This window comes from Carcharodon carcharias, chromosome 6, assembly GCF_017639515.1.
Source record: "Carcharodon carcharias isolate sCarCar2 chromosome 6, sCarCar2.pri, whole genome shotgun sequence".
Lineage (NCBI taxonomy): Eukaryota > Metazoa > Chordata > Chondrichthyes > Lamniformes > Lamnidae > Carcharodon > Carcharodon carcharias.
Window position 1 is genome coordinate 119048683 of NC_054472.1, and position 288358 is coordinate 119337040.

At 41.7% G+C, this 288358-nt stretch overlaps 1 protein-coding gene across 4 annotated transcripts; it reads right to left on the bottom strand.

The window, feature by feature from the left end:
* Positions 1 to 2723: 2723 nt before the first annotated feature.
* rock1 (Rho-associated, coiled-coil containing protein kinase 1) lies at positions 2724 to 228946 on the bottom strand. Of its 4 annotated transcripts, XM_041189414.1 has the most exons (34): positions 228609 to 228946; positions 228089 to 228391; positions 153453 to 153534; positions 146814 to 146914; positions 131863 to 132000; positions 126745 to 126920; positions 125937 to 126021; positions 115752 to 115896; positions 114745 to 114883; positions 113764 to 113855; positions 98665 to 98824; positions 94165 to 94231; positions 89787 to 89875; positions 89524 to 89572; positions 88774 to 88909; positions 87234 to 87325; positions 86900 to 87146; positions 78490 to 78596; positions 72290 to 72440; positions 71399 to 71559; positions 68208 to 68392; positions 64794 to 64863; positions 58346 to 58449; positions 51336 to 51501; positions 51101 to 51194; positions 44000 to 44088; positions 43693 to 43881; positions 42706 to 42871; positions 32023 to 32093; positions 24617 to 24705; positions 18531 to 18609; positions 16778 to 17039; positions 11785 to 12001; positions 2724 to 4183 (listed from the first exon to the last, which is right to left on the bottom strand). In XM_041189414.1, the coding sequence occupies exons 2-34, from the start codon at positions 228179 to 228181 to the stop codon at positions 4180 to 4182; spliced, it is 4095 nt and encodes a 1364-aa protein (XP_041045348.1). In that variant the 5' UTR covers positions 228182 to 228391; positions 228609 to 228946; the 3' UTR covers positions 2724 to 4179. The 4 variants fall into 4 exon arrangements, with proteins under 4 accessions (XP_041045348.1, XP_041045349.1, XP_041045350.1 ...); XM_041189415.1 differs by lacking the exon at positions 228089 to 228391; XM_041189416.1 differs by lacking the exons at positions 228089 to 228391; positions 228609 to 228946 and adding an exon at positions 218154 to 218191.
* Positions 228947 to 288358: the final 59412 nt, after the last annotated feature.

Here is a 288358-nt window from a genome sequence, read left to right on the forward strand (position 1 = left end):
TGCCCGACATCATATCAAGTTCCAGTTCCCTGGCCCCAACTGCCTCCTCTTACCATGGACGTCCAATCCCTCTACACCTCCATCCCCCACCAGGATGGTCCGAGAGCTCTCCGCTTTTTCCTTGAACAGAGGCCCGAACAATCCCCATCCAAAACCACTCTCCTCCATCTGGCTGAACTTGTTCTCTCACTGAACAATTCCTCCTTAAAGTCGTCTCACTTCCTCCAAATAAAAGGTGTGTACCTGCATGGGCCCCAGTTATGCCTGGCTCTTTATGGGGTATGTGGAACATTCCTTGTTCCAGTCCTACGCAGGCCCCCTCCCACAACTCTTTCTCCGGTACATTGATGACTGCTTTGGTGCCGCTTCATGCTCTCCTCTGGATCTGGAAAAATTTATTAATTTTGCTTCCAATTTTCACCCCTCCATCACTTTCACATGGTCCATCACTGACACTTCCCTTCCCTGACCTCTCTGTCTCAATTTCTGGTGATAGACTATCTACCAATATTCATTACAAGCCCACTGACTCCCACAGCTACCTTGACAACAGCTCCTCACACACCGCTTCCTGTAAGGATTCCATCCCATTCTCTCAGTTCCTTTGCCTCCGTCGCATCTGTTCCGATGATGCCACTTTCCAAAACAGTTCTTCTGACATGTTTTCCTTCTTCTTTAACCGAGGTTTTCCACCCACAGCGGTTGACAGGGCCCTCAACCGTGTCCGGCCCATCTCCCGTGCATCTGCCCTTACACCTTCGTCTCCCTCCCAGAACCTTGAGAGGGTCCCCTTGTCCTCACTTATCACCCCACCAGCCTTTGCATTCAAAGGATCATCCTCCACCAACTCCAGCGTGATGCCATCACCAAACACATCTTCCCTTCACCCCCGTTAGCATTCTGTAGGGACCATTCCCTGGTCCGCTCTTCCATCACCCCCTACACCTCAACCCCCTTTCACAGCACCTTCCCATGCAATTGCAGAAGGTGCAACACCCGCCCCTTTACTTCCCCCCTCCTCATCGTCCAAGGCCCAAACACTCCTTTCAAGTGAAGGAGCACTTCACTTGCACTTCCCTCAATTTAGTCTACTGCATTCGTTGCTCCCAATGAGGTCTTCTCTACATTGGAGAGACCACAGACTGGGTGACCGCTTTGCGGAACACCTTCGGTCTGTCCGCAAGCATGACCTTGACCTCCCTGTTGCTTGCCATTTCAACACATCACCCTGCTCTCATGCCCACATGTCCGTCCTTGGCCTGCTGCAATGTTCCAGTGAAGCTCAACACAAACTGGAGGAACAGCACCTCATCTTCCGATTAGGCCCTTTACAGCATTCTGGGATTAACATTGAGTTCAACAACTTCAGATCATAAACTCTCTCCTCCAATCTCATCCCCTTTTTTCTAATAATATATTTTTTTAATATATACTTTTCTTTTCCTATTTCTATTATTATTTTTAAAATTTATTTCCATCCATTGTTTTATCTCCACCTTTTAGCCTATTTCGATCCCTTCCTCCCACCCCACCCCGACTAGGGCCATCTGTCACTTGTTTGTCCTGCTTTCTACCCTTACCATTAAGCATATCCTTCAGCTAATATCACCACCATCAACACCCTTTTGACCTTTTGTGTATGGAATCTTTGGCAATCTCTCGTTTGCCTCCACTTATCACTGGCCCTCTATCCAGCTCTATCTGTCTCACCACCCTTAAATAGCTTATATTTCACTACATATCTATTTCTCTTTAGTTCTGATGAAGTCATACGAACTCAAAATGTTAACTCTGTCTTCCTCTCCACAGATGCTGTCAGACTTGCTGAGTTTTTCCAGCAATTTTTGTTTTTGTTTCAGATTTCCAGCATCCGCAGTATTTTGTTTTTATCTTGGTTTTAATCAATTTCAAGGCAACATAAATGATGCATCAGTGTGTATCTCAAGACATTTTTTCTCACCCACCCACCCCCAATAAATATCAAGGGTACTACTTGAAGGTAGAGTCATAGTTAATCTATTTTAGTAACATATTGATGAAATGAAGGATTGACTAATGCTGCCTTTACTAGAAGTGGAAGAAATTTTGTAGCAGGAGCTTGCTAAGACTGCAATCTAAGTTCAATAACAAAAATGGTACAGGCCATTCAGTCCAAGTTTGCTATGGTGTTTTTCTTCTTCAAGTCCAATCCTACTCCTGCTCACTCCCCATAATATTTGAAGTTCAAGGAACTAGTTTAAATGTGTCAGTTTGGCTCAGATAGCATTGTTGTCTTTGAGCTATAAAAATTGCATGATCAAAATCCATTCCAGGACATCAGCAGGTCATCTACGTTGACACTTGTGCAGTACTGAGGGATTGCTGCATTGTTAGCGATTTCACTTTCCAAAAGAGACATGAAACTGAGACTTCATTAGCATATGCAGGTGCATGCAAAAGATCGCATGCCACTATCAGACCAGTTGCAACGAGTACGGTATCCTCATTCCTCTCTCAACCAACATTACTAAAATAGATTATCTAGTTATTTATCCAACTACTGTTGGTGGGACTTTGCAGTGTACCAAGTGGCTGCCATAAACAAAAATTCTTTCTTCAGTGAATGAATAAATTCTATTTCAATATCAAAGATTCATGCTGCATATTTTGGTGGACAATGACAACAGCAGAAAAGTCAGCAATATGGAACCATTTCCCACCATATTAAAACAGGCAGATGCATGTAGATAAGATATGTTTATTGGTACATATCCATCAGTGCGACGTTCAGTATCATTTAAAACATGCGTTCCTAAACAAAAGTCCAATTTCCAGTGCTTTAATACATGTAACTGCAAAGCTATTATAAATTATTTTGGGAGGTACTGGGTGAAGTAAACCATATCATGAATGTGTTCCTGCTGACTGGCAAGAGATAAAACAGCAAATACAGTAATTCCTATATTACTGGAGTGACTCCTGAAATAATTCACAGAAACAAATCGTACTTAATATGCCTTCTACATTTCAAGTTTCCTGCATTGTTTCCTATGAATAAATCCCACTCATTACAGGCAGTTTATTCACCTTAACATTGCATTCAAAATTATACCCAAGATAAAATCTTAACTTAAAATACATTTCACAATGCAAAGGAAAATGTTTAAGCAAATACAGTTATTTGAAATTATGTTGCATTAATTATATGGCAGTAAAACAGTTCTTCAAAAGTAAGGCACCAACAGGACAATGTTATTCCTGTTAAAGTGTCTTGAGTAGAATAATTTACATTTTAAACAGTGCACAATTTATCTGTTAAGTTAATGATGTCTATCATCTGATAAGAATCCATTTGCAAATGTAAGGCAATATATTTATAAAATTACAAAATAATGTACCCCCCCAATATACTCATAAACCTGGTTGTTCTGAATTGTTGCTACTTTCCTAATGCTTCTGTTATTTCTAGTTGTTGATCAATCCATGACACTATGGCTTGGCAAAAAATGCATAGATCAAGAGTGAAACGCTCTGTTCATTTTTCTCAGTTCTATAACATTTTCAACTGAAGCATTTGGAACAGTATAATTTATAAGCACTTAAATGAGCAGTTCACCAAACTTTTCCATCCTAAAGCCAAAAGATTTTAGGTTTTAAAATCTCAACAGATCTGCACTGAAGGCATGAAAAGTTTGAAGACGTAACAGATTCCATGATGTCATTGGTCTTCTCAAGCATTTGACACCATCTTCAAAGCAGTTCCATCTTGTCCTGTGCTTGTATTTTCAGTACTTTGATTCCACACCTTCCCTCCTATTTAGCCTAAGCTATTCCCTCAACTGCGGCTGCCCTATCCCTTACTTATTTAAATGATACGATAAAGAAAGCTCAATGAGCTATTCCATAATGATCTACCCCAGTGTTCAATTGATTATTACAGAGAAAAAAAAACTTATTTCTAGCTATGCTTTTTCTGTAGCAATTGTAAAAAATAACTATGGTTAGGTGGGTAACACACAGTGAATAGTCTTTCGCATGCTTCGATCACATGAGGAATGGGAGGCAGGGGTTAAACAACAATTGAAATCCTGACATTTGCAATGTTTGTATTGGAAGGAATCAAATCCATTTTGCACCAGTTTGTGACCTTAGAAAACCTTGTTTCTTGAAAACAATTTTAGATCCCAATTCCATAGGTGGTTAGCTGAAATATAAAAAAAAGGCATGATCAACAGAACTTTGACATCTACATGAACACAGCAGCTAGAATAAAGAATGAAAACATATCTGCCAAAAGCAGCAAGGAGCTTCAAGAAAACAATACACTTTATTTGATTTGCAGAGTAAATTATTATTTACCTCATTATAGAAACTATGATTTACAGACTATATTACTATTTCTCAGTCATTGCGCAAAAGGAACACAGAGTTTTTCTTTGTTGCAATGTTTTGTGTCCCAATCTGTCCATTTTAGGCCTTTTCTGCTCAGGTATAGTTCTGCAATCCCCGGCAGCTCTGTAGTATCTTTCAGATGTAGTCTTTCTTCCACTGAGTACCAGGAATTCCAGTGTCTAATGCACAGCTTCCAACAGAATGCCACTGGATGATCAGGAATGGAAACATTGGTTGATTTCCCCCCAGCCCCCACACTAAATACACAAGCTGTCTACAGCAATCCAACATAACAGCCGAATCCAAGTCAATCTTATATGAATTGTTTCCTGCCACATCACTTCACTTCACTTCACCTTTTTACAGCTACGGAAACAACTTGCAATTATATAGTGCTTTTAACATAGTAAAATGTCCCATGGCGTTTCATAGGAACATAATCAAACAAAAAGTGCCAGAGTGAAAGAATGACACATTAGGACAGGTAGCCAAATGCTAGGTCAAAGAGGTAGGTTTCAGTAGTGTCTTAAAGGAGGTGAGGGAAGTGGAGAGGCAAAGAGCTTAGTGAGGGAATTCCAGAACTTAAATGGCTGAAGGCAGAATCTTTTACAATTCAAAAGAGATAAGGATTTTCTAACCTCTTTGTATGAAAGATACTTTCTTTTTCCTTTCGCCTTATCTCACTGATTCTCCCATTAACCTCCTGATGTTATTGACTCCTTTCTGGAAATTGATTCATGGGTATCAGGTTTCCTTTTATCCATTTTCTACACGAATACTGAATCTTGCCAATTTATTGAAATGCAAGGGTGGGTTTGGGGGGGTGGGGGGGGAGGGGGGGGGGGGGGGGGGGGAGGGGGAGGAGGCAGGTGGCAGGCAGAGGAGAATGCATGACAGCCAAGCCTGATCTTGCCCATATAGGGTATCCACATTTGTGCACTTCCAGCAGGTGGTCAGGAGCAAGAATACTGGCTGACTTTTCCTTACCTCCAAGATACCCATTTCTTTCTGTGCCATGCCCTGAAAAATAGCAGCTTAATGTGTTAAGCTTGAATAGGGTTTCCATTGCACCTCTGGCAAAATAATGCCAACCAAACATGAGTCAAAGAATTTCTCCACCAGTATAACAGTGCAAGCAACTTCACTGGAAGGAAAGATGTGGACCTGTCCTGTCTTCAAGTTGGCTGTAGCATGAACAACTCTACACAGACAGAACTAGAATGGGTCTTTGGTCAGGCAGGACAAAATAAACTTTGCATAGTGATGCAATGCGCTGTAAAATAAAGTACTTTGAGATCATGGCAAGTTTTTGAAAGGCGGGCAATCATTAAATGGTTACAGCACAGGAGGCCTTTCGATCCATAGCATCTGTGCCAGCTCTCTACAAAAGCAACTCAGTTAATCCCACTCCCTGTGACCCTGAAAATGTTCTCTCTTCAGATGCTTATCCAATTCCTTTTTGAAAGCCATGATTGTATCTGCCTACACCACAACCTCAAGTGGTGCATTCGAGATCCTAACCTCTCGTGGCGCAAGAAATATTTTCCTTGTGCTGGTGTTGGATCTTTTGCCAAACATTTTAAAACTAGTGTCCTCTGGTTCTCAATCCTTCTGCCAATGCTAACAGTTTCTCTCTATCTACTCTGTCTGAATCCTGCATAATTTTGAACACTTTTATCAAATCTCTTCTAAACCTTCTCTAAGGAGAAGAACTCCAGCTTCTCCAATTTATCCATGGGAGGCAGAATTTTTCACTTGGTGTGTGGGCACTTGCCTGACCCACTCGAGTGTGAAACAGCATGCGATGACATTGGCGGGCGCACACTAAACTCCGAAGCGCACCCACCAACAATTGAGAGGGCTATTAAGTCTATTAACGGTGCAATTAATGGAGATTTTTCATTGCCGGTCCAATCTGACGGTTGGTGGGTGGGCAAATCAGCCAGGCGGCCTTTACATCTTTCAGGAAAACTCATCCACGGGCAGGATGAGGTTTCAGTTATTAAATTAAAAAAATAAAAACATATGGACAGAATTTTCACCTTTATATGTTCAGGTGACTGATTCTGATGCGTGAGCATTTTTTCTGGATTTTAAAATCTTTATTTTTTGCATTTAAATTTTTCAGCTCCCTGCCTTCAGGAAGCTTTCATTCCGCGCTCCCTGTGCCTGCGCTGACCAGCACTCACCTTCCTCCCACCCCCACCCCGGCAGCACTGGGCCTTTCAGTGCGTGTTTCATGCTGGCTGGCCGCTGGTTGCCCAGCCAGCGTGAAATCACGGTTGGGCGTCTGTTCGCTGGCTGCTCCTGGGCCCGCCGATCGTGGGCGCCTGCCGAACTCAAAATCCTGCCCCATGTAACCGAAGTTCCACATCCCTGGAGCCATTCTCATAATTCTTTTCTGTGCCCTCACTAAAGCTCTCCCATCCTAAAATGCAGTGCCCAGAACCGGACACAATACTCCAGTTGTGGTCGAACCAGAGTTTTATAAAAGGTTTATCATAACTTCCTTGCTTTTGTAATCCATACCTCTATTTATAAAGCCCAGGATCCGTAAGCCTTTTCAACCACTGTCTGAACCTGCCCTGCCACTTCCAATAATCTGTGCACATATATCTCCCAGATCTCTCTATTACTGCATCCTATTTGGAATCATTTTATTTCATTTTTTACTGCCTGTCCTTGTTCTTCCTATCAATGTGTATCACTTCACACTTCTCAACATTAAATTTCATCTGCTATGTATCTGCCCATTCCACCAAACCTTGTCCTCAAAGTCTACTACTAACCTCTTCACAGTTCAAAATCCTTCCATTGTCATCTGCAAATTCTGAAATTGTGCCTCATCAAGAAAAGCAGTGGTCCTAGTACTGAAGCATGGGGAACCTCGGTGAATACCTTCCTCCAAGAAACAACTATTCACTGCTACTGTCTGCTTCCTGTCACTCAGCCATATATGGTCACATGCATCTTAACACAGTCCCTTTTATTCCATGAGCTTCAATGTTGCTGCCAAACCTATAAAGTGATACTTTATCAAATGCCTTTCAGATGTTTATATACACATCAACCATATTACCCTCATCAATCCATCTGTTAAGTCATCAAAAAATTCAATCAATTAAACACGATTTGCCTTTAACAAATCCGTGATGCCTTCCTGAATTAATCTGCACTTGTCCAAATGGCTTTCCCAATGCAGGTGGTTAAACTGGCTAACCTGCAGATGCTGGATTTATCCTTATACCTTTTGTTGAACAAGACATCCTGTGTAACTGTGGCTATGGCTCATTGCTGATCTGGGTCTCCTGAATGTCTTTGTCACCTTCCTTACTATTGATCATTTCAATCTTTCCATTGCTTCTTCCTCACAGGCTACTGCACTCACAGGTTTCATTCCAACCTCTCTCACAATGTCACATCTTAAACTATTTCTCCTCCTATGTTTACACAATCACTTTCAATATGCCCCAGCTCCATCCTTTGCAATTTTCCAGTCCTTTGGCATCACCCCTTATCTAAGGAGGAGTGGAAAATTATGGCCTGAACCTTTGCAATTTCTTTACTTCCCTTAGCATCCTCATATATCCTATCAGTTTCTGGTCACTCATCAACTTTAAATACAGGCAGTATTTCTAGTAACTTCTTTTTGTCAATTTTTAGCACATCCAGTATCTGAACAACCTCCTTTTTCACTATGACTTTGTACCTGTATTTCCCAAGGAAGAAGGTAGTATCAAAGTATTTATGATGCTGGAAAGGATGCAGCAGGCAAAAAAATTTTGGATAAATTTAAGCATGGAGGATGGAAGGCTGAAGTTGATAATGGCATGGATGAGCAGCAGAGTATAGACTGAAGCAGGAGTGAGATGGGCAATGTTTCAGATGTGGAGGTAGGTGGCGATTGTGATGGGGAGGATATGGGACTTGAAAGTCGGCTCAGGTAAGTGGATGGCAAGGCTGCAAAAGCTTGGTTCAGCCTAAAGCAGTGGCCAGGGAGTAGGATGGAATCAGTGCCATCTGTACAAAGTTTGTGACAGGGCTAAAGACAATTATCAATACCTATCTATCTACAGTTTCTCCCCATTCTTCTTCATTAGTCTCACTTTATCCATGAAGTCCATCAGTCCTTCTAGATCCATCCTAATCCAGCCCCCATTCTTCACCAATACCCATCTCAAGATCTCTTTACAAATTTATTAACAGAAATGAAGCTTGTTACCTACTTCCTAAACGTTGTTCTATTGAGCTCTAGGCCACCAAATGCCTCTTACTGACACCATGCTTTCTGGCACTGCCAAACTTCCACCTGCTTCCAAACTTATATTTTCAAACTGTGGCCTTATCAGGTCTTCACCCCCCAAGTCCTTTAAAGAATTGTTGCTACTGAAAGATAAATCACGCTTTGTTTTATTCTTTCACGGGATGTGGGTGTTGCTGGCTAGGTCAGAATTTATTGCCCATCCCTAATTTCCCTCGAAAAGGTGGCTGTGAGCTGACTTCTTGAACTATTGTCGTCCATATGGAGTAGGTACACCCAAACTGCTGTTAGGAAGGGAGTTCCAAGATTTTGACCCAGCCACAGTGAAGGAATAGCAATTTAGCTCCAAGTCAGGATGGTGTGGCTTGAAGGGGAACTTGCTCACAAGTCTCCTGGTTCAAATCTGGTTTCAAACTAGCTCAAAGCACAGATTTTCCCAGTCAGTCACCAATGACATCCTGTGTAACTGTGGCTATGGCTCATTGCTGATCTGGGTCTCCTGAATGTCTTTGTCACCTTCCTTACTATTGATCATTTCAATCTTTCCATTGCTTCTTCCTCACAGGCTACTGCACTCACAGGTTTCATTCCAACCTCTCTCACAATGTCACATCTTAAACTATTTCTCCTCCTATGTTTACACAATCACTTTCAATATGCCCCAGCTCCATCCTTGATCATTTTCTTTTTGTCATCCACAAGCTAATCCACAACATTACAAAAATGGATCTCAGCTTTGACATGTCACCAATTCTGGCACCAGTATCAACTCCACAAATGTTGTTATATCTTATGATGTTTTCCTGACATCAAGAACCAAATAAAGTGACAGTTCCTATGGAGTAATGTTGATGACACTGAAGCAACCCTGGTTTGCTCTCGCCATCAACCATCTGCTGGTTTCAACTGCATTGACCTTCTGCACGCTCAGGGCAAATACAGTGAAATGCAACCTCTGTTATTAAATCCTAGTCTCACTTTAAACTTTACATTGTGTCCATTGTCAAGATCACCTTTCTCCTCCTCCTGAATGATACCAGCTTAAATCTTCTACTCACCCCACCACTGGTAAAACTTTATTCCATGTTTTGCCATCTATCTTGTGCAACATCTCTTCAATACTCCCCCTATTGGCCTTGCTGGCTCTACCCTTCACCTTCCATAAAGTCCACCCTGTCTAGAATATTACAATATTAGTCCTCTGCGACATAAATTTCCATACATCTATCACTCAATAATGCAGATGCATTTTAGAGGAAGCTAGGCAAGCACGTGAGGGAGAATGAAACAGAAGGATTGCTGATAGGGTTAGATGAAGTACAGTGGGGGGAGAATCATGTGGAGCATAAACACTGGCATAGACATTTGGGCTGAATGGCCTGTTTCTAGACTGTAAATTTGATGTAATTCTATATACTTTCTGACTCCCTGCATTCCAGGATGTCAGTTTCAAGCTCCTTGTCCTCAACTTCAAATCTCTCCCTGGTCTTGCTTAACCTCATCAGGGAAATGTTACATATGAACATATGAATTAGGAGGAGTAGGCCACTCAGCCCCTCGAGTCTGTTCTTCCATTCAATAAGATCATGGCTGATCTGACTGTAACCTCAACCCCACATTCCTGCCTATCCCCGATAACATTTCACCCCTTTGTTAATCAAGAATCTATCTAGCTGAGCCGCTGCTTCCACTGTCTTTTAAGGAAGAGAGTTCCAATGACTCACGACCTTCAGAAAAAAATTCTCCTCATCTCTATTTTAATTGAGTGACCCCTTATTTTTAAACCATGACCTCTCATTCTAGATTTTCCCACAAGAGGAAACATCCTCTTCACATGCACCCTGTCAAGACCCCTCAGTATCTTAAGGGTTCTCCTTCCTCTATTTCTGGATTACTTCTCATTCCCTACACCTTCTAATTCATTATCAGAGGCTGGTCTACTCTGGGATTATCTTCTGAAACCACACTGGCTTCTTATCCCTCTCTGCTTTCAAAAGCCTCTTGGGAACCTATTTCTTCAGCTTTCATATCTCCTCCTCCAATATCCTTTTACTTTCTCAGGGTCCACTACCCTAACCATCTATCATGTAAGACCCCCAGGACTTACATCTACAATAGGAGCTGTGTTTTATAATGTTAATTATTGTTGAGGAATAAATAACCTTTCCTCTTTCACAAATCATATGCCCTAATTCAGCTATTATGCCAATTTTTTCAGCTGTTAATCTTTATTTATAACTATTTACAGTCATTTATAAAACTACAGTAGCTTGAATATTTGGCTGGCTCAGTGGTAGCTTTCACATCTTTGACTCAAGAGGTTAATCTAGTTTGACATTTCACTGCACAATTTAGGAAATGCTGCATTTTCGGAGGTACCTTTTCCTTAATAAAATGTTAAAATGAGATCCCATCAGCATCTCGGTGAACATGAAAGAGCCCATAAAACTATCTGAAAAGAAGCAGGGAAGTTGTCTCAGTGTTCTGGCCAGCATTTATCCTTCAACCAACATCACCAACCTGGTGACTAATTGGTCATTGATCTCAAAACTGTTTGTGGGACCTCAGTGTGTAAACTGGCTAGTGCATGAGATAAAACATATGATATATAATAAACAGTACAAACCAATAATGACTACACCAAGAGTGTTTCATTCATTGTACAGTGCTTTGAGAAGTCCCATGAATGTGAATTGTGCTATATAATGCAAGTTTCTTTGCTTCTTATGTTCAAGATTGGAGAACTGTATTTAAGCTCACTGCCTTTATTTGCATTCACTTTTGCTGTTCTTACTTCAAAACTTTGCAGAATTTCAACTTTTTAATGCATAATTCTTCGGCTCCAGCTCTCCACGAATAACATTTAGAACTCTTAGCAGCTAGTGTAGAGAGGATTAATTTAGAGCCTTGTGTAAGGGCAGCATAAACAATCTGCAATCTAACTCAATTTAACTGTCACTTTCAGGGTCACTGATATAGCGACTAAGTCAATTTAATTTCTCTTGCTTCGAATCACAGGATGTTCTTCAGTGTTTGTGGGATTGTAGTCTATGAACCATCCACTTTTCCATGAAAACTGTAAATCAATAACTTCAATCCTGTCACTTTCCACAGGTTTACACCAGAAGAAAATCTTTTACCTAATATATTACCTGGGCTTGACTGGAACAATATGTTTGGCAGGTTTGCGAAAAGATTGGTTTGGCGCTGATCTTGTAGAAGAAGTCCTGGGAGAAGCTCGCACAAAGGATGAGGCAGCTGGTGGATTCTTAGGGATCTTCTTCACTAAATGCCCAATCCATCTTTTCTGTTCATCCTGAGAGTTCGCCAGTAGCAACATATCCCTAGCTGTGTTAACGTCATAATTCACTAAGGGGAAAACACATACTTTTAGCAAAGGTCAATAAATAATTCTGCATTCCTCTCCCCCCTGTTCTAGTTACTTTGCAGTTTGATGAAGAAAATTAGACAGATAACATGTTCCTATAAACCTGTAATGAACTCCCTAATCAGGCATCAGGAGAGGCACATTAGATTGACTGGGTGACTTGAAAGACGAATGCCTTACCTCAGTTTGGCATCTTACTAGAGGGGAGAGGTAACATTATTGGTGACAACTTACATCTTACAAATCTATTTGACAGTGTGTGGTATAGCAACGTCCTACTTCTCAGAAATATTTTAAACTGTGTTCTATTAGCTTGTTGTTCATCAAGGAACGTTATAAAATACTAAGATGGCAAATATTTATTTTTCCCTCAAACATGGAGATGAAATATACGTCGTGAAAGATAACTGACAGTAAAAACTCACTAGATTTTTTTGTTGTCGTACATTTCAAATTTAATGAAGCTGCTATAAACCAAAATTTAATGTTATTTTCCAGTAACAAAAGAGTTCTCATTTGGAAAGAGGCACAGTAACTAGCCGAAAACTGAAATAGATTTCTGGTGGCCCTATACATGAAGGTCACTAAAGGATTTGGAAGGTAGTCTCTTTGTACAAGTGACCCATCAATATTATTGCCATTATAAGCCATAAACAACACTTAAGGGCAAAAATAGTTTAAAATACGAATTTGAGATCTTTCTTATTTGGAAGTGCAATATTACTCTATACTCAGAGCATTTTTTTAGTTTTTCTTTTTCAATTCAATTATAAGTTCTTGTAATGTTTTACAACAAGAAATTTAAGAAGAAAAACTCCAATTGTGAAATCTGTACAGTGTATCTGAAAGAAACAGATCTTCATAGGAAGTAAATCAAACATTCCAAATAGTTTCTGTTGTGGTAAGATGCCAAACGCAAACTTAGATGGCTGGGATGTTGGACATTACACATGTTGGGGAGTTGGTGGGGGACGGGGTGGCACGTTAGTTTGGTGAGAATGCAGTCTGTGCAAATACACTACAGACAACAAGTAACTGCTATCCATACCTTAACTCCTCAACTGGTTAAAAATCCCAATGCTGATTGCCTGACCATTCATAAAAAATTGTTTGTTCTTCCAAGAAGCCTGCTTTTACTACAAAGACAGCATTGACTTAGCATAAAATTTACTAGAAAGGACTTCTGAAAAACTCAGCAATTTGTTTTCAAAAATTTATAAGTCATGTATGGTACTGCTTTTTGCGATGGCTTTCTACTTCTGTAATTCACCTACATGTAAATAAATTACAATGATTAGTTTTAGCCTGAGTATATTGATCAGACAGTGAGATATTTGAAAATAAACAGGAGGTCATGGTGAGCAGTTCATGAAGTACTGAATCTTATAGCAGAATATCCTATTCAATAGTACATTCACTGCGTAAATTTCGGTTCATAAGAAACATGGATACAGGTATGGTGGCATAGTGGTTACTGGGCTAGTAATTCAGAGCTCCCGGCTAATGATCCAGAATGGTGAGTTCAAATAGCACCATGGTAGCTGGGAAATTTAAATTCAGTTAATTAAATAAATGTGGAAAAAAAACCAAAGGTGACCATGAAGCTACCAGGTTGTCATAAAAACCCATTTGAAGGAAATCTGCTGTCCTTGCCCTGTCTGGCCTATGCATGCTTACAGACCCACAGCAATGTGACTAATCCTTAACTACCTAAACAAAACTATAAGAATAATAAAACCAGGTAACTGACCGAAGCACTGGACGTGATAAAGACACATTAAGCCCAGTAGACCCTGCAAAGTCAAGAACATTTGGGAACCTGTGTTACAGATTAGGCAAGCAACAGTCTGACATAGTCCTGCACACAAGATTTTTCAACCCTGCCCAGACTCCACCATTAACATCCCTAGGTATGTCCTGTCCCACCAGCAAGGTGGGTCCATCAGGCATGATGGCACAGAGCTATGCAGTGGGAAGGACTGGCCCTGGGAGTTTCAATGTTGAATTTGGACCCCTAAATATCTCATGGGCAAGGAAATCTTCTGCTGATCATCACCTACTGCACTCCCAGTTGATCAATCAGCATTCCTCCATGTTTGTTTTTTAATTATTCATTCCTGGGATGTGGACTTCACTGGCTGGGCCAGCATTTATTGTCCATCCTTAGCTGCACTTGGGAAGGTGATGGTGATATGCCTTATTGAACTGCTGCAGTCCATGTGGTGTAGGTACACCCGCAATGCTGTTAGGAAGGGAGTTCCAGGATTTTGACCCAGTGACAGTGGAGGAATGGCAATATATTTCTAAGTCAGGATGGTGAGTTTCTTGGAGGGAAACTTCCAGGTGGTGGTGTTCCCATCCATCTGCTGCCCTTGAATACCACTTGGAAGAAGCACTGAAGAAGCAAGGGCATAGAACATTCTCTGCATGGGGCATTGCAGTATCTGCTTGATATACTTTCCATGAAGGTCTGGGTGGGGCACTGGTAGCAGCACAGTTGACCAAGTTCTGAAGGTCACAGCTGCCAGACTGGCCTGTTTCAGGTGGTGAGAACAAGCACAAGGGACAAACCTATCTGACCTCATCCTCACCAATCTACCTCATGCAGGTGCATCTGTCTGTGACTGTATTGGTAGGAACCATCACAGCACAGTCCTAGTGGAAACAAAGTCCATCCTTTCGCTGAGACCAGCCTTGATTGTGTTGTATGATACTAGCATCATATTAAATGGGATAGATTCTGAACAGATTTAGCAGCTCAAAATATGAGGCACTGTGGGCCATCAGCAGCAACAGCAACCTCATGGCCCAGCATATCCCTCATTCAACCCTGGTTCAGTGAGGAGTGTAGAAGCTAGCAGCAGAACCAGGTGTACGTAAAAATGAAGTGTCAACCTGGTGAAGCTACAACACAGGACTAAATACATGCTAAACAGGAGCATTGTCCCACAATCAACAGATCTTATCAAAGCTCTGCAGTCCTGTTATATCTATTCATGAATGGTGGTGGACCATTCAACAACTGATGAAATGAGGAGGTTTCATGAAAATCCCCATCCTCAATGATGGTAGGGTCTACCATGCAAGACAAGGCTGAAGTATTTACAATAATCTTCAGCCAGAAGTGCCAGCAGAATCATTTATCTTGTCTCCTCCTGAGGTCCACACCATCACAGAAACCAGTCCAATTCAATTCATTCCATGTTGCCAAGAAATGTTTGAGTGCACTGAATACAGCAAAAGCTATGGGCCCTGACAACATCTCAGCTGTAATGATGAAGACCTATGCTCCAGAACTAGCTGAACCTGTAGCCAAGCAGTTCCAGAATAGCTACATCACAGGTATCTGCCCAATAAAGTGAAAAATTACCCATGTATGTCTTGTCTACAAAGTACAGGACAAAGCCAAATTGGACAAATGACCATCCTGTCAATCTACTATCAATCATCAGTGAAGTGATGGAAGGTGCCATTGACAGTGCTATCAAGCGGCACTTACTTGCTGATGCTCAGTTTGGTTTACATCAGGACCATTCAGCCCAGACTTCAGTACAGCTTTGAATCAAACATGGACAGAAGTGTTGAATGCCAGAGTTGAGATGAGAGTGACTGCCTTTAACACCAAGGCAGCATTTGAATGAGGGTGGTATCAAGGAGTCTTAGCAAAATTGAAGTCAGTGGGAACTGGGGGAAAACTCTCCACTTGCTAGAGTCATACCTAGCATAAAGGAAGATGGCTGTTGTTGTTGGACACCAATCATCTCAGGCCAAGGACATCATTGCAAGACTTCCTCAGGGTGGTGTCCTGGGCCAAGCCATCTTTAGCTGCTTCATCAATGACCTTCTCTCCATCATAAGGTCAAAAGTGGGGAAGGTTGCTGATGTTTGCAATGTTCAGTTCCATTCAACTCTTCAAACAATGAAGTAGTCCATGCCTGCAAGCAGCAAGATCTGGACAAAATTCAGGCTTGGGTCGTTAAGTGGCAAGTAACATTCACGCTACACAGGTGGCAGGCAATGATCATCTCCAACATGAGAAAATCTAACCACCTCCCCATGACATTCAATAGCATTACCATTGTTGATTCCCGAACATCAACATCTTGGGGTCAGGAGAACACCATTCACCAACTGGACCAGTCGCATAAATATAGCGGCTACAAAAATAGTTCAGAGCTTGGGAATTTACAGTGAGTGACTTATCTCCTAATTCCCCAAAGTCTGTCCACCATCTTCAAGACACAAGGTAGGAGTGTGATGGAATATTTTCCCCTCGCCTGGATGAGTACTGCTCCAACTATACTCAAGAAGCTTGCTGCTCTGTTCACCATCTTAAACATTCACTCCCTCCACCACCTGTCCACTGTGGCTACAATGTGAACCATCTACTATACACTTGCTAAGGGTTCTTCAATAGCAATTCCTAAACCTGCAACCTCCGCCACCCAGAAGGACAAGGACAGCAGGCACATGGGAACACCACCACCTGCAATTTCTCCTCCAAGGTAAACACCATTCTGGAACTCCCACCTAACAGTGCTGTAGGAGTGCTCAAATCACACAAAATGTAGCGGTTAAAGAAAGTGGCAAAGCACCACCATCTTAATGGTAATTAGGGAAGGATGATAAATGCTGGGCTTCACAGTGACATCCACATCCCATAAACGAATTTTTAAAAATCTGCTTAAACAAACTGTCTCTTGCAGTAAACATGAGGTTAAGGTGAAAGTTAGCATGTTATTGACCACATAAAATACCTTTGCATGGCACAATCATATCTTCCTTTTTATCCAAATGATCCTTATGGCACTTAACATGGCATCGCCTGCATTCCAATGCAGGTGGTGGCTTGAAGACATGCCATAGAGGCTTTGCACAAGCTTCACAATTTGTAGGAAAATGGTACAGTGTAGGAATGAATTCATGACCTTTATGAGGTATAAAGTCAGGTTTTTCTGCTGACTGTGCAGGGTCTACTTCCACATCTTTTCGACATTCGCCCTCATTGGCGTATAGTATCTGAAAGAAACACAATTCATACATCGTTCAAATACAACACCATAGAATAATTGAAATGAACGGTTCAAACTACAAAGTTATATGCCACAAAACTACATACATAACTCTGTCAAGAGCAGAAGCCTTTGGGAACAGACATAAGATAAGTCAATCCTCAAAGCCACACACTTTCTGCAGGATACCTGTAACTATGGGAAACATGAGCAAAAGTCCAAATGGATATGCAAGGTTTCCTTTTCCACATTTGTTCTATAGCATCATGGTGAGTCATAGGACAGTGTGGGTCTGCTACACTAAACAGCATTCACCCATCTATTCTCAGGTGGGCCAGAGATGAGCCATGTAAACAAAGTTTCTTACCCTTTCACTCCATCCTGCCCTAACTCAGAGTTCCTCACTATTCCCTCCCCATCCTCTTTAAGAGTTTTTCACTTAAACAGGTTGTCTGTCCTCACCCTCCCAACAACTGAATTAAACACTCTTTCTTTTATTGTCCCTGTGAGATGGGACTTTTCCTCCAACAAGGTTGGACTTTGTCTCTCCTTAACATGCAACCAGGGTCTCTTTTGTTGCTCTTCCTCGATTGGGTATCCAAGAGGATCGCTCTTCCTCTCAATGCTGAGTCTCTTAAGCTTTGGGAGGAGCAGATGTTTCATTACATTAAAGGCACTATATAAATATAAATTGTTGTCATTGTTGTTGGTTGAGAAATATTGCCATGTCCTGATCCTTTTAATATTGCCTTTACCAGGACAACTGGCTCCTATGCTAGTATATTTTATTTGTGTCTATGGGAGTCTCTATTTTGTGCCGTGCCACATTCTGTTGGCTGAGTGGAGATTACAGAGAGAAAGAAGAGTGATGGAAGAGGGAAAGAAAAAAATGTAAGGGTGTTGGAGGGGAGAGGAGAGAGAGAAAGCGAAAGAGAGACGGGGGAGAGAGAAATAGTTAATAAGCAGCAGAGTCTGAACCAGTTAGTGTCAATTTGATTAATGAATCCAATTGAATATGGAGATGCTGTCAGAGGACTGGGAGATTGCAAATATTACGTCCCTGCTTAAAAAAGGGAGAGGAATAAATCTGGTTAACTTCTTTTGATGAACTTACTGTGTAATAATCAGGCAAGTACAGCAACTTCACACTGTTCCATGTACTTAAATGCCAAGTCACTTAGCGAGATACTGGTACAGTGCAGGTTTGCGAGGAGCAGGGCAGCTTGGACAGCAACTTCCTGGTTTCAGCCTTTAATTGTTTGTGTGTCGTTGCTGGAGGTTGCTGTCCAATTTACACTTTAATGGTTTGGTGCTGTTAGACTCTCTTATTTCTACAGCAAATTCTGGCCCAATGCTATTTTAATTGTATATGAACACATGTCCTTTCCATTGTGATCATAACATCCCTCTGCTTCTTTCAGCTTATATACAGGCAATAACAAAAATAAAATCCAAATCAAAAATCTTTTATGGAAACTAACTGTGCTTGATAGCCCACCTGTAATATCCGAGGAATTTCACCAGTTTCTGCTCTGTATACATCACCTTGTGTTACAGGGCGCACATGGAATAATTTGCTGGAACGTAAAGGCAAAGAGATGCAAATGATTTTATTATGTATGTGCTAATTCAAATGTAAATCAACTTTAAAGATAACATGCATGCAAACCTTTTAAGATTTAGTGTTAGATATCCAATGTTTTGTTAATAGTACTTAGAGAGTTTTTAGTTTGTTGATATATGTAAAACTATTTACAACTAAAAACTCTCTATCAACAAAAATAACATAAAATTCTTACTCATAGATAATAGAACTTAATTGCTGAAGATGACAAGCTTGTTGCCATATTTAGATGCTGCAGAACTAAATGATTGATCAGTCATTTCAACCCAACAAAAATACTTTGCACCAATTTTTGATTGAGATGATCAAAACCCTATAAGGTGAATGCCATATGGTCTGGTAAGAAAGGACAACAAGTATGTTGTTATGTTCTTCAACTCCTCAAGTTGGTACGCAGAAAGGGATATCTGGCTTTGCTATCCTCAGTACCAAATTAGTTCATGTATACAGAGTGGCACCTTATTCCATCTCCTTTATATAATAGACGTTGGCTGTTTTGACAATATTTTCCAACTGAAAATATCAGGAGAGGGACAAATCAAAATGGATGGCATTGAGGTAGATTTCACTAATGCCAACCTGAAAAATCGGTTTCATAGTTTGGTTTTGTTGTCTAGTGAAATATTTGGAAATTGGACTATTCAGTAGTTGAGATTGGCAAAATTAGCAGAGTTCAAGGATCATTAAGTCACAAGAGTACCGCATTGTGAAAATTACATTACATTTAGGGAAATTATGTCATCTCACATTCTGTGTGTAGCAGAGAAAAAGGGTTTACAAACAGTAGTGGTTACTCTACATTGTGCTCTCCTAGCCGTGTAAATATGCTCATATGGAGATAGGCTGAAGCTATGATTCTTGACTTAAAAACACATTTTACTGCACGGAATCATGCTGATACATCTTCAATTGCCTGGTCTGAAGCCTAATCATTCACCAGTGAATTACAAGAAGGCACACAGACTAAGTCGATAAAGGCCATTCAACCGAAGTGTACTTCACAGTAGTGCCCAATTAAGCAGCCAACTCTGTTTTCAAAACATTCATGCTTTTACATCTAATACCCAAGCTTTATTATTCGAAGGTCATGAGCTTTACAATATCTTTGCAATACCTTAAAAAAAAATTACATTTTACTAAATTAAATGTATGATCCTATTAGGGTGATGATCTGGGTTCATCCTACATACGTTATTTAATATTTTGTATAGCTCAGTAACATAATTTGTACAGATTAATCTTTATTAATATTTTTTCAGAACCCATCTCTTTACGTTTGGGATAAGTTTTGCTGCTTCTCTCTGAACTTCTGGCAATGGGCATAAAGCGCAACCTCAATTATAGAGTATTCATTTTTGAGTACTTATGAGAATTTATGACAATAATGTGAGATCAATGAGTCAATGTGTCAATACTTTTTCTCTGCACCCCTAATTTCATTGTTCTCTTCCTGATAACACTGGAAACAGCTGATCTGTTGTCTGTTAGATCCTTGATGCAAACTCCGTGAACTCCAGCTACCATAGCGGAGAGACACATCTTGACTCTCCTGTAATCACAGCCCTAAGTTACACAGGTGAAGATTGATGCTGATCTGATGTTACATCCAACACATGCTCCCCACTTATTGATACAAGAATAAATTATGCAAGGGCTCCAAGGATTTTAATGTTATTGGGATTAATGGCAAGGAGAGAATGGTGCATTTGATGTTCATTTTTGTAGTGGAAGAGGATCAGGAAAGTGGCCATTGGAAGCATCCTTAAACCATTTTTTTCAGATCCAGCAGCTGATTACATCTGGGTTTTTCTGATGGGAATATAACTGAGGACCTACATTAAATATTTGGTCATCACAATGGTCAAAATTAAAACAGCACTCAATGTGGTCTGCTGATATATTATAAAGATTTAGGATAAATTATGTAGACTGTTCTAGCTATAAATCTCAGTATTTTATAAGCTTTTCAAAAAGTCTCAACAAATTACCCAGACAACGACAAAAATGATTCCACTATTATTCTTGGGTCCTTTTGAGGTCTCTATTTCATTGATTTGATACTAACTATTGTACAATTTTTGTCCAATATGCAACGTATGCATGAGTAGTAAATTTCAATGGCTATTTAACAATCTAACAAAATCTTTCAGCAATTACTTAGCAATACCCTCTGATTCAACCTGTATTTTTAGTATCATCTACTGATTTGATAATGTTATTCTTGGTTTAATGTGTAGGCCATTTCTCTTTTATTCATGCAATCATTAGCAAACATCCCCACTTCTGGTCTTATGTTGGAGGGAAGGTAATTGATGGTAAGCTGAATATGGTGGGGGCTAGGACATCGCCCTGAGGGACTTCTGCGGCAATGTTCTGGAGCTGGAATGATTGGCCTCTAACAACCATAACCATCTTTCTTTGTGCTAGATATGACTCGAACCAGTGGAGAGCTATCCCCCCGATTCCCAGTGACTTAAATTTTGCTAGTGCTCCTTGATCTGATACTTGGTCAAATTCTGCCTTGATGCCATGGGCAAGGCCAGTGTATTTTGCCCATCACCAATTGACCTTGAGAAGATGGTGGTGAGCCACCTTTGCAAACCAATCCAGTTTGTGTGGTGTAGGTTGTCCCACAGTGCTGTTAGGAAGGGAGTTACAGGACTGTCGATCCAGTGACAGTGGTGACGTAGCTCCAAGTCTGGATGGTGTGTAATTTGGAGAAGAGCTTGCTGGTGGTGATGTTCCTATGCATTTGCTGCCCTTGTCCTTCTAGATTGTAGCGTTCACAAGTTAGGAAAGTGTTGTTGCAGGGATCTTGGCAAGTTGCTGCAGTGCATCTTATGGATGGTAAACCCTACTGCCACCATGCACCAATGGTGAAGGAAGTGAGTATTAAAGGTGGTGGGTAGTGTGATAATGAAGCTGGCTGCTTTGTCCTGGGCGGTATTGAGCTTCTTGAATACTGTTGAAGCTGCACTCATCCAGGCATCCTGAGTTGTGCCTTGTAGCGGGTGGACAGGCTTTGAGTAGTCAGGTGAGTAACTCACTGCAGAATTCTTATTCTTTGACTTGCTCTTGTAGCTACAGTATTTATATGACTGGTCCAGTTAAATTTCTTGTCAATGGCAACCCCAGGATGTCGATGGTGGGAAATTCAGTGATGGTAATGCTATTGAACATCAAGTGGAGATGGTTAGATTCTCTTTTGTTGGTGATATCATTGCCTGGCACTTGTGTGGCATGAATGTCACTTGCCCCTTATCAGTCAAACCTTAATGTTGCCAATGTCTTGATGCATGCAGGCACAGACTGCATCAGTATCTGAGGGGTTGCAAATGGTATAGAATTCTGTGCAATAATCAGTAAACATCTCCATTTCTGACCTTAGGATGGAGGGAAGGTCATTGATGAAACAGCTGAAGATGGTTAGGCCTAAGCTATTACCCTGGGGAATCCTGCAGCAAAGCCCTGGGGCTGAAATGACATGTCGCTAGCATTGCTAGGTATGACTCCAACTAGTACAGAGCTCTCCCCCTTCCACTGAGTCCTACTGACTTAAATTTTGCTAGGATTTCTTGATTCCACACTCACTCAAATACTGCCTTGATGCCTCAGGTAGTCACTCTCACCTCATTCCTTGAGTTCAGTTCATTTTTCCATTTTTGGACCAAGGTTGTAATGAGGTGTGAAGCTGAGTGGCTCTGGAGGAACCCAAACTGGGTGGTGATAATCAGGTTATTGCTGAATAAGCGCAGCTTGATAACACTGTCAAGGACATCTTCCAACATTTTGCTGATGATGGAGAGTAGGCTGATGAGATGGTAATTGGTCAGATTGGATTGGTCCTGTTTTTTGTGGACAGGACATAACTGGCCAATTCTCCACATTGTCAGGTAGATGCCAATGTTGTAGCTATACAGGAACAGGTTGGCTAGGGGCGTGGCTAGTTCTGGAGCACAAGTCTTCAGTACTACAGCCAGAATGTTGTCAGGGCCATAGCCTTTGCTGTGTTCAACGTCTGCAGCTGTTTCTTGATATTATGTGGAGTGAATTGAATTGGTTGAAGACTGGCAGCTGTGATGCTGGGGACCTCAAGAAGAGGCCAAGATGGATCGTTCACTTGGCACTTGTGGCTGAAGATTGTAACAAATGCTTTGATACTGATGTAGTGGGCGCTCCCATAATTGAGGATGGGCAAATTTGTGGAGTCTCCTCCTCCAGTTACCAGCATTCACAACTGGCTGTGGCAGGACTGCAGAACTTTGATCTGGTCCGTTGGCTGTGTGATCGCTTTGCTCTATCTTCTACATGCTGTTTCTGCTATTTTCCATGCATAGTTTGCATACAGATTTGCATCTTATTTTCAGATGTAGCTTGGTGCTGCTCTTGGACATGTTCTCCGCACTTCTCAATGACCCAAGGTTGATCCCCTAACTTGATGGTAATGGTACTGAGGGATAAGTTGGATCATGAGGTTACACATTGTAGTTGTATACAATTCTGGTGCTGCTGATGGCCACAGTGCCTCATGAATGCCCAGGTTTGAGCTGCTAGATCTATTCTGAATCCAACACATTTAGCATTGTGATAGTATAACACAACACAATGGAGGGTGTCCTCAATGTGAAGATAGGACTCCTCACCAGAAGGACTACGTGGGGTCACTCCTGCCAATATTGTCATAGATAGATACTTCTGTGATAGGTAAATTTGTGAGGATGAGGTCAAGTAGGTATTTTGCTCTTGTTGTTTCTCTCACCAGTTGTTGCAGGCCCAATCTGGCAGATATATCCTTCGGGGGTTGGACAACAGTAGTGCTAGGAAGCCACTCCTGGTGATGAACATTGAAGTCTCCCACCCAGAATACATTCTGTGCCCTTGCTACCCTCAGTGTTTCTTCTAAGTGGTCTTCAACATGGAAAAGAACATGGTATTTAACTGATTCATCAGTTGGGGGAGGATGGTAGGTAGTCACCAGCAGGAGATTTCTTTTTCCATGTTTGACCTGATGCAATGAGACCGCATGGGGTTCACATTTGGTGGGCCTGTCCTGTCATAACTAGGGATGGTGATGGAGAAATTGGAATATTGGCTGCAAGGTATGATTCGGGTGGGTGGATGCTGCTTGAAACAAATTCCAGTGGGGATACCTCTGTTGTTTCACATAATGGGGAATGGTAGCCAAGTGGTAATGTTACTGAACTAAAACTTCAGAGGCCTAGACTCCTACGGTGGAGATATGAGTTCAAATCCTACCAAGGCAGTGTGGCTATGTCAAACTGTTGCTTGACTAGCCCATGGCACAGCTCTCCTTATTTTGGGACAAATCCCCAGATGTTAATAAGGAGGACTTTGCAGGGTGAGCTAGGCAGGGTATGCGGTTCTCACTTCTGATGCCTAGGTTTATACCAGCTGGTCTGGCCTTATTCTTCAAATTTGCTGTAGATCTTGATACAATTGAGTGACTTGCTGGGCCATTTCAGAGGGCAGTTAAGAATCAACCACATTGCTGTGGTCTGGAGTCACATGTAGGCAAGTCGACATAAGGTCAGCAGATTGTCTTCCCTAAAGGATGTTAGTGAATGACAATCCTTTAGTGTTATGGTCACTATTAATGAGAGAAACTTTTTAATTCCAGGTGTAGTAATTAATTGAATTTACATCCCACCTGCTGCCTTGATGGGATTTTAACTCATTTCTCTGCAGCATTAGTATAGGGTTCTGGACTACTCGTCCAGTAACATCACCATTTTGTTCTGAAACAACAGAGGTACCCCTGCTGGAATTTGTTTCAACCACTATCCACTCCACCTCTCAGTCAGACATCATACTTCTCATTAGTATCCTCCATTTTCTATCTTAAACCAATTTCTTGTCTAATTATGTGTTCTCTTTTGGATTCCCTGATTAGCCAAGTCCTTTGCCTGTAACATTCTCAGTGTCAAGGTCACTGTACTTACTCTATATCCAGTACCATAGAAGGATTAGATTGTTCTTTGTTCAGTTCATCATTGTAAAACAGTATTTTTCTGCTGCTGACCACAACATACTGTAGAAAACAAAGAGAAGAGTGACATTATAAAAAAAATTAGATCAAAATTTAGTAAGACACACAAAAGGCTTTTTAAAAACTATCTTCCATCAGCTTGCTGACCTAAGAGAAAAAGTCACCATCCTATGCAACAGTCTGACAACCTTAAAGTTTCTGATCGGCATGACCAGCTTTACAAACTAAAAGCTTTGAGGTCAGATTACCTCAAGCTGCACTGAGTTAGCTGGCCTCAGCCTGAAATATAGTTGAGACATTACAACTAATCTCAGCGTCCTGCGCTAGGAAAAGGAATAAAATTGTCCAGGATTGCTATTAAGTAACCACAACATCCAAGACAAAACAGGGTAACTGGAGGCAATAACTTGTAGCAAGAATCCAGATGTTAAAAATTGGCAGTTAAGTACTGCAGGATAGAATGTACCTTGAAAGGACAGAGTAGGAAGGAGATGAGTAGGGTAGCTGTACTAATTAGATATAGATTTTACAAATATAGCATTGATAGAAGCAGAATCAATATGATTGAGACAAAAGATAAAGGATTGATCATGTTAAAAGGGGTACTATACATACCACCAATTGGAGGAGGAAATATCTACGTAAATACATTTTACCCCATCAATTGTGTCCACACTCCTCATGATCTTGAATACCTTTATCAATCTCCCAACCTTCTCTTCTCCAAACTGTTCAAATTTTTAATGATAATATGAAGTCTTTAGTGTTGTTGGTTTTCATTTTGTTTCATTATGAGGGTCTTTTTCAGTTTCAGTTGGGCCCAAATCAAGCACAGGTGTCAACACCTTGACAACATTACCGTGTAAAAGTCGACCCCATCACTTTTGGCCTAAAAGAATTGGTTTCAAAAATTTGACTTTGACATGAGTATGTACAGTACATTATAAGAACTTGCAACTTGCACAAGGCTCTGAGATTCCAATTGCACAATGGCATGAACTAGAAGTGTAAAAATAATAGGGTAGTAATAGTGGGGGATTTCAACTTCCCCAACATTAACTGGGTTAGTCATAGTGTGATAGGTTTAGAGGGAGCGGAATTCTTAAAATGCATTCAGGAGAGCTTTTTAAGCCAGTGCGTAGAAGGTCCTACAAGAAAGGGGGTGGTCCTGGACTTAATTTTAGGGAATGATGCCGGGCAAGTGGTAAAGATATCAGTGGGGGAGCATTTTGCAGATAGCGATCATAACTCCGTTAGATTCAAGGTTGTTATGGAAAAGGACAAGGATGGGCCAGAAATCAGAGTTCTGAATTGGGGGAAGGCCGATTTTAATAAGATCAAATATGATCTGGCCAGAGTGGACTGGGAGCAGCTACTTTTAGGTAAATCTGCATCAGAGCAGTTGGACTCATTCAAGAAGGAAATAGGGAGCGTATTGGGCCAACATATTCCAGAAAAGACAAAGAGTGGGACCAACAAATCCAGGGAACCCTGGATGTCGGGGGATATACAGGATTGGATAAAGAGAAATAGGGAGGCTTAAGGCAGATACCAAGGGCTCAAAACAACCGAAGCCCTGGAGGAGTATAGAATGTGTAGGGGGGAACTTAAAAAGGAAATGAGGAGAGCAAAAGGGGGGCATGATAAAACATTGGCAGGTAAAATAAAAGAAAACCCAAAGTTATTTTACAAGTACATTAAGAGTAAGAGTATAGATAGGAAAGAGTAGGGCCCGTTAAGGACCATAGTGGTGATTTGTGTGTGGAGCCGGAAGACATAGGTAGGGTTCTAAATAAATGCTTGTGTCAGTGTTCACAAATTAGAGGGATGACATGGGTAAGGAAATCAGGCAGAAGGACTGTGATATAATTAAAGAAATTAGCATAAAAGGGAGGAGGTTCCAAGTGGTCTGGCAGGCTGAAAAGTAGATAAATCTCCTGGATGAAATGTATCCCAGGCTGATGAGTGCGACAAGGGAGGAGGTAGCAGGGGCGCTGGCAATAATTTTCAATACCTCTCTGGCCACAGGAGAGGTGCCAGGGGACTGGAGGACAGTCAATGTGGTATTGTTATTCAAGAAGGGAGGAAGGGATAAACCAGGGAATTACAGGCCAATCAGTCTAACCTCAGTGGTGGGGAAGCTATTGGAAGCAATTCTGAGGGACAGAATTAATCTACACTTGGAGAGGCAGGGATTAATCAAGGACAGTCAGCATGGTTTTGTTAAGGGGAGGTCATGTCTGATCAATTTGATTGAATTTTTCAAAGAGGTGACTAGGTGTGTAGATGAGGGCAATGCATTTGACGTAGTCCACTTGGACTTCAGCAAGGCTTTTTATAAGGTCCCGCATGAGAGACAGATAACGAAGGTGAGAGCCCATGGGAGCCAAGGCAATTTGGATCCAGAATTGGCTGAGTGGCAGGAAGCAGAGGGTGATGGTCGAGGGGTGTTTTTGTGACTGGATGCCTGTGTCCAGCTGGGTTCCACAGGGATCGGTGTAGGGTCCCTTGCTGTTTGTGGTGTATATATAAACGATTTAGACTTGAACGTAGGAGGGTTGATCAGTAAGTTCACGGATGACACAAAAATTGCTGGGGTGGTAAATAGTGAGGAGGATAGCCTTAGATTACAGGAGGATATAGACGGGCTGGTCAGATGGGCTGATCAGTGGCAAATGGAATTTAATCCGGATAAGTGTGAGGTGATGCACTTGGGCAGGACAAACAAGGCACAGGAATACACGATGAATGGCAGGACCCTGGGAAGTACCGAGGATCAGAGGGACCTTGGTATACATGTCCACCGGTCCCTTAATGTAGCGGGACAGGTAGATAAGGTGGTTAAGAAGGCATACAGGAAACTTGCCTTTATTAGCCAAGGCATAGAATATAAGAACAGGGAGGTTATGCTGGAACTGTATAAAACGCTTGTTAGGCCACAACTAGAGTATTGCGTGTGGTTCTGGAATCCGCATTATAGGAAGGATGCGATTACACTAGAGAGATAGCGCAGAGGAGATTTACCAGGACGTTGCCTGGGCTGGAGAGTTTTAGTTATGAGGAGAGATTGGATAGACTGGGGTTATTTTCCCCGGAGGAGAGGAAATTGAGGGGGGACATGATTGAGGTGTATAAAATTATGAGGGACATAGGTAGGGTAGACAGGAAGGAATCTTTCCCCCTTGGTGGAGGGATCAATAACCAGGGGGCATAGATTTAAGGTAAGGGGCAGGGGGTTGAGAGGGGATGTGAGGAAGAATTATTTCACCTAGAGGGTGGTGGGGATCTGGAACTCACTGCCTGAAAGGATGGTAGAGGCAGAAAACTTCATAACATTTAACAAATATTCTGACGTGCACTTGCGATGCCATGGCATACAAGGCTATGGGCCGAGTACTGGACAATGGGATTAGAATAGTTAGGTACTTGTTTGACCTGCGCAGACTTGATGGTGGTAATAAGTATTTCAGCACTAGTAGTTAGTACCCAAACCTGAAATGACTCATTGTACTCAGTTCCTAATCTGAGAAATGCAGAGCAGATATGTTAAAGGCAATTGTTACAGCTAATGTAAGAGGGTACAAAGCAGGAGGTGGCCTTTTGATTGGGGTTGGAAATTGGTTGGGAGATAAGAGACAGGGACCCGAGAAAAAGGGTAGGTAAGCTGATTGGTAGAACGTGACACTGTGGTGTTCCTCAGGGATCTGTTCTGAGGCCTTAGTTTTTCACCATGTTTATTAATAACTTGGATGAAGGAATGTAAGGTTATATATCATTTGTTTACAAGCTACACTAAGTTAGGAGGGATAGTAAGACTACAGATGGAGCATGAAGCTGCAAAGGTATGTAGACAGATGAAGTGTTTGGGCAAAACTATGAAAAATAGAATACCGTGCAGACAAATGTGAGATCATCCAGTTTAGACTGAAGAAAGATAAATCTGAGTATTTTTTAAATAGTATGAAACTCACATGAATTATATAAAGTTCATGTAGAAGCAAAGGAACAGGGGTAGGCCATTCAATCCCTTGAGCTCTGCTCTGCCATTCAATGAGATCATGCCTGATCTGTGGCCTAACTCAATTTTCTGCCCCCATATCCTTTAATGACTTAGTTTAGAAAAACATTATCAATCTCAGTTTAAAAATTATGATCTAGCATCAACTGCCATCTGTGGAAGTGAATTCCAAACTCCTACCACCTTTTGTGTATGGAAGAGTTGCATGACTTCACTTCAGAATTGGCTCTAATTGTTCAAACATGTCCCATAGTCCTGGACTCTAAAACCAGCAGAAATAATTTCTCTCCATCTACCCTAGCTGTTCCCCTTAATATTCTGAAAACTTTGATTGAACCATGCCCTAACCTTCTGAATTCCAGAGAATAAAATCCTCGTTTATGCAATCTTTCATTGCAATTTAACCTGTGGCATCCAAGTATCAACCTAAATCATAAAAGCCATTGACAGGTACAAAAAGCAATCAAATAAAGGCCAATGGAATGTTTTCCTCAGCGAGCGGGCCCTGCCCCCAATGGCTTGTATTCACTTGAGTTTAGGAGATTGCAAGTGATCTGATTGAGGTATTTAAAATGGTAAGAGTAATTTGATTGGGAGATACAGAGAAATGATTTTCTCACCTGCGGAATCAAAAAAGGGGGCAACTCTTAGGGCAGAATTTTGCCCTCGGATGGCGTGCGGGCCCCACCGGCGGGCGGACAGCCGACCCCTGCCACCGAAATGGGGCCCACCGCCATTTTGAGTGGGCAGGCCAATTAAGGCCCGCCTAGTGGCCTGCCTGACAGGAAGCGCTATATCTGCTTCTCTCATGTTCCTTTTGGGCTGTAACTTAAAACCTGATGATCTTAATCCTGAACTTTATTTTTTAAATTTTTTAAAGACAATCATGCTATGCTTTCTGATTGTGCATGATCAAGAATGAACATCGAGCTGCCTGTTAATAAAAAAGGACAGCTGATCATTTATGACATACTACTTAACATGTACAGATGGGAATTCCCTCCCTCCACCACACCCTCCCGGAACTCCCTTACCCACACTTGCCTGTGTGCTGGTGGGTAGCCATGGTTTACCAATATTTCCAAATTAGGAAATGGAAAGATAGTGAAGACCCGGAATTAAAATAGCCTGGGCATGATTGTTGCAGCAGCAGGTACCAACTTACCCCTCTACCCTACCACCCAAAACCAACCTCAATGTTTATGACATACTACTGTGCAGATGGGGGAGGGAACCCCCATCTGTCAAAGTGCACTCTTTCACACATGCGTGCAAAAGAGCACACTGCTTCCTGAGGCAAAGTCCTGTCTCAGGGAGATTCGTGACAGGTAAGCAAAGTCTAAAAATAGATAAATATTGAAATTATTAACATGTCCCCCTCATGTGACAATGTCACATGAGGTGGGACATGTTAATAATAAACATAAAATTTATTAAATGTTTAAAAAATGGATATGAAACTTCATCCCGCCAGTGGATGAAGTTTCATGAATAATCAGAAGGCCGCTGGGGCTCCTGGCCTGCCTGCCAGCCTTGAGCTTGGACAGGCAGGTCTTTAATTATCTTAAACAGAAATAAAAATGTCCGGAAAAACTCAGCAGGTCTGGCAGCATCTGTGGTGAGGAACACAGTTAACGTTTCGAGTCCATATGACTCTTCAACAGAACTAACTAAAAACAGAAAAGACGTGAAATATAAGCTGGTTTAAGGGGGGGTGGGACAAGTAGAGCTGGATAGAGGGCCAGTGATAGGTGGAGATAGCCAAAAGATATCATAGACAAAAGGACAAAGACATGTTGAAGGTGGTGATATTATCTAAGGAATGTGCTAATTAAGGGTAGAAAGCAGGACGAGCAAGGTACAGATAGCCCAAGTGGGGGTGGGGTGGGGTGAAGGGAAGGGATCGAAATAGGCTAAAAGGTAGAGATAAAACAATGGATGGAATTTAATTATCTTAATGAGCCTTAGTGGCCTCAATTGGCCATTGAAAGGTTGGCGGGTGGACAGCTGATCTCGCTGTCCGCACGTCTGCCTAAAAATTTAAAGGGACCGGGATGACGTCGGGGATTCCTCCAGATGTGTCATTTTCCCCTCGGCGAGCGGGCCCCGCCCCCAAATCGCCAAGGGGAAAATCCTGCCCTTAAAGTTGAAGCTAGGCCATTCAGGGGCAAAATCAGAAAGCATGTTTTCACATAACGAGTAATGGAAATATAGAACATTTTCCCCAGAGGGTTGTGGATACTAGGACAATTGGAACTTTCAAGACTGAGATCAATACATTATTGTTAGATAAAAGAATCAAGGTCAGGGCTTTTCAGATAGTGGGGTTTCCAGCCCTGCCACTCAAAGAGTCGAAGGGAAACGCATCTCTGTCAACCACAGCAGCCCCACTGGAGACTGGGCTTCCACCCCTCACGGGTGTCCCGATTCAGAGAGCTGCTGACTAATTTGATTGGTCAGCTGCGGCACTGGCAGTAGTGGCCAGGACTGGGACCACAAGCAGTCCCCAGATTCAATGTCTTGGAGTCCAGAACAAGATAAGTGCGAGGGGTCTCATGGCGGGGAGGGAAGGTGAGGCCCAGTGGAGTAGGGGTCTTGATGGAGAGGTTGGAAGTATCCACAGGGGACAGACCTTGGGGGTGGGGGATGTCTGACATGGAAAGGAGGCCCTTGAGGGAGGTGCCTTCACCCCTTCCCACCCAAACAGGTGGGAACCGAGGCCTCCCCCTGTCCCTGAAGTCCTCCTGCCAGCATCAAAATTGGGGCCAGGTGGGAAGTGACCTTAAGCAGCCAATAATTGGCCACTTCAGGGCCTCAGCCAGGGTGAGGGTTTGCCTAGGCCTAGCCTGCCCCATATAAAATTATGAACAAGTCAGGGAAAGGCAGGAGGGTGGCGGGGAGGCCACCAGGGGAGTTTTATAGTCCTGCAAGCCCACTGGCGGGGGAGCGAAAAAGTCTGCCCCAAGTATATGAAGCTAAGGCAGAAAAATGGAATTGAAAGTTAAGAGTAGCTATCAGCCTAATTGAATGGCACATTAGGCCCAAGTAGTTGCATTACATGGTCCTATCCTAATGTTCCTAACTCCGCTTTTAAATGTGTGCTACTTTCTATTGTTAAGAAATTTTAATTTTTCATAAATAAAACTTGTACATTTATTATCCTATTTGTATTTTAAACCAGATGTTGATAATGTACCATAACTTGAGAGTGTGTATTTGTTCACAAGATCGGTATTAAAATTAACATTCTATTGGAAAGGGAGATTTATACAGGTTTAATATACAATTCAACAGTGTGGTGTACATGATAGAAGACTTTTTTTTAAACAACAGTTTCATACCTGCTTTTTCCATCCATATCTCTTGATATTTCCTCTGTTTGGTATCGATAACCAGCCCTCCATTCTGGTTTCTGAATTCAAAAACAATTGAACATGTCGTGAATGATAACACCTTTGACAGGAATTGTGTTTGTGAAAGCAGCATCATCACTTTAGGTCTAGTCATATAGAATTACATTATAGAAATAAGACAAATTCCACAATTGGGCTGCCACTAACATCTCTTTCTCCCCTTCTTAAATCATTAGGCTTAAAAGACAATATAAAGATGTTTAGCCAACTTTTTAAACCTTACTGAAAATAATGGAAGCTGGAGTCTGGTATTTTTGGGTCAAAATTCCATTGCATACATTTAACATGGTTAAATGGCATTGTAAGGGTGAGTGCATGTTTCTGGGTTCTTCCTCCAAAAATCTGGTCTGATTATCTAGTCATTATCACACAGCTGTTTGTGGGAGCTTTCTGTACACAAATTGGCTGTCACATTTCATGCATTAGAACAGTGACTACCCTTCAAGAGTACTTCACTGGCTGTGAAGCACTTTGAAATACTGGTAGTTGTGAAAGGGGCTATATAAATGCAATTTTTTTCTTTTTAATCTGTTGCAGAGGTTCATCACCTGTAATGGAATAAGGCAGCCCCAATCTTTATCAACAAACCTAACATGGAAGGTCAACTAGGATTTATGTAGGTTTTCTGTCATCTGATGAAATGGAGGATAGTATTGTGAATGCAGGATACGTGCATGTGAGCAATTTGTACTGAAATAGCCAGTTTAGAGAGTTGAGTTTTCGATGGTGTTTACTAAGCTTAACTGGGCCCCAACCAGTAGTGTTAAATCTTGCTGAAATGGCAGCTCCTGGACATGGAATTGACACTCCAAGGGCTGATTACTTACCTCAATGATTCTTTTCTTATACTGTGCCCTAAAACAAGTCGTAGCAACAATCACTGGAAAGTTCTCAGCTTCACCACATAGACATGTGGGTTCTGTGAAAGGAGGGATATGCTCTGGAATGGCAAAGCAGCAATTGCCTCGATTTCTTGCAACGTTTTGGTCCTCCCTACCTCTATATTTTCCTCCACCCATCCAAATCCATTCCCAACATATAACATCACATATGTATTAAGAACTATAGGAATGTGTAAGAACCTCAATCTTGTCTTTGCGACATGGCATTTGTAATTCATTATTACACCATAACTTGAGTGTGTGTATTGCTGGAAAGAAACAATTAAAATAACTTGTGGGAATAGGGAGAAGGGTGGGCACAATTGCTATAATGAAAACAATTAATTATCACTTGACATTTACTTATTATATAGGATGAATTGAGAGAAGAAATTGCCGACATATGATCTATATGCATTTACTCTTCCTGTCCAAATTAAACTCATCTCAATCTTTTCACTTCATATGTATAGTTTTCAATGAATGTATAGTTTAAATGTCACTATCAAAGCTAATTAGTCCATATGTTAAAATGCTGTTAATCAGAGTCAAGTAATTCCTTTCAATAATATACTATATGTTGAAAGTTAATGAAAACATATGCCATTACAACCAATAGTAAGTAGAGTAGTAGCCATGATAAAAAAACATTAATAAGATGCACACAAGGACAGAGGGATTCTTAAAAAATAAATTGAAATCTGTAGCTTCAACAGAAGATCAATGGAATCCCAGTCAAAAGGTCTCAAGAGGACAGAGTTGGAGAACTGCAGACTTCTTGGAAGGTTGTAGGTGGAGAATATTACAAAGATAGGAAAGGTGAGGCCATGGAGAGGTTTGAGTATAACCATTTTAAAGTCGAAGTTTTGGTGGCCCAGAAGCCGATGTAGGTTAGTGAACATGGGGGTGATAGGTCGCCAGGACTTTGTGGCGGTTAGGATATAGGCAGCACAGTTCTGGATGAGGTCAAGTTTATGCAGAATGGAAGCTGAGAAGCCAGCCAGGAGAGCACTGAAATAGTCTAGACTGGAGGTAACTAAAGCACAGGTGAGGGTGTCACCAGCAGATAAGCTGGAGCAGGGGTTGAAGCAGACAATCATTTTGATGGAGAGAATATGAGATCAGGAGCTCAGTTCAAGGTCAACCAGGATGTTAAGGAAGCAGTGGTTCAAAAACATAGTGGCAAGGTGGAGGTTGGAATTGGTGGTGAGGGAGTAGAGTTTGTCTTGATGGCTGAACGTGATGATTACATGAAAAAAAATTATGGTTCATTAAAGACTGAATGTTTAACATGCAGCCTGACGAATAAACAGTTGAGGGATCAACAAAGGTGGTGGTGAGGGAGGTCTGGGTGTCACCAGCATATATGTGCAAATTGACATTAAGGCCCACAACTTCCGATATCTGGGGGGGGGGGGGTCAAACCCAGGGGCAACCCCAAAGATGCGCTGGGGAACTGCCATCAGCAGCCCCCACAAAAGGATTGCACAGAAGTTCAAACTTCCAATGGGCAATTACCCTGCACTGGGAGCCATCCAATACTCTGATTGAAATCGGAAACTTTGGACGTTTCTGACTGTCTTAGCAGAATAGCTACCCAGGAAAAGTTAGAAGAATTAAAATCATTTCTGGCTCCTAAATAACTTTTGTACTAACCCCCCCCACTGGACTCCCAGACTACCCGCGACCTCCCGACGAGCTCTCATCCCTTCTGACCACCCCATCCCCCGACAACCGCCCTTTCCAGCTACCCTCCCAACCCCCAGGCTACCCCCTTGCCTCCCCCAACTACCTCAATTCCCCAACTACCCTCCCAACTCGACTAACCGCCCCCCCCCGATCCTCTGACCGAAAATTCAACACCTGCCCCGACTGTCCACTCACCACTCTCTTCATTGATCACCTGACCCACCTAACTGATCATCCGACCACCCCACCGATCCCCAGACTACACCCCCGCCCCTAACTACCTTCCTGACCTTCCCAGCGACTGACCACCCAAAACATCCTCACTGACCACCTAACCCCCCCCCACTCCCAATGTCAACCCATATCCCCCTCACCAACCGACCACCCGATCCTCCACCCATCCAGTCCTACCCTCTTACAGACTTATCTTGTCCTTGGTTTCTCAAAGCAGCTAGGATCTTTAAACATACGTGCTTTTTGACAGTTAGTGCCATAAAATAGAGGGCTTGGCTTCCTTTCCTCCGACTCTGCTACGCTCAACTGAAGGCCTCAGGAACCTGGCTGCAGTACACTATTCTCGCCGGCCCGAGTCAAAATGTTGGGTGAGAAAGGTGCAGCTGCATTTTAGTGTAATTAAATAGGGGTGGAGAGGCAATTCAGCTGTGGCTGCCACTCCATCGACATTCTGGCCCCATGTTTTTAGATGATGCCACCAAGAGGCAGCATGTATGAGAAATAGAAGATCATTATTGTTCAGTACACTTAACCATAATACCTAAATTTATAACTCTTTTCTGAAACTTACACTCAGTGATTCCTACAAAATATAGTTCTGTGATTTTCAGAATATTGCAACATTATGAAAAACATATTGAAATAGGAGAACTACAGACAATTCAGTAGCACAATGGCAAAGCAACCATGGCTGTTTAAAAAAAGACCATGCTAAGCTGCATTCAATATTTTGTACAATAATGCTATTAAAATTTAGTTTAAAAGACAGTATCCCTTGTACAAGATAAACTTTATAAACTAGTGTGGCAATTCTGCATCACAATGAAAAACATGGAAATTACAATTTTATGGGAAATTTATAAGATTTCTCTAATTTCATTTTATCAAGCTCCATATAAAAAGTAGGGAAATAATTTTAATCATATATCATAAAATGTAGACACTTCAGTCTTTTTAAATAAGTATGAGTACTCAAAGGATTAATGCATACTTTAAATTTGACCCATGTGCTTAGTGGACATTAACTTTCTCTAACATTTCGGTAACCTTGAATAGTCAATTGAAAATTATTGCAAATTAAAGCAGCAATGACTGTGAGTTCCTATTAAATTAAATGTTAAAACATTTTCATGGGTAATTCTGCAGTTCTTCAATAAAGATTGTGTAGACGTATAAAAAGGAATGCTGTCCCTTAAATATCAAAAAGTGACTTAATCAGATACAAATGGAGTCAGACATCAAATGTCAGCCAGCATGCAGAAAGTGCAAATAGAACAAGGCTTTCAATTACTCACTGGAAAAAGATAGATAAGACATGTGTTGCAAGAGGAACACCCAACTAGGTACAAAGAATAAAAGGCACTTCTATGAAAGGAAAGGCTTTAACTAGAACATAATTAAAAAAAAAACTCTACCATAATATAACGTCCCATAAAGTAAATGGGATTTTAATGAATAAACTATTTAATAACGAAGAATGTTAGCAGGTCGGTACCTGAGTGGGTTGATGTCAATGACAAATTCTGGATTTGAATTCAAGTACCAGCTAGTCACTGCAAGATTACTTTCCAGCAGACAAAAACAAAATTGGAATAGCATCATAGATATGATGACAAATTTTAATTCCGTTTTATAAAGGTTTTTCTTTATAGAATCATAGAATGATTACACAGCACAGGAGGAAACCATTCAGCCCTTTGCATCCATATTTGCTTTCTGCAAGACCAATATAGATAGTTCCACTCCCTTGCCATTTCCCATAGCCCTGTACGTTGCTTCTTTTCAGCTGCTTATCCAAGTCTCTTTTGAAAGCCATGATTGAATCTGCCCCCACCATACTCTGAGACTCTGCATTCTAGATCCTAAACACTCACTGCATAAAAATGTTTTCATCATGTCAAGTTTGGTTCTTTTGACAATCACTTTAAATCTGTGTCTTCTGGTTGTAGATCTTTCTGCCAATGAGAATAATTTCTCTCTATTTACTTTGTTCAGACCCCTCGTGATTTTGAACACCTCTATCAAATCTCGTCTCAACCTTCTCTTCTCTCAGGAGAACATTACAGCTTCTCAAATCTATCCAAAAACTGAAGTCCCTCATCCTTGGAACCATTTCATAAATCTTTTCTGCACTCTCGCTAAAGACTTCTTAAAGTGTGGTGCTCAGAATTAGACACAGTACTCCAGCTGAAACCAAGCTAGTGTTTTGTAAAGTTTCTTTTTAAAAATTCATTCATGGGATGTGAGCTTCGCTGGCTGGGCCAGGGTTCATTGCCCATCCCTAGTAGCCCTTGAGAAGGTGGTGGTGAGCAACCTTCTTGAATCACTGCAGTCCATGTGGTATAGGTACACCCATAATGCTGTTAGGAAGGGAGTTCTAGGATTTTGATCCAGCAACCATGAAGGAATGGCAATATGTTCCCAAGTAAGGATGGTGTATGGTTTGGAGGGGAACTTCCAGGTGGTGGTGTTCCAATGCATCTGTTGTCCTTGTCCTTCTAGATGGTAGTGGTCATGGGTATGGAAGGTGCTGTCCAAGGTGCTTTAACATCTTTTCTTCTGTACTTTCTGGGCTAGATTTTCAAATACCAAAAAAAGTCGGGAATGGGTGCGGGAATCAAAACGCTGAGGCTGCAGGATTGGAAATTTAAATTCTGCCCTCGAAAAGAGGCCCGCACAAACTTTGTGTAGGTGAGAAGAGGTTTAGGCAGGGGTCACCACTGACAGGCTTAGGGGACATTTGTATTTATGCCCCCCAGTATTTTTCGCAGGTTCAGCAGGTTTTGGAAGCTGCTGGAAAACCTGCCAGATAAGAGTGTCCATGAGCCTTGGGGGAAGCTTGCCCAGGCGTTGGAGACATTCTAACGTGTAAGAATTAAATCTTTTGAGAACTTCAAATGTCATTATGAGATGCTTTCTTGTGAATTAGATGTGTTTTTACTGTAGTGATTGATCATAGTGCACTGTCCTGTAAAGGTAAGTTGACAATTATATTGACCAGTATTGTGTTAAGTGTTGTGATGCAATATAATACTTGTCCTGCTGGGAAAAGTGCTACAATTGTTGCAAATATCTAGCTTATAATTCATAAGTTTTAGAATATAATTTACAGTTTTAGAAATTATGGTTTTAACTGTAGAAAAAATGGGGGCATCTGGTTGAGAAACTGGTAAAAATAACTCTGAAGTAAATGCAACTCAAACAAGCCTGGGTTATTACATTTAAAAAGTTGCCTGTGTTTATCCTACAAAGTCAGAGTTGATAATAAAAATAGTGACCCATCTCTGGATCTCTTATTGGAACCAGAGAGCCTGAAGAGGGGAATTATTCAAAGGAGGGCTGAATTTTACCCCCATCAGGGGGGCAGGTGAGAGCAAGCATGAACCTGATTGGCACCCCCAATCAGGTGCACGCTGCCATTTTACGTGGATGGGCCAATTAAGGCCCGCCCAGCGTGACGCACACCCGGAAGCGCTGAGCACTCCCTGTGCGGGCAGTGGGGGCGGGGGGGGTGATTTCCTGAGTCGGGGCCTGCGCTCTTTTGCGCATGCACGCGAAAACGCACAGAAATCTCCCTGAGGCATGGAGGTGCCTCAGGGAGATTAGTTTAAGTTTTGAAAAATGTAATAAAGGTAAAAAAGAAATTTTAAGGACATGCCCCCTCATGTGAAACTCACATGAGCTGGGGCATGTCCAATGAATTTTTCAAAAATTTTATTTAATTAATGAACCCTCCATGAAACCTCATCCTGTCCGTGGATGAGGTTTCATGAAAAATGCGAAGGCCATCTGGGCTCTTCGCCTGCCCACCAATCTTAAGATTAGATGGGCAGCATTCTTAACAGCTTTGATTACTTTTTTAATGGCCTTATTAGGCCTTTGACAGTTCGGCGGGCATGCAACTGACATGGCTGTGTGCCCGCCAAATTGACAATCTAAATGATGCATGGTCACAGTGCACCATTTTATGTGTTGGTGAGTGGGCCCTACATTTCTGTTTGAGACCATCTTGTCACAGAGGTGGGCTGTGGGGGGTGGTGAAAGCTTGTTTTGCTTAAGCTGTTGGTTCAGAAAGCAGGCAGTTGCAGTTTTGCTTTGGTGTTGACTGCAACTCACTTGATTGAGAGAGCCAACAAGTGATGATTGTTAGTCAGGCCTGCACTTTAAGCAGAGAAAATACTAACTTCAACGTTCACCATGCAGAATGCGAGTGGCACTCAAGCTCAATGTGGATTTCTGAAGGAAGATTTTCCTAGTTTGCAGGTACAGGAAGAAATCTATAGTGGTCCCCACAGAGCCTTGTTGCAGAAAGCAGTCAACAGAATTAGCTTGGAAGCTGCGAAGCTCACCTCCTGACTGTCCACAAAGCCAGTCCACCAACTATAAGGTGCAAGTCAGGAGTGTGATGAAGGTGCAAGTCAGGAGTGTGATGGAATACTGTCCATGTGCCTGGATGAGTGCAGCTCCCACAACACTCAAGAAGCTTGACACTATTCAGGACAAAGCAGCCCATTTGATTGGCACCACACCCACAAATATTCACTCCCTCCACCCATGATGCACAGTAGCAGCAGTGTGTACTATCTATAAGATGCACTGCAGAAATTCACCAAGGCTCCTTTGACAGCACCTTCCAAACCCACGATCACTACCATCTAGAAGGACAAAGGAGCAGACAGATGGGAACACCACCACCTGGAAGTCCCCTCCAAGTCACTCACCATCCTGATTTGGAAATATGTTGCTGTTCTTTCGCTGTTGCTGAGTCAAAATCCTGGAAGTCCCTCCCTAACAGCATTATGGGTGTACCTACACCACATGGACTGCGGCGGTTCAAGAAGGCAGCTCACCACCACCTTCTCAAGGGCAATTAGGACTGGGTAATAAATACTGACTCAGTCAGCAAAGCCCACACCCCATGAATGAATAAAAAAAAAGGCAGTTAGGTATCTGCTGGCTGAGGCATCCACAGACGTGAGCCATTAAATAAAAGTTGGAGTGTCACTTAGCCAAGAAGCTAATAGAAAGATCCCCAGAGAATAGCTGACAGAATGGGGAGAATTAAAGTGAATTCCAGAGAGCTATGACATAACTTGTGGGTTCATCCCTAAAGAAGTGAATGAACATTCAAGGTTGTTGTAATATTTAAGGGAATTCTTGGAGGGAAGCAAAAAATAGAATCGAGTTCATAACACAGCATGTAATTACTTATGCTGTGTTAATAGTGCTTGCTTTGTTTAATTCTCCTTATATACAATAAAGTCAGTTTTTGTTTAAAAATGTGAAATCTGGTGGCATAATTCTGTCTGCTAATTATGAAGTTATCCTAGATCTGTTTAAACATTAATGGTCCTGAATAGTATTGTAACACTATGCATTCAAATTATAAAAAAACAGTATTTGTGAACTCTAGTGTCATGATCTGAAGTGAGTGCTTGAAGGGAGAAAAATATTTGGTTTGCTGCTTTAACTTAGAAATCTGAGCCATCTGATTTTTCGGTTTCAACAGGCTCCACTGTCTGGAGCTATAATTGTTTTGATAACTGAGCCCATTATGAATACTTGTCTGAGTTTCAAAAGCTAATGAACCACTTATCTCAGCAGAGGTGTGTGCACACAGTTTGGTTGGCAGTTTTAAGAGGTTTTTAAAAGTTTATTTGCCCTTAATGTGGTTACTGAATACAGTATTTTTTGTTTTACAACTGAATGAACACTTGAGGGGATTTAAGTTTTTTTCAATGGGTCTGGAATTTCTTTTCCAGGATGAATGCTTGTGTGTTTGAATGATGATTATTAGATTATTAGAGGTTTAATTTTTCTTCACATTCATCACAAAGGCTTTCCATGGTTATTACAAGGCTCCTGAGATCTGGTCATGGTGGTTACTGGGTGAGTGGCTATGCAGGATATATGTAGGGAATGGCAAGGCAATGGGGGCGTAAAAGGAGCATGAGGGTATGAGGGAGCATGGGGGTAAGTGAGGGTATGAGGATGAGGGAGAATAAGAATGATGTGGAAAGCTGCACTAATGTCCCCGAGAACTGAGATGTGTCTTCTGACCAGGCCACTTCTGCACCTGAGCTCTTATGGGCCTACACCCAATCGGGAATTGCAAAACCCATACTTATCACACCCATGTCTCTCTGAGGCAAAAACGTGGCAGAAATCAGGTGAGGAGGCAGGTATGGGTTTCTGAAGTCTGAATTGGCTCAAAATGAAAATCTGGCCCTAAGTTTCTATTTATAAAGTTCAAGGATTCCATAAGCCTTTTTTAACCACTTTCTCAATCTGCCCTTCCACCTTCAATGATTTGTGCACATATATCTCCAGGTCTCTTTGTTCCTGCATCCCCTTTAGCAAAGTACCCTTTATTTCATATTGTCTCTCCTCATTCTTCCTACCAAAATGGATCACTTCATTCTTAAGTTTCATTTGCCACATGTCTGCCCATTCCAACATGATGTCCTCTTGAAATCCATTGCTATTCTCTTCACGGCCCACAGTACTTCCAAGTTTCGCGTAATTTGCAAATTTTGCAAGTGTGCCTGTACACTCAAGGTTATGTCTTTAATACATATCAAGAAAAGCAGTGGTCCTAGTAACTGACCTCTGGAGAACTTTGTACCTTCCTCCAGTTCGAAAAACAACCATTCACCAGTATTCTTGTTTCCTATCATCAACCAACTACCTATCTGTACTGCCACTATCCCTTTAATTCCATTGTGAACTTTGCTCACAAGCCCATCATGTGGCACTTTATCAAACCTTTTGGAAGGATACATAGACCACATCTCAATCAAGTTGGTTAAACACAATTTGCCTATAACAAATCTCTGCTGGCTTTCCTTAATTAATCTACACTTGTCCAAGTGTCTGTTAATTTTGTCCTGGATTATCATTTCCAAGGTTAACTTGACTGGTCTGTATTTATTGGGTTTACCCTTACATTCTTTTTCAAATAAAAGTATAACATTTGCAATTCTCTAATCCTATAGTGCCATAAGGAGGATTGGAAGATTATGGTTTACATTTTCTCAATATCCACCCTACTTCCCTCAGCATTCTAAAATGCATTCCATGTTCCAAGTTAGGGGTTATATTGCTGTAAATCCAAACATTTTTCACTCTTGAATGCATAGTCAGTCTTGAATATTCTTTAGGTCAGATATAGCAGTCTACCACAGAGTAAAGCTCCTTCTTTTTTGCCCAAAGAATTTGTCTGAAACTCAGAAGCGCACTCCATCAAGCACGCAGAATTTCTCCAATTGCTGCACTAGCCAGCTTTGTGTCATCCAAATGAAATGTCAACAAATGCTAAATTATAGCCAGTTTATTTTTCCTTTGTCACAGTTGGATTGGGTCAAGATTGTTCAAATTAATTTTATTTTGGACTTTAAAACCACAAGCAGAGACGACAATTTTCCTAGGCTGAACAGAAATTGTGATCTCTGAAATGAAAAGTTAGTGTGCTAATCTACTGTACCACTCTCACCCTCTTTAACTTTACCAGCTGCCAGCCCACCTGTTTAATCAAGGGCAGCTTGAATAAAGGAACCTAACCTTGGGAGTGGGATGGATAATGTGGGATGGATAAGGTTTAAGAGTAAAATTAACTACTAAAAATTATTTATGTTCTGGTGCTGATTTTTTTAAATGAATCTACTTTTACCCATACTGGCACATAAAGGAAGGACAGAAACTATTGCTCAATTGTGCAAAAATAATTTTAAATTAAATTAATTCCTTGAATACATAGATACAAAATGCTTTCGGCAAAAGTAAACTGTTAAGTTTAAGTTAACCTTACCAGCTACATTTCCATCAGAATCCTCAGTCTGTAAACTGGCTACACTTGTGTTATCCATACGGAGCTGGAGGTCTTGAAGCTTAGAACGAAGTTGTTCAAGATCACTGTCCTTACTGTCAAGCTGCATTTGGAGCTCTGTACGAAGGTTAGATTCCTCTGCTAATTGCTGTAATATTTAAATAAAATAAACAGTCAAATTAAGAGAAAACTGTAGTATTTCAGGATTATAGTAGAAAGTCATCAAGTCCACTTTCAGATAAATACACTTTTATAAAATATATTTCCTTGCCATATTGCAAAAACATACCTGTAGCCTTTTTGGCTGTTGTTGACTTAACAAAAATTGACAACTAGGATGTATAAATTACAATCTCAGGGCTATAATCATAAAAATCTACATGATGACATTACATATTTCCTGAAATGTGTGGAAATGCAAAAAGCATTTAACATACTAATACTATGGAATGGCCATTTAAGCTCTGTTTAGCATAGTTCCTGATTTCATCCAAACAGGGAATTAACTGACCAACTCTCAACCTTTTCTTGCCACTTGTGGCAGCCTTGGACCACATTCCCATCCTTGCCGGTTTGATGTTGAATTTTCTGCAGTGCAGTCCACACTACAGGATATCATTCTTTCACGACACACTAAATCTCACACGCAGGAATACTTGACCAGGGTGTATAGGCAAAATTGAGACCCAATTTTTAAATCACACATTTTGGATTTATTATTTGATCTCCATTACAAAAGTCTGATATCCATTTTTCTAATGGAAACTATCTATGCAAACTTGTCATGCTATCATTAAATTCCCTCCCAAGGATACACTGTGGTGCCACCACTGGAGGAGTGTGCGATTACAACGTGGATATATGAAGTTACAAAAGAAAAATTGACAGGTGAGAACACCACCAATATTTTACTAGATTATGTATCCATACAAAAATAACAGTTAGCATATCCATGTAAGATTTCCTTACTGCTTGCATTTCATTTAGGTCCTTCTGATACTTCACAACAACATGACTGTATTTCTCCCTCTCTTGGTTCAATTCCAGTTGCAATTTTTTGTTTTCCTTTTCTTTTTTTCGGACATCTGCTGTATTTGCTTTCTTTCGATCTACTTTGATATCTTTGCGGTTCATAATCTCAGCAAGCTTATTAACAGCCTAATTGATGCAAACATAAAACATGCATGAAAATGTACCCACAAAAACCAGCAGAAACTATTGGAAAACTGTATTAGTATGTGACTATTTATGGTTAGGAGAATTTTAAAACATCTACCTGTGTTTTCAGCGTGCGTTCCTGGCTAATTATCTTTTCATAATTAGATTTCATGTTGTTTAAGTCTTCCTCCTTCTTCTTCTGCGACTCTGAAAGAAATTTATAATCGAGTAATAATGATTGATCTGTCAGATGCATTTCCTTAAACAAGATATAAAAACCATACAAGTTTGCAACACAGAAGACAGGTCTTTACTAGAACAATCCAAAACTAATCCCAATGTCCTGCTTTTCCCCATGTCTTTGTATCTTCCTCTGCTCTGAATGCTTATTTATTACAGCTCAGCTAATATATAGCATTATAATCATTTGTATGATAATAACTATATATTCAGACAGCTCAGAGCTCTAGATGGTTATGATCTGAATTCTAATTGTTTTAAACATTTGAACATCATATTATCTTATTTTTCTCTAATTCCTTTATTATACCTTTGCTTGCTGACCTATATTGACTCCTGGTCAAGCAAGACTTGATTTTAAAATTCTCATCTTTGTCTGCAAATCCCTCCATGGGCTTACTCTTCTCTTATTCCTGCAATCTCTTCCAACCCCACAAACCTCCAAGATATCTGGCGTCTTGTGCATTCCCAATGAAAATTGCCCGACCATTGGTGGCTGTGCCTTCAGTTGCCTAGGCACCAAATTCTGGAATTCTCTTCCAACACCTCTCTCTACTGCACTTTCTTCCTATCAGACACAAAAGCCTACTTCTCTGACCAAGCTTTTGGTCATCTGACTTAATATCTTCTTATGTGACGCAGTTTCATACTTTGTTTTATAATGCTCTTCTGGAGCGCCGTGTGATCTTTCATTACATTAAAGACGTTATATAAGTTTCTGTTGTTGCAGTAACTGACTGAAGTTCTTAAACAGAATCATAATAGGATATATAAAAAAAAATCCCATCTCCCTCCTCTTGCTCTCATATACATGGGTGCACAGTAACACTTTTGCTAACCAACATTCAAAGTGCTCTCCATCTCAAAAACGCTGCTGTGGAGCGGACAGGGATTTGCCCCAAAGGAAGGAAGAAAGAAAAACTGAAGGAATAGTCAGGTCTGGTCAGTTCTATGCACATCCTAACAGATGATTACGATTGGTACTGGGGAAGGCTTGGGAGCAAATCATCCGCCCAAATGTGACTAATATGCTAGAGTCTAGGAAAGCAAAATATGCTAGACAATGAAACATAAGGAAAATATGGATGAAATAAATGCTCTCCAGCTTTTGGAGTCTTTAGTCCAATGTTCAGAGGAAAATATTGTCATGCAACATTGCATACCTTTTTTTTAAAATTCATTCATGAGATGTGGGATTCACTGGCTGGGCCAGCATTTATTGCCCATACCTAGTTGCCCTTGAGATGGTGGTGGTGAGCTGCCTTCTTGAACCGCTGCAGTCCATGTGATGTTTGTACACCCACAGTGCTGTTAGGAAGGGAATTCCAGGATTTTGACCCAATGACGGCGATATGTTTCCAAGACAGGATGGTGAGTGACTTGGAGGGGAACTTCCAGGTGGTGATGTTCTTATCTATCAGCTGCCCTTGTCCTTCTAAGTGGTAGTGGTTGTGGTTTGGAAGGTGCTGTCTAAGGAGCCTTGGTGAATTCCTGCAGTGCGTCTTGTAGATGGTACACACTGCTGCTACTGTGCATCAGTGGTGGAGGGAGTGAATGTTTGTGTTTGCATTGCCTATCAAGGGGACTATTTTGTCCTGGACGGTGTTCAACTTCTTCCATGTTGTGGGAGCTGCACTCATCCAGGCAAGTGGGGGGTATCCATCACATTCCTAACTTGTGCCTTGTAGGTGGTGGACAGGCTTTGGGGAATCAGGAGGCAGTTACTCATCGCACGATTCCTAGCCTTTGACCTGCTTTTGTAGCCACAGTATTTATATGGCTAGTCCAGTTCAGTTTCTGGTCAATGGTAACCCCCCAGGATGTTGATAGTGGGGGAATTTAGTGATGCCATTGAACATCAAGGGGCAATGGTTGGATTCTCTCTTGTTGGAGATGGTCATTGCCTGACACTTGTGTGGGGCGAATGTTACTTGGCATTTGTCAGTCCAAGCCTGGATATTGTCCAGGTTTTGCTGCATTTGGTCATGGACTGCTTCAGTATCTGAGGAGTCACAAAGAGCACTGAACATTGTGCAATCATCAGTGAAGGTCCCCACTTCTGATTTTATGATGGAAGGAAGGTCATTGATGAAGCAGCTGAAGATGGTTGGGTCTAGGACACTACCCTGAGGAACTCCTGCAGTGATTTCCTGGAGCTGAGATGACTGTCCTCCAACAACCACAATCATCTTCCTTCGTGCTAGGTATGACTCCAACCAGCGGAGAGTTTTCCCGATTCCCATTAACTCCAGTTTCGCTAGGGCTCCTTGATGCCACACTCGGTCAAATGCTGACTTGATGTCAAGGGCAGTCACTCTCACCTCATCTCAGCTCTTTTGTCCATGTTTGAACCAAGGCTGTAATGGGATCAGGAGCTGAGTGGCCCTGGCGGAACCCAAACTGGGCATTAGTGATCAGGTTATTGCTAAGCAAGTGCTGCTTGACAGCGCTGTTGATGACTCCTTTCCTTACTTTACTGATGATCGAGAGTAGACTGATGGGGTGGTAATTGGCCAGGTTGGATTTGTCCTGCTTTTTGTGTACAGGACATACCTGAACAATTTTCCACATAGCCGGGTAGATGCCAGTGTTGTAGCCGTACTGGAACAGCTTGGCTGGGGGGGGCGGCAAGTTCTGGAGCACAAGTCTTCATACTATTGCTGGAATATTGTCAGGGCCCATAGCCTTTGCAGTATCCAGTGGCTGAAGACAGGCATCTGTGATGCTTGGGACCTCTGGAGGAAGCCAAGATGAATCATCCACTCAGCATTTCTGGCTGAAGATTGTTGCGAATGCTTCAGCCTTATCTTTTGCACTGCTGTGCTGGGCTCCTGCATCATTGAGGATAGGGATATTTGTGGAACCTCCTCCTCCAGTGAGTTGTTTAATTGTCCACCACCATTCATGACTAGATGTGGCAGGACTGCAGAGCTTAGATCTGATTCCTTGGTGTGGGATCGCTTTGTTCTATCACTTGCTGCTTATGCTGTTTGGCATGCAAGTAGTCCTATGTTATAGCTTCACCAGGTTGACACCTCATTTTTTGTATGCCTGATGCTGCTCCTGGCATGCCCACCTGCACTCTTCATTGAACCAGGGTTGATCCCCTGGCTTGATGGTAATGGTAGAGGGGCGGATATTCCGGGCCATAAGGTTACAGATTGTGTTTGAGTACAATTCTGCTGTTTCTGATGGCCCACAGCGCTTCATGGATGCCCAGTTGGAGTTGCTGTTCGAAATCTATCCCATTTAGCATGGTGGTAGTGCCATCCAACGCGATGGAGGGTATCCTCAATGTGAAGGCGGGACTTCGTCTCCACAATGATTGTGCGGTGGTCACTCCTACCGATACCATCATGGACATATGCATCTGCAGCAGGCAGGTTGGTGAGGATGAGGTCAAGCATATTTTTCCCTCTTGTTGGTTCCCTCACCACCTGCCGCAGACTCAGTCTAGCAGCTATGTCAGTTTAGTTAATTAATTTCATTAGCATAATTATTAATATGGTCTCAAGTATCAGAATACAATTCAAATAATTTGGACCATCTGTCATGCAGAATGTTGGTAATGTGTGTTGATACTGCTTGATGGTAAAACTTTTCAGTTTCTCAAAATGCAATGTTGGGATATAGTGGGATTGTGGTGATGTTTCTGGACTAGTAATTCAGAGGCCAGGACTAATGGTCCAGAGACATGAGGTCAAATTCCACGACTGGCAGAATTTAAATTCAATGAATTAATAAATCTGGAATAAAATGTTGGTCTCAATGACAAAAACTATGAAACTACCAGATTATCGTAAAATCCCATCTGTTTCACTCATGTCCTTCAGGGCAGGAAATATGCTGTCCTTACTTGGTCTGGCCTACATGTGACTCCAGACCCATAGCAATGTGACTGATTCTGAACTGGCCTAACAAACCACTCAATTGTATCAAATTGCTACAGAAAAATTAACTAAGAATAAAACTGGACAAACCGCCACGCACTGATCCAAGCACTGGAAATAACAAAGGCATACCATACCCAGTCCACCCTGCCAAGTTCTTCTGTCTGGGGACTTGTGACAAAATAGGGAAAGCTGTCCCACAAACTAATCAAGCAACAGCCTGACATTGTCATATTTACCGAATCGTTTACAGCCAATGTTGCAGAACCTCCATCATCATCACTGAGTATGTCTTGTCCACTGACAGGACAGACCCACTGGAGGAGGCGACACAGTAGTTTACAGTCAGGAAGGAGTGCCCCTGGGAGTCTTCAATGTTGACTCCAAGCCCCATTAAGTCTCATGGCATCAGGCCCAACATGGGCAAGGAAACTTGCTGATTACCACCTACCTCATCCCCTGCAGCTGATTAATCAGTGCTCATCCACGCTGAACACCAATTGGAAGAAACACAGAGTAGCAAGGGCACAGAATGTACCCTGGGTGGAGGAATTCAATGTCAAGAATTACTAAGAAGCACCGCCACTGACTGAGTTGGTTGAGTACTGAAGGACATATATTCCAGACTGGGCCTGCAACACCTGGTGAGACAACCAACAAGAGGGAAAGGCCTACTTGACCTCGTCCTCACCATTCTATCCATCACAGATACATCTGTCCATAACAGTGTTTGTAGGAGTGAGCATCGCACAGTCCTTCTGGTGAGAAGTCCAGTCATCACACAGAGGACACCTTCTATAATGTGACACATTTTATAAAGAGTGTGACAACTAGACACTTAAAAAATAATGGTGCAATTGGACAGAGTCAACATGGATTTATGAAAGGGAAATGATGCTTAACAAACTGTTAGAGTTTTTGTAACTAACAGAATATATAAGGCGAAGCCAGTGGATGTGGTGTATTTGGATTTTCAGAAGGCTTTCGATAAGGTCCCACACAGGAGGTTAGTAAGCAAAATTAGAGCATATGGAATTAGTTAACAGACATAAAACAGAGAGTAGGAAAAACAGTTTGGCATACTGGGACTAGTGGGGGTACTAGAAAGATCTAATGGCTTGGGCCCAGCCATTCATAATCTATATCAATGATTTGGATGTGGGGACCAAATGTGATATTTCTAAGTTTGCTGGTGACACAAAAGTAGGTGGGACTGTGAGTTATGAGGAGAATGCAAAGAAGCTTCAAGGGGATTTTTAAATAGGCTAAGTGAGTGGACAAGAACAAGGGAGATGGAATAAAATGTGTAAAAATGTGAAGTTATCCACTTCTGGAAGAAAAAAAAATGTAGAGTATTTATTAAATGGTGAGAGATTGGGAAGTGTTGATGTCCAAAGGGGCCTGGGTGTTCCTGTTCATAAGTCACTGAATGGTAACACGCAGGTGCAGCAAGCAATAAGGAAGACAAATGGCATGTTGGCCTTTCTTGCAAGAATATTTCAGTACAAGTGTAAAGGAGTCTTGTTGCAATTGTATAGAGCCTTGGTGAAACTGCACCTGGAGTACTGTGTAGAGTTTTGGTTTCCTTATCTAAGGAAGGATGTAGTTGCCATAAAGGGAATGCAATGAAGGTTCACCAGACTGATTCTTGGGATGGCAGGCCTGCACCTATTTCCTAGGTTCCTATGTTCCATCTCTAACAAGAGTGAATTTAACCATTTCCCATGACATTCAACTACATTACAATATCTTCCAATATCAGCATCCTGTGGGAATTACCAATGACTAGAAACTTAACTGAACCAGCCGTGTAAACTTTGGCTTCAAAGGCAAAGCCAAAGGCTGGAAATTCCACAGTGAGTAACTCGCCTCCTGACTCCCCAAAGCCTGTCCACAATCTAGAAGGCACAAGCCAGGAGTATAATGGAATACTCTCCATTTGCCTGGATGAGTGCAGCTCCAACAATACTTAAGAAACTCAACACCATCCAGGACAAAGCAGCCCACTTGATTGGCATGTCATCCGCCACCATAAAAATTCACTCCATCTACCACTGGCACAGATGGCAGCAGTATCTACCATTTATAAGATGCACTGCAGCAACTCATCTAGGCTCCTTCAACAGTACCTTCAAAACCCACAACTTCTATCACCTACAAGGACAAGGGCAGTAGGCGTGTGGGAACACCGCCACCTGCAAGTTCTCCTCCAAGTCACACACTGTTCTGACTTGGAACTATATCACCATTCCTCAATGTCACTGGGTCAAAATCCGAGAACGACCCCTAATAGCACTGTGGGTCTATCAACACCACGTGGACTATAATGGTTCACAGTGGCAGCTCACCACCACCTCTCAAAGACAACTAGGGATGGCCAATAAATGGCAGCTTTGTTAGTAATACACATACCCAAGAATAAGTAACAAAAAAAACCTTTTGCCATACTGAAAGTATTTTTCTGGATAGATTTCAATTTTACAAACATTTTTGTAGAAGTAATTTGTGCTGTCAATTTTGTGAGTTACCTTCTCTATAAAAAGGCAGACTATATTTAAATAGCAAGTAACTTGTACAAACTAACAAATACACATGTTGCCAGCCATATCTGTCAGTACTCTTCCTTTGCTTCTCCTTAAGGTACCAATGACATGGATCTATGGGCACTTCTGGTATCTCATCTGAGTAAACATCATTTATAATATAAAATAAAAACAGAAAATGCTGGAAAAACTCAGCAGCTCTGGCAGTATCTGTGGTGAGAGATACATACATCAGTTATGTTTAAGTTGACAAGGCTGTGGACAATCAGAAACAATACTGTTGACCCCATGCTAGGCCTTCCCTCCAAGTGTGCATACAAACCTTCCACCAAGAGCATTAGAAAATCATCAAAAGTGGAAACCGTGTATAACTTTTCAATCTGCAGTCTATGGTGCCTCTACCATTGTCTAGGCTGCTACAGCAGTCATTATTACTACATTATTACAGATCAATTTTAAACAATGAGCTTTATAATAGGCAATAACTGGCATAACTAAAATAGTCAATTTAAAATTAATTAAAATGTGATCAGATATGTTCCATACCTTCTTCCATAGTCTTCAGTTTTTCATCAAGTTCTGCTTTTTCCTTTGATAGATTTTCTACATCTTTGGTCAGGGTTCTATTCGATTCCTCTAGCTAAACATGAATAAACATTTGCACATTTTTTAACAGAAGAAATAATGCAATGCTAAATGTCGTAAAAGGTGTGAAGATATAATAAAAACTTAAACTTTATTCCTGCTAATTAGTTACTGTGTGCAAAATATCCAAGCTTACTAAGGAAATGGTGTTGTCTTTCTCATTTTGCTCTTGCTTATGTCGCACTGTTACTTTCTTCAGTTCCTGATCAAGTTCATAACACTGATCCTCTGCAATAGCTCGAGCTAGCTGTTCAGAATCTGCTTTAGTTATAGTTAGATCCATTTGTGAAGATAATGATTCCCTGGTGGAAGATAGAAAAATTAACATACATAATAATGCAAGTCTTATAAATATAAAGCGTGGAATAAAACAGTAAAATTGTTTATAGGACAAACATTAAGCCCTAGAAATTAGATGAGATTGCGAGAGGGAGGGTGGGTGCAAGCAATGGCCAGCCGCAGTCCAACTGCTGGTGTCTCAAAAAGTAAAAAAATTCAAAAAAAACTTACCTTTCAGCAACCTCTAGCATTTTCTTTAAGGTTTGCACATACTGCATTAATTCAAAGACCAGTCTGGGAAAGGGTTCATGCATTTGCAAAATCGGAGGGGGCCAACACCAATTTCCAGCACCTGTCCTAGATGCCTATTGAGCAGCCCTAACAAGGTGGCACACTCACAACAAAGAATGTGTGTGCACATCACCTGCCATATCGGACCTTTAGGTAGATGTTTTATGCTTGTAAAATAGGCTTGAAATCTTAATGAGGGGTATTGAAGGAGAGGGAAAGGCTAGGAGAAGTGCATTTTTTATAAAATGTTCATAATCTTTCAAAAAATCATTTGAGTTTGCATGGCGGGGGTCATAGGGGTTACTTGGGGAGGCTTAGCATGGCATGGGGGCACGAGGAGAACCAATGAACTTATCTTATAGAAGGTCCCCTCCTGCAGACTATGGTTCATGACACCTCAGGTGCTGTGTACCATAACTCACTGAAAAGCTGGTCTGACTCCATGAAAATTGTGCAGGACTAGGAAATTCCTATCCCTGCAATGGAGCCAGCCCAGGTCAGGAGTTCAGGGTGCGGACTTGCAACCCAAACCAGCCTGCACCCTGGGAATGGGGTCAGGAATCCTGTAATCGGGTGCTGGCTGCCATTTTTAAAGGTCTCTTGACTTGGTGAAAATCCAGCCCAATGTTTTAGGTTGTGGCCTTTCATCAGAACTGGAAAAATTTAGAAATGTTATAACTGTTAAGGAGGTGAAATGAGAGGGGGTCAGGAAGAACAAAAGGGAAGATCTGTGATAGGGCAGACAATGGAAGACATTAAAGACAAAAAAGTTGGTGGAGAAAAGCCATAAGGAGTAGGAATGGGACGAAAAACAAAAGATGTGTTCAGAGGTAGTGAAATGGCTGAATAATGAACAGTTGCCATCCAAACGCAAAGATAAGAAAAACAAGGTAAAGGCTGACACATGCAAAGAAATGGAGACAAAATGTGGTAGGGTGGGGGGGGGGCAGGACAAAGATTACAATCTGAAATTGCTGAACTCATGTTGAGTCCAGAAGGCTGTGAAGCGCTTAATCGAATATCAAAAGATGAGGTGCTTAGGTTGAGCTTCACCAGAACACTGCAGTTGGCTGAGGACAGAGATGTCAGCATGAGAGCAAGATGGGGAATTAAAATAGCAAACTGCTGGAAGATCGGGGTCATGCTTGTAGGCTGAACCGAGGTGTTCCAGAAAGCAGTCGTCTAGACTGCGTTTGATCTCCCAATGTACAGGAGACTACATTGTGAGCAGCAAATACAGTATACAAAATTGAAAGCAGTATATTTAAATTGCTTCACCTGGAAGGTGTTATTGGGGTCTTGGATGATGAGGAGAGAGGAGGGAAAAGGGCAGGTGTTACATCTCCTGCACCTGCATGGAAAGCTTTTTGGGAAGGGGGCAGGGTGCTGGGGATGATAAGAATGGGCCACGGTGTCAAGGAGGAAAAGGTGTGCTTGGTGGCGGCGTTATACTAAAGGATGATCTGTTGAATACAGAGGCTGGTGGGGTGGAAGATAAGGACAACGGGAACTCTATTGTGGTTCTGGGAGGGAAGGGAAGGGTGAGAGCAGAAGTGTGGGAAATTGGTAGGTCACAGTCAAGGGCCCTGCTATGAATGGCTGGGGGTTGTTTGGGATGGAATCCTCAGCTGAAGAAAAAGGAAGACATATTGAAGGCGCTGGTATGGAAGGTTGTATCATCAGAACAGATGCGATGGAGACGGAGAAACTGGGAGAATGGAATAGAATCCTTACAGGATACTGGAAGTGAGGAAGTATAGTTGAGGTGGCTGTGAGAGTCAGTGGACTTATAATGTATATTTGTCGATAGTCTATACCCAGCAATGGAGACAGAGGGGTCAAGGAAGGGAAGAGACGAGTTGGAAATGCACTACATGAAGGCGAGAGAAGGGTAGAAATTAGAAGCAAAATTGAAGAAGTTTTCCAATTCAGGGCAAGAACAGGAAACAGCACTAATACATTCATCAATCTACCAGAAAAAAGAGTTGAGGGAGGGCCACCACCACCACCACACCCTTCACCCCCAACCCGGCCAACCCGAGTAGAACAAGGAATGTTTCACATACCTCACAAAAAGAAAAGCATAGCTAAGTGCCATGTGAGTGTCCACAGAAGCAGCTTTTATTTGGAGGATGTGAGACAAGTTAAAAGAGAAGTTAATCAATGAGGGAACAAGTTCGGCCAGGCAGAGGAATGGAAACTAGTTAGGCCTCCATTTGAACAAGTAGCATGGAAAGAGGTTTCTTTAGAGATAGTGGATGCATTGGTGATCATTTTCCAAAATTCTATAGATTCTGGAATGGTTCCTGAAGATTGGAAGTTAGCAAATGTCACCCGACTATTTAAGAATGGAGGGAAGAGAGAAAACAGGGAACTACAGACCTGTTAAGCCTTATATCAGTAGTAGGGAAAATGCTGGAATCTATTGTAAAGAATGTAATAAATGGATACTCATGATCTGATTGGACATAGTCAGCATGGATTTGCAAATGGGAAATCATGTCTGACATCTTGTTGGAGTTTTTTCACGATGCTGCTAACAAAATTAGTAAAGGAGAGTCGATGGACGTAGTATACTTGGATTTTCAGAAGGCTTTTCATGAAGTCTCCACAGGAGATTGGTTAGCAAAATAAAAGCAAATGGGACAGGAGGCAATATACTGGTATGGATTAAGGACTGGCTAACAGGTAGAAAGCAGAAAGCAGCAATGAACAGGTCATTCTTGCTTTGGCAGGCTATGACTAGTGGGGTACCACAAGGATCAGTATTTTGGCCCCAGCTGTTCACAATATATATCAATGTTATGGACCTGGGGACCAAATGTAATATTTCCAAGTTCGCGGATGATACAAAGCTAGGTGGGAATGTGTATTGCTAGGAAGATGTAAAGCAGCTACAGGAGGATTTGAACAGACTTAGTGAATGAGCAAGAACATGAGGTGGAATATAATCTGGAAAAATGTAAGGTTATCCACTTTGGTAGAAGGAACATATGTGCAGAGTATTTCCTAAATGGTAAGAAATTAGAAAGTGCAGATGTACAAAGGGACCTGGGTATCCTTGTCCATAAGGCACTGAAAGCTAACATGCAGGTGCAGCAGGCAATTAGGGAGGCTAATGAAACATTAGCCTTTATTGCAAGGGGATTTGAGTACAGGAATAGTGAAATCTTGCTTTAATTGTACAGAAACTGGGTTAGACCACACCTGGAGTAGTGAGTGCAGTTTTGGTTCCCTTACCTCAGAAAGGATATTATTGCCATAGAGGGAGTGCAACGAAGGTTCACCAGACTTATTCTGGGGATGGTGGGACTATCTTATGAAGAGAGATTGGGGAAACTGGACCTGCATTCTCCAGAGTTTTGAAGAATGAGAGGTGATCTCATTGAAACATACAAAATACTTAAAGGAATAGACTGGGTAGATGCAGGTAAGATATTTCTCCTAGTTGGAGAGTCTAGAACCAGGCTACACAATTTCAAAATAAGGGGGAAGCCACTTAGGACCAAGATGAGGAGAAATTTCTTTACTCCTCAGAGGGTTGTGAATCTTTGGAATTCTCTACCTCAGAGAGCCGTTGAAGCTCAGTCATTGAGTATGTTTAAGGTAGAAATTGATAGGTTTCTGATTAGCAATAACGTAAAGGGTTATGGGGATAGTGTGAGGAAAAAGGCATTGAAGTGTTCGATCAACCATGATCATATTGAGTGATGGAGCAGGCTTGACAGGTTGAACAGCCTTCTCCTGTTCATATGTTCTTAAGCAGGGAGCCCTCAGGCCATACTGGTGGGGGATGGAGGGGTACAGAGACTGCAAGTACATGGTGAAGAGGTGATGGTTACAGCCAGGAAATTAGAAAGTTAAAGTGACAGGGGTATCAGGAGTGCCAAGAATGTAGGTGAGGAGAAATTAGACAAGGGGAGGAAAATTAGGGTCAAGATAGGAAGAAATCAGTTCAGTGGGGCAGGAGCAGGCTGAAACAATAGGTCTACCAGGGTAGTCCTGTTTGTGGATGTTCGGAAGGAGGTAGGAGGAGGCTGTTTGGGGTTGGGGGACTATGAGGTTGGAGGCCATGGAGGGAAGATCTCTGGAGAAGGTGAGGTCACTGACCGTCCTTGAAACAATGGCTTGATGTTCATGGTCCAAGGGGTTATATGGGGAAAGAGTAGGAAAGTTGGTGTTGACCAGAAAAAAAGTAGCACAGGGATTTGACGATCAAAGACTGAAGCAATATCCAAATTTGATGATTAAGATCAAACACTTTAGAAAGGTGTGGAACAGAGAACAGTGGACTACATAATATAGAAATGGTAGTTATTATCATGGTTGTTAGAACCAGTGGTTTTTGGTGCACTGCCCCAAAATAGGAAGGATGGCCACAGAATGTAGCCACAGATGGAAAAGGCAGTGTTTATAGCCATTTGATTTGACAGGGAAGATTTCAGCAAGTTCCTAGCAGATTGCAAGCGGGAAGTCAATGAACACTCCGTGGTACATGCTGATCAATCATGGCAGTAGTCTGAATGGGTGCACAGGTCAAATCTTGCTTACAACTAATTTAACCTGTGCCACTGAGGCTAAATGGTTAAAGAAATTGATTAGTTATGTGCAACCGTATTTGTAAGCGACACAGGAAGGCTTTGATGTAACCGACTTGCATCATATGGAAGAATGAATCTGGAAAAAAAAGCTACTCAAAATGGACAGATAGGAAACTATGAAAAACAAAACTAATTTATACCGTGCAAGTCCCAACTTGGAAAAATAAGGGCACCAAAACAGAGGGACCTCCATGCATAAAATATTACAACTGTAATAAATGAGGAAACATTGTCAGACTGTTTCTCCATTTTAAGGTGCCCTCTCAGCACCTCTCAAAAGGTTTAAATTAAAAAATAGCATCAGCAGCCAGGCCACCAGTGTGGAGGACGATTCCCTCCATGGGGCAGCCTGTGGTCACGCAACTGTGGCCAGACAAGTGGGGAGGGCCTCAATGTCTGCCTGAAACACTGGCCTCCTGGTCCGCCAATGGGAGAACACCCCCAGGCTTCTGACCCAGTCTCTGACACCTCGGAGGACCACAGGCTGATTGAAAAATTGCATCTGACCTCTGTTAATTAACAGGCCATTAGCTTATATCCATTGGCTACCCAACTGCTTCCAAAAGACCAGTTCTATGCCCTTCACTGCACCCATTCCAATGCTAGGATGGCCCTATATTGGACACTGAAGTGCATAGAATGGACTGAATTTCATCAGCCCTCTAGGGAGGGGCTGGGAGGAGGGGGACAGGCATAAAATAGCAAGGGAATGTGGGGTGTAGAGCACATGTCACCTTCCAGACACCACGGAGTTTTATCAGCGACAGGAAAGGTAGAGAATGGCCTCCCTGCCCAGAGGCTAAATGAGACTCTTAAGTGACCAACTAAGGGTTATTTAAGAGCCTCTTTGTGCCACTGCTGGCATCTTACCAGTGGCTGGTGGGCCCCCTTGGCCTGCAGGGAGCCTGCCCAGTAAAAGTCAGAGGGGCCGATCAGCGGTAAGGATCATCGCTGTGGAAACAAACCTCACCCGTCTGGACTTGCCTGATTAACCCCAATGACCGACCTCACCTACCTTGCTGGGAAGATGGTGTCCACTTCTGCAGCTTCATGAACAGCTGTAGTCCCCACAATGACACCACTGTGACTGAAGACCGGCCGGCTCTCTGGTTGGCCAGTAGCTCTTGGTGGGCTCCCGTTTCTAAAAGGAACAGGAGCCCTGGCACCAGGAAGTTAATTGCCTTACCACCAAAAATTGCATCTGGGGTCCTCAAAATGATGTAGACTGGCTTAGCGCCCCCCCACTCCAGAAACCTTCTGGCCTGGCTTTGGAACTCCCACCACCCAGACAAAATTCAGCCCGGTAGGTGGTGCCAGCCCCATGTCGTCCACCATTAGCAGCCATGCCTTCAGATGCCTAGATCTTAAGCTCTGGAAATCCCTTCCTTAACCTATCCACCTCTCTATTACTCTCTTCTCCTTTATGATGCTCCTTAACCTCTTTAACTAAGCTTCTGGTTACCTGTCCTAATAACTCCTTATGTAACTCTGTGTCAAATTTTGTTTGATTTACGCTCTTGTGAAGCACCTTGAGACGTTTCAATACATAAATGCAGGTTATTTTAGTTGTAGGTAATAAAGACTCTTGTTAGCGTAAGTGATCATATCCTTCTAAAACATGAACTCACGATCATCTCAGTTTAGCTTCTAACTGATTCTTAACTGAATGCCAGAACCCTTGCTTCAAAGTTTAGACTAACTTTATCACTTCTCAGTACTTATGCTTGATACCTTGGACTTAACATTCATTTAATTTAACTCTATACTGTTGTCATGCTCTGTGCAATTGGTTAGAATGAGCTATCCATAAATACCCCAGATCATTTCCTTGTGTTGTATCCTGTAGACCATAGCATTTAGACAAGTACAAAACAGACTTATGGCATTATATAAAATGTATGTGTTCTGTTACTGTAATATTTCAGCACCAGTCATCCTTTGAAAAATACAGTTCATAACATGAAGTTTTGTTTACCTTTCACTGATAAGCTCCTGCATCCTCTTCTGTAGGTCACTATTTATTCTGTTCTTCTCCTCATTTTCTTCTTTCAGCTCCTTAACCTGAGTCTTATACAGAGTCTGTTAACAAATCCAATGATTGTTCAAAATACTTCACGTTGAAAAACAAAGGAATAAATCAAGAGTATAATTTCCCACAAATAAATCACAAATGTGTGCGTAAAATTCACCCTACAAATTTTAAGATCAAAGCGCTATACTGCAGTTAAGCAAACAATAAAACTTAGAACAAGAAAAGGTCATAGCACTTATTAAGCTTGTTCCTTTTCAGACTTTGTGCAGTGGTTTGCACAGGATATTTCATCATTTCAATGTAAACCTCTCCCTCAATCTATGAACCAACGAAATATATTCAAGGAGGCAATTAGTGAATTGTAAAACAAGTATATAATCCCCTGAATGACAAAGGCTAAAGGGCAATGTAAGCATGATCTACAAGAGTGGTTAGGGCAAGTATTAAATGAATAAGAAAGAAGGATTACAATAAGAGTGAATAAAAGTAGCAGGAATTAGCAGCTTGAGAAAGAAACAAAAGGAGACAAAGAAACTAATGAATATTGCGAATGAAGAGTGTGAAAACATGCGGGCAATATCAAAAATTTTATTATAAATACATTGAATGTCTGCAAAGGAAGCATTAAACAGGATTGGATGTGAGAACAGTAGGTAATAAGGCCATGGTGAGCTTGCCAAATGAATATTTGGCTTTGGTCCTCATTTAAGAAAAGAAGGATCTGATGCTCATACTACAGAAATGAGGCCAGAGAGCGACATAAGCTTACAGTAGGTAAAAAAAAGACTGTAATAAATAAGCTAATGTACTAAAATAAATAAGGATTCATTACTTATAATTTTAAAAACATAGAATATAGGGTTCAGGGTTGACACTTGAAATGGAAAAATGTTATGTCATTATTCAAAAAAGGAATGTACAAGGATAGGGGACATCTTATCCATGGATTTCAGAAGGTATTTAAAAGCTTCTACACAAGAAGCTTCTGAGGATTTGTATAAGGCACATTTATAATATACATTTACTGCATGTTTCACGTCCTCAGGACATCCCAAAGCATTTCACAGCTAATTAATTTTGAATACAGTCACTGTTATACAGGCAAACATGGCAGCCAATTTAGTCAACCAGTATTGTGTTTTGGTTGAAGGATACATGTTCAATCACTGGGAGAAATTGTTTGCGTTTCTTCGAATAGTGCTGCGGGATTTTCTTATGTCCATCTGAGCAGGGATTCTGTTTCACACCTCATCTGAAAGAAGGCATGTTGGACAATGCTATACTCCATTTGCATTGCACTGGAGTTTCAGCTTAGGTTACATGCTCAAGACCTGCAGTGAGACTTGAACCCATGACCTTCTGACATAAGCAAGAATGCAACCTCTTGACTTAGTATTTAAATCTAGATAAAGCTGAGCCATATGGAATGGGAAAGAAACTCCTACAATACATAGGAAACTGACTCAGCGATCAGAGACACAGGTGTTCGTATAAAGGGGCATCTTGGATTGGCAGATAGAGGCATCGTCTAAAAATCAGCATTGATACCTTAGATTTTCATCATATTTTGATTTGAGAATACAGAAGAGCAAAAGAAAACAAGTAAAAGAGAAAGGTCTAAAGAAAAAGATTGAAAGAGAAAGATGAAAAGAAAACAATTGAAAAAATCAAAGAATGAGAAAGGGAGAAAGACAGAGATAAAAGAGCAAAAGAACAACAAAAAAAGAACTTGCAAAAATGTAGCCCTTTTTAATTACCTCAGGACATCCTGAAGTGCTTTGTAGCAATGCTACCTATGTGTCAAAGCTGAAGTCTAATGATATTATGCCAGGAGGTATAAGTGAAGTCTGAATAGAAAGCAAAAAAATTGCAAAAAGATGTAGATTGAGAGGGTGGGCGGGACAGGTAATAGTAGTTGAACATATTGTGTGCAATAACACATTTAACATAAAAATTGTAATTTGGTATGGAACATAAATAGAGGAACCACTAAGGTAGGTTGGGAAAACAAAGGGATTTAAGGCCCAAATACATATGACAGCTAGCTTATATATAAAAATAGTCAAAAAGACTAATGGGATGCTAAGTTTCAGAATTAAAACTATCAAATATAGTAGTAAGAAAGTGCCACTGCAGCTATACAGTGTTGTGCAGACTTCACTTGCAGTACTATGTTCAGTTTCGCTTTCACCTTAGAAAGGATATACTGGCATTGGAGAAACTCCAGATAAGATTCCATGGAATGATAGCTGAACCAAAGGAAACAAGCTATGATGATAGACTAAGTATAATTTGGGTTATAATCACTACAGGTAGATAGATAATCTGAGTAAGAAATTTAAATTAGAAAAGGAAATTGTAGGTGTGTGATTCTAGCATGGGAATGTAGAATAACTGAGTGTCAATTACCTTTACTGGGATTTTGTTTCATTTAGCTCCTACTCTGTAGGAAAATAAATTCTCCACTTGTAAGTTTTGTTTGAGGCTTAGTTTTAAACCTGCATCCTCTCATCTTGTTCTTGCAGACCAAGTCATGTTTATTTTAGTTGTTAGTGAGCTTCTAAATGTACTAAAATGGATTCCCTATTTTCATTTTTTACTGAACTATCTGTGGTGCCCAAATAATCACATAACCAAAATAGTCACATGATACATTTGTGCATTACGTATCAGGGAAGCAGTTGCAGTAATGGTAAATGTTTCCAAAGTACTTTGTAGAGTAGAGGAAAAAATGATCTTGAGGTCACACAGAGTGTTCATAGAGCGCATAGGTTATGAATTTGATGAAAGTGAAACACCCTGGGAAGTCATGGGTGAGTAGCCTCAAACTGAAATTTAGTTTTGAACTTAGCTTAGAACTTTAACAACTATGTATAAGAAACTGCAAGTTAAGCAATACTCAACAGAAATTGCCAGTCAGTAATAGTTAACCGACAATCAGCTAAAAGCAATTATCTGAATAAGATTTAATTATTGTGAGCAGGAGCTAAGTGAGCACCTGTAGCGAGTGTGCCCTGAAAAGGTACATAAAGTTAAAAATCTCTGCCGACACAGAGTGGTCATAAATGGAGCGCATTGCAAGTGAAGTTCAAAAGTTGAGAATTTGGTGAAAATGGGAATACTTGTATTGATTCCTAATACAGGTAAGAATTTAATTTCATCTACTGGGGTTTAATAGTGCATCAGTGAATAAGGTCAAATAAGGGAACACTGGTAAAAAGTTAAAATTAAAGATGTTTGATGTGAATGCATAAAGCATTCATAATGAGATAGACAAATTAATGACACAAATAGTGATAAATGGGTTTGATCTAATAACCATTATACACACGTGGTCAATGTTGGGAAGTAATTCCAGCATACTTAATGTTTCAGAAATAGGAAAGACAAAATAGGAAAACATGATGAGATAGCCCCAATAAAGATGTCATAAGGACTGTATTACAGAAGAATCTTGGCCTGGAAGAGCAGGAAGAAGAATGAGTATGGGTAAAGATAAGAAATAAAAAGGGACAGAAAAGACTGGTGAGATTAGCACCCCAACAGTAATTGTTGGATATTAATCAAGAAATAAGACTTTGTAACAAAGGCAATGCTATAATCATGGGAGACTTAAAGTTTTTTGTATCCCACTGAGTCACAGCTGAAACCTAAAAATTTTTTTAGAATATTGACAAGAAGACCAGTCAGACTGAAGACTGGGAGAGTTTTAGAATGCAAGGGATGATCAAAAAATTGGTAAAGGAAGAGAAAATAGAATAGTAGACCAGCAAGAAATACAAAAACAAGTTGCAAGACCTTACACAAATACGTAATAAAGAAGAGATTGGCGACAGAAACACAAAAAGATGTAGTTAGTAGAACACATACCACCACCATGCAGTGCTCAACATTACTAGTTATGCAGCTCTTCCTTGAGGTTTTTCCCTGCCTGGTTGATGCACTGTAACTACAAAGCTGAAAAAATAAATCTTTTTATTAAGAGCTTCCATGTCATTGAGGAGGCTTTAGGCCAGTCACATCCAACAACCTGCTCTGAAAACTCTGCGCATTTAGACAGCTGCGACAAATTGCACCACAGCAGCTGAGATAATCCACAACATTCTAAATATAGCAATCTGCAACATTCTAAAAAATAAGTCAATTTGCCCTATCTCCCAATGTTAATGGATCCTTTAAAAACATTCCAGGGCTGAGATCCTCATCTTCACCAAAATCAATCTGTTTTTCCTTGGTCTGTATTCTATTTTTGCACCAGGTTTTGTTGAAATCCTCCCGTTAGTTTTTGAGACAAATAACTAATGGCAGTAAAAAATTGAAACCCACCTTCATTGGTAGAGGTAAAGGACTGAAATAGTGAGGAATCAGGTGTTTAATAAGAGTGAGGAACTTAAAGTAATTACAAGTAAAGAAAACTTACAAGAGAAAGTAATGGAACTAAAAGCTGACAAGTCTCCTGAAACTGATGTCTTTTACTCTAGGCTTCTAAAAGAGGTACTTGCAGAGATAGTGGATGCACTGGTTACAATCTTCCAAAGTTCACTATATTTTGGTAGGAAGAATGGGAAAAAGAGAATTTTTAAATCTGAGAAACTATTTAATATTGGTGTTCAGAGGAATTTGAGTGCCCTTGTATATAAAGCACATAAAGTTAACATGTAGGAACAGCAAGCAATGGGGAAGGCAAGAGGTATGTTGCCTTTATTGCAAGGAGGCTTGAGTATAACAGTAAGGAGTTTTTGCTGCAATTGTACAGGATTTTATGAGTCCAAATGTTGGTGTACTGGTCTCCAACCCTTAGGAGTGGTATACTTGCCTTAGAAGTGTTGCAATTAAGGTTCATTAAATTGAATGGGAGGATTGTTCTTGGAGGAAAGGTTGAGTAGTATGGGCCTACACTCACTAAAGCTTAGAAAAATTAGAGGTGTTGTCATTGAAGCATACAAGATTCTGAGAGGGCTTAATAGAGTAGATGTTGAGAGGCTGTTTTCCCAGGCTGAAAAGTCTAGAACTAGGGGCATAGAATCAGAATGGGATCAGTCTGTTAGGACCGAGATAAGAAATTTCTTCACTCCGCTGATTATGATTTTTTTTTTTAGAATTCTCTTTCCAAGGATGCTATGGATGCTTACTTGTTGAGTATATTTAAAGCTGAGATTGATAGAATGTTAAACTTGAAGGGAATCAAGAAATATTGTAATCGAGTGGGAAGGTGAAGTTCAGGTTGAAGGTCAGTCAAGATTTTGTTGAATGATGAAGCAGGCTTTAAGATCCATATGGCCTACTCCTGCTTCTATTTCTTATGTTCTTACAAATAGTGATGAAAACTTGGTTAAAGGTTGAATTTTAAGAAGGGTCAAAGAAATAAAAGAAAGTAGAAAGGTTTAGGGAGGAAATTCTAGAGAGTGGGACTAGAAGGCTAAAGGCACAATTGCTAATAGTGTAGTGCACAAGAGGCATCGCAAGAATGGTGAGTATGGGTGGTGAACTAGAGGCTGCCACAAAGATGGTGAGCAAGATCTGGTGCAAAATAAGATACAGGCATCAAAGTTTTGGATCATCTGAAGTTTATGGAGTGCTTATGACGTGTGACCCATCAAACTTGACACACATTTCCATTTTATTTCCATGGAAAGACTGCAATATTTGTGTTTTAGTGCTTTGCTGTCAAATGCCATTCAGTTATCCTGTAATGGGAAGGCTAGCTATGATATCCATAATATTTCAATTTATTACAAAAAAGTATAGATAGTGGAATTGTTTGCAAAAAATGAACATGATTAAAGCATTAATTTCCAAGGTGCATTTCTTTGTATACTTACAAACATACTGCGCTTGGCCTAAATAGCCAAGTGGTTATGGTACTGGGTTTGTAACCCTAAGATCAAGAGTTCAAATCTCACACTGGCAAACTATGAAACAATGTAACTTCATCTGAATAGGAACATACGGAAACGGGTTTGTACTCGAAAGAGTTACAAACATACTGCACACCTGCTAGTGGCACTATTGAGCTGCCAATAGTGCCAAACAGTTTGTTGGTTGTATTCCAACCCTAGTACAGAGCAATGTAAAATAATTATGTTCTTAATCAGGATTTTCAGATAAATTTGGAAACACTAAAAACAGGTGCAAGTTACAAGCCATGTAGGGATCTGCAATACATAATGGTAACTGGTATTGCTATTTAAGAAAATTTTCTGACTAAACCTTTGATTTTTCCAGGAGTGTATGATTGAGAAAAGGCCACTGAGAGTACAGTGTAAAACAAAGTTGAGTCAAAAGAAGATTGTGGTTGGAATTAATTGTAGGCCCCAGAACTCATGTGCTGCTGTAGGTATTTTTATTGTATTCAAAGTTAATTCCTCAAATATCAAAGGACCACACTTACTGAAAAATACTGCTCTGCTTCAAGCTGGTCTTGGAGCTCCCGCATTTGTCCCTCATTTCCTCGATATTGCCTTAAGAAATCAAAATGAGGCATAATCAGATAGTGGTGTAACCAGTCTTAAATAAAAGCTACATTATGTGACAAGCATATCTAGAAAAAATGTTATAAGACACACAACTGCTACCATCTCCATTTTAAGATTTTTTCCTTACTAGTATAACTAACAAATTATGGCACTAGAAAAAAATGTCTTAAATCTGTTTTTTTTCCATTTAATTTGATGTCCAATGTGCATGGAAACTCCTCATTGTGCTAATAATGAATCTGCACCCACTATTGGGTTTCTGTTTGTCCAATTTGGAGTTCAAACTCTCTCATCATTGACACACAATGCCCTAACCCAACTCAAGTGCAAATTAGCAGGCCACAGGCTTACAGGTAGAGTTTAGCCAGGTAAAACCAGCTTGCCAGAGCTGCCTCCCATTGCTTATTCAACTAGGATCACTAGTGATATTGGCTTGTTAGATTGTGATATTGGCTTTGATAACTTAATTAAGTGGGAAGAATTCCAGCTCCCAGTGGCAATCTACCCCTCCAGGTCCTAGCAAAGAGCTGAGATCTGTCAATCAACAGGACTCTGGAATACTGCAAGTTTGCCTGATTCAGCCTTTAAATTACCAAGACTGCCGTAAACTGCTAACTTGGTTCCAAGCCAGCAATGGCAAGCCTGCCAGCTTGGAGCCACCTCCACTATTATGAGATTTGAATCGTCTCCCTTCTCTTCCTAATTCTCACTCCCACCCAAGGAGGAAAGTAAGTAGTCAAAGACAATCATACATGGAAAATTAATGGAGGTAGGCAAACGAGTTCAGGCTGGAAAGGATTGACAATATATATAAATTTCCAAAGCTTTAAGTGTCAGCTCGGCTCAGTAAGTCAGTAGCAGCATTCAATAAGTCAGAATATTATGGGTTCAAAGGATAATCTAAGATGACAGTTTGATACAGTCTGAGGGAATGTTCCGTTATTCAGGTGGACTTAAACGATCCTACTCAAAAGAGAGCAGGGAGTTCTGGAATTTCATGTGCCCCTGTTAACATTTGGCCATCAACCAACAAAACAAAAACACATTAAGTTTGTGCGGCTTTACTGTGTGAAATTGTCTGCTACGCTTGTTTACAAAACTGCAGTGACTACACTTCATTAGTGTTCAATGATGCCATGAGGTTGTGAAAGGCACTATAAAATGTAACTTGTTCTTTGATGTCGAGGAAAGAAAGAACTTGCATTTATACAGTGCCTTTCACAACCTCAGGACGTCCCAAAGTGCTTTACAGCCAATGGAGTACTTACAAAGTGTAGTTACTATTGTAATGTGGGGGATGCAGCAGCCAATTTGGCTCAGAAAATAGCAATGTGAAAATAACCAGATAACCTGTTTTTTTTTTTAGTATTTGTTGGAGGGATAAATATTTGGCAGGATAACAGAGAAACTCCTCTGCTCTTCTTTGAAATACTACTATGGTGTCTTCTATGCCTGCCTGACAGTTAAAGGCTTTTTAAAGGTTAACTTATAATTTTTAAAGTTTAACAGGTCCTGAGATTAAGTATTTGAAATAATATTTGCATAAAACGTCCTTTGTTCTGTGGACAGAGCATGCATTTGCCCTGGCCGACTGCCTTGTCGCTGCATTCTATAACATTACTCAGGTGCAAAACATCATTAATGCATCATATATAATTAGAGGCAGCTGTTTGGATTTACTTTCATTTTGATCTGCATTTACAGCAAGAGAAAGCTGACTCGATATTAGTGAATAACTGGTATAATGACAGTTAAGCATAAGATTCAACAATATTAATACACAATCTATAAATTCTCAAAAGTAAGCACAACTGGGAATAATAGTGTGCACCATAGATTTATTTTGACCCACCTACACATTAGCAAATAGCACAATAGCGTGAAATTGTTGCCACTACAGCTTTAATTAACCTATTTAAATCCACCAGATCTTTTCTAAAAGTCATCTCTGATAAAAGGCAGAGATATTTTTATCTTCTGTCTTTTCTTATTGGTTTTTAGACACATAACAGCCGAGAGCATGAGGAACTTGGTCTTGTTCTCTAAACCATTACAATGCAAGTCTTAGCCAGCGACCAAGAGGCCGACCACAGCGGCTCTGAGGGAAACCCCATCTAATTTTCCCTTGCCACGGTAATGCTTATCATTTCCCTGAGCAGTATAACTGAGATTGGGAACTACACAGCTCTGCCTCCTCATGCTGTTTGCCATTTCATGTCCAAAATTTAACAAAAAAATTAAATGACTGATCAATGATAGATCATTTGGGATGTGAATGGGTGGCAGCAGCACCACAGACTGGACAGGCACTTTATGACAGGGCTCAAGGAAAAACTGGAAGGTGCTGCGTGTACTAATCATAAAAGGTAATACATAGGCCAGGAACTACCAGAATGAGATGAGGAGAAATTTCTTCACTCAAACGGTTGTTGATCTTTGAAATTCGCAACCACAGAGAATTGTGGATGCTCCATTATTGACTATATTCAAGGCTGGGATGGCAGATTTTTGATCTCTCATAGAATCAAGAGATCTGGGGAGCAGATGGGGAAAGTGAATTTGAAGCACAAAATCAGCCATGTTCGTATCGAATAGAGGAACAAGCTCAACAGGTTATATAGTCTACTCTTGTTCCTATCTTGAGTTGTGAGACATTACACAATAAGTTATTCTTCATCATTTTCAAAACAAGTTGAGAATTAAGAGTAGCCATTAATGGCAGATGAAAAATGGAACCACCAGGCCATTTTCACAAATATTTAGAATTAATATAAGATTTAATGTTGGATAGAATTTGAAACTTAGGTCATGAAAGGTATATGGTTCATCTGAACATGATATGATTTAAGATATTACTGAGATAACATTCTTTCCTGTATCTTAGTATTTAAAAGGAACTGCAAAAAATCTATATGTTAGTGCACGATGGAGTTTTTCGTAATGCATTTTTGCAAGTTCAATTTTTCTTTCATTTCTCTTCTGAGGTGCTCAAGAATCTCCCATATGGGCCAACTTTAGATTTTACTCCCTGCAGAAAAGCACTTGACCTCTACTCCAGAAATCGCTAATGCAATGAGACATTTAGCTCATTGTTATGCAAATATTTGGTGCAAAACTATCACTTCAACATACCGCCCACATTATTTTGAGTAATCTTTGAAACTGTATGCAATGTTAGTCCCAGTTAATCACAAAGTAGTGCTGTAAATCCTCAATTTAACAGGCACTACAAAATAACTTTTCCTAATAATTTTACACCAAGACCTCCCACAACAGTACATTTAAAATAGATTTTATGCAATATTAATATTCCAAGTAGAAATAAATACTTTGAGAGTTGTGCCAGCTGGAATTCCAGCGACCGCTTAGATTCCAGCAATGAATTGATCTCTTGTTTCAGCTGCTTCTCTGAACCTTTCAGACTGTCTGCTTCCAATGACTGTGCCTTTAGTTCACTCTTTGTTATTTCTCGTTTATTCATCTCTTGATCCAGCTGCAGTTTCAGATTCTTCACCTGTGTAATTAAGAATATTAATCATAGTTTCTTAATATAAATGATCTAAATTTAAGATGGAAATAAATTAAATGCATTTAGAAAGTGCCTTACCACATCTGTCAGGATGCTCCAAAGTGCATCATATTCAAAGATTTAATTTTTAAAGGGCAATCAGTGTCATACAGGTAAACATGGCTATCAACATATGCATAGCAACTGAGACAGGCACTGAGCGAAGGCTTCATGAGTCCCATAGGAAGAAGGCAAATTATCCCAAGTTACTTGCACTTCCTTCCTGACTACTTTTTGAGGGTTTGCATGAACAGGAACCTGGGAGCTTGCTGTATGCCCTCTTGGCCAAATGTAGTGCGTTACTTCAACCAAGATGCTGAATTTAGTTCTAGTTAAAAACCTTGTGGAAATTGTTTGCATAGATTAAAAACAAAAATGATGGACATACACTACAGCATCAGAAAAGAGAAAATAAGTTTAAAATAATTTTAATTAAAGAGCCTCCATCAAGAATCTTGGATGATGGGTTTTTGCTTGAAATGTTAATCAACCTGCTTTATGTTCAGATGTTTATGCAACTGCAGTGAACACCCAGTCTTTGGAATTTGTTTTTTATAAAAATAATACAGCCATATTTTAGGCTAAACATTCCTTCAGTTTTGTGACCACGATAGTGGCACTTGCCTGTCATACTTTTTATGTTTCACTCACCTCATTGGCAACCAGTTTCACAATTCTATCACCTTCATGTTGTTTAGACTTCCAATTTTCTTTTGGCAACTTTAATTATAAATTTTGCCCCCAATCCTTGAACTCTGGCAAAAGAATTTTTATGCATCCAAGCTCTCCATACCCATCAAGATCTCCTACCCCATTGTTCTTTTCTCCAGAGTACCGTCTCAGGGTGGACAATCTTTCCTTATAACGCAAGGGCTCTCAGTTCAGGAATCAACTCTGTAATCTTCCTCCGAACTCTTGCCAATGATTTTCCACTTTCTTACAATAGGTAGGTCAACCAGAACACACTCCAAAATTTAATTTGCTTTCTTCATCCACAAGCACAGAATCAAAAATTTTAACCAGCTATCCACTAAATTCCAACGATCTCTCTTGCTGTTGCCTCAAACACATCTACTTTTGGCACGTGCTCCATATTTTCCTTTCTATACCTAATCTCATGGGTTTATATTTATTTGTGTTGAGCTTCATTTGTCATCACTCTGTCCAGAGCCTACTAGATTTTTGCACTTTGATAAGTACCAATGGCCACAGTTTTCAACTTGGTACCATTTACATATTTAAATACTTTAGACAATATTTCATTCTCCAAATAATTAATTTCTGAAAATTCGAGATAACAGCAGCCCTAACATCAATCCCTATGGTGTTCCACTGGTAACAGTTTTCTACTCTAACATGTCCTCATGCTACGGTCAATCTATTGTCAGCCATGTATCAATTTAGCCTAATATTTTGCCATCAATCCCATAGAAATGCACCTTGCAAATGAATGTTACATGGGATAATGTCAGATACGTTCCTGAAATCCAGATAATCGGGCCTGGAGTTTCCACATGGGTTGCACTGTCATTTTTAGCATAATTTGCCTGAAAGCAATGAAACCACACAAATTGAGTTTTTATGATCTTTGACACTAATTTCAAAAACACTGCAGTAGAAACAGGTCCCATTCACAAAACTGACCACTCCCTCAGATCAAATTTATCACCACTGAAAGCTTCCGCTAATTGTGCTCATTTGCAGGCCTTCGAAAAGCTTCTACAAATTAATCTAGTTCTTTTGGGGGCAGGGAGACTAATAGGCACATTTTAAAAGCTTTTTTGAGTATAATTTTATTAAATTTACTAAGAAACTGGCTACTGTGCCACCAAGTGGTTCCAATTGTTTTTCGGGTCATTTTAATTTATTTAAAATTTGGTTACTCACAGGCATTGGGCTAGATGTTTGATTAACATGCTTATCATTTTGCGGTCAAACCATTTTCATCTGCGTTAATTCAACTGCTCCAGGTTACCACTTTTAAGTACATCAAGCAATATTTTAAAAATAATTTTTCAAAAATATTAAGTTCGAAACTGCTGCCTGATTGTGCTGGTTCATGCAGATTACTTGTTTGCCAATTTGCAAGTGAGTTTGAGCAGAAACTTTGAAAAATACACTTGTCAAAACTAGTATAATTTGTCCCTGACTCACCTATTGTGACCAAAGTGGAAACTCAACTCCATATTGTTTACTACCTCACTCTTATCCACCATATCCATACTGAAATCCAGTACATTGATCAGACACAACCTGGCCCTGCTGACCCCATGCTGGCTTTCTGTAATCAATTCACATGATCTATTTTGCTACCTGTCAAAGTTTCCCACACAATCAAGGTTAAGTTCAAAGGTATACCACATTTAAGGGTAAATCGAACAGTCCTTTTTTAAATGGCACATTTGCTACTTTCCGATTCATTGGGATATTATCAGATTCCAGTGAGCTTTGAAAGATATTGATGAAGGGATCCATAATCTCCTTAGCCAACTCCACTAGCAGCCTTGAATGAACATTCCGAGCAGGTGAAACCTCATTTACATTTAATTTCCTAAACATTTCTGAATATGCCTTTCCTTGTAATACTTAAGAGTTTTAAGTTTGCACTCTCCTCTATAACTCTCTAGAAACTCAGGCATCTCTTCCTCCTCTCTTTCAATAGTAAAAAGCTATAAAACAATGGTTCAGCACCACAAAATTATTGCTTAAAAACAAATTTCAAACAATATGTCACAGAAACAAAAGTGGTATAACATATTACCAGTTCTCATAAAATTACCTACATGGTTTACTCAGGACTGAGTCTCTCTACTGTGAGAAGAGATACAGAACATAGATTTATCTTCATTTTTTTTTCTGCTACAACTACTGCTGGATTCATATGTTAAAATAAACACAACTCTGGATAAAAAAAAATCAAAATAGTTATAACCTTGGTTTGCATCCTCTCACCTCATCCTCCAATCTCTCCTTCTGCTTACTGAGCTGCTCCGCTTTTTGTTGATACTGTTTTAAATCGACTTCCAACATGGAAAGCTTTTTTTCCACTTCCATCACCTGATTCTCTGCTCTCTGTCTGGACATCCTCTCTTCTCTCAGTTTGTTATCCATTTCTGAATAGTAACAAATAAGTTTTACTTGTTTTAGGACAATACAAATGTTAAAATCTACATTTTATCATGGACTTATGATCTTGAGATGCCAGAAACAATCCAATTATAGAACAAACATTGAATCAATAAAACAACTAAATGAAATTGCAGAAAATTTCAACTGCAAGTAAAATCATTACAGCTGAGGCATTGTTCTAAAAGTCAGTTGAAACTAGAAATAGTTGTTCCATTCAGACCAGGTCAAAGCTTCTTCACACACATTCTACTTTGTACTGAAACTTCTGTAACTTCACATCTAGTGTACATTTACATTAAAAAATGCACACCAACATGATTAACTTCTTCCTTAAGCATTCATGCACTAGAATAAAATATTCTGGGATCCTTCAAAACAACCAGACAGCAAGGTTGCTGATGGACATTTGGATGGGGTTAGTGGCCTTTTTGATACTGAATTATCATTCTAAGCTACTAATAAAGCAAAATTCATACTGACTGAGGCAACTAATATATTAAACAATGACTTCTATCATGGTATTTATCATCAGTATATTTGTATCTATGTCAGGTCTGAGACAAAGTCAGCATTCATGTTATTATTCATTCCTTAATAACTGGAAAAGTCCAATGTAACAAACATCAATGTGCTATATGCAAAAGGTTGGCCCCAGGATGTACACTGAGATCCCTGAATTCACTTGCATGAAAAATAATCTTAGCAAGTACTAACCATTCATGGCCACAGACCTTGCTTCTTCTATGGATTCATACTCATCTACTAATCGTGCTTTAGTTACTTTATGCTCCGTAATTTCTTGATCCAGTCGCTGTTGTAACATTTTATGCTTGTAATTCAAGTCTATTTCCAGATTATTCTTTTCCTATAGTGAAAAGGAATCACAGAATGATGAGCATAAGAGACTGAGGAATCAATGCTACCATGTCTTACTTGGTGGAATGGAAGACAACAAGAAAAGATTTCCATTAATGTTCACAAGGAATTACCAATCTTAGCTGTACTGCAATGAGAAGTGCCAAGTAAAGGCTTCCGACATGTAAATATAATCATTCATGGGTTCTATTATGTATCTTCTCATAGGAGTTATAAAGGACTACCTGTCCTCCCTTACAGCAATGAATGATGCAAGATACAAAAGGAGGAGGGATAAATATTAATTGACAAATGTAATTTTCTTTAAGTAAACTCATGTGGAAAGCTCTTTTCACTATTTATATTTGTTCTCCAGAATATTTAGTAACAGGTACAGATGGTAGTTGTGTTATATCTATATATTATATTGTAAACTTAATAACCAAACACTTGCACTCTTGAAAGGCATAAAAGAAATGGAATTGCTGAAGCATGAAGGAAAACAAATGACATTGATTCCATGTAACCTTCACAGATCTTATTCCAGAAGCAAAATAATGCAGATGTTGGAATATAAGCAAATGCCCATCTGTGTGTTTGTTTGTTGGTAAACTCCTCCGAGGTCCTTGGGCCAATCACAATCAAACACGGAGGGATGATACCTTGGACCATGTTGGAGCATGTTGCAAGGGAGATGACATCTAACCACAGCCACCGGGCAGGTTGGGTGGTGGGGGGGCTTTGGCCTCCAAGCAGGGGATCCTGAGGTCCTGCCTACACTGTGTCCCCGCTGACATTGTAATTCAGACAAGCTTTAACCAACTTTAATCATATAGCCCAAGAAAGAAAGCGCTGGATTTATGTCATAAATCACTGACTTTCCTTCATATTTCATTTGCTTTTTCTTCTCATATTTTATTTGTTTCGTGTAAGATATGTTTTGACACAGTAAACATTAATAGTTGGTAAGGAAAAGCAAAATGTGGCATGCAGAGCGACGGAAGATGAAGAGGCTAGAGGGAAATGGCAAAACAAAGAACAAAGAAAAGTACAGCACAGGAACAGGTCCTTCGGCCCTCCAAGCCTGCGCCGATCATATTGCCCGTCAACCAAAACATTTTGCACTTCCGGAGTCTGTATCCCTCTATTCCCATTCTATTCATGTATTTGTCAAGCTGCCTCTTAAACACCACTATTGTACCTGCTTCCACCACCTCCTCTGGCAGCGAATTCCAGACACTCACTACCCTCTGCGCAAAAACTTGTCCCGCACATCTCCTCTATAGTTTTCTCCTCTCACCTTAAATCTATGTCCCCTAGTAACTGACTCTTCCACCCTGGGAAAAAGTTTCTGACTATCTACTCTGTCCATGCCACTCATAATTTTGTAAACTTCTATCAAGTCACCCCTCAATCTCCGTCGCTCTAGTGAGAACAATCTGAGTTTCTCCAACCTCTCCTCATAGCTAATAACCTCCAGACCAGGCAGCATCCTGGTAAACCTCCTCTGCACCCTCTCCAATGCCTCCATATCCTTCTGGTAATGTGGTGGCCGGAATTGCGCGCAATATTCCAAGTCTGGCCTAACCAAAGTTTTATACAGCTGCAGCATGACTTCCCAGCTTTTATACTCAATACCCCTGCCAATGAAGGCAAGCATGCCATGTGCCTTCCTGGCTACCTTATCCACCTGCGTTGCCACTTTCAGTGACCTGTGGACCTGTATACCCAAATCCCTCTGCCCGTCAATGCACTTAAGGGGTCTGCCATTTACTGTATAATTCCTGCCTGTATTAGACCATCAAAAGTTAACAAAGTGACAGGCAGCAATTGGAGAAAGGGAAGATGAAGAGACTAGAGCAAGGAGCCAAGGCATTGGCAGAGAGGGACAGGATACAAAGACAATCAGTGCTGTAAATAAGAGACCAAGATTCTTTCAGCGAGCTTTCATCCATGATCATCATAAATATGAGTCAGATCCAGAATATGATGCTGGCCGTATGTCAGATGTATGTGAATAGTGTGGTGCAAAAAAGGGCCACCTTCAATGTGTTATGCAAATGGTAAAGTGCAATTGGTACTCTTAAGTGACCCACTGAAAGTTCTTCTTAAGGGAACAACAAAATAAAAACACTTCTTGAAAAACATCAGAAAATATACCAGCTGAGTAGAATTGCCAAGAAATCTTTTTATTTTGGCTCAAGAAGGCAGAACTTCAAATGTGGTCTATTGTGAAATATTTAATGAATCAACAAACAATGAAAATGCAGACAATGAGTGGAAACTTTTGCCTTCCCTCCGTGGTGAGTTTGGTGGTGGGGGCATTTAGTCAGACGGGAGAGTAGTGGGTAGGGATCCTGCCACCTTCCCACCTCCACCCCTATTAAGTCCATGGGCAGCAAGGCTTGTGGACGGCCTTCCGCCCTGCCGCCATCTGAAGCCCTTATGTAGGCAATTAATGTCCACTTAAGGATCTCATCCTGCTGCTGTTGCTATTATCCCAGCTGCAGGCAGGGGTCTCACCATGTGGCGAGTACAAGAAACAAACCTTTGCTTGTGGGCTCCTGGGGTTTGCGGGGAGTGTTCCTTATTGAAAGTCATTCTTCTTCTTAGGCTGTCCCTCGGGGTCGAGGATGACTTGCTTCTCCACTAAAAATAAGTTCTCAGGTGACTGAAGAGTCCAATGTGTGACCTAGTCTCTGTCACAGGTGCGGAAGATCCTGGTAGGGGGAACAGGTGGATGGAATGCAAGGGTTACCACATGCTCCTGTTGCTGTCGATGCTTGTCTTTAGCTAGCCCTTGGCGATGAGACTCGAGGTGTTCAACTCCTTCCCGAATGCTTTCCCTCCACTTTGGGCGGTCTTGGGCCAAGGATTCCCAGATGTTGGTGGGGATGTTGCACTTTTTCAAGGAGGCTTTGAGGGTGTCCTGGAAGTGTTTCCTCTGCCCTCCTGGGGCTCGCTTGCCATGTCGAAGCTCTGAGTAGAGCACTTGTTTCGGGAGTCTTGCGTCAGGCATGCGGATGATGTGGCCTGCCCAGTGGAGCTGATCGAGTGTGGTCAATGCTTCAATGCTGGGGATGTTGACCTGAGTGGGAACACAGACGTTGGTACGCCCATCCTGCCATTGGATTTGCAGGATCTTGTGGAGGCAGCGCTGGTGGTACTTCTTCAGATTTTTGAGGTGCCTGCTGTACATTGTCCACATCTCTGAGCCATATAGGAGGGCAGGTATCTCTACTGCTCTGTAGACAGTGAGCTTAGTGCCGAGTTTGAGGTACTGGTCTTCAATTACTCTCTTGCTCAGGCAGCCCGAAGGCCGTGCTGGCACACTGAAGGTGATGTTGGGCCTTGTTGCCGATGTCTGCCCTTGATGATGGCAATTCCATCACTGAATCCCCCACTATCAACATCCTGGGGTTACCATTGGCCAGAAACTTAACTGGACTAGCCATTTAATACTGTGGCTACAAGAGCAGGTCAGGGGCTAGGAATCCTGCAATGAGTAACTCACCTCCTGACTCCCCAAAGTTTGTTCACCATCTACAAGGCACAAGTCAGGAGTGTGATGGAATACTCCCGACTTGCCCAGATGAGTGCAACTCCCACAACGCTCAAGAAGCTTGACATCATCCAGGACAAAGCAGCCCACTTGATTGGCACCACATCCACAAAAACTCATTCCCTCCACCACCGACGCACAGTAGCAGCAGTGTGTACCTTCTACAAGGTGCACTGCAGGAATTCACCAAGAATCCTTCGACAGCACCTTCCAAACTCATGACCACTACCATCAAGAAGGACAAGGGCAGCAGATAGGTGGGAACACCGCTACCTGGAAGTTTCCCTCCAAGTCATCTGCCACCCTGACTTGGAAATATATCGCCGTTCCTTCACTGTCGCTGGGTCAAAATCCTGGAACTCCCTTCCTAACAGGATTGTGGGTGTACCTACACCACATGGACTGCAGTGGTTTAAGAAAGCAGCTCACCAAGACCTTCTCAAGGGCAACTAGGGATGGGTTATGGCCTAACCAGCGAAGCCCACATCCCGTGAATGAATTTTAAAAAATGATAGGAGGCTTCCAAGGTCCAAGGCCTCATCACGGATTTTGATTGGATAACCGGGGGTGGGGGGGGGTTGGGGGTGTGTGTGTGTGTGTGTGTGTGTGTGTGTGTGTGGTGGTGGTGGTGGTGGTGGTAGGGAAGGGGCCGGGCAGTGTGGAGGGGGCGTTGGTAGGTTGACGATGGCTTGGAGCTCAGCCTCCGAGTGTGTGCAGACACTAGCATTGTCTGGATACTACAGTTCAATGAGAGGATGGGACAACCTTGGATCTGGCCTGCAGGTGGCAGAGGTTGAACAGGTTCCTGCTAGTTCTGTAGTTTAGTTTCACTCCAGCGGGGAGCTTGCTGAGGGTGAGATGGAGCATTGCAGCAAGGAAGATTGAGAAGAGCATTGGTGCGATGACAGAGCCTTGCTTGACCCTGGTCCAAATGTGGATTGGGTCTGTGGTGGGTTTGTTGGTCAGGATCACTGCTTGCATGTCATCATGGAGCAAGTGGAGGATGGTGACAAACTTTTGGGGGCAGCCAAAATGGAGGAGGATACTCCATAATCCTTCGCGGTTGACAGTGTTGAAGGCTTTTGTGAAGGTTATGCACAAGGGTTGGTGCTGTTCCTGGCATTTCTCTTGCAGTTGCCGTGTGATAAAGATCATGTCCGTTGTACCCCTTAGAGGGTGGAGTCTTCATTGCGACTCTGGGAGGAATTCTTCAGCCACAGAGAAAAGACGATTAAGGATATTCTTGCAATGACCTTTCCTGTGGCTGACCGCAGGGAGATTCCTCTATAGCTACCGCAGTCAAACTTGTCACCTTTCTTGAAAATGGTCACGATTACGGCATCTCTGAGATCTCCTGGCACGCTCGCCTCCTTCTAGATAAGTGGGGGATGGTGGTGGGATGAGGCCATGCATTCACACCAATAGCGGTTCTCTGCCGTGATTTAGTGCTTCAATGGGGATTCCATCTACTCCTGCCTGCTTGAAGGACCTGGGATTGGGAATGGGGGGCAGGGGGAACGGGGCACAGAAATATACCCCCCCACCACCCCCCCAAGACCTCCTTCCCACCATCACTCATCTGTGGCCTGGGTCCCCTCCTTGATCCGAGACCTGGCACATGTGTAGTACCAGTTGCAATCACTACCTCCCTGGTGGAACTGCTGAGTGCAGAATAACTACCAGCTTCTGATTGGCTGGCAGCTCACAACGGTTGGAACTTCCTTGATCCTGGGGAAAGGCTTGCCGCTGGCCTGTTAAGTGCCTCAGTGGGCCTTCTCGAAAAATGGCAATGCAGAGGGCCTTGCCACCTCTCTAGCTGGCGGCCAAGACCCTCATTGCCTGCCCAATTATATTAAAAATGTAGAGAGTGATACTATCGATGCTGCCTTTGACACTGATGATAAAATATTCAGAGTATTAACAAACATTGAGGAAACAGGTGAAGGTGCCAACTTTGCTCCTGAGGATTGAGAGTGACACTGAAGATGTAAAGAATGATTAGCGGAAATCAGCTAGTAAAAATTGTAAATCTAATTAAACTAGAGTTAAGCCAAATGAAGTAAAGCAAATGTATGGAAATTTATTTGAAAAAAGTATTTGTTGTCAAAAAATGTTTTTAAGTATAATATGTGTGAATTTAGATATTTATGTTTCATATTTGTGGGATTAAAATTTTTAATTAAAATAGTTGTGTGAAAGAAGGTAATTAAGTGAACGGTTGAACAAAATGCTTTGGATATTTAGTCCATATGTCCGTAGGGCAAATATCTCAGCTATCACTTCATAAAAACATTTTCTTTATCTTATTCCTTAAACCTTATCCTTAACTTTCGCCCCTTTATTTCCTGGATGTAGGATGGGTAACGCTGGTATAAAATAAAAACAAACTGCTGGAAATGCTCAGCAGGTCTGGCAGCAGCTGTGGAGAGAGAAACAGAGTTAACATTTCAGGTCAACGACCTTTCATCAGATGTTATTCAAGTTCTATATGCGTTACCTTCTCCAGATTGCTAAGCTTGTCTTGAGCCTGTTTCTTCTCCATCTCTGCTTTTGAAAGGTTAAGTTTTATCATTTTCAAGTCTTCTTGTAAAGAAGTGGTCCGAGCTGAAAAAAATGTAGTCATTATCTGGTTATTCATTTGTGCTTAGAGATATTCTAGAAGAGATGCAACAACAACCTATTCCATCAAGACACCACTCCCATGCTGCCACCCTAGTGGCCTTTAAGGTAAAGCCAACACACAATGCAATTTAAGTTAAACAGGCCATGGGTCCCAGGTTTAATCCATGGTCTGTGCTGAGTGAGCAGATCGCAATTTGGTCAGCAGTTGGAATGTCATCACTGATCTCACTCACCCCTTGGGCCCTGAGGCAAAAATCAGTCAGTGTTCCTCCTTGCAAAAGTTATTCAGCAAATCTTGTTCCTAAGTATTCAGTGAGGAAAGAATCAGGTTCTGTTGTGATACTGTGCTGATGCTCATCATCTCAGTTCATAATACAATGGCTATTTGGATTAGGTACTGCAGGACTTCTAACATCCCTGAACCCAGTAAGAGTTTTCAGGACCAGAGACCAGAAAAGTGAAAGCTAGAAGAAAAATTTAGCATGTCTGTGGGTTGACAACCAATTGAACAAGGCAAAATCTGAGTGTTACAAGCCTAGAAACAGGTTCATACTGATCAACCAGGACCAACTGGGTTCAGGGTACAATCCCTACAGCGGAACAGGTAAGGCTTAGTAGGCCTCGGGCCTCATTTACACAAAACCAGACACCTACTGAGCACCCTCATGCAGCTCACCAATGGAAAAAATTTTAATTTCCAGCTCTTGTGTTGCTATCAACATCCTTCAGGTAGGTTCTAGAAGAGAGGGGAATGGATTGGGAAGATGGTCAGGCACCACAACAGCAGGGAGGCGATTGGGAAAGAGATGGGGCAATGATAAAGAAATGGATTTGTGGGGGGAACAGCAATCAGGAGGGGGAGTGATCAGGGCTCAACAATAGTATATGGCACAACTTTCATCCACCCAAAAGTTCAAAGACTCTACCACCTGTTTCTGAACCAGGCCCTGTACTTCTGATAAGTAATGAGCACATGCACCATATTTGTTTATTTTTTATTCTTTTCACGGGATGGGAGGGTCGCTGGCTAGGCCACGTTCATTGCCCATCCCAAATGCCCTTGAGAAGGTGGTGGTGAGCAGCCTCATTGAGCTGCTGCTGTCCACCGTGCTGTTAGGGAGGGAGTTCCAGGATTTTGACCCAGCAACAGTGAAGAAGCGGTGATATAGTTCCAAGTTAGGGTGTTAAGTGGCTTGGAGGAGAACCTGCAGGCAGTGGTGTTACTATGCATCTGCTGTCGTTGTCCTTCTAGGTGGTAGAGGTCACAGGTTTAAAAGGTGCTGTCGAAGGAGCCTTGGTGGGTTGTTGCAGTGCGTCTTGTGGATCGTACTACTGCCACTGTGTGTTGGTGGTGGAGGGAATGGATGCTGAAGGTGATGGGTAGTGCCAATCAAGTGGGCAGCTTTGTCTTGGATGATGTCCAGCTTCTTGAGTGTTGTTGGAGCTGAACTCATCCAGGCAAATGGAGAGTATTCCATCACACTCCTGTCTTGAGCCTTATAGGTGGTGGACAGGCTTTTGGGAATCAGGACGTGATTTACTCTCTGCAGAATTCCCAGTCTCTGACTTGCTCCTGTAGCCACAGTATTTGCATGGCTGGTCCAGTTCAGCTTCTGGTCAGTGGTAATCCCACGAGTCAACAATGGTAATGAAATTGAAAGTCAAGGGATTCTCTTTTGTTGGAGATGGTCATTGCCTGTCACTTGTGTGGCACACATGTTACTTGCCACTTATCAGCCCAAGCCTGAATGTCCAGCAGGCTGCTTTGTCCTGGATGGTCTCCAGCTTTTTGTGTGTTGTTAGAGCCACACTCATCCAGGCAAGTGGGGACTGTTCAACCACACTTGTGCCTTGTAGATATTGAACTGGTTTTGGGGAATCAGGAGGAAAGTTACTTTCTGCAGATTTCCCAGTCTCTGACCTGCTCTTGTTATCACAGTATTTATATGGCTAGCCCAATTAAATTCCTAGTTAATGGAAACCCCCAAAATTATACAGAGGTTTTTCCTAAGTGGGCAATTACTGCTTCAGTATCTGAGAAGTCACCAATGGTATAGAACATTGTACAATCATTAGCAAACATCCCTATTTGGTCACCGATGAAGCGGCTGAAGATGGTTGGGCCTAGGCCACTACAGAATCACAGTGCAGAAGAGGCCCTTCGGCCCATCGAGTCTGCACCGACATGAGAGAACACCTGACCTACCTACCTAATCCCATTTACCAGCACTTGGCCTAAAGCCTTCAATGTTATGACGTGCCAAGTGCTCATCCAGTGCATTTTAAAGGATGTGAGGCAACCCGCCTCCACCACCCTCCCAGGCAGTGCATTCCAGACTGTCACCACCATCTGGGTAAAAAAGTTTTTCCTCATATCCCCCCTGAACCTCCTGTCCCTCACTTTGAACTTATGCCCCCTTGTGACTCAACTAAGGGAAACAGCTTCTCCCTATCCTGTCCATGCCCCTCATAATCTTGTACACCTCGATCAGGTCGCACCTCAGTCTTCTCTGCTCCAATGAAAAAAACCCAAGTCTATCCAACCTCTCTTCATAACTTAAATGTTTCATCCCAGGCAACATCCTGGTGAATCTTCTCTGCACCCCCTCCAGTGCAATCACATCCTTGCTATAATGTGGTGACCAGAACTGCACACAGTACTTCAGCTGTGGCCTCACCAAGGTTCTATACAACTCCAACATGACCTCCCTACTTTTGTAATCTATGCCTCGATTAATAAAGGCAAGTGTCCCATTTGCCTTTTTCACCACCTCACTAACATGCCCCTCTACCTTCAGAGATTACCTTGAGAAACAGTGCTGTCCTGGGACTAAGGTGCTTGACCTTCAACAACCACAACCATCTTCCTTTGTGCTAGGGATGATTCCAACCAGAGGAGAATTTTCCCCCTTATTCCATTGACTCCAGTTTTGCTAGGACTCCTTGATGCCACACTTGATCAAATGCTGCCTTGACATCAAGGGTGGTCAATCTCACCTCACCTCTCAGTTCAGCTCTTTTGTTCATAATTGGACCAAGGCTACAATGAGGTCCGGAACTGAGTGGCTCTGGCAGAACCCAAACTGAGCATCAGTGAGCAGGTTATTTCTGAATAAGTCCTGCTTGATAGCATCACCAACGACTCCTTCCATAATTTTGCTAATGACCAAGAGTAGACTGGTGCTGCTGTAATTGGCAGGGTTGGTTTTGTCCTATTTTTTGAGGACTGGACATACCTGGACAATTTTCCACATTGCCAAGTAGATGCTAGTGTTGCAGCTGGACTAGAGCAGCTTGGTTTGGGGTGTGGCTAGCTCTGGAACACAAGTCTTCAGTACTATTGCCAGAATTTTGTTTTGGCAGTATTGTAAGCTTAGACCTCATTTTACACCTGTAAAATTATCACTAAGAGTGAAAAAAGATTAGGAATGACCTCTGTATAATCCTAGGGGTTTCCATAGACTAGCCATATAAATACTGTGACTACAAGAGCAGGTCAGGGGCTGGGAAATCTGCGGCAAGTAACTCACCTCCTGATTCCTCAAAGCCTGTCCCTCATCTACAAGGCACAAGTCAGTAGTGTGATAGAATACTCTCCACTTGCCTGGATGAATGTGGCTCTAACAACACACAAGAAGCTGGACACCATCCAGGACAAAGCAGCTGGCTTATCAGTACCTCATCCAAAACCTGAAACATTCTCTCCCTCCAGCTCCAAAGCACAGTGTAAGCAGTGTGTAGCGTATACAAGATGCACTGCAGCATCTTCCATGGCGATCAAGTGCAACAGATGAATGGGAATACCACTGCCTGCAAGTTCCCCTCCTAGTCACACACCACCCTGACTTGGAACTACATTGACGTCCTTCATTGCTGCCAGGTCAAAGTCCTGGAAATTCCTTCTTAACAGCACTGTGGGTGCACCTATACCCGATGAACCACAGCAGATCAAGGAGGCAACTCATCACCTCCTTCTCAAGGGCAATTAGGGATGGGCAAGAAATCCTGATCTTGCTAGCAATGCTCACATTTCATGAAACAATAAAAAATAAATAAATAGCTAAGTTATTACTAGTTGGAGATCAGAACTGTTATAGAAATACATAGAAGTTACAGCACAGAAACAGGCCATTAGGCCCAACCAGTCATGTTAGCATTTACCCTCCAGAAGTAAATAGTTCTGACCGCATTTACCCATTTTGTTTGTTATATTGCTTCAATGCCCTTTCCTTAAACATACCAAATCCAATTCTGAATGATGACATAAATTCTGCCCTAACCACCAACACTGCGTGAATTCCACAGCCTTAAAACTCTATGGGCAAAGGAATATCTCCTACATTGTTGTGATCACTGTTCCCAATACTCTCCTACTGCAACATGCTCCACTTCATTCCCCAGAGCTAGATCCAGCATTGCTTCCTTCCTCATTGAGCTAGAAAAACAATGACCAAGAAAATTCTCCTGTACACATTTCAGAAATTCTTCCCCATCTTTGTTCTTTACACTGTTACTATCCCAATCTATATTAGGATATTGAAGTCCCACATTATCACTACTCCGTTGTTCTTGCATTTTTCTATCACCTGCTGGTGAATTGGCTTCTTCATCTCCTCCCGACTGTTTTGTGGCCTATAGTATTTTGTGGTCTAAAGTATATATCCAGTTGTGTAATAGCTTCTCTATTGTACCTGAATGCCAACCAAATAGAGTTATCTTACCAAATAAAGTATCTGTTCCAAATATCTTACATTTAATTCTGTGTCTGGAGCCTCTCATTCTTATCCCTTCAATTACTGGACACAGTCTGCTTCTGTTTGCCTTGTGCCATCTATTCATAATTTTAAAGGCTTCTATTATATTGTCATTAAATTTGCGTTATTCCAAAGGAAAAAGACCCAATTTTTCAAATCTTTCTTTGTATCTGATATGATGGCAATATAAGAGACCCTAGCTCAAAGAGGAGGAGGATTGGGAATGCAATTCCTGACTACAAGGTAATCAGGAAAGAGAGGAAAGAAATAAAAGGAGTGAGGGGCATTGGTTGAAGAACTGATCAGCAAAATTAGTACAGCACAGGAGAAAAGGATGCAATTCAGGAGTCAAGACGCCTTATTTGGTTAGCATTAAGAAACAAAAGAGGAGCGATCAGCGTAACGGGCAAGAAAGGGGGAGGAATTCCTCAAATGTCTGTAAGAGAACTTTCTTGATCAGTGTGTTTCCAGCTCAAAGAGGAAGGAAAGAGTACTGGATCCAATTGTGGCAAATGATGTAGGGCTAGTGGAGCATGTTTCAGTGGAAGAGCATTTGAGGAACAATAACTTGCATTTTTATAGCAATAATGATCATAATACCACCAGGTACAGAATAATTAAGGAAAAGGACAAGGAAGAATTGAGCATAAAAATACTACCTTCAGTGAGTTGAAGTAGGATCTGGATTAGGTAAATGGAATCAAAATTGGTAGGCAAAACAGTAATTGAACAAGGTGTTAGAATCATATCTCAAGACTGAATTTTTCTTTTGCAAAATGGAAGGACATGGCATGATCTAGACATCTGGATGTTAACCTGGGACTTTTTTTAAAAGGTCATAAGTTCACCTTGGAACTGTCAGCAAGCAGGCCTCTTCCAAGAAATCACCTGACCTTTATGGTACTTGAGGAAAATCTGGCTGTTTGTTTTGAACTGCAATCACTTTAATTCATGGATAAAAAAACTGAAAGGGAAGGTTGGTAACTTGCTGGAAATCACATGGGTGAGGGGAACCTGCTTGTTTTGAAGGCAGTCTTGTTGGGGAACAAGCTGAGGAAGGAAGGCTATCCTACCTGGCTCCCTCTCTCTGCCCTGCCTAAAAATAGTGTGTGACTATCAACCTGAGTGTAACCAGTCTGCATTTGGACCTGCAGAGCTGAGGCCAGTTAGTGAGAACTTCCAGACATCCGCAGGGACCAGCATTCACACAGTATTCACACAAAGGAATTCCAGGTTGACAGCATCGAGACCCTACAGCCTTTATCCTTTATTTTATAACCCCCATCCTTCAAAACCCATCTCTATTGGGAGATTCTATCTGTTTGTCCTTTGTTTGCGTATGTGTGCGTGTGTGTGTGCTGGGGGAATTCTTTAGGAAGAGATAGATAGTTATGCTTCCTGGTTACAATTGTGTGTTAACCAGTACTTGCAACTTGTTTAACTTATTTTAAAACAAACTTTGTTTATCATTGAGTTTTTTGAAAGAAACCTAGGTACTAGAAGTATAGGTACATAATTAGCCATTTCAGTGAGAAAATTAAACATTTAAATTAATGGTATGGCCTGTGGAGTAGTGGAGCTTGATAATTCGTGCATTTCTCCCACCGCAGTCATAACAAATGGAAGGCCTTCAAAGAGGAGATGTTCAGCTACAGTGCGGATACATTTCCATCAGGGGAAAAGGAAGGGCATTTAAAGCTGGAGCTCCCTGGATGACTAAAGATCATAGAGTTAAAATAAGACAGAAAAAAGTATACTTGTTAAATGTATGGTCTATAAAACAGTAGAGAACCAAGCTGAATGGAGAAAGTATGGAGGAAAACCAAAAAAGAAATGAGGGGCAAAGAGAGTGTATGAGAATAGATTAGTGGCTAATAGAAAATAGTACTTGTTGTCCAGTAGTCACCCTTTGGTTTGCTGGGGTGGTTCAAATGCAGATAGCACAGTTGACCGCCACAGAATGAAGGCATCCTGACTGATGGCAGGATACCAGGCATTGATCTGCAAGGCACTCTGCCTATGGTCATACACCAGTTGGATGCAGAGGAAGTGAAATCCCTTTTGGTTTCAATATAGGGCAAAGTAGACATATGGTGCTCAGAAAGCGATGTGCTTGCAATCAATTGCACCCTTCACCATGGGGAGGCCTGCAATCCTAAAGGAGCCATGTGCTTTCTCTATGCATTTCTCTTTGGCAAGAGAGAATAAAATGTAGTTAATGCACAATGAATAGAGCGCACCAGCAACCACTGTTATGCCAAAGTAGAATCAAACTGAGTTGTTGCAAATATTGCCAACTCTGGCCTCAAAGAGGCATAAAAGTTCACCGTCACAATCACTTTGACAGTCACTGGCGATGGGTCCCGAGGTTGCAGTAGATGGCAGATTTCAGTGAAGTTGTCCTTACTGAAGCATAGATTTTGCACACATTGTTCCTCACTGAGGTTCAGATAGAAGAAGCTCCAAGAACACCCTGGACTGGTAATGGCCGCCTGGTGAAAGGCATATGCCCTCTACCCTCCACAAACCTTTCCGAAAGCTTGTCCTGATCAGAGTGCCCTATGTTCATTTGTGAAGTCATGCTGTATTGTAAAGGAAATGCAACATGTCTGCGAACAACTGGTTTGTGCAGATGTCTTGAAGTCAGCAAAAGCTTTTACAGGAGCTGCCAAACCACTCCCTCTAAACTATAAAAAGCATTGAACACTCATAGAATTGAAGCAACAACCAGAACATATTAACCAGCAACTAATCTGTAAACAGTTGATGCGTTTGCTGGGAAGCTCTTCCTGCTGTTGAAAGAATGTTCAGCTGTGAGAGGTTAAGAGGAGCTGTAGCCGAAGCATGAAAATGGGACCACTGCCATTAAATTAGAGTGCCCATCATAATCTGCCTGCTCTGACTATTCACTGCGCATGTGCCAACATCTTCACTATATGGCATCTGATGTGACTCACCCCAAAATGTGCACATGCTGCAGGCGCTGTTTCAGTCCCTAAACAGCACCTGCAGAACCTAAACATCAGGTGCCACTGATCGTAAATTTGTGCTGTTTGTGTCTCAGTGAGGAATTTTTCATCTGATTGGTCAAATAGCCCTGCTGTTGCCTTACTGTTCACAGATCTCTTGCAGGGGATGTTGCACAGAAACAGATGGTGGATGAAGGGTAATCTCCACTGTCAAGGCTGTGAAAGGTGTGTGGGCAGCTGTCGACTAGGTGAATGCCAATGAGAGCAAAATCTGGGCCAATAATTTCTATGGAGGTCATAGTACCATTAAGGAGCAACATCATAGATTGATTGAAGCCTCTTACTTCAGAGAATTCCTCAGTGCCACCATAGGGTGGTGCTGATCAAACAGTAATTCTTCTGGGGAGGAGGGGAGGGGAGGGGAGGGAAGCCTGAGGAAGAGGAGACAAATTTTCCCACTTGCCAGCAGGAAGGAAATAATCCTAAAATCACAAATGACAATGTATCATTAACAAATATCAATTTCCAAATCTGCTTTTATCAATTTCTAAATGTTGCTTACCTTGCAAATCACTGATCATTTCTGAGCCATGGCTGCGAACTCTCCTCTCGGCATCCAAAGCAGATTGCTGTTGGATAACATCCTTCTCCAGCTGTAGCTTGGTATTTTCTAAAGCTCGGTTTCTCTCCTGTAGTTCACTATTTACTGTCTCTAACTGACTCATGGCTTTTGATAATTCAGTGTGGTTCCTCCGTAACCTTGCTGCTGTGTCCGATTCAGATCGTAGTAAGGCATTAGCTTCTTCCAACTATTAATAAATAACAGCATTACATTTTTCAGGCAAACCTTGCTTTTTTGATCTTGAAAAACTTCAGTATATGGGTTTAGGACTTACTTGTTTTTGTAACTGCACTATTTTCTCATTCGAAATGTGAGAATTCTGGCTCATTTTCTTCAAGTCCTCAAGTTGCTCCTTTTGTGTAGATACTACAAACAAACCAATTAACAGTCAAAAGTTACAGCCCCATTATCAATGTAACGTAATTCATTCTGCAAGGGATCTTCTATTGAATTAATTTCTAATAGGCACAAATTTCAAGAAAATATCCAGGACAAATGACCTTGTTCAATGCTATATGATTCAATGATTTTAATCAGCAAATGTGAAAAAGCACTTACTACTTGCTTACTACTCTGTATTTACCTCCTGCTCTCCGCTTCCCACCTCCCACTCATCTCTTCCCACCCCTCATTCATCGTCCCATCGCTCCCTCTCCCTCCTTCTCACTGCTTCCCTCTCCAGGCTCCATCTTGCTTCCACTTGGCGCTTCCATCTGCTGGCCCCCTCACTCCCTCCTACTTGCTGCCCCTCTTGTCAACTCATTTGCTGCCCCCCACTTCCTCCCACTCAACGCCCCTCTTCCAAACCCCTCACTGCTTCCCTCTCCCTACCCCCTCACTCTCCCACAAGCCGCTTCCATCTGCTAACCCCCTTGTTCCCTCCCACTCGCTGCCATTCTCCTGACCCTCTCATTCTTCATTGCCTGGCACTTGTGCGGTGTGAATGTTACTTGCCACTTGCCAGGCCAAGCCTGGATACAGTCCAGGTTTTGCTGCGTTTGGACTTGGACTGCTTCAGTATCTAAGGAGTCACGAATGGTGTGGCACATTGTACAATCATCAGTGAACATCCGCACTTCTGACCTTATGGTGGAAGGAAGGTCATTGATGAAGCAGCTTAAGATGGTTGGGCCGAGGACACTACCCTGAGGAACTCCTGCAGTGATGTCCTGGAACTGAGATGATTGACCTCCACAACCACAACCATCTTCTTTTGTGCGAGATATGACTCCGACCAGCTGAGAGTTTTCCCCCTAATTCCTATTGACTCCAGTTTTGCCAGGACTCCTTGATGCCACACTCAGTCGAAGGCAGCCTTGACGTCAAGGGCAGTAGCTCTCACTTCCCAAGCTAACTGACAGGCTTCATTGCTTTTGTGGGGAGTTTTGAAAAATAGAAACACAAACATAACTTTTATGAACTAATTATTAATGGAATCACAGCATTTGGAGTTTACTAATACTGCCACTGGGAAAGAACCATTTCTTCTAATCTCTAGCACTAAATCCTGCTTTTCTGATGGATCTTCGCTACTGCCCATTTGAAGGTAGGGTATCCAAAATTCCTCATCTGTCATAGAATAACTTCTTTTTATATTCAAATGTCCTTGGGAAACACTCTAGTGTTTCATAAGTTTGGTGTTAAATTGTCAATATAATTAAGCAAACAGGCACAGATGAAGAAGAATATGCTAAAATACAATTCAGTACACAAAACTAACAATTGTATCATTTGATGACCAAAGTTTGCACTAAGGAAGGCAGTGATGTTTTAGAAAAAGTATGACACTGCAAGAGTATAGCCATTGAGCTCACCCTCATTTTCTAAATTTCGCCTCTTTTCGGCCTCTTGCTCCACTTTCCTTTGGTATTCGTTAATTTTGTGCTGTAGCACTACTTTTTCCTTTTCAAGCTGAGACACAGTAACCTCTAAACTTTTTCGTGCATTGCCCTATGGATAAAGCCAAATTTCAAATGAGAAACAAAATCAGACTGATGGATCTGACTACATTGAAAATATCATATTCAATAAGTTGCCATGATAGTTTCTGAATGTGAGTATGACTCACTCTAAAAGCCTAAAATTATTGGGATGCCAATTTCTAATGATGCTGGTGATTCAAGATAGATTTTTGAAAATTCTTTTATATTAAACAAAATGCAGATAAACAATAAAATCCAATAGTATGTGAATTTAAAAATATTTCAATTGAAAAGTAACCATACATTTTGAATTAACACACTTTGTTGACAGGAATAGAACTCACACTTTGTTGCATACGACAAACTAATCCAAACTACAGCAAATATTTCTAAAACCCAGTATTGTTACAGTTTGGATGCTCCAACTGTAAATGAAGAATAACTGCAAGTTTCATATTTATTGTGTAACACTGGTGAAATGTTCTGAAAAACTCAAATACATCACATTTTAAAATGTGCAATTTTCTAACAGAAGTATTTTAAAATTTTGTGAATTGGAAATCTATTCACGTAAACATAATGGTGATACTTGTGTAAGAAATAGAGCAAATTATAAACAAATTTGAATACAAAGCAAATTACCTCATCATCCAGTTCCTTTGTTATTTTCTCTAACTTGGTGTTTGCTGACCTAGAAACAAAACCATTGAAGACTTTCATAAGAAAAACGAACAAAATACAGAGTGTGCCCAGATTCTTGCCCACTACCCTTTGCGGGAACACCTTTATCCGTACTGCAGTTTCAAATATGACATGCATCTATGTTCATAACGTGATTTTTGTGCTGCACTCCTAAAAGAAGACTCCAACAAATTAAAAATGAACAGTTCATGACAGTGCCTTACCTGGATTTTTGTTCCCATTCATCCTTTAATTTTATTTCATTATGTAATTGCTCCTCAAGTTCATAAATTTTCTTTTTCAAATCTTCAACCTTAAAAGCAAGATAGCTGAGGTGAAGTGCCCATTGATTAAGCTAGTTTCTTCAAAATTTCCAAGATTGAATATCCAGCAGCAAAAGACAGAAATACATAGCATCACTGGGCACATTTAAATTGCTGTGGATAAATACTACAGTAGTTACCAATATTCAGGTACTGTGCAAAATTTTCTCTAAAAGGTTTGTATTTATATAAACACCTCATCTGAAATCCTCACTGCAACATTAGTGTATCAACCTACCTCATGGGTCACATCTTGATTTGGGCATTGAATTTACAACCACAGTCAGACATGGAAGAGTTGCCAATTGAGCCAAGCTGACACTTCTGAAATCTTGTTGTAATGAATGCAGTGAATGATCATAAGACACCTTCTCTGAAGCATTTATTGGACTATGGTTCCTGCATAAATAAAAATCAACTAACTAGCCTGAAGAAAATAGCTAGAGTTTTATGATAAATTCTCATTCATCATTAATGTGCCAGAGTTGCTGAGTTCTTTTAATAATGCACTGATGCGCAATGCTCACATAGAGGCAGTAAAGATTTGAAATGTCGCCTTTTCTGCTTGCAAAGTTCCACTAGCATTTTTAATTGAACTTAGCATTACGAACAAACATTTTAGAAATGTTTTATGTTCCAACTATCATCTGTTTAAAAGTATTTTTCATTTTAAGCTCAAACGCTAAAATCAAATGTTTTAATTATACCAATGTGTGTTTCATGCTTTGCAGAAGTATGTAATGTTTATCCACACAATCTTACTTCTCCTGTTAATTTGCATAACTGATGACCTGTAGTTCTATCAGTACATGCACCACTAACATTAAATCACACTAAAATACATAACTTACAGCATTATTACAAGAAGATTTCCGAAGTGTCAGCTTGGCTCAACTGGTAGCACTTTCATGTCTGATTGTTTTGTAACTTTAAAGCAATTTCACAGTGTGGTTCACTTATAACAGATAGAATGTGAAGGTTGCAAATAATATAAAGTTAAATTCAAATTAATCTAGAGAAATATGGTTTATAGGGATTGTTCCAAGATGAAGTAGTTTTTAGGGTTCCAATTGACATAAGCGTATTTTGGTGAGTTTTTTTTCAGGTTCTCTATAGTTTGGGATAAATAATTTAAAAATTGATTTACATATTTAACTTTGAATTTTAAGCCATAAACATAAGTACCGATGAATAAAGTCATCCTTTGATAGACAGCTATGGCCTCTCCATTCTAACAGTTAACTCCCACCCAAATGATTCCAGTGATATTTGTTCCAGCACATTACTTTGATGAGGAGGCATGGTATTGATCCTTTTATATGAAGCACTTCCTAATGTCATAGTCAAATTTAATAGCTTTGCCATATAATATGAATGCACACACAGTAGGATTACTGGATAGCAATCATCAGCAAAAACCCTGGGCAACTTTCCTCCTCTCTAAACCAGGATTACTATGACAACTGTGGTGTTCCTATTGCTGTTTGGATTAAATCATCTGTGGGTCAAATCAAAGCTAAGATATTCCGATTCATATAGCTTAGGTATTCAGTGGATAAACTTGCTGAGCCAAATCATGCTCAATACAACATTGGAGACATTGCACTTTAATGTGACAGCTGTGGCTCAGTTGATCACACTCTCACCAATGTTGATGAAAACATCGTTCTAGGTTCAAGTCCCACTCTGGGGCTTGAACACAAATCAAGGCAGACACTCCAATGCCATTCTGAGGGACTGCTGGCTGCTCAGGTGGGTGTAAAAGATCCTATAGTACCATTTCAAGAAGAGCAGGGGAGGAGTTATTCCCGGTGTCATAGCTAATAGTTATCCTTAATCAACATGTCAGGAAATTATCATATTTTCTTAACATTATTGTGGGATATTTTAAAGCAGACTTGTGTGTGTATGTATAGCTGTGTGTGTGGCTAATTTAATTAAACTATAGATAATTAGACTGCAAGGTTTAAATTATCAAAGAAGTGAGGTATAAAACAGGCACTTGAAATGTAGAAATGTAAAGCTAGGGTGAAGTCTCGGCAGAGACAGCATGAACGAAATTTGCATTTTTAGATATTTGGAGAAGTGTTTGATTTTCAAAGCGACATGGAAGATGTTTACAACCGGCAAGATATGTAAGGCAAGAGATTATGTTTATTTTTCCCATAAGTACTGGCCATAATGATAACATGAAAGATTTTTATATTCTGGGAAAAGTAACTTCAAAAAGAAAGTTGAAACAATGGGATTTACAAATCAAAAGACATAAAATGTATTTAAAGAATGCAAATTAAAGGGTGGAAGGCTGAGTGAGGTGTGGCCGTGTGAGATCTTGAAAGGTGACTGTCTGAAACAGACTGGAAGAAAAAGCCACTAGCCACCCTGAAGAAGTTTGCTGTTCTAGTAACCAAGGCTGTTAAAATCCTTTTACATTGTCCAGTGGGTGCGTGTAGTAAAATTGCTGGATTACTTTATAGATTTGGAACCTATTTGGACTGTTGCCTTAAAGGGGGTGTGTAGTTGGGAGTCTGGTTAAGTAGAAATTTTGGGAACTATTATAGCTGTGTAACTGTAATATCGTGTGTATTTAAGTTTGTTGTTATTTTGTTAATAAATGTTTTAATTTAATCTTTAAAATCTCTGAAGATGGTAGTGGACTCATTATTTCCAATTTCAGTACACAAGCCTTCTTGTAATAAAAACAAATTGCAAAATCATTATGATAGTATGGCCAAATTTCCCCTGCAGATTTGGTCAGCCTGGCAAATATCACCTGCCATATCATAATGCAACATCACAAAATCAGATTATCTGCTCATTATCACTGTGCTGTTTGTGAGGGTTTGCTGTGTAAATTGGTTGCTTTGTTTCCTACATCACAACAGTGACTATACGTCAAAAGTACTTCATTAGCTGTAAAGTGCTCTGAAATGTCCCATGGTCATGAAAAGCACTATATAAATGCAAGTCTTTTTTGCTTTGATATTGCGCTCCCCACGTCCAAAACCAAATCATGTATCTGCAACAAAAGTGGGTCCAGCACCAGCTTCTGAGGTACACACTTCCACCTTGTTCTAAACTTAGCAATATCATTAATATGAATCCTTAGTTTCCTATTATCAAACAGCTTTCTATACCTTTGTCCTCCAGAATTAGATTTCCCCCTTCATTCCTAAGCAGTTCTATCCCAACTACTGATTTTATTCTTACCAAGGGCCTTAATATTTCTTTTTAATTATTTGTTAGCCTTTATCCTTCTAATCTCCATATTCACATCCCCACTACACATTTTACATTCTTCATTACACTTCTCATAAATCTTCCCTTTAAAACGCTGTAAGCCTACATCACTACTCTCTTCTTAGGTTTTGGAAAGTTTGTAAAGCCACCTGAAAGAAAATCTTGAAGCAAGCTTTGAGAAAATGCAGTTTCTCATTCTGTTCTCTCCACTCCTCTCCAAAAATACAAATTATTTATTTCATACAGAATGTTTTAAGACAAGAGTCTCAAAACAAAATAGGGAAGTGTTGTTGCAACTGTACAATGCATTGGTGAGACCGCACCTGGAATACTGTGCACACTTTTGGTCCCCTTACTTGAGGAAGGATGTAGTTGCACTGGAGGCAGTTCAGAGGAGGTTCACTAGATTGATTCCAGAGATACAGGGCTTGTCTTATGAGGAGAGATTGAGTAGCTTAGGCCTATACTCGCTAGAGTTTAGAAGGAGGAGAGGAGATCTAATTGAGGTATATAAGGTGCTAAAGGGGATAGACAAAGTAGACGTGGAGCGGATGTTTCCCCTTCTGGGGCATTCTAGAATGAGAGACCACAGTTTTAGGCTAAGGGGTGGTAGATTTAAATCAAAGATGAGGAGAAATTACTTTACTCAAAGGGTCGTGAATCTGTGGAATTCACTACCTCAGAGTGCAGTGGATACCGGGGTGCTGAATAAATTTAAGGAGGAGATAGACAGATTTTTAATTAGTAATGGGTTGAAAGGTTATGGGGAAAGGGTGGGAAATTGGAGTTGAGGCCAAAATGAGATCAGCCATGATCATAATGAATGGTGGGGCAGGCTTGAGGAGCTGAATTGCCTACTCCTGCTCCTAGTTCTTATGTAAGAGTTCATATTTTAGTAACAAACCATTTGCAAAAAAGAAGTTTGTCTTCTGGATTGCAGAGAGCAATACAATTTAGGATGGCTACACAAACAATCATGCTTTTTTCTTACAGATTATTCAAATATTATAATCTGAAAACAATAACATAAAATCCTTACTTGACTATTGTCTACAGTTGAATTAGATCTACAGTCACTGGCTTGTCTAGAGGTACTGGATGAGTTCCTATAAAAAGAATAAAAATACTGAAGAATTTATAGAAGCATTTCAAACCCATCTCAACAAAATGTTACGTTAAAACAGTTAATACTGAAAATTAAATTATACTTGACCAGTTTAATTCAAACAAACTGTTGTTTATAACAATTTTAATGATATGAGATAGTACAAAGTCCACCTAATGACACTTAGATTTGCTTATTCTGTCATAATACCAAATGAGAGAATGCATTCATGTATGCTATAAATCAGAAAAGGTCAGAAAATAAAAATGCAAGAAGGTGTAGGATGTTTAAGTAACATGGGAAATCATGGAAGTTGCCATCTAAGGGTTAACACATAACTTGTATTTATAACAATTCAACATAGAAAACATACCAAGTTGCTGAGCAGAGTAAAATAATTAGAGGTGGTGACCTAAATCTTGGTTTAAGAGATAGCTTTTGAGTAAGTTTTTAAAAGGAAAGAGAGAAGAAGAAAGCTATAAAAAGGGATTCGCACAGATGAAGGGGAATGTTTGTTATTTCAGAAACCAATTTGGCATGTTTGCCTCACAGGAGCACTTCACAGCACTCTTTGCTGGTGGTCCATTTGTTAGGCCATACCCACTGCAGGAAAACTGAAACAGTCTCAATGCAGTACAATTTCAGGAGAGAGTCCTAAGACATGTGCTAGGCCTCTCTAACATATGTAAGCAGTCCAAGGCCTGTTTTAAGGACCCCTGAAAAACTGCCCAACCTAACATGGAACCAGACATATTTCAGGTATCTTTGGAACACATGATATGGTACAGCAAAATTGTTGCTTTTTTGCCTCAGTTTTCGGCCTGGAAAGCAGTCACAATGTGAACCAATTTTTACCCTATAGAAAGAGTTGTAGCACAAAATGATACAATAGTGGAAGTTTCTGCCATTCCCGACTGAACGGAATAAATGGGAAATGCAGAACACTCCAGATTAAGAGGTAAAGAGGACAAAGCAGGGGATTTGAGTCTGGGGCTGTTGTTCAAGTAGGATGGGTGATGCTATGTTAATGCTTGCAGTTGAAATAGGCGGAGAGTGAGGCAGTAAATGTTAGTGAGGATGGAATGTTGTTTCAAGTAAACAGTGTGGAACAAGAGTGACATGAGTTTGGAAGTGTTAGACATCAGGGCACTGCTGGAGAGTTAAAATCAACAGGCAATAAAAGTATGCATAAGGAAGTCAGCAATCACAAATTGAGTGCATATTTGTGCCTTTGCAGTTGCTAAGTTGGAGATATGCATGAGTATACGAAATAGGAGAAGTAGGCCATTCATACCCTCAAGCCTGCTCTGCCATTCAATAAGATCATTGCTGATCTGTTTGTGTTTCGAATTCCACGTTCCCACCCATCTCCGATAATCTTTCAATCTTTCGATTCCTTCACCCCTACCCCACCCCCACAAGGGCTATCTGTACCTTGCTTGTCCTGCTTTCTACCCTTAATTAGCACATTCCTTAGATAATATCACCACCTTCAACACCTCTTTGTCCTTTTGTCTGTGACATCTTTTGGTTATCTCCACCTATCACTGGCCCTCTATCCAGCTCTACTTGTTTCACCCCACCCCCCCTTAAACCAGCTTATATTTAACGTCTCTTCTATTTTTACTTAGTTCTGTTGAAGGGTCATTCGGACTTGAAATGTTAATTGTGTTCCTCTCCGCAGATGCTGCCAGACCTGCTGAGTTTTTCCAGGTATTTTTGCTTTTGTTTTGGATTTCCAGCATCCGCAGTTTTTTGCTTTTATCCAATAATCTTTCATTCCCTTGCCTAACAAGAATCTATCTACCTCTGCCTTAAAAATATTCAATGGCCCCGCCTATGCCACCTTCAGAGTCAGAAAATTCCAAAGTCTCACAACACTCAAGAGAAAAAATTTCTCATATCTGCCCTAAAAAGGCAACCTCTAGTTTTAAAACAGTGCCCCCCCTAGTTCTGGACTCATCCACAAGAGGAAACATTCTTTCCATGTCCACCTTGTCAATATCATTCAGAATCTTATGTACTTCAATGAAGTCACCCCTCGCTCCTCTAAACTCCAGTGGAAACAATCCCAGTCTGTCTAAGCTTTCCTCATAAGATAACCCACTCAATCCAAGTGTCAATCTAATAAACCTCCTCTGAACCACCTCCAAAGCATTTACATCCGCCCTGAAATAAGGAGACCAAAATAGCTTGGGGTTTTAAGCTCAGATTGGAGTCAAACAGAACACTGATGCAGTGCACTATACTGTTCAATGTGAATGAGACCTTTGGGGGTGGAGAGAAGAGCAAGCTGAAGTTAGTGGCAAAGGAGCTGTGAACATGAGGGTAGAAGGAGAAATCATTGGTGGGAATGTTCTGGCTTGGGACAGGTGGGGTGTAGAACCATGAAAAACAGTCCTGCAGAGCTGAATATGGAGAGGAACCTGAGGGGAAGACAGTGTAATCACCATGTTAGTAGGATAATGAGCTGTCATTAACCATAGATAATATCATTCATGACTTTCTGACCAAGGTGGTCAGAAACTGGATTGAAAGAAAAGAGTAGAATCACAGTAATCATTAAAAATTTACGGCATAGAAAGAAACCATTTGGCCCACCCTGTTTTTGCCAGTCAACAAAAGGCTATCCAGCCTAATTCCACCTTCCTAGACTAGTTCGGGGCCCTGCAGGTCGTGGCTCTTCAAATAGACATCCATGTACTTTTTAAGCGTGGTGAGGGTTTCTGCCTCTACCACCCTTTCAGGGTGAGAATTCCAGATTCCTAATACCCTCTAGGTGAAAAATGTTTCCTCATCTCCCCTCTAATCATTCTACCAATTATTGCTGAGAAAAGAGTGCTGTCAAAGCTTCTCATCTTGCACTCATCAGGACAGATGCAAGAATGCCAAATTTTAAAGGGAGCAACAATTTATGCTGCTTGAGAAAAGGGTGCTTATTGGTTGGCAAGTCAACTCTGATTGGCCGAGGTATCGCCATGGGGAAGGCACCAGGGTACTATTGTCCAGGCGCAATGCCTGGACATGTTCCTTTTGCCTGCACAGAACATGTCCCTACGTGTGAATATATGTACCTTCTAGCACATGTAAGTGAGCCATATTGCCAGCCCAACTGGTAAACTTAAATTGGTTGCTAGTGTAGTTCTTAGTACACTGGGGATTGTTCAGCAGGTGCTGTCCAATCACAGAATCACATTTAATGGCACATATTGTGTTCTGAGTTTTTCAAGCACGGGCTGGTTAAGTATGGTCTGTACTCTGCTTATTGTTAATAGCCGAAAGGACATGCTGTCTGATACTATTGCCGGTCATTGGGACGTAGAGCCTACGTACCTGGCATTGCACCGGCACTGAAATTCATGTATCACGTTACTCATTTGTGTGACATGCAGAATGTCTTTTTGAATTGACAGCAGTATTCTGTTAATGGAGAATACCATTCATATTGCTACTGCATAGTAGCAGCATAAAATGGCTAGCTTCACCAGTTGCTCAATTTTTGAGATAACTTGCAATTCCAGGATAATTTGAGGTAGACTGGGCACATTTCAGGTCCGAAAATGGCGCATAAGGCCCATTTGTGAGTATGCACGATACACAACAGGCAATGGCCTGATCGTGGTAGCCTTTACTCAAGTTCTGTATTACCAAGCAACTATTTTGACCAATTACTTTAAATCTATGCCCCCTGGTTTTTGACCCCTCTTATGATAAATACGTAGTCCCTATTTACTCTACCTAAGCCCCTCATAATTTCATGTTTTGAGAAATGTTAAGTCCGGAGCTTGGCGGGGGGAAAATGTGTTCAGAGTACTTCGTGAGCAAAGGGAGATTAGAAATGAGCTGACAGCTCGAGACATGATGAGCTAGGAATGTCTTTTCTCAAAAGAGGGTGATGATTACATTTTTTTAAGACAGGGAAATAATGGGATTTTGGGGTACCAAGATGGGAATTGTATCTGTGAAGAAGTGGGGATGAGTGGCAGTGAGGCAAGGGTGCAAAGGTAAGACAACTGCTGAGCATATTAACAATAGTAGTGTCATGACAGATGCAGCACATTGCTGAGGTGGAAGGTGGGAGAATAAGTTTTTCTGGAGGTGGAGATTGGGCACTGAGGTGGAGGGGATAATGCCATGTCAACGACTGAGATTGCAGAGGTGAAAGACTACGAGATAAAATGGTCACGGTGCAGCTGAGTGCAGGAAATTATGTCATGGGTGAGGTTAAGTGAGGACAGGCAGCACAAAAGTCAGAGGAGTGTGCATGGGGAATTTAGGTGGAGGTTGGTCAGTGAGAATGAGTAGTCGTTCACTTAGGCTTTGCGTTTGTTTTTCTAAGTTCATGTTCCATTATTAATGAGGTGACATGTTATGTTTCAGAGAGCTTTGCTTTCTTGTTTAAAGCAAGATGTATTTCAACTTGATTGTACTCACTTATAATCTTTGTAGTATGTAAAGCCTACAAAAGGTAACTGGTTGCCAACAAAGGCCTTTGGTATAGGAAATGTTTCTTCCTCGCCTTTATCTTCTTCTAGATCATCAAAATTGCTAGTGTCGATGTCACTGCTTAGCTCAGGCACAACCGGTGCAGAAGCTATAATGAAACACAGATGTGAATTAATTGCATTAAACACTGGATCATAAGATCAGAAGAATGATATTCAATGCCTCAAGCCAGTTGTGCCATTTAATTAAAACATGGTTGATGCATACTCTTTTAAGGTCCTTTAACACTCTTGTCTAACAAAATTCTACCTATCTCACTTTTGGAAATTTAAAATGACCAAGCATCCACAGGCTTTTGAGGGAGAAGATTCTAGAATTTTATTACCATTCATATGGGTAAAAAGTGCTTCCTGATTTCACTCCTAAATGGCACAGCTCTAAAATGAAGATTATCTGCTTGTTCTGGATTTCCCAACCAGAGGAAATAGTTTTTCAGTAACCAACTTATCAAATCCTGTTTATCAATCTAAAGACCTTGATTAGATGACCCCTCAACCTCCTAAACTCAAGAAAATAAACCCTTGTCTGCAAGGTAACCCTTTAAGCCCTGCTGCGATTCCGGTTAACCTGCACTGTATAAGAGCCACCCCAATATACCTATCCGGAGGTTCAATGCCAAAAACTGAATGTAGTACGTCAGATGGGGTCTGGTCAAAACTCTGTATGCAAAGCATCACTTGTTCACTTTTATATTATAACCCCCTTGAGATAAATCCCAATGTTTCATTAGCCTTTTTGATTACAATTTACACCCATACACCAAGTTTTACTGATTTGTGTAAATTTCCTAATCCCTGGTCTCTCAACAATTTGTGCTGGAAATCTGCCATCCTTACCAGGTCAGGCTTGCATGTGATCCAGACCCATAGCATTGTGGCTGACTCTTAAATGCCCTCTGAAATGACCCAGCAAGCCATTCAGTTGCATCAAACCGCTACAAAGGTAACTAAAAGGAATTAAACTGGATGGATTACCCAGCAGCAACCTAGGCACTGGAAACAACAACAGCAAACTCAGCCCTGATGACCCTGCAAAGTCCTCCCTACTAACATCTGAGGACTAGTGCCAAAATTGGGAGAGCTGTCTCATAGACTAGTCAAGCAACAGCCTGACATAGTCATCATCATGGAATCATACTTTCCAGACAATGTCTCAGACACCACAATTCACCATCTCTGGGTATGCCCTTGCTCACCAACATGACAGACCCACCAGAGGTGCTGGCATGGTGGTACACAGTCGGGAGAGGGTTGCCCTGGGAGTTCTCAACATTGACTCCAGAACCCATGATGTCTCATGGCATCAGGTCAAAAACAGGCAAGGAAACCTCCTGCTGATTACCACGTACCGCCCTCCCTCAGCTGATGAATCAGTACTTCTCCACGTTGAACACCGCTTGGAGGAAACACTGCAGGTGGCTTGGGCACAGAATGTGTTCTGGTTGGGGGACTTCAATGTTCATCACCAGGAGTGGCTCAGTATCACCACTAATGACCGAGTTGGCCAAGTCTTAAAAGACATATCTGCTAGACTAGGTCAGCGGTAGGTGTCTAAGGAATCAACAAAGAGGAAAAACCTACTTGATCTCGTTCTTACCAATCTACCTGCCTCAGTTGTATCTGTCCATTACAGTACTGGCAGGCGTGATCACTGCACAGTCCTTCCATTGAGGATACCCTCCATCGTGTTAAATGGGATAGATTTCGAACAGATCTAGCAACTCAAAACTGAAGTATTGTGGGCCATCAGCAGCAGAACTGTATACAACCACAAATCTGTAACCTCATGGCCTGGCATAACCCCCACGCTACCATTGCCATCAAACCTGGTGATCAATCCTGGTTCAATGAAGCACACAGGAGGACATGCCAGGAGCTGCACCAGCCAAAGCTAACAATGAAGTGTCAACCTGGTTAAGCTACAACACCTGCATGCCAAATAGCAGAAGCAGCATGCAATAGGCAGAGCTAAGCGATCCCACAACCAACGGATCAGATCTAAGCTCTGCAGTGCTGCCACATCCAGTTGTGAATGGTGGTGGACAGTTAAACAACACTGGAGGAGGAGGCTCACAAATAATCCCATCCTCAATGCAAAAGACAAGGCTGAAGCATCTGCAACAATCTTCAGCCATAAATGCAGAGTGGGTGATCCATCTTGGCTTCCTCCTGAGGTCCTTAGCATCACAGTTGCCAGTCTTCTGTTAATTCTACATGACTCCACATGATATCAAGAAATGGCTGAAGAAATCATCAATCATCTCAGTCCCAGGACATCACTGCAGGAGCTCTTCAGGGTAGTGTCCTGGGCCCAGCCATCTTCAGCCGCTACATCAATGACATTCCTTCCATCATAAGGTCAGAAGTGGGGATGTTTGCTGATGATTCACAATATTCAGCACCATTTGCGACTCATCAGATACTGCCCACAGTCCATACCCATATGCAGCAAGATCTGGTCAACATACAGGCTTGGACTGACAAGTCACAAGTAACATTCACACCACACAAGTGCCAGGCAATGACCATCTTCAACAAGAGAGAATCCAACCATCTCCCCTGTCATTCAATGGCATTACCATCGCTGAATCCCCCACTATCAACATTCTGGGGATTACTATTGACCAGAAACTGCACTGCACCAGCCATATAAATACTGTGGCCACAAGTGCAGGTCATAGGCTGGGAAATCTGTGGCAGCTAACTCATCTCCTGACTTCCCAAAACCTGTCCACCATCTACAAGGCACAAGTCAGGAGTGTGATGGAGTGCTCTCCATTTGCCTTGATGAATGCAGCTCTACCAACACTCAAGAAGCTCAACACCATCCAGGACAAAGCAGCCCATTGATTGGCACCCTATTCAGCACCTTCAATATTCACTCCCTCCAACCCGAAGCACAGCAGCAGCTATGTGTACCATGGACAAACGCACTGCAGTAACTCACCAAGGCTCCTTTGACAGCACCTTCCAAACCTGTGACTTCTAACGCCCAGGACAACAAGGGCAACAGAGGCATGAGAACATCACCACCTGCAGCTTCTCCTCCAAGCCACACACCAACCTGACTTGGACCGATATCGCCGTTCTTTCACCGTCGCTGGGTTAAAATCCTGTACCTCCCTCCCTAACAGCACTGTGAGTGTACCTACACCACATGGACTGTAGTGGTTCAAGAAGGCGGCTCACTAGCATCTTTTCAAGGGCAAGTCGAGATGGACAATAAAAATGCTGGCCTAGCCAGCGATGCCCACGTCCCATGAAAGAACAAAAAAAAGTGTTAAAAATGCACAAGTGATCTGCAAGTACCCAAATAACCCTGAAAGGATATGGCACAATCATGGCTGCAAACGCATAACTCCACTTTTCCTTGCTATAAGTGGGTTACAACATGGCATCTACCCCCTGCACCGCCATGCAAAGACACCCACCACTCATCAGGTGTCCTTCGATTCGGGGATGACGTCTACTCAGGGTTGCGGGTTTCTGTCATGTGTTTCATGTGACTGAATAGGCCGGTTCATGACCCACAGATCTTTGGACGCATGGGGCAATATATCCCATGAGGTAGTGGGATCCAGAGTGCAGAATTTGCTTCCTTTTCTTTCTTTCATTGCTATCACTCTGCCTTATCATTCAGGCACTTGGACTCAAAGCATGATAAGGTTTGATGGAAAGTTGTTGCCATTTTGAACAATTGGTAGTAAGCTCCTCCAGTCATTAATGTCATTGCTGCCGCTTCAAGGAAGTCTTCAGGGTGTCTTTATAGCATTTTCTTTGTCCTCCCCTGGAACAATGGCCACCTGAGTGTTAAGGAAACAGGACTTGGTGGTGCAGATGCTTTTTGGCCAATCAAGCACAAGTGTCCAGACCATCACAATTGATTTTGTAGGAGTTTTGCCTAAATGCTTGTGCAGCTGGCTTCAAGAAGGACACTAGTGTTTGTTCAATGGTCCTCACATTGAATCCAGATGCAGTGGAGGCTGGTAGAGTTTCTCTAGCACTCTTATGTGTCGCTGATACACAGTCTGGGTCTCACAGCAGCACAGGCACGTTTCTGTACATTAGGACTTTTGTTGACTTACAGACGTCTTTGTTGTCAAACACACATTGCTATAGTTTGGGGTAGGTTGAGCTGGTGCAGGTGATCTGGTGTTTGATGTCTTTATCAATAGTGGCCTTTTGAGAGAGGTGGCTGCCAAGGTATGGGAAGTGCTCAACATATTCCAGAGTCTCTCCTTCAACATTTATGGGAGGTGGAATGCTTGACTGACCAGGTGTGAGTTGATATGAGTTTTGTTTTGGCAGTGTTCAAGGGCAGCCTGAGCCTCTTGTATACAGAATTGAAGTGATTGAGTGTGGCTTGCAAATCTGATGCAAAGTGGGCAATAACACTTCAGTCATCCACAAATTGTAGTTCACATGTGTCTATGGTGGATCCCTCCGTGGATCGCCACCTTGACAATGGTGGAAAGGCTTGTGTGCTCCGTCGAGCCCTGGAGCACTGACATCAGGAGCTCCATGCTCCTGGTAGGGTCACCCATGACGGCAAGGTCAGGGGAGGTGCTCGACAAAGTGCGGTCCAAAAAATAATCACCAGCAAAACAGGCAAACGGCACCCACTATGCATCCTAGCTTTTGAGAAATGTGCATGAATGCTGAGTAGAAGAAGTCAACATTCCTGATTTTTGATTTCTGCCCATTATTCTCTTACTCAGTTTTGGTCAGTCCTATTAATTAGTTTATCCTCTTCCAATTTCCAGTTCCAACGAAGTCTCTTCATCTGAAGTGTTAACACATATTTTCTCTTTACAAATGCTGATTATCCAATCATCCATCACTTCTGTGCTCTCTGATCCATGTTGGCTCCAGGTTCAGCAACACCTTTATTTTTGAAATTCTTATCCTTGTTTTCAAATTCCTCCATGATCTTGTTCTTCCTCACCCGTCGCCTCTTCCAGCCTTAAAACCTTTCGAGATCTCTCCATCAATATAAAATAAAAACAGAAAATGTTGGAAAAACTCAGCAGGTCTGGCAGCATTTGTAGAGCGAGAAACAGAGTTAACGTTTTGGACTCGAAACATTAACTCTGTTTCTCTCTCCACAGATGCTGCCTGACCTGCTGAGTTTTTCCAGCATTTTCTGTTTTATTTCAAATTTCCAGATTTTCAGTAGTTTGCTTTTATTCTGCATTTCTTCACTCTGGCCTCTTGCACATCCCCAATTTTAATCACTCCACCATTGGCAGCCTTCAGTTGCCATGGTGCTAAGCTCTGGAAATTCCTCCCTAAAAATCTCTTCTCCTTTCTTCAAAACTCGAGAAGTAAAACATTCGTGCACATTTGGATATGGTGAGAATATGTGCTTTCTGCTCTGTCAGCTCAAGTTATTTGCAAAATTCTTGAAAATCTCTCCTTTGAATTAGTGAGTCTTGTACTTAGAAAAATATTGCAGAAAACTGTGCAGAAAAATATTTTGGAAGCCATTACATTTGAAACTTAAGTAGTTTATTTTAATTGGTAGTGCCCTATCTATTAAAATAAACCATGTTAACATCAAGAACAAGAAATGTTTTTACATGTGCGAAATGAAAATTAGCCATTAAGGAATAAATCCAGCACCCTAATGTGTGCACTCTCATGGAATTAAACAACTAATAAGAGTAATTTTAAAAAGTGACCTAACAGTTCTCAGTAAATTAACAATCAACGATTATAACTCACGCCCTCAAAACAAATTATAGTGGACAAGAGAAAAAAAACAGGGAATGCTTCTTATGTAAGGGACCTCAGTTTTCAAGAAAGATGAGAGGAATTGGACTTGATTTTTCAATCTGGAGTTGGAACCTGACACCTGGATAATTTACATGCCCTGGCCCAGCGACACAATCTTCAAATGTAAAAATGCCTTAATTGGGCCAGTGACGAGCTTAAAGGCAAGGGAAGATGGCAGTCATGATGAGGCCTGCTGCAGCCTTGCAGAAGAGAGGAAGTACACTGGAAGTTCAGGAGCCTCACCGCACACAAAACTGAAAGGTACTGCACCTGATCCAAACAAAATCTCCTAGTGCCAAAAATTTCTCAACATATATAAAAAATATCACTTGATTGGTCCCCACATGGAACCCAACAGCTGTGCACCAAATGTGTACCACTATTCAAGTTAGGCAATTTATGAATTGAAAATCATCTTCTGGTCCTTCCCAGTCTGTTATCAAGCTCCTTTAGATTCCTGACTCCACCACCGGCCCCCCAACCTGCCCTTGCTTTGAAAATTCCAGCATATCCTATAGATTATGGGACACTGACACACCATCCAGGAGCGTTACTTTCAAAATGTGACCACTGCTGTTCCCAACCCCAAGGGCAACTGAAAATCCTGGCCATTGTGTTTCTCTAGTCTAGAAATGATATTATTGAGGAGATTTGATATATTTAAAGTTAAGGTAAATACAGAAAAATTATTTCCACTGGTAACCAAAGGCCATAAATTTAAAATCATAACCAAAAGAATCTGGTAGGGATTTTGTTAAAATAAATGGCAGCTTCCCTACAAGGAAAAGTAGAGGAAGTAAAACTCACAATTGCTTTTAAAAGGGAAATGAATAAACATTTCAAAAAAAATCTAAAACAGTAGGGAAAAGCACAGTAGAAAGGGGATAGCTATTTGACAGCCAGCATTGGCACGATGAGCTGAATGAGTTCCTTCTGTGCTTAGAAAATCTATGACTACATTCTATTTTAATATTTAAAACATAAGTAACCTTCCAGTGTAATCTAAACAAACATCCTAGCATGACCTTTTTATTCCAGGTTTATTTAATTAAGTGCTGGGGTGGGATTTGAGCTTCTGGCTCTGGATTATTAGAACAGGCCTCTGCGCTTACCGATATGTATTACTAACTCGATAACATAACCATGATGCTCCTGTACCCTCTTAAAGCCTTATTAAGCCTAATGGTACTGTCATTGTTGTACTGGGCCCATGCTACAAGAAAATCTTTAGAGAGGGTACAGCACAGATTCCCTAGGACATTGCCCAGTACGAGAAAATGTAAAGACTTTCAATCAGAAAAAATTAGATTATAGGTCACATGTTTGAAGTATTTATGAAGTTATTTAAAATTATGGGACAGGTTATCCAGATGAGGGGTCTAAAACAGAGGTTCTCAACCAGGGATCTGGAGCCCCCAGAGGTTTGAGTGGAAGTTTCAATGGGTTCACCAAAAAGCAAATTTTCAAGAATAAAATTAGGTCAGCAGAGCAAAAGTGCGGCTTGATGCTCATTATACAGGTCTTAGGCCAAAGATTGTCGGAGATTATTTGGCTAACTTCACTTTTTGCTCCTCATGCAACTAACTACTACTTGGAAAAACTCAGCAGGTCTGGCAGCATCGGTGGAGAAGAAAAGAGTTGACGTTTCGAGTCCTCATGACCCTTCGACAGAACTTGAGTTCGAGTCCAAGAGACAGTTGAAATATAAGCTGGTTTAAGGTGTGTGTGTGGGGGGTGGAGAGAGAGAGAGAGAGAGAGAGAGAGGTGGAGTGGGGGTTGTAGGGACAAACAAGCAGTGATAGAAGCAGATCATCAAAAGATGTCAAAAATAGTACAAAAGAACACATAGGTGTTAAAGTTAAAGTTGGTGATATTATCTAAACGAATGTGCTAATTAAGAATGGATGGTAGGGCACTCAAGGTATAGCTCTAGTGGGGGTGGGGAGAGCATAAAAGATGTAAAAAAAAAAAAAAAATTTTTTTTTTATATAATGGAAATAGGTGGGAAAAGGAAAATCTATATAATTTATTGGAAAAAAAAGAAAAGGAAGGGGGAAACAGAAAGGGGGTGGGGATGGGGGAGGGAGCTCACGACCTAAAGTTGTTGAATTCAAAATTCAGTCCGGATGGCTGTAAAGTGCCTACTTGAGGTGTTGTTCCTCCAGTTTGCGTTGGGCTTCACTGGAACAATGCAGCAAGCCAAGGACAGACATGTGGGCAAGAGAGCAAGGTGGAGTGTTAAAATGGCAAGCGACAGGGAGGTTTGGGTCATTCTTGCGGACAGACCACAGGTGTTCCGCAAAGCGGTCGCCCAGTTTACGTTTGGTCTCTCCAATGTAGAGGAGACCACATTGGGAGCAACGAATGCAGTAGACTAAGTTGGGGGAAATGCAAGTGAAATGCTGCTTCACTTGAAAGGAGTGTTTGGGTCTTTGGACGGTGAGGAGAGAGGAAGTGAAGGGGCAGGTGTTGCATCTTTTGCGTGGGCATGGGGTGGTGCCATAGGAGGGGGTTGAGGAGTAGGGGGTGATGGAGGAGTGGACCAGGGTGTCCTGGAGGGAGCAATCCCTACGGAATGCCAATAGGGGGGGTGAAGGGAAGATGTGTTTGGTGGTGGCATCATGCTGGAATTGGCGGAAATGGCGGAAGATGATCCTTTGAATGCGGAGGCTGGTGGGGTGATAAGTGAGGACAAGAGGGACCCTATCATGTTTCTGGGAGGGAGGAGAAGGCGTGAGGGCGGATGCGCGGGAGATGGGCCGGACACGGTTGAGGGCCCTGTCAACGACCGTGGGTGGAAAACCTCGGTTAAGGAAGAAGGAGGACATGTCAGAGGAACTGTTTTTGAAGGTAGCATCATCGGAACAGATGCGACGGAGGCGAAGGAACTGAGAGAATGGGATGGAGTCCTTACAGGAAGCGGGGTGTGAGGAGCTGTAGTCGAGATAGCTGTGGGAGTCGGTGGGTTTGTAATGGATATTGGTGGACAGTCTATCACCAGAGATTGAGACAGAGAGATCAAGGAAGGGAAGGGAAGTGTCAGAGATGGACCACGTGAAAATGATGGAGGGGTGGAAATTGGAAGCAAAATTAATAAATTTTTCCAAGTCCCGACGAGAGCATGAAGCGGCACCGAAGTAATCATCGATGTACCGGAGAAAGAGTTGCGGAAGGGGGCCGGAGTAGGACTGGAACAAGGAATGTTCCACATACCCCATAAAGAGACAGGCATAGCTGGGGCCCATGCGGGTACCCATAGCCACACCTTTTATTTGGAGGAAGTGAGAGGAGTTGAAGGAGAAATTGTTCAGCGTGAGAACAACTTCAGCCAGACAGAGGAGAGTAGTGGTGGATGGGGATTGTTCGGGCCTCTGTTCGAGGAATAAGCTAAGGACCCTCAGACCATCCTGGTGGGGGATGGAGGTGTAGAGGGATTGGACGTCCATGGTGAAGAGGAAGCGGTTGGGGCCAGGGAACTGGAAATTGTTGATGTGACGTAAGGTGTCAGAGGAATCACGGATGTAGGTGGGAAGGGACTGGACAAGGGGAGAGAGAAGGGAGTCAAGATAACGAGAAATGAGTTCTGTGGGGCAGGAACAAGCTGAGATGATCGGTCTACCGGGGCAGTTCTGTTTGTGGATTTTGGGTAGGAGATAGATGCGGGCCGTCCGAGGTTGGGCAACTATCAGGTTGGAAGCTGTGGGAGGAAGATCCCCAGAGGAGATGAGGTCAGTGACAGTCCTGGAATCAATGGCTTGATCTTCAGTGGCGGGGTCATGGTCCAGGGAGAGGTAGGAGGAAGTGTCTGTGAGTTGACGCTCAGCTTCCGCGAAGTAGAGGTCAGTGCGCCAGACAACAACAGCACCACCCTTGTCAGCGGTTTTGATGACAATGTCAGGGTTGGACCTGAGAGAATGGAGTGCAGTAAGTTCAGAGAGAGACAGGTTAGAATGGGTGAGAGGGGCAGAGAAATTGAGACGACTAATGTCGCGCCTACAGTTCTCAATGAAAAGATCAAGAGAAGGTAAGAATCCAGAGGGAGGGGTCCAGGTGGAGAGAGAATATTGGAGATGGGTAAAAGGATCCGTTGAACTGGGAGAGGACTCCTGCCCAAAGAACTGAGCCCGGAGACGAAGACGGCGGAAGAAGAGTTCAGCATCATGCCGAGCCCGAAATTCATTGAGGTGAGGGCGTAAGGGTATGAAACTAAGTCCTTTGCTGAGCACTGAACGTTCAGCATCGGAGAGGGGAAGGTCAGGGGGTATAGTGAATACACGGCTGGGGTAGGGATTGGAAGATGGGGTGGGGACGGAGGGACAGGCAGGGGTGGAGGGTCCTAAATGGGTGTTGGTGTCGATGAGTTGTTGGAGCTTGCGTTCCTTAGCACTTGAGAGAAAGAGAAAAAGTTTCTTGTTGAGGCGTCGGATGAGCCGAAGGATAAAATGAAACTGGGGGCACGCGCAGCTTTGCAAAAGGGTACGGCCGTGCTGCTGGTGGGAGAGGTCGAGTGTGTTCATATGGCGGCGCTTGGCACTGAGTGTGGATTTCAGAATGTGACGGGAACAGCAGTCCGAGAAACGTTTTATGTCCCGGAGATACCTGTAATCCTGGGTGGGTTCGAAACATGAGGGGTGGAATTTCAGTTGAAATCCACGTGGGGTAAGTCGGAGATGGAGACAGTCACTGAGAAAGGAGATGTGGCTGTGAAAGCGGGTTTTAGTAAACACCTTGTCAAACACCAGGAGGGAAATGGAAAGCAAGGAAGGAGAGCAGGGCAAAAGAGAGGTACGGAAATCTTGTCGCAGAAAAGAACAGAACTTCTTCAAGGAAGTAGGCATTTCTTGAAGAGCAGTGGCAGTCAATTAAACACAGAGATAAAAACAAAAAAACTGCGGATGCTGGAAATCCAAAACAGAAACAAAAACAGAATTACCTGGAAAAACTCAGCAGGTCTGGCAGCATCGGTGGAGAAGAAAAGAGTTGACGTTTCGAGTCCTCATGACCCTTCGACAGAACTTGAGTTCGAGTCCAAGAAAGAGTTGAAATATAAGCTGGTTTAAGGTGTTTGTGTGGGGGGGAGGAGAGAGAGAGAGAGAGAGGTGGAGTGGGGGTATGGTTGTAGGGACAAACAAGCAGTGATAGAAGCAGATCATCAAAAGATGTCAACAACAATAGTACAAAAGAACACATAGGTGTTAAAGTTAAAGTTGGTGATATTATGTAAACAAATCTGCTAATTAAGAATGCATGGTAGGGCACTCAAGGTATAGCTCTAGTGGGGTGGGGAGAGCATAAAAGATGTAAAAAAAAAAAAATTTTTTTTCTCTTTTTGTAATGGAAATAGGTGGGAAAAGGAAAATCTATATAATTTATTGGATAAAAAAGAAAAGGAAGGGGGAAACAGAAAGGGGGTGGGGATGGGGGAGGGAGCTCACGACCTAAAGTTGTTGAATTCAATATTCAGTCCGGATGGCTGTAAAGTGCCTAGTCGGAAGATGAGGTGTTGTTCCTCCAGTTTGCGTTGGGCTTCACTGGAACAATGCAGCAAGCCAAGGACAGTCATGTGGGCAAGAGAGCAGGGTGGAGTGTTAAAATGGCAAGCGACAGGGAGGTTTGGGTCATTCTTGCGGACAGACCGCAGGTGTTCTGCAAAGCGGTCGCCCAGTTTACGTTTGGTCAACTCGCAGACACTTCCTCCTACCTCTCCCTGGACCATGACCCCACCACTGAACATCAAGTCATTGTTTCCAGGACTGTCACTGACCTCATCTCCTCTGGGGATCTCCCTCCCACAGCTTCCAACCTGATAGTCGCCCAACCTCGGACGGCCCGCTTCTATCTCCTGCCCAAAATCCACAAACAGAACTGCCCCGGTAGACCGATCGTCTCAGCTTGCTCCTGCCCCACAGAACTCATTTCTCGTTATCTTGACTCCCTTCTCTCTCCCCTTGTCCAGTCCCTTCCCACCTACATCCGTGATTCTTCTGACACCTTACGTCACATCAACAATTTCCAGTTCCCTGGCCCCAACCGCTTCCTCTTCACCATGGACGTCCAATCCCTCTACACCTCCATCCCCCATCAGGATGGTCTGAGGGTCCTTAGCTTATTCCTCGAACAGAGGCCCGAACAATCCCCATCCACCACTACTCTCCTCCGTCTGGCTGAACTTGTTCTCACGCTGAACAATTTCTCCTTCAACTCCTCTCACTTCCTCCAAATAAAAGGTGCGGCTATGGGTACCCGCATGGGCCCCAACTATGCCTGTCTCTTTATGGGGTATGTGGAACATTCCTTGTTCCAGTCCTACTCCGGCCCCCTTCCGCAACTCTTTCTCCGGTACATCGATGATTACTTCGGTGCCGCTTCATGCTCTCGTCGGGACTTGGAAAAATTTATTAATTTTGCTTCCAATCTCCACCCCTCCATCATTTTCACGTGGTCCATCTCTGACACTTCCCTTCCCTTCCTTGATCTCTCTGTCTCAATCTCTGGTGATAGACTGTCCACCAATATCCATTACAAACCCACCGACTCCCACAGCTAGCTCGACTACAGCTCCTCACACCCCGCTTCCTGTAAGGACTCCATCCCATTCTCTCAGTTCCTTCGCCTCCGTCGCATCTGTTCCGATGATGCTACCTTCAAAAACAGTTCCTCTGACATGTCCTCCTTCTTCCTTAACCGAGGTTTTCCACCCACGGTCGTTGACAGGGCCCTCAACCGTGTCCGGCCCATCTCCCGCGCATCCGCCCTCACGCCTTCTCCTCCCTCCCAGAAACATGATAGGGTCCCTCTTGTCCTCACTTATCACCCCACCAGCCTCCGCATTCAAAGGATCATCCTCCGCCATTTCCGCCAATTCCAGCATGATGCCACCACCAAACACATCTTCCCTTCACCCCCCCTATTGGCATTCCGTAGGGATTGCTACCTCCAGGACACCCTGGTCCACTCCTCCATCACCCCCTACTCCTCAACCCCCTCCTATGGCACCACCCCATGCCCACGCAAAAGATGCAACACCTGCCCCTTCACTTCCTCTCTCCTCACCGTCCAAAGACCCAAACACTCCTTTCAAGTGAAGCAGCATTTCACTTGCATTTCCCCCAACTTAGTCTACTGCATTCGTTGCTCCCAATGTGGTCTCCTCTACATTGGAGAGACCAAACGTAAACTGGGCGACCGCTTTGCGGAACACCTGTGGTCTGTCCGCAAGAATGACCCAAACCTCCCTGTCGCTTGCCATTTTAACACTCCACCTTGCTCTCTTGCCCACATGTCTGTCCTTGGCTTGCTGCATTGTTCCAGTGAAGCCCAACGCAAACTGGAGGAACAACACCTCATCTTCCAACTAGGCACTTTACAGCCATCCGGACTGAATTTTGAATTCAACAACTTTAGGTTGTGAGCTCCCTCCCCCATCCCCACCCCCTTTCTGTTTCCCCCTTCCTTTTCTTTTTTTTCCAATAAATTATATAGATTTTCCTTTTCCCACCTATTTCCATTATATAAAAAAAAAATTTTTTTTTTTTACATCTTTTATGCTCTCCCCACCCCCACTAGAGCTATACCTTGAGTGCCCTACCATCCATTCTTAATTAGCACATTCGTTTAGATAATATCACCAACTTTAACTTTAACACCTATGTGTTCTTTTGTACTATTGTTGTTGACATCTTTTGATGATCTGCTTCTATCACTGCTTGTTTGTCCCTACAACCACACCCCCACTCCACCTCTCTCTCTCTCTCTCTCTCTCTCTCTCTCTCTCCACCCCCCACACACACACCTTAAACCAGCTTATATTTCAACTGTCTCTTGGACTCGAACTCAAGTTCTGTCGAAGGGTCATGAGGACTCGAAACGTCAACTCTTTTCTTCTCCACCGATGCTGCCAGACCTGCTGAGTTTTTCCAGGTAATTCTGTTTTTGTTTCTGTTTTGGATTTCCAGCATCCGCAGTTTTTTTTGTTTTTAACTACTACTTGTCTGTGGCAGTTGTTTACAGAGCTGAGAACAGCATGGGCAGCTGATCAAACAGCCTGCTGACAGCGGGGGTTCACGATCCCTGGTCCGAGTTCCAGGGCATCATTCATGTGAGGTGTGGACGGCCATGAAAGTTGACCTTCATTATATTGGGAAGTGATATTAGGTGAACATCATATATGGTGATCCATCTGATTTTCTGTTGTAGGATCTTGCACACGTTTGCTGCTGGCTTTTACCTGGCGATAGGAGCTACTCTTAAAAAAAAGTTGTGTTGTGTTACTAGGGGGGCTATAGAATTTTTATAACAAGGGATGGAGCCTATAAGCAAAAACATCAAGAACCCTTCGAGTAGTGAGGGAGTGCGGGTGAGAGAGTGTGAGTGTGAGTCTGTGGGAGATAGTGTGTGAGTGAGTCTGTGGGAGAGAGTGTGTGAGTGAGTCTGTGGGAGAGAGTGTGTGAGTGAGTCTGTGGGAGAGAGTGTGTGAGTGAGTCCGGGGGAGAGAGTGTGTGAGTGAGTCTGGGGGAGAGAGTGTGTGAGTGAGTCTGTGGGAGAGAATGTGTGAGTGGGTCTGTGGGAGAGAATGTGTGAGTGAATCTGTGGGAGAGTGTGTGGGAGTGAGTCTGTGGGAGAGAATGTTTGAGTGAGTCTGTGGGAGACAGTGTGTGAGAGTCTGTGGAGAGTGTGTGTGAGAGAGTCTGTGGGAGAGAGTGTGGAAGATTGTGTGGGAGAGAGTGTGTGAGTGAGACTGTGGGAGAGAGTGTGTGAGTGAGTCTGTGAGAGAGAGTGTGGGAGAGAGAGAGTGAGTGAATGAGTGAGTGTGGGAGAGAGACTGTAGGCCTAGAACAATGGACCATAGATTCAAGATTGCATGCAAGACATTTACAACAGAGAAAGAGAAACTTTTTTTCAAAAGAGTTGTGGAATGTACAGCCAGGAATAATAAATGAGACAGAAACTTTGTTGCCCTTCTTCAGTTTATATGTACTTTCAGAAAATGAGTGAATACATTTTACAATGTGATGATGATAAGGATACTGTAGCTTTTTTTAAAGCCATGAATCAAATGCTGTGAAATTCTGCTATTTGAATCAATTTGAGTTTGTGCTATGTAATTATACCTCGGTAATTATGCAAATTCAGGTTCTGAATCAGTTGGAGTAATGCAATATAAATAATTTTTAAAAATTCACAATGGTTTTAATACAACTTCAAAATTAACATAGCATAACGTGCTACAGAAGTAAAATTTATGGCAACTTACTCTCTCTGATGTTTTCCCATGTCCACTGATCATTTCGGAAGAAAGGATGCCTTTTGATTTCTGCAACACCATTTCGGCCTAGTCTTACTTCCCTAATTGAAAAAAATCAATGATCTGTTACTACAACAATGTAAGGAAAGAGTGCAGTATATGTAGGCTCTACAGCTCTGCTTATATAAAGACAGATTGTACACTCAATTCAAGTCAATTCAGTTTAAACTAAATTCACGAACAATTCTTTGCGACCTTTATATAGGTTACAGTTGACCACTAATTACGTTAATTTTTAAAGCCGCTCTTAATCCCTGTGAAGGACATAATTTTCTGAAAAATTTTGTCCTTTCATTCAGAAACTATTTTTTTGCAAATGCTTTTGCTAGAATCAAGTGTTCACAGAATCCCAAAATGAATACATTCGAGTCTGCACATTTTGAAAACCGTTCACAAGTTGTAGAACAGTTTCACAACCTTTGTGTACTTCCCTTTAATTACAGAGCTTTGTAAGAGACCTGAAAAGAGGGTGAAAAAGAATATTCACTCCCATCAGGTTCGAATTCTAACAGGATAACGATATTGCTGTTCCTTCACTGTCGTTGGGTCAAAATCCTGGAATTCCCTTCCAAACAGCAGTGTGGGTGTACCTATACCAAGCGGACTACAGTGGTTCAATGTTGGCTCACCGCCACCTTCTCAAGGGCAATTAGAGATGGGCGACAAATGCTGGCCTTGCTATCAGCACACACATCCAATGAAAGGAAAATAAAGGATTTCACACAATTAATTGGACTTATTTTAAAATAATATTCTAGAATGTAAACAAAGATCCTGAATTAGATTTTTCTTGTTATGAAGAGTCCAGGAAAAAGGTAAATTAGTTTGTCCTGTACCTCTATGAGATCTATTCGATCAATTAATTTGTATTTCAAGTAATGTACTGGAGAAAACTATATTTCCTCATGGTTCATTGCCTTCTTTCTGTACCTATCAGTGAGGAAAGCACAAATGAGGCTTTTTGCATCCTTGGAAATTTCATTGTCATCAGGAAACGTCAATGAGTTTTTGTGATTCATAATTTTGCTGTACGTTCCAACTAATGAGTCTGCATAAAAAGGTGTGTCACCTACAAGGAAGAAAAATCACCATTAAAGATCAGTTCAGATATAGGCTCTCTAAGTATTAAAAAGACACTGACAAACAAGAACAGCAGATTTTTAACAATTTAAATTTACCCACTGGTTCATGGCCATCACAATAAATAATTTCAATACTTTGTTATCCACTATCTCAATGGGTGGCTCGGAATGTTGGAAGGCATATCAGCGCAAAGTGTAATACTAACAGTCCAATTGCACTGAGGTACGATAAATTAATCACTGTACTCAAAGGGTCATGTTTGTGATGCAATATGTAACCTAACAAAAATTTAATCTAATTTTAATGCAGATTTTATTTTAAAGCTTCCAGCCTGCAGAATACTCAAATATGCAAAAAAGGCATTCCATAATCACGAGTTTTTACTGGTCTAGAGTTAGCCAATGTCCTTGAATTTCCTTTTTAAATTAGTCTAGCTGCTGATGTTATGAGAAGTGAGTTGCACTTTTGGCAAAATGTGCCTCAAGAATCATTGTCTACAGCCAGAGTGAAAAAAGCTGCACCATAGCACACCAAGCTCAGTGGAATTCTTGAGTAGTCAGATCATTTTAAAATTAACATAAGCTTCCAGCTTTGGTTTTGTGCCAGCACCTAGCCAAATGTATAATTTAGTGGTTGTACTGGTGACTTTTAAGTTTACACGTTGCAACCACAAGGCAACTATAGACTCAGTTCCTTATCTGATTGTTAATGGAGAAAGTTGATATTTCCCCATAAATTTCATACACTAAATAGTATGAAGTTGTGTACATTGAATTTTAGTTTCAAACTAGAAATGGTACAACATAATTAACATTTAAATGTACTAGCATTTAATGAACCATTTCATCACTCACCAACAAGCATTTCATACAGGAACACTCCAACTGACCACCAATCACACTCCCTCCCATAATACCCATCTCCTCCTTGAGATTTCAGCACCTCAGGGGAAATATAATCAGGAGTCCCCACTGCAGTATCACATCGTACCATCCCTTCCTACAATAACAAGGAAAATGGTTGGTTAACAACAACTTGCATTTATATCACGGCTTTAACATAATAAAATGTCCCAAGAGTTTATAGGAGTGTTATGGAACAAAGTTTTGACACTGAGACACAAAGAAATATTAGACCAGGTGACCAAAAGCTTGGTCAAAGAGGTAGGTTTTTGAAGGGTGTCTTAAAGGAAGATGGGGAGGAGAGGTGAAGAGATCTAGAGAGGGCAACCAGGCTTTAGGACCTAAGCAGCCTGAAAGCATGGCCGCCAATTGTGCAGCAATTAAAACTGAGCATGCTTAGAAAACTATAAATAATGTGAGATAACATAGGAACTAGGAAGGAAAGTTGAATGGTCAGCAATTTAATAGAAGCAGGGTCTGAAAAGTAAGAGATGGGTCCAATCAATAAGATCAGGTCAGAGAGGGCATAAGGGGAGATTGGAGAAAGATGTAAATTCAAGTTGAGGGGAAGAGGGAGCCTTAGGGGAAATAAGGCCCAATGGTCTAAGGGAAGGGAGTGAAGCAACAGAGGCAGCTGATCAGATGGTTTCAATCTTTGTAACAAAAAGGGTCCTGAGTTCACTGAGTTTCTCAGTGAGGCACAAAAGTTTGATAACATATGATTAAGTACAGAATCAAATCTGAAATGATTTAGAATTAGATGAATAAGCTGTGACAATTTTCGTTCAATAATAGTATTCTTGTCTAAATCATAATATCTTGGGTTCAAGCCTAACTTCAGGATTGAATACATAATCTAGGCTGACACTTCAGAATGAATGAAAAAGTACTGCATTGTAGAATGTGCCATCTTTTGAATGAGGCTGCCTCAGGTGGATGTAAAAGGTATACTCCCAGTGCTTTAGCCAACAATTAACCCTCAACCAACTCCACAAAAAATACCAACAGGCTACCTATATGCAAATTGGCTACTGTTTGCCTACATAACCGAAGTGGCCACATTTCAAAAATAATCATTGGTTTTGAAGCAGTTTTAGATTTCTAAAGGATATAAAAGATCAAAAATCTGTAACTATTCAATTTACAAGCCAGTGGCACTAGAAAAGTGGCAGAGCTAAAGCTAAAACTGTAAAGCAACACTCACAGGAGCCATCCTGATGTATTAGTGGATTTTATGTCTTTTTTCCCCCAAGAAAAGCTATTTGCTGAGGTGAGGAAATATTTACAGCTTAAAATATACTAAGATATTAGGAAGTCCCAAAATAAGTCTTCATTAATATACACCACTATAATACACATGCCTAACTTCATTTCCAGTGCAGCTGGGAAGGGAAGGGCAACTGGCAAAAGCAAATGTAGCAATGGGATCCAAAGTCAAATCCCCATTCTACTGGATTCCAAATTATGCCATATCATTAAAACATCAAGTTATTCTTCATCCTAACTAGCATTACCTTCAAACTGAAACAAACAAATCAGTCTTGGCGAGGTACCACACACAAGTAAATGGAATTAACCAAGAGTGGCAAGTAACGGTGTATCACATCAGACAACACTATAGCTTAAATATCAACAAATCATATCTATGTGGCATTTTATCTATTAACTAATGTTAATTACTGAAATTAAATATCATTGGCATAACAAAGAAAAATGAAACAAACAGAAGATCTAAAATGCACAACAAATAATATTTTAACTGTGGATAGTGATTCAGTGGATAGTGACGTTTAGGTCCAGGCTCTTGAGGGATTTTTAAGAGGCTTCTATAAAGTGTTACGAAATAGTTGGAAAGGATTAAGCATCATATCAAACCTAATATGTCTCTTGTTCACTTCTGGTATCAATGAAAATAGATAAAAAGCACCACAGGGGACCAGTCAAGAATTCAGATGCTCTGACCACAAATGAAATTGAAATCAGAAACATAACAAAGAAATCTTGAACAGTTCAATGTCTTCTGTGTCAGCATATGAGACAAAATACAACTTTGCTCATTTAGCCTTCTTCAGTTGTTTCTGGAAACATCCTCTGCCAAAACTTGATCCATCACCTGACTTTGGAGCGTAGGTGAACTTTTGTGCCAAAATGGTACATTAAGGTCTCGCTGAAGTGGAAGTGCTAATAGTCACATGGGAATTGCTCGACAAAAAAGACCAAGTTTACATTCAGCCTTCCTTGTAGTCAAAGGATACAGTAATAATAAAGTTTAACTATGTTTCTCACACGTACAGCTTTGAAAGCCTTCAGTGAATCAAACCCTTGTGCTAAATTTCAAGAAGAGTTTATACTTCAAGTTTTGGAACATTAACAGTAAAATTAATGTTAAAAACTTGGGTCTGCTGTAGATACTTTCTTGGGTTCACTGACACCATACAAACATACGAATTAAAAGCATGACACTGATCTGATTGTGGCCTCAACTCTACTTTCCTCTAACCCCTATAACCTTTGACTTCTTTGTTATTCAAGAATCTAGCCCATCCGAACAGATTTAATTTGCTGCATGTCCATCATCTTATGTCGGTGACGACAACGATAATGAATTGTAAATTGTTTACACTTTTGAACTATAAGCAGCATTTTAACCAATGTCAGGTACCCTTTTTAAATAACACTGCATGAATACACTTGGCTTTCAAGCACAACCTTTGCTTGTAACCTTTTCATCAAATTTGTTTTATGGAACAAACGGTCAAAAAATGTCCAAAATGTCACAATAGGCAAGAGGTCAAAAGGATTCACAACATTTAATGTTGACGTTAAAATTGATGCTGGACATTTTTTGTTTTAATGAATTTTCACAGGATGTGAACAGTGTTGAAAAAAACAAAAAAACTGAGATAAAAACAAAAAAACTGCGGATGCTGGAAATCCAAAACAAAAACAGAATTACCTGGAAAAACTCAGGTCTGGCAGCATCGGCAGAGAAGAAAAGAGTTGACGTTTCGAGTCCTGTCGAAGGGTCATGAGGACTCGAAACGTCAACTCTTTTCTTCTCCGTCGATGCTGCCAGACCTGCTGAGTTTTTCCAGATAATTCTGTTTTTGTTGTGAACAGTGTTGGTTCGGCCTGTATTTATTGCACATCCCTAATGAGGTGGTGGTGAGCCACCTTCTTGAACCGCAGCAGTCCATGTGGCATTGATACACCCACAGTGCTGTTAGGAAGAGAGTTCCAGGGTTTTAACCCAGTGACAGTAAGGAACGGTGATATAGTTCCAAGTCAGGGTCAAGTCAAGTTCCAGGTTGTGTGTGGCTTGGAGGCCAACTTGCAGGTGGTGCCCATGATTCTGATGCATCTGCTGCCCTTATTGTTCTAGGTGAAAGAGGTTGCAGGTTTGGAAGATGCTTTTGAAGGAGTCTTGGTGAATTCTTGCAGTGTATCTTGTAGATGGTATACACTGCTGCCACTGTGCATTGGTGGTGGAGGGAGTGAATGTTTAAGATGGTGGATAGGATGCCAATCAAGCCGGCTGCTTTGTCCTGGATGGTGTTGAGCTTCTTGAGTATTGTTGGAACCGCACTCATCCAGGCAAATGGACAGTATTCCATCACACTCCTGACTTATGCCTGACAAGCTTTGGGGAGTCAGAAGGTGAGTTACTCGCCACAGAATTCCCAGCCCCTGATCTCTTCTCATAACCATAGTATTTATATGGCTGGTACAGATCAGTTTTTGGTCAATGGTAATGCCCAGGATGTTAGTAGTGGGGGAATTCAGCCATAGTAATGCCATTGAATGTCAAGCAGAGATGATTATATTCTCTCTGGTTGGAGATGGTCATTGTCTGGCGCTTGTGTGGTATGAATGTTACTTGCCACTTGTCAGCCCAAGCCTGAATATGTCCAAGTCTTGCTGCATATGGACATCTGTTGCTTCAGTATTTGAGGAGTCTCGAATGGTGCTGAACATTGTGCAATCATCCATGAACATCCTAATTTCTGACTTTTTGATGGAGGGAAGGTAATTGATGAAGTAGCTGAAGATGGTTGGGTCAAGGACACTATGCTGAGGAACACCTGCAGTGATGTCCTGGGACTGAGATGATTGACCTCCAACAAGCACATTCATGTTCCTTTGTGCTTGGTTTGATTCCAACCAGTGGAGAGTTTTCCCCTCGATTCCCATTGACTTCAATTTTGCTAAGCTCCTTGATCTCACTCTGGAGGATGAGGTAGTGTTAATTTTAGTGAGGACTAAAATAGATTCTCAGTGGGTCAACAAAAACCCAGATGGTCAGCAACTTGGCAAAAGAAGAAAACACTGCAAAACATTTATAAAATAAAAGCAGAAGGAGACCAGAAAAAACATTGCAACAGGATTTTTTTTCAAAAAGCTCCAAAACTAGTGAATATTACCAAAAGCATAAAATATTAGCAAAGCCAATAGACTTATTTAAATTGTTTCCAAATTTGGAATAGTACATACAGATCTTGTTGGGAGAATTTAAGGGGAGAAGAGGAAATCTAGCTTCCTCTCCTTGAATGTCAATGGCATTAACACTGCTCAATTCCACAACCATCACATCTTGGGGTTCACCATTGACCAGGAATTTAATTGGAGCAACCATATGAACATTATGGCTACCAGGGAAGATCAAAGGCTGGGAATTCAGCAGCGAGTAACAACATTTAAGAAGCTCAACGCTATCCAGAACAAAGCAGCCCATTTGATTGGCACCCCATCCACCATCTTAAACAATCACTCCCCTCACCACCAGCACACACTGTCAGCTATTTGCACCGTCTGTTAGACACACTGCAGCAATTCGCCAAGCCTCCTTCAAAAGCACCTCAAAAACTCACAAATTCCACCATGTAGAAAGACAAGGGCAGCAGATACATGGGAATACAACCATTTGCAACTTTCCCTCCAAGCCACACGCCAACCTGACTTGCAACCATACCGTTGTTTCTTCACTGTTATTGAATCAAGAACCTGGAACTCTTTGCTATCAGCACTATGGGTGTATCGACACCAGGTGGATTGCAGCAGCTCAGTAAGTCCTCTCGCCATTATCTTCTCAAAGGCAATTAGGGATGGGCAATAAATGGTCGCCATGCCAATGTTAACATCCCATGAAGAAATAAACAAAAAGTACCAGCAGTGAAAGTATTATGATCCAGTTAGGGATCATTAACATTTAAAAAGAAATGAAACACCTTGGGCTTGCTCAGCGCGTGAGCGGACAATAAGGCGAGAAGGCCAAAAATCTGTTTCACGACGTCATGAAACCAGTTTGCGATCATCCACTCAGCCTGTCGATGGCAGGCCACCTTTCCCACCATCGAATGTTGGGAACCTCATTGTAATACATCTGCATATCATTATAAGGCTAGCCCAGTGGACTCATCCCCCCTATGCTGGATGGTTCGCCCAATCAAGCCGACGTGTTTCACAACTGTACATAAGTTACGCGCACTTGGTGAGCTGCACTTTGCTCAGGACTTCAAGGTTTGTTTGCCTATCTTGCTTCGGGTAACACTTGCAGTCATCAGCGCCAGGCTTCGCAGACAGCACCACAGCACTTTTAGGGGGGTTCAGGCAGGTCTCTATCTACCAGACCAGCCATAAGGTGGGGGTGGCTTTATACGGCTTCAGGGCTAGGGCTTGTTTGGGGAAGGGGGAGAAGTGGCCTTAGGCAAGGGAAGAGGCTGCAGGGTGATGGCTGTCCTGGGGAATGGGGATATCCCAGGGTTTGTGTGGGGGCACAAGCTGATCTGTGCTAGTGGCCTCAAGATGGTAAGGGCTGAGGAGGCAGTCTCCAGAGCAGATGAGGCCAGATGGAGATGTGAGGGTGTGTGTGAAAGAATGAGTGGTGATGTCCATTGAGCTGGCAGTGAGTGAGATACCGGTGAATGTGTGATGGGCTTGAATGTGTGGTTAGGTTGATGAGATAGTTGCCTTATCCTGGGGATACGGATGAGATCATTCATCCTCTATCTGCACTGGATGGCCAACCTCTGCTGTGCAGCATTAGCATCGCCTACCAAGCTGGAGTGGTAATCTTGCTGCCTCTCCTGCGGCCAGATCGGTGGGGTAGAGGACATTACCCTGTGGGCCTCCACAGCATCCCAAAGGCGCTCCAGGAACGTGTCACTAAACCTGGAGGCTGCAGTCTTCTTGCCTTTCGGGGCCATGTCTTATTTGCAGCAGTCCTGGGCTGGAAGCGCTGAGAGGTGCACACACGACTGCACTTTAAATATGGTGCCCGGCATGGTTAAGTGGTGAGGTGATGGCGTGGTGGGTGAATTGGAGCCTGCCCACCATCCAAACAGCTTGTTTCCCAGGAATGCATAATTAACGAAGTGGGTTTGGAATGAGACGGTATGAGAAGCCGCTAATGTGGCTGGCGGCCCAGTACCGCACTTAATGCAAATCTTGGATGATTCCGCCTCTTGTTTTAACCAATAGAACAACATCACAAGATTTCACTTTTTAAACAAAAACAGAAACTTTGTTGTATATAGAACAAATTAAACAAAGCAAATACAAGTAAGTTAACACTATAGCTTATAACTATGTATATTATGCACTTAGGTTTATTTCTTACTTCCTCCAAGAATTCTCATAGAAGAATCATTCATCTTTTATTTACTTCTATAGGGACCATCCACAAGTATGCCACAGTCCTCTTGAGAATCCTCCTCATGCCAGCTCAGAGATAAAACCTTCATTTACCACCTTTTGACTGTGGATGCCTCAGTCCCTTGTTCTGATTACTTTTCAATACTTCTAATTAATTTGCTTGCTGCTTTCTTTGAAAACTCTGTGAAGGACCACTGTAGATTCTTCCACCAGTTTCAAACTAGACAATCTTCCTGCTTTTGTTGTCTCACAAAATTCAAACTGAGATTAAGCCTCACCCACATTCCATGTCGTCAATGATGACATTAGTTCTTTAATCTGCTTACAGGGTATCTAACTATCATTTACTTTGGTTAACTTCTCTCAATGAGCTGCAAACCACACACAAGTCCAAACTGCAACTGACTCCCAGCAAACACCCAGATAAACTAAAACCAGAGAACTTCCCTAAACTACATCCATACCCATGACAGCGCAAACCAACCTTCAGATTATTTATCCCTCATTTACAATTTATTTTTTGATCTGATGAAGCAAATGGGTTTTACAACCTTTCAGGGTTTACTGAATGCTTGTAAACTAATTTATCTTTACCTTCCTAAGCCAAAACATCTTTCTGGAATGCCCTTGTTCTTATAAGCATTGCAGACATCACATCTCCAGTTCTTTAGCTAAGTAAGTCCATGATGTTTTATGATCTTGCCTTTCTAGTTGTTAACCTCGTAAAATAACATGCCCCAACCTTTTAAAGGTAGTAGACTCCAAGCTTGCTTTAACTGCATTTATTCCATTTTCTGCTGTTAAACTTTAATTCCTAAAACTAAAAATTATATACTAAAACACATGAACCAGATATTTGCAACAATATGTAATAGGAATAGGGGAATACATCCTAACCAATATGTGTACAATATGAAGTTCTACATTACTTCCTTTTGCCGTATCACAAGAATTTATATTTCTATGCTGATGATGAGCAAATAAAGGATGAGATATTCGCAGTACAGCAAGACAATAAAAAAATGCAGATCATCACTAGATAGAAACAGCTATTACTCATTTTCACATAATTCTGTGTGGGTCAACGAATTACAGAAGGAAATTTATAAACTAAAAGAATGGGCAAATAATTGGCAAATGAAGTTCAACACAGAAAAACGTGAGGTAGTACATGTGGTAGGGAGCTAACGTTATTACTTGCATAGTGCAAGGTGAGATGGGATAGAGGGACAAAAGGGACCTCAGAGTAAAACTACACAATTACTAAAATTTGCACCACAGGTTAGCTAGGCCATTAAAAAAAGGGTAACCACAGGTTTTATTTTTAGATGGATAGAATTGAAAAGTAGGGAAGTTATGCTAAACCTGTATCAAACCTTGGTTAGATCACATTTTGAGGACTGCATGCAGTTCTGGTCGCCGTATCATAAAAAAGACAGAGAGACACTAGAGGGGTACAGAGAAGATTTAAAAAGATGATACCAGAAATGCGTGGGTATACATATCAAGAAAGGATTGACAGGCTGGATCTCTTCTCTCTTGAAACAAAACAGTTGTGGAGTGACCTAATGGAGAGTGGAAACAGAGAGAATGTTTCCTCTTGTGAGGAAGAGCATAATTAGAGGTCATCATTATAAGATAATCACCAAAAAATCCAATAGGGAAGTCAGAAGAAACATCTTCACTCAATGGGTGGTGAGAATGTGAGCTTGCTACCAAAAGGAGTCGTTGAAGTGAATAGTATAGGGGAAGCGAATCTGACAAATTTACTACAATTCTTTGAGGATGTAACAAACAGGGTAGATAAAGGGTAAGCAACTGTTGTAGTGTATTTGGATTTCCAAAAGGCATTTGGTAAGGTGCCACATAAAAGGTTACTACACAAGATAACAGCTTATGATGTTGGGGATAACATATTAACATGGATAGCGTAATGGTTAATTGACCGGCAACAGAGAGCCAGGATAAATGGGTCATTTTCAGGTTGGTGAATTGATCCACAGTAGGGGATCCACAGGAATCAGTGCTGGGGCCTCAAGTATTTACAATCTATATTAATGACTTGGATGAAGGAACAGAGTTTACTGTAGCCAAATTTTCTGACGACACAAAGCTGGATGGCAAAGCAAGTTGCGAGGAGAGCACAAAGAAACTGCAAAGGGATTATAGATAGGTTGAATGGGCAAAAATTTGGCAGATAGGATATAATGTGGGAAAATGTGAGGTTGTCCACTTTGGTAGGAAGAATACAAAAGCAAAATATTATTTAAATGAAGAGAGACTGCAGAATGCTACAGTACAGAGAGATCTGGATATCCTCGTTCATGAATCACAAGAAAGTTAAGGGTGCAGGTACAGGTAATTAGGAAGGCAAATGTTGGTTTTCACTGGAAGGGAATAGAGCACAAAAATTAGGGAAGTCTGGCTACAGTCGTATAGACCACACCTGGAGTACTGCATACAGTTTTGGTCTCCTTATTTGAGGAAGGATATACTTGCAATAGAGGCAGTTCAGAGGTCGATTCCTGGGTTGCCTTATGAGGAGAGGTTGAGCAGGTTGGACCTATACTCACTGGAGTTTAGAAGATGATAGTGATTTTACTGAAACACACAGGATTCTGAGGGGGTTTGACAGGTTAGATGCTGAGGGTGTTTCCCCTCATGGGAAAATCAAGAACTTGGGAGGTACGGTTTCAAAATAAGGGGTCTCCTATTTAAGATGGAAATGAGCAGGAATCTCTTCTTGCAGATGGTTGTTAAGCTTTGGAGTTCTCTACTCTAGATAGCAGTGGAGACTGGGTCATTTGATATATTCAAGACTGAATTAGACAGATTTTTGCTCTACTAGAGGGTCGAGGGTTACGAGGTGGAGCAGGCAGGAAAATGGAGTTAAGGCCACATAAGATTAGTCATGATCTTATTGAATGACAGAGCAGGCTTGAGGGGCCAAATGGCCCAGTCCTACTCCTAATTTTTATGTTTTGTTCTCATATTCTTTCCAAACTAGATGAGTACATGATGGAAAAGGGAAGAGATGGTATGAATGGTAGATTTAAATGAGAAAAAAATTGGAGGAGACTTAAGTGAAGCATAAACATCAGCATGGACTGGCTGGGTCAAATGGCCTGTTTCTGTGCCTTATATCCAATGTAATCCAATGCAATAAAAGTCCATATCACCACAGAAGTCACAAGAGCATCTGTAAGCTGGAAATTATCACTCAGAGTTCAGAATATCAGATCAAAACTGAAGTTGTGTGATGTCAACTGAATCTCTCAAAGCATTACACTATTTAGCAATAAATATATCTTGAATTACACAAAATAAGACAATAGTTCAGTGTTATGTAATTCAACAGTATATTAGGAAAGAAATCAATACAACAACAAAATAGGGACAACTCATCAAACTTGAAACACCAGAAAAATTAAAAACAAACAAACATTTCCTAGGGAAAAATATCCAACATGGAATATTACTACTTACTTTATTCATCTTCATGCAAGTTCCAAAGTCTGCTAATTTTAAATGACCACATTTGTCAAGTAACATATTATCTGGCTTCACATCTCTGACAAAAAGACAAGAAATGCACATTTTTAATAAAATACTTTGGGAAAATAGAAGGTAGTTTAGGTGTTAACAGTCAGCAAAGTCCTCGTAGATATTTAACACAGACAAACCACATTGTAACATGCACATGCACATCCACACAAAGATAAAAATAACATTTTGATAGCATATTTCACAACCTCAGGATGGCGCAAAGCACTTTACAGCTAATGAAGTATTCTTGATGTGTCGTCACTATTGTCATGTAGAAAATGCAGCAGCTAATATGCCCACAGATAGCAACGCGATAATGATGACCTAAGCTATTTTAGTGATGCTGGACAAATAGAGTATAAGTATTGGCAGGAAAAAAGGAGAACTTCCCTGCTCTTCTTCAAAATAGTGCCATGGATCTTTTACACCTACCTCAGAGGGCAGATAGGGTCATGGTTTAATTTCTCATTTGAAAAACAATGCTTATGACAGTGCAGCACTCCTCAATTCTGCAATGCAGCATCAGTTTAGAGTTTGCGCTCAAGTCTCTGGAGTGGCACATGAATCCGTAACCTTCTGATCCAGGTGAGGGTGCTACCATTGAGCCACAGTTCTCACGCACATGTTGTTCATGTGAATTTTTGTACATATTTTAAATAACACTAAAGCTGTAACATAACTGCAAGAAACTAAGATTATCAAATCAATTTACAACAGTCAGGATTAACTGCTGAGAATGATTAATTACCTGTGAATGAAACCCATAGAATGAATGGCATCCAGAGCAAGTACAACTTCTGCTGTGTAAAACCTGGCCCATTTTTCAGGCATATCATAATTACTCATTAAATTTACGAGATCCCCACCAGGCATGTATTCCATCACCATGTAGAGATAACGGTTATCTTGGAATGCGTAAGATAGCTATTTAGAGAATAATAACAGATTTATCAATTCATAACAGCAAAACTATCAAAAGCAACATTGCAATTACATACTATGCAAATGACAATAATCACTCAACTTATGTCAGAAGCAAAATATTGCAGTTGGAAATAAAAATAAAAAATGCAGGAAATATATAGCATCTGTGAAGAGAGAAATAGAGTTCATTTTCAGGTCCATGACCTTTAGTATTGCTGAAAACAGAGACATGCTGCCGAAGTGTTTCGTCTTGCATTCATCAGGACAAACCCAAGAATGCCAAATTTCAAACAATCACAACAATTTATACTACAGGCACTGATTGTTTAGCAAGCTGACTCTAACTGGCTGAGGCATTGACATGGACAACAGAACTCTACGCTCCCCGAGTTCCTGGGTATTTTAAAATGGTGCGAGGCTTAAACATCTTCCTTATGTTTGCAGAGAAGGGGCCTCTGCATAGGAATCTATGTTGCTTCTAGCAAGTGTAAATGAAGCACATTACACTCAACTGATTATCTTAAGTTTGTTGTTAGTATAGCTGTTAACACACTCAGGGTTGTTTAGTGCTTCCCAATCATGGAATCACATCTAACAGTAGATGTTGTTTTGTGTTTTACAAGTGCAGGCTGGCTGGGTACGGTCCTGTATGTCTAAATAGATGGTGTACCCCTGAGGTCCCCTCTATATCCAGCACTCACTAACATTTTCATTGGTTTCCACAAGAAACACGTTTTTGATAGAATGAGCCCTACCTTCCAACCCTGTGCTGATTTCTGATACATAGACGATACATTCATGATCTCGGAATCTGCAGCCAAGTGTTACGATTTTCTTACAGACCTTAACACGCTCCATCCCATGCTCAAATTCACTTTTGAGATGTAGCAGTTTCATGTGCTTCCTTTTCTCAAAGTGCTAGTTGAGAAATCTGCTAATCCATTCTCCACCACTGTCTACCGCAAGCTTACTTTCATCGGTCAATATACGCATTCAGATCTGTATAGCTCCACATGCTATAAGAATGGCTTTATCACCAATCTTGTAAATATGGCACTTGCCATTTACTCGCCTTGTAAGCTTAGCACACAAAAAGAGTACATCAAAGATATCCTACAGAACAATGGCTATCCTGATCTGATCACTGTGCGCTTTATATCATGCAAACTCACAAATTGCCCAAACACCACCATTTTCAGACTTGAAAAGTGCCCAGTCTACCTCAAATTGGCTGGACTGGCAAAGCATCTCAAAAATTTGAACAACAGGTTAAGCAAGCCTTTTCATGCTGCTCCAATGCAGTGGCGATATGAATGGTATTTTCCACCACCAGGATGCAGCCATTAGTCTAAAAAGATATTCTGTCGATTGTCGTTTATGAATTTCAGTGCTGATGTGATGCCAGGTATGTAAGCTGTACATCCCAGTGATTGGCTGGTGAATCAAACTGCATGTTGCTTCCGTTGTTCGTAACAGGTGGAGTACAGACCATACTCAACCAAAACACACAAGCAAAACCCAAAACAAAATGTCTACTTTAGATGTGATTCTGCAAATGGGCAGCACTTGCTGAACAATCCTTGAACCTTGACATCGTGGCTCATTCACGCTTGCTAGAAGCGACATACATTCATACACAGGGACATGTTCTCTGCAAACAAAGTATGTTCAAACCTTGCATCTTTTTAGAATTACCTAGCTTGGGGAGCCTATAGTTTCCCATTGCTTTCTCCATGGCAACATCTCGTCCAATCAGTCGATTTGTCAACCAATCAACGCCCCTTTCCTCCTGTAGTATAAATTGTTGTAACAACAAGTAAATGGGGAGGGAAAAAGGAGAGGGAAGCGAAGATAAAAGAGAGGTCCCTGATAGGGTGGAAGACAGGAGAGATTAAATGACAAAAAGAATTACGTGGTAATGAGACAGGAAAAGAAAAGAAACAAAAAATTAATCATTTTATTCACAATCTACAAATATAATTCTTGTTCCTTGTGAAAAGAGTCAACATATAATTTTTCAACTGAAGGCCTTAAAAAGGGCTGAATTTTCTTCTATAGAATGGCAAAAACTCATCAAAGGCATGATCTTGAAGAATATGTTCTCCAGCTTTAACCAACACAAAAGTTCAAAAGTTTTTGTCATACACTTTAAAAATTATAAATCACTTAATTCAAGAATAAATGCAATATGATGGTGAACCATTCACCACTTTGAAATGGTCAATACATTAATTTCTGTACTGTGATCAGGCTTCAAGAAATTCTTTACATAACTATTCTGTGTCCCTTCTTCACATTCTTCCTCAAACATCTGCTAAGGTGTTTGTTTAAGTGCAATGGACTTCTTTCTCGCTAATAGGGTTCAAATTATTCAAGTGAATACACAAGTATCTCATTCAAGATGAGAAGGAATATAAAAATCAAAAACACAAGCTTGATTGTTGCTTTCCATAAATATGTATATTAACTATAGAATATATAAGCCATATTTCATAAATGTATTTACCGGGTAATATAAATTAAAATTATGTTGAATACAATATATTACGTTAAAAGCTATTAGAAAGGTGGTCTGCATGGTATCCAGTTGAAAATAGTTTTATTTGGAACTTTCAACTTTGGAAGTGGTGTCTCTAGCCAATTTTCTCTCCTCCCTCCAAAAAACATTGATAGCTTCCTGTGTATGTTGCCACAGGCACAAGTCTCCCTCTGATATCATGTCCAAATGGCTATTACCCAGCAGTAAACAATGACAGTCAGATATGGTGAATAACAGCCAAACCTGGTGCCCTCATCTGATGCTATGCACAATGCCTTTCAGCCCTAGAAAAGCATTATAGTAAGGAACAAAACCAGAAAATGGTGGAAAAACTCAGTAGGTCCGACAACATCTGTGCAGAGGGAAACAGAGTTGATGTTTCGAGTCCGTATGACTCTTCTTCAGAGCAACAGAGAAGTAGAAATGTGGTGAAATTTATACTGTTTAAGGGTGGGGGGGTGGGGTGGAGCTGGTGAAGCTGGATAGAAGGCCAACAATAAGTAGGGGCAAAAGAAAGATTGACAAAGGTGTCATGAACAAAAGGACAAAGGCAGTGTTAATGGTAGTGATAAGAGCTAAAAAAAAAGAGATGCTGATAGTGACATTAAAATGAGAAAGCAGAATGTGATAATAGCAGGACAAGGGTAAGCACTCTGAAAAGAGCAACATGAACAAGTAACAGATGGTCCTTGTGGGGGTGGGGTGGGGGGAGGGGGTGGTGGGGAGGGGGAAGGGATTGAAAATGGGATAAAAAACGGGGGATAAAAAGAGGGGGGATAAAACAATGAATAAAATGAATGAAAATAAGAGTGAATAAAAATAAGTAGATAAAAAATAAAAATGAATATTGAAAAAAGGATAAAAAAGGGGTGTAGATAGAGGAGAGAGTTCATGGTCTGAAGTTGGTGAACTCAATGTTAAGTCTGGAAGGCTGTAAAGTGCCTAATCAGAAGATGAGGTGCTGTTCCTCCAGGTGCATTGGGCTCCACTGGAACATTGCAACAGGCCAAGGACGGACATGTAGGCATGAGAGCAGGATGGTGCGTTGAAATGGTAAGTGACAGGAAGGTCTGGGTCATGCTTGCAGACAGACTGGAGGTGCTCTGCAAAACGGTCACCCAGTCTGCGTTTGGTCTCTCCAATGTAGAGGAGACCGCACTGGGAGCAACAAATACAGTAGACCAAATTGAAGGAGGTGCAAGTGAAGCACTGTTTCACCTGAAAGGAGTTTGGGCCCTTGGACGGTGAGGAGGGGGGAGGTAAAGGGGCAGATGTTGCACCTTCTGTGATTGCATGAGAAGGTGCTGTGGAAGAGGATGAGGTGTTGGGGGTGATGGAATAGGGTGTTCTAGAGGGAACGGTCCCTACAGATTGCTGACAGGGGGGTGAGGAGAAGATATGTTTGGTGGTGGCATCATGCTGGAGTTGGCGGAAATGGCGAAGGATGATCCTTTGAATGCGGTGGTTGGTGGGGTGAAAAGTGAGGAAAGGGGGACCCTATCATGGTTCTGGGAGGGAGAGAACGATGTAGGGGCAGAGGCGCAGGAAATGGGTTGGACACGGTTGAGGACCCTGTCAACCACCGTGGATGGAAAACCTCGATTAAGGAAGAAGGAAGACATGTCAGAAGCGCCGTTTTGGAAAGTGGCATCATCGGAACAGATGCAACGGAGGCGAAGGAATTGACAGAATAGGATGGAGTCCTTACAGGAAGCAGGGTGTAAGGAGCTGTTGTCGAGGTAAATGCTATTATCACATTCTGCTTTCTCACCTCACCTGTCACTATCAGCACATTTTTTAGCTCTTACCACTACCTTTAACACTCCCTTTGTCCTTTTGTTCATGACATCTTTGTCAATCTTTCCTTTGCCCCCACCTATCGCTGGCCTTCTATCCAGCTTCACCTGCTCCACTCCCCCCTTAAATAGTATAAATTTCACCACATTTCTACTTCTCTGTAGCTCTGAAGAAGTCATATGGACTCGAAACGTCAACTCTGTTTCTCTCTCCACAGATGCTGTCGGACCTGCTGAGCTTTTCCAGCATTTTGTTTTTGTTTCAGATTTCCAGCATCCTCAGTATTTTGTTTTTATCATTAAAGCAAGAACATTGGCAGATTTTTGCTTCATCCATATCCGTATGGCTGCCCCAGCTGAAATCAGATTACCGCTAACAGGCCAGGGATGAATCTGGGACCTTCCTGATCAGTATGGTTTAGTTAGTCACTTGATTATTCGTTAACCTCTCAGATTTATTGGTGAAGTAATTATTTTTCAAGTTGAAAATCATTTATAACAACTTGGATGTGATGATTTTCAGATTCAACAAATCCATAGTTTATACACAGATTTGCAAAGCTACTCAATACAACTGCACATAATAGTAAAAACAAATTTAAAATACCTGTACAACCCATGGACTATTTGCAAAAGCCATAATGCCCCTCTCTTCCCAGAAGAATGCTGAATCAGATCGCTTAATCATCTCAAACTTGCTGAGCAGTTTCATTGCGAATACTTTTCTTGTACCTCTGTGTCTCACCTTAAAAAATATTGCAACAGTAGTTAACTCAGTCTTTAAGTCCAAGGTTAAATAATGTCATGTTTAACATCAGATGAATATACCCACCATGTTTTTTTGCCCTCAGTAATTTTTAATGACTATATTTACCACTCAATAGTTAAAATATTTTAATTTCATGAAACACATTGGAATTTATCCTTTCAATTTCCAAATTTGTCACAAATAATGAAGGACTTAAAATGATTGAGTTGCAAACATTTAAAAATCTCAAATTTTATCGTAAAAATTAGACAAACTTTATAAACAGCAGAAGTCTTTAGTTTCTAAAAGATTAATTAAAAGTTTTGCATCTAACTTATGTCCATCATGCACTGAGTCTGTGTTGCACACATTCAATCTTCTTTACTCCATGGAACAATATTAGTAATTCACGCAAATGCCACAGCAATTAAAAAAGGAAAAGACGCAAAACCTATTTTGTAAGTTCTTCTGACCAGAAGGAAGGTAGAAAAGCTATGAATCAGCAACCAGTGAAAATCTAATTAAATTGCTTGCTCAAGATGTTTCCTCGAGTATCTTTATAGGGGTTGTTGTTTTCTCAACCGTTCCACATTTACAGATGCCACGTTCAGCCAATTTGATTCACTCCACAAGTTAAGAGAAATGGCTGAGTGCATTGGATACTGCAAAGACAGTGTCCCAACAACATCCCAACTGTAAAGCTGAAGAGCTGGGTTCCAGAACTAGCTGCACATCGAGCTAAGTTGCTCCAGCATAGCTACAATGCTAGCATTGATCCGACAAAGTTGTCAACTGCCCAGGTATCTTCTGTCCACAAAATGCAAGGAAAAACTGAGTCCAATCAACTACTGCCCCATCAGTCTCCTATTAATCCTTAAGGGCCATAAAAGCGATGAGATTTCAGACAGCAGTGGGACCATAAAGTGGTGCGATTTCAGAGATCAGCAGGGCCATCAAAATGACACTGTTTCAGAGAGCAGCGGGGCCATAAAAACAGCAAGAGTATGGAGAGCAGCAGAGCCATAAAAGTGGCAAGAGTTCGGACAGCAGCGGGGACATAAAGGCGGCAACAGTTCAGAGGAGCTGAACAGGGCCGCAAAAGCAGCAAGAGTTCAAAGAGCAGTGGGGCCATCTCTAAGACACAGTCTGCTAGTTCAGAGCTGATCAGACATAGGGAAGTCAGAGGTTGATTGGTTAGTGAGTGCTGCTGCTTCAGAACTGAGTCTAAACAACTGGCAGATTAAAAACAATAAGAATATTAAGTATTAATAATAAGTAACAAGTGAGTAATTGGTGAGTCTTATCTTTTATGTTTAAGTAAGTTTTATTACTATCAGTAAGGTGTGTTAAATATTAGTAGGATTTATTAGCATTGCCCCATCAGACTCCTATTAATCCTTAAGAATCCCTAATCCTTAAGGGCCATAAAAGCGATGAGATTTCAGACAGCAGTGGGACCATAAAAGTGCCGTGATTTCAGAAATCAGCAGGGCCATAAAAATGACACTGTTTCAGAGAGCCACGGGGCCATAAAAGCAGCAAGAGTATGGGTAAGGTTTATTAGCAGTAGCATGGATTACTAATAAATAGAAAAATGGCAGGGATGCCCCAACCTCTACAGTGCATAGTCTGTGCTACGTGGGTGCTCCAGGACGCTTCCAGTGTCCTGGATAACCATTTGTGCAGCAAATGTCATCAATTGCAGCAGCTTGAGCTTTGGAGTTTGGAACTGGAGCAGCAGCTGGCATCACTGCGCTGCAACCGTGAGATTGAGATATTTGTGAATAGCACATTTACAGATGTGGATACCTTACAGCTTAAGAGTATGCAGGGAGAGAGGGAATGGGTGACCACCAGGCAGTCAAAAAGCAACAGGCAGGTAGTGTAGGAGTTCCCCAAATGCATTCCTCTCCAACCAGGATTCAGTTCTGAATACTGATGAGCGTGATGGTTCATCTGGAGAGTGCAAGCAGAGCCAAGTCCATGGCATCACATGTGGCTCAGCTTTACAGGGAGAGGCGGGGGTACAAGCAAGACTAAAGGAGCGATAGTGATAGTTGATTCAATAGTTAGGGGAATAGATAGGAAGGTGCGTTGCCTCCCTGGTGCCAGAGTCAAGGATGTCACTGAAGAGATGCAGAGCACCCTGAGGGAAGAGGATGAACAATTAGCAGTTGTGGTCCACATAGGTAGAAATTACATAGGCTGAAAGAGGGATATGGTCCTGCAGTCAGAATTAAGGGAGCTAGGTAGGAAATTGGCAAGCAGGACCTAAAAAGTAGTAATCTCCAGATTACTCCCAGTACTACATGCAAGTGAGTGTAGAAACAGGATGATAAACCAGATGAATTCATGGCTGGAAAGATGGTGCAGGAGGGAGAGCAATGTCTTGGGACATTGGAACTGGCTCTGGAGGACATGGGACCTGTACAGGCCAAACAGGTTGCACCTTAATAGAGCCAAGATTGAATTCCTTGTTAGTCCTACTGGGGACGATTTAAAATAACTTGCTAAGGGTGTGGGAACCAGAATATAATAGCGGAGAGGAATGCCAAGGTCCACAGAATACTGGGACAGACAGATGGAGCTAGAATAAGGAATAGTAAATTAATAGGTGGCATCAGAGTAAGGGAGAAAATAATTAAGTCAAAATAAAGGTTAAAAACAAAATACTGCAGATGCTGGAAATCTGAAAGAAAAACAAAAATAGCTGGAAAAACTCAGCAGGTCTGACAACATCTGCGGAGAGGAATACAGTTAACGTTTTGAGTCCATATGACTCTTCATCAGAACTGAAGAAAAATAGAAATGAGGTGAGATATAAGCTGTTTGAGGGAGGTGGGACAGGTGGAGCTGGATAGGTGGAGGCAAACAAGAGATTGCCAAAGGTGTCATAGACAAAAGGACAAAATGGTATTGACGGTGGTGATATTAGCTAAGGAATGTGCTAATGGTGACATTAAGGGTAGAAAGTAGGACGAGCAAGTGACAGATGGCCCTAGTGGGGGTGGGGTAAGGGGAAAGGATCGAAATGGGCTAAAAGGTGGAGATAAAACAATGGATGGAAATAAATTTTAAAATAATAGAAATAGATGGGAAAAGAAAAATATATTTAAAAAGTTTAAATTATTAGAAAAAAGGGGGATTGGAAAGGGGGTGGGAATGGAGGAGTGAGTTCATGATCTGAAGTTGTTGAACTCAATGTTAAGTCCGGAAGGCTGCAAAGTGCTAATTGGAAGATGAGGTGCTGTTCCTCCAGTTTGTGTTGAGCTTCACTGGAACATTGCAGCAGGCCAAGGACGGACATGTGTGCATGAGAGCAGGGTGGCGTGTTGAAATGGCAAGCAACAGGGAGGTCTGGGTCATGCTTGGGGACAGATCGAAGGTGTTCCGCAAAGCAGTCACCCGGTCTGTGTTTGGTCTCTCCAATGTAAAGGAGACCGCATTGGGAGCAGCGAATGCAGTAGACTAAATTGAGGGAAGTGCTACTTCACTTGAAAGGAGTATTTGGGCCCAAGGATGGTAAGGAGGGGGGAAGTAAAGGGGCAGGTGTTGCACCTTCTGCGATTGCATGGGAAGATGCCGTGGGACGGGGTTGAGGTGTAGAGGGTGTTGGAGGAGTGGACCAGGGTGTCCCAGAGGGAACGGTCCCTACGGACAGGTGAAGGGAAGATGTGTTTGGTGGTGGCATCATGCTGGAGTTGGCGGAGGATGATCCTTTGAATGTGGAGGCTGGTGAGATGTAAAGTGAGGACAAGGGGACCCTATCAAAGTTCTGGGAGGGAAAGGAAGGTGTGAGAGCGGATGCGCGGGAGATGGGCCGGACACGGTTGAGGGCTCTGTCAACCACCGTGGGTGGAAAACCTCAGTTAAGGAAGAAGGAAAACATGTCAGGGGAACTGTTTTGGAAAGCGGCATCAGATGTGAACCTGGAAAAATTTATTAATTTTGCTTCCAATTTCCACCCCTCCATCATTTTCACGTGGTCCATCACTGACAGTTCCCTTCCCTTCCTGACCTCTCTGTCTCAATTTCTGGTGATCGACTGTCCACCAATATTCATTACAAGCCTACCGACTCCCAAAGCTACCTCGACTACAGCTCCTCACACCCTGCTTCCTGTAAGGGCTCCATCCCATTCTCACAGTTCCTTCGCCTCCGTCGCATCTGTTCTGATGATGCGACTTTCAAAAACAGTTCTTCTGACATGTCTTCCTTCTTCCTTAACCGAGGTTTCCCACCCACAGTGGTTACCAGGGCCCTCAACCGTGTCCAGCCCATCTCCCGTGCATCCGCCCCTTTACTTGCCCCTTCCTCACCATCCAAGGGCCCAAACACTCCTTTCAAGTGAAGCAGCACTTCACTTGCATTTCCCTCAATTTAGTCTACTGCATTCACTGCTCCCAATGAGGTCTCCTCTACACTGGAGAGACCAAACACAGACTGCGTGACCACTTTGCGGAACACCTTCGGTCTCTCCGCAAGCATGACCCAGATCTCCCTGTTGCTTGCCATTTCAACACACCACTCTGCTCTCATACCCACATGGCCGTTCTTGGCCTGCTGCAATGTTCCAGTGAAGCTCAACGCAAGCTGGACGAACAGCACCTCTTCTTCCGATTAGGCACTTTTCAGCGTTCCGGACTTAACATTGAATTCAACAACTTCAGATCATGAACTCACTCCTCCATTCCCACCCCCTTTCCAATCCCCCTTTTTTCTAATAATTTAAATTTTTTAAATATATTTTTCTTTTCCCACCTATTTCTATTATTTTAAAATTTATTTCCATCCATTGTTTTATCTCCACCTTCTAGCCCATTTCGATCCCTTACCCCTGCCCCACCCTCACTAGGGCTATCCATCACTTGCCTGTCCTACTTTTTACCCTTATTGTCACCATTAGCACATTCCTTAGCTAATATCACCACCGTCAATACCCTTTTGTCCTTTTGTCTATGACATCTTTGGTAATCTCTTCTTTGCCTCCACCTATCTATCCAGTCCTCTATCCAGCTCCACCTGTCCCACCTCCCTCAAACAGCTTATATTTCACCTCATTTCTATTTTTCTTTAGTTCTGATGAAGAATCATACGGGCTCGAAACGTTAACTGTATTCTTCTCTAAATAAAGGTTACTGTGTACGTATGTGAAAGCACTGAGTGTGGCAAATAAAACAGATGAGTTATAGGCGCAGATTGCAATGTGGAAATACCATGTTGTGGTTACAACAGACAAGGCTCAAAAAAGGGCAGGACTGGGTGTTAAATATTCCTGGATGCAAGGTGTTCATGAAAGGAAGAAAAGGAGGAGAGGTGGCAGTAGAAAAAGAGGATGTCCCAGAAGGATCAAGGACAGAATCCATTTGACTAGAGCTAAAGACCAAAAAGGGCGCAGTTACATTTCTTGGTGTAGTCTATAAGCCACTAACTAGTGAAAGGACGTAGAGGAGAAATTTGCTTGGAAATTAGAGAGAGTTGCAAAAATGATAGATTAGTTATAATGTGGGACTTTAATTATGCAAACATGCAATGAGGCAGTAATAGTGTAATGGTCACAGAAGGACAAGAGTTCCTAGGAATGTTCAGGAAAATTTTCTACAGCACTGTTTCCAGTCCAATAAGGAGGAACTGCTAGACCTGGTTCTTGGGAATGAGGTGGGCAAAGCAGATCAAGTGTCAGTAGGAGAACATTTAGGGGACAGTGAGCATTGTTTAATAAGGTTTAGGCTGAGTATAAGAAAGGGCAAAGGAAAATCCAGAATAAGGATAATTACCTGGGGGAAAGCCAACTTCAACGGGGTAAGAATGGATCCAGGTCAATTAAATAGGAGTCAAAGGTTGGCAAGAAAAACAATAGCTGAACAATGGGCTACTAAGAGATAGTTCGGCTGCAGTCAAGGTACATTCCCTCAAAAGGGAAGACAAAAGAGATAGCAATTAAAATAAAGAAGAAAAAGTGCGCTTATGACATCAGGCACAAAATTCAATTGAGAACCAGGCTGAATAAGAGGGGAAGTGAAAAAGCAAATAAAAGAAGAAAAGAAGGGATATGAGGAGAGATTGGCAGCCAACATAAAAGGGAACCTCAAAGTCTTCCATACGCATATAAATAGTAAAAGGGTGGGAAGAGGAGGAGTGGGGCTGATTAGGGACCAAAAAGTTGATTTAAGCATGGCAGCAGAGGGCATGGCTGATGTATGAAATTAATACTTTACATCTATCTTTACCAAGGAAGAAGCCATGGTGACAAAGGAGGTGACCAAGGAGATAATTCAAATACTAAAAATATTTACAATTGATAAAGAAGAGCTACTGGATAAGCCATTCATAAATTTGATAAAGCACCAGAACCATATGAGATTCATCCAAGGAAACCGAGGGAAATAAGAGTCAAAATTACGGAGACACTGGCCAAAACTTTTCAGTCTTCCTTAGACTCAGGGATGGTGCCAGAGGACTGGAGAATTGCAAAGCCCAGCAAATGCAGGCCAATCAGTTTAAATTTGGTTGTGGGGAAACATCTAGAAACAAAAATTCAGCACAAAATTAATAGTTACATGGACAAATGTGGGTTAATTAAGGAAAGCCAGCATGGATTTCGTAAGGGAAAAGCTGTGATAAGGCGAGTTCCCCTCCAAGCCACTCAACATCCTGACTTGGAACTACATCACCATTCCTTCACTGTTACTGAGTCAAAATCCAGGGACTCCCTTCCAAACAGCACTATGGGTGTCCCTATACATCGACTGCAGCGGCTCAAAAAGGCGGCTCATCACCGCCTTCTCAAGGGCAATTAAGGATGTGCAATAAATGCTTGCCTAGCCAGCGATACCTACATCCTGTGAAAGAATAAAATGGATGATACAAAGCTTCAAAAGGACATAGACAAGTTGGTGGAATGGGCAGACAGGTGGCAAATGAAGCTCAATGTTGAGAAATGTGAAGCGATTCATTTTGATAGGGAGAACATAGAGAGATAATATAAAATGAAGTGTACAATTCTAAAGGGGGTGCAGGAGCAGAGGGACCTGGATGTATATATGCATAACTGAAGATGCCCGTACAGATTGAGAGAATGGTTAACAAAGCATACAGTATCCTAGGCTTTACTAATAGGGGCATGGAGCACAAGAGCAAGTTATGTGGAACTTGAATAAGACACTAGTTCAGTCTCAGCTGGAGTATTGCATCCAGTTCTAGGTGCCCACTTTGAGAAGGATGTGAAGGCATTGGATTGATTGCAGAGAAGATTCACGAGAATGGTTCCATGGATGAGGAACTTCAGTTATGAAGATCGATTGGAGAAGTTGGGCCTGTTTCCCTTGGAGAAAAGAAGGCTGAGAGGAGATTTGATGGAGGTGTTTGAAATCATAACGGGTCTGGACAGAGTAGATAGGGAGAAACTGTTCCCAGTCTATTTAGGAAGGATATGATTGCACTAGAGAGAGTGCAGAGGAGATTTACCAGGATGTTGCCTGGGCTGGAGAGTTTTAGTTTTGAGGAGAGATTGGATAGACTGGGGTTATTTTCCCCAGAGCAGAGGAGATTGAGAGGGCACATGATTGAGGTGTATAAAATTATGAGGGGCATAGATAGGGTAGACAGGAAGGAACTTCTGTCCTTGGTGGAGGGATCAATAACCAGGAGGCATAGATTTAAGGTAAGGGGCAGGAGGTTTAGAGGGGACGTGAGGAAGAATTTTTTCAGCCAGAGGGTGGTGGGAATCTGGAACTCACTGCCTGAAAGGGTGGTAGAGGCAGAAACCCTCATAACATTTAAGAAATATTTGGATATGCACTTGCGATGCCATGGCATACAAAACTATGGGCCTAATGCTGGAAAATGGGATTAGAATAGTTAGGTACTTGTTTGACAGGTGCAGATTTGTTTGGCCGAAGGGCTTTTTGTAGTGCTGTAGACCTCTATGACTTGTGAAAGGATTGAGAATGAGAGAGCACAGATTTAAAATAATTGCCAAAAGCAAATGCAATGAGAAAAAAACTTGTTCAAGTAACAAGTGGTTAAGCTCTGGAATGCACAGCCTAAGAGTGTGTGGAGGCAGATTCAATCAAAGCATTCAAAAGGGAATTAGACTTTGTGAAAAGGAAGAATGTGCAGGGTTATGGGCAGAAGGTAGCAATATGGCACTAGGTGAATTGCTCCTCTGGAGAGTCGGTGCACAATGGGCCAAATAGTCTCCTTCTGTGTTGTAACAATTCTGTGATTCTGTAACCATCAGCCAAGTGATGAAAGGTGTCATCAATAGTGCTATGAAAGGGCCTTTACTCAACAATAACCTGCTCAATGATGCTCAGTTTGGGTTCCACCAGGACCACTTGGCTTCTGGCCTCATTACAGCCTTGGTTGAAGCATGGACAAAAGTGCTGAACTCCAAAGGTGAGGTGAGAGTGACTGCCCTTGACATCAAGGCAGCATTTGACCAAGTGTGGCATCAAGGAGCCCTAGCAAAACTGAAGTCAATGGGAATAGGGGGGGAAACTCTCCACTGGTTCGAGTCATACCTATCACAAAGGCAGATGGTTGTGATTATTAGAGGTCAATCATCTCAGTCCCAGGGCATCATGGCAAGAGTTCCTAGGCTAGTGCCCTAGGCCCAACCGCCGTCAGCTGCTTCAATTACCTTCTCTCCACCAAAAGGTCAGAAATGGGAATGCTCGCTGATGATTGTACAATGTTCAGTGCCGTTTGCAACTCCTCAGATACTGAAGCTGTCTGGGTCCACATCTGGAAAGACCTGGACAACATTTAGACTTAGGCTGACAAGTGGCAAGTAACATTTGTGCCACACAAGTGCCGGGCAACGGCCATCTCCTAGAGAGAATCTAACTATCCCCTCGTGACATTCAATGGCATTACCATCGCTGAATTCCCCACGATCAACATCCTGGGGTTTACCATTGGCCAGAAACTGAACTGGACCAACCACATAATTACTGTGGCTACAAGAGCAGCTTAGAGGCTGGGAATTCTGTGGCGAGTGACTCACCTCCTGACTCCCCAAAGCTTATCACCGTCTACAAGACACAAGTTAGGAGTGTGATGGAATACTCTCCACATGAATACTCTCCACTTGAGTGAAGCTCCAACAACATGCAGGAAGCAATGCTCACCTCCCATGAAAAAATGAAAAAAATCATTCCCTGTGGTGTTTGGGGGCAGGATGCGGGGGTGAGGAGAGCACAGCCCTTCTCATTTTTTTGTGCAACGACTTAAAGTGACCTGAGCATGGCATGCAATGGGGACCTATGAGTTGCTCTGCGGCAGTGTGGCTTGCAGGGAACATTGCCTATCACCCCTATGCTCACTGACCTATGTTGGCTCCAAGTTAAGTAATACCTCAGTTTTAAAATGCCCAGCCTCATTTTCAAGTTTCTCTGTGGCTTGACACTCCCTATCATCTTCATCTCCTCCAGCTCCAAAACCCTCCAAGGGTCGCGCTCATCTACTCTGGCCTCTTGAGCATTTCTGATTTTAATTGTTCCATCACTGGTAGCTGTGACTTCAGCTGCTTAGTCCCTAAGCTTTGAAATTCTGTCCATAAACCCTTCCACTTCCCTACCTCTCTTTCCTCCTTTAAGATACTCCTTAAAATCTGCCTCTTTAATAAGCTTTTGACTACGTGCCTTAAGTGGCTTAGTCTCAAATTTTGCTTTATACGCTCCTGTGAAGCATGTTGAGGCGCTTATTACACTAAAGGTGCTGTGTAAATACAACTTGTTTTGACACTAGGGAATGGTAGTATATTCTCATTAAGTGAATATACATGTGAAGTAAATTTACTTGAATTGTGCATGCGGTAGTTTCTATTAACAAGGCTAAACAGCATCAGTGTTGTCATACCTGTGACAGGTCAGAGATTTCTACTGGTAGATAATGGTATGGGCAAAGGTAAGGCAGCGCGTGACATACATATGGTTTTTCAAAAGGCATTGATAACATATCTCAGAGTCTACCATACCCCTGAATTTTTCAACAGAAGAAAATGTAGGAGCATGGATAGAGGATTAGTTACAGGACTATGACTTTGAGTAAATAGCTGTTCCTTGGATTGGAGAATGGTTGGAAGTAGAGTACCCCTTGGACGAGTGCTGGCTTCATTTCTGTTACGTAAATATAAATAATTTGGTCTTGAGCAAGACTATTTTGGTTAGGAAGAATTGTAAAAGAATTCAGTTAGGCAGCAAGGGAGCATGTGCAATTTAACAGATAAGTTTGAGATTATACATTTTGGGACTGAAAAACAAAGAGTGCTAATATATAGCAACTGAAAGACAAAAAAAGTTGTGGATGAACAGATAGCCCAAGTTGCTTAAATACACAATTCCCTGAAAGCAAGTTCAGGTAGGTAAAAGCCATAAAAAAGGCCAAAAAAAAAAGAGTATTATAAATAAAGGCATAGGCCACACAGTAATGATAAATTTGTTGTTATAAATTTGTATAAAACATTGGCTGGATCATAGTTACAGTACTATATGAGGCTTTAGACACCAGTCATAGAAAGATCATTTAAGCTATACAAGAGCATATAGTGTAGATTTACTAGGGTGATACTAAGGATGTGAAACAGTAGTTGTGAGGAGACTTTAGATTCTGGTACTATTTTCACTGAAGCAAAGGCGACTAAGAGAAGATTTAATCGAGGACTTGAAAATTATAGTGTGTTCTGATAGCGTGAATGAGGAAAAATTATTTTCCCTGCTTGAGGAGTCAATGACAATGTGTCATCAATCTAAAATAGTGATTAAGAGAAGAGGAAAGGTTAGCAGACATTTATTTACGCAGAGCACTGTTTGTGATTGAAATGCTTTTGCTTCAAATAAGTGTTTGAGACAGAGCCAAATGTTTCTTTTGAAAATTGATTAACTGTTAAAGGAGAGAAAGATACAGGTCGATATTAAGACAGTAGGGCAATGGGATTAGATATGGATTGCTCCAACAAAAAGCTGATTGGCCTCCTAATGAGCTGAAAAGTTTTATGGTGCTATAGCTGGACCTCCTTTAAGTGTTTAACCTTAAGGAGAAAGCCATGAAACAGGAGAATTACTGTTAACCTCATTCTATCGATTTGCTACAAGTGGGCAGTAAGACATGGCAATCTCCTAACACTTCAAAAACTTTTGTAAGCATGACTACAATGAGTAAGGAAGAAGGGGTTGGAAAAGGAAAAAACAATTCTTGGTTCCTAATTTGGCACAGGAAATGTTTATTCCAAAGACCAGCTTTTTGTCCATTACTTGGTCAAATACACCATCAAAGTTACCCCACATTACAAAATTTCTCCAAGTTCTCCAAGATTACATTGATATCAAATCCTGCAGAAAATGTTCATTGTGTTGTAAGGTTTAGGATAATGGTAGAAAAGGACAATGGGCAACCCAGAGTAAGAATAATTAACTGGGAAAGAGCTGACTTCAATGGGGCAAGAACGGAGCTGGGCTGGATAGATTGGAACCAAAGGTTGGCAGGAAATAAACCGTAGTTGAACAATGGGCTACCTTCAAAGAAGAAATGGTTTGGGCACAGTCAAAGTATATTCCCTCAAAAGGGAAAGGGAGGGCAAACAAATCCCTGGATGAAAAAGATAGAAATTAAGACAAGGAAGAAGTGTGCTTATGACAGATGTCAGATAGAAAATACAATTGAGAACCAAGTTGAATACAGAAGGTTCAGAGGAGAGATGAAGGAGCAAATAAGAGAAGTAAAGAGGGACTATGAGAAAAGAATGGCAGCCAAAATAAAGGGGAATCCCAAAATCTTCTACAGGCATATAAATGGTGGAGTGGGCAGATAGGGGCGGCAGATGAAGTTGAATGCAGAGAAGTGTGAGGTGATTCATTTTGGTAGGAAGAATATAGAGGGGCAATATAAAATAGGGTGTACAACTCTAAAGGAGATGGGGAACTTGGCTGTACATGTGGAGAACTTATTAAAGGTGGCAGGGTAGGTGGAGAGCAGTTAATAAAGCATACAGTATCCTAGGCTCTATGAATTGGGGCATAGAGCACGAGGGCAAGGAGGTTATGCTGAACTTGTATATGACACTAGTTAGACCTCAGCTGGAGTACTGTGTACAGCTCCGGGCGCCACACTTTAGGAAGGATGTGAACGCATTGGAGAGAATGCAGAAGAGACTTACAAAAATGTTTCCAGGGATGAGAAACTTTAGTTATGAAGGTAGATTGGAGAAGCTGGGACTATTCTCCTTGAAGAGGAGGAGGGGATTTGATAGAGCTTTCAAAATCATGAGGGGGTTGGACAGGGTAGAAAGGGAGAAACTGTTCCCGCTTGTAAGAGGACTGAGAACGAGAGGGCACAGATTTAAAGTGATTTGCAAAAAAAGCAAATGCAATGCAACAAAAACCTTATTTCACACAGCGAGTGGTTTGAGTCTGGAATGCACTGCCTGGAAGTGTGGTGGAGACAGGTTCAACTCATGCATTCAAGAGGTCGTTAGGTGATTATTTAAAGAGAAACAATGTGCAGGGTTACAGGGAAAAGGCAGGAGAATGGCACTGAGTCATAATGTTCATTCGGAGAGCCAGTGCAGATACAATGGGCTGAATGGCCTCCTTCTGTACCATAACAATTCTGCGATTTGCATTTTGGTTTTAAGCCTATGATAAAAATGTTCTCCTGATGTCACAACAATTTAAGGAACCAAATCACTTTTTTTCCACAGCTCCAAATCAAAGTCTAACAATTCATGCAATGAAGTATAAAAATAACATGGTAAAGTCAAACTTATTATTCTCTCACTGATGCTTAGGCTGGTGGAGGTGCGAAAGGTTCAGCACAGCCTATTTTTATTTTAATTGTAATAACAAGATTGTTGTATCGTATCTACCTGTGCCTTGGCATTATTATTTTTTTAAGGCAAGGTCAACAGCATTGCAAGACACAGACAGGAGGTGACAGTGGAACAAGTGGTCCATCTTCCATAATTCATCACCATACTCAGGTAACCAAAACCAAATACAATTCAAACTAAATCTTTCCGTCACTGAAAGATAACTACTGTGCTATTTCAATGTGCACCTCTTGAAATTGCATTCTGCAAGGTTTATAAATAAGATTTTGTATTTGTACTTAATGCTAAAATTCCAAACCAAAATGAATGTGTATATATATATATATATATATACACACATATATATAAGACATATATGAGGGTGATTCCCTCTTAGAAAACCAAACACTTCCTCCACAAGTCTCAGAGCTAACTCTTCTGTTGAGTATTGATACAATTGTCAGACATAAATTGAGCTGATGGCACACAACACACAAGTAACGGCACACTGAAGCACTCTGCGACATGGTGTGCATTTATAATTCCCCCGATGGGGGAGTGAGTAATGTCTTTGACGAATTAACCTAAATGAAGAGCTGAGACATTAATTTTTGCACAAATTTCCTAAAAGTCAATGTTATAAATGTGGAAATAATGAGCATAAATATTGCTGATTACCATCTTGAAATTCATCAGAGCTATTCTGTGTTTTTTGGGAGAAGAATATAAGTTATGTAAGAAAGATGCTTTAACAAGGTAAGCCTGAAAATGCATTAACAACATCAATGACGAGCTGAATACCCACAAAACTGCAAAATATGACATTAAGTCTGGCAGAAGGTCAAATCTTGTCCCAAGGTTGGTTGAAAGCGGCAAAAAAGTCAAGAACTCACTGATTTTTATCAAATTGTTACATCTAATTAACATGCCCACTGGCATAGAAATTTTGTTACTTACTTTGGCTGCTATCAAATCAATTTCGCAATCATTCAATTGGGAGATGCAAGTTCAGTGTTGAAGTGGTTAGCCTACTATTAGCACACAGACTTGCATTCACATTTTCACACGTTCAGTCCCCTGTTTCATTTGCTTCCCGCAAGAAAAACACTGAACAAGTTAAAGTTGAAAATTCAGGGAAGTAGAGGCAGTACATGTTTTCTCAATACTAGTTCTTATGTGTAGAAACATGTTTGACCACTTAATAACTTAAATTACTTGGCAAAATAAACTCCTTTTCATAACAAAATCAAAACAATTTAAAAATAACCAATAGAAAGTATACATCTGAATAGCTTTTAAAAAAAAGCTTTAAAAAAATTACACAGCAGCTATTATGTTAAATGTACAGCCACACACTCATTCCTTTGGAAATCACACAAAACGCATTACAATGAATAAAGCTTCACAGAGCAGTTATGTTGTGTGCCGTATTATTCATTAAATTTGTAAAAAAAGAGCAATTCTTACATCAAGAGTTCGGGGCATAATATTAAAATATGATGCCCCTCTAGGATACGCTGAAAAAGCTAACTGTGAGAAATGTAAGAAAGCAAAAACATAAGAAATAGGAGCAGACATAGACCTCTTGAGCCTGCTCTGCATTCAATGTAACCATGGCTGATCTTCCACCTCAACCCCACCTTACCAAATATATTTTTATTATTATGTAGTTTGCACAAATCAGTGATGCTCATAGCATGACCCAGGACCACTGTGGTCAATCACCCCATCATCTTGACTCTGCTCTCCCATTCATGGTATGCCAAGCTAAGAATTTCATGGGTCTAATTCAGGTTTCTCCTCTTTGCCAAGAGGAAAAAAAACATTAGTAGAATGCACAGCTATCCTAACATTTAGGAATCAGGTGAAACTGCTAGACTGAAACTGCAGATTGCTGCTCCTTTACTACATGGCATGGTATGTTGGAGAATTCTGATTGTTTCTTTGCTTGGAATTCTAGCCTCCAACAAAAAGCGAATAAAACATTGCCAAAACCCACCAGCTGAACTTCACCAAATGCTCCTCTCCCAATTACTTTAACAACTTCATAATCTTCTGCTTTCATTCTTAAATCCCGAACTTTACTCATTGCATCTTTGTCTGTAAAACAAATGTAAAAAGTATTAGTTCATCTTCATTGCAATTATGACCACATTCGCGGGCGAGAAATTAAACTTAGCACTCAAACATGGGCACTACTGCTATTGATCAAAAAGGCACCCATAGTGCGCGTACAGATTTCTGACATGAGCACATCATAAATCACCTTGAAGGTGTTTAGCGTGCAATTAACGCTCACCAGAAACATGCAGAGCAGGCAGATGATGTCAGCATTGCATGCTGATTGACATCATGATGCCACAGCTGCTATTTTGGAACTCAACACTCCAACTGAAGCCCTCTCTTAAGCTTGCAAAGCTGAACATATATTAAGCATCAGTAAGGTCCGCTCACCAGCGCTGTTTAAAGGGATCATCAAGTACTTTCAGAATAGTTGATGCTTGATTTCTTCTGGCCATTGTTACAAATCTACAATTTTTTGGTGCTTTTCATAGTTGCTCCAAGTTGCAAAGGTTTGCAGAGAAAGGTGTGCCAGGTGAATACATTTTGTTGATTTCAATATCCGCACAAACCAGTTAATTGCAAGATATGGATGTAGACCTTCCTCTTACAAGTGAGCATGACAGAGAGAATGACCAGGGGTCACAGAGAGCAGGACGCTGCCAGATGGGCAAGGAGGTGGGGGGAGAAAAGGGTTCCCAGCAGGAAGCAATATCCGCTCAGGGAGCAATTTTCCTATCTGAAGCTAAGCAAGGAACAGTGTGTGATAAATCTACACTTCATTATGGAGGTCCTAACTGAAATCCACCAACTGCTGCAGCCACAACTCCAACCTAAGAGCAGGGCAAGGCCGCACTGCCAGTAGCTGGCAAGGTGACTGTGGTGATACATTTCTGTATGTCTGACTCCTATCAGGCTCGCGTGGGAGGTATGAGCAGCATCTGGCACACAGTTGCATAAGGGAGGTCACGGAGGCTCTCTGTTTAAGGAAAGCCAACGTCATTTCATTCTCTCTTGTCACAGACAAGCAGGCAGCCAGCACAAAAGTTTGCTAGAATGGAAAGTTTCCACATGATGCAGTGCCATTGACTGCAAAAACAAAGCTGCCACGTAATAGAACCAAAAGGTATTCCACTCCCTCAATGTCCAGCTTGTGAGAGTTCAATATCTGATATTCTGGTAGCATGATGCAGCTCATGCTCGATTAACTTTGTAGAATTCTTTGTTAAGTATTTTTGGAGAGGGTGAAGAGAAGATTTACAAGGGTGATATCAGGAGTGCATGGGTATACGTATCGAGAAAGGACTGATAGGCTGGGTCTCTTTTCTCTTGAAAAAGAAGTCTAAGGGATTACCTAACAGAGGTCTTTTAAATTATGAAAGGTTTTGATAGAGTGGATACAGAGAAAATGTTTCCTATTGTAGGGAAGAGCATAATAGATGCCATCAATGTAAGACAGTCACCATAAAATACAACAGGGAATTCAAAGAAACTTCTTTACCCAAAGAGTGATGAGAATGTAGAATTTGCTATTGCAGGGAGTGATTGAAGCAAATAGTATAGATGTATCTAAGGGGAAGCTAGACAAGCAAATGAAGGAGAAGGGAATAGAAGATTATGATGGTAGATTTAGATGAGGAAAGATGGGAACAGGTTCGAGTGGTGCATAAATGCCAGCATGAACTGGTTGGCCAAATGTCATATATCCTATGTAATCCTACGTAAGGCATAGGTGAAGAAAATGCTGTTAGTGTGGATTTCAAAAACCATTTGATATCAAATAAGTAACTTATAGCAAAGAAATAGCACATATAATTAAAGGAATGCTGAAATAGAGGTATGGCTCAATGGCAGAAATAAAGTGCAAATATAGAAAGCGCTCTCTCAATAAAAAGGTGTAGCAAACAATGCATTGCAGAGATCCGTGTTAAGGACTCTCTTACTTAGCATTTGTATTATATATATTATATATATTTATCAGTCAATGATTCCAACTTAGGAAATGAGGGAACAACACTTAAATGTAGAAAAATGTGAAATAATGCATTTTTGGAACCAGGAAATGAATGATACCTTAAATGCTACAACTTTAAATGGCAATGAAGTACCCTGGTGTACACAGGTCATTAGAATAGGCAGTGTAAACAGATATGGCAAAACTTAATAGTTATACTTAATTCAAAATCATTTGGCTCATTTGCTTAATGGTCCATTAAGGTGAAAGAAATTTTCATCAGATGGCAAATAAATTTGGAGGTGATACTTATTAGCTGGGTGTTGCTGACTATGGAATTGTCCCTAAAACCACACGCTCTTTAAGTATATTATTATTGGAAAAGTTACTGGACCTTCTCAAATATTTTTGATTTTCTTTCTTCCTGATCAGACTACTAAGGGTGTCACATATATATCTGACAGAAAGCTCAGTTATTTTACATTCTTTCATGGGATGTGGATGTCGCTGGCAAGGCCAGCATTTGCTTCCCTTTCCTAATTGCCCATGAGAAGGTGGTGGTGAATCGTACTCCTGAATCGCTGCAGTCCTTCTGGTGCAGGTACACCACAGTACTGTTAGGAAGGGAGTTCCAGGATTTTGATCCAGTGACTGTGAATGAATGGTGTGTTGCTTGGAGGGGAATCTGTAAGTGGTGCTCCCATGCATCTGCTACCCTTGTCCCTCTAGGTGGTAGAGATTGTGGTTTGGTAGGTGCTGTCGAAGGCGGCTTGGCGAGTTGCCGCACCTTGGTACACTGTTGTCATTGTGCATTGGTAGTGGAGGGAGTGAATTTTTAAGGTGTTGGATGGGGGTGTGGGGGTGCAATCAAGAGGATTGCTTTGTCCTGGATGGTGTTGAGCATCTTGAGTGTTGTTACGGCTGCACTCAGCCAGACTGAATCCTGAAAAAAGATGTGAAATTTCTAGTAACCTAAATGCAATGACATTATTAAATAAATGGCATATGAAAGTAATACTCTGGCACCTAGGACAGGATTATAGGAGTGGTACTGAACACAAGTAAAGAAAACAGAAAACTGAACATGTTTGTTAATTTTCATCTAGAGTATTATGTCTTGTTTTTGGTCCTCAAAAGAAACAATATACTTGGTCCTGGAGATGGTCCAGTGATAGTTCGCCATTAATAATATCTGGGATGGAAGGACATGGCAAACTTGGGTTATATTCCCTAGAGATGAAGAGACTAAGTGGTGACCTAATTGATGTTTAAAATAATTAAGGAAATTGTCAGGGCTAATAGGAAACAATACATTATTTTCATGGAAGAATTGAGGAAAAAGGGTTCATAATCTTAAAATCAGAACAAACTTGGTTAAAAGCAAATCCAAAAATAAAATTCTTGGCACAGAGGGCTGAGAAGGAACGCATTGCCTAAGACAGCCATGGATGTGGAATGATTGAGTTGCTCATGAGGGAAATAGATAAGCCCTTGGGAAATAAAAGTACAGAGGATGTGGGGAAAGGTTGGGGAATTGGAATTTAAAAGATAAATAGCCACCAGTGCAAACAAAATAGCAGAGCAGGCTCAATGAGCCAAAAGGTTTATCGCCATTCCTAAGTTCTTACAAAACCTGATTACAACTATGTTCCAAGGCAATCATTACCAACTTAAAACCACAGCTTTCAGTTAAAATGTCCAGTAACAATGGCCCACCAGTCTTTCTCATTGCTCTTTGTTGCTTCTTTCCTCTGTCTCTTGTTATATTGCAAGGGTGGCATCTGCTTTATTGAAGCAGCCTTGCACTGTAACCTGACAGTTTGCGATAATAAAAAAATCATATTCCAAGTCATTAGTTATCTGCAGAGAGTGGGACACACATACAGTTTATTTCATTTGACTGTTCAATTCCATTGGTAGGTGTCTCAGTAATAATGACAACGGAAGGTCCGAGTGGAAATGGCTCGGTTCTCTCAAGATGGTCATTGCTGGCACTTCTGTGACATGAACGTTAACTGCCACTGCAAGCCCAAGCCTGTGTGCTATCCAGGTTATTCTGTAGATTGACATGGAGGGTTGCTAATAAATGAGCTAAACACTGTGAGCCAACTCCATCAGAGGTGGTACTACTGTGCTACACTGATAGTGAGCTTTCCACTCCAGATCAAATGAGAAGGGGAAGGTCACTGATGTAATAGCTGAAGAAATAGGAGCTAGAGTAGGTCATTTAGCCCTTTGAGCCTGTTCCACTGCCATTTAACAAGATCATGGTTAATTTCTGCCTCGCCCACCTTCTTGGACGACCCCTTAATTCCCTCATCACCCAAAACTCTATTGAGCGCCGCCTTGAATATACTTAACAACCCAGCATTCCTAACTCTCTGGGTTAGAGAATTTCAAAGATTCACAACCCTTTGAATGAAGTAATTTCTCCTCATCTCAGCCCTAGGGAGCACAGTTTAAAAATAAGAGGTCACTCATTTAGGATGGAAATGAGGAGTTTTTTTTCTCTCAAGAGAGTCTGTGGTATTTGCTTTCTCAGAGAGCAGTGGAGTCTGGATCATATATTCAATGCTCAGTTAGATAGATTCTTGATTGACAAGGGAGTCAAATGTTATGCGGGGGAGACAGGTTAGTAAAAGTTGAGATCAGCCATGATCTTAGTAAATGGCAGAGCAGGCTCAAGGGGCCAAATGGCCTACTCCTGCTCCTAATTCATATGTTCATATGTTACATGATGACAAGTTACTCAATTTGCTGAATTCAATTTCAGCACCTTACCATGGTGGCATATGAACTCAAGACCTAGGGGTTATTAGTCCAGTACTGAACCCTGCAGGCTACCATAATGCCAGTTAACTGCCCAACTTGGCATCCTGAAGTAATGAGTCTTCAAATAAGCACTTCAAAAATGTAACATGCAGTTTCTAATACAAGCTTTGTTCCTGAAAGCTTAAACATGCCAACTCGCAAAACTTATTAAATCTTAACTTAAAAATCTCCATCTTAAATTTGCCAAATGAAAAGGCCACAAACATGTCATTGGAACACAAGAAATAGGAGGAGTAGGCTATTCGGCACCTTGAGTCTCCTCTGCCAGTCAATTAGATCATGGTTGATCTGATGTGACCTTAACTCCACTTTCTTGCCCGTCTCCCATAATCCTTAACTCACTTGCCGATCAAACGAACCTCAAACACTAACAACCCACTGACAGAAAAAATTCCACCTCATCTCCGTTGCAGGCGGTGCTTATTTCAAAACTGCACCCCCTAATTCTAGATTCCCCCACAAGGCAAAACATCCTCTCAACATCTACCCTGTCAGGCTTTCTCAGAATCTTATATGTTTCAATAAAATTACTTCCTATTCTTCTAAAGTCAAAATATATGATACAAACCTAAAGGAAAGAAACAGGAAAAAAAGTAACTGCTTGTGAAATATAAAAAGATGAAGAAAAAGGCACAGGGAAAACCAACAACCATACTTCAACATCCAAACTAAATGAAGTCAGGTCTAATTATATAAGTTTTCTTGGTTAGTTTAGATCAGAGCTGACAAAATTAATTAAAATTGATGTTTCATGCTGCCCCCTCAAATGGAGTTGTTCTCAACTGTGTTCCAATCAATTGGCATCAATACCCAGCTTAACGTCTGGAACACAGATTTTTATCCCTTGGCAAATTTTATGGAAAATAAATTAGAAAAATTCCCACAGGGATTTGCATACATATTTATGTACAATTCTAGAATTGGCTGATCCTCAGCACTACGTAAATTAGGAGTTAACCATTTTGTCTTTTCCCAAAAATAAATATGACTTTTTCAACTTCCTCTCAAGGTCTGAGTTTAATCCATGAAGGGCCGGCTGTAAAATGCATCTATCAGCAACTTTTCCATACAATGAATTACTTTTTTCTGGCAGTGTCTAATGCTGTTTGCTCCTGTTCAATTTGCACTCTTAATACTAAAAGTGGCATACCTACTAAAGAATGAAAACAGTGCACTCCTAGTTCTGATGAAGAGTCACTGACCTGAAAGATTAAATCTGTTTCTCTGTCCATATATGTTGCCAGACCTATTTCCAGCATTGTGTTTTTATTTCATATTTCCAGCATCCACAGTGCTTTTGCTCTTGACTCTAATTCATGCCTTTTTTTCCCTCAATCCTTACATCTCGTTGGTTAAGAAAGTGGACTGTTGGACATATTGTTCACCAAGGGCCCAGATACCCCACTGTCATTGCCTCAGCTTGCCATTCCAGCAACATGTAGAGCAAAGAATGTGAGCTGAGGGTGAAGGGAAAAATCTAACAAACAGTTTCTTCCAGAAAGAAGTTACACAATGAAACTATTCATGTTTTTCTTTAGTCAGACAATCCCAGTAACTATAAACTTGACACTGTCTGTACAAATTTAAAATAATTTTATCATGTAGAAGTTTAATTACAGTGCAGTAGAACTTAGGAGAATATTAATGTATAGAAAGATGAAGTATACTTTTACCATATATTAGAAATATTGGTTTTGTTTAATCCAGAATTTGTATCTTCTTAATAGCAACATTTGTATCAAAATTATTTTAAATATTTCTGAATATTTATGTATATTGTACAATACTCACATCGATTTATGAAGCTGTCAATGTTCTTGTTTTTTCTTAAGGCGGGAAAGTCCAAATCATAAATTAAGGCATCCAAGCTATCCTACAAGAAAAAAATATTTTTTTAAAAAATGACAAATAGACTGCAGATCATGTGCAACTTGCAAGAAAACAATAAGATATTATGTTTAAAAGAGTTTATTTCTAGTACTTTATGACAGGTAGTACAATCAGTTAAAGAAATAAATTAGACTGAACATTGAACTTTCCTTGTCATTCATCAAAACTGATCTGTTGATTATTAAAATGTCAGGGCTCATTATTAGAGTCGTAAAATAACGTAAGAATTTCCTGAGTTTTGCCCAAAAAATTCAGGCCGACGAATATTTTGTACAGGATGTAATGATGATCTCCAAACATATGTATTGTGAAATAGGGGTACCAAAAATAATTTTCCATCTTAGATCATTATGATGGCTTTCTTCGTCCATTACAAAATAAAAATTGAAAGGTTACAATAGAAATCTGATTATAACAGCGAGTAAAATAGAAGCTAGTAAACGGCATTTAGAACAATGGAGCAGGATTTTGAAATAAAAAGAGAATCAAGACCTTCTTCTTGCTTAACCTTAATTACCTGTGGAATAAGCAGCCACTAAATGTATTTTGAGTGTGATTAAACAACTTTGGAGCTGTTACAAGTTTTACTTCTTACATTAACTCTATAGCACTGACCAGTGAGGGTCCCTAAGGCATGAGATGTAAATAGTGCATGTTTCCATGCACAGAGCATAATTGCAGTATCAAACCTATCAGTGTCAAATCTAGTGTAAAAGTGTTTGAAGGAGCTTCTGGACACTTTTAAACTAACAACAATTAATTTAAAATGTTTAAGCATTGTGAACCTGGTAGACTGTCTAACTTGAAACTTAACTGTAGAGAGAGGAGCTCTGCGCATATATGTAAGTACTATCCTGGGAAATCAAACTGAAGTTTCCAACAGGCAGTATAAATAGAATACTGCCTGGTGAAACAAACTGTAGCCACTAACCTTAAAAGTGGCAACCTAAACATGGTCCCAGGTTTTGTGTTAGGAATGATGATGAAACTGTCAGCGTTCACCACCATTGCTATTCTGAAACAGATGGCAACCTTTGGAGTCCACATATGTGCAGTTAAAAGTGCAAATCCTGAAGTTGTTGTCATAGATTCTATGCTTATCCAGACAGTGGGCTGTTGAAGTACCTACAGACTGGAATCAAGTAGAAATTATGGAAATGACAAAAAGTTGCACTTCTTACACAACTAGACACACTGTAAAAACCCTTGAAAACGTTAACACCTCATTGAATGAAGTGTACTAAGTTCAAAATTACTGCTAAACAACCACACTGGGCTGAAAAATGAATTTTATCATTTGTGGAATGTCAAATTTCTCCATTATGATAAAAAAAACATTTTTAAAAAAGAATTTTCTCAAAAGTTTGATATTTAATCTTCAATCTTAATCCCATGTATATACCCCAAATTTTATTTCACTCTATGTAAAATGATCTTAAAATGTTAAGTATAATCAGTGCTTTTAACTTCCTGTTTCCTCTCTGTAAGAATTCTTCAATGTGATTGACTATTTATCCTGCTTGATGATATCACTGTTGCTGGATGCTTGGAGATAACCTTGACTTGACGCCAAATTCAAATTAACATCAGGAAAGGTGAAATCCACAGACATCACCAAATCTCTGACTGCAAAGCCTGGATCATTATTTTAATTTATTCTAAATTGCTGAAGAGGATTCAAGACTGGTGCTTTGGAAAGTTGTAAAAATAATACAAGGGATCAAAATCTAGCTTAATACCATGGTGAATGAAGTTAAGATTCAGCAACTGAACTTTAAGAACTCTTATCCATAAGGGCTGTCTACAGCAAAAATCCATTAAGGGAAATAAGATCGATGGATCAAATTGATTTTCCTCATTTCATAATTTTTTCACATTTAAAATTTCCTAGCTAATTAAAAAAAAAGCTAATTTATAAAGTTGTCAGTTTGTTTTAATCTTTATCCTGTCTAAAGCAGAAGACTGCGTAATCAGAACTGTCATGAAATCTATTGTGTGCTCCTGGGTGTTAAATTAGCAGTCTGTGGAGATTGTGACATTTAAGGTACAGGATATTCCAATGCTTGTTACATTGGTTCCTGCTTAGTAACAAGGGTGGGACCCCCGGGAGTGTTTTGACATGTCCCCAGATCAATTCAAGGGTCAGTGAACACCTCTTCTTGAGGCAGTCAGTGTGAGGCAGTCTGGCAGCTAACATGTGTCACAAAGACAAAAGGGACAGAAACAGGACCCAGTTAAGTTAAAGAAAGAGCTGTAGGGAGCAGGCTTTAAGTAAAGAGGGCCATTGGGTCAAGGGTATCCCTTTGGAGCAGTGGTGTTGTGTTTGGCATGGCTGTAAATCTGAAAGTGTGCTTGTGAGCTAGCGTTGAGCGTACTTTGGAATCCAGGGTGAAGGAATCTCGGAAGGCAAGATTAAAACCCTGTGAGGTTGGTCATTGTTAAAGCCGTGTGAGAGGGTGCAACTTTTGGAGAGAATTCCAAGGAGAGATCTTTGAAGGTGAAGCTGGAATCCCTCATGAGACAGAGCTTCAACGAGATTGTTTGACTTGGTGTTTCCTAACGTCTGAGTGGGTTCTTGACTGTCCAAAGACTGTCTTGGTTGCACCTGTCATATTACTCTGTAGTGTGGTGTGTTTGACCTCAGTTCAACTGTTAATTCACAGGTACCTCATACCTACCCCGTTAGAGTGTAAGATATATATTGTAAATTGTTGTATTTTCTGAATTGTATAGTAAAGTTTGTTTTGTTTGTTCAAAATGCATAGAATCTTGCAGCTTCATTCCAAAAACCGGTGTCTTGAATCTCATCTTTTATCCACTTTAAACAAAACATTATTGTTCCCTAACTGGATCTCCCCCGCCCCTCCAAACCCCCAAAAGTCCCAGAGTCTGGCCAAGGATCATAACAAAACTATGCATGATGGCTTTATGATGCTGGTTAATATGTACAACATGTTAATTATAGAGGTAATTACAAGCTGGATGAGAGAAAAAGCACACAGAGCCACATAGATAACACATTTAGCTATTATTTTTATTGTATATTAGGGTTAGGATTCAAGTCTTTTTTACTATTTTGTTTCGCTTTTGCAGTTGGGTGTTGCGAAAATCTGGTTCATGGTATTTATGTTTTAGAATATAACTTTTAGTTTTAGAAATTAAAGTTTTAACTTTAGATAAATGGAAAAGGCGTGGTTAAAAAACTGATAAACAATTCTAATGTAAAGGCAAATCAAAGAAGCCTAGGTTTAATTAATCTGTGTTTATCTTACAAGGTTAGGGTTGACAGTGAAAAGAAAAACTTAAACAATAGGTGACCCATTTCTGGACCACTTGGTCCAGAGCCAGGGTGTCTGTCAGATGTCTCTATAAAGGAAACTAAAAGATAGCAATTTCAGCAAACAGGGTTGTAAAACTCCATTGGAGATACAAATTATTCATATGGGTTACAGAATCAAAGCGTTGTACTGAAGGTAAAATAATTTGTTTCCATTTCTGTTTGAACCATCCCAAAGTGTGCCATGTTGCCATGGAGCCTTGTTCAGAAGGTTCTTATGTTTAATTTATCTGTGTGTGTTTGCCAACAGAACAAACAGCTCAGTTTGGGAATAGGCAGAGGCAGCTGCATCTTTGGACTGCATCTCAACAAATTGAGAGAGCCAACAGGAGATAATTGTCAGTTAGGCCTATCCTTCAAGCAGAGAAAATACTAATTTCATCATTCACCATATGGAATACAGATAAGGACTTATTCTCAGTTTGGATTTCATGAGGGAAAAGCAGCTAGAAGATTTGTTCTACTTTGAAACTAGTGAAAGAAATCTACAGCGGCACTCACAGAGCCTTATGGTGGAAAGCAGTCAGCAGAGTTAGTTTGGAAAGCTGTCGGAAGGCAGTTGGGCATCTGCCGGCAAGGACCAGAGACACCTACAGTCATGAAGTCTGTAAAGAAGAGGTGGAGGGTTGCAAAGCCCAAAAGGTAATGGAAGGACCCCACAGAATCTTACCTTGGAGGATGGCTGGAACACTGAAGAGAATTAAAGTGAATTCTGGAGGGCTGTGGCATATACAGGGATGAAATAAAAAGTAAAACTAAGTTTATAGCATACGTATTTGTGAGCTATAGTGTTTTGTGGTGCTTGCTTTGTTTAATTTCTGTTTATATACAGATATGATGCCAGCTGATGTTACTACTGGACAAGTCAGATCCCAGGGTGGAATCTGGCTTGATAGATCCTAACTTTTTTGTTTAGAAACATGGGGGGGTAGCTGCTCAACAGAGTCACGGGAGTCAGCTAATGAACTTTTAACAAAAGAATGAAACACTTCTTAAGCAAGAAAAGATGAACTATATTACAATACTCCTTCACCTACAACTATATTTTTACAGATATATACAGATTTGTAAGGATAACACAAAGTTCACGTAAACCAAGAGGTGACCTGTGGTCATGCACACTACACACTGAAACCAAGTGACAGATGCCACCCCGAACAGATGCTTTGGATCTCCGATCAACTACCTCCAGACGTTTCTCACACCCTGAGCCAAACCAGTCTCACTGAACTCCGTCTTTCACTTGAGGGTTTCCAATCTCCACTCTCGAAGTACTTGCTTTGGAATCTTCTCCCAAATGGTGCTTTCTCTCAGACGTCTTCCCCAAGCACTCACCCCCAGGGTTTCAAACTCTCCTTCTGATGTTCCTCTCCCCCAGGTCATCACGTGCATTCATGTTTCGCCTTCCATACGCTCTGTCTCAGATACTCAGCTGTGCCAACAGAATAGCACTGCCTCATATGCCTATAGTAAGGAGTCAGAAATCTTTGGCTGTCTCATCGAATATTCTGGCTTCTCGCAAGCCTATTTTGCTTTAAGTCTACATCCTGCAGTGTTCCCTCTTTAAACTTAGAGCCTTCCCTCTGCTCCTTACTCTTAACTTCATTTAACAGACCCTTTTCCAGATTCCTGTTCTTTTCCTTTGACTAGAAGGCCTTCTTGGGACCACAACCGCCCCCCCTTCATCTGTTCTTTAGGGAAATCTGCTTCCTGCAGCTCCCTCCTGTCCAGCTTCTCCTAGCTCGTTTCTAACTAAACTGAAACTACTGTTCTGTTTTTCTGTCACTGAGCACCACAAGTTGCTAGGCAACAGCCCAGTTTTTCTACTTTGCTTTAACTTCCCTAAACCACTTCGAGAGTCGTAAAACCCCATTAAAAATGTAGGTACACAAACAAAGCCTTCAGATTTGCAGGCAACTTTTAAAAGGAAACTAAAACTTAAATACCCCACTTTCTTAAAACACCAATACAGGAACACAAATTAAACTTAAACTTACAAGCTAAAATTCATTCCTAACACCCACGAATACAAAAATAACTTAGTTCCTGACAATACAATAAAGGTTGTTTTTGTTTAGAAATATGAAATCTTGCGGTATAGTTCTGTCGATTAATCCCTGGGTGTTTGGGTTTCTTCTTTAAACGTCAATGGTCCCTAACCAAATCAAGGGAAAAATAATACTCAATTAAAAGGAGATATATTCTGACAACAGTAATCAGGAAATCAGTTATCCAATACCTCCCAGGTGGACTTGAGTGCCTGTTGCTTTTAGAATCTAGTGTGTAACCGTTATTTCGGAAATGCATTAAGTTTGATAGGAAACTGCCCATTTATAAGCTTGTTTTACTTCAGTAGTTATAAATATAAAATAAGATCGAACACAGATAAATATCTTGATTTTATACCATATGCATTGTCCAATTTATGCGAACAAGAAATACTGACCAAAATCGAAGTTGTATACAACAGTGCACAGCCATAAATCATTATTCACGGTGAATTCAGTAACAAACACATAAGGCTAGGATTTGCTGTAGCAAGGCATCTGACAATGTCTGCCATTTGTTAGACACATCCCTTCACACTACGGGCAGAATTTTCCATTTGCCGGGAGGGCCGGCTGGCCTGACCCAATCACAGGCGGGAGTGGAGCCAATCGCTGCCAGCAATAGGGGTCACGCCGCCATTTTACGTGGACAGGCCAATTAAGGCACGCCAGCGTGATGTCCACCGGGAAGCGCTATGCGCTCCCTGCGCGGGCGGGGGGAATCCTTAAAATCAAGAGTGCGCTCTTTCACGCATGCGCACGAAAGAGCACACATCTCCCTGAAGCTAAGTGCAGCCTCAGGGAGATTGCCTCGACTTTTAAAAATATTAAAAATATAGAAAAGAAAAATCCCTTACATGTCCCCTCATGTGACAATGTCACATGAGTTGGGACATGTTCATAACTTACAGAACAATTTTATTACCATTTTTAAAACCCTACATGAAACCTCATCTCACAACTGGATGAGGTTTCATGTGTTTCTAGTTGCTGCCAGGGCTCCTAGCCAACCCGCCAACCTTAAGATTGGACAGGCAGGTCCTTTAATTGGTTAATTGAGCCTGTCAATGGCCTCAAGTGGCTAATGACAGGTCGGCGGGCCTGCAGATGATTTTGCTGTGCCTCCGCCTTCCTGAAAATTTAAGTGGGGCGGGGTGACATCAGGGGTTCCGCCCAATGTCATCCCGCGTCGGCGAGCAGGCTCCGTCCCCCGTTCGTCGACGGTAAAATTCTACCCTACAACTCAAAATTTTCATTGCCCACAAAATGCTAAAAGTACGAATTGATCATGACACAGTGAGGGAAACAGGATATCTAGGACCTGTACGAACAGGACAGTGAAGGACCGAGAAGGAGGGAGAATTAAAAGCAATGACTTCAATGTCAAATCAGGTACAGAAAGATAAATACTGAGGGAAAGAAAGATTGGATTGAGAAAGAGAAAAAAGATGGAAAGGAAAAGGCTAATTTAAAATGACATTTTTAAAATCCCTAAAAAAAAAATCAAAACCTTCATCTTCAGCACAAGACAGTTTGACTGGCAGTCATTAACACATCACATCAATAAAAAGGTACCTGCCACAGAAAGTTAAATCATGTCATTGCAAAGCGCAAGTCTAATTAACAATTAGTGGGCAAATGCAACAAGTTCCTAAACAAAGATGGGGAGGCTAAGTGCAAAATGCCTTTTTGGTGAAGTTAACAATGCAACAGCACAACTTGGATAGCAACTTTTCAATATTATTCAACTTAAACCATACATCTTACCATATCGTTTCCTTAAAAATAACAGCCTTCACACTGACAGTAAATTCTGGCCCACAGTTTTCTACCTCTGCATCACACCTTACATATATGGCATCAAGTCATGAATGACCCAGAACTTTCACTAACTTACTGACAAGATTAAAGGTAAACTGTTGAATACTAGCCATAAGTTATGCATCCCAGTCAGATTTCATCACCCAGCCCACTCAGGTGTCGATTCATGGTACACAACATCTTGTTTGACTTTGAGATGAGCTTCAAACATCATACCCAATCATGCCAGATTATTTCAACCTCAGCCCCCACTTCTCCTGAAACACTCCTCTTATCTTTGTGATTTCCAGGATAGACTGTGGGAATGTACTACTTATAGCTCTCTCCAGCTTTATCCTACATAAGGAATTTTCGCAAAGCTGGAATTCAAGTATTTTTCTAATACTGCTCAGCATTCATTTCTGTCTCTGAAGCAGCTTTGGACATTTTTGCTAGGTCTAAGATGCAATACAGATTCAAATGAGAGTAGAATATCAAACACACATCCTTCAACTAACGCAGCATCTTTAACATAGCGAAATTTCCAAGGCACACCACAAACAGCAAGTAAAGGAAGGCGAGGAGAGAGGAAATCAGAGGGCTCAACAACTGGCATTCATATAGCACCTTTAACATAGTAAAACGTCTCCAGATGCTTCAAAGGAGTGTTAACAAAATTAAGGATGCAAGGGTTATGGGGGGCAGACAGGAAAGTGGACATGAGGCCACAGCCAGATCAGCCATGATCTTATCAAATGGCACAGCAGGCTTGAGGGGCTGAATGGCTTACTCCTGCTCCTAGTTCTTGCGTAAACACAGTCAATAAGGAGATTTTAGGACAGGTGACCAAAAGTTTGGTCATATGTAGATTTTAAAGGAGTATCTTAAAATGAAGGGGAATGGTAAAGTGGAGGGAGGTAGAGTGGAAGAAAAGTTCCATAGTTTAGGGTCGAGGCAGGTCAACGCATTGCTGCCAATGGGGAACGATGAAAACCGATGGCGCACAAGAGTTGGACAAGTGCAGAGATGCCGGAGGGGTGTAGGGAACATACCCTCTATTTTTTGTTTTTAACGAGTAGTTGATTTGTTTAAGCGCATGGATCCTTTAGATTTTTCTGCATAACCACGCACGTGCAGTAACTTGATTGATTTGTACTGCACTAGCATAGGAACTTCCAGGTTGCTGCGCAGTTGTGCAGCTTAGAGAGAATATTGTTTGTAGGGCTGAAGGAGGTTACAGAGATGACAAGGTCCCATCCAAAATACTTCAATGTTCCAAATTCATGGGAAAACAGAATTTGTGCAAATCATGGGTCTTAAGGGGAAGAAATAGGAGGAAAGGGAAGTAACAGGGAAGGGCAGAGAGCTAATTAAGTGGATTCAAGTAACAGAGAAACAAAAAATAAAGGCTTGAAGCAACACACAAAGTATAAGTAAAATGAAAATAATGATGGAAGTATTTACTAATATCTAAGTATGTGCATCCCATCAATTCTAGATTTCACAGAGACATACAATAAAAAATAAGCAGAGAGCAATTACTCCTCTAGAGGAAAAAAAGTAGAAATTTATCTTTTGGTTACTTTCAAACTAACAGCTGCCATTTCTCCATTTTGACAGCTAATTCAAGGTGCATAATACAGAATGGTCAAAGATGAGGAAGAAAACATAGAACAGTTTGGATATAATTATTTTTGTGCCCTAGTCATCAGCCAGTCAAACTCACCTAAGACTGTGTTCCACAGTTGATATTGGAGATTTGCACTTAATCTCAGAATGGGACTTGACCACTGCATACTGGAGTTATTAAGTCATCCTGATAAGTAACATTATGCACAAATTTGTAGTGAAAAGTCATTTTACTTTCAACTCTGCAAACTCTGACCACAGGCTAATGGATAGAAAAACTGTGCTTTTTTAATGTTCTGTAAAGTATTTCTTCTCTATTTGTGACTATTCTGTATCTTACACCTTACTATAGTGTCAGAGAAGATGAGGCCATTTTCTTTCTAAATGAACTGAATGAGAAATGAATGTGGATAGTTAAAATTTTTTCTTATTAATCATCAGTCCCTAGAACAAACGGTTTGCGCTTTGAAACTTTGTCCCACAAAAAGACTGTGTGAAATCAAAATTTCACATCTGTATAGGAGGGTGTATTCTTTTGTTGGGGTGAGGTAGAGTAGAAGCAGATTTAGTGTGGTCAATGCCATACTAGACCTTGGAGCACATAATATTTATGTTGATAACAAAAGTGACACACTCAATCCCATGGGTACTTACCGTGCCAAGCCCAACAAAATTCCCTATATTAAACAAGGGAATTTTCCTATTTAAAACTGTTAATTTTATGAGGCACTGCAGTTATCAAAGGCAATAGACAACTGACCCCATTCCATCAATGAAACAAAAATCAAATAGAAAATCCCAAATTGTATCTGAAAGCTTGTTTGTTTCAATGCTTTGTAAACATCACTGGGCACACAAGACCAATCTAAGGCTGAACATGCTCAAAGGTGGGTCAGCACCATGTTGTGGAATACGTGGAGAGCGACAAGGCACAGACATCCTGGTCACCCACAGTATCCAGATCTATCTCCAGCCATTTAGACTCGACTTACCGCAGGACCAAGATAGGTCAGGACAAGAGAGTGAGGCTAATGATGGGCATTGCTCCCTTACTACGATCCCATTCATGTACATGTTCATCATGTTCATGTTCAGGGCTGCATAGTAGCGTCAACCCTCTTCAGCATGTTTTCTCTGTCATGCTCTCCAATGCCTCCCATGATGATAAGCCTGTCATTGAAATCAGGTACTGCATGGACAGGAAGCTGCTCACTTTGAGACGACTCCAGGCAAAGAACAAGGTCTCCAAGTTCAGTTTGTGATTTCCTGTTTGCCAATGACTGTGCACTAGCTGCCGGTTCAGAGCGGGACATACCATGGAGCATGGATTCATTCTTTAATGCATGCAACAACTCCAGCCTTACAATCAGAACAAAGAAAACTGAATTAATGTATCAGCCTGCCCCAAGAAAGCCTGATCTCAAATTAAAGGTTTCAGTTCATGACCAGAGCCTGTCAGTAGTGGATAAGCTCGGTTCTTACTCTCTTGAGCTGTCTATTTTGATGATGTGACACATGTAAGAATTGCCAAAAAAGTGTATTCTTCAGCAGCTTCGAATATCAATCTGGGAATGAAGAGGAGTAAGTCTGCCTACCAAACTGGAAGTCTATACAGTAAAAGTCCTGCCAACTCTGCTCCACACATGCAAGATTTTCACTGTGTGCCAGCGCCACACCAAGAAGCTCAAGCACTTTCACCTGAGCTGCCTTTGCTAGTTGAAGATCAGATGGCAGGATAAAATACCAGGCACTGAGGTGCTCACCCAAGCTGGCATTCCGAGCATCGACACCATATTGAGACAGTCACAACTGAATCAGGCTGGTCAATGGTTATTACAGTGAATCTTCTATGGAGAGCTCGAGTCTAGGGTGCACTCTCATCGCGGTCAAAGGAAGTGCAACAAGGACACTCTGAAAGCTTCACTTAGGAATTTTGATATAGACTTCGAGTCCTGGGAGTAGCTTGCCCAGGGTTGCTGCACCTGATGCAACAAAATAAAAACAGTGTGGCTTCCTTCAAAAACAAGCGCACATCAGAGGCAGAGGGAAAACACAAGGAGAGGAAATCCCAAGCCAGCAACTCGTCCAAAACTTGATCGTCTGTAGTATCCTGTCCGATTTGCAGCAGAATCTTCCAGGCACTGATCGGCCTCAACAGTCACCTATGTACCCGCCAGAACCCTACTAAACAGCCCAGATGATGGACATGCCCATCTTCATCTTGAAGGATGAATAAGACAAGACGTGCTAGTGCCTCAACACACGGTCATGAGACTTTTTATTAAAGTTGTCGACCTTGTATCAGCTTCTTCACCCTAAGTTAGCTAACTAAAAAAGTCACACTGCAGAAGTTGAGGTCATCCAGCATTATTAGTCTCTTTAACAATAATAGCCGAGTACAGACCACAGGCGACCACACTCAAGTATAATGTTATTATAATCCTTCTGGATTGTAAATTAACACTGTAGCCATAACAGGAACAGAGTACACCTAGTTGGAACAAAAAACCAAGATACAATGCCTATACAAACCATTGGCTGAACCACAGTTAGAATACTACATCTGGTCTTGTGCACCTTAATTTAACATAGATGTCAACGGCATTGAAAGATAGGTTTTCAAAGTTAAGAAGAGCTCTAACGAGGTAAATTATGGAGAACTAGTTCCATTGCTTGGAATGTAGCTTATTCAAAGACATAAATATATCAAAGGAGTGAAGGTAGAGGTTAAGAAAAATTATTAATGCAGATAGTTGTTAGAACATGGAATGCATTACCCAGTGGTGGAAGTGGAATCCATAAAAGCTTTTAAAAGAGAATTGGATAATTATGTGACTAAAGGGCGATGGCAGGGGAATGAGAGCAAGTGAACAGCACTTTCATAGAGCTGGAACACAGAGGATGAAGAAAATGTTGTAAAACTTGAAAAATAATACGATTCTGGGGAGTCTAACAAAAAGCAAGGAATTCTGTAAAATATGTCAGGTGGACACAGACACAAATGGTAGAAGTAATTTAGTGCAGACAAGTATTAAGTAATGCATTTTGGAAGAATAACATGGAATAGTAGTACATACTCAATGGAAAGTTGCTTAAGAAGATGGGAAGAGGGAAACCTAGCAGTTCAAATGCTTGATTCCTTGAAAGCGGAAGTAAACAGTTATAAAAAAGGCAAGTAGGAGGAGGCATATTTTATACTCACTGTGTACCCGAATGCAGATATGTCAGTATATTTGGAATCTTAATTTAATATTGTCAGTATGGCGAAACTGGCCATTTTAAAAATTTACATCCATGCAAGAATGGCAGCCCATAATATATTTGCTTACACACACATTTTTCTTACTTTATCATGTTTTGCTGCAGCATAAAGTAAAATCTGAACATTTTTACATTAAATTTGAACTTCAAGCACAGAGGTCTCAAAAATGCAAATAATGGTAAAATAGAATCCAAACTTACACTAGTAAGTCTAAAATCTAAACTAGCTTTATGTTTGATGTGCAAAATAGTGCATGGATAGATGAATGAACTGTGGATTGTCACAAAGCCATACAGGGAAAGGGCACAAGTATGATACAAACTAGTAACAGTGACTCTAGACTAACAATTTTCAAATATAACACAAACTTCAAATGGTGATAGTAAAAAGATTTATCTTACATTTAACTGCAATATTGTGCTTTGTAAGTAATTTACTGTCTCGAAACAAACTTTCTGATCAGTCACCATACAAGCACAAACACTTCAAAGTTATTAACTTTGCATGACTGATAACACACCTGGAACCAATGGACAACTGAAATGAAAAATACGTGTGATTCAAACAGTGGTAGATGGTGCAGAAATCCTGCCTTTAGAAATGGTAAGAGTTAAAACAAGTGCATTTAAAAACACTATTATATGGTTCCTCTACATTTGTAGATAAACGACATTAAACTACAGAATTATTACAAAAATAATAGGATTTGGGTACATATTACATATGAAGTCTCACTATCATTCAAGTTAATTAATGTTTAACTTTGTTCAATTTTAATATTTGGAGGGGAAATTCAAATTCAGAACTGAACCCAAAAATCAAAACTCATAAATGGACAAGCAAATGTATTTTTATTTTCCTTTAAGGGGGAGCAGTGGGGCATTATCCTTTTTATTTATCTTAAGCACACTTTAAATTGGCTGCAGTTTTTGCAGAAGCAGGGCCAGTTAGAGAAAATAAATTAGCTACTAGTGAAAATTTAGCATCAACAATGCCATTGTCATTTTTCATTTATAGACAATGCTGAAGGAGTTCCAGATGAACTCCTAAGTATGTTTGCATAGCTTACTGCCATAACACTAGCCTACACCGCCACAGTAACATCCCTAAGCAGGGAGATGCATGAAACAAGTTATTTAAAATAAATTTGATTGGTTCACAAAAGGGATAGGAAAAGCAGAGAGGGAATGGTGCACTTATAATATTTTTGGAGCTTACTTAAGCAGCATTGCAGTTTCAGTTGCTGATATTGTCACATGTTGCCACTCAAGGTGAGTGTCGGGAATTTCTGGGCTTCACTCAGAGGTCAAATCACACTATTCCTTTACCCCAGCAATATCTTTATAGGCACATGTAAATGCAGAAAGATAAACATTTTACAATAACTATCTTATACTCTAAAATTCAGGGTGAGTATGAGCTACACGTGAAAAAACAGACAAACTATGGTCAGACACACCACACTCCAAATTAAACGACAGATGAGACCAAAGCAGATTCCATGGATTTCTCAACAACCAGACATATATCACATTATGAGCCAACCAGTCTCACAGAAACTTTGCCTTTTTCACGAGGATTTCCAATCTCCACATTTAAAGAACTCGGCTTGGAATTCCCTTCAAGTGCTGTTCCCACTTGGACAGCTGTAATAATGGCCCACCTTGCAGGGTTTCTACCTCATCTTCCGAGATTCCTTTCCTCTGGATCTCCAAATACACTCAAACTTCACCTTCCAAGCACACTCTCAGATCCTTGGCCATGCCAAGCAGGTCCCCACTGCTCCAAAAAGCCTGCAATAAGGAGTCACTAACCTTCAGCTGCCTCTTCAGATCTTCAGGCTTCTCTCAATCCCACCTTACTTCAAGTCTGCTCCTCACAGCTCTCTCTTTAAGTCAGAGCCTAGTGCTCTGCTTCTCTCTTCGAACTTGATGACTGGGACCTCTTTCTAATCACTGTCTTAGTCCCAGACTGGGACATCTCCCTATCCCCCTCCCCATGTCCTGCTGCCTGGGACAGCTTCTCGGTAATGGCACTCCAGTTCAGGTCACCTGACCTGCATTTCACACCTTCTGCACAGGCTTGCAAGGCCGGGTCCCAGCCTAAAGATGGTGGGAGACATCAACTGCACATGTGCAGCCACTTTCTGGCTGGCGCATACACAGGAGACCCAAGACCCACTGGGAACTGGTGTTTCTAACCTCTGAGTTAAGAATTCAAATTTCATAACAATGGCTTACTTTCCTTCCTATGATACGGCTGCTGCAGACCCACAACACAGAGGTTATAGACTTGATGGGATGGGTGGTTCCCAGTAAATAATCACAAAGAATGCAAGAAAGGCCAAGGGTCTACAAGAGCTCCTCCTGCCTGCCAAATTTTTAAGTGCAAATGTTCATATCAGCAGCTTATTCTAAAGGAATTTTGTCTATATTGTACACAGGTATATTAAATGCCGCAAAATTTTGCTTCCTGGTTTGAGACCCTGACAAAAGGTATCTAAGATCACTGAAGGTTAAAATTCCTTCGGTCTTCTGGAATAAATATCGAAACTATAACAGCAGGGCACATTAGCTTACTTCCACGTTGTTAAATGGAGATCAGCATGCAACATTTATCTACTAAATTCTCAATCATAGACTGGCCAGCAAAAATAGGCAAATTGTCCAAATAGAATCGATGGTGAGGAAGGACAACCCACAGCACTTTTACTCTATTTCTGGCAACTGATTCAAAAGTGACAATGGACTTTTAAGGAAGGTAGAAAGACAACCTTTTAAATTAGCAGCATAGTTTTTGGGTTTTTACACTTAGTATATTCTCAAGTTCAGAACTATCAGTCATTGCTGTAAGTGGATCCCATGTTCCTTTTGAATCAGGGTTTGCCCAACATATAGAGAAACAAAAGCAAAGATCACAATCCTTACTTTCTACACTCATTACTAGAGAATTAAACAGCACTACCTAAATTCTCCTCTCTGTATAGCAGGGGTGGGATCCTGTGCATTCCACTTTTTCATCCGGCCCGCAGTGAGATTTCAAATAAAAATTACACGCATATGATACATATGTCTCCACCATTTTAGGCTTTGCACTTCCCAGCCCATCGCCAGAAAGCTGTTGAAATCTGGCCCCATCCCCTTGCATGCTGCAATCTGGGTCAGCCGCCGCCTTGTTCTGACATCTGAGCCTCAGCCACATTGCCTGAGGCCCAGGCTGTGGGGAGAGAATAAGGCCCGAGATCCGGGAGAAGGAGCGCAGGGCAGAAACAGGAAGCAGCTGCTGCCGATCAGGTGATGCAGCACAAGTAACCTGGGGCAGGGGAGAAAGGGAGCAGCACACCCAGCTTCACTGGCAGCTCACCCACCCTCCCGGTTCCACTGGTGTCCCAGGAAGGAGCTCAGCCCCTGCAGACTGAGGAAGAGGCCCAGGCTCCAGGCCCAGATGCAGCCTCGGACTGGGAGTTGGCCAGAGCCTTGGGTTGTTGAGTCACTGCCCTGGGCTGATTTGGGTGTGAGGCAGAGTGGAAAAGGAGAGGCGGGGGGGGGGGGGGGGGGGGGGGGGGGAGAGAGAGAGAGATTGGGAAAGGAGAAAGAGAGAGAGAGAGGAAGAGACAGAGTGGGAAAAGGAGAGAGAGAAACAGACAGAAAGAGTGAAAAAGAGAGAGAGACTAACAGTGGGACAGAGAGAGACAGAGAGAGAGAAAAGCCAGTTGCGAGTAGCAACAACATCAGTGCCAGCAGACATAACAAGGCTCATTAAGAAAAAGCAAACTCAGCCATCACATTAAAGCAGTGGGTGAGCTGAACGTTTCTGTATTCCCTCTAAAAAAAAAATTAATTATGTTGGTCTTTGTGTGTGCGGCCCGCAACTGATTTTGTCTGTGTGTGAGTGGCCCTTGATAAGAAAACAGTTCCCCACCCCTGCTGTACAGAATATGAATTAAATAAATACAGTATTCTACTAAAGCACAGTCTTCAAATTAATAACAAAACAAAAACAGAATTTTCTGTTTTTGTTTTGGATTTCCAGCATCCGCAGTTTTTTTGTTTTTATCTTCAAATTAATAAGTTGTTTATTTAAATAAGACTTAAGAACAAACCATATTCAGGGTTCACAGTGAGAATATATTCATCTTTATTTTCCCTCAGTATATGAAAATAATGAAAACAATCAAAACACTATTTGATCTCTCTTTAAACTGGGGCTCTGAGACTACCAGCACTGGCCTAATTCGGGCTCAGGCCTTAAACTACTGGCTGACTTCAACTGCTAGCTATAAATTCTCACATACATTCTTTAACTGAGACTGCCACATACATTCTTTAACTGAGACTGCCCCTCTGTCAATTGCCCCCAGTAAGGCTTCAGTCAAAGAATTGATCCTTTTTTATAGCAACTCACAGTTGCCAATCAATGGATGGGGGCGCACCCTTTTAAGAAAGGACTAAGGAGCTCTCAACAGTCCTGCTGATTTGTATTCATTAACTAATACTTCAAATCACTATTCTATGAGCCTAAATAAACTTGCATTTCAAAGAATATTGAATAGACAGACTCGTTTCAAGTTGATAGCTTTCTGCTACTAAAGGAAATATGTGCAGCTTTGAGTTTATCTTTTTTGTGCTGAATCCAGTATTACGGAAATATCTGTAATTAAAAATGGGCAAAAAAATAAACTTTTAATCAGTCAATGCATGGCTCAGGAAGATTATACATTTTTTGGAGAAGAAAACTATGATTACAAAACTGGATAAAATAAATGCAATTTATAAACACACAAGAAGACCCATACAGACTCGAAACATTAACTCTTGTTTCTCTCTCTACAGATGCTGCCAGACCTGCTGAGTTTTTCCAGTATGTTCTGTTTTTATTTCAGATTTCCAGCATCCATGGTATTTTGTTTTTATAATCCATGGTCTATTGAGTATTTCCAAATATTTCTGACAATACAAGGACTTGTCTAGGGAATCTTAACACTGAGGAGTCTATTTAGTCTGCCTTGTCCAAACCAGCTTTTTTTAAAAAATTCATTCAAGGAATGTAGGCTTCGCTGGCTGGGCCAGCATTTATTGCCCATCCCTAGTTGCCTTGAAAAAGTAGTGGTGGGCTGCCTTCTTCAACCACTGCAGTCCATGTGATGTAGGTACACCCACAGTGCTGTTGGGGAGTTCCAGGATTTTGAACCAGCGACACTGAAGGAATGGCTATACGTTCCCAAGTCAGGATGGTAAGTGGCTTGGAGGGGAACTTGCAGGTGGCAGTTTTCCCATCTATCTGCTGTCGTTGTTCTTCTAGATAGTAGTGGTCGTGGGTTTGGAAGGTGCTGTAGAAGGAGCCTTGGTGAATTCCTGCAGCGCATCTTATAGATGGTACACACTGCTGCTACTGTGCATCGGTGGTGGAGGGAGTGAATGTTTTTTCCCCCATAACACTACAAATTAGTCTTTTTCCAGTACATGTACAATCAAACAGGTATTTTGCATCAGTTTTCACAATAGAAGATACAAGTAACATCCCAGAAGCAGCTTTAAATCAGGAAATGGAAATGGGGAAGGAGGTCAGGAAAATTAAAGTCACCAGAGAAGTAGTGCTGAGTAAACTGTTGGAGCTACAGGCTGACAAGAGTCCAGGTCCTGATGGACTTCAACCTAGGGTCTTAAAAGAAGAGTCTAGTGAGGCAATTGATGCATTGGTTTTAATTTTCCAAAAGTCTGTAGATTCAGGGAAGTCCCATTAGATTGAAAGATAGCAAATGTAACTCCATTATTCAAAAAGGGAGGGAGACAAAAAGTGGGAAAATACAGGCCAGTTGGCTTAACATTTATCGTAGGGAAAATGTTAAAAGCAATTACTAAAAAAGTTATAGCAGGGCACTTGGAAAAGCTCAAGGTCATCAGGCAGCGTCAACATGGTTTTGTGAAAGGGAAATAGTATTTAACCAACTTATTGGTAGTTCTTTGAGGAAGTAACGTGCTGGGATAAAGGGGGACTGTTGGATGTACTGTACCTAGATTTACAGAATGCATTTGATAAAGTGCCACATCAAAGGTTATTGCAGGGAAAGAAAGCTCATGGTATGGGGGTAACATAATGGCATGGATAGAAGAATGCTGGCTAACAGGAAGCAGAGAGCAGGCATAAATGGGTCTTTTTCAGGTTGGCAAGATGTAATGAGTGGCGTGTCACAGGGGTCAGTGCTGGGACCTCAACTGCTTACAATATCATTTAAATGACTTGAATGAATTGATGGATGGGATGGTTGCCAAATTTGCTGATGACACAAAGGTCTGTAGGAAAGTAAGTTGTGAAGAGGACGTAAGGGGGCTACAAACATATAGATAGGTTAAGTGAGTGGGCAAAGATCCGGCAGATGGAGTTTAATCTGGGAAAATGTGAAATTGTTCATTTCAGTAGGAAGAATAAATGCGAAGCATATTACCTAAATGGTGAGATTGCAGAGCTCTGAGGTGCAGTGGGATCTGGGTGTCTTTGTGCATGAATCACGAAAGGCTAGTATGCAAGTACAATAAGTAACTAGGAAAGCTAATAGGATGTTATCATTTATTGTGAGGGGAATTGAATATAAAAGTAGGGAGGTTATGCTTTGGTTGTACAGGACACTAGTGAGACCACATTTGGAGTACTGTGTATAGTATTAGTCACCTTATTTAAGGATGTAAATGCATTGGAAGCAGTTCAAAGAAGGTTTACCTGATAATACCTGAAATGGGCAGCTTGTCTTATGAGGAAAGTTGGGCAGATTAAGCTTGTATCTGCTGGAGTTTAGAAGAGTAAGAGGCGACTTGATTGAAACATGTAAGATCCTAAGGGGTCTTGACAGGGTGAATGTGGAGAGGATGTTTCCTCTTGTGGAATAATCCAGGCCTAGGAGTCACTGTTTAAAAAATAAGGGGTTGCCCATTTAAAACAGAGATGAGGTGAAATTTTTTCACTGTCTCTTCCTAATAAGGCAGTGGAAGCAAAATCTTTGAATATTTTTAAGGCAGAGGTGGATAAATTCTTCGTAGGGGGTGATAGGTTATCGGCATTAGGTGGAGTGCATATTTCAGGCAACTATCAGGTCAGTCATAATCTTATTAAATGGCAGAGCAAGCTAGAGAGGCTGAATGGCCTACTCCTGCTCCTTGTTCGCATGTTTATATGTTTGTATGGTCAATTGCCTTTGAAACTACAATGGAATCTGCTGCCATTGCCCTTTCATATAGTACTTCTGTATATAAGCAATGCTTTGTGTTAAAAAATTCTCATTTCCCCTTGTACTTCCTTACCAATAAGTTTAAATTTATGACCTCTGGTTACTGACCCATGTGCTGGGGAAACGATTTCTTCCTAACACCTCTGTAAAAATCCTTCTTATTAGGTGTTCCCTTAACCTTTACTTCTCTCTGAGAACAACTCCAGGTTCCACATAGCTGAAGGCCCTCACTTTTTTTTATTTGTTCAAGGAATGTGGGCATCTCTGGCTAGGCCAGCGTTTATTGCCCATCCCAAATTGCCCTTGAGAAGGTGATGGTAAGTTGCCTTCTTGAACTGCGACAGTCTGAGTGGTGTAGGTACACTCACAGTACTGTTAGGAATGGAGTTTCAGAATTTTAATCTAGTGACAATGAAGGACTGGTGATGTAGTTCCAAGTCAGGATGAAGCGTGACTTGGAGGGGGACTTGCAGATGGTGGTGTTACAATGCACCTGCTGCCCTTGTCCTTCATGGCAATAGTGGTCGCAGGTTTTGGAAATGATATTGAAGGAGCCTTGGTGAGTTGCTGCAGTGCATCTTGTAGATGGTACACACTTCTGCCACTGTGTGTTGGTGGTGGAGGGGGGAATGGATATTGAAGTTGGTGGGCGGATGGGGTGCAAATCAAGCAGGCTGCTTTGTCCTGGGTGGTGTCGAGCTTCTTGAGTGTTGTTGGAGCTGCACTCATCCAGGTAATTGGAGTGTAGTCTATCACACTCATGACTTGCGGCTTGCAGATGAAGGACAGGCTTTGGGGAGTGAGGAGGTGAGTTACTCTCGGCAGAATTCCCAGACTCTGACCTGCTCTTGTAGCCACAGTATTTATATGTTCAGTTTCCAGTCAATGGTAGCCACCAGGATGTTGATAGTGGGGGATTCAGCAATGGTAATAACATTGACTGTCAAAGGGGGATGGTTAGATTCTCTCTTGTTGGAGATGGTCATTGCCTGGCACTTGTGTGGCATGAATGTTACTTGCCACTTATCAGCCCAAGCCTAAATATTATCCAGGTCTCGCTGCATGACTTGGATAAGGGAACCAAATGCAATATTTCTAAGTTTGCAGATGACACAAAACTGGGCGGGGTTGAGAGTTGTGAGGAGGATGCAAGGAGGTTTCAGGGCGATTTAGACAAGTTGTGTGTAGGGGCAAACACATGGCAGCTGCAGTATAACATGGATAAATGTGAAGTCATAAGCTTTGCTGTGAAAAACAGAAAGGCAGAGTATTATTTAAATGGTGATATATTGGGAAATGTGGATGTACAAAGGGATCTGGGTGTCCTTGTACCCCAGTCAATGGAAGTAAACTAGCAGGTACAGCAAGCAATTAGGAAGGCAAATGGTATGTTGGCCTTCATTGCAAGAGGATTTGAGTTCAGAAGTAGGGATGTCTTACTGCAGTTTTACAGGGCCTTGGTAAGGCCACACCTGGAGTATTGCGTGAAGTTTTGGTCTCCTACCTAAGAAAGGATACACTTGCCATAGAGGGAGTGCAGCGAAGGTTCACTAGGCAGATACCAGGAGTGGCAGACTGTCATATGAGGAAAGATTGGTTCGGCTGGGCCTGTATTCACTCGAGTTTAGAAGAATGAGAGAGGATCTGATTGAAACGTATAAAATTCTAATGGGCTAGTCAGACTAGGTGCAGGGAGGATGCTTCCCCTGGTTGGGGAGTCTAGAACCAGGGGCCACAGTCTCAAGATAAGGGGCAGGCTATTTAGGACTGAGATGAGGAAAAATTTCTTCACTCAGAGAGTGGTCAACCTGTGGAATTCTCTACCACAGAAGACTGTGGAGGCCAGGTCACTGAGTATATTCAAGAAAGAAATTGATACATTTTTGGATTTTAGGGGCATCAAGGGGAATGGAGAGAAAGTGGGAATATGGCAGAGGGTCAGCCATGATCATATTGAATGGAAGAGCAGGCTCGAAGGGCTGAATGGCCTACTCCTGCTCCTAGTTCCTGTGTTTCTATGTTTCACATGGACACGGACTGCTCAGTATCTGAGTTGTCGCAAATGGTGCTGAACATTGTACAATCATCCACGAACATCCCCATTTCTGATCTTATGATGAAGGGAAGGTCACTGTGGCGCAGCTGAAGATGGTTGGGCTGAGGACATTACCCTGAGGAACTTCTGTGTGTGATGTCCTAGAGCTGAGGTAATTGACCCCCAACTGCCACAACCATCTTCCTTTGTGCTAGGTACGACTCCAACCAGTGGAGAGTTTTCCCAGTGACTCCAGTTTTGCTAGGGTTCCTTTATGCCACATATGATCACAGAATCACACAGTACAGAAGAGGCCCTTCGGCCCATCGAGTCTGCACCGACACATGAGAAACATGGTCAAATGCAGCCTTGATGTCAAGGGCAGTCACTCTCACCTCGCCTCTGTAGTTCAACTCTTTCGTCCATATTTCGACCAAGGCTGTTATGAGGTCAGGAGCAGTGTGGCCCTGGCTGAACCCAAACTGAGCAGTCAGCAGTTTATTGTTGAGTAAATGGAATGTGATAGCACCATATACGATCCCTTCCATCACTTTGCTGATGATCAAGAGCAGACTGATGGGGTGGTAATTGGCCGGGTTGGATTTGTCCTGCTTTCTGTGGACAGGACATACTTGGAAATTTTCCACATTGTTGATTAGATGCCAGTTTTGTAGCTTATGGGAACAGCTTGGCGAAGGGCACAGCTAATTCTGGAGCACAATTCTTCAGCACTATTATTGGAATGTCGTCAGGTCTCATAGCCTCTTCAGTATCCAGTACCTTCAGCCGTTTCTTGGTGTCATGTGCACTGAATTGAATTGGCTGAAGACTGGCATCCGTGATGCTGGGGACCACAGGAGGAAGCTGAGATGGATCATCCACTTGGCACTTCTGGCTAAAGATGGCTGAAAATGGTTCAGCCTTGTCTTTTGACAGATGTGCTGGGCTCCTCCATCATTGAGGGTGGGGATATTTGTGGAGCCTCCTCTTCCTGTAAGTTGTTTAATTGTCCACCACCATTCATGACTGGGTTTGGTAGGACTGTTGAGCTTAGATCTGAATCGTTGGTTGTGGATCGCTTGGCTCTGTCTATCAAATGCTGCTTCTGCTGTTTGTCATGCAAATAGTCCTGCGTTGTGGCTTCACCATGTTGATACCTCATTTTAAGGTATGCCTGGTGCTAACCCTGGCATGCCCTACTGCACTCTTCATTGAATCAGGATTGATCCCTCAGCCAAAAACAGAATTACCTGGAAAAACTCAGCAGGTCTGGCAGCATCGGCAGAGAAGAAAAGAGTTGACGTTTCGAGTCGTCATGACCCTTCGACGGGTCATGAGGACTCGAAACATCAACTCTTTTCTTCTCCGCCGACGCTGCCAGACCTGCTGAGTTTTTCCAGGTAATTCTGTTTTTGTTTTGGATTTCCAGCATCCGCAGTTTTTTTGTTTTGATCCCTCAGCCGATGGCAATGGTAGAGTGAAGGATATGCCTGGCCATAAGGTTACAGATTGAGGTGCTCCTGATGGCCCATAGCGTCTCATGGATGCCCAGTTTTGAGTTTTTAGATTTGGTCAAAATCCATCCCATTTAGCACAGTGGTAGTGCCACACACAATAGAGAGCATCCTCAATATGAAGGCAGGACTTTGTCTCCACAAAGACCATACAGTCATCATTCCCTAATATTGTCATGGACAGGTGCATTTGCGAAAGGTAGATTGGTGAGGACAAGGTCAAGTAAGTTCTTCCTTCTTTCTGGCTCCCTCACCACCTGCCGAAGGCCATGTCTAGCAGCTGTGTCCTTTAGGAATCGGGCAGCTTAGTCAGTAGTGTTATTACTGAGCAACTCTTGGTGATAGATGTTGAAGTCCCCCACCCAGAATACATTCTGTGCCCTTACCATCCTCAGTGCTTCTTCCAGTGGTGTTCAACATGGAGAAGTACTGATTCATTAGCTGAAAGCTGATGATAGGTGGTAACCAGCAGCAGGTTTCCTCACCCATGTTTGACCTGATGCTATGAGACTTCATGGGGTCGATGTTGAGGACTCCCAGGGCAACTCCAGTCCAACTGTATACCACTGTGCTTCCACCTCTCCACATACCCAGCGACGGTGACGATGGTGTTGGGGGCATTGTCTGCAAGGTACATTAGGCTATTTCTTGACTAGTTTGTGGGACAGCTCTCCAAATTTTGGCACAAGCCCTTAGCTGTTAGTAAGGAGGACTTTGCGAGACTCGGTGTGCTACTGTCATTTCTGGTACCTAGGTCGATCCCAAGTGGTCTGTCTAGTTCCATTCCCTTTAGTCTTCGTGGCAGTTTGATACAGCCGAATGACTTGCTAGGCCATTTCAGAGGGCATTTAAGAGTCAACCACATTGCTGTGGGTCTGGAGTCACATGTAGACCAGACCAGGTAAATAAGACAGATTTCCTTCCCTAAAGGAAATTAATGAACCAGATGGGTTTTTATGACAACCGACAATGGTTTTGTGGTCATCATTAGATTAGCTTTTCTTTTTAATTCCAGATTTATTAATTGAACTTAAATTCCACCAGCTGCCGTGATGGGATTTGAACCCGTACATTAGCTGGGAGCTCTGAATTACTCATCCAGAGACATTACCACTACGCCACGTCTCCCCCATCTTTGGTATCATCCTAATAAACCTTCCTTGTACTTTCTCCAAGGCCTTAAAAGCCATCCTAAAGCGTTATGCTCAGATTTTGCCTGACTTCCTCGTCTTATTTTTAAAAATTCAATGCTCCTATTTACAAAGTCAACATCCCATCCATTTTCTTAACCGTCTCATCAACTTGCCCAGCCACCTTAAAGATCGGTCAAAATGCACCCAAGCCCCTCTGTACAAAATAGTACCATTTTGATTATATTGTCTTTGAACATTGTTCCTCCCAGGGTGCATCACTTTATGCTTATCTGTACTAAACTACATCTCTTATGTGTCTGTCCATTTCACCAGTCTGTCTATATCGTCCCGAACTATCCTTATCACTATTTACCAAATTGTCAAGTTTTGCATCATCTACAAACTGAAAAATTGTACTTCCCATCCCCAAATCTAGGTCTTTTATATATAACAAGAAATGCTATGGTCCTAATCCCAATCCCTGGAGATCCCACAGCATACTTCTCACCAGTCACCCTCACCTTTGCTTCCCTCAACAACCGAGAAAGCATTCCACCTGGACTAGGTGACTTGTTAACTCTTGAGAGATGCTAACCTACTTAGCTCCACCTTTATTTCTATTTTTATCCCATCGAATATCTTTGCGCCCTCCTCCTCTACTGCAACATTAACTTCACCCTCTTTTGTGAAGACTGATACTGTTCTGAAATGGTCCTTCTATTTCTGGACTCTAGGCATGGTACTTGGTTAGTCGACAGACTGTAGCCATATTCTGGTATCTGCTTAACACTTGTTTATTAGTACTACATCTAAACAGGTTACAGAGTAAGCATGTTGCTCCTAGGCATGGTGTTCCAATCGCTCTCTCTCTCTCTTGTCTAACATATGACTGAATTATGTCAGTGGTACATTATTGTCTATGTCATACATTAGCTAATCCCATCTGTTAACCCTTTATACTACATCTTCCCCCTCCAACCAAGTATACTGTCCAATTTTCGACAATAAATTATGTCCTTAACTATTTAAATTGCATTTCTGTAACTTCCTTTTTACAACTACAGATTCTACCCAATTCCAACTCTTCCCCTCCCCAACTCACAGTCCCGAGGGATTCAATTTCCCAAGTATTCTCAGCCCTTAAGGAGGTCGCCTTGGAGACATGAGGGCTTTTCTCTGCATCTGGTAGGACATCATCATCTGCAGAATAGGACAGCACTTTAGCAGCATTGGTATTTTTTTTTATTCATTCATGAGATGTGGGTGTTGCTGGCTAGGCTGATATTTACCACCCATCCCTAATTGCCCATGAGAAGTTGGTGGGGAGCTGCCTTCTTGAACTGCCTTTTTGTGTAGGTACACCCAGTACTGTTAGGGAAGGAGTTCCAGGATTTTGACTCAGCGACAGCAAAGGAGCGACGATAAATTTCCAAGTCAGGATGGCGTGTGACTCAGAGAACTTCCAGATGGTGGTGTTCCCATGCATCTGCTGCCCTTGTCCTTTTAGATGGTAGCAGTTGTAGGTTTGGAAGGTGCTGCCTAAGGAGCCTTGGCGAGTTCCTGCAGTGCATCTTGCAGATGGTACACACTGCTGCCACTGTGTATTGATGGCCTGGATAGTGAATGTTTGTGGGTGGGGTGCCAATCAAGTGGACTGTTTTGTCCTGGATGGTGTTGAGCTTCTTGAATGTTGTTGGAGCTGCACTCATCCTGACCTGTGCGTTGTAGAGTGAGGACAGATGTTAGGGAGTCAGGTGATGAGTTACTTGCCACAGGAATCCTTGCCTCTGACCTGCTCTTGTAGTCACAGTATTTATATGGTTAGTCCAGTTCAGTTTCAGTACTTAGCCATATACTGCAGATTGCAAGATTACTGAACTGCAAGGATAATGAAGAATTTTCAACAAAAGACTGATCCAAGAGGGAATTATGACAAACATCCACCTTTGGACCCTCTGGGACCAGAAGAGAACAACTCAGCAGACTCTGAGGAGTTTGTTCTGCCCTCAAAGTACACAAGGAAAGACCTTCAGAAGAGGAATGATCCTCAACTCAAGGGAAGACTGTCACAGCTGCATCGTTAACTGCTGTATCGAAGACTGAAAAGGCACTGAAGGTCTAAGATTTCAACAAACTTAGATGGTAAAGGAAAAAACAACAAAATTCCTGTAAGCCTTTCAGGAAAAGATGAAGCAATGAAGAGATGATTTCCCAATAATATTTCGGGACGACTGTCTACTTTCTATAGGCAGTGGTAAGAGAGCCATACTTCTCTCTAAGAGGTTGTTCCACTCTGGGCAGTGGGAAGAATTGCTTGGGATATGGAAACAAGACAGCATTATCTTCTGTAATGAGACGAATTTCCTGTAGACAATTAACTCGAGGGACAAGGTTGCTGTACAGGATTGTGCAGTCTCAGAAGTGCTAAAAATTCTGCCGACATCCAGCTTGGAGGAAAGCCGACTTTCAACTGGGACTGAAGTTATGGGTGTCAATTGACTTTCACCCCTGGAAGATACCAGCTCTGTGTCAGTGTGGTCTTCCATGGACTCTAACATTGAATCATGCAAGGCATCCTCTCTGGAAGACCCTTCATGGACAATATTATGACACATCTGATGGTAAAGGCTGAGTTGTTCAAATCCCAGAGGGAAACTTGAAACAACTGTCATAACCCATTTTTGCAATTTGTATGTTTCGAGATGCAGGCTTTGAATTCAGTAGTAATAAGGCCACCAAGTCTCAAGAGGTTTTAATAAAACTAAATTAAACATATACTAATACAAGAAAGATTGTAAACACATATACGTCAACAAAGTTACTACTATAATAACTACAAATATCCCCTAAATAATCTGACTCAGTTACACCCCCATTAAGGCAACAGTAAATCTCAGAGTTAAACAGACTTCTGGCAAAGCACACCCTGGACGGATGCATTCAAAATGAGTTTGTTTCAGCTCTGGGTCCTTGCAGACAGATTTGTGGCTTACAGGCTGGAGGCTTTTCACACTTGTTGTTTCTTACACACAATCTCCTTTCTTCTTTATACTTTTCTTTCTCTTTGAATTTAAATTTTCGAAGGTGTCACTAGGCTTTTAACTTTACCCCTTCTAACAATAAGATCCTTTCATCCCACCAATTTTATTAGTAAGCTAGGTGTAAGATTTCACCTGCAGCCTTGAACGGTTGCATTTAATAAATGCAAATTTACACATTACCTTCTATTCTCCTTACTTTTACCGAATTAACATCTCAAAATTACTATACATCAAAGCACCCAGACTAGCTGGCTTTAATCCAATTAAGACACACACAGACCCTACTAGAACTCTATTTTAAAATAATTTCCCTATCTTAATTTTAAATTTCCATATTACATCTTCTTGACAACAACGATAGATAAACTAGGCAATACAGTGGTAGGTTCGTGGAACAAAGATCTGAATGCTGCTCAGCCACTAGAAACACAACTGGCTCCTCTAAAAAGACAACAGAGGCTTCTTATGGTGCATCTATCAACTGCAAATGAATTATCCTCTAGGACCTTAACCTCTAACATATCACTCAATGCTGCAAGGGATTCTCCCTCATCATTTTCTTCTAGAAAGAGCCAATTCAGGTCCAGCAGGTCTTCATGCGGATGGTTACCATCTGCTGCAGTGCCTTCTGTATCTGCTACCTCTGACTTTACTTCATTAAGAATTAAGAGATTCATAACTTCAATCTCCAACCAAGGCTAGTGGGTGGTGTCTCTGAGAAAGAAAGGAATTTGGTGTTGAGTGTATAAACTTGTCAGCTGCTGAAGGCTGAATTTCCACTGATTCTAAATAAAAGTTCGAAGATTGTTCCATGAAAGACAGTAAGTCGTTCAAATGGTGAGCATCAATGGTTTTTTCTAGGATTCCAAGAAATATGCCACTATTGCCACTCAATGAGGACATGCGTCGATTGTGAAGAACAGAGAAAATCAATAATCTGTCACCTCTTGTAGCAAAGAGGAGCAATAAACCTGCCTTTAATGAGAAGCTCTCTGCCGCATGAATCTTGTAATTTGATGTCTGATGGATAAAACTTGCCAAGATCATCTGCTAATATGTTAACAGCAGCTCCAGTGTCAATTCTAAAGATCATATTGAAGCCTTGAACTTGCACTGTAACTGACCAATAGCCTGGACAAAGACTATCAACTTTCCCTCGGAACTCTATAATTTCGTCTGTATCTTGATTTCCCATTTCCTGGATGGTGTGTGTTTCATAGGTATTTTTCCTCTCTGCTACCTCGATTAAAGTTGTTGGATTTTCAGAAACACTTGAAGTGTTCAGTTTTGCCACATCGGAAGCATTCTGAACCCCTTACTGGGCAGTCCTGGTGTCTATGTTGGGTTTTCATGCAATGCCACAACGCAAGCATCTCAAAATGGCTATCGGTATGGAGTTTCCTGCCCTTTCGCCTGGTTTGGTGGGCTTTCTTATGGTTGGGACCACTGCCCTAGGGCCTGCCAGTCAATGGAATCATGTGAAGCCTCAAGTGCCATGCCAAATTATAGCCTGATTAAATTCTCTAAGCTCAGCCTGCCTCGTATACTGGACTGCTTGATCCAAAGTAAGGTCATTTTTCGTCTGCAGAAAGTCGGAGAGTTTTTTTTATCCTGGATGCCCATGACTATACTCATCCTTCAGCGTCCCAGATCTGCAAAAACTAGTTAGGCAATATAGGTCAGTTAAAAATAATTCAATCAATTCCCCAGGTCGTTGTGGCCTCTGGTCAATACATGCTCATGCGATTACTAAATTTCGCTTCAGGCTAAAATAGGTGTCAATGCCTTTGAGTACAGTCTCAAAGTCTGCAGTATACTCCTCCATACCCTGCCGCAGGAGAACGTCGCCTGCTACTGGACCCACAGCATAAAGAAAGGAACTGCTTTGATGCTTTTGCCCTTTAGAGTGAAAGCCTAATGCTGCTCAGTACTGGAGAAAATGGCGTTTCCATAACCCCCACTGCTGGCCTTTCTGCAGGCCCTCAAGGCAGTCAGAAAGGTGGGTAGGGGGTCAGGGAATGCTCACCAGGTACGGTCATTGTAAACCTCTTTCTGGTGTGCCTCCTCCTTCCTTAGAGTTGTTACGAGCTGCTATCAAGGTGTATTTCACTCTGTGGTTCCTTTGAGAACACCAATGTGCTTTTTATATCGATGTCTCCACTGCTGCCACCATGTTCTGAAATGGTCCTTCTATCTACAGACTCTAGGCATGGTATTTGATTAGTAGACAGACTGTGGTCATACTCTGGTATCTGCTTAACACGTGTTTATTAGTTAAACATCTAGACAGGTTACAGAGTAGGCATGGTGTTCCAACAACCCCCTCCGTGTCTCTCTCTCTCGCTCTATCTCAAGAGAGAGAAAGAGTGTGTCTAACACATGACTGACTGATGTCAATAGTACACCATCATCTACGTCATACCTTAGCATATCCCATCTGTTAACCCTTTATACTGCAAAATATTCATTCAGTACTTAAGTCATATATTCTGCCTCCACAAGAATATTTCCTTCTTTGTCCCCAATCAGTCCCACCATTCTTTTAACTAAGCTTTACTGCCTATATATTTATTAGAGAGTTTTGGGTTCCTTTTTATGTTACTAACTTATCTATTCTCAAATTATCTCTTTGCCCTTCTTGCACTCTTTTTAAAACTTCCTCCTGCATTCTCTGTAGTCTTCCTGGTTTTCTACTGTATTCTGTACCGGAGATGTGTCATACACTTCCTTTTTCTGATTTATTTTAATCTCTATTTTCTTTGTCATCCAGGGCAATCTAATTTTGAAGACCCTATCTTTCACCCTTATGGAAACATGCTTGGCTTGCACCAAACTATCTCTGCTTTGACGTCGGCCATTGTTCATTTACCTTTCTCTTGGCCAAACTATTTTTCCATTCACCTATGCTTGATTCCTTCTCAAGTCACTGAAATTGGCTCTCTTTCAGCTGGGTACTTTTACCTTTGACTTTCCTTTACCCTTTCTTGTAACTACTGTAAGCCTAATTATATTAAAATTACTATGAATCAGATCTTCTCCCACTGAAACACACTGCACTTGTCCTATTACTGGCAGGTCAATGATCTCTGATATTTTCCCAGAAATTTCAAAGTAGCTGAACACTTCTGACAGCACTGAAATGAAAATGAAAACTTTCTGCATGGTTCGCAATCAATGATAAATGTTGCATTTGCAGGCAAAAGGGCTGCCAGTGAAACTGGGTGCAAAGAATTTGTGCTACAGTAATGGAAACTTCAAAATTAGATATAGCATCAAGAACGGCAAGAATCAATTAACTCCACTAATGTTGTGCATGTCCCTTCACGACATCAAGAGGTTTCCATACAACAAGGCAGCATGAACGTAGATAACTTATAAACATGACCTACTTTTCAAAGTGAAACAAAATAGCTCTAAGTGCTGAGCGCATGTTGATATAAAACATTGGTTGACTGTCACATTGTGCATTAATCGAATCAGGGCAGAGAAATTTAAATCCTTGGTTGTGTGGAAATATGCTTGCTTCCCCTGCTTCAAGAAAACACATGATCCAAGCAGCATCAACATCTATAAAGAGCTTGGATGGCTAGCATCAAATTTGAAATATAGCTGTAGAACTTCACCTGACAGCTTCAACTATACTTTCTGCCACTGACTCAAGTAGCTCACTGCCAGTCTCTGGATGCTGAGATCATTCAAAACTTTAAGGTAAAATGTACCGAATATGCAGAACAAACGTTTGCACCTAATTTATGTGAAAGAGGCTCTGTTCTTCATTCACATTGCATGAAACAAGGTGAAGTCTGAAACTGTCGATTGCTGTTGTCATTCCAGGGATCTTACACCAGACCAACTGCAGGCCAGACTATTAACAAATTCATACCAGCTCAAAATTTTTGTAATTATGAATGCAATCAACAATAAAAATATCAGAGAGCTATGTACATACTTATGTGAAGGAGTTTTGCTAACTCTGAAGAACCAAGCAGTGTGAAACCTGGAAACAGTTTTCGCACTGGGCGCTACACACATCAAAAGACCCAACAGAAATATTACTAAGCTAAACTAGAAAAGGTAACACATAATCCAACATCTTCATGAAGCAAGAATAGTAATGTGCAATCAGCAGTGTTTACACTTACAGTTAAAGCCTTACAATGTAATGCTCCAGAAACTCGAACATGTAATCTAACATTTCAGTACCGTACTGAGAAGTGCTGCACTATTAGGGGTGCCATCTTTTGGATGAGACAAGCAAAATTCAAATTTATGTCAGGCAAAGTATTTGAATTCTTCTGGTGTCATAGTTAACATCTATCCCTCAGCCAACACCACTAAAAATTCAGTAATTTATCTTATTACTGTTTGTTGAACCTTGCTGTGCAGAAATCTGCTGCATTTCTTTACACTACATAAATGCTTTGGGGTGCCCCAAGGTTGTGAAAAGCCCTATAGAAAATGCAAATGTTGTATTTCTTTAAAGAGTACGCAGTGTTAAATATGTTAATGTTGTTAAATGAAAGTTCATCAATACTGCATATTTGTTTGTGATTGTTAAAATATAATCTGACACCCTGACAGAAACCATGATGGCAATTTCATTCAGTTTAATTGTATATTTCAATCAATAAAATCAAAGAAAAAGAAAATCAGTCAACATGCAGTGTTAGCAGGACTTGAGAATACTTTGCAGTTTACTGGAAAATAAGTGAGTTGCAGCCTGCATAATTCACTCACTCTTCAGGCTTAGTTTCATAGTCAATTTTATTGTGACTTTCCTTGGTCCTCAACAGAGCCCTCTTTGTTCATTCCTTATTGTTGCATTCTGATTCTGTCACATGATCTTTTAATAAATTCCACCTACACTTAGACCGAGAGAGATATAAAAAGAACTTCTACTTCAATTAGCTAATCTAGCACTTCAGGAAATAATTTTCTCCACAAAGCAAGAGAGCACTTCAAATAGGCCTTTCCTTTTGGCAACAGACCAGTAAAGGAATACTGTAAGGAGATGTGTCTTGCCTGAACAGTATCAAATACAAAATCATATAAAATAATTTCATTTGACACGGTCCAAATTTCACTAAAATATTACTTAAGTAGATTTAACATTAAGTAGGCAAACTATAAGTTTTATAACAACAGTCAAAGGTTAGGTGGGGGCAGGCAGAAAAGTGGAGTTAAAGTCACAATCAAATCAGTCATGATCTTATTGAATGGTGGAGAAGACTCCAGGGGTCAAATACCCCAACCCCAATTTCATATTGTCTTATGTAACTTACGTTTAGATAGCACCTTTATTGTAATGAAATGTCCCAAGGTGTTTCAGGGATGCATTATAAAACCAAGTATGTCACTGAGCTACATAAGGAAATACTAAATCAGATGAGATAGGTTTTAAGACAGGAGTTCCCAAATTGTGGCTGGCAATCTCCAGTGGGGTCACTGGACAAGCAATTGAGGTCGCGAGCTCCCCCTCCTCCAAGGTAGCAATAGCCACTGTGAAGACGAAACTAGGCCCTAATGGAACTCTTGCAATGGACCACTTTGATAGAACTACAATTCCCAGCATGCTCTGCAGCAAGAATCTGGCTGGTTGTCAGGAGATCTGCCAAAGCCGGCCTCCTTTTTGCTGTCATGAGTCTGCTCCAGCGGTATTCACTATACAGCCTTTGGGCCACTTGCTTTTCTTGTGGCCTGCTCAGTGGCTCCCTCACTCACCACCACTCTCATTGCCTTGCTTGCTTCCTCTCGCTGCCCCTCTCCCAATCCCTCGCTCGCACCAAGGGTTCGGGAGAGGGAAGCAGCAAGTCAAGAGGGAGGGTCAGTGAGCAGGGCTTCAAAACGCGATTGCAAACGTGCCCTCCTCATGCTAAACGCTTTGCCCCCATCCCCCACCCCAAGAGCTCTCTCTTCTCCCCGTCTCTCCACACCTCCCTGCCAACTCTCTATAAAAGCACTCACTCTGGGGTCACAGCAATTTAAAAGCATTAAAATGGGATCAAACTTTGGGAAGCACTGTTTGAAAAAGTGTCTTAAAGGAGGAAAGTGAGGTGGAGAGGTGGTGAGGGGATTCCAGAGTTTGGGGCTTACATAACTGGACACCAATAATGCAGCAATTATAACTGGAAATGCACATGATGCCAGAATTAGAGGAGTGCAGCTATCTTGCAAGGTTGTGGGGTTGGAGGAGATTACAGAGTTAGGAAGGGCCAAGGCCATGGAGGGATTTGAAAGCAAGGGAGAGAATTTTCAAGGCTTTGCTTGATTGGGAGTCAATGTCGGTCAACGAGCACGAGCGTGAAAGGGGAACAAGACTTGCTGAGAGTTAAGATGTGGCAGATGATAAGTTAACATAAGCCAATTTATATTTTCATGGTGTAAGATTTTAACTACTTATTAGAAATTACATGATAAACAGCTATACTGATGTCATGTTATAAGATTACAACTTTTCAAACTGCTAAAAGAGACACACATCATCTGCAGTTGCTATATGATGTTTTAGAGGGTGCAATAGTACCTATGAATTGCAATACTGTACTACTTAGCTAATTTAATAAATTCTAATCTGCACTGGTGATATCCACTGTAGAATATCACCAATCATGATATACAGCTTGACAAAGGACCTGAACTCAAATCATGCTTTTTATCTACAACTTTCCTATTCCATACCACATTTAGTAACTGCATTTCCCAATGTCAAATGATGCTTTGCTTCAACTTTGTTTTGCCCAGAGGTTTCTATACACAAGGGCTAAAACACATATCAATGTGGAATAAAACTATAATATTTAAATTTTGTTTTCAGCAAAGATCTCCAGTTTCAGAAACCAAATAGATAAGCTACTATGTCCAGTTATTTTTGAGGGTGGTTTCCCTCCACTTCTCTTCATGCAACATGGGCATCCAAAGATATTGACAACCTCCTTCCAGACCTTCAAAATTCTACCTTGAATTTGCCAACAAGATGTATCAGAACAGTCATGGGATGATTTTAATTCCCTGCTCACTAGTCAGCAGTTCAATAATGCAACATAACTGAGATCAGAAACTTAATAACTGGTTAGAAGGAAGATGAACAACATTTGCAAACCCATATTCCCCCACAGGCATGATGTTTCAACATATCCATTCACCAGAATTATTAGTTTTGAATGAAATTCAACATCTAACTATACCACTTTTAATGTCTGATAGACTCTAACCAATTTATAAAAGCTTCCGAAATGATTAAAATGATAAAATTTTGCACCAAATCCTGCCCTCACCCCAGCATCCTCGATTGTTCAAATTGTTAGATGCACCACTCAGTGTGGTACAGAATGGTAACTGGACACTAAAATTTATCCCTCTGTTCCTGCACTTTAGAGGTTAAGACAGGGAAGGAGGAAAGGAGGGACATAAATCAGCCAAAGTTCCCACCCGATGGCTGTGCAGCCAGTCCTACCTTACTGATAATAAATGGTGTATAAGCAGTGTAGTGGGACTAACTGGATTCCATCTTCAGAAGATTCGCTGCAGACTCAATGGACTGAATGCATCCTTCTGTGCTGTACTATTCTATGATTCTATACAAATTGAGCTAGGAAAGGACGGGGTCAACTTTGATGTCAACAGGTTTTCAACACAATCAGGGTCATACGTCAATAATACTGAAGAAATGCACTAAATATCTGTTAAAGTCTCCAGGCTAGTCACTTCCATGGCAATAGGAGAGGGAAAAAAATGAATAAAGTTGGGGGAAAGCAAAGAATCCACTACTTTTACATAACTCCAGGCACAGCTAAAGAATTATTTTCTTGAGAGTCAAATATCAGCTTTAAGGGATGTCACTAAAGAAAATTAATAAAATACAAATAAATATTTTCTTATTCACAGTTGAAAACTGGTTACCGTGCATGAAATTTGCATTTCAGAATTTTTCCCCTTCCTGTTTTCCCTTCTCCTTTTTCAAAGTCTCTGGCTGCTATTGGACTACAGCTTCGTGGATGTCAGTTGTCTTCTATTACTTTATCCAAGTCACCATTTCTTCATGAGCCCAAGGAGCATATCCATAGCAGTGGATGCCATCACAGTCAGTCCTAATCCTGTGCTTAACCAATATCCATATACACTTTACAGGAGTCACCGGACACTATTGGGAAACTAAAACCTTGGCCTGCATCCCTGCATTAGATAGGGAAAATAGCCAACTAAACACACACCAGGGATTGGACCTTGCACTTTTTGTGGCTCGATACAACATCCGGTAATTCATTTATCAACTGACCTTTTAGGAGTGGTTACGTTCAGGATTTTTAAACAAAGAATTTATGTACTTTCAAAGAAATTGTAACATATTGACATAGGAAAAGGAATGGGTCAGTTAGTCCCTCAAGCCTGTTCCTCCATTCAATTAGATTATGGCTGATCTGCATTTTACCGGACTTGGTTTCATATTCCTTAGATTTTTGTTAGTTCAGAATATTATCAATTTCAGTTTCAATATTTTCAGTTAACTTACATGGTTAACAGGTTTTTGAAGGGGAAGTGGGAAGAAGTGCTGCTTGTCATCATCCCTGAACTTCCTTATTCTAGACTCCCCATCATAGGAAATAGTTTATCGTTATCTACCTTATCATATACGTCAATCATTTAAAAACCTCAATTAGATCAACTTTTAATCGTCCAAACTCCAAGGAATACTAGCCTAGTCACATAACTACCTTCGTAATTAACCTTTGCAGCCCTTCTCTCATTCTGGTCAATTGACATGGCACCCCTTTCAAGGCCAATACATCCTTCCTGAGCTGTGGACATAGAACTGAACACAGTACTCCAGGTGCTGCCTAACATATCTTCCAATCCTTTGTACTCCAGCTCTCTTGAGATAGACAGCAATATTCTATTAACCTATAATTATTTTTTGCACATGTCCATTAGATTTTCAGTGATTTCTGTACAAGAATGACATAATCTCTCTGCTTCTCCACAGTTCCTTTCTTCTCAATGCTTAGAAATTACTCTTTCCTTTCTTAGATCCAAAGTGTATGACCTCACATTTAACCATGTTGAATTCCATTTGTCAGTTTCACCTACACACTTTATCAATGTCCACTTGCAACTTTCTGCTTGCATACAAACTATTTAATATACCACCTTAGTGTCATCAGAGAACTTCTATACATGACTATCTATCCTTTTTGTCTAAGTGATTTATAAATAAAGTAAGAAAGCTGTAGCCCCTGCACAGTTCCCACTGGGGTCACAACTTGTTACATCCTGCCAATTTGAGCACATTATCATTATGCTTATTCTCTGTCTCCTACCTCATAACATGGGTAGAGAATTGATTAGATGATTTTGCCATAATACTAACTAATCACAGTTAGCTTTGAATCATTTCACTTCTTAAAGGATTACATCAGTGATTCATAAAAAACCTTCCAAGTTTGAGTCTGTGAAATGGGAACAGAAGGCAACATTTAACTGTTAATATTACCTACTATTTGTAGTTGCATGAGTCAATTTAGAGAATAAAAATTATGAATAAATTATCCAGAAGGTTCCACAGCTGATTAAAACAACTGGGCACAACTCAAAGTTCGTCAAGGTTACAGTTTGATAACTAGCCATTATTTCCCAAAGGATCTTAGAATTTTACACATAGAAAGAGGCCATTCAGCACATTGAGGTGTGTCAACTCTGAAAGAGCAATACAATTAGTCCCACTCCACTCTTTCCCATAGTCGTGAAGATTCTTCCTTTTCAAGTATACATCCAATTCCCTTCTGAATGTTACTAATATACTTAGTTCCACTGTAATTTGAGGCAGTGTATTACAGAACATAACAGCTCACTGCGTACAAAGTTTCTCATCTCCCCTCTGTTGGAGGCAATGATTTCCATAATAAAGTATTAAATTAAGTGAATATTCTGAGTAGCGAGTACGCTACATAATATCAACCAAACTCACCAAAGTGGAGAACACAATTGAAGAACTCTAGCTGGTTTGGGTTATATATTCAGTTAGCTAACAAACAATACTCTAAAATACATTCCAGTAGTCGTTTTGTTAATGCGGCTCTGTCAGAAGTCTAAAGAAAACATGGCCCAAGTAGTTGGAAAATTGTTTTATTAAAAATGCAAGTCAGCTTGAGTCATTCTTTTATGCCTGAAACATTATCTGCCTATAATCCACTAGAAAGCTATTTGTAAGAGAGAAGGAGCAAAGATGAAGGGAAATACATTTTAAAACCTGCAATGGAGAAACAATTTCTTGGAAGATTTCCCCAGTTTCTATAATTTTAAAAAACTTGCCCTAAAACCTCTGCAGCCAAGAAGTCTGGCATATTTGCTCCTCCACTGCCATAACCACTCCAAGGTCCACCCTTGCATAGCTTGCCCTTCTGACTTTCCATCCTCTTCCACCCTTCCTTACCTCCAACATTCACTTGGTGTTTCCTTAACACATCTCAGGTGAAGAACTGAACAGATCAGGGCTCAAACCTTGTTCCACAATTCTGGAATGTTAAAATGCTGATGCTCTGTGTCACCACCAAAACAATTTTTCTGAACACTTAAATATAAAAAATGGTGTATTGGATTCTATTACACCTGTAGCTGCATTTCACTCTGCTAATATTGATCCCTAGTTGTCAGCATCAAAAATATGAGTAATCCTTCAAATCTAATGCTCCAGCCATGTGGTAAATAAACCAAGTGCAACATTACTAAAAAGAAAATAATTCAACTTTGAATATATTCAACTATACCACATTTGCACTAGTACAACCCTTCCTGAATTGTGCTGCGGTACAACTGCAGAGGCACCCTTTGGAGTACCACACCGTACTTCCTATTTTTCACATGCAAGCTGAATATCAACAGGTATTCAACCATGAGGGAGGGGGAAGCATCACAGCCAACCTTAGTCGTGCCTTTATCTGGAATCTACTTATGCAAACTCTCCAGTACAAGTCACTGAATGGTGGACAAGATCAAGAGCCTTGAATAGTGTTTTCTGTCTTAACAAAGGGGTATTTAGTCCACCTTAAAATTCTGGTATAGATCAGTTAATTCAGCACAGAATAAGGGACAAATTTTTGCTCCCAAATCAGAAGCGGTTTGTGGTGGGTGGGTGGGGGGGGATGTGCCCCCCAAGATCTTCAGATTTTCGTTCTTAAACAGGGTGATGGGATTAACTGTAGTCAGGTCAGCCATCTCTGAAGACAGTTCACAGGCAGTCACAAGGGCTGCCGGGTGCTGAGGCAGGTTGTTTAAAAGGTCCAAGTCGGTGCTCAGGGGCTTTGTCCCAGCTATAAAGCAAAACAATAAAACCAAAAACAGCCCTCAAGCCCTCACCTCTCTCATCCCCTCACATTCTCCATGCCCCATCTATGCCAACTCATGCCACCTCATGGCTGCATCATCCCCCCAGGGCCCCCATGCCAACCCATGTCCTCTACCCGCTCTCCATGGCCTCTTATAGCCCCTATGCCAACTTAGTACCAACTCATGCCAGCCAAAGATCCCCAACCCACCACCCTTTGCCCTTATGCCTTCCATGCCAACTCACGCAGTTTCCACCATGGGCAGACCTCAGGAGCCATGGTGAGATGAGACAAAATAAAGTTTTAAGCATCTACTGATAACTTCACTCTTTTAAAAAAAACTCATTCATAAAAACCCATTCAACATATTTAAATTCTTCAAGTATGTAATCCCTTATGAAAACAAACATTTTGTTCAAGTAATTAATCACTTATGAAAATGAACATTTGCATTCATAACCCCACATCAAAAATTTTATAACCACTTGGAGCTGTCAATCAAACTGTGAATTTAAAGGCTCCCCACTGCGATAATGAGAAGCTGTGGAATCAATCATGCAGCACTACCTGGGCCTCTCCAAACAGGGCACCCGGGCGTCTCCAAACAGGACATTCCTAGCCTCTCCAAAAAGGGCACCCGGACCTCTCCCAAAAATGTTCTTGGATCCCTCCCACAAGGATTCCTGGATCTCTCCAAATAACTCCAGCAGCTTTAGACCTTTTGCTCAAATGTTTAAAGCTCATGAGTCATGTTTCTGACATTCCATTAAGAAAACTATATCTGTTTGAAAGCAGCTGCACCTTTACATGTGCAGCTGCTTAGTGAACCACAGATGCGCAAACTATAATTCACCCCCATTCCCCGCCCACCAAAAACAATGGGTGCTTCCAGAACTGAAGCTCCAGTTCCATCCTGGCTAAGGCAAGGAGCCCTTCCTTCATTGCAACACCTCAGGGCCAAGAGCAACCTGATGCCTTCTTCCACTACTATTTCCTAAAGTTGCAAAGAAGCCTGCAGTAAAACTTCTCCCGAGGTCCCAATCATCCCAAATGCCAGAATTCAGCCAATTTGATTAACTTCACATGGCATCAAGAAACGGCTGAGTTCACTGCACACACAAAGCCAAAAACATTCTGGCTATAGGGCTGAAAACCTGCGATTCAGAACTAGACAAGCTGTTACAGTACAGCCGCAGCATTGGCATTTACTAGACAATGTGAAAAATTGCCCAGGTATGTCTTGCCCACAAGAAATCAACGGCATATCAGCCATCTCTCAATCATCAACAAAGCGATGTAAGGTGTAGCCATCAGTGCTATCATGAGATAATTACTCACCAGTTAACTGCTCATCGCTATTAGTTTGGGTTATGCCAGAATCCTCAGATAAGCTAGGAGCCCATGGCATCAAGGCAGTATTTGACCAGATGTGACACAAAGAAACCTTATTAAAACTGAAGTCAATGAGGATCAGGTGGCTAGGCATCCAGTTTTTAGCTGGTCAGGCCACTGTCCTGTAACAGTAGGCTTCACATCCAATATTTTGACCCTTAGTCCACTTAACTTAGGAAAGCATGACAGGGGCCTGTGCTCACAAGATCACACACAATTAGGAGCAGGAGTAGGCCATTCGGCCCTCAAGCCTGCTCCGCCATTCAACAAAGTCATGGCTGATCTGATTGAGGCCTCAATTCCACTTACCTATCAGCCCCCATAACCTTAACTCCGCTGTCGATCAAAAAGCTATCTAACTCAGTCTTGAATATATTCAATACTGCTCTCTGGGAAAGAAAATACCACAGGCTAACAACCCTCCGAGAAAAAAATTCTCCTCATCTCAGTCTTAAATGAGAGATCCTTCATTTTTAAACTCTCCTAGTTCTAGACTCCCCCCACAAGGGGAAACATCCTCTCAGCATCCACCCTGTCAGGTACCCTCAGGATCTTACATGTTTAAATAAGATCACCTCTAATTCTCCTAAACCCCAATTTTCCTCACAAGATAACCCCTTCATAACAGGAATCGGTCAAATGAACTTTCTCTGAACTGCTACTAATGCAATTATATCCTTTCTTAAGTAAGGAGACCAAAACCGTACACAGTACTCCAGAATGCAGTCTCACAAAGACCTTGTACAGGTGTAACAATACTTCCCTACTTTTATACTTGATTCCCTTTGCATTAAATGCCAAAATTCCATTTGCCTTCCTAATCACTTTCCGTACCTGCAAATGAACTTTTTATGGCCACTCAGATCCCTCTGTATCAGAGTTCTGCAGCCTTTCTCCCATTTAAATAATACAGTATACTGCTTTTCTTTTCTTCCTGCCAAAGTGAACAAGTCTACATTTTCCCACATTATACCCCATTTGCCAAACTTTTGTTCCCTCACTTAACCTTTCTAAATCCCATTGTAGACTTCTAAGTGCCCTCTTCACAACTTGCTTTCCTACTTACCTTTGTGTCATCGGCAAATTTAGCTATCATACATTTGGTTCCATCATCCAATTCATTGATATAGATTGCAAATGGTTGACACCTCAATACTGATCCCTGTGGCACTCCACTAGTAAACGGCTTGCCAACCCAAAAATGACTCATTTATCCCAACTCTCTGCTTCATGTTAGCTAACCAATCCTCTATCCAAGCTAACATGTTACCCACTACACCTTGAGCTCTTATTTTGTGTAGTGAACTTTGATGTGGCATTCCTTTCCCCATTTGCAGCAGCCTCAATGCAACCAAGGTACAAAAGTCAGCATTGTTTTAATACTTTCTCCTGCACCTTCCCCCACGCCGTTGTCTCTCCAATGACATGGAATCCCCAAACATGATGATATCACTGCATATGTGATGAAGTCACCATCACCTCATGCATGGTAACATCACGTGATGCATGTCATGAGGTTATCCAATTTTGGTGGCTTCTGGCGCTTTCCGCCCTAGGTGGAAAACTCCCTAATGACTGAAGTCAAGTCTATCCCAAAGGGAGATGGTCCTGGTTGTATCAGTGGTAACATATTGAGCTGGACTGAGAACTATCTGGAAGACCTCGGGCAGAAAGTAACAAGGCCACCTACTTCTACCTCAACAGCACTGTCTGTTTCTACCGCTGTCTGAGTTCATCTCATCCATGCCTTTGTTGCCTCTGGACTTAACCATTCCAATGTTCTCCTGGTCATCCTCCTATCTTCTACCTACCATGAACTTAAGCACTTCCAAAACTCTGCTGCCTATATCCTAACTCACACCAAGTCCTGTTCACCCATCACCCTCGTGCTTGCTGACCTGCTCCGCAACTACTCCATTTTAAAATTCTCATCCTCATTTCAAATTCCTCCATAGCCTGACTCCTCCCCATCTCTGAAACCTCCTCCAGCCCTACACCATCTGAGATCTCTGCGTTCCTTCAATTCTAGCCTTTCACATTCCCAATTTTAATTAGCCAACCGTTGACAGCCTCCTGATGTGGCTTGCTGTCTAATTTTGTTTGAAAATGCTCCTGTGAAGTGACTCGGGACATTTTACTATGTTAAAGATACCATATAAATGCAAGCTGTTGTTCTAAATACATATTTTATTACGTATATCTCACATGCACTATTAGATAGCTGGTCTCCCAACTTTATCAGAGATCAAATCCTAGTTTTCAGCTACATCTGAACCTTTCCCCAAAACGTGTGTGTATTCAACATTCACTAAACAACACCACCCCTTTAACCCCCCCAACTACACCCCATCCCCTGACTACCCTCACACCAAATCCCCTGATTACCCCATCCCCACCCTGACTACCCTCTCACCCCCCTGACTACCTTTCCCACCTGCCTGACTAACCCCCCCACCTAAGGAAAAAGAAAATATGTTTTCTGTAATAGGAAGAAAATTACTAGTGTGGAGATAGAGACTAATTCCAGAATCCCTATAGTCACCAGCAAACTTGGCACAAACTGGGATTAAACCTTCATTGTCTGTATGTTGGCTCAGCAAACCATGACTTAACTAGCATGTCAGTGCAAGAGCCACGCAAGTGGTCAGGTTCAAAAGACTAGCCAATTTGCTTAGGGAGGGGAACGTTGGAAATACATTAAGAATAGCATCTTAGGAAAAGTTATTAAAGGAACAGCACTCACCCCAACATCTTTTGGCTTAGTGCGCAAATGTACAGCCTGTGAGGAACTAAGTCAAACAGACCAGAAGGTCCCAGATTTGATTTTCAGTCGGCGCTGTTATCTATTCTAAGCCAGGACAGGGTTTATGATGTTACAATTAGCTTCAGTATCCCTGGGCCTCAGAGTGAAACATAATAGCTCCCAATAAATATCACTATCCATGTTGAAAAGTGCACATGAATGTTCTGTGAAAACAGGATCCCGCCCTCTTTGTCAAATGAACTGCTATGTTTACTGCCACAGCTTAAACATAAGAAACATTCACACAAGTGAGGTATGGGGGGTTGTAGGTTCTGTAGAATCAAACATCCTCAAGTGCAGAACCTTCAGAGAAGGAAAAATAAGGAGACTACAGAAGCATAGAGTTTATTTTTTACACAATATATCCAGAATACAGATTGGCAGCTAATAATCTCCACTACTGGGTCAGGAGGGTAGTTGGGGGTGTGAGGGGCAATCGGGGATGGGGGGGTTAGTCAGACAGGTGGGAAAGTTAGTCAGGGGGGTGAGAGGGTAGTCAGGGTGGGGATGGGGTAATCAGGGGATTTGGTGTGGGGGTAGTCAGGAGATGGGGTGTAGTTGGGGGGGTTAAAGGGGTGGTGTTGTTTAGTCGTGTGGGGGGGTAGTCAGTTCGGAATGGAGTAGTCGGGTGTCACCCAGGAGTTAGAACTTGTTTTAATTCTTCTAGTTTTTCCTGAGTCTGCTAATGGAGTCGGAGCCATCCAAAGTCTCTGAGTTTCAGAGGGTTCCAGACGCAGGGTAAGTGCCCAATGGAAGTTGAAACTTCCTGGGCAATTCCTGTGTAGTCAGTGCATGAGGACTTCCAAGAGTCCCCCAGCGCATCATCCAAGGTACCTCCAGGGTGCAACCATCAGGAGACCAGAAGATCTGGGCCATAGTATTTTCAGCACCAAAACTGGTTATTCGGCTGAATAGATCCATGATGGTGTAAATGCAACACAAGAGCCTGCTTCCATCCTTCTTCAGCTAACCTCATCAACATATCCTTCTATTCCTTTCCCCCTCATGTTTATCCAGGTTTCCTTTAAATGCAACTTTAAATGTCTCAACTACTCTTTATGGTAATAAATTGCACATTCTAGTCATTGTCTGGGTAAAGAAGTTTCTCCTTAATTTCCTCTTGGATTTATTAGTGACCACCTTATATTCATGGCTCCTAGTTCAGGTCTCACCCACAAATGGAAGTATCTTCTCTATGTCCATCTCATCTAATCTTAAAGACCTTGTCTTCTTTTCCCTATAGAAAAGAGCTCCAGCTTGTGCAATCTTTTCTGATCAGTATATAACCTCTCAATTCTAGCATCAATTTAGTAAATCCTTTTTGCACCTTCACCAGTCCCTCTCGATCCATTCTATAAGATCGAGACCAGAACTGTTCGCAATATTTCAAGTGTGGTCAAATCGAGGTTCTAGGTTAAACTAATTTCATTGTTTTTTAATTCTATCCCTCTTGAAAGGAACCCCCAGTGCTAATTCTAGCAATTTATAGATCTGTACTCCTAGATTCCTCTGTTTCTCCACCCCATCCGGATCCTTACAGTCGAAGGGGTATGTGGTGCACATATTCTTCCTACCAAAATATACTCCTCACACTGACCTATACTGAAGCCCATTTTCCAATTGCACACCCATTCTGAAAGTTTATTAAAGCCCTGCTACTTTGTTGCAGTCCTCCTCTGTTTTAACTATAAAACCCTACATTGGTTTGATCTGTAAATTTTGAAATTGTATTTCTGATTTCAGAGTCCAAATTATTAATGTATATGGTGAATAACAGCAGCACCAGCCCAGATCCTTGTGGAACAGTAAGATAAAAGCAAAAAACTGCGGATGCTGGAAATCCAAAACAAAAACAAAAATACCTGGACAAACTCAGCAGGTCTGACAGCATCTGCGGAGAGGAACACAGTTAACGTTTCGAGTCCGTATGACTCTTCAACAGAAGTAAGGAAAAATAGAAAAGAGGTGAAATATAAGCTGGTTTAAGGGGGGTTAGGACAGGTAGAGCTGGATATAGGGCCAGTGATAGGTGGAGATAGAAATGGAAAGCAATGAAGGTGAACAAGGCAAAAGAGAGAGACAGAAATCCTGTCGGCGAGCACTTCCAGCCATTTCCCTATCTAATTAATTATGTTTAATCCCTCTATCGTTTGGAACTAGCTTGCTGTCCATTCTATTAATTGTTTCCTGACTCTCACGTTCTGATCTTTGTCATGCATGTATTATGCAGAGTCTTATCAAAAGTTTTTTGAAAATCCAAATATATTATGTTTATTACATTACACTTGCCCACTGTTTCCGTTACAGATTCAGTAAGTTTGGGGGCAGGAGAAAGGTACACCTGGACTTTTTAAAAGGCTCTGGCAAGGTAACTCACAGAAGACCATTGGAGGGGATTATGTAATGACGAACCAGGAGAGGGTGAGGTGTGTGTGTGTGCGTGTGTGTGTGTGTGTGCGTGTGTGTGTGTGTGTGTGTGTGTGTGCGCACGCGCGCATGCGTGCGCGCGCGCGCCTGGGGTTGCTTGTACCAAACTGGATTAAAACTGGTTAGAAGGAAGGTGTTAAGAACATTCTCTCGGTATTTGGAAATAGGCAGTGATTCTATTTTGAAAGCATATTTGCTCACTGTGCCCATCAATGATTTGGATACAGGGATAGAGTAAAGGCGTCCAGATTTACAGAAAATACTAAAACAAGAGGGCCAAAGGAACCTGCGTGAGAATATTGCTAAAAAGAGGCAGGTGAAATCAACTGTCAGCAAGTGAGGGGTGGTGCATTTTGGTTAAAATTTTTTTTGATACTTTAAATAGGCGAAGACTGGGTAATGTAGTAAAAACAACAGATTTGGGGTTTTAGTTTCACAAGGCTGCATCATTTCTGTTACTTTTCCCTTGACCCCACATGTTCTGACCCAAGTCATGAGTCTACTGTGCAGTATCTTATAAAACTCTTTTAAAAATCCAAATATATTTTGTCGACTACATTACTATTATCTATCCTTTCTGATACTTTCTCAAAGAATTCAATATCGTTGGCCAAATATGACATTCCCTTTTGAAAACACTAGTTCTAGAATGCAGTGTATAGATGTAAAGAAACACAAAGTCATTGAAACCAGAATTACCTGGAAAAACTCAGCAGGTCTGGCAGCATCGGCGGAGAAGAAAAGAGGAGAGTTGACGTTTCGAGTCCTCATGAACCTTCAACAGAACTTCAGTTTTTTCCAGGTAATTCTGGTTTCAATGACTTTGTGTTTCTTTACATCTATACACTGCATTCTAGAACTAGTTGTGTTTAGCGCCTGATTTTGTTAGGTATATTTCAGTTATTCTAATCATCTTGATTTCGCAGGTATCCTTTCACATCTGTCAACCTTACCATTTTCTCTATTGCTTGCTCTGGTGCAAACTGTACTATTTTTTATCTTGCTTACTGACAAGTTTCATTCTATATTTAAAATTCCATAATTTTTTTACTGAGTTAATATTTCCATTTCCCTTTAATTAAAACAATACTCATCAGCCTAACCTCTCAAAAGCAATATTAACTTTCACAACGAACATGTTATCTGAGCAACACTGATGTATACACCATGCCCAACACCATAACGTTAATTTGTATCTTCAGTTTTGCATGCAACCCAGCCTTAGTGTAGGGCCAGTCCTTCTCTTTATGGGAATTAAATGAATTGGCAGAGGAGTCTATTCAACACCAATGGCAGAATAAAGGGAAAATGCTGACAAATACTCTGATGGCCAGGAGGCATCTGTGGAGAAAGAAACAGAGTTAATGTTTCAGGTTGATGACTTTAATCAGAACTGGACAAAATTAGAGATACAACAAGTTTTAAGCAAGTACAGAGGCAGGAAAAGAAGGAAGAGGGAGAAGGACAAAAGGGAAGGTCTGATAGGTGGCAGGTTTCCTTCCTTAACAAAAACAGAATTACCTGGAAAAACTCAGCAGGTCTGGCAGCATCGGCGGAGAAGAAAAGAGTTGACGTTTCGAGTCCTCATGATTTTTCAGGTTTCCTTCCTTGGTGGACATTAGTGAGCCAGCTGAGTTGTACAACAATCTGATAGCTTCATGGTTAGCATTACTGATACTAGCTTTTTATTCCAGATTTGTTTAATTAACTGATATCAGTTCATAATTTGCCAGGGCTGTATTTTAAACCTCATCTCCAGATTAGTATTCCAGGTTTTTAGATTATTAGTCCAGTAAAATAAACACTATGTTATCATACCTGGTAAAATTGCCAAACTCAAATGTTGGTCTCTAACTTCCGAGCTCCAGGGCTTTGTATTTGGGAGGTACCAAAGATGAGCTAGGGAACAACTCCCCAACTCCCCCTGGAAGTACCCAGGTAAGGTTTGCATGGCAATTGATTGGGAAGAGCAAACTTCCCATGAGCAATTGCCCTGCACTGGGAACCATCCAAAAAATGTGATATAAACTGCAAACTACAAAGGGTTCTGACTGTCTTACATCAATGGTTACCCAGAAAAAGTTACAAGGATTGAAACCAATCCTAGCTTCTGAGTAAGTATTGTACACTTCCACACCAACCGGCATGGGACCCCTCCCACAGCCCTGAACCCACAGGGGATTCACCCCCCCCCCTCCAAATGACCACCCACCAAGGGACTTCCCCCCCCCCCCCAAACCCCACGAGACTGCCAATCCCCCCAGGAGACATCCCCCACATATGGCTCCACCACTGCACCCACCACCACCCCCACACCCTGCCAGGGCACACCACCAACCATGGGACAGCCCACATCCCACCCGACTGGAACTCCCCAACCCACAGGATTCCCCCCTGCACACCCAACATCCCGTGCCACCGCCGCCACCAGGCCTGACTCTCACCCCACCCTAGGCCTAACCCAACACTCCCCCGACCCCCACCAATCCTACTAACTTACCTTTTTTACTTATCTTCACCTTGGTTTGTCAACAACTTTTAAACGTGGATGGATCTTTAAACTTACTTGGTTTACGGCAGCCAGTACCATAAAAAAGGGGGTGTGGCTTCCTTACCCTGTGATTCTACACCCCTCAACGCTAGGTCCCAGGGATGCGCTGTACTGCCCAGAGCTTGCCCAGCCTGACTTGGAAGGTTGGGTGAGATTGGATCACCTGGTTTTCAAGCCAAGTACTTATGAGCAGAGTGGCAATCTGACTCAATTGCCACTCCATCAGAAGTTACTGTCCATTGAATCCAGAAGTCAGTAATGTGCCTAAACAAAAGATGAAGCATGGTTCCTCAAGCTTTTGCTAAACGTCATTCAAAGTGGGACAGAGAATTAAAATGACAGGGAACCGGAAGCTTGAGGTCGTGCTTGTAGATTGAATGGAGGTGTTCTGCAAAACGATCTCCTAATTGCCCCAGTGTAGACAGCCTGCATCCTGAGTAGAGAATTCAGTGTACTAAATTGGAAAAAGTACAAGTAATCACCGTTTCATTCAGGTAAGCTCGAGGAACAGTACCTCATCTTTTGCTCAGCATTTAACAGCCTTCCAGACTCAGCATGGATTTCAATAATTTCATATTGACCAGTGCCCCCAGTTATTTTTAAACAGAAGTTGATGATGATTAAATTATCCCCACTCCTCTAGACCTATCTTTTGTTTCTCAACTTGTTATATATCTTTTTGCCTCGTACCATCATGCCTTTTGCCATTTTATCTCCCCACCTTTTACACCATAACCTTCCCTTTTGCTCTTCCCCCAGCCCTGTTGACTTTGTAGCTGCTTAACATCTGCTACATCGCTAACTTTTTCCAGTTCTGATGAAAAGTCATTAACCTGAAATGGTAACTTTGTTCTCCTCTCTCCACTTCTGAGTATTACACCAGTGTTTTCTGTTTTTATTTCAGATTTCCAGCATCCACAGTATTTTACTTTAGCATTAGCAGGACAATGTAAACAAGTTGCTTAACAGTGGGAATGCTGCCAGATATGCTGTATTTCACTTAAAAAGAAATGTGTAAACATCGAATAATTTAAAATTGAATTATTTCAGATTACACAGGCATACAGTGCAGTAGCCTAGTGATTATAGTAATGAACATGCAAATCAGATGTCAAGAGTTCAAATCTCACCATGAATTCAATAAAGCTCGTCATTTGTGGGCTAGCACAAGAAAATGGCAAAAATAGCTGCAAGACTACGGTTAAAAACCCAACTGGTTCACTAATGTCCTTCAGAAAAGGGAACCAGTTTGGCCTGGATTTATGATCCATCCCTAACTGCCCTGAACACAAGAAGAAGTTGTTGCAGGAGTAGACCAAATGAACCGTCGAGCATGCTCCATCATTCTATAAAAACATGGCTGATCTTGGGTTTTAACTCCAGTTTCCCGCCTCCTCCCAATATCGCTCAATTCCCTGACAGACCAAAAATCTGTCTATCCTAGCCTGAAATGTATTCAACAATGGAGCATCCATCCACAACCCTCTGTTGCAGAGGTTTCCAAAGATTCACAACCCTTTGAGTGAAGTAATTTCTCCTCACCTCAGTCCTAAATGATTGGCCCTTATCCTGAGACTGTCCCCATGTTTTAGATTTCCCACCAGCGGAAAACATCTTTCAGTTTCTACCCTATCAAGCCCTCAGAATTTGGTAGGTTTCAATGAGATTGCTTCCCATTCTTTTAAATTCCAGAGAAGATGAGCCCAATTTACTTAGCCTCTCATCATAGGGCAACCCACTCATCCCAGGGGCCAATCTAGTGAACTACACTGTACCAGCTCCAATGCAAGTATATCCTTTCTTAAACGTGGAGACCAAAACTGTACACATTATTCCAGATGTGGCCCAGCCAAAACCTTGTACTTTTTTAAAAATTCATTCATGGGATGTGGGTGCCACTGGCTAGGCCAGCATTTATTGCCCATCCCTAACTGCCCTCGAACTGCCTTCTTGAACTGCTGCAGTCCATGTGGCATAGGTACACCCACAGTGCTGTTAGGGGGTTCCAGGATTTTGACCCATCAACAGCAAAGGAACGATGATATATTTCCAAGTCAGGATGGTGAGCAACTTGGAGGGGAACGTCTAGATGGTGGTGTTCCTATCTATCTGTTGCCCTTGTACTTCTGGAAGCTAGCAGTCGTGGGTTTGTAAGGTGCTATCTAAGGAGCTTTGGTGAGTTCCTGCAGTGCATCTTACACTGTTGTGACTGTGCATCAGTGGTGGAGGGAGTGAATGTTTGTGGAAGGGGTGCCATTCAAGCAGACTGCTTTGTCCTGGATGGCGTCCAGCTTGAGTGTTTTTGGAGCAGTACTCATCCAGGCAAGTGGAGAGTATTCCATTACACTCCTGACTTGTGCCTTGTAGATGGTGGACAGGCTTTGGAGGGTCAGATGGTGAGTTACTTGCCGCAGGACACCTAGCCTCTGACCTGCTGTAGCAAAGCTTCTTTATTCTTGTACTCCAATACCCTTACAATAAAGGCCAACATGCCACGTGCTTTCCAAAGGCCAACCCCACACTAAATGGTTGACTTTTAGTGCCTATAGGGTAATTAGGTAATATATAAAACTTTGCACAAAGGCCACCATCAATTGTACTGTCAAACAGCTGCAAACTGGTCCAGATACAGCCAAGATGCAACAAGGTCCCCCTGCAGGTGTCAAGCAGCAAAGGTGCAGAAACAGCCACACAGGAGTTTGCACAGTCTCCAAATGTAAGAAATCACTATGTGGAACTGGCCGCTGATGCAAAAAAACAAGACAAATAACTTCCCCAGGAGCTTACTGTTCTGTATGAAGTGGTTGCGCTTCTTGGGTTATCTGAATGCATTAATTCAACGTGTCCATTTTCATTAGTCTATCTATCTTTGTATTCCTTTTTTTTGTTTATTTCCTGGCTCTGGTCAGGAATGTGAGTTCTACATACCTTAGTTAGACCGCATTTGTGTTACTGCGCAGAGCTCTGGTCTCCATATTATGAAAGGAAATGGAAGCATTGGAAGAAGTACAAAAAGAGATTTCAAGTCGGTACCAGAACTGATTGGTTGTAACTATTGGCAAAGACTGAACAGGTTGGGGTACTTTTTTCAAGAAAAGAGAAGTTTGAAAGGTAATCTAGTAAGGATCTTTGACATAATATGGGTGTTTAATACAATAGCCCGAGAAGGTGTTTCCTCTTGTGGGGAAATTCAAACTTCAGACCACAGATATAAAAGTCACTATAAATCCAGTAGAAAATTCTGCAGAAACTCCATTACCCATGAGTAGTGAAAACTGGAATGCACATGGAGTAATTGAGGTGAATAGCTTTGATGCATTTCAGCAAAGAAGCTAGATAAGTACAGGAGTACAACTCCTTTCTTCTTTAGACTTCATTAAAACATGTTAAATTTTAACAAAGCCATGTTTTATATCATTTCAAAAAGAACAAATGGCAAGTGTTGAGAGTGTTTTTGTGGAAAAAATCCAGCAGGATAATGTCAAGAAAACAAGAAATTGTAATATTTTCCTTCTGTTAATAACCCTGTCATATTTCTTATGTACTGGAAGACAAGCTGTTGAGGGTTTGTAAATATGGTAATTGGAATAGGAACCAGTGACTGCAAGAGTCTAAAACCAACAGTAAGAAGTGATTTTGATATGTTAATGAAGCAAGAGGAACTACAATCAGAGTTTTACATCATTCAAAACCATTCCTATTATTGCTTTAAGTTGTTTTAGTTCAATGGGGGGGGATATATATACAGGTTGTAAAAGGTGTAAGTAAAATAAAGATAGGGTAAGTTTGTTTTTATAAGTCTAAGAGCTAGGGTAAAGAAAGAAGTTTAATCAATTCTGGGATGAAGGCATTTCTGAAGAGACTGGTTGAGACAATAGAGAGATCAAAGGGAAGGAAATGCATTTAAGAAAATACTGAAGCCTAGGTGGGGCAGCTGCTTAGATCTCCCAGAAGACAGCAGGATAGCTGGTCAGAACTCCCAGAACAGAGTGTGAACAAGGCCAGACCAGGAGAACCAGTTGCTGTCAGCCTCAGAGGGCACCCCAAGGGAAAAAAGCACTGTGTGGTTAAAATTATTGGAATTCTATAGATTTTGAAATCTGTAAGGATGGTTGCTGAACAGAAAAAGGGATGGCTAGCTCTGAAGGTAGTTAAACTAAGATTTTGTGGAGATAAAAACAAGTTCTGTCGAAGGGTCATGAGGACTCGAAATGTCAACTCTTTTCTTCTCCGCCGATGCTGCCAGACCTGCTGAGTTTTTCCAGGTAATTCTGTTTTTGTTTAAGATTTTGTGGAACTATTTTAAAGTACTGTTTGCTATGTGAAGTCATTCATGTGTTGAAGTGTAACTTTTTTTTGCTTTCTTATAATAAATGTTTACTACAAAATCATCACAAGTAGTCAGAGACATCATTTCCTGATTTCAGAACCTCTCATCATATTATACAAATTGAAAAATAAACATGTTGGGAGCTGTTTCAAGTTTCCCTTTCGGATTTGGGCAGGTTGGTATTTACCATCAGCTGTGCCAAAACAATAATCATGAATTTTGTTTATGCAATTTATTTGCAATACCGAGAGGGTTCCTCATACTTGGGCAACTTCAGGGTCTCCACACTATTTGCCAAGGCCTGTTTTGTGGTTTACATTGGCATAGCAGGGAAAGAAACAGTTACTGGTTATAAGCTCTTGCTTGATTGACATAAAGCACAAGCACCAGGGCTTACTTTCGGCAATGGAAGAGACCACCGCATCTCATTGAATAGCTACTGCCCACCTCAAGCTGGGCAGCCCTCAGTCAATTAGGTGCTGCCCCACCATGGCTTGCTTGCTTTAATGGGTGCTTGGCGCTTAGACAGCCATCTCTCAACAGGCAGGTTGCTACTCTACGCAGCAGTTAAGACAAACTCAACGAAGATGACATCAGTCTTTCACTGGAATGTTAGGACCAAGCACCCTGACTTTACTGATGACCTTCTGCAAGTTGATGACACATGCAGGACAGCTGTGATCAACAAAGGACTTATAAGGCTCAATGTGGACAATGTAGTGCTACAAGAAACCTGGGGGGCTTGGCCTAAATAGCCAAGTGGTTATGGTACTGGGCTTGTAACCCCAAGATCAAGAATTCAAATCTCACAATGACAAACTATGAAACAATGTAACTTCATCTGAAACAGATGGAAACGGGTTTTGGCTTGGCCGAAATAGCCAAGTGGTTATGGTACTGGCTTTGTAACCCTAAGATCAAGAGTTCAAATCTCACAATGGCAAACTATGAAACAATGTAACTTCATCTGAAACAGAAGGAAACAGGTTTATACTCAAAAGAGTTACAAGAAACCTGGGGGGCTTGGCCTAAATAACCAAGTGGTTATGGTACTGGGCTTGTAACCCCAAGATCAAGAGTTCAAATTATGAAACAATGTAATTTCTTCTGAATAGGAACAGATGGGAACGTGTTTGTACTCGAAAGAGTTACAAGAAACCTGGCTCACTCAAAGTGAATCTCTTAAAGAGAAACGCTACAGGTTCTTCTGGCAGGGGAAAACCCAACAGGCAACATGTGAGCATCAAGTGGGTTTCACTGTCAAAAACACTCCACTTGTGATGATTGAATCCACTCTACAGAAGGCTCAAAAAGACTTCTTACACTTCGTTCGCCAACAAGCGCAGGCCCAGTTAACCTCATTTGCGTCTATACCCTGGCATTCACCTCCAATCCAGACATCAAGGATCAATTCTATGAGGCACTTGGCGCTGTCATCAGCAGAATTCCCTGCACCAAAAGACTGTGCCTTCTAGGGGATTTCAATGCAAGGGTGGGTACTGGCTATACAGCTTGGCCAAAGTGCATAGGGCACCTATTCGGCAAGAAAATGGACAGAAGTTGCTGGAACTATGCTGTTACCATGGACTCTGTGTGACAGACAGCTACTTCCAACCCAAGCCATGCCACAAGGTGTCCTGGAGGTATCCAAGATCACGCCACTGGCACAAGCTAGATCTCATCATCACCACCCTTGTACCACCCTCAACAATGTCTTCATCACTCATAGCTATCACGGCATTTACTGTGACACTGACCACTCCCTGGTGTATAGCAAGGCCAAGATACAATCTGCTGCTGAATCCAAGGATGCTGGAAGGATATATGAAGGAATCAAGAAAGCAACCGGCCCAGCAGCAACCAAATTAGCCCCCTTTAAAACAAAGACAGGGATGATCATCACTGAACCTGGCAAGCAGATGGGTGGTTGGGTGGAGCACTACCTTGAACTCAACACAATGGAGAACATTGCACTGAGGAAACCCTCAGCACCATTCCTGACTTTCCTGTCATGAAGGAGCTGGACAGTGAGCCCACCATAGCAGAGCTCAACAAGGCCACTGACCATCTTGCTAGTAGGAAAGCCACAGGAAACAACGGTATTCCACCTGAAATCATAAAAATTGGAAAACCAGCACTGCTCTAACATCACCAGGAAATTTCTCTCTCTGCTGGAAGGAAAGATTTGTGACTCAAGACATGCATTATATAAAATAGATCCCTTGTACAAAAACAAAGGGAATCGCAATGACTGCAAAATAAGTTTTTTTTTAATTCATTTTTATGGGATGTGGGCTGCACTGGCTAGGCTAGCATTTATTGCCCATCCCCAAGTGCTCTTGAGAAAGTGGTGGTGAGCTGTCTTCTTGAACCGCTGCAGTCCCTGTAGTGTAGGTATACCCATAGTGCTGTTAGGCACGGGGTTCCAGGATTATGACCTGACAGTGAAGGAATGACAATATTACTGAGGCATCTCCTTGTTAATATTGTGGGGAAGGTCCTTGTTTGCATCGCTCTAGCAGACTGCAGATTGCAGGCCCTAGCATCACGTATCTACTCTGAGTATCAGTGCAGTTTCAAGGCTGGCAGTTGACATGATCTTCTCACTTACAGTTATGGGAGAAGTACCGCGCACAGCGCAGACCACTCTACATTGCCTTCATAGGCCTCAGAAGGCCATTAACCTGGTCAGCAGAGACGGACTCTTTAAACTGTTGCAGAAAATAGTCTGCCTACCTGAACTACTGGGCGTCATTTCTTCTTTCCACAAGAACATGCACTGTTTCTTCAGTTACAATGGAGCATCACTGGAGGCTTTCAAGATCTGGAGCAGGGTAAAGTAGCCTGGCACCAACTCTCTCTGGCATATTTTTCTCCATGCTGCTATTGTACACTTTGGGTGACTCAAATAAGAGTGTCTACCTGCATGCCAGAGCTGATGGGAAGCTGTTCAATTTATCAAGACTGTGCACCAAGACCAAAGTGCGTAATGTCCTGGACTGTGACTTGCTACTTACTGATAACACTGTGCTGGCCATACTGAAGTCCACTTGCAACAGCTTTGAGGTCAGTTCTCCCATGTTTGCAAGAAGTCTGGACTGACAATCAGTGTCAGGAAGCCCAAAGTTATGGGCCATGAGGTAGAGGCTCCACCTTCCATTAATGCTTGACAACCTCACTCTGGAGGGTGTCAACAGCTTCACATACATTCATGTTGGATCAACAATTACCAGCAACCTGTGCCTTTATGCCAAAATCAGCATCAGGATTGCCAAGGTCACAGCTGTTCATGTCAAAGTTGAGAAGTTTAGTGTGGACCAACAGCAAACTAACTGAAAATACAAAGCTCCTTGTGTAGCAGGCTTGTGTTCTCAGCGCCCTCCTTTACAGTAGTGAAGTATGGACAACTTAGTCAAGAAAAGCAGCTGAACAGTTCCCACTTCTGCTGCCTCAGGTGAATCCTGTGTGTCTCCTGACAAGACAGAGTGCCTAATATGGAAGTACACCAGCAATCAGGAATCACTGTTTGCCCTGCTGAGTCAGTGGTGATTCCATTGGCTGGGTCAAGTGAGCCGAATGATGACAACTGCATCCCCAAAGATATACTCTATGGCAAGCTTTCTGTTGGCACAAGCCCAATAGGTCGTCCACATTTGCAAAAAAGGATGTCTGCAAGTGAGACTCCAAGTTGACCTGGATCGAAGTCAAAGCATGGGAAGTCCTTGCTGCTGACCGGAGGGCCCGGAGACAAGCAGTCAGGAAGGGGCTGGAAGAAGCAGAGAACAAAAGAAAGGACCTGACGGCATAAAGCGAACCCATCAGAATGAAAAAGCATCAGTCAACCCCCGTCCAATTGTGCCAATTACTCACGAAATGGCCTCTACAGCCACAACAAACAATGTACAATGCAGAAGTGATATACACTCTGCGCAGTCTATCATCTCCTGAGATGGACGGATGCGAATATATTAGTTTGTGAGAAGCATAAACACAGATACTGATGGAGAGCTGAATGGTCAGCTTCTGGTGCATACAAGTACGTTGTATTGACTTGCTAGCTTCAAAGTTTTGGCAGGTAGCCTGATAAGCACAAAATGCAGCCAAGGTCCAAGTTTATGTTGGAATACATGACAGATCTATATGGAGATCAATTAGGCAGTTTCCTTTCTTTAAAAAATATACATATCACCAAGTTTGAGGAAGTCCATGAAACTAGTGTATGTTTGGGTGGCCAAGATGGCCAACAGCCTAGCAATCATGGTGTTGAGACACAACTATAGCTACAGCAAAACCAAGCACAATTTAAGTGAAGATTGAATATTGTAGTATTGTTTACATTCACACAATAAAAATGTCACCAGGTGCATATAAATATCCAAAGATTGGAACTGCTTAAGTGCTTCCAACATCTCTCAGCCCAATTTTAAGCACACTGACGATCATATAATTACTCCTAGTATGATCTCATACATTTTCAATTAAGACACAAAACATGATCAACATGAAATTTGATTGTTGGAATGATGAATCAATCAGGAAATTAAGAAATAATTTTTGGTATTTTTTAAATTTAGGAAATTACATGCAATATTGTGTAACAATTACACTTTGGTAAAATCCTAATGACAACTTCAAAGCATATGCTAAGTAACGTTGCTGACAACACTCAAAATGGACTGGACCACTGCAGTAAACTCCCATTTCACACACTTCAGGCTGGATTTTGCTAGCTCTCTAGAGAAAGGCTGTGAAGCAGGGGTATCCATAAAATGGTGAGGGAAGACAGAGGGTGGAGCGCCCATCATCTTCCTGCCACCATGCCATTTTACCAGCAGTGGGGAAAGTGGAGGACAGCACACATCCAGAGACCAATTATTGGCCTCTTTCCACTGCTGCAGGCATTTTATCTGCAGCAGGTGGGTCTTCTGATACTTACCCTAGTGGCCTCCCTACAGTCTTGGAAGGGGGAGGGAGGGTGGTGGAGGAATAGGGATTCTCCCAGCCCCAGGCACTCTGTGGCCCATAGAGGAGCCCCCAGCATCAATGGCCGCCACTATGGCAACCACCAACCCTGGCTTCATGAAGCCCTGACCCCAAGCTCCTGCTGGGGCCTGCCTGACTAGCCCCATACCCCCAGACACAGCTTACCTGGTCAGCAGGTCAGCCTGCTCCCATGGTGTCCTCTCTTCTCAGCACAGTCCTAGCACTGGTCACCATTTCCAGTGGCACGACTGAGACAGCTGAGCTGCCTCCAATTGCCCAACAGCTCCTGGAGGCAGGCAGCTGTCCTTGAATGGGATCAGGAGCCCCGACATCAACAAATTAGTTCCTGAATGTCTGAAAAATGCAGCCGGGTGTGGGGAGGGGGAGGGAGAGGGGTCCCACAAATGGTTGGTGGTTGGGGGTGGGGGTGGGGGCGGCTGCCCCTAGTTTGGGGGCCTGTCGTCAGGGCCTCCGTGGTACCAATAAAATTCTAGCCTCCCTTTATCACTTGGGGACAAGGGAAGAAAAGAGAGAGGCAAGAGATCTCAAAGTAATTTGCAAGCATACAATGAGTGGTATAGGTACTGAGATCTAAAGAACAGAGACAGCAAAATGCTGGATTACTGCAACAAATACTGGCACACACTAAATGTTCAGTGCACAGAAAATGCAGAATTATTTTGGATGGCATAATATAATGGAAAATATATATTCACGGTATTAATGTCAACATTATTTTAAGTCTGTAAACATCTAGATTTTAGACACTATCTTTTGGTCTACTTTTAAAAATACTTAAGTGAAGCTCATCTCATTATTCTGTTCATTTAAAGATAAGAATTTGAACTGAGTAAGGCATTTAACAGTCTGGCTAATTTGCACTATTTATTACTCAAATTAAGCCAGATTGTTTATTTTTCCTTAAATGCAGTAAGAAGCATGCACAAGAACCCAAGAAAGAGAAAAATGAAGTAGAAATAGGACTAAGAACCATGGTATGGTTGAAATCAAGCCAAATATTGGAACTTATAAACCTTCAAAAAACGGTTTAAGGGAGATGCAGGAAACAAAAGGACTTTGTTATTTTAGCTCAACAAGGAACATTTTAATTTTAGTATTTTTCCTATGGAAGAACCAGAATAAAATTCCAATAGTGTAAGATTTTAATACTATGAAATATAGAGATTTGATGTTTGTTCCTCCATCTTCTCAAGGGCAATTACGGACAGGCAATAAATGCTGGCCTAGCCAGCGACACCCCGAAAACCGCACTGATGTCAATGAATTTGCTTGTTTTGTCTATGACTGTGCTCCAAACTCTTTCTCCAGTTCTCACTGAGTTATTGTTAAAAGCAATAAAAAAAGGGAAAAAAATCTAAAGTTGGTCTCTAATTAGACTTGAAATACAAATAAAATACAAGGCAACTAAAAACATGAAGCACTGTACTTGAAGAAAATCTCTCCAACTTGCATCATCATAGTTTATCCACTCCACCAAAAGCTCTCCTTTACAAGAAAATCTGAGGCAGTAAATCAGACACCAAAGGGGCAAGTGTATAATTCCTCGTACTTCGTTTTTGCCTTAAAAGTTGCCATTTAAAATAAGTTGTCACTTTCCTCAATAGTTAAAAGGACAAATTACTAAATAGTCAGTGAGGTGCTGAGCCACACAGATGAGGAAACTCCCAGACTACACATGCATATTGAGTGCTGATGATTTGACCTCTACAACAACCAATATCAGCTCTCCTGGGCCTTGGATTGAAAGTCTGCCAGGACCCTATTCTGAATTTTATGCAGTGATCCTTGCTGAATTGTGTTTTTAGAGGCCAATCTTTTATAAATCATGTTCTGAAGGACATAAAAACATAAGAAATAGGAGTAGGAGTAGACCTTATGACCTCTTGAGCCAGCTTTGTTTTCAATGTGATCATGGCTGATCTATTTTTCACTCGGCTTTCGCAACTGCTCCCCCATATCCCTTGATTCCCCAAGAGATCGAAAATCTGTCTATCTAAGCCTTAAATATATACAACAATGGAGCATCCACAACCCTCTGGGGTCGAGAATTCCAAAGGTTCACAACCCTTCAAGTAAGAAATTTCTCCTCATCCCAGTCCTAAATGATTGACCCCTTTATCCTGAGATGGTGCCTCCATGTTCTAGAGCCCCTAGCCAGAGAAAACAAACAGTCAGTGTCTGGCCTATCAAGCCCTTTCGGAATCTTGAATGTTTCAATGAGATAACCTTGTGTTCTTCTAAATTCCAGAGAGTACAGGCCCAATTTACTCAGCTTCTCACCCCAGGAACCAATCTAGTGAACCTTCGATGTTCCAATGCAAGCATATCCTTCCTTAAATATGGAGACCAAAACTGCACAGTTTTCTAGGTGTCCTCTCAAAAAAGTCCTGTACAATTGTAACAAGACTTATTTATTCTTGTACTCCAATCTCCTTGTAATAAAGGCCAACATGCCATTTGCCTTCCTAACTGCTTGCCGCATTCTAACTTTGTGTTCCTTCCACGTTTACACATTTACAAGTTTCAAGCCTTGGTAAAAAAAATTCTAGTTTTCTATTCTTGTTACCAAAGTGAATCACCTCATACTTCCCCAATTATAATCCATCTGCCACCTTGTCGTCCACTTAATTAACCTGTCTAAATCTCATGACAGACTTTTATGTCCTCTTCAAAGCTTACGTTCTCACCTAGCTTTGTGTCATCAGCAAACTTAGATATATTATGCAGGGTCTCTTTCTTTAAGTCATTAATAGAGGTTGCAAACAGCTGAGACCCTAGCATTTATCCTTGCAACACTCCACTGGTCACAGCCTGCCAACTTGAAAATGGTCTGTTTAGCCCTGCTCTCTGCTTCCCTTAGCCAACCAATCCTCTACCCGTGCTAATATATTACCCCCAACTCCATGAACCCTTAACTTGTATAGTAACCTTTAATGTGGCACCGATCAAATGCCTTTTGGAAATCCAGTAAGACTACATCTGATCTGTTTACAATACATTGTTGAACCAACCAAGGACCAGCTTTTTTAGACTTGGTAATGTGTAATGAGATAAGATTAATGATAGGAACAAAGGACTTAGGAGCAGGAGTGGGCCATTCAATAAGGTCATGGCTGATCTGGTTGTGGTCTCAACTCCACTTTGTCGTCAGCCCCTCTATAACCCTTGACTTCCTTGTCTATCAAAAACCTATCTAAATCTGCCTTGAATAAATTCAATGGCCCAGCCTCCACTGCTTTTTGAGGAAGAGAATTCCACATACTAATGACCATATGACAGAAAAAAATTCTCATCTCAAAACGGTAGACCTCTTAATTCGTAAACTGTGTCCCCTAGTTCTAGACTCTTCCACAAGCAGAAATCTACCCGCTCTATACCCTATCAAATCTCCTTCGGATCTTATAAGTGTCAATAAGATCACCTCTCATTCTTCTAAATGATCTCACAGTCAAGGATCCTTAAGGAAAGAGTGATCATATCATGATGGATTTTACATTCAGTTTGAGGATGAGAAACTTTGGTCCAAAAGTAATGTCTTAAATTTAAATGAAGGCAGTTTCAAAGGCATGAAGACAGTGGACTGTGAAAATAGGTTAAAAGGCGAGATGGTAGATAAGCAGTGGCAGACATTTAAGGAAGTAATTTATACCTCTCAAAAATATATTACATTGAGTTAGTCTCGAAGAGACAATGCACCATCCATAGCTAACAAAGGAAGTTAAGGATAGTATCAAATTGAAAGAAAAGTCATACAATGCTGCAAAGATTAATGGTACACCAGAAGATTGGGAAAATTTAGAAAATTTGTAAAGGATGACTAAAAAGAAATAGAGGTAGAAATTTGAGTAAATTAGCAAGAAATGTAAAAACAGAAAGTAAAAGCCCTACAAGCATATACAAAGGAAAAGAGTAGCTCAAGCAGAGGATGAGACTGGGGAATTGATAATGGGAAACAAGAAAATGGCAGGTACTTTGAACAAGAGTTTTGTAGCTATCTTCATGATAGAAGACACAAAGAGCGTCCTAAGAATAGTAGAAAACAAGTGGCAAAAGGGAGGGAAGAATTTAAAACAATCACTATCAAAAAAAGTACTAGGAAAACTAATGGGACTAAAAGCTGACAAGTCTCCTGGGCCTGTTGACTGGCATTTTAGGGTCTTAAAAGAAATGGCTGCAAAGAAAGCGTGTGCATTGGTTGTAATATTCTAAAATTCCCTAGATTATGGATAGGTCCCAGTGGATTGGAAAAGCGTAAATGTAACATTTCTATTCAAGGATATAGGGAGACAGAAATATGGAAATATAGACCCGTTAGTATAATATATGTCATTTGAAAATGCTGGAATCCATCATTAAGGAAATAATAGCAGGGCATTTCGAAAATTATAATAAAACCATGTTGACTCCACTTAATTGTATGAAAGGGAAATAACGTTGACAAATTTATTAGAGTTCTTGAAGATGTAACAAGCAGGGTGGGTAAAAGGAAACTAGTAGATGTAATGTATTTGGATTTCCAAAAGGCATTCGATATGGTTCCAAATAAAAAGTCACTACACAAGAGAAGAGCTCATGGTGTTGGGGGTAATGTTTTAGTGTGGATAAAGGACTGGCTAATTGACAGGAAACAGAGTCAGAAGAAATATTTTATTTTTCAGCTTGGCAGGCTGTGTCCAGTGGAATGTCACAGGGATCAGTTCTGGGGCCTCAACTATTTACAATCGACACTAATGACTTAGATGAAGGGACCAACTATATTGTAGCCAAATTTACTCATGGCATGGAGACAGGTACGAAAGCAAGTTGTGAGGAGGTTACAAGGAGTCTGCAAAGGGATATAGACAGGTTAAGTGAATGGATAAACATTTGGCAGATGGAGCATAATGTGGGAAAATGTGTGGTTACATACTTTGCACTTTGGTGGGAAGAATAGAAAAGCACAATATTATTTAAGTGAAGAGGGACTGCAGAATTCTGCTGTACACAGGGATCTGGTTGTCCTTGTACACGATGCACAAAAAGTTAACCCACAGGTACAGGAGGTAACTAGGAAGGCAAATGGAATGTTGGCCTTTATGACAAGGGCAATAAAGTAGGGAAGCCTTGATATAACTGTACAGGGCATTGCTGTCGACCACACCTAGATCACTGTGTACAGTTTCGGTCTCCATATTTAAGAGGGATATATTTGCGTTAGAGGCGGTTTAGAAAAGTTTGACTAAGTTGATTCCTGGGATGAAAGGCTGTCTTTGTGGAAAGATTGAGCTGGTTGGAGTTTAGAAGAATGAGAATTGATATTATTGAAACATTTATGATTCTTAAGGGGCTTGATAGGGTAGATGCTGAGACAATGTTCCCTCTCGTGGGGGAATCTAGAATGAGGGGTCGCAGTTTCAGGCAGGTTTCTGCACTCGCTTTCTCTCAGAATCATCAATCTTAGTAATTCTCTATCCCAGAGAGTGGAGGTTCAATTATTTAATAGTCCAGATCTTCCATTTTCTGTATGGTTGTATTCTGGATGATGGGGAACCACTCAGAAGTCCCCACACACTGGCTACATGGAAATTGCACAGAAAGTTTCAACTTCCATTGGGCAATTACCCTGCATCTGGAACCCTCCAAAACTCTGGTGTAAAGTTGGAGACGTCAGATGGTTCCGACTTACGTAGCAGAATAATTACCCAGGAGAAGTTAGAAAGATTAAAACCAGTTCTAACTCTTTGGTAACTAAACTACTGACCTCCCCTGATCCTCCCGAAGGGCCCCGTTTCCCCGACTACCCACAGCCAGCCACCTGACTATCCCCCCACCACCAAGACTACCCTCCAGAACCCACCGCCACACCTTGACTACCCTCCCAACCCCCCTGGCTAGCCGCCCATCTCCCCAGCTACCCTCTAACTATCACACTCCCCCCCGCAAACTATCCCTCCTGGCTATCCAGCCAACTAAGTCCGCAACTACGGCAACTACCTCCCACAACTACCACTCTGAACTACCCCAACTAGCCCCTGCAAATACCCGCCCCATTTAAACCCCGACCCCCTCCTCAATCCAACCTAACCCCACACCCACTTAACTTCTCTCCTAGTACGTCAAAGTAGCTGGGGCACGGCTTCGCTTTTCACGACATTCCTACACTAAGATGGAAGGACTCCAGGAGCAGGTACACTCCCTATTTATCAGAAGGCCCACGTTGGAAGTCCAGGCAATAAATGTGGAGCTCCAGTATTGGCTAAGTAAACAGGAGTGGAGTGGCAATCCAACAGTGATTGCCACTCAAAGGAAGATTCCCCCCAATACTTTTAAGGCTGAATTTGGCAGATTTTTGATCTACAAGGGAGTCGAGGGTTATGGGGCAGGAAGGAAAGTGGAGTTCAGGCCACAATCAGATCAGCCATGATCTCACAGTCCCTCAGCAGAACCTCCTTCTTAGTCCTACCTATGTCATCGGTACCCAGATGCAGTGTGACAACTGGATCCAACCCCTCTGACTCCAAGTTCCTCTCCAGCTCAGAGGAGAACACAGCCTTCAGGACTCACACTCACTCACATCCCCTAACTAGACTTTCCCATACTACAACTACATTCCTGAATCTGAGAAAGATATATCAATATAATTTCTTCAAACAGATTTGGGTATTCATGTGTACAAAATACAAAAATCTAATGCACATGTAACAAACCACGAATGGAATGCTGACCTTTCCTTCAAAAAAAGGGTTGGAATTCAAAATGGAAAAAGTGATAATTCAGTTATGCAGAGCTTTGGTCAAATTCCATCTGGAGTACCGTGTTCAGTTTTGGGTATCAAACCTCAGGAAAAATATATTGACAGTAGAAGGAGTACAGCATAGGTTCACTAGAATGATTCTACGGGTTAAATTACAAGGACAGATTGTAAAAACTTAGCTTGTATATCCTTGATTTTAGAAGATCGAGGGGTGAGCTGAATGACATATCTAAAATGGTTAAGGGTTTTGATTAAGAGCTTGGTACAGAGAAACTTTCTTCTGGTATAAGAATCTAGAACAAGAGGGCATAATGTTATTATTAGAAATAGATGAACAAAGGGTAGTGAAAATTTGGAACTCTCTCTCCAAAATGGCTGTGGATAATTAGTCAATAGAAATTTTCAAAACTGAGATTGATAGATTTTTGCTAGGTAATAATGTCAATAGGTATGGTACAAAGGAGGGTAAATTTCTACATTCCAATCTCAAAGTTTGTATTGTAATTAGGTCCTGTGAATACACACCATATTAGAAGTGTGCTTAGCTTTTCATTTTTATGCGCTGCATAAGTTTATATCACTGAGCCTCAGAGGCTACCAAGATTAAATTCATGCTCCCAATAATTTCCATTCATTTCAAGTTGCTGATATCAACCGATAATTGTATTCTCATTTAAGGTTAATCTGTTACATTACACTGATGGTACAGGAGCATTCCTTTCCAAACCTCAAAGGTCCTTAAAATTCAAACAAAACAAACCAGCAAAGAAGAAAGAATTCCAAATCCAACTGAGTTACTTGGCTTCAAGAGCCAGACTGCCAGAGTTTAGGAACCACGTGATCCACAGGGCATAGCTTAGACACCTCTGCTCTATATAATTAATCTAGTTTTGACTTTATACATGAATTATTAATCTCGCAAGCTGATAATTTATGGTCTTGGAAATGCAAAGTTAACCACCATTTGCTCAAAAGTAGACGTTGTTAAAGCCTACACAATGTTATTACAAACCTGTGACTTACTTGTTAGCATGCCAGTATAATTTGTCTCTCTGTGATTCTGGGGGCATCATCCGAGTTCTGTCCTGTTACAACCGAATCTGTAATGCAACCTGATATATAAACAAATACCCATTCATACACCAATGACTAAGGTCATAAGAAATAGGAGGAGTACGCCATTTGGCTCCTCGAACCTGTTCTGTCATTTAATAAGGTCATGGCTGGTCTGATTGTGGCCTTAACTCCACTTTCCTACCTGGCCCCCATAACCCTTGACTCTTGTTGATTAAAAATGTGTTTAACTCAGTCTTGAATATTTTCAATGACCCTGCTTGCTGGGGAACAGAATTCCAAAGTCTAACGACCTTCAGAGGAAAAATTGCTCCTCATTTCCTTTTTAAATGGGAGACCTCTTATTTTTAAAATGTGCCTCCTTGTTCCAGACTTCCCCCAAAGGGGGAACGTCCTCCCAGCATCCACCCCGTCAAGCCCCCTCAGAATCCTATATGTTACAAGCTGATACCTCTCGTCCTTTTTTTATATTAATGCACTTGCAAAACTAGGACACTAGAACAGAGGAAATTACAAAGTGACTCAATAGATGGATTTGAATTCAGTAGGGATCAAACAAAGAATATTGAAACTGACTGTTTCCACTGGTTGAGGGTTCTAGGAAAAGGAGGCGTAGATACAAGATTAAATGCAAGAGGTTTAGGACAATGACTGAAGAACTCACTGCCAGAGTGTCTAAATTTGAAGAATAATTCTAATATTTCAATGCAATTATGTCAAATAGAATAAGTAAATTTGTAAGCACATTGTAATTAACTATAAAAACAGCCAATTTGCCTCATACCATGCCAGCATTAAAAAGAAAATTCCCTCATACCTATGTTTAGTTTAAGCCACGGGTATTCAGGGCCTTCCTTAGAGTCACCATAGTCCGCTACACAGAATCAGTACCAAACTCTTTAAAAATTACATAACACAAGAGAATAAGGAAAAGGAGCAGATTTAGGACATACAGCCCCTCAAGCCTGGTCCACCATTTAATAAGATCAAGGCTGATCTATGCCCTCAACTCCACCTCCACCTGGTCGCCATATTCCTTGGTTCCCTTAGAGTCGAAAAATCTATCACTCTCAGACCTGGGCATTCTCATTGACTGAGCATCAACAGCTCACTGGTTGGAGAATTCCAAAGATTCACAACCCTCTGCGTGAAGAAATTTCTCATCTCAGTCCAAAATGGCTGTCCCCTTATCCAGAGACTATGCCCCTAACTCTAGACTCTGCAGACTGGGAAAAGAATCTCTCAGCATCTACCCTTTCAAACTCTCTCAGGGTATCCCATCGAAACATGTCAGATTGTGAGAACATAACAAATAGATGCAGGAGTAGATCATCTGACCCCTCGAGCCTGCACTGTCATTCAGTCTGGTGATTTTAACTCCACGTTCCTGCCTGCTCCCATAACTTACAACTCTCTTGTAGATTAAAAATCTACCTAACTCAACCTTGAATATATTCAATGACCGAGCTTCCACTGTTCTGTTGGGGCAGCGAATTCCAAAGTTTAACGACTCAGAGAAGAAATTTCTCCTCATCTCTGTCTTAAATGCGAGATCCATTATTCTAGATTCCCCAATGAGGGGAAACATTCTCTCAACATCCAACCCTGTTGAGCTCCCTCAGAATCCCTTTTGTTTCAATAAGATCACCTCTCATTATTCTAAACTCCAACGAGTATCAGCCCAACCTGCTCAAGCTTTCCTCAGGAAATAACTTCTTCTTCCCAGGAACTAATCTAGTCAACCTTTTCTGAACTACTACTAATGCAAGTAAATTTCTCCTTCAATAAGGAGGCCAAAACCGTATGTAATACTCTAGGTCCAGTCTCACCAATGCCTTGTACAGCTGTAGCAAAACTTCCCTATTTTTATACTCCATCTCCCTTCCAATAAAGACCAACAATCCATTTGTCTTCCTAATTACTTGTTGTACCTGCATATTAACTTTTTGTGATACATGTACAAGGACAACCAGATTTCTCTGCACAGCAGCATTGTGCATTATTTCTTCTGCTTTTCTATTATTTCAGCCAAAATGGACAACCTCACATGTTCCGACATTATGCTCCATCTGCCAAATTTTTGCCTACTCACTTAATATATTCCTTTGTGGACTCTTTGTATCCTCCTCACAACTTGCTTACCAATTCTGTCTCTATCGAAGGCAAATTTGGCTACAATGCACTTGGCCCCTTCATCCATGTCATTAACATAGATCATAAATACTTGAGACACCAGCACCAAACACTGTAGTACTCCACTAGTTATAGTTTGCCAACCTGAAAATGATGTATTTATCTGGAGTCTCTGCTTCCTGTTAGCTAGCCAATCCTCTATCCATGCCCAACACCGTGAGCTATCTTTATTCTTTCATGAGATGTGTGCATTGATGGCAAGGTCAGCATTTTTTGCCCAATCCTAACTTCCCTTGAGAAGGTGATGGTGATCTGCCTTCTTAAACCGCTGCAGTGCATCGAGTGTAAGTACACACACAATGATGTGGAGAAGAGAATTCCAGGATTTGATCCTGCAGCACTGAAGAAACGGCGATATAATTCCAAATCAGGATGGCGTGTGACTTACAGGTGGTGGTACATCTGCTGCCCTTGCCCTTCTAGGTGGTAGAGTTTGCAGGTTTGGAAGGTGCCTTGAAGGAGCCTTGGAGAGTTATTACAATACATCGTGTATACGGTACACCTTTTGTACTGTCATCAGTGATGAAGTGAATAATAAAGTTGGTGGATGGGGTGTCATTCAAGTAGGCTGCTTTGTTCTGGAAGGTGTCGAGCTTCTCGAGTGTTGGTAGGACTGCACTTGTCCAGCCAAGTGGACAGTTTTCCATCATACTCCTGACATGTCCTGTAGATGGTGGGCAGGCTTTGGGGAATCAGGAAGCAAGTTATTCACCTAGGAATTCCCAGCCTCTGACCTGCTCTTGTAGCTGTAGTAGTTATGCAGCTGGTCCAGTTCAATTTCTGGTCAATGATAACCTCCAGGATGTTATTAGTGAGGGATTCCATGATGGTAATGCCATTTCATGTCAAGAGGAACATAAGAAATAGGAGGAGTAAGCCATTCGGCCCCTCAAGCCTGCCCCATCATTCAATAAGAGCCCCAGGCCTCAACTCCTCTTTCGTGCCAGCTCCTCATCGCCTTCAACTCCCCGATATTTCAAAAATCTATCTACCTCTTCTTTAAATACTTTCAGTGATCTAGCGTACACAACACTCTGGGGTAGAGAATTCCAGACACACTACCCTCTGAGAGAAGAAATTCCTTCACATCTCAGTTTTAAATGAGTGTCCCCTTATTCTGTAACTATGTCCCCTAGTTCAAGATTCCTCCCTAGTGGAAACATCTTCTCAGCGTCTACACTGTCAAGTCCCCTCAGAATCTTGTACATTTCAAAAAGATCACCCCTCAAAATTCCAATGAATAAATGTTTAGCCATTCTTGATAAGTCAATCCCTTCATTCCAGTAATCAGCCTAGTGAATCTCTTTTGAACTGCCTCCAATGTCGGTATATCCTTTCTTAAATATGGGGACCAAAATTGTACACAGTACTCCAGGTGTGACCTCACCAACATCCTGTACAGTTGGTAACAAGACTTTCCTATTTTTAAACTCCAACCTCTTAGCAATACAGGCCAAAATTCCATTTGCTTTCTTAATCACTTGCTGTGCCTGCATGCTAACTTTGTGTTTCATGTGCAAGAACACCCAGATCCCTCTGTGCTGCATTTTTTTGGAGTCTCTCTCCATTTAAATAATAGTCTGCCTTTTGATTCTTCCTACCAAAGTGCATGACCTCACACTTTCCTACATCTGCCAAGTTTTTGCCCATTCACTCAACCTATCTATAGCCCCTTGCAGATTCCTGATGTCCTCATCACAACATGTTTTCCAAGGAAATGGTTAGATTCTCTCTTGTTGGAGTAAGTTATTGCCTAACATTTATATGGCGTGAATGTTACTTGCCACTCATCAGCACAAGCCTGAATTTTGTCCAAGCCTTGCTGCATATTGGCATAGACTGCTTCAGTATCTGCATCGCGAATAATACTGAACGTTGTACAATTATCAGCAAACATCCCCACCTCTACCTTATGACAGTGGGAAGGTCATTGATGAAGCAGCTGAAGATGCTTGGGCCTAGGACACTATGCTATGAAAATCCTCTAGTGATGTTGTGGAATTGAGACAATTGACCTCCAACAACTATAACCATCTTCCTTTGTGCTAGGTATGAATCCAACCAGTGGAGAGTTTTCCCCCCAATTCCCATTGACCTCAGTTTTGTCAGGGCTCCTTGATGCCAGATTTGATCAAATGTTGCCTTGATTTCAAGGGCAGTCACTCTCATTTCATCTCTTGAACTCAGCTCTTTTGTCCATGCTTAGAGCTGATTGGTCCTGGCAGAACCCAAACTGAGCATCAGTGAGCAGGTTTTGCTGTGTAAGTGCTGCTTAATAGTACTGTTGACAACACCTTCCGTCACTTGCTGATGATCAAGGGGAGGCTGATGGGCCGGAAATTGGTTGGATTGGATTTGTCCTGCTTTTTCTGGACAGGATATATCTGGACAATTTTCCACATTGTCGGGTAGATGCCAGTGCTGTATTTTTGTGTTTTTATCTTACGTAGCTTATCAGTGTTCTTATATTCTGTATTAGCCATTAATGTGGCATCTCATCAAAATCCTTTTGGAAATTCAAATACGCTACAGCTACTGGTTTCCCTTTATCCACTCTACTTGTTACATCCTCAAAGAACTCTAATAAATTTGTCAAACGTGATTTCCCTTTCTTAAAACCACATTGACTTTGCTTGATATTATTGTGATTTTCTAAATGTCCTGCTACTATTTCTTAATAATGGATTCCAGCATTTTCACAATGACAGATGTTAGACCAACTGATCTATAGTTTCCTGGTTTCTGTCTCCCTCCTTTCTTGAATTGAAGTGTTACAATTGCGGTTTTCCAATACGCTGGGACTTTTCCAGAATCTAGGGAAGTTTGGAATATTACAATCAATGCATTCACTACCTGTGTAGCCACTTCTTTTAGATCCAGGGGACTTGTCAGCCTCTAGTGCCTTTTCTCCAGAGATCATGATTATTTTAAGTTCCTCCCTTCCTTCTGCCCCTTGATTTTCTACTATCCTTCGAATGCTTATTGTTTCTTCTACTGTGAAGACAAATTCTGTTCTATCTTGTTTCCAACTACTAATTTCCCAGTGGAAAATAGATCTAGCAGCCGAATACTTTTTTTTATTCTTTCATAGGATGTGGACGTCACTACAAGGAGAGCATTTATTGCCCATCCCTAATTGCCCTTGAAGTGAGTGGCTTCCTAGGCCATTTCAGAGGGCAGTTAAGAGTCAACCACATTGCTGTGGATCTGGAGTCACATGTAGGTCAGACAAGGTAAGGCAGGCACATTTCCTTCCCTGAAGAACATTAGTGAACCAGATGGGTTTGATGACAATTGATGATAGTTCCATGGTCACCATTACTGAGACCAGCTTTTAATTCCAGATTTATTAATTGAATTTAAATTCCACCAGCTGCCTTCTCCAGAATATTAAGCTGCGCACTCTGGATTGCTAGTCCAGTGACATTACCATTATGCCACCGCCTCCACCATGTGCATCCAAGAGTTGCAGTGGGCCATCAACAGCAGAGTTATATACCACCACAATTATGCTTTGACACATCGCTCATGTGTCCAACATCATATAGTTAAATGAAAAATCAGAAGGGATTGAAATGAGAAAAACCTGAAGCTCGATCACTGCATGCTAAGCAACAACAGCAAGTCCTGAACAAAAATAGAATTACCAGGAAAAACTCAGCAGGTCTGGCAGCATCGACAGAGAAGAAAAGAGTTGACGTTTCGAGTCCTCATGACCCTTCAACAGAACTAGGTGAATCCAAGGAAGGGGTGAAATACAAGCTGCTTTAAGGTGTGTGTGTGTGTGTGTGTGTGTGTGTGTGTTTGTGTGTGTGTTTGTGTGTGTGTGTGTGTGTGTGTGGTGGGGGGGGCAGATGTGGTTGTAGGGACAAACAAGCAGTGATAGAAGCAGATCATCAAAAGATCACATCTTTTGATGATCTGCTTCTATCACTGCTTGTTTGTACACACACACACGTACGCACGCACACGTACGCACGCACACGTACGCACGCACACGTACGCACGCACACGTACGCACGCGCACGTACGCACGCGCACATACGCACGCGCACATACGCACGCGCACATACGCACGCGCACATACGCACGCGCACACACACGCGCACACGCACACACCTTCCTTGGATTCACCTAGTTCTGTTGAAGGGTCATCAGGACTCGAAACGTCAACTCTTTTCTTCTCCGCCGATGCTGCCAGATCTGCTGAGTTTTTCCAGGTAATTCTGTTTTTGTTTTGGATTTCCAGCATCCGCAGTATTTTTGTTTTTATTACAGCAAGTCCTGAACTGAGTTAACAACTAACAATCCAAGCAGAGCTTCATAGTTCTACAACATCCAATTAAGAATGGTGGAGTATATTCAGGTAACTAGTTGGGGAAGGACAAGGCTCTTTGAATATTTCTGTCATGGCATCTTTAGCTAAATGATTAAATGAACAACTCTATTTGATCTCCTTTAAATTATACAGGTGCCAATTTTTAGCTAACTCAGTTTGCTCTATGGCATTTAGAAGTGGCCAAGTGCACTGGGCTCAGTAAAGACTTTGGTCTCCAATGACATTCTAGTTGAAGGTTTGTGTACCATTTATCGCAATTTCCCTGTTAAAGCTGTTCCATTGCAGGTAATTGACTGATATTATGAAAATTGCCAAAAATGAGCCTAATCTGGTCAATTACCACCCTATCACCCTTCTCCCAATCACCAGTCAAGTAATGGAAGTCACCAATGTCCATCTGAAAGGCATGGTCAGTTTCCATGTATACATTGACGACATCCAGCTCTATTTCGCTACCACCTCTCTTAACCCCTCCACTTTCTCCAAATCAATCAGATTGCTTATCCAACATCTAGTATTGGATGAACAAAAATTTTCCAGTTAAATAGTGTGAAGACCAAAGTCAATGCTGTGTCAACCTTGGTGTCATACCTTGCCCCGAAATGAGCTTCCAAGAGATCTGCGCCACCACCAGGGCTGCCTATTTCCATCTTTGCAACATTGCCAGACTCCACTCCTGTCCCAGTTTATCTACTACTGAAACCCTAATCCATGTCTTTGTTACCTCTAGAATTGACTATTCCAACGCACTTCTGGTTTACCTTCCACATTCTACCCTCTGTGAACTTGAGTTCATTCAAACTCTGTTGCCCATGTCCTAACTTGCACCAAGCCCTGTTTATCCATCATCCCTGTGCTCAATGACCTACACTGGCTTCTCATTAATATAAATATACAAACATACGAATTAGGAATATGCTATTCAGCCCCTCCGAGCCTGCTTCACCACTCGATAAGATCATTGCTAATCGGATTGTGGCCTCGACTCTACTTTCCTATCTACCCCATAGCCTTAGATTATTGATTGACAAGGGAGTCAAACTCAGCCTTTAATATATTGAATGGTCCTGCTTCTACTGCTCTCTTGAGAACAGAATTACAGGCTAATGACCCTCTGATCAAAAACATTAACGAACACCTTGACCTTAAAATTCTCTTCATTTTCAAATCCCTCTATAGCCTCACCCATCCCCATCTCTAATTTCCTCCAGCTCTACAATCCTGTGAGATACCTGCCTTTCTCTAATTCTAGCCTCCTGAGAATCCTCATTTCAATCACTCCAACATTGGTTGTGCCTTCAGCTGTGAAGGCCTTAAGCTCCAGAAATCCCTCCCTAAAGCGCTCTACCTCTTTCTCCTTTAAGAAGCTTCTTAAAGTTTACCTCTTTGACCAAGCTTTTGGCCATCTGCCTAATATCTCTATATGGCTCAGTGTCAAATTTTGTTTTGCAATGCTTTGTTGTAGCACATTGTGATTCATGGTTATTAGAAATGTACCAAGAAGAAGCCAGCCTAAAGCAGGATCTGGACGACATCCAAACTTGGGCTGACAAAGTAAAATTAGCACTACATACATACCAGGCAATATCCATTTCCAACAAGAAAAGCCCAGCCATCTCCCCAATCTTTAATTGCAAATCCATCACCAAGTCCTCTATCAACATCTTGGAGGTCACCAATTACGTGAAATCTAACTACATCAGGCATAATCAACACAATGATTAAAAAGCACCACAGAAGTAGAGTACCCCGTGATCATAGCTCACCTCCCAAACCCTGAAACCTCCCCACCATCTATAAAGGCACAAGTCATGATTATGATACAAAATGTATTTATATAAAACCTGCCACAACCTTTGGAGGTCCCAACATGCTTTATGGACAATTAAGTACTTGTTGAAGCATAGTCACTGTTATAATGCAGGAAACACAACAGGAAGCTCCAACAAACAGAAATATGATAAGAACTAGATAATTGTTTTAGTGATGTTGAGGGATAATTATTGACCAGGGCAATGACGAAAACTCTTGTTTAAATAGTGCCATAGGATCTTTTACATTCACCTGAAGAGCAGATGGAGTTTTGCTTTAACCTAAATGTATTAAGTGGACAATTCCATTTCTTTCAAAAGATGGCACTCCAACAGTACTTCCTCACTACTACACTGTCAGCCTAGATTGTGTGCGCAAGTCTCTGGAATGGCATTTGAACTCGGAACCGTCTGACTCCGAGGCAAGGGTACTAAGGAGTGATGGCTGGCACGTAAAAAGTGTGATGAAATACTCATGACTTAGCTGAATGAATGCATATTCAAGAAATTCAATAATATTGAGGACAGAGCAGTCTGCTTAATCAGCACTTCAGCCACTAGACTCAATATCTATCACTTTCACCAAGGTGCACCACACAGCTACAGTGTGCATACATAGCAGCAACTTGCCAAAAACTTACCTCAGCAATGTCTCCCAGCTCATAATTCCCAATGAAAGAATAAGTGAAGCAAATGTGATGGAAATACTATTTCCTCAAAGTCACACACCGTCCTCATAGGTCTACATTCCCACACTGTCACCAGGTCAAAATCCTAGAAAACCCTTCCTGACAAAACTGGAAGTACCATAACCAGAAGTTCTGAAGTAGTATACAAACATCTGCTCATCACACATCGGAAGAATTTCAAAACTTAAGATGCAAAATTATGAAAATGTTAAGGAATATTTTGATCTCTCATGTTCTATCCAACTATACTCTAGATTATTCTAGTTAAAAGGAACTCTATCAACTTTATATGACGCATCTGGTAAATCTCATTCCTGATTCATCAGGAGTATCAGAAGCTATTTAATACAATAACCATTTTGACATATAACCTGAGTTATATCTGCAAAACGTGTGGCGACATGGGCCTTTTGCAGACATAAAAGGAACATATTGTAACCACTTCAAGATACTGTGTACTGATCCTGCATATCCATGGTGATGATTCAAATCCTGTTACTATAATTTACTGGTTCAAAGCTTTCAACTATGCAACTCAATTCTTCTAATGTTAATAAGCTAAGGTTGTAATTGTGCATTGTAAGAGCACTCACTCATTATATAGTCTAATGGGGAGTACATTCAATATATTGGACACCAGTTTGTTTTTACATAACCATAATTTCAACAGATTTGACTAGATTGAATCAGAAGTAAAATCCTCATTGATCTCACAACACATATCTGTGGAAAGGTGAAGGACAAAGCATTTTGAAATCCACTGAGCATCTTGCTTTGAAACTTGAAGATCACATGTAAGCATCTAGTCAACTTAATTAGAACATCAAGAAAAATGTATTAGACCTCACTTACCAGCAAACATTCACTGTTCACTTCGCACTTGGGATCTTTTAACATAAATTCGATCTTTTCAAACCGAGCCTCTAAACTTTCTCCAGATGACATTGTGTCCACGATGTTTTATAAAGTTTCGTCCCAATTAAAAAGTAAACAAAATCGCTACAAAATAAACGCTTCCAACGTAACTGTCAACCTCTTCACGGAGTAACCAAGAGGGATGGATGTATTTAAAAGTCGGTGCAAATGGCTTCACAGCATAATTTCACCCAACCGCTTTTTTTTCCAATCGGAACCATAAAAACTTTCACGGAGCTTCTGCAAATTAATCGTCGCATTTTAAAAAAAAAATAAATAGAAGAAAAACTTTTCACGTTTCAAGTTCCTCTTCAAAGTCTAACGGGGCAGTGGCTCGTTTACATAAAGAATGTACTGAAAATATATTTATTTGTATAAAGAGTCGTCAACTCGGTATTTTAAAACAGGATAAATGTGTAATTTAGTTCAAAACTAAAGTTGAATTTGAAGAAAGCACCTTGCCAAGCCTCAGTTACAGGCCTGAACAGCACATCTGGTCCTTGACAGCTTCAGCTCAGGAAAATGAACTTCTGCAAATATTTCGTCTTCACGGCGCGAGTTTAATATCCTGTGTACCCATCGCTTCACATAAAACACGATTCGCAAACAGGCAGCTAGTTTTAGATCTCAACTAGACTTTTTTTTTTAAAAAAAAGCGCCGACTGTTATTCTCCGGCTTCTTTCTCAAAGGCGTTGGAAATGCAGAACAATTTTTTTTCTTCCTGAAAATGTACCCGTCAATTGCAACTTTCTTTTCCTGATCAACATGTCCGCCTTCCTGTTCAAACACTCAGAGGAAGCCACTGCGCAAGCGCCACTTAGGCCTTGCCTCAAAGTGCGCTGAGCAAGCCTGACAGGAACTGGCTCTCTTAGGGCCCACGGTAAGTTAAAAGCAGAAAATGTTTCTGTCAGCAAACACGAAGGAACGCCGACTGGAGACGTGGCCTTTTGTAAAGAGTTTAGGAGGGATAGCCCAAATGTTAGGTCAAAAACGTGGCTTTTCATGAGGTTTTTTTTTAAAAGGTGAAGAGGTTTTTGGGGGGGGGGGGGGGGGGGGGTGGAGTTCAGGACTGAAGCAACTGAAAGCTTTGTCCACAATGTTGATGCCAGAGGAAAGGGTAGGCGTATAGAGGGCTAGAGTTGGGGGTGCCAGAGGAAACTGCAAAGTTAGGGTGCAGGCAAGGTTATCAAGGGAATTTAAACTAAAGTGTAATGACTTCATATACCAGACAGGTTTCTACTTGAAACAGATAACTTTATTACAGAGAGCTTTTCAGAAAAACCCCATGCTTGAACTTGGTCCTTAACTAGAAAGCCCCACCCCCTGGATTACCCACACTTAGGGCTCATTGGTCAGAGTCTCCAAGAACAATCACATGACCCCTGATAGGCAGTAGGAAAGACTATATCTTCAGTTACCACATTTCCTTCCCCCTTCAGTTTTTACACTCCCTATTTACAGAGAACATTTAAATAACCCACAACATATACATATATACAAGTCAGGTGATTAAAGATTAAGCCTCTGAGGTGGTTTCCTTATTCGGTTAGAACGGTGTAGTTCTACGACTTGAGGTTCTTCCACTGGATCAACATTATCAGGAGCTGCAGCATCATTAGAAAGTGGCAGTTCAGGGTTTGTTAATTCTACAGAGACATCAGGTATGTCTATTCTAGGTCGATCTGTCACCTCCGACATTAATGGTTCGACATTAAGCACAGGCAGAATAGCTGGTTGTTTGAATGTCTCTCTATTCCTAAGATGATCCACATGTTTTCAAACAATTTGGTCTACCACTTCCACGTGGAAGGACAAGGGGCCAGCTTCTGAGACAATTGTGCCAGGAACCCAACAAGGTCTACTTCCAAAATTCCGCACGAAAACTGTATCTCCTACAGTAAATCTTTGAACTTTGCTATGAATATCATGATTCAATTTTTTATTACTGATTCTTCTCTACCTTCTCCCTTAAGTTTGGAAACACCAAGTAAGTAGGCAGTGTTTCTTCAATAATTAAGACAGTGTTGAACCCATAGTTAAACGAATTGAGAAGAAAATGGGAAAGTCAAGTTTCTAGAGTACCTTCTGATAGCCTATTCATTCCTGATTTGAAAGTTTGCACAGCTCTTTCAGCTTTGATGACAGATGATATGGTGCTGTTTTAATATGCCTGATTCCACTTAAACTCATGAATCTTTGAAACTCTGTACAGGTAAAAACTGTACTGTTGTCTGAAATAATGGTCTTCCAGTAGGCCATGTATACTGAAACGTTGACGCAGTTTTTCAATAGTCGTGCTCGATGTCAGTATCTGACTTCATATACATCCATCCATTTAGAATGTGCAAATTACAGTCAATAAAAATGTGGTACCTAAGAATGGTGCTAAATAATCTATATATAGTCTAACCCAGGGTCGACTAGGCCACCCCCATGGATGCAATGGAGCTGAAACAGGCAACTTCTGTCATTACTGACACTGGAGACAGTGCTTGACCATGCTTTCAATGTCACTGTCTATGCCTGGCCACCAGACAATAGCTTCGTGCAAGCATTTTCATCTTCGGTATGCCTGGATATGCACTGTGAAGCTCTGTCAAGAGTGGTTCTCTTCCTTGCGAAGGTATGAAGACTCTTGAACCCCACAACAATATTCCATCTTGACAACTTAACTCTTTTTCGGGCATGGAATGGTCTCATCTCTTCAGCCACTGGTGAATTCGACCACCCTTGCAATACAAGGTCTTGGCCTCGTGACAAAATTGGATCTCTGTTTGTCCAATTCCTAATTTGCCTTGCACACACAAGAGAAGGATCCAAGAAATTTAGTACAAGCACAACTTCTTGTGGCACTGGAGCATGTACAATACTACCTGGTAACAGTAAAGAACTAAATGTGTCCACATTTGCAATATGCAAGCCAGGATGGTGCATGAAGGTATACTCATACGCAGATAATGTCAAAGTCTAACATTGAATTCTTGCTCATGCTATTGGCAGAATGACTTAACTTCACTGAATAAGCCCATTAACGGTTTATGGTCCAACACAATGTGAAATGTCGTCCATGAAGGTACTGGTGGAATTTCTTCACTCCAAATATCACCGGTAAACCTTCCTTTTCTATTTGGGAATAACCTTTCTGAGCTACAGAGAGGGTTCTGGAGACATAGTCAATTGGCCTTTCTGATCCATCTTCTATCCTATGTGATAACACAGCTCCCACACCATAAGGAGATGCATCACATGTTAATATCAATTCATTCGATGGGTCATAATGTACTGGTACAGATGATGACTGTAATAGCTTCTTTACTTTCACAAAGGCTTCTCCTTGTTGCGAACTCCATGATCAGTGATTATTCTTTTTTAACAAGTGTAATGGTGCTAAGACTGTTAACAAGTTTGGCCAGAAGTGGCAATAATAATTGGCCATGCCCAGTGTCAGTTACACTAGACAGACCTCTTTGATTGCCCTTCTACTGGATGCAAACCCATGGCATCCACTCAGTGACCCAGGTAAGTAACTTGTGGTGCTTGGACTGTACATTTCTCTTTCTTTAATCATACACCGGCTTCCAAGAAGCTTCTTAACACCTCTTCCAGGTTGGCCAGATCTTTGGCTTCAGTTGACCCTGTGATAAGAATATCATCTGGGTATACTACTACTCGGGGAAGTCCTTGCAAAAGACTTTCCATTGTCCTTTGGAAGATTGCATATGCAGATACTCCAAAGGGTAAGCGCATATATTGATACAGACCTTTGTGCGTGTTGATAGTTACATATCCTCTAGACATGCTATCCAGCTATGACTGTTGGTATGCATGGCTCATGTCCAGTTTGGCATAGGATTTGCCTCCAGCTAGCTTTGCATACAAGTCATCTATCCTCGGGATAGGATATTTATTTAGTTTGGCTGCCTTGTTCACGATCAATTTATAATCTCTACAAATATGTATGGTTTGGTCTGGTTTCACCACCAGGACTATCAGCACTGCCTATTCCAAAAATTAGACTGGTTGGATGATGCCTAGCTTTTCTAACCGGCACAATTCTGCATCTACCTTCTCCTTTAGAGCATAACGCATAGGTCTGGCCTTAAAGAAACGGGGGTGTCACATATCTTTTTGCTTGCAAGCCTTTTAACTTTCCTAATTCATCATGAAATACACTGTCATATTTCCTTAACAGGTCAGAAACTCTTGTTCTCAAGTGAAATATTTCAGACCAATTGAGCTTAATTTTTTGTAACCAGTTTCGGCCCAGAAGACTAGATCCTTCACCTGTCACTATGACCACTGGAAGCTTGGCTCTCTGTTGCCTATAAGACACAAGTACTATGGCGATGCCCTTTACCTGTATGGATTCTCCAGTGTGTGCCTTCACTTGAGCTGTTGTTCACTCCAGATTCAGTGGCTGGATACTTTCATTTAGGTTTTTAAATGTGTGCTCTCCCGCCACTGTGGTTGGAGCTCCCGTATCTTCCATTATTAGTGGCTTCCCATTCACTTGAATTGTGACAGTAATATGTTCAGTTTTTGCTGCTGTGACATTGTACAGGGAATAGATATCGGTATTGGCAGCTTCAGGTTCTGTTATATTATTCATTTCAATCATTTTGGCCTGCTGCCTTATGGCCTGTTTCAATTATGACCTGCATTGCTTTATTACATGACCTTTCTTATGGCAGTAATGGCATTCTGCCTCCTTGAATCTGCAGGTGTCCGGTTAACCTTGGAGTCGCTGAACTGCTTCCATTAGGCCTTTTAATCTTTCTGGCAGCAGAGATTGCCTTTTGCTCTGCTGCCTTGTCTTTGGTTTTTGCACCATTCTCACAGTTGATTCCTGCCCCAAATGAAGAACAGTGCCATGCTGTATGTTTTGTAAAGCCTGCAAGTCTCTCGCAGCACTTTCCATGGCGAGTGCTATTTCCATGGTGCGCTTCAAATCAATGTTGACTTCTGTGAGTAAACGGAACTGAATAGCGTCGTTGTGAACGCCACAAACTAATTGGTCCTGCAACATATCATTGAGTGCAATGTCAACTGCTTCAACTTCGCTTTATAGATTGCGATGGATTCTCCTGGGGCCCTTACCCTGGAGTTAAACTTAAACCTCTGCATTATTACCGTTGGCTTCAGCTGGTAATGCATTTTCACGAGGTCTACCAATTCGTTAAGGGTCTTAGAATTGGGTGCGTTTGGGGCCGTCAGACTGCGGATGAGATTGTATGTCTTGCTATCACATTATTATGACGCGGTAGATGACGTGTGCCAGGTGGATCAAATCCATGACGGAAACTTGACCACGCAATCACAATGCTTTTGCAATTTGTAGTTATTTTGAGATACGTGCCCTGGATTCAGAAGTAATAGGTCCACCCAGACATCAGAGATTTTAAAAGAAACTAAATTAAACATTTATTAACAAAAGAAAATATTATAAGCACATATATTTGTCTACAAATTACTATTATAATGACTCCTAAAACTCCTAATTAATCTGGCTTCTAGTTACATCCCCACTAAGGCAATGGTAAAAAATAGATTTTAAACGGATCCAAGCAAGTCAACACAATACCCTGGACAGTAGAATTCAAAGTGGGATTTCCCAGCTTCGGTTTCTGTAGGCAGCGGGCTTAGCACACAAATACAGGAGGCTTCTTACACTTCTGTTAGATCTTACAATGTCTTCCTTGACACATAGCCCCATTCTCCTTTATACATGTTTTGCCCTTTTAATGTAAATCCCATTGTTCCCATATGTCTTTGGAACTTTACCTTTCTCACAATATAAATCATTTCATGACTCTAATATTGTCAGTAACCTTTGGGAAAAATGGAAACACTGCTTGGCCTAGTTTCTCTGGCTAGGTGTAAACATTCTACCATCTCTTTGAAATTCAAACTACCTCAATTTATCTAAAAATGCAAATTTTCCCCACCTTACATTCTAAGACTTCAGCCATGTTTACATATTTAGCATTTCAAGCCTAGCTTCTTTTGATGAGTCAAAGCTTCCAGACCAGCTGTCTCCAATAATCAAACACACAGATACAGACACAGACACACACACACACACACACACACAGAAACCCCATTATTAACCTACTTTTACAATAAATAACAATAATATTATGAGAATTATTATATTTTCGTCACACACATACACTCAAAAGGATTGCTTTCTGTTTCTCCTCCGTGGTAATTTCATTTGCCACAAAATAAAAATCAAGGTGATCTAAATACTGGCTCCAGTCTTCCAAGTCATATCATAAGAATCGATTCTGCTGAAGAGTGGCATGACTGGTGAGTGTACTTTTCTTTTTCTTAAGGTATGCTGCACTCACATTCACAAGGTGAGGTACAGCATCTGAACTGTTTTACCCTCATCGCCAAATGTAATGACGCGACATACTGGACAGGTTTCTACTTGAAACAGATAACTTTATTATAGAGAGCTTTTCAGAAGCTTCATGCTTGAACCAGGTCCTTGACTCGAAAGCCACACCCCACAGATTACCCCTGCTTAGGGCTCATTGGTCAGAGTCTCCAAGAACAATCATATGACCCCTGATAGGCAGTAGGAAAGATTATACCTTCAATTACTAGACAAAGGCAAGGATTTTGAAGTCAATGTATTGGAGAGCAGAGGGGAGGAGCGTTAATGAGGATGGAAATGATGGAGTGGGAGTGCAGAACAGAATTCATGCAGCAGAATTTTGAACATTGGGATTTATGGAGATTGCAAGGCCACCAAGTAAAGTATCAGAGTCATCAGATATGGAATTGACAACAATATCTTAATTGGTTTCTGAGACTGAGATTGATGTGGGCAGTGTTACAAAAGTGGAAGAAAGTAGCATGATGATGAATAGAATATGGCAGTTAAAAGTTAGCTCAAGATTGAATGGCATGTCAAGATAGCAGACAGTCGGATTCTGCCTGGATTGTGGTATTGAGTCAGTTGCAAGGGAATAGATTTTATGACAGGGCTGAAGACAATATTGTTGCTGTACCTCTGATGTTAAGTTGAAGGAAGTTGGATCAGATGTCTTTACCTCTGAAATATTAACCCATAGAAAAACTGCTAGGGATAAAAAAAGATATGTGCTCCCCCAGACCTTGTGGCTTGGATGGTCATCTCATCAGGTCCCTACAAATCATGGAATTGTCCTTATGCTACCTCCAAGACCCAGTTGCACCTTTAAATTGACAACTTTTCAAATAAAACAATTTGCATTTTTAATGTCTTAAATGTAGTAAAACATCCGAAAGAGCTTTTCAAAGGTGACTTAATGCCAAGCAGTGGAATCAGATGGGAGATAGGTTAAGGCAAGTAAGTGGAGGTATGGTGAAAGGTAGCTTTTAAGGAAACTTTTGAAAGAGGGAAGAAAGGTCACAAGACCAATTGGAATATTCCCTCTAAACCAGGATGTTTGAGATCGAGAAGTGAGTGAAATTGGTGGGGAGAGAGGGCATAATGCAAAGCAGAGGAGAATTGGAGGTTCAGAAGACACACAGTGGCAAATATGGCTGGAGGAAGTTACAGAGGGAGGAAGGGGTGAGGCCATGAAAATATTTGGGACAAGAATTTGCATTCAGTGTCTGTAGGAGATGGAAATCAGTGGAGATTGGCAAGGACATTGGTGATAAGGAGTGGGAGTTATTGTAGGATACAGATACAGGAGGCAAGATTGTGGGTTGCTTGCATTCTGTGAAGGGTAAAATTTGGCAGACCAGCAAAAATAGTGTTTGAGTCATCAAACTTGACAAAGAAAAAGTATGAAGAGAAGCAATTGCAGAAGATCTGCGAACTAGATACTGACAAGTCTGATTATTTGCTCTATTTTCCGTTTTTATTTAATCTCTTTCTTTTCCCCCTTACCACCTCCCCCAACCCCATTCTTTACCTGAAGCTAAGAGTGCAGTGCAGTTGCAAGTGCAAAAAAATGTTTTTTCTCTGAGATGATGTATAACGGCTTCCTAAAAGCCAATAAAATAGAAGCAAAATACTGCAGATGTTGGAAATCTGAAATAAATCCTAAAGATGCTGGAAAAGCTCAGCAGGTCTGGCAGCATCTGTGGATAGAGAAACAGAGTTAACATTTTGAGTCCAACATGACTCTTCTTTGGAACTTTGATTCCAAAGAAGAATCACATCGGACTCATGATGGTAGATAGACAATCGCTAATATTTAAGGAACGAATGTATGCATTGCAATAGTTATACATTCCTTTCTGGCACAAAAACACAACAGGAAAAGTGGCCTAACCATGGCTAACAAAAGAAATTAAGGATAGTATTAGATCCAAAGAGGAGTCATAAAGTCGCTAGAAAAATTAGCAAGCCTGAGGATTTAGAGCAACTTAGAATTTAGCAAAAGAGGATCAAGAGATTGGTTAAGAGGGGAAAATAGAGTATGAGAGTAAACTTGCAAGGAACATAAAAGCAGACTGTAAAAGCTTCTATAAGTATGTAAAAAGAAAAAGATTGGTGAAGGCAAATGTAGGTCCCTTACAGACTGAAACAGGAGAGTTTATAATAGAAAACAAGGAAATGGCAGAGCAACTAAGCAACTACTTTAGTTCTGTCTTCACAGAGGAAGACACAAATAACTTCCCAGAAATACTAGGGAACCAAGGGTCTAGTGAGAAGGAGGAATTGAAGGAAATTAGTGTTATTAAAACAATAATGCTGGTGAAATTAATGGAACTGAAAGCTGATAAATCCCCAGGCCCTGATAAACTACATCCCAGGGTACTAAAGGAGGTGGCCGTGGAAATAGTGGATGCGTTGATTGTCATCTTCCATAATTCTGCAGATTCTGGAACAGTCCTGGCAGATTGGAAGGTGGTAAATGTAACTCCACTATTTAAAAAGGAGGGAGGGAGGAAAGAGCAGATTACAGGACAGTTAGCCTAACCTCAGTAATAGGGAAAATGCCAGAGTCTATTGTAAAGGATTTGATAACAGGACACTTAGGAAATATCAATGGGATTATACAAAGTCAACATGGATGTATGAAAGGGAAATCATATTTGACATATCTACTGAAGTTATTTGAGGATGTAACTAACAGAATAGATAAGGGAGAACCAGTGGATGCATTGTATTTGAATTTTCAGAAAGCTCTTGATAAACTCCCACATAAGATGTTAGTGTGTAAAATTAAACCACATGGGATTGGGGGTAATATATTGGCATGGATTGAGAATTGGTTAACAGACAGGAAACAGAGAGTATGAATAAATGGGTCTATTTCGGAGTGGCAGGCGGTGACTAGTGGGGGTACCGCAGGGATCAGTGCTTGGGCCCCAACTATTCACAATATATATCAATAATTTGGATGAGGGAACCAAATGTAGCATTTCTAAGTTTATTGATGACACAAAACTAGGTGGGAATGTCAGTTGTCAGGAGGATATAAAGAGGCTTCAAAGCGATTTAGACAAGGTGAGTGAGTGGGCAAATACATGGCAAACGAAGTATAACATGGATAACTGTGAAATTATCCACTTCGTAGGAAAAACAGAATGGGAGGGTATTATTTAGATGGTGATAGATTGGGAAATGTTGATGTACAAAGGGACTCAAAAGGGACTGAAAGCAAGCATGCAGGTGCAGCAAACAGTTAGGAAGGCATATGATATGTTGGCCCTTATTGCAAGAGGATTTGAGTACAGGAACAAGGATGTGCAGCTGTACATGGTCTTGGTGAGACCACACCTGGAGTATTGTGTGCAGTTTTGGTCTCCTTACCTAAGGAAGAATATACTTGGCATAGAGGAAGTGCAGCAAATGTTCACCAGACTGATTCCTGGGATGGCAGGATTGTCATATGAGGAGAGATTGGGTCAACTAGGCTTGTATTCACTGTAGTTGAGAAGAATGAGAGGCGATCTCATTGAAACGTCTAAAACTTTTATGGGATGGACAGACTGGATGCTGGGATAATATTTCCTCTGGCTGGAGGGTCTAGAACAAGGGGACACAGTCTCAGGATACGGGATAGGCCATTTAGGACTGAGATGAGGAAAATCGTCTTCACTCTGAGGGAAGTGAACCTGTGGAATTCTCTACCACAGAAGGCGGTGGAGGCCAAGTCACTGAATATATTTAAGAAGGAAATAGATTTTTAGACTCTAAAGTCGTCAAGAAGTATGGGGGGGAGGGCCAGAGTAAGGTGTTGAGATAGACGATCAGCCATTATCATATTGAATGGCAGAGCAGGCTCACAGAGCTGAATGACCTACTTCTGCTCCTATTTTCTATGTTTCTGAAGGAGATGAAGTGCCAGGTGCCATTTTAATCACTGAATGGGGCAAAATGAGGTGCTAACTAATATTTCCCATTTTAACGGCAGGAGTGAGTCCAAAGATAATTTCATGCTCACTGTGTTAGGCGACATTGCAATGCACACTGCTTTGGATTACTGCTGAATTTTATCTGAAGGCTTTTTCAGTTGCTAGATTTTAATGGAAGCTGCTTGAGAGTGCCAACAGTCCAGTTTTTGTCCTGAAGCTCTTTGCTGTTTATTTAGGTTCTCCACCCTCTATCCCCACCTTCAACATGCTTTTTCAGACGGCCCAGTTATTAGGTGCTTGTTTCATACATAAGTCCGACTGCGACCCTCAATATCTCAACACATACCAAACGCAACATCTTCCAGAAGAATATTTCTTTATTCAATATGTTAATGTTCAGTTTCATCACAAAAACAAGGGCAACAACAGAGTTGGTGGTTTCAGTTGTTATTCAAAGAAGGTTGTGAAATATAAATTTCTGTAGCTGACATGTGGACGGGTGCTTCAATGTAAGTCCAAGGGGTTGTCACATTGCCTCGCAAATGTGACTTCACAGTGCCAGATTTAGGCACAATACCTATGGAAATTTCAACCAGTCACTAATTTCAATATATATCTTGCATTCACACTCTTTCCATTACATTATTATTTTTGAGTTACTTTTTATCAAAGGTAATCACAATGGCTTTGTGAAGGATGTGTCATGTTTGACTAATCCCTCTTGGATAAACTCACATCTTCCCTCTGTGCCCATATTGGCATCTTCAAAGAACCCATTGAGGCAAACATCACTGTGTCCTTAGGAGCAGAAGCCCCAATTGCCTCATTCTCTCACCAATCCTCCTACCCAGTATGTCAGCCATTGATCCCGTGGACTCTAACAACAGATCAACAATCACCTCCCTTCTCCAGATCTTCCTCTAGCATATCTTTTGACTTGCGAGTAATGGTCTTGCAATCCATGACCTTATTGTGGATGATGGCATTGATTTCATTGCCTTGATAAAAACTAGGCAATGGGTGACAACACTTTGCCCCTCCTAAAGCCTCACCATCTGACTGTACCTTCCATCTCCTGGCCTTGCCAAACCATGGTTGTATGTGGCAATTATCACCAAATCTCACCTTGGTCCATCCCCCTACTCCACTGGCCACTTCTCCATTTGCATCACATCTTGTTCCACACCTCTCATCTCCTTCCAAAATCTACTTTCTGTACCATCCAACAACACTTCATAGATTTCGTCACTGAGTATAGAATGACATAAGGGCTATAGTGATAAAGGATCTCCGTTCAAAAGATCAGGAAATAGAATCAGTAATAGTGGATATTAGAAATAACAAGGATCAAAAATGCTTGAGGAAACAGTTCCTAAGAGTAGTTGTGTCATTAAACAGAGCATTAGCAAGAAATAATTGGAGCTTGTAACAAAGGTAATGTAATAATTGTGTTTTTTTTGTTCATGGGCTGGGGGCATCACTGTCCAGACCAGCATTTATTACCCATCTCTAATTGATCTTGAGAACTGAGTGGTTATCTAGGTCATTTCAGAATCAAGCACATTGCTGTGGGTCTAGAGTCACATGTAGGCCAGACCAGGTAAGGACAACAGATTTCTGTTACCAAAGAACATTAGTAAACCAGATGGGTTTTCACAACAATCAATAATGGTTTCACAGTCATCATTAGTCCTTTAATTCCAGATTTTTTATTGAATTCACATTTCACCATCTGTCATGGTAGGATTCAAACCCAGATCCCAGAGCATTACCCTGGGTCTCTGGATTATTAGCCCAGCGACAATACCACCATGCTATCGCCTCCTCCTCAATTCCTTGTGAGGGACTTTAATCTTCATATAGACTGGTCCAATCAAATTGTCAAAGGTGGTCTGGAGGATGAGTTGTAGAATGCTTTTGTGACAGTTTCCTTGGACAATATGTTGTGGAACCAACTAGGCGTGACGCTATTTTAGATCTAGTATTGTGCAGTGAGGCAGAATTAATTAGTAATCTCACAATAAAAGATCCACTGGGAAAAGTGATCAGAATACAATTGAATTCCGTATGTAATGGGACCTCCAGCAGCAGGTGGCGATGTTGGGAGGGAGCACAGAGCAGGAGAATTGGTTAGCCCCTGTGGCTCTACCCCTGCAGGGAGCAGTGTCCTTGACAAGCCGAGGGGTGGAGCACTATGACATGAGGGAGAAAGCAGCCAGAGTAGCAACGTAGCACAAGCCTAGGACAGCTTGGAGCCCCTGAGAGTGGCTAAGGAACTAGGAAGGGAATTGGAAACCTAGTCAAACTGACTGGCAGCACCCCTGAGCCTGAGAAGCCTCATGAGAGAGGGAATGAGAGATCAGGACTGCAGCCAAAAGCTGGGCAGCAGAACAAACCTGAACACGCTTAATGAGTGACTGTATTGTGGAGCCGAGGCCTTGAACAGGATAGAGATCTGGAGCATCGGCAGTGAATATTCTCTGTAATAGTTTGTTTCTTGGAGTTATGCTTTCTCTTTAGGGTTGATACTGCTTTTATCCCAGTGGAATAAATAAACCTTGTTTTATAACTTTCGTGCAGTCTGTGTGCTTAATTCCCACATTATATCTAGATGTAGTTGGCAGTGTTCCAGAGTACAGGCATCAGGTCATGGTGGACGAAATGGAAAAGCACTTGGCCGAGATCGACTGAATGATGAAAGAATTGGAATTGGCCCTGCCAACAAATGAGGCTGAAGTAGCTGCAGCTCTATCAGAGGCACAGGCATCACAGAATGAAGCTGAGAGTCAAAGCAGTGACCAAAAAGTGGCTTCCAGTGTGCCCTCCTTTAACGTAGCAGGGGAAGGACAGAATATCCCATCACGGATATTCCACCTGCCAAAGGATAGGAAACTGGACAGATTTGGGGGAAGTCCAGAGTCGTCCAACAACTGAGGGCTGGATCGAGGTCATGGCATCCAGGGGCCTCAGTGAGAGGGAGCAGGCAGCTTTCGTGTTGGAACATCGGTGTGGGAAAGCTCACCTGGAAATACTGGGGAAAAGTGCAGACCTTCAACGAAGTCCGCGGCAAACCTTTGAGGTACTGGCACAGGTTTCTGGGGGCAGCAGCCTTTTACAGCTGCAGCAGAAGTTTTATGGCTACAAGCAAGCCAAGGGAGAGAACCTGGTCTCCATATCCCTGGAGCTGTTGAAGTTGCTCAATCGCAACATCCTCCTGGATCCATCCTTCTGACTGACCAGGGACATGCAGCTGAAAAACCAGCTAGTTGAAGCGGTGAGGGATGAAAACGTCCAGAGGGATTTGAGAAGACTCAACAATGACAAAGCCCAACTGTCCTTTTTTTAAGCAGGAGATTACATCATCCAGATCATGGGGGTTGTAAGAAATTGGAACCTTTAAGAAATTGTATTTGTTTTAGAATTGTATAGAACTCTCATGGAACTAGCTGGCACATCATTTAATTCCCTCTCTCCCTCTCTGAAAAAAAAGCATAAATAATTCTAAGGAGTCAGGGCCAAGAGAAGGTAGAGATGAAGGTCACAAAGATTGCACTCTCTGCATTGAGATCACTAGACTCTGTAAACATTCCTGAAATGATGGCAGGCATCCTCCTGGTGCCCTGCACACTGTCTTTATCTAGCAAATAAAAAGTGATCTCAAGCTAGGGTGATGGACAGCGGGGGAGGTGACCACTCTGACATCTTGGGTATCTGTCCGGAAGCTATTGATCAGAAGGGTTTGAGCAGTTGATTGACACTGGCTAAAGCTACCAGCCCCCAGAAATAAGGTATGTCACTGGGTGCTGATAGAGGTAGAGGCAGGCCCTTGCTTGGAAGAATACAAAGAGCTCTCCAACACCCCAGCCGAATAGAGGAGGAAAAGAACAGAGGTAGAGAAGAAAACTGCCTATGGCAAACAGTGAAAAACTGAGAGAGTCTGATATTGTCACTTCAGGTTGCAGAAATTGGCAGTGCCTCTGGAGCAGAATGCTGCTATCACAATCTACTGAGATCAACATACTCTGTGCCAACTGTACATTTATCCTCTCCACTGTGACAGCTTGTATACTCTTGTCTATTTAGTTGATGCATTATATTTAAACTGTTACTTCTTAATAAACTACCTTATAATTACTTACAAATACATGACTGCTTATCTTAGGTATCTGTGGCTCCTGAAACTGAAATCTTACAGGGAAGGCTGGACTCCTAAGACCAGGAAAGAGGCCACCATTAGTGAGGTGACTGTCAGTACAGACTGGGATGTAGACCTCAGGTTGAAGAGGTGGATGGAAAAAATTGCTGCACAGCAAGCACAAATCCAATTCTTGCTGTTGTACCTCTACAGTTAGCCGCGTGCCTAAACACATCCAAAGGATATTCCAAAGAGGTGCTGGAATTATAAAAGTGCTGAGAACTTCCAACAAAACTGCCTTCAGCACCTACAAACACCACAGATGTTAGGCATGGTGACCCCACACAGCGCAACTCCATTCCTTGTTTATGACCAGTGAAGATACAAGCCTGGCAAAGGAAATGGAAACACTGAGGCCCTCAGCCAGAAAACTGAACATGGAAGGCAACCCACTTTTGCCAGTTTAGAGAGGATTAATTGGCCAGCCAGCATGAAATCGCAATCGGGGACTGATCGCGGTCAACAGTCCCTACCCTGGCCATTCCCAGGCCTGCCGATTGTGCCCGCCTACCAACCTAAATATCCTGCCCCAAGTGTTGGAGAAGACACCTGCACTGACAAGAAGGTCTCGTTACTGGCCAGGGATGGCTGCCGATATTGCCAATCATTGCCAGAGCTATGAGAGATGTACTTTGGCCAAAGCAGGGAAGCGGCTCGGTGCCGGTGGTCACACCCATGATGCGGACCTGTAGCTGGAGGGCAGCCTTAGAAGACCATCCTCAGAATAAACTAGCCAACAATATAAAAACAGATTATCAGAGCTTTTATAAATATATAAAAAAAAGGAGAGTAGCTAAAGTAAACATTAGTCCCTTGAAAGCAGACACTGGAGAAATTATCACGGCGAATGAGAAAATAGACAAACAAATATATTTTGTCTGTCTTCGCTGTAGAAGACAAAAATTAATCACCTGAAATATTGGGTAACCAAGAGTAAGGGAGCTAAGATAATTAACATCAGCAGCGAAAACGTATTAAAGAACTTAAGGGACTGAAATACAACAAATCCCAACGCTTTGCTGGCCTACATCCTAGAGTTCTAAAAGAGGTAGCTGCAAAGATAGTGGACGTGCTGGTTATGATTTTCCAAATTCTATAGATTCTAGAACAGTCCCAATGGATTTGGAAGTTAGCAAATATAACACTGCTGTTCAAGAAAGGAGGAATGGAGGAAATAGGAAACTGCAGGCCAGTTCGTCAGACATTAGTCATCAGAAAAATGCTGGAATTCCATGAAGGAAGTCTTAGCAATTATTAAGGAAGTCTCAACAATGCATTTAGAAAATCATAGTATGATCAGACAATGTTGATGTGATTTTATGAAAGAGAAATTGTGTTTGACAGATTCATTAGCATTTTTCAGGATATAACTATTAGGGTAGATAAAGGGGAACCAGTAAACGTAGGTTTAATAAGCAAGATTAGGACTTATGGATTTGGGGGTAATATATCAGTATGGATAGAAAATTGGTTAGTGGACAGGAAGCAAAGAGTAAAGATAAATAGGGCAATTTCAAATTGGAAGGCTGTACTAATCGAGAGCTGCAAGTATCAGTGCTAGGGCCTCATTTACATTACTGTCTACATACAAGCATACAAATTAGGAGCAGGAGTAGGCCACTTTACCCCTCAAGACCACTGCTCCATTCAATAAAATCATGGCTGATCTGGTTTTGACCTCAACTTCACGTCCCTGTCTACACCCAATAAACATTCACCTGCTTTCTTATCAAGAATCTACTTACTTCTGCCTTAAAGATAATTAAGGACTCTGCCTCAACCACCTTTTGAGGAAGAGAATTCCAAAGTCTCAAAACACTATGAGAGAAAAATGTATTCCTCATCTCTGTCCCAAATGGGTGACTTCTTATTTTGAAAGAGTGACCTTGAGATCTAGATTCTGCCGCAAGAGGAAACATCCTTTCCACATCCACCCTGTCAATTTCCCTCAGGGTCTTTCTTTAACATTCATTCACAGGATGGGGGCTTCGCTGGCTGGGCCAGCATTTATTGCCCATCCCTAGTTGCCCTTAAGAAGGTGGTAGTAAGCTGCCTTCTTGAACCACTACAGTCCATGTGGTGTAGGTACACCCACAGTGCTGTTAGAAAGGGCATTCCAGGATTTTGACCGAGCAACAGTGAAGGAACGGTGATGTATTTCCAAGTCAGGATGGTGTGTGACTTGGAGGGGCACTTCCTGGTGGTGGTGCTCCCATCTATCTGTTGCCCTGTCCTTCTAGATGGTAGTGGTTGTGGGTTTGCAAGATGCTGTCAAAGGGGGCTTGGTGAATTCCTGCAGTGCATCTTGTAAATGGTACACACTGCTGCTATTTTTCATCAGTGGTGGAGGGAGTGAATGTTTGTGGATGTGGTGCCAATCAAGCGGGCTGCTTTGTCCTGGACAGTGTCTAACTTCTTGAGTGTTGTGGGAGCTACAATCATCCAGGCAAGTGTGGTGTATTCCATCACACTCCTGACTTGTGCCTTGTAGATGGACAGGTTTTGGGGAGTCAGGAGGTGAGTTACTCATCGCAGGATTCCTTGCCTCTGACCTGGTACTGGCATTGAACATAGTTGGATTCTCTCTTATTGGAGATGGTTATTGCTTGGCAATTGTGTGGCGTGAATGTTACTTGCCGCTTGTCAGCCCAAGCCTGGATATTGTCCAGGTCTTGCTTTATTTGGACATGGACTGCTTCAGTAATCAAGGAGTCACAAATGGTGCTGAACATTGTGCAATCATCAGCAAACATCCCCACTACTGACCTTATCATGGAAAGAATGTACTTGATGAAGCAGCTGAAGATGGTTGGGCCGAGGACACTACCCTGAGGAAATCCTGCAGTGAAGACCTGGAGCTGAGATGACTGAACTCCACCAACCACAACCATCTTCCTTTGTGTTGGATATGGCCCCAACCAGCAGAGAGTTTTCCCTGATTCCTATTGACTCCAGTTTTGCTAGGGCTCCTTGATGCTACACTTGGTCGAATGCTGCCTTAATGTCAAGGGCAGTCACCCTCACCTCACCTCGGGAGTTCAGCTCTTTGGTCCATGTTTGAACCAAGGCTGTAACGAGGTCAGGAACTGAGTGGCTCTGGCAAAATTCAAACTGGGCATCAGTGAGCAGGTGCCGCTTGATAGCACTGTTGATGACACCTTCCATTACTTCACTGATAATCAAGAGTAGACTGATGGGGCAGTAATTGGTTGGGTTGGATTTGTCCTGCTTTTTGTTTACAGGACATACCTGGGCAACTTTCCACATAGCTGGGTAGATACCAGTTTTGTAGCTGTACCATTTACAAGATGCACTGCAGGAATTCACCAAGCTGAAACAGCTTGGCTAGGGTGTAACAAGTTCTGGAGCAAAGTCTTCAGTACAGTTGCTGGAATGTTGTCAGGGCCCATGGCTTTTGCAGTATCCAGTGCCTTCAGCTGTTTCTTGATATCACGTGAAGACTAGCATCTGTGATGCTGGGGACCTCTGGAGGATGGATTATCCACTTGGCACTTCTGGCTGAAGATTGTAGCAAATGCTTTGGCCTTATCTTTTGCACTGATGTGCTTAGTCCTCCATCATTGAGGATGGGGATATTTGTGGAGCTTCCCCCTCCAGTGAGTTGTTTAGTTGTCCACCACCATTCACGACTGGATGTGGTAGGACTGCAGAGCTTAGATCTGATCTGTTGGTTGTGGGGTCACTTAGCCCTGTCCATCACTTGCTATTTATGCTGTATGGCACGCCGGTAGTCCTGTGTTATAGCTTCACCAGGTTGACACCTCATTTTTAAGTATGCCTGGTGCTGCTCCTGGCAAGCCCTCCTGCACTCTTCATTGAAGAGTGCAGAATCTTATATGTTTCAATCAGGTCACCTCTTACTCTTCTAAATTCCAGCGTATACATGCCTAGCCTGTCCAGCCTTTCCTCATAAGACAACCCACCATTCCAGGTATTAACCTAGCAAACCTTCTCTGAGCTGCTTCTAATGCATTTACATCTTTCCTTAAATAAGGAGACCAATACTGTACACAGTAAATTATTAATATAGATTGTATCTAAATTTCCTGACAATACAAAGCTAAGTGGGAATGTAAGCTGTGAAGAGGACACAAAGAGTCTGCAAAGGCATGTAGATAGGTTTTGTGGTAATCTGAGGTGTAGTACACCTTTAAGAGACTGTGAGTAGATTGACCACATGACTGTTAGACCTAAAAGCCATGTAGCACAGGCTACCATGTAAATATTAATCTAGAGTAGGGTCTGGCTGGAGAAGCACACATCACGTTAATGCTCCAGCTCTGAAGGAGGGTCATACAGACTCGAAATGTTAACTTGTTTCTCTCTCCACAGATGTTGCTAGACCTGCTGAGTTTTTCCAGCATTTTATATTTTTATTTCACATTAATGCTCTGTTGTTTATATAAATAAATAAATATGTGCTTTATTTCATATTGGTCTCTGCGTCTGTCGTATATTATAATTGACTCGCCTGCTGGCAGATAAGCATGCATGGGCTAGACTCTGACAGGTTGTTTCCCCTGGCTTGAGAATTTAGAACACGGACACAGATTCAGGATAAGGGGCCAATCATTTAGGACTAAGACGAGGAGAAATTTCTTACGCGATGGGTTGTGAACCTTTGGAATTCTCTTAACCAGAAGGTTGTGGATATTCTACCATTGAATGAATTAGGGCTGGGATAGACAAACTTTTGGCGCCTCGGGAAATCAAGGGGAGCAAGTGGGAAAATGGAATTGAGGCCAAAGATCAGCCATGATCATAGTGATTGGCAGAGCAGGCTTGACGGGCCATATTGTCTACTCCTGCTCCTGATTTTTATCTTCTCACTGAGATGATCTTCACTTCTTTCCTCATTCAGCCTCTGTACTGCACCATGAAGATGTGCTTTATGCCAAATAATGATTTTTAATCCACTGGCTGGAAATCTGAATTGAACTTTTGAAAAGACTTTTTTAAAAAGCAGAGACTAAAGTGATTTCAACTCAGCCCAAGATGGCTCACCCCAATTTTCATCACCATATATTCCACATTCCACCTCATTGGAGTGAACTTGGTTTATCTGCATACCCACCAAAGACAATGGCTTCAAGGGAGTGTGAAGGACTCGTATCTTCTTTGTCATTAGCAAGGCATCTATGGCAATCACCTGAGGTATTCAACTGTTGGAAATAGGCCATTAAGACTAATTGCTTGAACAATGGGACCCTTGCTATGTTAACTTCCAGACATGAGTTAATCAGGTCATTTTGGAACACATAGACAATGTCATTTTGTGAATTCCCCTGGAACTTGGACAAGGAAGGTCACATGACAAGCCAGCCCTTTGTACATTTTAAGCACATTTTTTCTCAGCAGAACTGAGGATAAGCAGCTTAGGGATAAGACCTAAGTGGGGTCCCTCCTGCCTCCTTTTTCACCCCCAACTTGCTTGGTAGGTTTTGAGCCCTGTCTGCTGACTGTGATCATCCCAGGACACCCTATTGCAGACAGAGATTTCTTTAAAAAGTCCAACCCAGCACTACCATCTCCCGAAGAACAACCAACCCAGTCAATTACATCTTTAAACCGGAAGCATCAGGACCATCAAATTCAGCCTGAGGCCAGCTGAGTCACCAAGCCACAGTCTGTGTACTCTTACTTCTCTTATGGACTCTAATTTGGCCAATCTATCCTTCCCCACTCTGTATTCTGTATTTGTGTGTGTGAGCCGACTGTGTATGTGAATGTGAAAGTATATTAAATGCCATAGATCTCATTATGGCATGTTCATTTTAAAGAAAGGCTCAACTGCAAGTGGTAAGAATGGAACATGTAGAATTCTCTTGGTGGTGATTTACTATCTTAAACGTGCTTGAAATTGTGTCAACTGCTATGAAATTGTTGGATTTATACTTTTCTTGAGTTACAGAAATCCTTGCTGACACCAACTTCATGAAGCGTTTTTCTATCTTTTCAAAGTTCCAATGGAAGCACTTCCCAAACCTTTCAACAACTGGAGAAGCAGTAATCAAACATTGAAGCAAGTTTCCCACATGAGTATCTGCAAACAATAATCCTTACACCACTGCCTGCTTTACAATGTCTCCAAACAAGACAGTTCTTGTGATTCTCTGATTCTTATTCAAATTAACAAGGACGGGAGTGAGTTCAAACATAAGAACATAAGAAATAGGAACAGGAGTAGGCCATTCGGCCCCTCCAGCCTGCTCCGCCATTCAATAAGATCATGGCTGATCTTCTTGCGTTTTGATTTCCACATTCCCATCTAAACCCAATAACCTTTGATTCTCCTGCCTAACAAGAATCTATCTACCTCTGCTTTAAATATACTCAATGACCTTGCTTCCACCACCTTCTGAGGCAGAGAGTTCCAAAGTCGCACAAGCCTCTGAGAGAAAAAAATTCTCCTCATCTCTGTCCTAAAAGGGTGACCCCTAATTTTAAAGCAGTGCCTCCTAGTTCTGGACTCACCCACAAGAGGAAACATCCTTTCGACGTCCACCTTGTCAAGGTATACGTCAATCAAATCACCCTCACTCTTCTAAACTCCAGTGGGAACAAGCCCAGTCTGTCTAACCTTTCCTCATAAGACAACCCACTCATTCCAAGTATAAATCTAGTAAAACTCCTTTGAATCGCCTCCAATGCATTTACATCCTTCTTTAAATAAGGAGACCAAAACTGTACACAGTATTTGAGGTGCGGTCTCACCAATGCCCTGTATAACTGAAGCAGAACATTCTCACTTTTATGTTCAATCCCTCTCATAATAAAGGATAGCATTTCATTAGCCTTCTTTCTTACTTGCTGTACCTGCATACTAACTTTTTGTGACTCATGTACTAGAACACCTAGATCTCTCTGCACCTCAGGATTGTGCAGCCATTCTCCATTTAAGCATTACTCGCTTTTATGTTCTTCCTGCCAAAGTGAACAACTTCACATTTTCCCATTTTAAACTTCATTTGCCAGATCTTTGCTCACTCACTCAACCTATCTATATCCATCTGCAACCTCCTCATGCCCTCTTCACAACACACTTTCCTACCTATCTTTGTGTCATCTGCAAATTTAGCTACCACATCTTCATTCCCCTCATCTAAGTCATTGAGGTAAATCGTAAAAAGTTGAGGCCCCAGTACAGACCACTGTGGGACTCCATTTGTCACATCCTGCCAATCAGGAAAAGACCCATTTATGCATACTGCCAGCCAGTCAATCTTCTATCCATGCTAATATGTTACCATTACCCGATGCACTTTTTTTTTCCATAATAATCTTTGATGTGGCACCTTATCAAATGCCTTCTGGAAATCCAAGTACAGCACGTCTACAGGCTCCCCTTTATCCACAGCGCATGTTACTCCTTCAAAAAACTGCAACAAATTTGTTAAACATGATTTTCCTTTCACAAAACCATGCTGACTCTTCCTGATTACCCTGAGCTCTTCTAAATGCCCAACTATAATTGATTCTAAGAACTTCCCCATAACAGACGCCAAGCTAACTGGCCTATACTTTCCTGTTTTCTGCCTTCTTCCCTTCTTGAATAGAGGGGTTATATTTGCTACTTTATAATCTGATGGAACCTTTCCAAAATCTAGCGAATTTTGGAAAATTAACACCAGCGCATCGACTATCTCATTAGCCACCTCTTTTAAGACCCTAGGATGCAGTCCATTGGGAGCCAGAGACTTACCAGCCCACAGCTGCATCAATTTGGTCAGTACTGTTTCCCTAGTGATTTCAATTTCACCAAGTTCCTCTCTCCCTTTTACCTCCTGATTTGCAGCTATTACTGGAATGTTTTTTGTATCCTCAATAGTGAATGCAGAAGCAAAATATTTGTTCATTTCTTCCGACATTTCCTTATTATCAACTATTAACTCCTCAATGTCACTCTCTAGAGGACCAACACTCATTTTACTTGCTCTTTTCCTTTTTAAGAACCTGTAGAAACCCTTGCTATCTGTTTTTACATTTCTAGCTAGCTTTCTCTCATACTCTAATTTTTAGATTAACTTTTTAGCTATTCTCTGCTGTTCTTTATATTCTGTCCAATCATCTGTCCTGCCACTCATCTTTGCAGAGTTGTATGCTTTTGCCTTAAGTTTGATGCTTTCCTTAACTTCTTTAGTTAACCACGGATGGTGGGTCCTCCCCTTAGAATTTTTCTTTCTAGTAGGAATGTACTTATTCTGAATAATCTGAAATATCCCCTTAAATGTCTGCCACTGCTTCTCTATTGATCTATCCTGTAGCCTAGTTTCCTAGTTCACTTCAGTTAGCTCAGCTTTCATCCCCACATATTTGCCCTTATTTAAATTTAAGATACTAGTCTTAGACCCACTCTTCTCCCTTTCAAACTGGATGTAAAATTCAATCATATTGTGGTCGCTGCTACCTAGTGGTGCCTTTACACTGAGGTCATTAATTAATCCTGTCATGTTACACAACACCAAGTCTAATATAACTTGCTATCTGGTTGGTTCCAGAACATGCTGCTCTAAGAAACTATCTCTAAAGGATTCTAATAACTCCTCATCCAGGCTACTACTGCTAATCTGATTTTTCCAGTTTGTGTGTAGATTAAAATCACCCATGATTATTGCTTTCCCTTTAACACAAGCACACAATATTTTCTCTTGAATACTTTGTCCTACACCATGGCTACTGTTGGGGGGCCAGTAGACCACTCCAACTAATGTCTTTTTCCCCCTACTATTCCTCATCTCCAACCAAACTGATTCTACATCCTGATCTCCTGAACCAAGGTCATCTCTAACTATTGCACCAATGCCCTCTTTGATTAACAGTGCTACCCCTCCACCTTTACCTAGCTTCCCATTCTTCTTGAATGTCATGTTCAGCCCAATATTAAGGGCCCAATCTTTGTTGTCCTGCAGCTGTGTCTCTGTAATTGCTGTTAGATCATATTTATTTACTTCAATGTGGGCCATCAATTCATTTACTTTGTTATGGGTACTAAATGCATTCAGATACAGAGCCTTCAGTTTTGTCTTTTTGTTACCTTTGTAACAGCTACTCTTGACTGTTGATGTATTCTTAGGTTTTTTCTCTCTGCCCCTGCCTGCCACTCTCTGACCCTTATTTCTCATATTACTATTTTGCTGTCCTGTCTTGACTCCACACCTTGAATTGCTACCTCTATCCAAGCTTGATCCCTCACCCCTCTTGTTTAGTTTAAAGCCCTCTCTACTTCCCTAGTTATGCAATTTACGAGGACACTCGTCCCAGCATGGTTCAGGTGTAAACGTCCCAATGGTTTACAACTCCCACTTTCCCCCAGTACTGATGCCAGTGCCCCACAAACCAGAACCCATTTTTCCCACACCAGTCTTTGAGCCACGTATTTGTCTCTCTAATTTTATTTGCCCTATGCCAATTTGCACTTGGCTCAGGTAATAATCCAGAGATTATCACCTTTGAGGTTCTGCTTCTTAATTTGGTACCTAGTTCCTCATATTGATTTTCCAGAACCTCTTTCCTAGCTCTACCTATGTCATTGGTACCTACATTGACCATGACAACTGGATCCTCCCCCTGATCAGATGAAGGACAGCAGAGTTGTGCATTTTGCTTACCAACAGAATAAGATTCTTTCCTGAACCTGGGCATTATGCCTGGACATTAGAGGTGCGATGAATCAAAAAGGTGCCAAATAATTGAACAGGGTGGTTGGTGGGGGGTGTGTGGCTGGGGGGGGGGGGGGGCGGGGGGGGGGGGGGGGGGTGCATTGGTAAAGAAGCTTTTGGGGTGAACTTTGCCAGACGGTTTGCAATCCTGACATTGGCCTCAATTGCAGGTCAGAGATCCGGAAGTGGCTGTGGAGGAACATCTGGTGCAATCTTCCCGGGGTTAACCAATTAAGGCAGTATGTGCCCATAAGCGGCAAGAACTAGACCACATTCAGGCTGGACTGATAAGTAGCAAGTAACATTTGTGCCTCACAAGTGCCAGGCAGTGACCATCTCCAATAAAAGAATTCAACCATCCCGCCCTTGATATTCAATGGCATTACCATTGCTGAATCCCCCATTATCAAGTTCCTGGGGGCTACCATTGACCAGAAACTGAACTGGAGTAGCCACATTACAAGAGCAGTCAGGGACTTGGAATTCTGTGGAGAATAACTCACCTCCTGACTCCCCAAAGCCTGTACATCATCTACAAGCACAAGTCAGAACTGTGATGGAATACTCTCCACTTGGCTGGATAAATGAAGTTCCAACAACGCTTAAGATGCTCAACACCATCCAGGATAAATCAGCCACCTTAATTGGTACCCAATCCACTACCTTCAGCATCCACTCTCTCCACCACTGACACACAGTAGCAGTGGTGTGTACCGTCTACAAAATGCACTGCAGCAGCTCACCAAGGCTCCTTAGACAGCACCTTCCAAACCCATGACCTCTACCATCTATAAGGACAAGGGCAGCAGATGCATGGCAACACCACCACCTGGAAGTTCCCCTCCAAGCCACTCACCATCCTGACTTGGAACGATAATCACCATTCCTTCACTGTCACTGGGTCAAAATCCTAGAAGTCCCCCCACCCTTAGCAGCATTGTGGGTGCACTTACACCACATGGACAACAGCAGTACAAGAAGGTGGCTCACAACCACCTCCTCAAGGGAAATTAGGGATGGGCAATAAAAATGCTGGCCTAGCCAGCGACACCCACATCCCCTAAAAGAATGAAAAAAGAGGCTGCCTTCTGAGGCCCCATCCAGTTAGGCAGGATGGCCATTAGACAGGTTGCTGGATTCCAGCATTGGAAGTATCTTCAGTATGGCCCATGGATACAGCCTCCACTTTACTTTGCCGTGTGAACACTGCTGAGGGTCCAGCAGCAGGAGCAGCAGCGGTGCTATAGAGGATCCTTCAGTAGGAGGGGAGCAGTTTCCATTACAGCAGGTAAACCATTAACAGAGACATCAGTCTCCATGAAATGAATGCAATGACATGCCTTCTCTTAAGATCATAAGAAAAAGGAGCAGGAATAGGCTATTCAATCCATCTAGCCTGCTCCACTATTCGATAAGATCATGGCTGATCTGATTGTGGCCTTAATTCCACTTTTCTGCCTGTTCCCCATAACTTTTAATTCCCTTGGCAATCAAAAAGTTTTCTAGCTCAGCTTTGGATATATTCAATGACACAATTTCCACTCTGTAAAAAGAATTGTAAAGACTAATGATCCTCTCAGGGCAGAAATTCCTCCTCATCTGTCTTAAATGGAGACTCCTTATTTTGAAACTGCACTCCCTTGTTCTGGATTCGCCTACGAGAGGAAACATCCTCCCAGTATCTACCCTGTCAAGCCCCCTCAAAACCTTATATGTTTCAAAAAGATCAACTCTCATTCTTCTAAGCTCCAATGAATACTGGCCCAATCTACTCAATTGTTCCTCATAAGACAACTACTTCATCCCAGCTATCAGCCCAGCGAATCTTCCCTGAATTGCTTTCAATGCAAGTATATTCCTCGTTAAGTAAGGAGGCCAAAATTGTACACAATACTCTAGTGCAGTCTCACCAATGCCCTGTACAGCTGTCGCAAGACTCCCCTACTTCTATACTCCATTGCTCTTGCAATAAAGGTCAACATTCCATTTGCCTTCCTAAATACTTGCTGTACCTGCATGCTAACTTTTTGTGATCCATCTACAAGGGCACCCAGATCCCTCTGTACTACAGTATTCTGCTGTCTCTTTCCAGTTAAATATTCTGCTTTTCTCTTCTTCTTGCCAAAATGGACAATCTCCACATTATACTCCATCTGCCAAACTCCTGCCCACTCACTTAACCTATCTATATCGCTTTTCAGACTCTTTGTATCCTCCTCACAGCTTGCTTTCATACCTATCTTCATATCAGCTGCAAATTTGGCTTTCATGCGATCAGCCCCGTTATCCAAGTCATTAATATAGACTGTAAATCATTGAGATACTTGCATTGATCCCTGCAATCCACTACTAGTTACTGTTTGTCAACCTGAAAATGGCCCATTTCTCCTGATCCTCTGGGTGCAATCCTCCCAGATTTGCACTAGGTGTGGTAGCAAGGGTGAAAAAAGTAATTTATCCGCCGGCCGCAATGGTGGGTTTTCGTACCTTACTGTCCTGTTCCCGGTGTGCCGCCTCATTAAAAATGCATTCACGGGAAACATACCAGAATGCTGACAGGGCGGCCTCGGATTTGTCTGCTCTGCCATCACCTCGGGCCTTCAGTAATCCAGGCGCCATATTTAAAGGGTGCCCCATGCACAGAGCTGGCACTCACTAAGGGATTGAAAGTAGCTGGAAAGTCATGACTACCAAAGGAAGAAACATGCTGCCCCCAAACTTAGCACTTATTGGACACAATGGATGCCTGCTGTGAAGTCCTCTGCCCCCACTCTGGGCGAAGACCAGCAAGCAAGGTCACCAATGCAGCATGGGAGGCAGTGGCAGCAGTGGTCAGTGCCAATGCCCGACAAAAGAAGTCAGCTACCAAGTGCTGAAAGAGGATGAATGATCTCCTCCATTCTACTAGGATAAGTCACTCCTCTCATCACCGTCAACTCACACACTCACAAACCCATCCCACATCCACAGGGATTGTACGCTGCCAGTTCAAGGGGGATCACCATTCACTCTCTCACACACACCTTCATCTGCCCTGCAGATCATGTCCTCATCCCATCCATGACACCACTCACCACCCACAGGTGCCAGGCATCCTTCTCATCTGATCTGGCAGGTGGTCTGCACACTCTCTCCATCTGTATTCATGCAGAACAAGCTGGCACAGAACAAAAGGAGTAAGTCACAGACTAGTGGAGGAATGCCTGAAATCGGGGTCCTCACATCTTTTGAAAATAGAGTCATCCAGCTGGCCAACGAAGATCTAAACTGTTCCTGTGCTGATGGTGAGGTTGGCAGTGCTCAACCAAGTAGGCATCCAGCATTGCAACATCCATCAGACAACCACCCTGTGAGTGACGTGTCCTGTTTCACAGGCCACTTCCATGCACTAATTATCTCTCCTTGCTTTTGCAGGCACATCTGCCAAACAGCCAAGGGGGTCCACAAGCTCGGCCCTCGACTCAAGCCCTGAATACACCTCGGAAGAAGAATCTAATGACACCTTAATTGAAGACCCATCACAGCGCTCACCCACATCCTCCGCCAGCGCAGGGACACACCTTGGTGGGATTTAGTTCTAGAGTAGCCTTGGGGTCACAATCTGGTGACCACATTGCACTGTCTGATCCACAGCAGGTGGTGGCAGAGACTTCCCAAGTTTACATCACCCAGGGGACTACGATGAGGCTAGAAATCTGCTGAGTCTGAGTCAGATGACAAGCCTGTGTACTCATTCATACCTCAGTTTCTGGAGCTGAAAAGGCAAGCTCGGCATCATCAGGAAGGGATGAGCTTTGCACTCCTCATATTGCAAGGCATAATGGAGGACTCTGTCTGAGGTGATAGTGTTGACATGCCAACACACCAAGGTGAACACTGGTAGGATGACAGCCACCATGGAAACCTTGGTCCAGGACTTCACTCCTGCACTGCTGCACAGGCTGAACTCCATCGCTGATCCCATTGTTGGCTTCCAACAGTGTCAACACAAGAGGTGTGCGGGGCAGCTTGCTCTCAGCTTCCCCTTCTCCTCAAGGAGTCAGCAGGGGTCCTTGGGCACCCATAGGGAGGATGACCAGCCACTTGGCATCCTGGGGCCATCAACCCTGGTGACTCCAGGAATGTCCGGCCACCCTAAATTCCCACTTCCTGTGACCCACACAGCTCCAGCTCAACAGGCCGAGAAGGATGCAGCTGGCCCACGGCAGGACATCCAAAGCAGGCCGGGGCCCTTGAGGTCTTGACCGTCCAGACAATGTCCGCCAAGGTCATCACAAACAGGGCGTAGCAGTCAGCAGGCTGCCTCCAACTCCACTGTGGATGTTGGGGGAGCACCCAAGAAATAGTGGCAGGGTTAAGAAGGTAAAGAAGATGTAACTCTTTCAGAGTCAAACAAACAAATTATATTAACAAAATGAGGGATAAAGTAAACACAGCCCCTAAGTTAGGTTAGCTATAAAACCAAAGACAAAGTTTAAAGAAAGCTTACAAACATCAAATCAAAATGTGATTAAGAGGGTCGATAAAGAAGATGTAGTTGCACAGCCTGGGCACGGGTGTTAATAGTTTGTATATAATGTTCACTATTGTAAATAAACTCCCAAGAATGTCCCCTTGCCTATGGATCTTTATTATGATGAGCAGTGTTCGTGTCATTCAGGAATGAAACCTTGGTTTCTGCACAAGATAAAGGCAGCTATCTCAGTTCAGGGCCTCTTGCTTTTGCAGTGTGGAACCTCCAGGCCAATGTGATGGTCTGGCTTCACACTCACTGGACACATTAGTGGTGCCTGCATCTCGATGGTGCTTGTCATTGCTGCCAGAATGTCGTGGGCAGACATCACAGAGTTCCATCATTCTCTCTGTGTGCTCTCAGCGTCTTTGAGTTGGGCCTGACCCCCAACTTTTCAGCATCTGCAATCAGTGATGCTGTGGTCAGGTTCTGAAGGCTTGCTGCCAAAGGATCAGGTGCATTTAAAGTTTCATGGTTGCATCTCTATGACATGACCCTGATCATGGAGCGCAAGCAAGCTGCCCTTGGCCAGACAGCAGTCAGACATTCACAGAGGCTATGTGAAGATCTATGGAGTATCCTCACTGCATGATGTCATCATCCTTATGGAATCTAGTGACTATTGGAATCTCTGTTATGTCTCCATGACATGAGCCTGAGCACTGAGGGTATGTGCACTGCCATCAGTCACACAGGAGTCAAATGTTCACAGATGCAAGGTTAGGATATCAGAACTGTCCTCATTGCATCTCATCATCATCCTCCACAAATCTTGCAGCTATGAGGGCCTCCCGAGCGTGCCTGCCTCGTCTGGTCAGTGCGATGGCCTCATCGCCAGCATCCTCACCTTCGAGGACCTCACCACTGTCAACCCCTTCGGCATCATCCTCATCGGAGGAGATGCTCTACCATCTCCTTCTCAGCCTCGTTCTGTCCCCATTGCAGCATCAGGTTGTGTAGCGTGCAGCAAGTGAAGATGATGTGTGACACCCCTGTTCGACTGTATTGCAGTGCTCCACCGGACCTGTCGAGGCGCCGGAACCTCATTTTCAAAATGCCTATAGTTTGCTCCACCACTGTCTGGGTCATGGCATGAGCCTTGTTGTACTGTTGCTCTGCTGCAGTCTGATGTCGCCATATGGGCATCATCAGACACATCCTCTCAGGTAGCCCTTGTCTCAGAGGAGCCAACCCTGCAGCCTCTCTGGACCCTGGAAGATGTCAGGGATCTGAGACCTGCTAAGGATGTAAGAGTCATGGACACTTCCTGGGAATCATGTGTAGACCTGTAAGATGTGTTTGTGGTGGTCACGCATCAGCTAAACATTCAGCGAGTGGAAGCCCTTGCGGTTGACGTAGTTGACTGCTCGTTGCCATGGAGATCTAAGCGCCACATGAGTGCAGTTGATGCCACCCTGCACCTGTGGGAAAACCTGAGATCTGGGCAACTCCTAGCGCTCTTGTTTCCTGGCTTTCGGGATCCCAGATGAAATGGACAGGGTTCTGTGCCTTCCTGTGACCTCCTGCATACACTTGTGCGTGGAGGCTTGTGAGATCACACACAGGTCACCTGTGGAGCACTGGAAGGAGCTACTGGCGTAAATATTGAGCGCCATGGCCACTTTCATGACCACTGGCAATGGCTGCCCTCCTTTTCCCAGTGGTGCTAAATCCTGCAGCAGGTGGCATATTTGACCGACCAGTTCCCTAGACATGCGCAGTCTTTGGCGACATTCGTTCTCAGTCATTTGCAGGAATGACAAGCACTGTCTGTGTACTCTGGGTCTAGTGAAGCACCTATGAGCAACAGCTCGCTGTGGATCTTCAGCTGCATGTACGCAGGCCCTGCCACCCCTTCCTCTTGAGGGAGGTGTTCCTCCCTTTGCTGAATCAAGTGCCTCTGCACACTCTTTGTCTTCTCTGGTCCCTGTAAGCTATGAGGCACACTGCTAAACCACTAGGCTCCATGATCCTGATGTTCTCTTGCAGGATGAAAGAGAGATGCGCTAGTTAGTTAAGTCTGACGGCCCCTTCACACATCCCAGAGAGTGCTGGCCACCACTTGGATGGCCATTGTGCAGAGCGCTCATTGGCCGTCCAAAACCCGACCCACCTCCGCCCCTATCCACTTGACCGATTGGCGGCAGCTTCGGCCACTGAACTGCATGCTGTGCTCTCAGCTCAGGTGCAGGTATTCTCCTAACCCACATTTCAAGGCTGCGCTGTTAGCTTGAACCATGATGGATATTGGTCCAATCCTTAATAAAGACATTGCATGGGACTGTGAGCGCCTCCACCATTGATTGCGCCATGGCCACCTTTCACAAAGGGATTCTACAACTTGCCCAGTCGGCCAATTGCTCTGCTGCCCCCTAAAATGCACATTAATTTGCAGTCTGTGCATGAGGAATAAAAAGTTCTGAAGCATTTGGTAGCACTTTCATGCTTTTAGGTGGGCAGAAAAGCTTCAGAGGCCCAGTTGCAAGCAAGTCAATGGAGCTACAGCAGAACAGTCACAGCTGTGGAAGAATGCTCACTTTTGACAAGCTTTTCCAAGTGCATGGCCATTTCCCTCCCTCCAAACCTCTCCCCAGCCCCCCAGCATGTGTTTGTGGACTTCCTACAGCCTGTGCTACCTTGTCCCCCTCCCCCTGACCTTACCCGCACTGGAGCCCTTGCCACAGTACCACATGGAAAGCCAGCTGGGAAAAAACAACTTGCATGCTACCTCTTCCTTGATGTCCTACGGGTGATGCTCACGAATGCTGTGCAAGGTTGTGTGCGCTCACCTCTGAGTTCCTCTCGAAGTTCAGCTCGCCAGGTGCTCGCATTTTAGACGCAGTTGTGAAGCACGCCAGTCTGAAGTCATGCCGACGGGAGTGGTAAATTTTACACAGGGAGATGATTCTGGTGAGCAGGGCTTATAATGAGATGCTAAAGTATTGAAATTAGGTTCCCGACATGTAGCAGTGGGAAAGGCGGCCCACCATTGATGGGTGGAGTAGACGATCGAAAACGGTTTCATGATGGCATAAAACCAATTTTTTGCCTCCTTGCTATATTGTTCCTCATTCCTGTCCACCTTGGTGCTGGGACCGGACAATTCCACCCTCTGTTTCTTGTTAGTTAGCCAGTGCTCTATTCATGCTAATATATCAGCCCCAACACCATAAACTGTTGTGCAGTGTTATCTTATCTTATGTATCTTGACATTCAATGGCATTACCATCGCTGAATCCCCCACCACCAACATCCTGGGGATTACCATTGACCAGAAACTGAACTGGACTAGCCATATAAATACCGCGGTGACATGAGCAGGTTAAAGGTTAGGATGTGGGAGCTGGCAGATCCCATTGCCAGCCACAGTGACCACATCTGCAGCAAGTGTTTGTTGCTGGAGGAACTCCAGCTCAGAATTGATGAGCTGGAGTCCGAGCTCCGGATGCTGCGGCACATCCGGGAGGGGGAGAGTTACCTGGACGATTTGTATCAGGAGGCGGTCACACCCAGTAGATTAAGTACCTCAAGTCCGGTCAGTGGTCAGGGTCAGCAGGGTGTGACTACAAGTCAGGGAGGTAGAGGGATCCTGTATTCAGGAACAGAGGAGCCTCAGCTCTTGACCTTGTTAACAGGTATGAGGTACTTGCTCCCTGTGTGGATGAGGAACAGGGTTTCAGGAAGGATGAGCCAGCTGACCACGGCACCGTGGCACAGGAGGCCATTCAAGAGGGGGAGCAAAAAGACAGGTGGTAGTTGTAGGGGATTCTATAATTAGGGGAATTGATAGCTTCCTTTGTAAGCAGGATCAAGAGTCTCGCATGGTATGTTGCCTGCCCGGTGCCAGGGTGAGGGACATCTCTGACCGGCTTGAAAGGATATTGGAGAGGTAGGGGGAGGATCCAGTTGTTGTGGTCCACGTCAGGACAAATAACAAAGGTAAGACTAGGAAAGAGGACCTGTTTGGGGATTATTAGGAACTAGGAACTAAATTAAAGAACAGGTCCTCAAGGGTTATAATCTCTGGATTACTACCCGAGCCACGTGCAAATTGGCATAGGGACGCGAGAATAAGGGAAGTAAACACGTGGCTAAAGGAGTGGTGCGGGAAAGAGGGGTTCCATTTCGTGGGGCACTGGCATCAGTATTGGAACAGAAGGGATCTGTACCATTGGGACGGTCTCCACCTGAACCAATCTGGGACCAATGTTCTAGCGAAAAGGGTAAATAGGGTGGTCAACAGGACTTTAAACTAGAAAGTTGGGGGAGGAAGGGTAAAACTCCAAGAAGCATGACTAATGGGAAACAAAGCAGCTGGTTAGCGTGTGGGGGGGTGGATTCAACTTCATGGAAAATTATGAAAAAACTGAAGAAAGGAGAGCCCAGGAGAGGCTATTAAAGTCTCCAGAACACAAAACAGGACACAACAGAATGTTTGGAAAGGGCTATAAATCTAACTTCAAGCACATCAGATAAAGGGATGACAATGAGAAAGGGGACAGGAAATACAGGACTGAAGGTGTTGTATCTGAATGCACGTAGTATACGAAATAAGGTAAATGAGCTTGTGGCTCAGATTGAAATTGGCAGGTATGATGTGGTGGGCATTACAGAGACATGGCTGCAAGGGGACTAGGAGCTAAATATCCAAGGATATCCATCCTATCAAAAAGATAGGCAGGTTAGCAGAGGGGGTGGGGTTGCTTTGTTAGTAAGAAATGAAATTAAATCAATAGCAAAAAATGATGTAGGGTCAGATGATGTAAAATCTGTGTGGGTAGAGTTGAGGAACCGCAAGGGTAAAAAAACCATAATGGGAGTTATGTACAGGTCTCCGAACAGTAGTCAGGATGTGGGGCACGAGATACACCAAGAGATAGAAAAGGTGTGTAAGAAAGGCAAGGTTACAGTGATCATGGGGGATTTCAATATGCAGGTAGACTGGGAAAATCAGTTTGGTAGTGGATCCCAAGAAAAGGAATTTGTGGAGTGTCTACGAGATGGCTTTTTGGAGCAGCTTGTGGTGGAGCCCACTAGGGAAAGGCAATTCTAGATTTAGTGATGTGTAATGAGGCAGATTTGATAAGGGAGCTTAAGGTGAAGGAACCCTTAGGAGGAAGTGACCAAAATATGATAGAATTTACCCTGCAATTTGAGAGAAGAAAGCTGGAATCAGATGTAACAGTATTACAGTTGAATAAAGGCAACTACAGATGCATGAGGGAGGAGCTGGCCAGAATTGATTGGGAGATGAGCCTAGTAGGAAAGACAATGGAACAGCAATGGCAGGAGTTTGTGGGAGTAATTTGGGAGACACAGCAAAAATTCATCCCTAGGAGAAAGAAGCATACTAAAGGGAGGACGAGGCAACCATGGCTGACAAGGGAAGTCAGGGACAGCATAAAAGCTAAAGAGAAAGCATACAATGCAGCGAAGAGCAGTGGGAAACCAAGGGATTGGGAAGCCTACATAGACCAACAGAGGACAACTAAAAAAGGAATAAGGTGGGAGAAGATTAAATATGAGGGTAAACTAGCCAGTAATATAAAAGAAGATTGCAAGAGTTTTTTTAGATATATAAAGGGTAACAGAGAGGCAAAAGTGGACATTGGGCCGCTGGAAAATGACGCTGGAGAAGTAGTAGTGGGGAACAAAGAAATGGCGGAGGAACTGAATAGGTACTTAGCGTCAGTCTTCACAGTGCAAGACACGAGTGACATCCCCAAGAGAGTTGGGGGGCAGAGGTGAGCTTGGTGGCCATTACCAAGGTGAAGGTGCTAGGAAAACTGAAAGGTCTGAAGGTGGATAAATCACCTGGACCAGATGGATTACACCCCAGAGTTCTGAAGGAGATAGCTGAAGAGATAGTGGAGGCGTTAGTGGTCATCTTTCAGGAACCACTGGAGTCAGGGAGGGTCCCAGAGGACTGGAAAATTGCTAATGTAACCCCTCCTGTTTAAGAAAGGAGTGAGGCAAAAGACGGGAAATTACAGGCTGATTAGCCTGACCTTGGTTGTTGGTAAGATTTTAGAGTCCATTATTAAGGATGAGATTTCAGAATACTTGGAAGTGCATGGTAAAATCGGGCGAAGTCAGCTGGTTTCATCAAGGGGAGGTCATGCCTGACAAATCTGTTAGAATTCTTTGAGGAGGTAACGAGTAGGTTAGACAAAGGAGAGCCAATGGATGTTATCTACTTGGACTTCCAGAAGGCCTTTGACAAGGTAACGCACAGGAGGCTGCTCAGTAAGATAAGAGCCCATGGCATTAGAGGCAAGGTATTAGCATGGATAGAAGATTGGCTGTCTGGCAGGAGGCTGAGAGTGGGGATAAGGGGGTCCTTCTCAGGATGGCGGCCGGTGACTAGTGGAGTTCCAAAGGGGTCAGTGTTGGGACCACAACTTTTCACTTTATACATTAATGATCTAGATGAAGGAACTGAGGGCATCCTGGCTAAGTTTGCTGATGATACAAAGATAGGTGGAGGGACAGGTAGTATTGAGGAGGTGGGGAGGTTGCATAAGGATTTGGACAGGTTAGGAGAATGGGCAAAGAAGTGGCAGATGGAATCCAACGTGGGGAAGTGTGAGGTCATGCACTTTGGTAGGAAGCATAGAGGCATGGACTATTTTCTAAATGGGGAGAGAATTCAGAAATCTGGAGTGCAAAGGGACCTGGATGTCCTAGTCTAGGATTCTCTTAAGGTTAACTTGCAGGTTGAGTCGGTAGTTAGGAAGGCAAATGCAATGTTGGCATTTATTTTGAGAGGACTAGAATATAAAAGCAGGGATGTGCTGCTGAGGCTTTATAAGGCTCTGGTCAGACCACATTTAGAATATTGTGAGCAATTTTGGGCCCCGTATCTCAGGAAGGATGTGCTGGCCCTAGAGAGGGTCCAGAGGAGGTTCACGAGAATGATCCCAGCAATGAAATGTTTAACATATGAGGAATGTTTGAGGACTCTGGGTCTATACTCGATAGAGTTTAGAAAGATGAGGGGGGATCTGATTGAAACTTACAGAACACTGAAAGGCCTGGATAGAGTGGATGTGGGGAAGATGTTTCCATTAGTAGGAGAGACTAGGACCCAAGGGCACAGCCTCAGAGTAAAGGGAAGACCTTTTAGAACAGAGATGAGGAGAAACTTCTTTAGCCAGAGAATGGTGAATCTATGGAATTCATTGCCACAGAAGACTGTGGAGGCCAGGTCATTGAGTGTATTTAAGACAGAGATAGATAGGTTCTTGATTGGTAAGGGGATCAAAGGTTACGGGGAGAAGGTGGAAGAATGGGGTTGAGAAACCTATCAGCCATGATTGAATGGCAGAGCAGACTTGATGGGCCAATTAGCCTAATTTCTGCTCCTATGTCTTATGGTCTTATGGAATCCCTTGACAAATAACTCACCTCCTGACTCCCCAAAGCCTGTCCACCATCTACAAGGTATAAGTCAGGAGTGTGATGGAATACTGTCCACTTGCCTGGATGAGTGCAACTGCCACAAACGTTCACTCCTTCCACCACTGACGCACAGTAACAGCAGTGTGTACTATCTACAAGCTGCACTGCAGAAACTCATCAAGGCTCCTTAGACAGCATCTTCCAAACCCACAACCATTACCATCTAGAAGGACAAGGGCAACAGATGCATAGGAACACCACCATCTGGAAGCTCCCCTCCAAGTCACTCACCATCCTGACGTGGAAACGTATTGCTGTTCCTTCACTGTCGCTGGGTCTAAGTCCTAGAACTCCCTCCCTAACAGCACTGTGGATGTTCCTACACCGCACGGACTGCAGCATTTCAAGAAGGCACCTCCACCACCTTCTCAAGGGCAATTATGGATGGTGAATAAATGCTGGCCTGGCCAGTAATGCCCATATCCCATGAATAAATTTAAAGGAATGTTTTATCTGGCTCCTTATCAAATGCCTTTTGGAAATACAAATACACTACATTTACTCTATTTTTACTTAGTTCTGTTGAAGAGTCATATGGACTTGAAACATTAATTGCAATCCTCTCCACAGATGCTGTCAGATCTGAGTTTTTCCAGGTATCCTTATTTTTGTTTTAGCTTGTTCCCTGGTTGGTTCCAGAATGGATTTTCTCAGAAACTGTTGTGAATACATTCTATGAACTCATCCTCCAGGCTACATTTGCCAATTTGTTTTGTCGAACCTGAATGAAGATAAACTTCTCCCACATTTATTGCAGTACCTTTCTTAGAATTCCCCATTATTTATTGATTTATATTCTGTCCTAGACCGTAGTCACAGTGAGAGGGCCTATAAACAGAGCCACCCCACCTTCATTCTTCCTGTCTTTCTGAAATGTCAAATACCTTTGAATATTCAAGTCCCAGTCATGGTCACTTTGCAACCATGTCCCTGTAATGGTTATCATATCATTCTCATTTATTTCTATTTGTCCTATCAATTCATCGATCTTGTTATGAATGCTGTATGCATTCAGTTAAGCAGCCTTTAATTCTGCCTTTTTACCATTTGTCCCTATTTTGACCTTATTTGCTGGTGCAATCTTAGGGTTGTATGCACGATCCCTTCTTGTCACACTCTGGTTATCATTACCCAAATTACTAGCCTGCACTGTTGCCTTGTCCTTTCTCTTTAACTTTCCAAATCTCACCTCATGTGACCCTCCACCCACCACCCCCAGCACTATTTAGTATAAAGCCCCCCCCTGCAGCTCTAGGCATACATTTTACCAGTACACCAGTCCCAGTGTGGTTCAGTTGAAAGCCATCCCAAAGATACAGCTTCCTCTTTCCTTAGGGCTGGTACCAGTGCCCCATGAATTGAAACCAATTTCTCCCACATCAATCTTTGAGTCATGCATTCAATTCTCTAATCTTATTTACCCTATGCCAATTTTCTTGTGGTTTAGCTATTAATCCAGTGATTATATCACCTTTGTGAATCAGCTCTTTAATTTAGCTCCTAGCCACTCATACTCCTTTCAGCTGAAAATCTTTCTTAGTCCTATTTACATCATTGGTACCCACATGGACCATGACAACTGGAAATTTCCCCTCCTACTCCAAGTTCCTCTCCAGCCCTGAGGAGGTGTCCTTAACCCTGGCGCCAGCCAGGTGACACAGTCTTGGCTGTAGAGAGCAATATCTATCCCCCTAATTATACTGTTCCCTCCTACACCTCTATTCTTTTTCACTCCAACCACTTGAATGGCTCCTTGCACCATTGTGCCATGATCAACTTGCTCATTCTCCCTGCAGTCCTTGCTCTCATCCACAAAAGCTGCAAGAACTTCAGACCTGTTGGACAATTGCAATAGCTTTTGAAGGCTGCAAAAAAATTATACAACGCAGCACCTTCTGCATCAATTCCCACCTACACCAAATTCCCAAGTTAGCCTTCATACCTCATCACATTCAGACCTTGTCACCCTCTATACAACAGCAAAATCTGTCTACTTTTATAGAGAGCTGATCACTCACACCCAAGTTGCAACTTCTAAGCCAGCTTCCTGCTACAGTGATTAACACCTGTTCACTTTCAGTTGACTGACAGATACCTGCCATTACCAGGCAGTTTCTGTTAACTAGATTTAAACAGGATTAACAGTTTAAAAGCTCTAAGTCAGAGTCTAACTGCTAATCTAAGTTAATGATCTAGACCTTGTTGTACAAGGGACAATTAAAACAATTGTGGACAATGCAAAATTTGGAAGCATTGCAAACTTTGAAGAGGATAGTGTAGAACTTCAAAAGGACATAGACATGGAACGGGCAGATAGGTGGCAGATGAAGTTCAATGTGGAGAAATATGTGGTGATACATTTTGGTAGGAAGAACATGGAGAGACAGTACAAAATAAAGGCTACAACTCTAAAGGAGGTGCAGGAGCAGAGGGACCTGGGTGTATCTGTGCATTAGTCATTTAAAGTTGGCAGGTCAGGTTGAGAGAGCAGTTAATAAATCAAATCATATCCTAGGTTTTATTAATAGGGGCCTAGAGTGCAAGAGCAAGGAGGTTATGTTGAACTTGTATAAGGCATTAATTAGACCTCAGGTGTAGTATTGTGTACAGTTCTGGGCACCGCACTTTAGGAAAGATGTGAAGGCATTGGAGAGAGTGCAGAAGAGGTTTACAAAAATGGTTCCAGGGATGAGGAACTTCAATTATGAAGTAAGATTGGAGAAGTTGGGGCTCTTTCTTAGAGAAAAGAAGGCTGAGAGGAGATTTGATAAAGGTATGCAAAATCATGAGGGATCTATACAGAGTAGATAGGGAGAAACTGTTTCCACTCGTGAAAGGATCAAGAATGAGAGGGCGCAGATATAAAATAATTGGTAAAAGAAGCAAAAACGATATGAGAAAAAACTTTTTAACACTGTGAGTGATTAGAGTCTGGAATGCACCGCCTGAGAGTGTGGTGGAGGTAGGTTCAGTCGAGGCATTCAAGAGGGAATTAGATGATTATTAGAGAAGAAACAATCTGCAGGGTTATGGCGGGGGAGAATAATTGTAGGTGAAACGCTTATTTGGAGAACCGGTGCAGACATGGTGGGCCAAATGGCCTCCTTCTAACCGTAACAATTCTGTGATTCTGTATGCAACTTGCCAGAAGGCAAGAACAAATACTAGCGTGGCTGCAATGGACTCAGATGCTGATTTTGAGGGCATTGGCCTGGGTTCCTGAAGACTTCAGAATGGTTTTGGGTATGGTCGTTCATCTTGTAATCTTTAAACTTCATTTTTAGGGTAAAACTGCTGCAGAATGTCTGAGTAGCTGGTCACTACTGATCCTTTCCACCCTCCTACCCACTGTGCATGTCGATAGTGATGCCTCCCTAGATTATTCAAGTGGGAATACATCCCATTATCCCATCATATTCCAGAACAATCAGTGGCTGTCTTGTAGCACTTACATCAGGATCTAAGGTACAAGAACATTCCAGACCACAGGTTTTAGCATTTTCCCATCCTTTGCGCTTCCTGAGTTGCACTTCAGCTTGTACCTTGTATGCAAATTTTTACTCCTCCTCCTTTTCCAAACTGCCTGCCTATTCGAAATGTTGTGTACTCTGGAATATTTATTTCCCAACCTTGGTCACTTTGTAACCATGTCTCTGTAATGATGATTGTATCTAAATCATTTATCTGTATTTATGTCCCTAATTCATCTACCTTATGCATGAAATGTGCGATATAAATGCAGGTTCTTTATTTGTATGTACTGTGTAGTATTTGATCACTCCAGTCTATACCTGCAACTCCCGACTGCATTGTAAACATATATACAGCTCCTTTTTGAAGCAGTTAATAGATACCGCATCAACTGTTTTTGGTGCAAGTGCTTCACATTTGCATTACCATGGAGATAAAAAGTATTGTCAGACTCTGGGCCCCTTTTCCAGAGCTGATAGATTGCAGGAGCTTGTTGATTATGTTGATTATATCAAAGTTTATTGATAAAAGTGCATCAGTGAGTAAGGCCCTTTCAAAGAATAGTAGTTTTTTTTACTTGAATGCGCGAAGCAGGATATTCACAGGCATTTAATTAATTCTGATGTGTAGTCACTATTTTGTAGGCACGCAGGACAGCCAATTTGTTCACAGCATGTCCCACAATAAGCAAAGAGATAAATATCTATAGATAGTCCTATGCTGTTAGGAGGAATGAGTTGCCTATGGATGAATGGATGATTTCTGCTAGATTATCCTCGAAGGACAAACAATTTATGCTGAAGTTTACCACAGGAGATTAAATGGGTGGGATAAATCCCATAAAGTAGATTGTACAATGCCTGTACAATTAATATGCTAGATGCACTGAATGGTCTTTTGTTATAGCATGATTTCATAAGTTTTAATGTTGTTAATTCAGTACAAACAGGAATCAAACATTTGATTATTTTAGTCTCTTTGGCTCAATACTAGACTTGTGCAAAGATCATTTGACAATATCTAGTAAATCTGTACCACAGCACTGATTAAAAAACATGTTTCTTTTCAGCAGAAAATCTGTTTCCTTCAATAGCTAAAAGTAACCTAAAATTAAGATAATGCAAGCCTTAAAATTGCTTTTGGTTCAACTGGATACACTAAGAAAGCGAAAGTTCATTGAACTGAGTTAGAAGATACCCTATTCAGCGATGTACTTTGTCAAATAAAGGTTAAAAATAGCACAGATATTTAAAACAAACTAGAAATACAAAATAACTTTCTCTGAACTCTAAGGCTGGCTAGCACTCCATCTAATGGATAACTAGGGTTACAGCATTAAACTGATATTACCACACTCACAATAACATGAGAACTGTGCAACAAATTGAGTAACTTTGAGTATGGTGAGCACTGAGGACATAGTGGTCATACTTTTTTTTCATATTCATTCACAGGATGTGAGCGTCACTGGTTAGGCCAGCATTTATTGCTTATCCCTAGTTGCCCTTGAGAAGGTGGCGGTGAGCTGCCTTCTTGAACCACTGCAGTCCATGTGGTGTAAGTACACCCAGAGTGCTGTTAGGAAGGGAGTTCCAGGATTTTGACCCAGCTATAGTGAAAAAACGGCGATATGATTCAAAGTCAAGATGGTGAGTGGCTCAGGGGAGAACTTCCAGATGATGGTGTTCCTATCTATCTGCTGCACTTGTCCTTCTATATGGTAGTGGTCGTGAGTTTGGAAGGAGCCTTGTTGAGTTCCTGCAGTGCATCTTGTAAATGGTACATACTGCTGCCACTGTGTTTCAGTGATGGAGGGAGTGAATGATTGTGGATGGGATACCCAAACTTTGAAATTTGATATTGTCAAAGCCATGGGCAAAAAACAGTTATGAAAGCTGATTCTGGAGCTGTGAGAAAAGTCTTCAGCAATATCAACTGGAAAATTAAATTTAAAAAAAGAAATATTGAATGCATTTGGGCTATCTTTTGTGGCATTAAATGTAGAAGGTAATATATAGTCTTCAGAGGGAACGGATAAAAGGGCAGAGCACACAGATGTAATTCAATCCCCATTTCACACACTCTGTTCTTACTTTTATATAATGTTTTAATTTTGTTAGGAAGCAGCGAAGAGGGCCTCCTATTGGCTCTCCAGGATAGCAAGCCTGCTTACCATTCTTAGTTGGATGGCGAGCACACCATCCGGCCATTAATTGGCCAATCCAACAAAAGACCCGTTGGGTGTATCACAGATTTGGGACCCAGAAATTATCCTGGCATCATGACACAGATCCCAAAATAAAAATCCTGTCCATCAACTCCATTTATATGTCCTCAAATGCTGCCAGAGCTTCTGTGTATGTACAGCATTTTCTGTTTTTATTTATAATGGAAAGTTGACTTTTCTTTCTAGAAAGCTGGAACACAAGAAGGTGGAAGTTATGTTACAGCAGCACAAAACTCTGGTTAGATCCAGTCTGGGACCATTGCATTCAGTCCCACATGATGCATTGCAGCAATTTGACAAAGCTCCTTTGACAGCACCTTCTAAACCTGCGGTCTTGACCATCTACAAGGACAAGGGCAGCAGGTGCATGGGAACACAACCAACTGCAAGTTCCCCGAGTCACATACCATCCTAACTTGGAACTATATTGCCACTCCCTTGCTGTCAGTGGGTCGAAATTCTGGAACTCCCTCCCTAACAGCACTGTGGGTGTATCTGCACCATATGGACTGCAGCGGTTTAAGAAGGCGGCTCACCGCCACCTTCTCAAGAGCAATTAGAGATGGCAAATAAATGCTGACCTTGCCAGAGATACTCACATCCCACAAACAAATAAAAAATGTTTGCTTATCTCTTAGGGGATTCTGCCCCATGTTTATATGCTGTTCTCATGGAACCATTTTCCACAATGGCCTTCAAAATTCTTGTTTGTATATTTGCTACTACCAGTAAGGTATGTACTGGTTCACTTCAGGAATGATATATTGGCTTTGGAGGGGTGCAGTGTTGAATCACCAGAATGATACCGGGCCTAAAAGGATTACATTCTGCAGATAGATTGCATATACTAGGTGGGCATTCCCCTGAGTATAGAAGATAAAGTACTAATCTAATATAGGTATTTAGGGTGATTAAAGGATTTGCTAGGGTAAGAGAGAGAAACTATTTCCTTTGGTGGGGGGAGTCCAGAATTAAAATTACAGCTAGGCCATTCAGCAGAGATGTCAGAAAACACTTCTTCACACAAAGAGTGGTGGAAATCTGGAATAATCTTTCCCAAAATGCTTCTGAGGACAGGTCAATTAAAATGTCAAAACTATGTTTTGATGAATTTTTGTCATGCAAATAGAATAAGGGTTATGGAATCAAGGTGGATAGATGGAGTGAAGATATGGATCAGCCATTCTTTAATTGAATGATGGTGCAGGCTGGAGGGGTTGAATGGCCTGCTCTTGTTTCTAACCTCGTATGTTCCTATGAGGTGCTAAAGCGCTACCACTTGGGAGAGAGCATAATTACCATATTTCAGTATTACATATGGAAGAAGTTAATGGTACAACAATACTTGCATTTATCCAGTGCCTTTAAAGTAAAAAACACTCCCAGGTGCTTCACAGAAGTATAGACAAACAAAAGTTGGACTAATACAAAGGAGGTATTAGGGGAGGTGACTAAAAGCATAGCCAAAGAGGTAGTTTTTACATAAAACCCTAATTGAGAAGAGAGAGGTGGATACTTTTAGGAAGGATGTTTGAGAGGCTAGGGCCATGCTTGGCCACCAATTGTGGGATGAAGGAAATGTGGAATGTGCAAGAAAACAAAGTTGGAGGTATATAGGTTAGATGCTTTGTAGGTCTAGAGGAGATTATGGAGATTTAGTCAGGTGAGGTCATGAAGGAATTAGCATATGAGGATGAGAATTTTAAATTGGAAGCTTGGGGGACTGGGACGCATCTCAATGAGCACATAGGCGATTGGTTGTAGGTTAACTCATGAGCTGAAATTTTTGGAGAGTAAAGGTTGTGAAAGAAACCAGGAGAGCTTTGGAATTGTCAAATCTGGAAATGGCATGCAACACTTTCATATTATTAGTATTGTACACTATTATAACTTAGCTGTTGGGGGGGGTGCAATTACTAACCCATTTGAAAAGTGGTCCTCCAACCAAAAAAATTTGAGAACCTCTAGTTTAAATGGAATGGGGTTGTGAGAGCTGGAGGTTCATCTTATGACCAGGATGTGCTCGGAAATGTTGTAAGGAGGTAGGAGAAAAGCTAGAGAAATTTGCAGGTTCAGGTCAGAGCTATGGCAGGAGGGAAGGGATGTATGTGACAGGGGTAGATGAATGGATGGTCTCAATCTTAGTGACAAAGAAGTCCAGGTGTCCCTTGCACATTTTTTTCAGAGGTGAAGGTGAAGAAGGAAGGAGAGATGGATTTAAGGAGACGGTTGATACTGAAGAAAATAAACTAGGGTTTTTCTTTGCATTTCAGGATGAAGCTGGAGTAGTTTTATGTGGTCTAAACCAGTTGTGCCCCAAAAATGTTCAAGCTTGTGCCTCTGCCTTGAGAGAGTGAAGACGGGAGCCATTCTGGTGAAACAATTAGCATGGGAGAGAGTAAGGGTTTCATTGGAGATAAGCACATGAAAGGTGGAAGTGAGGATGTAATTGAGTGGATTGACAGCTGCAGAAGTTTTGTGGTGAATGGAAGGCCAGAGAAGGGAGTTTGAAAGTGAAGCTATAAGTTCGCAAGTGGAGAGTTGTTTCTTGTGAGACTATTGAGCAACTGTGATTGGAACGGGCTGGGAGAATGAGTGACGAGGCATACAAGGAAGCAATCAGAGATGGCTGTGTCTGTGATCAAGCTGATCAAAGTAGCGAGGCCACTCAAAAGGGCAAGGTTGAGCAGGTGACCACAGGGGTTTATATGGAGGAAGAAATTAAAGGAAGACAGGATGGCTGTAAAATTAGAGAAGGGAGGACAAGCTGAGTTGAGTTAGAAATTGAAATGATGTGTCGGTTGATATTTATCCAAGCTTCATAACTGTTGGGGATTGCTTGAGGACTAAAGGAGAAAAAGGTCATTACAGTTTATTCAACAATGAAATAACCAATACGATAATTAGGCCAGTTGGCCTAATATCAAAAGTTGGAAAAATATTTGAACTCTACAGTATTCCATAAAAAAGCTTTTAAAATACAGTAATGTAGGGAGCATTAAGCATAATTTTAGAGGTTTAGAAAAAATAATTCTCAGAATGTGGGTGAGCTGACAAAGGGCACATTTATTGTCATCTCTGCTTGTCTTCAGAGGGTGATGATGGGCCTTCATTACAGTGCAATTCTTGCGGTGATGGTGTTTTTACAGTGGTGTGAGAGCGGAATGTGATAGTTTTTGATACTAATTCCCCAGAGGTGGTCATTGAAGCAAATTAGAGGCCTCAAAAGTATGGGAAAAACAGATGGTGTGGGACAGAAGTCTATTTTGAATAATAATAGACTGGACAGAGTAGGTTTAGTGGGCTGAGTTTCTCATTCTGAAGTTTGTGGCCTATTGATGTTCTCTGTGTCTTGAGCAATGAAGAAAATGTGAATGTGTTTTAAGCAACCTGCCAATTGTTGTTAGGAACCACAATCCGCCTTTAGTCCACCGCCAACTTACTTCCCAACTTTCATCCTGCCGTTGGGAAGCTGACATTGTGTCTTCCACACAATTAAGTGCCCCACTCGTCTCACTTTCTGCTCCCAGAAGCTTCACTTGGTTCTGCCCAATGGTTCTGTTGCCTGGGCTGGTCATTTGGGGTGCCTTCCAGTACCTGCCAGAGTGCATCTCAAATTTATGGTGGTCTGCTGCATGCTCCACAACTTTACTCAAAAAAGGGACAACAATTGCTACCATGCCTTCAGCAAGGCTGGAGGAAGAGGATGAGGAGGAGGAGAAGAGGCACCCAGGAACCCCTCCACTCTAGCTGGTTTGTTTGTGACTGGTTACAAAGACTCTGGTTTGCATAAAATCTCATCACCACACCACTGCTACTTCACAATTTCCCACCTTTCCATCCTCCGTCTGTCCTCGTGCTCTTATGCAGCACACCCCAGTGGCTGCAGCATGGCTGGAGGAAGGCTGCTGACTTTCAGTGGGGGAAACAACAGACAGCCTTGTAGGAGGCCCTTAGGAGCTCTAAGTCTTAAAAGCCTGGCTTTGGACAGCATCATTGTGGCAGGAGCAACAGCAGTCTAGGCTGGTTGGTTGAAATGCTGTAGCAAGCCCAGTGGTAGTGGGCAGTGGTGGAAGGATGAATGCAGTCATCTGAGAGAGGATGGCAGGTTTGTGCTTCCTGGAGTCACTGCTACTCACCTGGTTGACTCCTCAGCAATCCTAATATTCTGCTGGAGCACAGATTGCTGGTCTGCTGTGGGAGCCTGCAAGCCTCTTTCAGGCATGATGCAGCAGTCTGAGCCTGCATAACACAATTCTGGGCTTTAATGGTGGCAAGCATGAAACTCATGATCTTAGTCTCAAATTCTACTGCAGCACTGAGATGTTGGATCGTTGCCTTTGTTACAATAGCAGCTGAGAAATTGGACTCAGACCCTCCATCATGATTGGGTCTGAAAGTTCTGTCATGGAGTTGGCCACCACTTTCACGCTGGGAAGGATGGCATCCAAGCTTGGCACAAAACCCTGTGCCAAGTTGGAGCCCAACACCTCCATGCTCTTTAGCAGTGTCAACAAGCTAAGTGGCAGGCTTGCCAGTGCACCAAACATCATTGGGTGCTTAATCTGCGTTCTCCTGTATGCCATCACATTGAAGACCCCATCTGAGTCCTCTGCAGCAGAACTCCTCTACCACCTTGTCCTTTGGTGTACTGTCACACACATTATCCCTTCCTACTGCTCTGACTGAAACCCACTCATGCCTGGTGTGTCTCACCATGTGCAGATCTTGCCTCTATACTACCCTCTAAAGAACATGCAGCACCAGTATTTAAGCTAATGGCTGCAAGTGATGATGCTCCTTCATCAGACATCTGTGTTGCTCACACCATTGTTGGTGAGACTGCACAGACTTGCCAGGTGGCAGGTCTTGGGTACCTGAAAGCAAAAATACAAAAAGGGATGGTTGGGGTGAGGGAAGAGGGGTGGGCTGGAAAGCAAATGGTCCTGGTCACACCATCTGCAGTTTGCACTTCATGCTAGATAGCAGGATGAGGGTGAAGTGGAATTTGAGAAGGTGCGTAAGGTAGGGACAAACAGTACTGTCATTCAGCATGATCTCGGCAATGCCAGGTACAATGGTCTCAGTCAGTGCTAGCCTGATAATGCAGAGTACCGTCTCCACAAAAAGGCTCAGAAGATGCAGGTGTGCCTGTCTCTTGCCAGTTCTCTGCTGTTCCCTGTGGTTATATGTGAGTTTATCCTGCAAGGGAGAGGGAAGAATGTCACTGAGTATGCTGTAATGTGTTTGGGTGATGTGTTTGCCATAGCTGAATAGCTGGGTGCATGTGAAAGCCACCTATCTCAAGGGTATGAGGTTGGCATCATTGGTAAGTACGTGAGGGTGAGGTGGAGCATCTGAAAATTAGGCATGAGCCTGATTACTGACCAGTGAGTGCTAGGAAGTGGGGCATTGAGCAGCATGAGAGGTTGGTGGTGGAGTGGGTAGAAAATATCATCGGAAGATACATTCACTGACCTTGACCACCCAGATGAGGTCATTGATTTTTTCCTGACATGAAGCCAGGTCCTTGGGACCAGACTCTGGGGAATTGACTTTCCTGGCCACCTGTTCCTTCTGTTTTTGAGGCACCTCATCAGGGTCATGTGCCTCCTCCACTAAGGCCTTCAACGCTGCAACAATGAACCTGAGAGCCCTCGGCTCCATTTGCAGTCTTCCTCCTTCCCTCAAACACTTTCTGACAGTTCCAACATGTGCTGTAGCCGGAGGGCAACTCTCCTTTTAGAGGGGCAGGCTACCTTTAAGAAATGCAGTCGAGCTGTACATTGTTCTAGCCACGCACACTAGTCCTAGGCTCTCCAATGAGTGCGCAGACAACCAGCAGCAGGTTTTGCACAGGGCTATAATGAAACGAGCGGCCAGCAAATGTGGTGCTGCCCGTCTCAACCCTGCCGGGCGCGGGGTTGACGCGCATCGAGAGCCACGCGTCTGCTCACGGATCTGATCGGATTTTTCACCTTGCTTTTTTTGTGTCTCAGTCCTTAGTTGGAGAGCGACACTGATAGAGATCTGCAAAAAGTTTGCTCGCTAGCGTTCTCCTCCTTGACAGATGAGGAAAGAGTGGGATTCATTAAAAAAAAACCTTCATAGCATTTCGTTGTCTTTTATTGAAGTTGAACAAAGTCAGTAAAACTTAATTTACTTCAAAAAAACTATTTTGGCATGTTGTTTATCAATACGAAAACAACTGTGTATGTGCACATATTGCGAGCACACAATGTTCGAATTGAAATTGTCTCTCGCCTGCACCCTCTCTAAGTTCACAGCCCAACCACACTCCAAACTCTGGCCTCTCTGGTGCAGTTTTGACGTAAGTAACCGTAACCCTATCAGGCCAAACCACTCTTACAGAGGAGGACACTGGTATATTTTGCTGCATAGCTTAGCCATTGACTTCCATACTCTTTATTTTCGGCGAATAAAACAGAATGGTAATATAATGAAGTGGATACATAGTATTGAATTAATATGCTAATTTAACAAAACTGAGTTATCAGAGTTCATTCCTGTATTTCCCCCTCCTTTAATGATGGGTGGTACGGCGCATAGCCCAGGTTGTGTCACAATGCTCCGCTCGCTGCTGTGACTCTGACCGTCTGTCCAAGAGCCTGAGCTGGCGGAGAGTGTGTACAATCCTAATTGCAAATCACACAACACGGAGTACACAGTCCAGAAGCAATGCAGTAAAGTCGGCAAATTCAGCATTCAGTTGAGTCATCATCGGGCACCCGGCGTAAGGAAAAGAGTTTGCATGCATTCATCTGAAAGGAAAATGTAAGTTAGTAAATCTGGTTACACCACTCTTCCCATTTTATTGCCGTTGAACGCCACATGCCGGAGGTAGAAGAGGAGGCAGGAAGGCGGTGCGACACGGTGCTTTTGATCGTGTTCGATGCTGGTGCTGTCGCTTGCTACATTTGTATAGAGCACGGTCGGTGTCATTTTTTTTCCTCCAATTTCTTTGTGCTTAGACCTTGGGTAGGATCCAGGCTACAATGAAAGGAGCTTTAAATGTGGAGGGCTATGTGTTTCCCTTGTAGCCAGAATAAAACGCTGATTTAGATCAGGACGTGACATTGGCTGACTTTATTCGAGAATGGGCCGGTTTATTTATCATCTGTGGTCATTATAATTTAATCTGGAACATTGTAAATGTGCACTTATTTTCGGTTGCTTTGCCGCTCGTTTGACTTCGATTTAAGGTGTTTGAAAGATTTTGAATCATGTTTGAGTAAACATAAATGTTCAGAATCTGAAATTATTTTTGAATGGACATATTTTCACTTTCCCTTTGTGTTCCTAGTCGATTTTGAGTACATTTAAATAGAAAATATGCATTCACTAAAGAACCGCTGTTGCATTTGGACAATTATACAAGATTCGAATATCATACGTTCCGAAATGAAAAAAACAAATAAAATTTCTGTTGATTGAAAAAATGTTTCTTGAGATTTTATTCGAGTAATTGGGATATCTGTTGTTCGCAGGAAATTTTGCCACAGCGGTATTTAATAACTAAGCAGAAATGTTGTTATAACACAAGAGCTGAGTGAAAATGTAACATTTAAAGCATGAGTATATGTTAATGTCGGTCGCTACTACTATTTGAATATAGTGATATTTCTGTGTCGAGGATACTGTGCTGGGAAATAAAGATACTTGACTGTGTCTCTTTATGACGTGCCAGGCAAAATAAGATTGAGGATGGTTGGGAATGCATTTGAATACATTCAACAATATTTCTGTCCTGTCAAAACTACGTTGTTGCTCCCATTGGAAGCCCCGCAGCGTTACATTACTATAAAAATGGTCGTGATTGTAAACGAAAAATAACCTTTCAAGCTCTTTTTATTTCGTGCTGGACTGTGATTTGTTGTCTTTTTAGCAGAGTGGAATAGTTAACAAGGCGGCGATATTACAGTAATACCTTGTCAAGGTGGATAGATCGAAGAGTTGGGGAGTAGGGTAGAAAGCGAAAGAAGAGAAGCGGGTGACAAAGGAAGGAGGAGCAAAAGAAGAAAAGGGGGAGAGAGGGAGTCAAAGAGAGGAAGGTGGATGACAGAAACTGCCCTCATACCACTCTCCCGGGCTCACTCTCATACACTTGTGAGGCCGGAGCTCAGAGACTCCACGGCTGTCTCCACTTTGTTCCCATACATCCTGAGCAGCTAACTACTACTCAAGACTGGAGAACAAAAAGTGGTCAAGAACTCCTGTTGGAGAAGTTTCGGGCCGGCATAGCACATCGGTCTTGAACCGGGCAACAATGCCCTGGGGTAAAAAAACAACTCTTCACTGGGCACTATTTTTGAACAGGCCCCCCGACGTTTTATATATACAATCACATGCAGACATCAGCTTTTAGCTCCTCCCCGTTTGGATATCTCCTGTTGATTTTGTGTGGTTCAGGTATATGTTGACTGTATTCCCATCCTTGTTTAGCGTTAGCAATGTAATTAAGCAGCAGTGTAACGAACGAAAATAACCCTTCCTCTCCCTAGTTGGGGAAGGTGTCTCAAATGAAAAAGACTGAAGGAACTGAAAAGCTGCACACAGGGCTATTAATTAAGTGAGATTGTGAAAGGTCTGTTGGATTATTATTCTGCAGGCCTCTATTACAGTATTTACTCTGTAAATCTCAAAACGTGAATGATGTGCGCGTATTTGTAAATGATGGAAGAAAATGAAGCCAACTTGTAAGATTTTGAGTACTTTATAAAAAAGACATCATATCGTTTCCCATTGGATTATGTGAATATTTTTAAAATGTTTTCGTGATTTAATTGCACGTGAATTGTTTGACAAGTTATTCTGACAGATGTGAGTCATCTGAGCGTTGTTAACGAAATGTTTCCTTCTATTTTAACGCATTGGACCAAATAATGTATTTCCAACCCTATTTTCGAGTTCCGCTGAGAAATGTCAATTGAAAACAAGCGTTAAGTAGAATTCCTCCATTTAGTTAATCGGTTCTGCAATACTTTTAGCAATACTTAGATCAGATACTTTTTGAGGCTCATTCACGTTTCCTTATTTCCGAGGTTCCCTAGATATATTTAGTAATTATATACCAATCATTGCAGTGATAGTGAAGATTCTAGTTTCTGAAATTTTGCTCTATTACAGTGCAAATCATCCACTCAACGTTTCAGGTTTTTGCTGGATAGCTTGGTGTTAGCACTGTACCAAATAGAACTTTTTCGAATCACTAGTAGAATATTTCAAAGGTGAAGCTTCATATTCCAACACTGCTATTTTCAGTTGTTGTTCATGCTGCTTTGAGCCCCATCATTGGGCATTAATTTCTGAGAGGTCATTCACCTGAAAGGTTAATTCTGGTTCTCTCTGTACAGTTGCTGTCTGATCTGTTAAATATTTCCATCATTTTCTGTTTTTATTTCAAATTTCCACCATGTTTTGCTTCTGATCTATTTTAAAACACTACAATGTCCCAGGAATGATTGAGCCCAAATTGGCCTATTAGATTAAGGATTTTTACACTGTGATCTTAGAAACTTAAGCTTATAAACTTAAGCCGCTTATGTTGAATATTTGAAAAAGCACACTGCTAAAGCTGCACACTTTCAGCTATTCTCCATTTAATCAATAATCTGTTAATACATGTTATAATAATGTTAATTTCTCAACAACTTATACAGCACCTTTAATGTAAAAACATCCCAAGGTGCCCCATGAAAGCTTGATCAAATAAAAAATGGAGACTGAGCCAAAGAAGGTGTTAGTCGGACTAAAAACTTGAGTTGAAAGTTGAGTTGAGTTGGCTCCTTAAATTTGAGTTCATCCAAAACTCTGCTGCCTGTATCTTGTTCATGGAGTTGTGAGTGCTGCTGGAAAGGCAAACATTTGTTGTCTATAAAAACAAAAAAACTGCGGATGCTGGAAATCCAAAACAAAAACAGAATTACCTGGAAAAACTCAGCAGGTCTGGCAGCATCGGCGGAGAAGAAAAGAGTTGACGTTTCGAGTCCTCATGACCCTTCGACAGAACTGGTTGTCTATCCCTTACTGAGAAGGTGGTGGTCGACTGCCTTATTGAACTCCTAACAGTGCATGTGGTGTAAGTATGCCCAGAGGGCTGTTTGGAATGCAAACCTGAACTGAATCCCATACACCATTCACTGATGAGCTACTTGGTTCCCAATGTGGGAATTCCTCAATTTTAAGATTCTCATCATTGATTTCAAATCCCTTCTTAGCCTACCTCTGTAACCTCATCCAGGTCTACAACCTTTGAGATCACTACACTCCTCTAATTCTGGCCTCTTGTACATCCTTGATTTTCATCTCTTCACCATTGGTGGACATGCCTTCAGCTGCCTCGGCTCTAAACTCTGGAATACCCTTCCTAAACCTCTCTGCCTCTCTCCTCTCTCTCCTTCTTTACGACACTTCTTAAAACCTATGTCTAGCTAAATGTGTTTATTTTATAAACATTATACAAAATAAAAATATTGTGAAAATCTTTTCTCCATTATACAGAATTAAAATCCACAGCACTCTGTTTCAAATTCTCTTCTGTTTACATATCAGGAGAAATATAATAAAGTTAATTTTATGTTTCAGTTGTCAATTTACGTTTTGCTAGTTTGCAACTGATCTGCGGTAAATGTATATGTAAAGAGCGCGGTCTTACAGTGAGCATAATATAGTTTGTAGCAAAACATAGGCCTCAGCAAAGTGAGGGATTTGCTTCAGACAGATTTAAAGACCTTTAATGTGGATCTCTTCTGCAAAAAAAAACTCAGCATTTGCTAGATCAGCTTTGGTAACTTAATACATTAACTTAATTGGGGCCAGCTGTAAATCTAGCTCCTGGGAATTTGTGTTCATTTAGGATGGCCTTGATGCAAACTATGATTTTGTAAGGATAGTATTTTAATGTAGCCTTTAATCTTAGCTCAGAATCACTCAACATAACTGTCTGGGCCATGGCCATATCAGTCTTACTCCACATCATCATCAATCTTTTTTTATTCCTGGGATGTGGGCTTCATTGGCTGGGCCAGCATTTATTACCTATCCTGTTGCCCCTTGTTCAGGGGCAGAGTCAACCCCATTTTTGTTGTGGGTCTGGAGTTACATGTAGGCCCAACCTGGTCAGTTTGGCAGATTTCCTTCTCTAATCTCTAGTGAACCAGATGGGTTTTTACAACAATCAAATATTGAAGTCAAACGAATCCCATGGCAGGATTCAAACCATGGTCCCCAGAGCATTACCCTGGGTCTCTGGATTACTAGTCTAGTGATAGTACCACTATGCTATCACCTCCCCCAATTTCGAAATGTGATTACAAATTGTTGAACTGCTGAAGAATACAAGGTACAACAATTTCTGACAAATGTTGTAGTTTTGTAAACTTTTTAATGATGCGTTATAATACTTTTTTTGGATGTTAAGAGACAAAATTTTAAAGGACAATTAATTATTGCTCTACTCAGTGTTATGGACAATGCTTTCTTGTCCATATGTAGCAATTTGAAATCTGAAAATTTTGCATAATATACATTTTATGGTTCCTGGATTTATTAACTATAGTTTGAGATTAAGAAACACCTTTGTGTTTTTTTTTAAATATACATATTACCTCCATTGGGATTAGGCACTATGAACGTTTGATTGCATATTTATTAACTGAAGTTTCTAATTCTTTGTTCACATCATCTGCAAATAGTAACTGTCAAGTCAAATAATCCTCAAATTAAATTCATTTTTCATCAGAAATATCAAAATTGTAGGTCTGATTAAAGGTTTCACTTCAGAGAGCCAGAAAGATCTGTTGTTTTGAACCTAATAGTCCCTACAGACTTCATCAATGAGCACATGGTCTTGAGCATGGTTTTTGGGTGGCGTGAATGTTACAGAAGTTGTGGAAGATTGAAGAATTAGAGGTAATTTGAGAATGTTTTAGACATCTGTCATTGGAAATTTGTGAAGGCGATTGTGCAATCCCTCTTTCGGTTGACTGCCCTGTAAAAGATTCCCTCATTGGGCAATAATCCTATTCCATTTGTTGCTTTTCCCTACGGCACTCTGTAGCTAGGCTTTGGAGCAGTGAGGTAATATTGGTGAGAAACAGCTGTGATGCAGCAAGATTACGCTTTCTTTATAAGGACACCTCAGTGTTTCATGTAGAAGCCACATGAAATTGCTATAAAGAAAGAATACTAAGGAAGTCAAGAAATGTAAATTGTATACATTGATTAATCTTATGTACATTGAAGAAACATTTTGATACTGTGTTCCAGTTGTAGCATTAAATTGAGTTTTAGTCTTAATTTCAGCCTTTGTAGCCCAGTTAGAGAATATTTTTGCAAACTTAACTTCTAGGCCAATACAGAGCCCAATGTCCCACAAACACCAAATAAAAAATAGCTAATCTTCCTTGGTGATATTAGTTCAGGAATAAATGTTGGCCCAGAGAACTGTCCTGTTTTCCTTGAGTAGTACCAAAGGATTTTTTTATGTGCACCTGAACAGGCAGATTAGGTCTGCATTAAGATCTCATTTGAAACATGGCACTGCTGACAATGCAAAACTCGAGTGTCAACCCAGATTATATACCCATGTCATTGACTCTATCTATCTGTTGCGAATGTGTGTCTGTGATGTGTCCACCAGCACATCAACAGTTTCTGCTAGTGAATGTGGTTGATTTTTAACTGCCCACTGAAATGGCTTAGCAAGCCACCCAGTTGTGACATTTAGAGATGGGCAACAAATGCTGACTTTGCCTCCCACACCCGCATCCCATGAAAAAATATATGAATTCTGACATCATTGAGACTTTCTGTTTGTACTTTGCTAGTTTCGAATCAGCATATACCTTTAATCAATGTGGGCAACACCTTGGATGACACTCTAGACTTTACTTTTTGTGGTCCATTTCCGCCATCTATCTTTGAATTTTTAGTTGTTCAGTATAAACCAAATTTTCAGAGATTTAATTACTTTGAATAGGAATCTAAAAACATTGACATATTGAAACTACAGTAAAATTACAATACAGAGAGATACATTTGGCCAATTCCATTATTGCTGTTAATAATTCTTTAATTGAAGTAACTCATCTCATTCCATTGCCCTGCCCTTTCTCCATATCTTTTTACATTTTTCCTTTACAAACACTTTTAAATGATATATTCTGTACTTCAGCCATCACTTGTGGCAAAGCATTCCATGCTCTAAAAGCCATCTGTGTGAAAAACACTTCTAACTTCTTCCTTTTCTCTTCTCTTGATAGTTTCAATTCAATGTTATCTTGTTTTCAGTTTTCCAACTCTTAGAAATAACCTTTCACTTTTTATCTCTCAAAATCTTTACAAATTTTGGAAAACCACTAGTAGATCCTCCTTTAACCTTTACTTTTCTGGTTAAAAAATCTCTTTTAACCTTTCTCTATAACTTTAACCTATATTTCTGTTATAATTCTAGTGAATCATTATTGTGCTCTTCCTATAACTCCAACATCCTTCTATAATAGGGTGCCCAGATTGCAGGAGTCCAATTGTAGCTTAATGACTGTTTTGTATAAATTCAACATCACCATGCTGCTTTTGTATGTAATGTCTCTATATATAATCTTTTGCAATTGTTTCTATCTGCATATCCATGTATCTGCATCCTTACATATCTATGATCCTCCACTCAATTAAGAATGTTACTTATTCACAATGTTACTACTGAATAAAATGCACTATTTCACATTTCTCTGCCCTCTTGCATGCTCATGTCATGCTTTGTTCCTCACAATTTGCTCTCTTGCAATCTCTTACATTTTTCCTCTCAGTTTTCCATTCTCCCTAATTTGATATATTAAGCAAACTTTAGTATCACTTCTCTTGTACCTATGTCTAAATCATTTAAATGTATGGAAAGCAAAGAAGGTCCCAGTTGCTGGGGCATACCACAATCCGCATCGCACCAACCCAAATAACATCCATTTAATGATACTTTTTGCTTTGTATCCCTCAGCCTTTCCTCTGTCCATATGTAGCCTTCCTTTAATACTGGCTTCACTCAACCTTAAATGGGGCCTAATAAACACTTTCTGATAAACCTTATTTACAACATCCACTGTAAATCAATTGAATTAGTCAAACACAGCCTGCCTTTGACAAATCAACAACAAGTTACATTTATATAGCTCCTTTAACATAGTAAAATATTCCACATTGCTTCAGAGGAGTGTAATCAGACAAAAATGGACAATGCCAAAGAAGGGGAACATTATGGTAGGTACCAAACACTTGGTCACAGAGATAGGTTTTAAGCAGTGTTTTAATGGAGGAGAGAGTGGTGGGGGGACAAAGAGGTTTGGGGAGAGAATTCTAAAGCTTAAGACCTAGATGGCTGAAGGCTTGGGGGTGCACAAATCATGGCTGGAATTGGGGGATTCACAAACCATTACTGATTATCCTTGATTAGCTGATGCTTTCCCCAGTTTTCACAGATTTGATCTTATATTATTTAGCCTAGAAGGTTACCCATAATCAAGTGTAACTAGCCCATAATTTCGTAACTAGCCTATATTTTCCTAGCTTATCAGTTTCAGTCTTGGAGAAGAATGTAATTTTGCCACCCTCCTGTTCTTTATTGAATCTTAGAAACCTTTTAAATATAGCAATTTTTGGAAGCTTTATCTCTAGTAGTTATTCCAAATCATCCTCAGTTTACTTATATGCCCAAAGTTACCTTCCTCTGTAAAAAATAAAACTGAGGCAAACTAGAATCATTTCCATTATTCATTCACTCTGAAGTACAAATTCGCCTTCATCCCTAGGTGGTTCTACCTGCTCTTGGATTATCATTTTATTTCTTGGTCAATCACAGAACCATCAGGCAGGGTGCTTAACAGCAGCCAATATTAGAATGCAACACAAACAAAATGTGTAAATGATTGCTATTTTCTATTCAGTTCTTTTGAATTGCTATGAATATTTCAGTAATCGTGTTTCTCTACTGAGATTGCTCAAACTTTAATTTTCTATTGAAAAATATATTTCCTGGTTAATTGTGGACAATTCCTTGATAACCTGCTGTGCTGAAGTACTATACTAGAGCTATTTATCCATTTGTAAACATCATGGATTAAGGAAATGTAGTTCACTGGCAATTATTGGCACAGAAATAAAATACAATTCACACATAAAACCGAAACAAAAATTCCAAGAGGAGAATTCAAAGCTGCAATTTAAATCAACCGATGCCGAATGTCTGTACTACTTGATTATGTTGCTGCTTTGTAATTGTTTCCAGGTATCTATTTTTCTATTACATCAAAGAAATTGTAACATTTTGCTTAGTCTTATTTATATCTGAGTAAAAAAAATAGCTCTTGGCAGTGTATAGAAGACCTGTCATATTGAGGAGTTAATCTTTGTTAATGAAATTTCTTAACTGACACTGAGCAGCCACTTAGTGGGTGATGGGGTCGACTGACCATGTTACTTTGTAAAGAGAAAATAAGAGAGTTAACACTTTGTGGATAGTTTGAGATAATTTTAGGGATGACACATTTTAATTCTTATGTAACAGCTATGTTTGATCAAAACTGCAATTGAATAAGCTTATAGAAGCTATTTAAATAAAATTAACCAACTTTCACAGAAGTATTGAATAAATGTCATGGATTTGTTTGCTTGAGGTGATGTGATTGATGTGTTTATGATTAATATGCGTATAATCATACAAAAATAGAGAGTTTTTGATGTGATGGAATCATTTAGAATTACATGCCAAAGCTACAAACCAAGGAAAAGAGACTGAGATAAAGGCAAAATGCTGTGGATGCTGGAAATCTGAAACAAAAACAAAAAATGCTGGAAAAACTCAGCAGGTCTGACACCCTCTGACAGACTCTTCGAAGAAGAGTCCATACAGACTCAAAATGCTAACTCTGTCTTTCTCTTCACAGATGCTGTCAGACTTGCTGAGTTTTTCCAGCATTTTTTGTTTTTGTTGCTGAAGCGAGACTGAGGTTCGATCTTTTCCTTTTCTGAGGATGATTGACTTGTGTAATATGGTGGAAAGGCAGGTAGTGGAGGCTGATTCCTTCCAGCCCTCCAAGAAGGCATTAAATGGATTACTGGAAAGCACAGTCATTATGGCATGCGGAGGTAAGAATACATTGGCCAGAATCTTCGGGTTGGTGTGTGGGGTCAGGCCCTGCTAGCTGACGCGTAAAATGATGCATGGTGACGTTGGGCATGTGTCCTGACGTCACCGCGCTTCATTCAGATCTTCAGTTTGGCGGGCGCGCACCGGAGTCAGCTGCCGTAATGTCAAAGGCCTATTAAGGCCATTTAAAAACTAATTAAAGTAATTAACTGAGCTGCCCGTTCAACCTTAAGGTTGGCAGGCAGACGAAGAGCCCAGGCAGCCTTCGCATGTATCATGAAACCTCATCCATGAGCGGGATGAGGTTCCATGAAGTTTTTATAAATTGAATAATACTTTTTATTAAAGATCATTGACATGTCCCAGCTCATGTGACACTGTCATATGAGGGGACATGTCTTATGAAATTTTTTTTCATTATTAAAATTTTTGACAAGTTAACTAGTCTCCCCAAGGCAGCTCCGAGCCATGGGGAGATTTCTGTGCTCTTTCACGTGCATGCATGAAAAAATGCAGGCCCCAACTCAGCCTCCTCCCTGCCGCCCCCCCCCCCCCCCCCCCCCCCCCACACACACACACACACACACACACACACACACACACACACACACACAAGGAGTGCACAGTGCTTCTGGGTGCGCGTCACAGGCCCGCCCATGTAAAATGGCAGCACGCTGCCGATCGCAGGCAGCAATCGGCTGCGTGCCCGCCCACATCGCTCCCGCTCAGCACCCTGACAGGGAGAAAATTCTTCCCATTATTTCCAGATGAAAATTAATGTCTCTGGGGCCTCCTGGGTTTGTTTGATTGCCTATGATAAGTTGAAGAGGAGCTTTTTCCTGAAGAATCCAATTAGCTATGGGTCTATGTTTTCTTCTCACTCAGCGTTGGGGTGGGCGCAATGTTGGTGCATAGAGATGGAATTGTCTAGTGAAAGAGGCTGGTGGGTGAGCATATTTGGCCTTTTTTCACTCTGATACATAAATTTATACTTTAGATCGTGGGGTATAAGTCAACTTTGGAAGCTTCCAAAATCTTTCCAAAAATGGAGGTCAACTTATATGTAAGGTATACAGTATGAACCACCGATGTGGGTGTGGGTGATTACCATTTTGAAATGTTAAAATAAACATAACACAATAAACATATTAATTTATTGTGGCATGGTTTATTGAATGAATTAATTGTGCAAAGATATCTTTAATCACAATCAAAGCATTTTAAAACTGTCAAATTCATTGTCATTGGCATCTGATGCAGAGTTCACTGAGTTAGTTCTAAGTCACTTTGGAATGACATCATTGTAAAGATCCCACTCTGGATCAGTTTTGGAGCTTTTGCTTTCAGAATCATCCCACCACAGCAAATCATCTCCATTTCCATCCATTGAATTGGATATTTTGAATTTCTTTAATGATCTGATGATGCTTTGTGTACATGATTTGATAATCACAAGATCATAAGAAATAGGAGCAGGAGTAGGCCATTTGGGCAATCGAGCCTGCTCCAGCATTCAATAAGATCTTTACCGACCTGATTATGGCCTTAACTCCACTTCCCTGCCTGTCCCTCAAAGCCCTTGACTCCCCTTATCAATCAAACATCTGTCTACCCCAGCCTTGACTATATTCAATGACCCTGCCTCCACTGCTCCCTGTGGATGAGGATTCTAAAGACTAATGACTGGCTAAGAGAAGAAATTCCTCCTCATCTCCCTCTTAAGTGGGAGAGTCCCTATTTTTAAGCTGTGCCCTCTAGTTCTAGATTCCCCCACAAGAGGAAACATCCTGTCAGCATCTACCCTTTCAAACCCCCTCAGAATCTTATATGTTTCAGTAAGATCACCTTTCGTTCAACTAAACATCAAGAGTATAGGCCAAACCTGCTCAACCTTGTATCATAAGACAAATCCTTCATCCCAGGAATCAGCCTTGTGATCTTCTCTGAACTGCTTCCAATGCAAGTGTATCCCTCCTTAAGTAAGGAGACCAAAACTGTACACAGTGCTCTAGGTGTGGCCTCACCAATGGCCTGTATATTGTGGTAAGACTCAACTAGTTTTATATTCCATTCCCCTTGCAATTAAGGCCAACCTATCCTTTTACTTCCTAATTAAATGCTGTACCTGCATGCTAACATTTTGTGATACATGTGCAAGGACAAACAAGGCACAGGAATACATGATGAATGGT

What these genes read in the sequence shown, in the direction of transcription:
- rock1 (XM_041189414.1), bottom strand. Translation starts at nt 228,181, where the DNA reads ATGTCATCTGGAGAAAGTTTAGAGGCTCGGTTTGAAAAGATCGAATTT. An exon ending in CTTGCATGAAGATGAATAAA is followed by an intron (nt 115,897 to 125,936) that starts GTAAGTAGTAAT and finishes TTGTTATTGTAG; the next exon opens with GAAGGGATGGTACGATGTGA. An exon ending in TTCTGATGGAAATGTAGCTG is followed by an intron (nt 32,094 to 42,705) that starts GTAAGGTTAACT and finishes TTTTGAATTCAG; the next exon opens with AAACCAGAATGGAGGGCTGG.